The sequence below is a fragment of the Chlorocebus sabaeus genome, chromosome 9 (genome assembly GCF_047675955.1).
Source record: "Chlorocebus sabaeus isolate Y175 chromosome 9, mChlSab1.0.hap1, whole genome shotgun sequence".
Classification (NCBI taxonomy): Eukaryota; Metazoa; Chordata; class Mammalia; order Primates; family Cercopithecidae; genus Chlorocebus; species Chlorocebus sabaeus.
In genome coordinates, this window is record NC_132912.1 from 23,219,372 (window position 1) to 23,507,729 (window position 288,358).

At 40.9% G+C, this 288,358-nt stretch overlaps 2 protein-coding genes and 2 pseudogenes across 2 annotated transcripts; 1 reads left to right on the top strand and 3 right to left on the bottom strand.

Moving 5' to 3' along the window:
• Window positions 1–1,800: 1,800 nt before the first annotated feature.
• Window positions 1,801–138,923, bottom strand: C9H10orf67 (chromosome 9 C10orf67 homolog). The gene is made up of 16 exons (XM_008002504.3): window positions 138,695–138,923; window positions 127,136–127,256; window positions 115,090–115,233; window positions 113,442–113,516; window positions 96,375–96,530; window positions 90,225–90,372; window positions 88,994–89,052; window positions 81,163–81,228; window positions 69,100–69,159; window positions 68,176–68,340; window positions 50,984–51,063; window positions 50,827–50,892; window positions 40,084–40,171; window positions 25,303–25,377; window positions 25,157–25,217; window positions 1,801–4,120 (listed from the first exon to the last, which is right to left on the bottom strand). Exons 1-16 carry the CDS (start codon window positions 138,901–138,903, stop codon window positions 4,038–4,040), a joined length of 1,656 nt encoding a protein of 551 aa, XP_008000695.3. The 5' UTR covers window positions 138,904–138,923; the 3' UTR covers window positions 1,801–4,037.
• Window positions 23,132–23,197, bottom strand: LOC140712543 (U4 spliceosomal RNA; annotated as a pseudogene).
• Window positions 138,924–193,598: 54,675 nt separating the features above from the next.
• LOC119618866 (small nucleolar RNA U13) lies at window positions 193,599–193,691 on the bottom strand (annotated as a pseudogene).
• Window positions 193,692–232,814: 39,123 nt separating this feature from the next.
• OTUD1 (OTU deubiquitinase 1) lies at window positions 232,815–235,963 on the top strand. The gene has a single exon (XM_008002513.3). It carries the CDS (start codon window positions 233,288–233,290, stop codon window positions 234,725–234,727), a length of 1,440 nt encoding a protein of 479 aa, XP_008000704.1. The 5' UTR covers window positions 232,815–233,287; the 3' UTR covers window positions 234,728–235,963.
• The last annotated feature ends 52,395 nt before the right edge of the window (window positions 235,964–288,358 follow it).

Here is a 288,358-nt window from a genome sequence, read left to right on the forward strand (position 1 = left end):
ACCCCCACTCCTAGGCCCTATGTAAGTGCGGATGGAGAAAGCTAGTTACATTGGCCCTCCTGTCTTAGAGGTACTGGCACCTTGGGGCATTCTCGCTCTTAAAGATACTTACTCTGAATTATTTCTAGTTTTACAATTTCTCTTCAGCGACTGCACAGGATCCCTTCTAGCTCCTTTCCTGTTTGAGTCGCTGGACGTCTCCCAAACAGCTAGTTAGTCGCCTATCTCTGGAGTGCAAGCGTTTGGAACTGGATTTAGGGTGAGTCTAGCTAGGGGATGTTTCTAGAAGAAGTTTGATGAAACCTAGTTCGGCAAGCGTTGGCATTCGGATTGTAAAAATACAGACGTGCATTGGCATTGGGCAACTCAAAAAAATTGTATCTCCTGGCGCTTGTCAGTGACATGATAATTACAAATTTTAAAACAAGCCACTTCTACGCGAAGGACGCCTGGCTGCAACCCCACACCTCACACCGGTGCATATAATAAAATATTAGGGTTCAACAGCTGGCATGTGTGGCAATAGCAGATGTGTGACACCTCAAAGCGATTATCTGGAAGTTTTTCCATACTTCTGAAAACACACTTGACGCCTCATTTCTTTGATGGCCGCTCAATAGACACCGGGAGATGGTAGCTGGGCCACCCCTCCCAAGGGTTCTTCTTGCGTGCAGCGCTTTCATCCAGGGCTTGAATTGTGTTGTCAAAGTTTAGCAGACAAGAGGAGGGGGCATGAGAACGGGAGGGTGTCTTGAAAAGTCTTGGAAATCGGTGTATTTTGCAGGTGTAGAAGTGCCTAATAACCATGGCTAGTGCGCGCTCCCCAATGGCGAGGGTATGACAGGGACAGCTGGCTCAGTTTTCAGTGTGAAAACACCCCCTCGGTGGACCGAACACAACGACACTGACCTTTCTTCGGGGGGAACCAGGGATGTGCCTTTGACTGAATTAGCCATAAAGACGTCTTGCTATGACTTTTGTTCCCCACGAAAGCAAAGAAATTTTGCGTTTAATATGAGAAGTACTGTTCACAGCTTTTCCGTGCCCCTTAAGAAATATTACAGTGCTGATTTACTGGCCTTCTACCGAGTTGGCCCCAAGGGCGGCTGGGGGTGGTGGGGTGGGGACGGTGCAGTGAGGACAGAGGAGGAGGCGGAGTCAGGGAGCTAAAGTGCCTGTTGCCTGTTTCCAAAGTTCTCTCTTTGCAACAGCAAATTTATCAATCTTTTCATCTGACAATACTTCGAAATATATCATTGTCATCTAGAGTTGTTTGATAGATTATCTGCAGGCACACAGCCTTTTTCAAGGTCAAGTTGAAGATTCTTGTTTGCTGTTTAACTGGGTTGTTTCAAAACTCAGAACAATGCCTGCCTGTTAAATTTTCACTTGTTCTCATGGGGCATTCGAAAGCAAGTTTTCCTATTGATCGGATCTCTGGACATTTCATCCTCTTGAGCTAAATTCAGCAAACAAGGCTTAGGAATGAAATCAACAGAAGAATAAATGAGATTTAATCTTAGCATTTGCAAATGCTAGAGACATTAAGTGGTCTTTCATATCTACTCAAAGTGTGTACTAATTTTTGTCTGCATGTTGCAGGCTGGTTATGGCCAAACACATCTCAACTTTATTGCAGTGAGAAGCAGCGAATACACTCCCTTAAAGCAGAAAGGCAAAGAAATTGTGGCCACTCTTGTTTTTGCCAGTGCATAACCTGTTGTTCTAAAGGCATTTTAAAATAGTCAGCTGCTTCTAAGTCATTATGTTTTATAGACATATTTATTTCTATTTTTTAGTGGAAAGACTGGCTTCACAGTTTTCTCTATATCTGCGATGATTGATTTTTTTTATTCAACTAACTTTTATTTACCTTGCAATAATGTTCTGGACCAATGTGATAAATTACAGATATGCAAATTTCTTTCAATGGTGTTGTAAGTGTGTCTAGCTGGAGCTGAATAACTCCTTGCAAGTCAGTCTGTGCGCGCTCAGGACCCCAGGGAGCTGATCAAAGCACCCATTCTCTTTCATCCCCAGTATTCTCCTCCAAACTATTTCGATACAATATGTTTCCATGATGCACTTAATGTGCTAGGGACATAGAACTCATTACAACCTAGCTAGTTCTGCGGACCTCTTTGTTCCGCGGCAGAAAGTCAAAGAAAAAAGGAAAAGCGCTGCCAGTTGCCAGCTTTCTGAAATGCTAAAGCATGCGTCATTTTTCACCAGGTCTCGTCTTGATATCCTCAAAAGACAAACTATGAAACCGGCCTCAGCCCTTTCTGGCATTAATTACACTGCTGTCCAGCCGATCTGTTTTTCCTATTATATGCATTTCTCAGCAGGGATTTTTTTTTTTTTTTTTTTGCAAGACTAATGCAGCTGCAAGTTAAACTATGAATGCATTTTCATTACTATGGGAAAAAAATAAGTAAAAAGGATGCAAAACATACAGCAAAACTTTTGAAGGGCTTCTGATGGACAACAGATATAGGGCAGGACCTGGGTGATCTGCAATTTCTCCCAACCTGAAATTGGCTGAGAGCCTCAGAAATTTCCAATACTTCCAGGGTTCTGTGGAGACCTTTATTGTGCCATTTGAAACTTTGCTTTGGTACCCAGATAAATCTTGAAGGTTCAAGTTTCTATTAAAGTGCTGAAATGAAGCAGTTTGATATTGCACCCAACCAGGAGGCTGCTTCCAAGGAATTTCTGTCCAGGACGATGGCACAGAGGATACAAATTTTATTTCATTTCCTCTGTTTCTTGTAGGGTTGATTGGTTGGTGGAAATGGCTGGCAGCCAGTTCTGGGAAAGATTCCAGACCTGACTCCGATTAACCCTCTCTGGTGAAACTCTGCTGGAAACCAACTCACCAGCAATTGCCATTAATCTACTTACTAATTAAGCCAATTCATTTCTAAAGGAGAAAAATTCCTTTCTTTAGCCAAACTGATGGGAGGAAATTTGAAAGAAGCGCCAAACTGTGTAACTGTAATTCAGCCAAGGACTGCTAAAACAAGGTGTTGATATATAGCAGCAGATTTAAAACAAGTTTCTAGGGCAACACTCCTTTGGAGACAGCGGCATATAGTGCATAGTAGATGAAGCTCGAACAATGCTCCACAGCGCTGTACCATCCCGTGTACTTGCGTTGAAAATAACACGTCTCTCTCCAATTAAATCGTGTTCCTTTTACGCACAAATAAATCGCCTCTGCAGCTTTCTTTTGAACTAAAGTATATCAGCTTTATGTGACAACTACCATAAATATATTTCTTGAGACTTAATAAATAACTTTAGAATTCTGTAATCCAGAGCCTACGATTCAGATACAGGCTCTTAACAAGGTCTTACTTGTAGTTAGGGGAATAGAAAGAACCAAGTTGGACATTACGCATGGAAGAAAAGCAAACCCGCCTTTTGGTAAACGGTGTCTGGCATTCCAGCAGAATCTTGGTTTGCATCCTTACCAGGAAGCAAAACTCCAAAGAGTTTCCCTACTTAATAAAGAATTTCTGACAGTCTTTAGATGCGGCTAGGTGCCCTGTGCCGAGGTAAGATAAGAATGAATCTTCCTTGAGGAAATGTACGATCTCCCTCTAGTCTTTATGACCTACCTTCATGGGGACTAGTTATTGGGCGAGGAGACAGCAAATTAGGTTGATGTTTTTGGTATAGAAAGACTGGATGAATTAGAGAGGGAGTCAAACTTTTTAATTAAAGTCCGTTCCTTCCCACTCTTAGACGCCTGGGCTCTTCTGAGTCCCGGGAGCACCTGAATGGATCGGTGCGCCCTGCTCACCCAGCACCAGTCAGCGCTTTCCTTAAAGGCGTGGAAAGGAGCGCGCACAAGGCGCGCATTGAGGTCTATTCCAGCACAGTGCTGGTTAATGTACATAATCCGGAGAGATTAAACAATTAGTTTAGAAAATCCTTGGAGATAGTATCCTTTGAGAGGGAGGCACCTTACACCAGGATGGTGAGGCCACTCTTTCTGTGGCCCCGTCTGTGCAGCCCAGGCTTCTGCTCAGTTAATCAACAGTCTCCGCGGGGCTGCTCTGGCGCATGGATGCTTCCTCCAAGGACTCTTCTTTTGGGGATTCCGACAACTTCCCTAAACATGAAGAAAGGTGGACAGACATAAACTTTGTTTTACTTACCATACACAAACCACTCCCCACTCTTCCCCCATAGCATTTTGCATCATCTTTTTAGTGGGTGCTCCCAGCCCTGGCCCTAGCTGGGAGCCTCTTCAGGAACCTGGAAGAGAGGTGGTGAAGGAGGTAGGGCAGGCAGGTAGATTATCCTTGGCCTTCTAGACAGCGTGTGCCAGCCAAGCTTTGCTCTGAGACAGTCTGGAGCTCTCCAGCAGCCCCAGACTGCAGGAATGGTCTTAGTTGCCCCTGATAAAGGCTGGTACTCAACATTCTACTGAAGCCATTGTAACAGAATAAAAAAAAGTGGGAAGAGTTGTCTGTGTTTGGACCCAGGGATTTGATTTTTCCAAGATTTAAATTTCCATTTGCTTTGCAATCTTTCTTCCATGTGAAATAGAAAATTATGAATGAGAAGGAAAGAAAACCACATTGGCCCTGGGCTCTGAAACTGGGGAATGGGAAGATGTCCCCACCCCCAACCTCAACGGTTTGGGCTCTCTGCCCTGTGGGGAGGAACATTTACCTGGTGTGTAAATTGTGAGGAAAGCGTTGGGGGTCTGAGACAGGAAAGCCACAACATGGGATGTGATGTTCCAGCTTTGAAGGGGAACAAAGGCCCTGGGCTAATCCCACTGAAAGCCGGGAGCGTGGAGAAGGCAACAAAGCATTGCAGCCTGCGGTCACCGGTAGGTGTCAATGTGGACACTTACAGCCAGGCAATGGGAGAGGGGAACACAGAGGAGCCAGGCTGTCATTCCAAGGCTTAACATGAACAAAGATAAAAACGTGACAACCTCGGATTTCAATGGTTGGGAGGTTCAAAGTGGAGTGCTCCAGAGCCTATCTGGGTCAAGTCTTTTCTGCAGAAGGGCCTTTCTTTTCTAGTCGAGTACCAACCAGGAAAGCCCCAAGGGCCTTTTCCCAAGGTAACTTTTCTTACTCAAAGCTTTCTTTAAAGTAATGTCCAATACTACGCACTGCCATAAAGATATGGAGCTTGTGAGATGCCTGGAAATAGCAAAAAGGGCATTGTTTTCTGCACCCCAGAAACTCCAGGAGGCTTCATTCAGTCCTTATGAACTTGAACAGGCTACCTAAACTTTCTGGATAAGCTTCGTGTATTCTTATGCACATTTAACGAAAAGAAATGAAATTCCCTTTTATAAAACTATGCATACATGTAGATAAGTCAACGGGTTCCATAATTTAGAAAAGTACTCATCTTACAAAGAAGTTCTGGTAGTACAATGTTGAAGGAATAGTGGAAACTTGCTAGAGTTAAATATACTGGAGAGTTTAGTCTATTAGAAATCAGCAGACAAGGAATTTACCAACAAATAAATCTCCTGAACAATCTGGGAAAGATAATTAAGAATCTTCTACTAATACAACTCATTAACAAAGATTATCTTAGAAAATCAATAAATGGACATGATAAATTGTTTATATGAATAACTCAGAAACATTGTTTTTTTTAAAAATTCTATCACTAAAACCAAAATACAAGTTAAAAAAAATCATAACGTAATAAAATTCTGATTTGCTTTAGTTGAAGTAAGTCTCCTAAATAATAATAAAAAAAAGGATGTAAATATCCTTAAAAGACTAATGACATTTCACAGGTAATGCAATTTAGAAAGAAACACTTCCATGTTTTCTTTTCCAACAATGTGCATTTTTGTAAACTGCTATAAATTGCAATTCAAAAGCACTGATCTCGCCATCCCCAATCATTTTTTATACTGATCAAATGAATGCAGATACTCCCATTTGGGAGGGGCGACATGACATTTCACTTGGCAGTTCTAAACAGGTCACAGACCTTTCACAGACCCTAAGGCAGTGGGAGGGAGCTCTTTACTAAACCGTGTAACCAAATCAAACCAATGGTTACCCCTTTTCAAAACCAATGGAATGGTTTGCACAATGCTATTCACATAGCAGTACAGAAACTGAAAGGATGGTCATCCAATGGAAATTTCTTTCCTTTTGTTTAAATTTGCAGAGCTCAAAAAGTAATACTTGAGGGAAAACAATTACATGTGCTATGATAAAAATAATAAACAATACACATGCATTTTTGTTGGCACCACAGGGCTCAGCTGTAACTGTCCATTTGTATGTATATATATGCACATGTATGTATGTATATGCATGTGTATTTATTGAAGATGTTGCTTTGTTTGAAACCTTCAGCACAAAGACACAACAATGCTGCCCTGGAGATGACCTATTGCTTTCAAGTTGCTTGAACACATCAGAATTTCCATTGTTAGGGTTGATTAATTGAAACTGATAAGTTACCATGAATAAAGATTGTTTTTCTGTTTAATGTGGTGGGCTTGATTTGGTAAATGCCTCATTCATGTAGCTTTGCAGTGCAGCATATGGGTAAAAGTCATTCAGTATCACAAACATATACAATTTATTATGCTTGTATGGGCACAGCCAAAGCCCTTTCTATTTTAATGACAAAGTTTCAATGAAAAATTTCATTTAAAGAGTCACTAGTTACATGAAGTGTGACTTTGTAATTTATTCTTTGAGTTTCCAGCTCTGACTTTCTGTGGATAATTTAAAATATATAATATTTTAATATAGTTTTTAAAAGGTATATATCTCCAAGTTATGCCCCAGCATTAGTCATTGGAAAAAAAGCAGAATCTACCTTAAATGTTAGCAGACACACGTGAAGAGAAAGCACTGTCATCTGATGCCACCTCTGTGCCATACACTTGATAAAGTTACTATAAATGTTTCATTGTGAGGTCACCAATTACAGCTCACACTGCCCAGTTTACAAGGAAATGCAAAGGAGCTTGTTTGGTGAATAACATGCTAACTTCTTAAAGGCTTTTTTTTTTGTCTTAATGAATGAAGTCAGAAGACAACATTTTGAAAATAATTTAGGGACTATCACATGAAAAATCCCAGTGGACTTATTAATGTTTTTCACCATTTAATTACTGTGAACTTCCTTTACTGGAAAGCTGATGTCACTTTGAAAAGTGTTAACTACATTAAAAGCGGTCACGAATATTTACCAATAAAGGGAAGGTTGGTAATTTTTGTAATGATGCTGTACAAAAACTTTTATTTTTTTGCCTTTTTCATTTAGGTTGCTCAGGTAGTAATGAAAATGAACAAACAAATCGACTGTACTAAACCATCAAAGAGATAGTTACCGTATTCAGCCTTTAATGTCTCATCAAATAAATTCTCTGGTCATTCATGTCCATGAAACAGTTCAAGTTCATCCAACATTTCTCAATTAAATTAGATGGGTGATTTCAGTTCAGCCCTTCTGGAGAGTAATAAACCACATCGGTCACAGTTGACCACAGCTAGCATGTGTTTAATAAAGGGCTGGATGTCCATTGGAAAGCTAATCAGTACACCGGCACTTGTAAAATTCCCTCCCGCATTTTGAAGTGATAATCTGTATCTAATTTTTAAAGAAAAATTTACTTTCCTTTCCCTCTTCTGAGGCCAATTTCTTTTCTGGACCTGAATAGAGATCATTGGTGAAACGGGACCAAATAGCTTTGGTATGTGTACAACAAAAACCCACCTCTTTGTAGAACATAACAAATTATGCAATGTTCACAGATGCGCTTCACATTGTGCCTTTTGTGAGAAAATGAAGGCCCAAGTCTATTCCCCACCCCCCTCTTTATGAAAGACCAGGCTGCCAATGCAATCTGTTCTAATCCTAGAGAAAAATAAATACTCTTAATATGGAAGCTTTAGGTAGTTGTCTCTAAGAGGATTTTCATTTGAACGTTTGGTCTATGCAATTTTTGCACATATGAATTTGAAGTTACAGGCAGCTATTTTTTCTTATGAACAGGTGAACAACTTGGAGCCTAAGGATTGAAATGTTAACTGCTCCTGTAACTCACCTGTAACACACCTTGACATCTGCATATTTAGTGGAAATGCTGTTATCACACAGTTTCATGCTTGAATTTATCGGTTCCCAAAGAAATGCAGTAATATTTCAGTCATGGTTTTAAAAACATACACACTGAAAATATTTAAAATTTTGTTTCTGTATCTTGGTTTCTGATTACTCTTATGGGAAAAGTGGTTATTAATATACAATTCTGAATAGCAAGGTAGCGATTTCTGCAGAAATGGTGAAGAATGCAGACAGACCTCCTGAGGCCCATCTTACCTCATGGGACTTCCACAAATCCTGGTCTGACTTTTACAGAATGTGCTAGTCATTGAGTGACTGTCTTAGAACATAAATTCCAGGCACTGAGAAAAATCTCTATATCCTCAGTGCCTTGCCTAGGGCTTTGCTTAGGTATTCATAAAGACTGTGGAATGAATGAGTGAATGGATTAACAAAGAGAAGGTAAAACCTAGAAGGCTAAGTAGTGTGTTCCACTTATTATCCACAGCCTTTGCAGTTTCTTCACACATTGACTCTGGTCTTGGCCCTGTGACTTGCTCTGGCTAATGGGACAAGAGCAAATGTGACCCCAGCAGAGACTTGAACAATCCTTGTGCATTGGAGCCTGCTCTCTTGCTGTTCTGGAGAACTCTGAGACCATCATGAAAGCAAGCCTGACTTAGCTTACTTGATAATGAGAGACATGAGGTCTGGTTACCCCTGTCACCCCAGCAGACAGCCAGCACAAGGCCATCAATGACCAGCTGAACACAGAAGCTCAGCGAGACCAGGCAGAAGGCCCACCACCTAGACGAAGGCATGTGTGCAGGAACATGTCCTTGGGACAGCATGAAACAGCAGGGAACGGCAAATCATTTGTGACCACTAGGTTAGAAAGCTCACATAAGGGAGAGGCAGGGGTTATGAATGGTCTCGTAGGCTAAACTGAAGAACTTGATTTTATCTTGAAAGTCATAGAGATCTGCTGAAGGATTCAGCAGGGAATAACAGTGTGAAAAAGTGAAGCGAAATATAAAATCCTTAGCAACCTCAACATTGAAGACACAGAGCTGGGGCAAAATTGATCAACCAGGAGAGACTGAGAAGGGCACTCTGAATAGGAGGAAGAGAACCAGGACAGGTTGATGTCTTGGAAGTCAAGAGGAGGGCATTTTGAGAATTAAGGTGAAGGATACAACGTTTCAGTTATGTGAGATGAATAAATTCTGAAGATCTAATGTACAGCAGAGTAACTAGAGTTAACAATACTGTATTGTATACTTGAAATTCGCTAAGAGGGTAGGTAGCTCTTAAGTGTTCTCATCATAAAAGGATGAGGAGGGAGAAGGATGAAGGAAAAAGAAAGGGAGAGGAAGAAAATGGTGAAATTATAAATATGCCAGTTAGCTTGACTGTGGTGATCATTTCACTTAAGTATATATAATTTTTATTTGTCAATTATATCTCAATAGAGCTATTCACAAAAAATTTAAGGGGCCAGGCACAGTGGCTCACTCTTGTAATCCCAGTACTTTGGGAGGCCGAGGCATGTGGATTGCTTGAGCTCAGGAGCTCGAGACCAGCCTGGGCAGCATGACGAAACCTTGTCTCTACCAAAAATACAAAAACTTACTGGGCGTGGTGGTGCACACCTGTGGTCCCAGCTACTTGGGAGGCTGAAGTGGGAGGATCACTTTAGCCCAGGAGGTGGAGGTTGCAGTGAGCCGAGATTGCACCACTGCACTCCAGCTTGGGCAATACAGCCAGACGTTGGCAAAAAAAAAAAAAAAAAAAAAAAAAAAAATTAAGGATTGCTTAGCAGTAACAAAATCCTGGGGTGAGGTCAAGTGAGATGAGGACTAGAAATTGTATTTGCCATTTGACAGATTCTGGCGACCCAGTGGATGGCAGTGCCAGAGGGCAATGAAGCCAGGAGGAAAGTGGAGGAAACTGGAGCCAGAGAAGGGTAGCAAGCAGGTTCTGATTTCCCTCAGGCGGGTTCACATCAAAGGGAAGGGGGGCAAAGGGCAGCTGCTTGCAGAGGAAGCAAAGGAGAGAGTAAGAAAAGGAGGCATGGGCGTGTTTATGGAAGAGGGTACTGGACATGGTGGTGTTCTCCAGGACAAATAGGGATATTGTGAGACCATAACCTAAGTTTATGAAATCAGGAGTCTAAATGAAGTTAACCTCAGACTCAGATTTTTTTTTCCTTTTCGAGGCGAAATCTTGCCCTGTCACGTAGGCTGGAATGCTGTGGTGTGATCTCGACTCATTGTAACCTCTACTGCCTGGGTTCAAGTGATCCTCCCACCTCAGCTTCCCAAGCAGCTGGGACCACAGACGCCTGCCACCATGCCTGGCTAATTTTTGTATTTTTAGTAGAGATGGGGTTTCACCATGTTGGACAGGCTGGTCTTGAACTCCTGGCCTCAAGTGATCCACCCAGATCGGCCTCCCAAAGTGCTGGGAAGATTACAGGTGTGAGCCACCATGCCTGGCCTCAGACTCAGTTTCATCAAACATATATAGATCACTTGCTAACGGCCAGGAAAGTGGCAGGCACATTTATACACAAGCCTTGTCACATTTGATTCCTTAATGCTAGAACATATGTTGAAGCTTGAAAGAAGTAGTTTTCTAACTGATCAAGGGAACATATCTCTCTTATGGTGGGCACTGAATGGCAGAAGTCCTTACCCTAAGTCTTAATACAAACTGAAAACATACTGCCACTGAACTCATTTGGAATAGTGGGTATCAATTATTTAATGTGATGCCATAGAAGTTATTAAATCGTCATTTTGTATTCGCTTGCTAGAGCTGCCATAACAAAGTAGCACAAACTGGGTGGCTGAAACCAATAGAAATGAATTGTCTCACAGTTCTGGAGGCTAGAAGTTCAAAATCAAGGTGTCCGAAATTTGTAGGGCCATGCCTTCCCCTGAGACCCTGGGTGGAATCCTTCCTTGCCTCCTCCTAGCTTCAGGTCATGGCCACCAATCCTTGTCATTCCTTGGCCTGTGGTTGCATCACTCCAGTCTCTGTCTCTGTCATCACATGGTGTCTCCCTGTGAGTCTGTCTTCACAGGATGTGTTCCTCTTTGACACTAGTTATACTGAATTGAGTTTACCTGGAAGACCTTGGCTTAACTACATCTGCAGAGACTCTATTTCTAAGTAAGATTACATTCATAAGAGCCTGGGGTTAAAGTCTCAACATATTTTTGTGAGGCGGTGTGTGTGTATGGGGGGGATCACAATTCAACAATTCAAAAGCATTGTAACACACGCTTTTCCAGAGAAGGCAACTGACTGCCTAGGTCACAGACGGGATACACAAGGAAAAGACTTCTACGAAGATAAAACTGAGACTTTAAAAGTGTTCTTTAAAAAAATGACTGACACTTAATGTGTGCTTTCGACATATGGGATAACAATAACTGCGCAGTTGTTTACAAAGGTAAAGTGTTCTTAAAATATATAAAATAAGGTAGAAATCAAATGAAGGTTCTTTCATCCAGAACATGAAGACAACTGATTTGAACCCGTAGGAGTTTTTTGGTGGGGGGAAGAAGAGAGAACAATGGCATAGTGAATTCATGATTTAGGACTCCATATGGGCCTGATAGATAAAATTTAAAAAGAAAAACAAAAAGACATATTGGGAGAACAAGATGAACATGTCTCTTGTATTGAAATGTGAAGTAACGAGCCAGCCTGTTAAGAATTGAATTGTGTCTCCCCAAAGATGCTGAAGTCCTAACCTCCAGTACCTAAATATAAATGTGAGCTTATTTAGAAATAGGGTCTTTGCAGATGACCAAATTAAGATGAGGTCATTAGGGTGGACCTTAACCCAGTATGTCTGTGTCCTTATAAAAAGAAGGAATTTGAAAGTAGAGAGGTAGGTAGAGGGAAGGCAATGCGAAGACACAGGGAGAATGTCGTCTACAAGTAAAGGAAACTCAGGGCTACCAGAAGCTAGGAGACAGTTACGGGACAGATTCTCCCTTGCAGTCCTCAGAATAAACCAACCTCACCTTGGTTTCAGACTTCCAACCTCCAGAACTGTGAGAATATTAATTTCTGTGGTTGAAGCCACCTGGTTTGCAGTATTTTGTTATGGCAGCCTTAGTGAAGGAATACATAGCCCAAACCACAGGTCTCTTTGTTTCAGCTGCAGAAACCCATCCTGATGGTCAAGAATAAAGCTTGTATTTGGTAACAGAAGCTAAATGTGCTTCATGCTGGGTGGAAGAACAAATTCACTTCTTGAAAGCAGAAGCTCTAATGAAAGAAAGTTGAGAAACAACAACAACAACGACAACAGTTTTTAACCTGGGCTATGGCTTTGTAGTAAGCTATGAGCCTGGGAAGATTAGAGGGCACAGACTCACTTCGTGCAGAGGAACTGAGCTAGACCACCTGCTGGCTTGGAGTCTTCAGGACCCTTCACGTCATAGCAAAGTAGGCACCCCCAAACTTATAAGAACTGGCTGTAAACTGGGAGTGAGAGACGCACAAGAAGCAGTCACAGAACTATATTCAGGAAATATTGCATTGAGAGGGAGAGAGAGACAGACAGACTTGAGCATGCAAACCTAAGTTCCAAAATAAACAGGATAGAACCCTAGGCAAGACAAAAGCAAGATAAGCTGTCAGAACATGAATTCACTCCAGGTAAATTTAAGTTGATGAAACAGTATGACAAAGATTTTAAAACTTATGCTTAGTATGTTCAAAGAGCTCATGTTTAATGATAATTATCATAAAAAGGGAAAAACAAATTATGATACAAGATAGCACAGAGTAAAATAAGAACAGTGGCTTTGAAAAAGAACCAATTAAAACTTTTGGAAATAAAAGAGTCACTAAAATGAAACACTAAAACATGGGATAAACCGGCATAGCTGAAGAGAGAATTTGAAAGCTGGAAGGTACTATTGAAGAATTCACCCATACGCACAACCAAGAAAAATTAGAAAATGTAGATTGGAGGCATGGAAAACAGATTGAGAGGTGCTTCAGAAGAAATATAGAAGCATAGAAAATGTACAAGAAATATTTGAAAAGGTAGTAGCTGAGAAATTTCTAGAAGTAAAGAAATACATTAATCATCAGATCCAAATTTCATCATGAATATCGACAAAGATAAATACATCATTGAATACATTGAACACCATAAAGAAAACATTAAATAACTACAAATGATTGGAAAATTGACACCAGACTTCTTATAATCCTAAGTAGAGGCTCAATGGTGATGATACAATAAGAAAATGCAGAGGAAAGAATAACTGCCAACCTAGAATTTCAGGTCTTGCTAAATTACCATCAAGAGTGCAGTAAAATTTAAGGCAAACAGAATTTACCATTAACAGGCCCTCACAAAGCAAATTATTGAAGTAATGATACTCCTAAACATACATATATATTAAAACATATGCATATATAAACATACACAATAAAAGAAAAGAAACACAGCTTTCAGCTTTCAAATCAGCATGGGGGAACAATAAAATACAGAAAATGTTATCAACCTAAAAGAAAGCAAGAAAGAATAGAAAGTAAAGCAAAATATCAGAAAATACAAAGATAAGGTAATAAAAATAAGTCCAAATATATCAATAATCACAACTGTAAACAATAAACTCTCCTGTTAAAAAGTAGCTATTATCAAAGAGAACTAAAAAGAAAAAAGGTATCATTTTAAGTTGCTTAAAAGAGAAAAATCCAATATAAAGAATCATAAAAATATTGAAAAAAATGAAACAAATACAATGCAAATATTACTAATACGAAAACTATTATAATGTTATTGATATAAGATACAATAGAATTTAAGACATCAAAGACATTCCTGCCTCAGCCTCCTGAGTCGCTGGGAATACAGGCGTGTACCACCATACCCGGCCACATCAGGGTTAAAGAGGCCAGTGCATGCAACAATCCACAAGAAAAAATATGACAAATTAGGAAGCATTTAACATAGCCTTAAAACTTAGTATAACAAAAAACTGACAGAATTACTAAGAGAAACTGATCAATCTTCAGTCATAGAGAGATGTTTTTATATTTCTCTTTCAGAAAACATAAGAGATTACGCATACAATAAATTAGACAAATAAAGATCATGATGGAATAAAATATTCAGAGTCAAGTAACAGTGAAAGTGCTGTCAAAATTTACCGGATGCAACGAAAGCATTTTTAGAGTCATAAATGCATTTATTAATATGTAATAAAAATGAGTAAGCTAGAGGAAAAAACAGAAATATCTTTTAAAAATAGAAGGAAACAGCAGAGAAACACAAAAATCCAACAACCAAAAAAAAGTAGAGCAAATTAATAAACCAAAAATTAGCACTTTAGAAAAGACTAAAAATTATATCACACTTTGACAGTATTAAGAACAAACATATGGTAAATATATAAAACAACATCAGGGAGAGGCTGGGTGCAGTGGCTCAAGCCTGTAATCCCAGCACTTTGAGAGGCTGAGGTGGGCGGATCACTTGATATCAGGAGTTTGAGACCAGCCTGGACAACATGGTGAAACCCTGTCTCTACTAAAAATATAAAAATTAGCCAGGCATGGTGGCACACACCTGTAATCCCAGCTACTTGGGAGGCTGAGGCAAGAGAGTCACTTGAACCTGGGAGGCAGAGATTGCAGTGAGCTGAGATCTTGCCACTGTACTCCAGCCTGGCCAACAGACCAAGACTCTGTCGCAGAAAAAAGAAAACATCAGGGGCAGAAAAGGGGCATAATTACAGATATTTTAGAATTAATGGGAGAATACAATGAACAAGTTTATTTCAATGTATTTGAAAACCTAGATCAAATGGATTGTCTAGAAAAAATGTTGCTGCAATTGACTCAATAAAAAAAAAAAAACACTAACAGCTATTAAAGAAACTAAATTTGTATTCGAAAATATCTCTCACCTTCACAAAGGACACTAGGTCCAGTTTGACAAATTTTTCACACCATCAAAGAAGAGATATCTTTTTTTTTTTTTTTTGAGACAGAGTCTCAATCTGTTGCTCAGGCCGGAGTGCAGTGGCGTGATCTCAGCTCACGGCAGCCTCTGCCTCCTGAGTTCAAGCAATTCTCCTGCCTCAGCCTCCTGAGTAGCTGGGATTACAGGTGTGCGCCACCACACCCAGCTAATTTTTGTATTTTTAGTAGAGACAGGGTTTCAACATGTTAGTCAGTCTGGTCTCAAACTCTTAACCTCATGATCCACCTGCCTCTGTCTCCCAAAGTGCTGGGATTACAGGCCTGAGCCACCACGCTCAGCTGAGGTACCTATTATATACTAACTTTAATCATCTGAAAGAAGAGGTAGAAGAATCTAATCCTTCCTACTGAGTCGAGTATAGCCTTTATATCCAAACTAGATAATGGGAATTCAGGGAAAAAATTATAGACCAAACTCAGAAGAAAAATTCTACATAAAAGACCAGAAAATTAAAATTAATTATGAACACAAAAGTTAAGAAATACAAGTATAATTTAACATGAGAAAATGTATTAATATATTTCAACATTAACAGATAAAAGGAGAATGATCACAATTATCAGCTTAATAGGTAAAGGGGGGAAAACCAGGTAAAGCTTAGCCATCAATTTGTTATAAAAACTTTCAGCGCCTGCCCGGGCACGGTGGCTCAAGCCTGTAATCCCAGCACTTTGGGAGGCCGAGACGGGCGGATCACGACGTCAGGAGATCAAGACCATCCTGGTTAACACGGTGAAACCCCGTCTCTACTAAAAAATACAAAAAACTAGCCGGGCGAGGTGGTGGGCGCCTGTAGTCCCAGCTACCCCTCGTGAGGCTGAAGCAGGAGAATGGCGTGAACCCGGGAGGCGGAGCTTGCAGTGAGCTGAGATCCGGCCACTGCACTCCAGCCTGGGCGACAGAGCGAGACTCCGTCTCAAAAAAAAAAAAAAAAACTTTCAGCGCCTGCTATAGAAAAGAACTTTAGTGACTTGATTAAAGAATACCTATGACAAAAATACAATAAACATTATACTTCATGATGACACTTTAGAAATTATCCTGTTAGAGACAGAAACCAAAAATGGATGCCACCGACCGCTCTATTACAATACTGGAAATTCTAGCCAGTGCATTAAGAAAAGAAAAAAAAAAAGTACATACAAGAGACAAGTCTTTCAAATTATAGATGATGTGATTGTCCAAATATAAATAAGAAATTTTTCAGCTATAAGGCCCACAGAGTTCAGCAAGTTTGTTAAACATAAGATCAAAAGCATAAAAATAGTCAATAATAATAGATACTTACAATGATCATAGAAAAATGATTCCTTTCATAATAGCAACAAAAAGATATAAGCAACACTTACTTATATCTATAAGTGTCTCAGGAATAAATTCAATAAAAGATATGTAAACCTTTTATGAAGATGGTGTAAAACATAATTTAAAAATATACAGGAGGCTCCAAATCAATGGAAAGTTGTAATGTATTCATAGCTGGAAGGATTCAATATCATAAAAATGTGAATTCTCCCAGATTAATCTTTATATCAAAATACCAACAGTCTTTTCATGGAACTTGAGTAGAAAAGACAAGTAGGTAATTTTCACAGAATGAAGATCCTAGGAAAAGCTCCTACCAACACGGAGACTTGGCATATGTCAGAGGTAGCAATACAAAAGGGAAAGGGGCAGGAAAGGGAGGGTAAATGATAATATGATAATTAGCTATTCTATTGCAACAAAAGACTCCAAAACTACATCATCTACAAAAATTAATTCTGTGTGGCGATTCCTCAAGGATCTAGAACTAGAAATACCATTTGACCCAGCAATCCTATTACTCGGTGTATACCCAAAGGATTATAAATCATTCTACTATAAACATATGCACATGTATGTTTATTGCAGCACTATTTACCACAGCAAAGACTTGGTACCAACCCAAATGTCCATCAATAATAGACTGGATAAAGAAAATGTGGCTCATATATACCATGGAGTACTATGCAGCCATAAAAAAGGATGAGTTCATGTCCTTTGCAGGGACATGGATAAAGCTGGAAACCATCATTCTCAGCAAACTAACACAGGAACAGAAAATCAAACACCACATGTTCTCACTCATAAGTGGGATGTGAACAATGAGAACACACCGACACAGGGAGGGGAACATCACACACAGGGGCCTGTCAGGGGGTGGTGGATACGGGAGGGATAGCATTAGGAGAAATACCTAATGTAGATGATGGGCTGATGGGTACAGAAAACCAGTATGGCACATGTATACCTATGTGACAAAACTGCACATTTTGCACATGTACCTCAGAACTTAAAGTATAATTAAAAAAATTAATTCTGGTGCTTTCAAAGGCCTAAGTGTGAAAATCAAATTGGTAATATTTTTAGAAGACAATGTGGGATTGTTTCTATAAGCTTAGAGTAGGAGTTTTTTTTTCTAGGAAAGGTAATCAAAGAGCAATTCATAAATTAAAATATTAAAAATATTACTACATAAAAACTTTTAAAAATTTTGATTCAACTAGACATCAAAAGCAAAGTTAAAAGACACGCCACAGACAGGAAGAAGATATTTATAAACTGTGAAACTAACAAAGAGATAATGTTCAGAATGTATAGACTCCTATAAAAAAGAACCACCCAATTATAGAAAAATCATCTACTTCTAGCACCAAACAATTCGTAGAAGAGGAAACTAAAATGGTTAATAAACATATAAAAATTATTCTTATTAGTTATCAGGGAATTTCAAAAAAAGAATAAAATGCAATTTGACACCCTTCAGAACAGCAAAAATTAAAAATATGGCAGCTCCAAGTGTGAGTAGGAAAATGGAATAATACAAACTCATAACCTACTGATATGTGTGTAAAGTAGTGTAACCATTTATTAGCATATTCTGACACTATCTAGTAAAGTTACTAGAACTCAGCAGCTCCTCTTCCAGGTATTTAGTGAACCTCTCGCTATGTACACTATGAGAAATAGCAGCTATTTATGAATCTAACAAACTGAAAATCTTCTGAATTCCCATCAACAGCAGAATGAATATGTTGTAGAATATTCATATTGCACAATGGAATACACTATAAAGCAGGTAAAATAAATGAACTCAAGCTACATACAGCAAAATACTACACATAAATTTCAAAAACATTTATAGGTAAAAATTAAGAACACATACTTCCACCATCATGGATATAATGTTTGAAAACATGCCAAATTATGTTATAAATTGTTTGTACATGTATACGTATGAGTGTGTGTGTGTGTGTGTGTAGTGATATAAAATATGTATGATTGACAAACTCTAAAATCAAGGCAGTGGTTACCTCTGGGTAGAGAAGGAGGAATTGTATCAACTCAGTCTTCACTGTCTTACTTTTATGACTCAAGCATGGCAAAGTCTAATAGAGCCAGGAAATGTTCAACATATAATTCTCTGTATTCCATGAATATCCGAAATACTTCCTAATAAAAAATTTCTACATTATGTCTATAAATAAAATTATGTCATCGTTTTTGGATCAACTCTAGCTTACACTGGTGTAGAATTTAATAGTAGACAAAATACTTCCTTTCTGTAACATCCTTTTTCCCATGTGATTGTTTATTTGAAGATGGGGAACTTTGATTAAAGAAGTTGAACAAGCAAGGAATGCGATAAGCTAAAGATTGAAACCCAGTGACATTTGTAGAAGCTGACGCTTCATAAATACTACTCTTCTGATCTCAGTTTATTCCTTCAATTTCCAAACTGGGGGTTCCAGCAGCTGAGAGGAATATTAATATGACACCTTTCATATACAAAGATGTCACGTCAAACTCAGTTAAGGGTACCCTCGGTAAGCCCATGGATTTGCATAAATCCATGTATAATATCCTGTAACATTTTGCCAGCAGACTCATTCCTAAATTAAAAAGTTAATACCCACTCATCACTGCACTAATTAAACCATTTCTCAGCATTTTGCTACTACCATAATGGCTTATATGGTTTATAATGCCTCTTAAATGTCCGTAATATCAGCCTGCAACCAGGCAGCAAGGTTTGGGATGAAATCATTGTCACAGGGTAGAGACACTGCTGGAATCCAACTCATGGCTTAACCAGACTAACGACACACACCAAAAACATTCTTCTCTCCTGCCTCGTGCTTTAGAGAGCTTCAAGCACTAGGTGTGGGTGTGATAAGGAATGTGATCAGTGGTATTTATTAAATGAAATATTGTCTATGTATGCTTAAAAACATCACTAGACTGAAATAAGACAGTCCATCAAATTAATAAAGGACATTTTGATATGTATTAGTCTAACCTTTTTTCTACTAAATTTTTATGATCTTGCAAATTCAAAGTAATTACCTGCCTATTTATTTCAAAGATCAACACTGTATTTTCAAAGCATATGGGTTGCCGTCCCTTTTCATTTCTAACAATTTTCAATCCCAATCTGACCTATGGACAGAGCCTGAGTTAGAGAGAGAGCCTCTTTTTTTTTGTCTTCACTTCTCTAATGCAGTTGGTCATCCTAACCAATTTCTATACCATTGGGAATTCACTGTATTTGGAAGGAAAAATTGAGAGAGAGGCTGCTGATCTTCCAGGTTTTTATTTGTTTGTTTTGAGACAGGGTCTTTGTTGCCCAGGCTGAAGTGCAGTGGCACCATCACGGCTCACTGCAGCCTCCACCTCCCTGGGCTCAGGTGATCTTCCCATCTCAGCTTCCCTAGTAGCTGGGACTATGGGTGCACATCACTACACCAGGCTTTTTGTTTTGTTTTGTTTTGTTTGTAGAGACGGGGCTTCCCCATGTCGCTCAGGTCGTTCTCAAACTCCTGAGCACAACAGATCCACCTGCCTTGGCCTCCCAAAGTATTGGGATTACAGGTGTGAGCCACTACGCCCAGTCCCAGGTTTTAATTTATCATCTAGTATGCTAAAGTATATGCCTCAAATACTAATAGAAAATATCTCTAAATGTATAAAAAGCGAGGGAAATTCCTAAGAAAAGGTAGTTGAGAATTAGCTCAAGTCTCAAAGACAAAGATGACATGCACAACCTAGAAATATAGAATTTGAATAATAGGTAACTGATGGCAATAAGGGAAGTAATGGAAAAGTTGGTGGCAGTGACATTAACATTTACACACCCTGTAATACATTATATTTAGTAAATCAGGTTAGTCCTTGTACTTAACTCACAATTCATTGATTAACTCTTCCTAACATTTTTACGGCCATCAATTCTATGTGAAATATACTGTTTGGATATACATTGTAATATTTAAAAATATGCACTTGAATATGAATCTGAACACCTTAACAAATTATATCAATTATAGCTGACAGTCTAGAAATGATATATAAACCAAAGCTAACACTTATGCCTGAAACTTCTTTTTATTTCTTATCTGACTTCCAATTTCTTACATTTTAAAACTTGTTTTTGTATTTAAAACAACAGGGGCAACTGAACTTCACTTTCAAACAATATTTATTTTTATAAATCAGTGCAAAATATACTTATTGAAAATACATCTTGGGTCCAAAGCTTCAAAGGGTAAAAAGGAAGATTTTAAATTATATCTAATATATTACGATTGTTCTGTCTTTTAAAACCCTTTTCAGATCACCCCCTGGATGTTTCTTCCCTAGAAGTCTCAGAGAATTAACAACACAATGTAATCTAGGTTTAAATTTGGGTTTCTCCTGTGTTTCAGATACTGATGTTTGAGCTTTCTCTTCCTGACAAGCCACTTAAAGAGTCACTGTTACTTTGAGGTTTTATCTATAAGATTCGTGTCTTTTGGGCTCATTAAGAACATTTCCAAAGATTACAATGTCAATAGCACCTAATTACTGGACTGTGAGAAAGGTCTTCTTGAGTACATAAAATCTGTGGCAGTGCACAGTACACAATAGGCAGCTCAGATCCCAAATTTTATCACAAGTAAGTAGCAAACAAATTAATAATGTTACCTGTGCTCTCTTGGATAATTACTACTGCATAAAAACTGCTTTGAAATGTTGCAGATAGTATTGTACCTCATTTTTTAAATCCCCTTAGAGTAACAAGGATTTATTTGTCTCTTAAACTTTCTATGTTGCATGCACTACTCGACTTTCTCGTTCTGTGTAGAATTTTTAGAACTTGCAACATAACAAAAAGTCATTTTCAACCGGTCTAGGAAGGACATATCACCCGATATGACATTGTTTTAAATTAAATTTTATATTTTACTTTACTCTTTTCAAAATATATACTGTATGTTTTGATACTATTGTTAGATTTTATTTTTTACTTATGCCTGGTAGAAAACCAGCTACTACAGAAGCAGAGGAGGCTGGGCACAGTGGCTCATGCCTGTAATCACCAGCACTTTGAAAGGGTATGTATGGCAGCAGGATAGCTTGAGCCCAGGAGTTTGAGACCAGTCTGGGCAACATAGTGAGACCCTGTCTCTACAAAAAGTAAAGAAATTAGCTTGACGTGGTGGTGTGTGCCTGTAGTTCCAGCTACTACTCAGAAGGCTGAGGCAGAAGGATCACCTGGGCCCAGGAGTTTGAGACTGCAGTGAGCTATGACTGAACCACTGCACTCCAGCCTGGATGACAGAGCAATACCCCATCTCAAGAGAGAAAAAAAAAAAAGCAGTAAGAGATGAGCTGTTTTAATTTATTAGCCTACTGTTTAGGGCATCATTACTTTCATGGGGGGATTAAAATATAGATTTGCAAGGCGTTAGCTTGGGATTACACTATCAACAGCTCAAGAGGACAGGCAGAGAGAGGAATTAGCTAGGCATGTCACATATATGATCTCACTTCATCTCATAACAAACCTAAGAGGTGGGGTTGCCATGTCTGTTTTACACAACAGGGAGCACTAAGACGAAGGCACCAGTGAGTAAGTAGTCACCTGAGCTTGGAAGCAGTCTGTCAGCCTCCAAAGCCCAGGTTCTCTCTGTTACACCATGGATTTTCCCCACTGTGTTTTGTTGCAAATGGGATATTTTCTGTGTTGTCATGCATGAATCTTGGGGCAGGTGAAAATAATTGAGTGGGGATTAGCACGTACCCTTAGCCTACACTGGATTTGAATCCAGCTGCTCCACTTATTTGCAATATAAACCTACCAGTTTACAAACCTCTCTGTATTCAGTGGTCTTATCTGTAAAATGGGGGAAAGCAAGAGTACCTACCTCATAGGGTTTTTGTGAGGATTAAAGTAAAAATGTGAAAGGCATTTAGAATATTACGTATATCCACTGAATGCTAGTTACATGTAATTTCACAAAGTGTTTTGTGGTGTGAAAGTATAGCCTAAGAAGCTCAACCTTTGAGGCCAACACTGAGGATTCTGTAACAGAAAGGATAATGTTCCATAGGATATTTTAAATATTCCTATCCTATTTACATATTTAAAAATGGAATGCATTTTAACTTTAAAGTGTTCAGTTTGGGATCTGTTACCAAACAGGTTATAGTAACCCCTTATATTTTATGTACCTGTATTAGTCCATTCTCACACTGCTGTAAAGAACTACCTGAGACTGGCTAACTCATGGAGAAAAGAGGTTTAATTAACTTAGTTTCACAGGCTTAACAGGAAGCATGGCTAGGAGGCCTCAGGAAACTTACAATCATGGCAGAAGGGGAAGTAAGCACATCTTACAATGGAGGAACAGGAGACAGAGAGAGACAGCGAAGTGCCACACACTTTTAAACCATCAGATCTCATGAGAACTTACTATCATAAGAACAGCATGGGGGAAATCAGCCCCCATAATCCAATCACCTCCCACCAGGCCCATTCTCCAATTCGATATGAGATTTGGGCAGAGACACAAATCCAAACCATATCAATACCTAATACCTGTTTAATAGATATTTTTGAATTAGTGCTTGAAAGCATTAATAATGTATTAAACTATTTCCTGGGAGTCTGAAGAGGGTACTCAACCTTGTAAAGTACTTTGGGAGCTTGGAATAACTTGTTTGGTGAAGATTAGCAATAAATCTAGGCTAATTTGGCCCTTTTATTAGCAATAATCACACCTCAGATAAACCTTATTGGCTGCAATATCGCCACTGCGCAAAGCTATTTTGGTCCTTTAAATGTCCAGCCTGAAAGCCATCTGCAAAGCATTACCACTAAAGATCATGCTTTCTAAAGAGAAGATTCGTTTACTCCCCAAATTAGAAAATCAGTAATTCAGCTTTCCTCTTAACATTCATTTAGTTGTTTTTATTCAGTAAAAATAGGAAATTTATTTCTAGTAAATTTTGGATTAACTGGAACCAATTAATAAGAAATTTTTGTTAACTGGATTATTTCCCAAAATTATCTTTAGAGGGAAGAACATTACATGTCAAAGCTGTATCTGAGATTGAATAGGAGGAAATTTCATGGTTATGTCCACAGGCTTCTGGTGTGAGCATTTTATCTTATGCCTCCTCTATAATGCTGATTAATATTCAGAATGATGAGCCTTATAGTACACTGTAAAATTATGGATCATAAAACATTTATATTCAATTTTATTAGTAAGGCAAAAAAGTGAGCTAACAGATTTTAGGAGGATTTTCAGTAGACAGAGCAGCAGTAACTCTACATTTTGCTTTTTCAGGGCTTAGAAAAGGGAGTGACAGTGTTTGTTTCAGTGGGGCTGCCTTATGTGTCACGTGGCCATCAAAATTTATTTGTGTCACTTCAAGGGGACCTTTGCAAAATGGTTTTCTTGGCTAGGGAAAGTCAGTTTTCAATGCAAAATCCTCAATTGAATTTTTAGGGAATGGAATTCTATGGATAATTAAACTTCCTAACTAAAATTGCAGGCCATAAGTGAATTAATATAGAAGTAGAAAACCAAACACCACATGTTCTCACTTATAAGAGCTAAACATTGAGTACACAGGGACATAAAGATGGGAATAACAGACACCAGGGTCTCCAAAAGGAGGGAGGGAGGGAGGCAAGGGTGGAAAAACTTCCTATTCCATACAACTAATTACTAGTTCACCAACTGGGTGATGAATTCCATCAAAGCCCAAACCTCAGCATCATGCAATACATCTATACAGCAAATCTGCACATGTACCCCTGGAATCTAAAGTTAAAAAAAAAATTCAGGCCAACTAAATTCATTAATCCATATGTTTACATAAAATGTGAGTACATTAAGATGCTTTAGAAATAATTTCAGCCTGGGCAACATGACAAAACCTCATCTCTAAAAAAGCCAACCAATCAACCAAGCAAACAAAAATCAGCTGGGCATGGTGGCACGCACCTGTTGTCCCAACTACTCAGGAGGGTGAGACAGCCAGGTTGTCCAGGCTGGTCTAAAGCTCCTGGACTCAAGCATCCCAAAGTGCTGGGATTACAGGTGTGAGCCACCAGGCCCAGTCTACTCTTGTTGTAATTATTAAGTTGGAAAAAAATAGGAATTTAACAGGAGCTTCAGGTTTGTTGGCAGTTTAATTTTAAAAAAGAAATGACATTCCAACTGAGGCAGTTTCTGGTTTTGAAGTAAAACTATTTTTTTTTGTTTGTTTTTTTTAATTTAAAGAAAGGGTCTCACTCTGTCACCCAGGTTGGAGTACAGTGGCATGATCTTGGCTCACTGCAGCCTTGACCTCCTGGGCTCAAGCAAATCCTCAGCCTCCTGAGTAGCTGGGACTACAGATGCATGCCACCAAGCCTGGCTAATTTCTTTTTTTTTTTTTTTGTAGAGGTAGAGTCTTATATGTTGCCTAGGCTGATCTCAAACTCCTGGTTTCAAGTGATCCTCCCTCAGCCTCCAAAAGTGCTAGGATTACAGGCAAGAGCCATTGGGCGTTGCATAGATTGATTTTCAATTAGCAGTGATCAGTAGTCAGAAGTATATATTAGTATTCTTTTATTCAGTTTATCTGTGCAATAATTTTATAAATTGGCTGAAAAAAGTCATGAATTCGCCCAGAATACCAAATACCTCAGGGTACAAAAGAAAAGCAAAGTTAATCTAGACTAAGTAGCCATTCTGGTGTGAACCTCATTTCCAACAAAAAGATTCTTACCTTTTGGTGAAAGTTGAAGGGATGCCTGATCACTGACTACATCCACATGCTTACTGTCTATCTGTAAGTGAACCAAAAATTTTCATTACTTAAGTTGAATAATATTAACTCAGTAAATATTTAAGAGAGAGAAATAGGCTACTTACTGAAGATGTACAATGACTTGAAGAGGATGTACCTGTTATGGTTGTTCTAGATTGCACTAATAAGGGTTTTACTTTCTGAAAGACACAAAAGATATGTACTGTGTTATCAGGAGGAAATAATAGTCAAATCAAACGGACGTTAATGTTCTCCAGCCTTTAGTTGATCAAGATATGGAAACTATGCTTGTCACTTATTTGCTCAAATATGGCTGGGGAAATCCTTTTCTTTATTCCAATGGGATAGAGTCTCTTTCTTCTTCAGCCCACACTGAAAGAAAATTTAAGAAAACTATTTTCCTTAGTATCTCTTCTGACTCTACTTCCTTTTGGTTGTCCCTACAATTGAGACTTACTACTTGCAACTATTTGGAAGTCACAAAGGCGTCCCCACCATCTCCTAGTTACTAGAAGCTACAGCAATGGCGTCCTGGTTCCCAAGTTAAAGAAAAGTTTCCTGAAATTAAAGGAAGCACACACTTCTAGAAATGATGTATTATGAGATCTAGATGAAAATCTCCTTAAGACTTTTGGCTGGCACAATGGAGTATAAGAACATATGGATTCAAGGAAATGTAGACAGATGACTCTGGAAATGAAAAGGCTGAAATGAAATGCAAAGGACTTTTGGATGTGGTATGTAAAGATTACTTGTGAATAAAACACAGACATAGAACTTAAGTCCAAATAAGACTTTCATTTCTTATATTTTTCAGTGTTGCTGTAAGCTGATGAAAAACGCAGGGTCCAGGCATGGTGGCTCACACCTGCAATCCCAGCATTTTGGGAGGTCGAGGTGGGAGGATCGCTTGAGTCCAGGAGTTTGAGACCAGCCTGGGTAACAGGGCAAAACCTCGTCTCTACAAAAACTACAAAAGTTAGCCAGGTGTGGTGGCACATGCCTGTAGTCCCAGTTACTTGAGGGGGCTGAGGCGGGAGAATGACTTGAACCCAGGAGGTCAAGGCTGCAGTGAGCAGTGATTGTGCCACTGCACTCTAGCCTGGGTGAAAGAGTAAGACCTTGTCTCAAAAATAAATAAATAAATAAAGCAAGCAGGCAAGCAGGAATACTCAGGTCCTAGACCAAGAGAAGATGGAAACGCAGGACTTCCACCCTGGAGCTCTCATTCACTTTGAGGGCATTTGCCAAACTTCCTGAATATGTGCATGAGTTGTCAAAAGCTCCTATGACTTGGGAGGACAGGATACAACTCAGGGTTCACCTAAGGTGTGGAATTTAACAAGACACTCCCACCCCACTGTACATGTGGGACTGTAATGCTATAACCAGAGTAAAGGTAAAATACTACCTCAAGTGAGGCTCCCCCAAGAAGTTTGCAAGGAAAATGCCTGCTTCTAAGGTTGGCAACTAGTTGAATACCATTAAAAAAAAACCCTCCTTTGCTGGGCGCAGTGGCTCATGCCTGTAATCCCAGCACTTTGGGAGGCCAAGGCAGGCGGATCACGAGGTCAAGAGATTGAGATCATCCTGGCTAACACAGTGAAACCCCATCTCTACTAAAAATACAAAAAATTAGCCCGGCGTGGTGGAGGGTACTTGTAGTCCCTGCTACTCTGGAGGCTGAGGCAGGTGAATGGTGTGAACCCATGAGGTGGAGCTTGCAGTGAGCGGAGATTACACCACTGCACTCCAGCCAGGGCGACAGAGCGAGACTCTGTCTCAAAAAAAACAAACAAACAAACAAAAAAACAAAAAAACACACACACACACAAAAAAACAAACAAACAAAAAACACCCTCCTGTGAATTCCTAACCATTACTAGCCCATGCCATTTGCCAGCTGAATTCACAAGGTGGTCTGAAAAGTAATATGCTAAAAAAATTAATTTAACTAATTCCAGAATAATGGTGTTCATGGCAATGGAAAGAAGCACATTTAAACCTTTTATAGAAAAATTCCTCTTCAGCCGAGTCCTCAGAGAATTTTTATAAATAAGGTTCCAAGGAAAGTGAGCAGTTCATTGTCAAAAATCTGTATATACATCATGAGTAGTTGCTAGCATAAACAAGATAGTAGAACCAGAGTCTCTAAAACTTCAAATATAGAAATTCTCAGTCATAGAATATAAAATAAGTATGTTTAATATGTTTCAAGAAATAAAACATAGAAGCTTGATGATGAATAATTTGTTTGCATATTTAAAAAAGCAAACAAAATTTATTTCTATTTTTCAGAAAAATTATAAATAATTGAAATGAAAGTCAAGAGGCCAATTTTAGCAGAAAAATTATACATCTGTGAAAATAATAATAAATTGAAAGACAGAATGAAACATATTATCAAGGATGCAACTCAGAGAGACAAAGTGATGTCAAATATAAAGGCTAAGCAATAGCAATACGAAGGATAGAGGGAAAAGGTAAAACCTCATTTGGTCAGAGTAGAAGACAGAAAAGAATAGGAGTATGGCAAAATATAGAGTTAAGAACTGAACACTTTCCAGAACTGATGAAACAAACTGACCTCAACTTTCAAGAATCCTGATAAATTTCAAACAGAATAAACAAAAAGAAATTCACAACTAGACACATCATAGTAAAAATGCAGAACACTGAAGAAAGAGACCTTAAAAGCAGCTAAAGACGAGAGACAGATTAATGTTAAGAAAGTCACAGTTAAAGAGAAAGCAACATTCCAATGCTAACAATGTGTATTAGTCTGTTCTCATGTTGCTGATAAAGACATACCGGAGACTTTACAAAAGAAAGAGGTTTAATTGGACTTACAGTTCCACGTGGCTGCGAAAGTCTCACAATCATGGTGGAAGGCAAGGAGGAAGCAAGTCACAGCTTATGTGGAAGGCGGCAGGCAAAGAGGCGCGCTCGTGCAGGGAAATCCCCTTTATATAACCTTCAGATCTTGTGAGACTTATTCACTGTCACGAGAACAGCACGGGAAGACCCGCCCCGTGACTGAATTACCTCCCGCTGGGTCCCACCCATAACACACGGAAAGTCAGGAAGAGATTTGGGGCCGGGCATGGTGGCTCACGCCTGCAATCCCAGCACTTTGGGAGTCTGAGGCAGGCGATTCACGAGGTCAGGAGATTCAGACCATCCTGGCCAACATGGTGAAACCCCATCTCTACTAAAAACACAAAAATTAGCTGGGCGTAGTGGCAAGTGCCTGTAATCCCAGCTACTCAGGACGTGAGGTAAGAGAATCACTTGAACCCGGGAGGCAGAGGTTGCAGTGAGCCGAGATCGTGCCATTGCACTCCAGCCTGGTTGACAAGAGCGGAACTCCATCTCAAAAAAAAAAAAAAAAAAAAAAAAAAGATGAGATTTGGGTGGGGATACAACCAAACCATACCACAATGGAATCTAGAAGACAGTGGAATGGTATGTTCAATGTGCAAAGAGAAAGTATCATAAATCTAGAATTTTACACCTAGAGAAAATATCTTTCAATAACAGGGGCAAAAACAAAGACATTTTCTGTCAAGTGATAACTGAAAGTGTTGGCCTCCAGCAGATCCCCACTAAAGAAAATTCTAGGCCAGGCACAGTGGCTTATGCCTGTAATCCCAGCACTTTGGGAGGCCCAGGCGGGCAGATCACCTGAGGTCAGGAGTTTGAGACCATCCTAGCCAACATGGTGAAACCCTGTCTCTATTAAGAATACAAAAATTAGCCAGGAGTGGTGGCAGGCACCTGTAGTCCCAGCTACTCGGGAGGCTGAGGCAGGAAAATTGCTTGAACCCGGGAGGCAGAGGTTGCTGTAAGCCAAGATTGCGCCACTGCACTCCAGCCTGGGTGACAGAGCGAGACTCCATCTCAAAAAAAAAAGAAACTTCTAATGCATGCACTTCATGTAGAAGGAAAGTGATCTCAGATGGAGGGTCTAAGATGTAAGAAGGTATTGCAAATAAAGTGGTAAATATGTAAGTAAAGCTAAACAAATATTAATCAAATGCACCAATAATAATAATGTGCTATGAAGATTAAGAAAACAAGGTAGAGTTAAAATAGATGACAACAGCATTATATACTGACAGAGAGTGGTAGTTGAAATTTAATTGCCCAAAGAACTTTTATTGTTCACCACTGTAAACACATAGAGGTAATTTCAACTTTCTTGATAGAAACAAGAGTTTAGAAATTAAAAAAAAAAAAAATGAGAAAAAAAATAACCAATTCAAAAAATGTAAAGAAGGAGAAAAATATATACAAAATAGAGACAAATATAAAACATAAAATAACAAGGTATAATTAAAGCCAAATGTATTTGTGATTACAATAAAATTAAATGGACTAAATGCCCCAGTTAAAAGACAAAGATTGTCCAACTAGATTAAGAACAAAGTTTAAAACTAGCTGTATGCTGTATAAAAGAGTCATATCCAAAGCAGAAGCATACAAAAGGCTGAAAGATATGCCAAGAAAATAATAACCTATCGAAAGTGCAGGTAGCTCTAGTAATATAAAGCCAAAACAGACTTTAAGGCAAAAAGCATTTGTAGCGATAAAGTTTGTCATTACATAATGGTAAAATGTTCAATTTACCAGGAAGATACGATTATAAAATAGTAAGCATCTACTAATACAGACTAAAATTACATAAAGCAAAAACTGATTACAAACAACTTAGAGTAATATGCAAATCGTCTAAATATAATAGCATAAAAATACAAGGTACCTAAGATTACATCTAAAAAAAGGTACTTTCAAGACTTCTATGGAGTTATAAAACTCTATTGAAATAATACCTAAACCAAATATATAACATATTTACAGATTAGAAGACTCAATGATAGAGATGCCAATTGTGCCTAAATTGAACTGTAGATTTAACATAATTCTAATTGAAATACCAATAAAATTTGTTTTGTTTTGTTTCTTTTGTTTTGTTTTGTTTTTCTGTGAATATTGACAATCTGATTCTAAAATTTACATGGAAATGCAAAGATCCAATAAAGCTGAGGCACTCTTGCAAAACAGAGCAGAGGCGTTAGCCTTATCAGATAAGATTTAGATATTAAATCAGTGTTATATTGGTGCAGGAAAAAAAAACAGTGAAACAGATAGAGTCAGAATAGACTCATATATATGAGCCCTTAATAATGACAGGTGGAATTATATATAAAGGGAGAAGACAGACTTTTTATTAAATGGCTACTTCAGATGGTTATTTATAATAAAAGAAAATGAAACCAGACGTCAACCTCTCTATACACTAATATCAATTTTAAATGGATTAAATCTGTAAATATGAAAAGCAAAACAAGCCAAAAGTTTAAAGACCATAGAGAATAATATATTTGTGATTAAATGTTAGATGAACTCTTTTTAAAGGCAGAGAAAAATGTAAAGAAAAAAAGGAAAAGATTAAGTCAGAATAACATTAATATTGAGAACATTTACTTATTTTAAAAAATGCCAGAAAAAGATTAAAAACTTTATCCATAAACTGAAAGAAGACATTTGCAATACATATAACTGGTAAAGGATTAGTATTCAAGTTATATAAAGAATTTCTATGAAAAAATAAATATGAAATAAACCAATAGAATCAAAAGGCTGAAACCTGCAGTACTTAAAAGAGGAAACCTGAATGGTGAATAAACATATAAAAAGATGACCACTTTCATTAGTAATCAGGAAAAGGCAAAAAAAAAAAAAATTATAAACATACACATATACACATAAACTCCAAAACTATGAGTAAGCATTATACAATAACAGGTTGGCAAAAATGATGAAGTCTGGCAATATCAGTGCTGAAGACCACATGGAGCACTAGAAACTCTCATCTGTTCCTGGTTAGAGTGTCAGAGTAATATTACTTTGGAAAACTATCTGGCATTAGCTTCTGTGACAGAGGTTATTTGTTGTCCTTCAATATCTAACCTCCTTATTTTTTTGGAGACAGGGTCTTGCTCTATTGACCAGGCTGGAGTACAAAGGCACAATCATGGCTCACTGTGAGCTTGACCTCCCAGGCTCAAGCTATCCTCCCAGCTCAGCCTCCCTCAGCCTCAGGCACGTGCCACTATGCCCAGCTAATTTTTTTTTCTATTTTTTGTAGAGACAGGGTCTCACTTTGTTGCCCAGGCTGGTCTCAAACTCTTGGGCTCAAGTGATCCTCCCGCCTCAGCCTCTGTGCTGTTATTACACATGTGAGCCACCATGCCTGGCCTTATTCTCCTCCTTTCTTTTTTTTTTTTTTTTTTTTTTTTTGGTAATATAACCTCCAAGTTTTAGTTAGGTATTTGGCTGCATAGACAGAGATCACCTTTCTCAGTCTCTCTTGCAATTGGATGCAGTTCTAGGTCTAGGATCAGACCTGTGGGACATGAGTAGAAGTGATGTGCGCCATTTCTGGGTCATATCATTAAGGATAAATATTCTTGCCCTGGACTTTCTCTTTCTGGAGAAAGTCTAGGACCCATGGACATGAAGTTGACCACCTTTATTTATGTGGGTGAGTAAAATATCTTAGGACATGTCAGAGCAGTAAGACTGAAGGAACCTGAGTATCACTTTATGGAGTATTGCTCCTCATGGGGCATCGTAATGCCTGGAGCTGCTTGCTTCCTCACTGTACATGAATGAAGTAGGCTTCAATCTATTTAAGTCAGTGTAGTTTTTGTTGTTGCAATCACAGCAGCTTACCCATAGCAAGTGAACATATCAGTACTCTATGACCAGCAATTCTGTTACGAGTATAAAACCTGGAAGAGCTCCTGTATCTGTGTATCAGGTGAAACTAGAAGACTGTTGAGAGCAATAATACTCATAATAGTAAAAAGTGAGAACCAGCGTAAGTGTTGATGAGCAGCAGAATGGGTAAATAAGTTGTGGTATATTCGTGTATTAGAATATTCGCAATGGGTGAATCACAACCACTAGCATCAGCATGAATGAATCTTAGAAGTATAGTGTTGAGAAAATGGAGCAAAATCACAGAACAATGTGCGCATTTTTCATTTACTTATTTTTTATTTCTAGAAAGCTTAAAAACCGGCAAAACTCAACAACACACTGCTTAGAAATACATGCATAAGTGATAAAACTATGAAGAAAATTTTTAAAAAATTAGAGCAATAGTTCCCTCCAGAAGGGAATGAAGAGGAAGAATGAATTGGTGGGCTTCTGGGGCAGGGTAATAATCTAGTTATGGCCTTGGTCTCGGGAACGCGGGCATTCATGTTATCATCATTCTTTAAATTGTACATATGTATTTTCATTCATCTGTTTCTTATTCATGGTTTATTTAACAGTTTGAAAAACATGCATCCAAAAAAACATGAAACAACAAAATTTAGACTCGAGACAAAATAAACTCTTCTCTACTTAGACCTGACACCAAATTAAGAGATTAAGAAGGAGCCGTACTCCCGGATAAAAGAATAGGCTGAGAAAAAGACTAGGATAAAGATATTTGCATAAAACATGAGAAAATTACTAACTGTGCAATAATTAAAATAAATATTTGAGATAGTAAAGAGTAGAGGTGAAATGGAGAGAACAGAACGAGAATGTAAAGCAATGTTCCCTGGCATTTAGTTTGCCATAGTGTACATAAAAACACATTATTCACACAGAACACTGGGATAAATCGACAAAGTTGCTCATGGGCTTAGACTATTGGATCAGAGCTTCAGGCTACTCTAGCAATGCCCTAAACCCTGACACTTGGAGGACTAAGGAGAATCAATATCCCAGCATACCTGAAACCTCTTCAGGAAACTTTGAAAGAAGGTGCAAACCAGAAAAGTTTCCAAAAAATGTCAAGGAAAAGAACAAAAAGGATAACATGACATGAAAGAGAATGTGATTAACTATGGAGGACAGAAAAATAGGTATCTGACCCACAATAGCGTTTCTGAAAAAGAAACAAAAACAGATCCCAGATCCCACAACAGCAGTCATTAAAAGTGTACATAATGGACATGGTGTCTCATACCTGTAATCCTAGCACTTTGGGAGGCTGAGGTGGGAGGATCACTTGAGGCCAGGAGTTCAATACCAGCCTGAGCAACATAGTGAGACTTTGTCTCTACAAAATACAAAAAAATCAGCCAAGTGTGGTGGTGCACACCTGTAGTCCCAGCTACTCAGGAGGCTGAGACAAGACAACCACTTGAGCTCAGAGGTTTGAGGTTACAGTGAGCTATGATCATGTCACTGCACTCCAGTCTGGGTGACAGAGGAAGACTCTGTCTTTAAAAGAAAAAGAAAAGTGTACATAAGAAATATGTCTGAGTTGAAGAAAAGGACTATCAGAGAGGCCCATTTTATTCAAGAGAAATTAATAAAATAATGTTTACTTACATCCTGATGACATCTTTTTAAATTTCAAGGTTAAAAAACACAACATACGAATTTCCAAAATGGGGAAGACAGGCTAATTAGCAACAAAAAATTAAACTGGCCTTAGTCAGGTCAAGACATTGCAAAGTGGATAGAATATTTCCTCCAGAACAAAAGGAAAAGACTCAAATTCATGGTCCAGTTTATAAGAAATAAATCAAAACTGAGAACTCAAGACCTGTGGAAGTCATGATTTTTAAAAAGTAGTCGGTGGGGTTAAACATAAACATATAAATGTAAGTATAAATAATTGCTATTCAGGTAGTTGGAGAGTTGAAAGCGGAAAGTAATTAACCAAAAATACTTTCATGTGATAAAAAGAATAACATAGGTCGGGCGCGGTGGCTCACGCCTGTAATCCCAGCACTTTGGGAGGCCGAGGCGGGCGGATCACAAGGTCAGGAGATCGAGACCATGGTGAAACCCCGTCTCTACTAAAAATAGAAAAAATTAGCCGGGCGCAGTGGCGGGCGCCTGTAGTCCCAGCTACTCGGGAGGCTGAGGCAGGAGAATGGCGTGAACCCGGGAGGCGGAGCTTGCAGTGAGCCGAGATTGCGCCATTGCACTCCAGCCTGGGCGACAGAGCGAGACTCCGTCTCAAAAAAAAAAAAAAAAAAAAAAAAAAAAAAAAAAAAAAAAAAAAGAATAACATAATAATGATGTGGTTCTCTACAAATAGTAAATTAACGAAGACTAGAAGGAAGAGGGGAATATATGATGAAATTAGGGCTGAGACAAAGCTCAGAGAACAAAAACACATATACCTTCTTGTCTTGAAGAGTGTTTTAAGACTCAAAATTTACTTGGTTTTTGGTTTTGATAATTTCAGAAATGTATTGGGTACTTGATTTTACCTTAAAGTTTACCATTACAATATAGGAAATAAAAACAAGTAAAATGTGGTTCATATTACATGAGCCAGGAAACAAACAAACAAAAAGAGCAGGATGCCAGGAATATATCACACATGTCACCTATGTTGATAAATGCATATAGTTTCAGTTTGCCTATTAATTGTAAATAAATGAAGGCGAGATTTTAAAAACTAAAATCCAGTCATGTTATTATAAAGGAACACTTATACGTGGTTGGTGGAAATGTAAATTAGTTCCACCATGGTGAAAAACAGTGTGGCAATTCCTCAAAGACCTAAAAACAGAACTACCATTTGACCCAGCAATCCCATTACTGGGTATATACACAAAGGAATATAAATTGTTCTATCATAAAGACACATGCATGCATAAGTTCATTGCAGCACTATTCACAATAGCAAAGACATGGAATCAACTTAAATGCCCATCAATGATAGACTGGATAATGAAAATGTGGTACACACACACCATGGAATACTATGCAGCCATGTCAAAGAATGAGATCTTGTCCTCTGCAGGAACATGGATAGAGCTAGAGGCCATTATCCTTAGCAAAATAATGCAGGAACAGAAAACCAAATACTACATGTTCTCTCTTACAAATGATGAAAGCTACATGATGAGAACACATGGACATACAGAGGGAAGCAACAGACACTGAGGCCTACCAGAGGGTGGAGGATGGGAGGAGGAACAGGATCAGGAAAAACTACTAATGGGTTCCGGACTTAACACCTGGCTGAAGAAGTAATCTGTACAACAAACCCCCATGACATATAACAAACCTGCACATGTACCTCTGAACTTCAAATATAAGTTAAGTAACGAGTTTCAAGTCAAGGCTAAAAAAAAGCTAAATAAGGCTGGGCATGGTGGCTCATGCCTGTAATCCCAGCACTTTGGAGGCTGAGGCAGGTGGATCACGAGGTCAAGAGATCAAGACCATCCTGGCCAACATGGTGAAACACCATCTCTACTAAAAACACAAAATTAGCTGGGCATGGTGGTGCATGCCTCCCAGCTACTTGGGAAGCTGAGGCAGGTGAATTGCTTGAATCCGGGAGGTGGAGGTTGCGGTGAGCGGAGATGGCGCCATTGCATTCCAGCCTGGGCAACAAGAGCAAAATTCTGTCTCAAAAAAAAAAGAAAAAAAAGCTGAAAAAAAAAATAAATAAAAGGATTTACATTACCCAATTTCAAGATTTACTAGCTAGAAAGCTATGTTAATTAAGACAGTGTGATATTGGCAAAAGGACTGACAAATAAACCAATGGAAAAGAATAGTGTGGTTAGAAATAGACTCATACACAGACAGGCAATTCATCTAGAAAAACGGAACTGGTGAAATTCAACAAAAAAAGACAAGATCAATATTATAAGAAATACATACAGAATGTGAGATATCATCACAGACACAGAGAATACAATCTGCCACAGAAAAAATAACTAAGTTGTCTTCATTAAAATAAAAATATCTGACCTTCAAAGGACACTGTTCAGAAAATAGAAGGAAAAATTATAGACCAAGGAAAAAATGTTTGTAATACATATATCTGACAAAGGACTTGTATTCAGAATATTTAACAAAATGCTACAACTCAATAACAGTTAAAAATTGACAAAAGTGCAATATTAGAGGAATGGGCAGTTATTTTTTAAATGAGAGTGGAGTCTCACTTTTGCAAGATGGAAAAGAGTTCTGGAATTTGGTTGAACAATTTGGATGTTTGCGACACTACTGAACTGTACATTTAAAAATGGCTGAAATGACAAATTTTCTGTTATGTGCATTTAGCCACAAGTTTTTAAAAAGTCTTAAGTAGATCCTTCAAAAAGAAGACCTAAGAATGATCAATCAGCACGTGAAAAGATGCTCAACGTCATTAATTAGGGAAATGCAAATTAAAATTATAATGAGATAACATTTTTAAATGTTTAAAATTTAAAAACTAACAATATTGGCCGGGCACTGTGGCTCAGGCCTGTAATTGCAGCACTTAGGGAGGCCAAGGCGGGTGGATCACGAGGTCAGGGGTTCAAGACCAGCCTGGTCAACATGGTGAAACCCGTCTCCACTAAAAATACAAAAATTAGCCTGGCATGGTGGCAAGTGCCTGTAATCCCAGCTACTCAGGAGGCTGAGGCAGAGAATTGCTTGAACCTGGGAGGCGGAGGTTGCAGTGAGCCAAGATTGTGCCACTGCACTCCAGCCTGGCGACAGAGTGAGACTCTGTCTCAAAACAAAACAAAACAAACAAAAAACAAACAAAAAAACCTAACAATATCAAGTTGGTGGGGATGTGGAGCAAGTGGAACTCTCAAAGATTGCTGGTGTGAGGGTAAAACGATGCAGTCACTTTGGAGTACTGGCAATTTTGTTGTTTATTTTTTGTAAAAATCTTTGGCCGGGCATGGTGGCTCACACCTGTAATCCCAGCACTTTAGGAGGCCAAGGCAGTTGGATCCCTGAGGTCAGGAGTTCGAGATCAGCCTGGCCAACATGGTAAAACCCGTCTCTGTTAAAAATACAAAAATTAGCCAGGCTTGGTGGCACATGCCTGTAATCCCAGCTACTCAGGAGGCTGAGGCAGGAAAATGGCTTAAACCTAGGAGGCGGAGGTTGCAGTGAGCCGAGATCGTGCCATTGTACTCCAGCCTGGGTGACAGAGCAAGACTCCATCTCAAAACAAAACAAAACAAAACAGAAAAACAACTTTTATTTTAGGTTTAGGGGGTACATGTGCAGGTTTGTTACACAGGTAAATTGCGTGTCATGGGGGTTTGGTGCTCAGATTACTTCATCACCCAGGTAGTAAGCACAGTATCCGACAGGTAGTTTTTCAATCCTCACTCTCCTCCCAGCTCCACCATCAAGTAGGCCCCCATGTCTGTTGTTCTTTTCTTTGTGTCCATGTGTACTCAATGTTTAGCTCTCACTTATAAGTGAGAACATGTGGTATTTGGTTTTCTGCTTCTGTGTTAGTTCACTTAGGATAATGGCCTCCAGCTCCATTCATGTTGCTGCAAAGGACATGATCTTGTTCTTTTTTTATGGCTGCATCGTATTCCATGGTGTATATGTACCACATTTTCTTTGTCCAGTCTACTGTTGATAGGCATTTAGGTTGATTCCATGTCTTTGCTATTGTGAATGGTGCAGCAACGAGCATGTGCATGCATGTGTCTTTGTGGTTTCTTATGCAGTTAAACACACACACTTCCTGTGTCTTCACCATTCCACTCCTGCCTGAAATATATTAAAACATACTTTCACAAGTGATTTGTAAGCAAATGTTTATAGCAGATTTTTTTTTTCTCATAACAGTCCTAACTGGAAAGAGCCCATTTCTCCAACAAGGCAAAATGGATAAACAAATTGTGGTTTATTCATGCAATAGAATGCTACTCAGCATTACAAAGGAACTTAAGAAGGAACAACTGCCATGGATACATGCAATAACACAGGTGAATCTTAAAAGCACTGTGCTGTGTAAAATGGGCCAGACATAAGAGAGTATAAACTGTGTGAGTCCATCTACATAAATTTAAGAAAAGGCAAAACTAACCTGTAGTGATAGAAATCGAAACAATGCTTATTTGGTGTGATGATGGGGGCAATGTATTGTCTGCAAAGGGACATGAGGGAGCTTGAAGGGATGATGGAAATGTTCAATGCCTTGACTTACATGATGGTTACAAAGCAAAACTCTTCAAATGGTACACTTAATATTTGTGCATTTAACCATATGTAAAATATACCCCAATAGTAAGATCATATCAAACTTTTTCTTTCACAGCATTTATCCAAATTTGTAATTTAAATTCCAATATATCCCTATTAATGCCTATCTTTTCCACACTGTAGGTCAGGCACTATCTAAGCTCTGCAGGTAAAATAGTTTATAAGATAGACCAGTCTGTCACCTCATGGAATTTACAGTCTGTGAATCTAAGAGCCATTTCTGTCTTGTTCACTGTGTTACACTCAGCATGTAGCTTGATGCTTAGTATGTATGTGTACTCAACAAATGTTCGTAGGGTGGATGAATGACTAGAGAGAAGGAACCAAGGGACAGTGTTAGTGGATCTAAAACTCACACATTCACTTGCTTACTCTTTCTCTCCCCTTCCCCATCAGTTTTTCTTAAGTATTTGAAAATCTGTATACACTCTGATGAGTATCTCATGTGTCAACATACTGTATGGATGTATACATGAAGATTCATAAACTCTGAATCCAGGAAAACACTGGCACATGGATGGATTCTAGACCAGATGGAGCTCCATCCGCCTCTACGGGAAGGTGAATTGCATGGCCACTTGAGGGCAGGGCCAAGATTATTCTCAGGAAAAATACTGGATCTACTCATGTGCTTGAAGTGGTATAATTTTGAGATTTAGAAGTCTGTTTCATAAAGCCTAGATAATTCAAATTTGGACTAGAAAATGTTACCAGCTAACAATCTTAAAAAAGCCTGATTTTGAGTGACACCATATTCTCCTGGATCCTCCAATGTTTTATTTGCTTAACTGATTAAATTTCTAAAATGAGATTACTCCAACTAAAATTGTAACCTGCAAGTGAGAAGAGGAAAAACCAAGAAGGGAAAAATGACACTATATATATCTTCTTATCTATGTAGATCAGTTTGGGAACATTTCAAATAAATCAAGTATTAAAATCCTCAGCAATGTTACTATATAAACTTACTTATAAACAGGAATTAATTTAATATTATCTTGCAAGTGTACTTAAGTTATTTGATCTCCTGCGGCAACTTAAATTTAGAAAATGGTCTTAAAGTGACAAATGTTGAAAAAAAATTTCAGAAAGAAGATGATTTCACATTGTATGCCTCTCGAAGCAAAAAAAAAAAAAAAAGAGCATATATTTATATATTTCATGTTTCTTAGTCCCTTCCCCACAAACCCGACTTGTTCTCAGACCACTTAGCATCATAGCAGGTTCTCAACAAAGTTTGTCTCATTTTGGTTTACTTACTAATTAAAATTTTCTGGATATATTTCTATACTGGGCATCATTTACCTTAACATTTAGAGCCCCCAAATGAAAACAGTAAGTCAAATAGTTAAATAATAGCATAATACAGAATTGGGCTTTATCTATTACATGACCTGTAATGTGAAACTGAATGGCTTGGCACTAGGAACGGATTTTCCTATCTTCCTTTTTCCCTTTGGATGTCACTGGAAGCTTAGACTCTGAGCTTTGATATTTCCCAATATTATATCCATGGCCACAAGGGCAAACTGACAGATACGCTCCAGGCAGAATGAGTGTCCCCTCCTCTGAAATTTATACTTGCCCCTATTGTAGCTCAACCATATTGCGCTGTAGCAATTTGTTTACACATCTACCTCTCACACTGGACTGAGCTCTTTGGGTTCAGGCACTTGGTGTCTTACACCCTCAGCATCTAGCAGTGACTGCCTTGTACTATCTCTACAGCCTGTAATGACAGGGGCTCGATAAACCTTAAACGAGAACAGAAAGAAACAGACAGGTATATTCAAAGAGACAAATAGCATCTAAACATCACATGCACTTACAATATAATTGAAGGATGTGTCAGCAAGCACTGCAAACTGACGAAACAGTGTGTGCCTTGTAAACATTTCATTCTTAAGGACATGAAAGCTGAAATTTAAAAAATGAAACTTAAAATGTATGTAAATCATAGGAGAAAGCAAATAAGCATTATGTTAATGAGGTAGGAAACTACATTAAAATTGTAAAATATTACCAAATAAAAGTTTAAAAATATGAGCATGAACATACCACCTCTTTCATTTTTAAAACTACGTGTTGCCTGGGCAAAATGGCAAAACCCCACCTCTACAAACAATAAAATAAAATAACCAGTCATGGTGGTACATGCCTGTAGTCCCAGCAATTCAAAAGGCTGAGGTAGGAGGTTCACCTGATCCTGGGAGGTCAAGGCAGCAGTGAGCTGTGATTGCACCACTGTACTTCAGCCTGGGTGACAGAGTGAGACCCTGTCTGACAAAAAAACAAAAACCACACACACACAAAACTTACATGTTTTTCAGCTCGGAAAAGGCAGAGAAGTAATGGCAATGATCACCCCTGCTGCCTAGACTGTGATTTCAAAAAGCATTTCTCACTAAAATAATTCAGGGCATCTTTCAGAAACGACTGTTTCTAGATCTAAAGCAATAAATGCACAGAATGAACCTGGGACATTTTATTCTACCAGAATTCAACAAAGTCATCAAAGGTTATGTCAAAAGAACACAGTAATCAGCTTGAAAGAGCTCCTGTTGACTTAGGATTGGAGAAATCACACATCAAAGATAATAAGAACTACACTGTGTTGAAACATCACACGTATATTAGCTATTTGGGAAATTCTTAGCCTATCTTGATCACAAATGTTGCTAAAATTAGGAGATCTGCTGTCAGGAAGACATACTCTGTTCAGAAAGCAAGAGAATGGCTGGACAACCTTTAGCTAGAGTCCAGCAAGGAACAAAAATCACAGCATTTACTCACACAAAAGACTCTTTGAAGAGATTAGATGTGTGACATCCCTTCAGCCATCTCAGTAGAGTGCAAAATAGAGATGAGATTATCTGGGAAAGATCTGAGAAGGAGCCTCCTGTCTAATGAAGTGACTTCCCATGGGAGACCCATAAGATTTTAAAAATGTTATATCAGCAACAACACTGCCAGACTGCACTGAAAAGGACAGAGAACGGAAATACATGAAAGAAGGTTACTGGATTCCCAAAATTCTACAGGCAGGAAACAGATTGATAAAATTACTCAGGGTCAAACATGTGCTACCTTTCTTTCTTTTTTTTTTTTTTTTTTGAGACAGAGTCTTGCTCTATCACCCAGGCTGCAGTGCAGGGGCACGATCTCGGCTCACTGCAAGCTCCCCCTTCCGGGTTCATGCCATTCTCCTGTCTCAGCCTCCCAAGTAGCTGGGACTACAGGCGCCCACGACCACGCCCAGCTAATTTTCTGTATTCTTTTTAGTAGAGGTGGGGTTTCACTGTGTTGGCCAGGATGGTCTTGATCTCCTGACCTCATGATCCGCCTGCCTTGGCCTTCCAAAGTGCTGGGATTACAGGCGTGAGCCACCGCACCTGGCCAACATGTGCTACCTTTCATGAAAGAGGATATTTGACTCAGTAGTAGTGCTTTGGGCCCAGCAGGTGGGACCTTGAGTCACAGAGAATTAGCCCAGGCCTTGAACCCTAATGGCATTATGCTGAAACAATTTCAAAATTGTTTGGACTAGTGACTCAATTTTCCCCTTCTACTTTCTCCCCTTTCAAACAAGAATGTCTATAGCTATTATTGACATTTATGTCAATACAGTGTCTTTCCCACTATTGTATTTGGGAGCAAATAATCTATAATTTCACAAGTCTACATATGGAGAGAAATTTTGTCCCAGGATGAATTATAACCAGAGTCTAACCATACCTAATTGAGATGATGCAAACTGACACTTTTGAGGTTGATAACACCTAGATGAAATTTTGGACTTGAGTTGATGCTGTAATGGGTGGAGACTTTGGGGGATATTGGGATGTGGTGAATGCATTTTGCATGCAGGATAGGCATGATCGTTTGGGGGCCAGAAGGTTGGCTGTAGTAGAGTGAACATTGCCCCCCATGAAAATATCTACTTTCTAATTCCTGGAAATTTTGAGTATACTACCTGACATAGTAAAAAGAACTTTGCAGATGTGATAAGTTACAAATCTTGCAATAGAGTAATTATTCTAGATTATTTAGTGGGCCCAGTGTAATCACAAGGGTTTTTTTAAAAGAAGGAAGCAGGAAGATCAGAGTAGATAAGAATGAAGCAGAAATAATACATGGAAAGATAATAGCTAAGAAGGTTCCAAAATTCAGAAATGACATTGACCCATAGATTCAAGAGCTAGACCAGATAAATAGAAGGAACTATACCTAGAGACATCATAATAAAACTAATGATAACCAAAGATCAAGGGAAAAAATTTAAAGTACCCAGACATGAAAAAAAAAAAAAAGCAACAAGACTTGACAGCTGACTTCTCAACAGTGACAATGAAGGCCAATGTACTGACATTATTTTTTAAATTTTTTAAAATTTATTTACTCATTTCATGATGGCATCTAGTTCTGTTGCCCAGGCTGGAGCACAGTGGTGCAATCTCGGCTCACTGCAACCTCTGCCTCCCTGATTCAAGTGATTCTCCTGCCTCAGGCTCCCGAGTAGCTAGGATTACAGGTGTCTGCCACCACGCTCAGCTAAGTTTTGTATTTTTAGTAGAGACAGGGTTTCACTGTGTTGGCCAGGGTGGTCTCAAACTCCTGACCTCATGATCTTCCCGCCTCAGCCTCCCAAAGTGCTGGGATTACAAGCATGAGCCACCACGCCCGGCCTACTGACATTATTAATGGGCTGAAAAAATAACTGCCAAGATAGAACTCAATAATTGGCAAAAACTTTCTTCAATAATGAAGGTAAAATAATGACATTTTCCTCTAAAGAAAAGCTGAGAGAATTATTTGCCAGCAAACCTGTACTAAAACTGAAGAAACAAAAAACGAAAGAGAGCTATTCAGGCAGCACAAAAATGATCTCAGATGAAAACGTAATAAGCAGAAAACAATGAAAAGCTCAACAAAGAGTAAATGTGTGAGTAAATATAAATAAATACTGAGTTTGCCAAACAACAATAGCAACCTTTCATGGAGTTAAAAAAATAGAGAATTAAAATTAAAATGTAGGAAAAAATTAAATGGAGTAAAAATAGACTAAGGTTCTAGAATACTTGGGAGAGTGGTATCAATAGTAATTTCTAAAACACTGCAATAAGCTAAGAAAATTTTACAAAGGAGAAATTTCAAAAAAGGAAAATGAATAACAAATTAATAAAAGAAAATATGGAATAAAAAAGGTTGATTGGTTCAAAACAAGGCAAAAAGGAGAAAAGGAGAAATATAAAACAGGTCAGTCAAATAGAAAACAACTTGTTAAGTAGTAAATACAAACCCAACCATAGTATTTTCACTAAGAGTAAATAAAGTATGCCAATTAAATAAAATAAAGCTGACAGATTAGGTTAAAAATTCAATTATATGCTGATTACAAGAAACACATTCAAGTATAGAAATAAGATAGGCTGAAAGAAAAAAAGTTGGAAAAAAATACACCATGTACTCTTAACTGAATAGTTAAGCAGACATTAAGGTAAGGAGCATTACTAAAGATAAAAACATTTCATAATGATAAATATTACTAATAACTTCACAGGATGAGATCAGAATCTAAATTGTGGGTACTCAACAACTAAGATGTAAACTATGTAAAGCAAAAATGGACAGATTAAATTAAGAAATAGATACATCTATAATCATGGTAGAAAATTTAATACTTCTATCTTAATACTTGGATGTAATGACAAAAAATTAATAATTATGTAAAAGATAGAAACAACAAAATTAACAGTTGACCTCATTGAAATATTTAGAACTCTGCACCCATCAATGATAACATTTTTCATTCTTTTCAAGAATAAAAACATTTTAAAACCTTGACCATAAGTTGAGTCATAAAACAAACATGAAGACATTTTAACAGATTAAAATTATACAGAGTAAGTACTCTGAGCACAAGAGAATTAAACTGGAAATATAACTAGCAAATCTTCAACTTACTGGAAATAAAACATATTACTTCCTTTTTTTCTTGAGAAAAGGTCTCACTCTGTCACCCAGGCTAGAGTGCAGTGGCATGAACAGGGCTTACTGCAGCCTTGACCTCGTCATGGGTTCAAGCAATCTTCCTGCCTCAGCCTCCCATGTAGCTGGGACCACAGGTGCATGCCACGACACCCAGCTAATTGTTTTATTTTTTGTAGAGATGGGTTTCACTTTGTTGCCCAGGCTGGTCTCAAACTCCTGAGCTCAGGCAATCCTTCTGCCTTGGTCTCTCAAAGTGCTGGGATTACAGGCATGAGCCACTGTGCCCAGCCTATATTACTTCTAAATTACCCATGGATCAAAGAAGAAATCAAAATGAATTTAGAAAATATTTTGTCTGTGTGACAATAAATACATTATATGTCACAACTTGTGGGAGGCAGCTCAAACAACACTTAGAAGAAAATATGTAGTGTTAAAGGCATATATTCAAAGAAAAGAAGTCTGAAAAATCAATGATCTAGGCTTCCTTTCTGAAATCTAGTAAAAAGACAGCAAATAAAACATTAAAAAGTAGAAGGAAACAAGATAAAAGCAAAAGTCAATTACTCTATCAAAAAACCATCAGAGCTAATAAATGAATTCAGTAAAGTTACAGGATACAAAATAAACATACAAAAATCAATTGTGTTTCTATATACCAACAATGAGTTATCCAAAAAGAAATTTTTAAAAAATTCCACTTATAACAGCATCAAAAAATAAAGTACTTAGGTATAAATTTAACCAACAAGGTAAAAGATCTGTATCTTGAAAACTATAAATCGCTGAAGAAAGAAGTTAAAGTAGATACAAATAAATAAAATGATATCTTGTATTCATGAATTAAAATAAGTAATATTGTCAAGATGTCTATACTACCCAAAGTAATCTACAGATTAAATGCAATTGCTACCAAAATTGCAACGGCAGTTTTCACAGAAGTAGGAAAAATAATCCTAAAATTTTATGGAACCATAAAAGTCCCCAAATAGCCAAAGCACTTTTGAGAAAAAAGAACAAAGCTGGAGGCCGCTCACTTCCTGATTTGAAACTATGTTACACAGCTATAGTAATCAAAATGTGATTGTACTGACATGAAAATAGACACTTAGACCAATGGAACAGATAAGAGAGCTCAGAAATAAGCTCATGCATATATGACCAACTAATTTTTGACAAGAGTGACAAGAATACACAATGGGGGAAAGGATAGTCTCTTTAATAAATGATGTTGAAGAAACAGGATATCTACATGCAAAAGGATGAAATTAGACCCCTATATTACACAGTACACAAAAATTAACTCAAAATGGATTAAAGGCCTAAACATAAGTCCTGAAACCATAAAATTCTGAGAAGAAAACATAGGGGAAAAAGCTTTTTCACGTTGGCCCCTGGCAATGATTTTTTGAATATGATATCAGGTGCACAAGCAATAAAAACAAAAATGAATAAGTAGGATTATTTCAAACTATAAAGCTTCCTTACAGCAAAAAAACAACAACATGGAAAGGCAACCTAAGGAATGGAAGAAAACATTTGCAAGCCATACATCTGATAAGCGGTTAATATCCAAAATATATAAGAAACTCAGTTTAACAGCAAGAAAACAACCCGATTTTAAAATGGACAAAGGAACTGAATAGATATTTCCCCAAAGAAGACACACAAATGGCCAAGTATATGAAAAATTGCTCAATATCACTCATCATCAGAAAAATGCAAATCAACACCACAATAAGATATCACCTCATTCCTGTTGGAATGGCTATTACCAGAAAGACAAAAGATAACAAGTGATGGTGAGGATGTGGAGAAAAGGGGACCCTTGCACACTATTGATGGGAATGTAAATAGTTCAGCCACTGTGGAAATCAGTCTGAGATTTCTCAAATAACTTAAAATAGAGCTACTCTTTGATCCAGCAACTCCACTGCTGAGTATATACCCAAAGGAGTATAAATTGTCCTACCATAAGGACACATGCACATGTATGTTCATTGCAGCACTGTTCACAATAGCAAAGACATGAAATCAACCTAGATGCCCATCAATGGTAAACTGGATAAAAAAATATGGTACATATACACGATGGAATACTGCACAGTCATAAAAAAGAAGAAATCATGTCCTTTGTAGCAATGTGGATGGAGCTGGAGGCCATTATCCTAAATGAAATAACACAGGAACAGAAAACCAAATACCCTATGTTCACACTTATAAATGGGGGCAAAACAATGAGTACACATAGACACAAAGATGGGAACAACAGACATCGGGGCCTACTTGAGGGTGGAGGTTTGGAAGAGAGTGAGGATTGAAACACTACCTATCAGGTACTATGCTGATTACCTGGGTGACAACATTATCTGTACACCAAACCCCTACGACATGCAAGTTACCCATGTAACAAACCTGCACACATACCCCCTGACCTAAAATAAAAGTTAGAAAGGAAAAAAACGTTTTTTAATTAAAATTAAAATTTTAAAAAGTCAATGAAAAGACATATGAGAAAAGTTCAGCAAAGGCAATTATTTCTTTGAAATAAATAACACAAAATTGATAACTCCCAACAGACTAAGAAAAAAGGAGAAAAGTGCAAATTCTCAGGAATGAAACACAAATATCAGGAATGAAAAAGGGACATCACCAGATCTTACAGATACAGTCATGCACTGCATAATGATGTTCAGTCAACGACGGACTGAATATACAATGGTGGTCCCACAAGATTATAATGGAACTGAAAAGTTCTCACTGCCTAGTAACATCTTGACAATCCCGACACTGTGTAGGCCTAGACTGGTGTATGTGTTTGTATCTTAGTTTTTAACAAAAAAGTTTAAAAAGTAAAAAATAAAAATAAAAAAATTTAAACACAGACAAAAGCTTAAAGAATAAGAATATAAAGGAAAAAATTACACACATACATTTGAGACAGGGTCTCACTCTGTCGCCCAGGTTGGAGTGCAAGGCATGATCCCAACTTACTGCAGCCTCAACTTCCTGGGCTCAAGTGATCCTCCCAACTGTCAGGCTGCCACATAGCTGGGACTATAGGTGTGCACCAGCACGTGAAAGAATAATCTTTTATAGCTGTACAATATGTTTGTGTTTAAAGCTGTGTTATTATGTAAGAGTCAAAAAGTTTTAAAAATTAGAAAGTTTATAAAGTAAAAAAATTACAGTAAGCCAAGGCTGACTGGTTATTGAAAAAAAAATTTTTTTTTTTTTTTGTAAATCTAGTGTAGCCTGGGTGTCTAGTGTTTACAAAATCTACAGTAGTGTATGGTAATGTCCTAGGCCTTCACATTCACTCACCACTGGCTCACCCGAGCAACTTCCACTCGTGCATGTTCCATTCATGGTGAGTGCCTTATACAGGTAGACCATTCTTTATCTTTCATACTGCATTTTCACTATATCTTTTCTATGTTTAGGTGTATTTAGATGCATAAACACTTACCATTGTGTTACAATTGCTTACAGTATTCAGTTACAGTCTCCTGCTGTGCAGGTTTGCGGCCAAGGAGCAATAGGCTATACCATATAGCCTAGGCGTGTGGTAGCCTATGCCATCTAGGTTTGTAAGCACACTCTAAGATGCTCACACAATGATGAAATTGCCTAATGACACGTTTCTCAGAATGTATCCCTGTCATCAAGTGACACACATGACTGTCATTTATACATATAATATGATGATATTATGAACAACTTTATATCAATAAATTAGACAATTCAATGAAATAAGAAAATTCCCAAACATAAAAGACAACATAAATTATCAAACTGATTAGAAGAAACTGAAAATTGGAATAGCCCAATTTTTAGGACAAATTGAATGTTATTGAAAACTTTCCCCAAGGGAATGATAAGCATTCAGTTCAGAATATTTGCTAATTGGGAGGAGAGGTGACAGGCGCTGGATGGGCAACAGGGACCATGAAGCTACTGCTAATTCCTTCTTTCTTTACCTGTGTGGTGAGGACACAGGTGTTCACTTTGTTGAAGTAAGGAGCGGTGTGGAGTTTCTGTTTACAGCGGGTTCCAAGGTGAGGGGACTACATGAGCAGAGTGGGCCTTCACCTTGCATGCCCTATCTAGATTTCTGATGTTTGCAGTCCCTCTGGTATGGCAATCTAGCGCTCTGAGTTGAGGCAGGTGGGGAGAGGAGGGGAGGGCAGGAGAAGGGATGTGTGCATGGACCTCTTCTATATATGCAAGCCAGAGTGGCACGGGAACCACCTGTAACATTTATGTGCTTGGTAAGCGGAGTTGGCAAAAGTGAATCCATCTGGCCTGGAGCCCATCAGGCAGAACAGAGGGTGGCTCAGGTGGATGCATGGGGATTGCTGCCTGGGGTGGAGGTGGGAACAGCGGCATCACTGTGGCATTAGCCAGGTAGGGACATGTTCCAAAGCTGATGTGCCACACCTGCATACTGTTTGTGCAATAATGATGACATCAGCATCTGCACCTGGCTTGGCACACCAAGAGGAAGGACTATCCCTGCCCTTGTCAGCACTGCTCACATTCAATCTTCCTGGAAATAAGAACTCGGCAGAGTTGGAAAAGGAGCTTGGAAATGAAGCCCTGAATTGGACTGGGACCCAATATAAATCATGAATTGACTGAGAAATCATTGAGTTGGACTCTGATCTTGACTGGCTAAGGTGAGGTTTTCCTCTACTGAACAAAAATGAGTGCATCTAATCTAGGATCAGTTACAGTAAAATGAAATTACCATGTTAGCCCACGTAAGTCTGTGGCTGCACAATTAATCTCCATACCACACCGCAATGAAGTACTCTGTACAAATGCACTCTCTACGGTGCTGTATATGCCACATTGAATTAATAACTGGAGCTGCAGCCTAAGTAGAGAGACATAATCTACAATATCCCAATTAGTTGGTCAAATAAGAAAACATAAAAAGTGTGTAGTAATAAATACTTCTGCTTTCCTAAATATTTAGATATCAACATAAAGTCTGCAGAGACCAAAATGATTAATATGATTGTCAACATCTTGGTTAATAGAAAATCAATTAGAAGTGAAACTTTAAACTCCATCTCTACTAAAAATACAAAAAAGAAAATTAGGCAGGCGTGGTGGTGGGCGCCGGTAATCCTGGCTACTCAGAAGGCTGAGGCCGGAGAATCACTTGAATCCAGATGGAGGTTCCAGGGAGCCAAGATTGCACCACTGCACTCTAGCCTGGGCAACAAAAGCAAAAACTCCCTCTCAAAAAAAAAAAAAAAAAAAAAAAAAAAAAAGTAAAACTGATACATTCTCGTAAATCATCATTGAAGAATAGGGTAAATCCCGTAGGGTCAGAGACGAGGTAAATCTTAAGGATGAAAGTGAACCCTAAGGAAATAAATAAGGGAAAGTCATTTTATTCAGCTCTAGAGATAATCCAAAACCTATGTGCAGGGACATGAAAAAAAGTGCCTATTTAAATTTTCTTTTGTCTCACATGTATCTACATTCTGTTCTTAAATAACTATGTGAGACAGGGCAGATGTTAATATGCACATTTTACACAGCACAAAATGCTTTTCAGCACATACATGAAACACAGGTAGGAGATCATTTCAGCACCAAACAGAACAAGACAGAACATTTTACTACAAGGTGTTTTGCTCTCAATCCTGTGTTTTTTCTGTCTTGGCGTGGATTCTTTGTGCCCCCTCACTTAGGATGAATTATTTCCATATAATATACATAGCCAGGTATAGAAGTTTATACAGACAAAATCCATAGTGTGTGCTTATGAAAAACAGTGCAAACGTAGGGCATTGCCATTCCAAGATCTTATGTGTAAGCTTCAAGTTTGACCTCCGATGGCCTCCATCAGACCAACATTAAATTCATCGTGCCTGGATAATGCTTGACTGTGAAAGAATATTGCAAAAGAACTTCCCACACGTGTTAAGGAAGAGAATCTGGGGGAAATTATGGCAGAACACAACTAAACAGAAGACAGATTTTTCATGTTAACATGTTAGGGTAAGGAAAAAATAAGCATTTTTTCGATATGCATCGTTTTTGTCCTTTTCAGAATTTTACAGTTTCACTTTCTCCATTTTGAAAAAGGCAAAGAGGATATTGGGAAGAGAAATAAAATGTTTATGTGAGTGAAAAATAGATCTGAGAGGTTGAGGAATTGGAGCTGTTGTGTCTGGTAGAGGATCTGATATATAAAGCAACTTTATAAAGACAATACAAACTAGTTACATATCATTGTGTGCAAATGAGCAGGAAAAGGTTTTAATAGCCCTATGAAAGAAGATGACTAAATAGGTCTGATTAAACCAGGTATTAAGAGAGTCTGTCTGTCCTTCTGATCTTTTAAAACAGAAACACAGATAGGGAATGAAAACACCTTGAACGATTTCACTTCTCAGTGATTTTGATTACTCTTCTATTTTAGACCAATTATTTTGCATTTCTTGTAGAAGTATATGAGGTGATTTAACATTACTATGTAAAAAAATTGCAAGGTTCACAACTTCCTTAAAGGATGATTAGTCACGTTTTTAGAAATATAATTTGTATATATCACACCATACCTGTTCCTGAGAATAAAGAATCTCTTTTCCCAGTTTTTGCTTAGTCGTTCTGCTTCCTTCCTAAACCTATAATAAATTTACAGATGGTTAAATATTGTATTAGTTACAAATGTACATTATGTCTCATTACCAGTGCCTTTCACTCTGTTACCAGTACCTTTCCACCTTCTTTTTCTCGTTCTCTAAATTTGCCTTTAATGCTTCTATTTGAGACTCCAAAGCTTGTTTGTCTTCAACCTTTCAATAGAAAATATATCACAAAGTTAATTACACAAACAATATATCTTGTTTCTCCATAAATCTGAAAAGACTATTTCTGTAAATAGTATGTATATTCTAACTACTATCAAAAATAATTTGAGGCAGGGCACGGTGACTCACACCTGTAATCCCAACATTTTGGGAAGCCAAGGTGGGAGGATGGCTTGAGCCTAGGAGTTTTAGACCAGATTGGGCAATATAGTGGGACCTTGTCTCTACAAAAAATTAAAAATTAGCAAGGCATGGTGGTGTGCACCTGTAGTCCCAGCTACTTGGAAGGCTGAAAAGGGAGAATTACATAAGCCCAGGAAGTCAAAGCTGCAGTGAGCTGTGATCACGTCATCGCACTTCAGCCTGGATGACAGAACGAGACCCTGTCTCAAAAAAAAAATTTCTTTTCAAGAGAACAATGAGTTATATTTACTTGTAAATTACCAAACATAGAAATGGTTTAAAATCCCATGCCTCTATTTCCTGTAAATGGTGAACTTAGAAGCAGTTAGCTCTAAACAATATTACAAAGCAACCAAGATTTATCTTCATCAGCCGCACAAGCTGCCCCTTTTTGTAAATTGTATATTGTGTTTTGTAAATTGTGTTTTCTTTCACTTACTGTGGTCTCTCCATCTCTTTGTCATAGGAAGCAGCTTCTCCCAGTTACTCATTTCCTCCTTCTATCAAAACAGTTCTCAAGAAAGGATCTTACCAACTCATAGTAGAGCTTTATGCCATTTATCAATAATGTTTATATTTTGCAAGAGGATGAAGTTTCAGCAAAAGGAATGAATCTCTAATAGATGAATTGTAGGCATATCATGAATGAGAGAAACTTCCGTGGATGTGGCAGGGATGTGCTACAGAATCATACTAATGAGGCAATCAGGTCCTCTGTCTCTTCATAAGGCTAATTCTCAGTGTAGCTTCCAAAGTCATTGCTACTTTCTAAGCAAATTGCTACTTTTTAATATAAACAATAACTAGGTTCATAATAATGGTCATATTAGTCATTATTACACCTTAGATCCTGATATTTTCATCTTTTCTTCTTCATGTGTCCCCATAGATGCTGTATAGCTTACCTGGAAAGAAAATAAAACAAGGTAAATATAAATTTTCAAATTAATGCATAACAATGTGGCTTTTCTGCAGCTTTGAGAAAGAGAACTGAGACTTACAATATGCCAACCATAGTCCCCTGGCAGTCTTCACTGTCTTATATAATTTAGATAATTCAGTGTTTATATGTAGCATTTGCAATCAGACCACGGCAGCCCATTGAAAACAATTTTCCTATTAATAATACCAGTTTTTAAAAAATGCATTTTATTATAGTCTCACTTCTATTGTATTTGTTTTGCTTTCAAAAAAATGCTATTAGAAAGGTGCTAGATCTCTTGGATCTATCCTCCATATTTTAACTTTTTTCGTTATTTCTGTCTGCCATTTTGCCCTATGTTCTAGGAAATTTTCTTCACTTTGTCTTCCAGATTATTCTTAAGTTGTGTCAATTTTATTATTCAGCCTGTCTATTGCCCTTTTTTTTTCAGTTTTATTTGTTCCTTTTAATAAATTGTTCTTTGGTTCAGACTGTTCCTTTTTCATAGCTGCCTGTCCTTGCTTAATGGAAAAAAGTTTCTCTTGAATGTCTCCCAAAATATTTTTTATAGAAATAATATATTTTAAATTTTTGTCTGTTCCCTGAATTAACTGTTTCATGCAGGGCCAAGTGCTTTTCTTGTCCTCTTTGTTCACTCCATAAATATTTGCTGAATGCTTATTATATGCCAAGAATTGTTTAAGCACTGGAGATACAATAGAAAACAAAATTGAGCTAAAGTAGAGAAGGCAGATTTGAGATAAATTACAAAAGAGGTCAAATTTAGGGGACTTTTTGAGTGAGGACAGAGCTGCCTGAAATTTCTCATTTGGGCAGGTAGATGGAGAATGGACCTATTCACTAAGAACAAACAATAAGAATCGGAACAATTTTGTGTGCTAGCCTTTTGTTTGTTTGTTTGTTTTTGATAAATTCAGATTTACCAAAACACTTTGAGTCTCAGGTACCCATGGCCTGTTTGAATGAAAACATGTAAAAGGCAACTGGTTTGGCTTTGTGTCCCCACCCAAATCTCATCTTGTAGCTCCCATAATTCCCACGTGTTGTGGGAGATACCTGGTGGGAGATGATTGAATCATAGTGGCGGGTCTTTCCCATGCTGTTCTCATGATAGCAAATGGGTCTCACAAGATCTGATGGTTTTAAAAATGGGAATTTCTCTGCACAAGCTCTCTCTTTGCCTGCTGCCATCCATGTAAGACGTGACTTGCTCCTCCTTGCCTTCTGCCATGATTGTGAGGCCTCCCTAGTTATGTGGAACTGAAAGTCCATTAAACCTCTTCTTCCCAGTCTCGGGTATGTCTTTATCAGCAGCATGAAAACAGACTAACATAGCAACTGAGACAGGGCCTGGAATATAAGAGATGGGTTGATCCTAGATATATAATTTGGGATTCCTCAGTACGTGGGTTGAAGCTAAAGATTTGGATAAGGCCATTCATGAAACTAATAGTCAGAGAAAAGCATGTGATCAGGGATGGAAGCCCACACCCCCGGCATGGCTAACCTGGCATTTTTTTTCTTCTTCAACTTTTATTTTAAGCTCTGGAGTACATGTGCAGGATGTGCAGGTTTGATATACAGGTAAATGTGTGTCATGGTGGTTTGCTGCACAGATCAATCCATCACCTTGGTATTAAGCTCAGTATCCATTAGTTATTACTTCTGATGCTCTCACTCTTCTCATGCCTCCCCCCAACAGGCCCCAGTTGTGTGTTGTTCCCTCCCATAGTCCACATGTTCTCATCATTCAACACCCACTTAGAAGTGAGAACATGTGGTGTTTGGTTTTCTGTTCCTGCATTAGTTTGCTGAGGATAACCACTTTCAGCTCCATTCATGCCCCTGCAAAGGACATGATCTCATTCCTTTTTATGGCTGCATAGTTCCACGGTGTATATATACCACATTTTATTTATCCAGTCTATCATTAATGGGCATTTGGGTTGATTCCATGTCTTTGCTATTGTGAATAATGCTGCAATGAACACTTGCGTGCATGTATCTTTATAACAGAATTATTTATATTCCTTTGGTTATATACCTAATAATGGGATTGCTTGACTTGCCATTCTGATTTACCTGATAGAAGAACCCTCAGGACTGACTTAGTCCTGATCCTGCCCATTTTTCCTACCTTAGGTATCTAAACTCTAACTCCTACTCCATCAGAACCCAAAAGCCTGGAGAGTCCTTTGGTGGTTCTATAACTACCCAAATAACACTTCCCTTAGTTGTCTACACAGTACCTCAAACTTTTTAAAAGAAACTATCACCCACCACTACAAGCACAGTGACTCTCACTTATCAAGACCCATGTGACAGCAAACTAGCCAAAAAGAAAGCCAAAGAAACAATACCACCAACTTAACAAAAGCAACAAGAAGTCTTAGTTATCATTAGCCTTCCTTGGCATCAAAAAAGTGGGGGTCACCAAAGTGACATGCAATGGACACTTTTTGGAATCCCTCGACCTATTTGTTCTCAAAGGGCACAAACCACTTGAACCACCTCTTTGCCCAGCGTACAGCAGGCAGACAGTGAGTTCACTACCATCTGATGAACAGTAAGTAGTCCGAGGAAATCACCAGGGGAAGATCCCCAGGCCCAGGGTCAGGGAGAACATTTGCCATTATGCTAAAAAAAAAGTTAACCCAAATTTAAAAAATTAATTACCAGAAAATTAGGAAAACAAATCAGTAGAACAAAATAAGTTTCCATGTAGAAAGACATTAATATACTTATTTCACTATATTCAATTGGTGATTGAATGCTTATAAAAAAAACTCTGTTTAAATTTATGTACAGTAAAAATTAGTTTCAATTTTTAAGGCTCCCTTTTCCCAGCTCTCATATAATGATCAACTATGTAATAACTAGAGATAAGTCTGTTCTAAAGTCTATCTTCTGTAAAGCAAATAATTATTCAATCTCTCCAAATGACAACACTACTATGATGATGAAGATAACATCTCTTTTCATTAAAAAAAGAGGAAAAAGCATCACATGTAGACTAGAGTGTTTGCTCTCCACTTCGAGTTGAACTTTCAACTTTGCTGCAACATGGTCTATTGAATCCTGGCTCTGTCCACATTAAACTGTCATTTTGTTTTGCCAGCTGCTGACCTTCCACTTTCTCTGGAATACACATACTGGTCTTTATGTGCTCACTTCATTGACAGGTGCAAACACTGGACTGATAATAGATTGAGGTGAAAATGAATGTTAATATTAAAATAAAAGTAATTAACTTCCTAAATAGGAAAACACAAACACAAATTAAATAATTGTAAAGATAATAACATATTGTAATTTAACAAAATGTGTGTTTTTTTGAGACAGAGTTTCACTCTTGTTGCCTAGGCTGGAGTGCAATGGCACGGATCTCAGCTCACTGCAACCTCTGCCTCCCGGGTTCAAGTGATTCTTCTGCCTCAGCCTCCAAAGTAGCTGGGATTACAGGTGACTGCCACCACACCTGGCTAATTTTTTGTATTTTTATTAGAGATGGGGTTTTGCCATGTTGGCCATGCTGGTCTTGAACTCCTGACCTCAGGTGATCCACCTGCCTCGGCCTCCCAAAGTGCTGGGATTACAGGCGTGAGCCACCACTACCAGCCGTGATTTAAACTAATTTATTATAAATATTTCTCATTCTCTTTTGAATTTGTTTATGCATTTATAAAAATTCACAAAATTAATAAAGGTTCATTTATAACAGAAGCTATGATTCTTAAATTTGTTTCCTATTTTTAAGCATTTATGTCACATTTTAAAAAATTTAACAAAATACTATACTAAATTAGAATCAGTAGCCAAGGTTTGTATTAACAGAAGAAGCAAATTATGTTTATTAACTGCCATAAGATTGACTACATTCGTTATCCTACCCTCACATCTCTGTTTTCTTTTTCTTATCAAGAATCAGTACATTTAATTTCCACAAACATCTCTCTTATGAAACTTAGGCATTTTCTCTGGGCTTAATGAAAGGTATTTTGCCTTTTACCTCTATATCCTTTAAATCATTGAATATATTTATATTACCAATAAAGTAGTCTTTCTGACTCATCATGATGAAGAATGATTTTTCCTCTTTAAAACCTCAATCACTTTGACTCTCATATTAACATTTTTTAATCTGCCATGCAAATAACTACTTTTGAACACCAGTAATGTGCCAGTGGGTGGGAGGTGGCCAGGGAGTGGAGGAGCTGATAGAAACACACGAAATGAGGACCAACCTTATGCACTTACAATTTGGAGAGAAGAGTCTGAGAATTGGGAATACTGAGAACAAGATATGAGGCTGTGTGCAGTGAAACACTAGTCATGACAGGGGCCAAAAATCAAAACAAAACACTTATCTGCATATATCACTTGTGAATTTTCTTCTAACAAAATTGTTAAGGTAGGCAAATCTTTCAAAAATAGGACAAGACTTTCCTCATCTGATGTCCTCAAAGGTGCCACTCCATGTTTGCCAAGGGGCTCTGAGGCTTCTTGGTAGAATGACTGGACTGTGAAGCCATACAGGATTTAGGCTGATCCAGGCTATATGCAACTCTTAAGCTTGTCTTGAAGGTTCAGAAGGCCATAAAAGTCTGCCTGGGCCTGGCTTTCTCACCTGGCTCTAGACCATCCTAGATCTTGTGTTCAGGTGTTCACTGCAGGAAGTCAGCTATGCAAAAGCAGAATACACATCTGTCAAACTATTCACTCCAAAAAATTTGTGACCAGGGCACTTCAGTGATAGGAATGTGTCTATTAAACATGATGAAGTCATTGTTTAAAACAGCAAAAAAAAAAAAAAAAAAGACAGAAACTATATCTAAGGAAGGCACTGGTAAATTGATACAAATTGGTTATGTAAATTGTGCTACTTCTGTGGGGTGAAATACACATAGCACATATAATTGATTATATAAATTCAACCGTATGGAACGATGTTATCTGTATCCTGTTGAAAATGAGAATCTGCATCAAGACTTGTCTGAAAGGGTGGTGAAGAGAGGTTTTCAGTGATTATCTTTGGGTGGCAGGATTTTCTTAAAAATTTTCTTCTTTTGGCATTTCTTCATTGAGCAAATTTTGTATAATAAGTATGTATCAGTTTTGTGGGATTTTTCTTCAAGACAGAGTCTTGCTCCATGGCTCAGGCTGGAGTGCAGACGCATGATCTCCCCAGCTCAAGTGATCCTCCTACCTCCGCCTCCCAAGTAACTGGAACTACAGGTGTGCACCACCATGACCGGTTAATTTTTGTATTTTTTGTAGAGAAGAAGTTTTGCTATGTTACCCAGGCTGGTCTCAAACTCCTGGGCTCAAGCAATCCTCCTGCCTGGGCCTTCCAAAGTGCTGGAATATTACAGGCATAAGCTTCTGTGCCTGGCCCTGTATCCATTTTATTTAAAAAATTCAGACTCCTGGCTCCCACTTAGGAAGTAAAAAATGCCATTCCAATATTAAAAACAAGAAAAATCTAGATAAACTACAAAATCACAACTTTTCTTGAACCCATCAGAGAGCTGGGGTCACACTCAGGTAACCTAAATTCCAAAGAGGAACAAGACCCTGGGAGAAGAGACGAGACCCATGAACGGTTCATAGGTCTCATCTATGGCGGAAGCAGCACCATGCCAGCTTCAATACAAGCTGGTAAGAAGAATGAGCTAAAATATAAAGAACTTCTGAAGATCAAATGTTGGTGAGCAGGGCAGTCTGAAGTAGCTGGCGGCACATGTTAAAAGAGAAGCTTGCATTCACTCACAAGTTATTTTTTTTCGTGTCCCTTACCAGATACTCATGAGAAACGCTGAGGGCAGAGCACTTTTGAAGAGTCACTGTTGATGGTGCAGACTTGAGGAAGGGATCAGCTGCTACTACAGGAAAATCACGTTTCCTGGGTCCTTCTTTCCTAGGATGTGAAAGTCTTAAGCCTCTGGGAGAGAGGAAGCAAACTCTCTGGCCAACCAGACTCAAAGAAGGTGATCAGTGGTTGATGCTGGGAAGAAGTGTTAGGTATCAAATCCCATTTATTTCTCCCAGGTTACTCCTTTCTCAGAAGGAAGTTTTCAACTGCTGGGGTGGGTAGCACAGTCTCTTGTTCACAACTTAAAGATGGAGATAGCCGGGCACAGTAGCTCACGCCTGTAATCCCAGCACTTTGCGAGGCCGAGGCGGGCGGATCACAAGGTCAGGAGATCGAGACCATCCTGGCTAACACGGTGAAACCCTGTCTCTACTAAAAATACAAAAAATTAGCCGGGCATGGTGGCGGGCGCCTGTAGTCCCAGCTACTCGGGAGGCTGAGGCAGAAGAATGGCGTGAACCCGGCAGGCGGAGCTTACAGTGAGCCAAGATCGCGCCACTGCACTCCAGCCTGGGTGACAGAGCGAGACTCCGTCTCAAAAAAAAAAAAAAAAAAAAAAAGATGGAGATATATTATGTCAATGGGAAAAATAAAAGAAGAAAAAGTTTGCTCCCCTGGGGAAGGGGAATGGTAATTGTCTTGGACCTTCAACTCTACGCCAATACCAAGCGGAGGTGTCCTACTATTGCAGGAAGGACAGGAAACTCCTGCCCAAGACCAACTTCAGATACAAGGCAGAGTGAACTGCCCCAGGGAAGAGGGGCAAGAATGCTGAGAAAGTCCACCTCTGGGGCCTGGGCACATGACACTTCTGAAAGTCCGAGTTTGGATTAGAACCGCAGAGAATCCTCTCTACCTTCACTCATGGAGCATCAAGCAATAGCAATGCACTACTGAGGCAGGGGTAACAGCATGGAGGCAGATCTTCTCTATGGCACAGGTGGACAGGTTCTTCTATAAGCTGAGGGTAGAGTGGTATTCAGAGAAAAGCACTCTGTGACACCAGCTCCCACACTAGTCACACACCCTCCACAAAATGAATATCAGAACTGTCGCCTGGTGCAGTGGATTACACCTGTAATTGCAGCACTTTGGGGGGCCAAGGTGGGAGGATCCCGTGAGCTCAGGAGTTTGAGAACAGCCTGGGCAATATGGCAAAATTCCACCTCTATAAAAAATACAAAAGTTAGGCTAGGCGCGGTGGCTCACGCCTGTAATCCCAGCACTTTGGGGGGCTAAGGGGGGCAGATCACGAGGTCAAAAGATCGAGACCATCCTGGCTAACACGGTGAAACCCCGTCTCTACTAAAAATACATAAAAATTAGCTGGGCAAGGTGGCGGGTACCTGTAGTCCCAACTACTTGGGAGGCTGAGGCAGGAGAATGGCGTGAACCTGGGAAGCAGAGCTTGTAGTGAGCTGAGATCACACCACTGCGCTCCAGCCTGGGTGACAAAGCGAGACTCCATCTCAAAAAAAAAAATATATATAAAAGTTAGCTGGGCATAGTGGCATGTGCCTGTAGTCTCAGCTACGTGGGAGGATGGCCTGAATCCACGAGACAGATGTTTCAGTGAGCTGAGATCACACCACTGCACTCCAACCTGGGTGACAGAGCCAAACTCTTTTTTTTTATTATTTAAAAAAAAAAAAAAAAAAAAAAAAGACCGTGGTCCACTAGAGGTAACCATAGCAACAACCAATCTCACCTCAACTTTGGTTAGATTGGCCCAACCTGTCACAGTAGTCATGCACATCCCCCCCACACACGTATATGTATACACACATATGTGTATGGGTGTGTGTATCCATGGTCTCATGAGAGACAGGTTATTTCCATGTGTGAATATAATTTATTTCAATCTCTACTATTCTACACATGATGTCCAGCATTCAGTCAGAAATATGAGGCAGCTTGCTGGAACAGGCTGGATGGTGCCAGCCATGTTAGGAGGTTGTACCATGTGGCCTCTGGCATCCCCACTGCTAACCATGGGTGAGCTCTTGGTGCACAGGTGGCCTGGCATGCTGCTTCAACTGTAGCTGTGTCAGCGTGTGATGATGCCATCTCATACCAATTTGGCTACTGGAATCCCTACTAGTAAAGTAAAATCTCAAGGCTCTCCAGCACACACAATGGCTACACTGACCTCCTAAGGTTTAAAAAAGGCCCTCCTAAGATGCCTTAGAAGGCCATTGCAGTCGCCACTGTGCTGTTTTTGATTGGTACCTTTCTATTATCAAAGGCTCCCTCCTGCTGTCAGGCTACATCAGCAAAGTGGGGACAGATTAGGTTGTTCCAGTTCTGATCACTGGCAATTTGGTGTCCCTGCTGAATGCATCCAAAAGCTACCAGGATGACTCCTACCATGACCTTCCAGACTTTGATGACTAGCACCCACCTCAGCCCTGAGGAGTCACAGTGGAACTGCACCCGGCTTTAAGATTCTGAGCAGAAACTATGTCTAAGGGTTAAAGAATTCTGTAGTTTGCAGATGTTTAATAAAACATTGGCCAGATTTTATGGGTCTATTCCAAATACGTTATCTGGACTTACAACCAGCTCATTAGGACATGGTCTATTTTTCATCTCCTGACCCTGACAAAAAGCTCCCGACACGGTTTTCCCCCAGGAATATGGAACATGGAGGAACAGCAATGTTCCTTGTCTGGAAAAATGGGAAGTTATTCTGTAATGGAATGTGTTGCCTTCACCATCCTATTTAGAGTTCAACACTTCTTTTAAATAGTCTTCATTGTCAATTTTTTCTTGTAGCAAATGAAAGAATACAGTATGTCTTTTTAAAATTACTAAGTTATTTATTTTTAGAATACTTAAGTATCTTATTTCCTACACTTATTTCTACCTTCATGTTCTAGTGGAAAATGATGGTAAAATCAAATTTCAGTGAGAGTACATCTGTTATATTTTCCACTTGCTTTCTTATTGACAGCATCCAGGAATTTTTCAAACCACAGAGCAAGTTTTCAAAATATAAACACTTTCTCTGTTTACCAATCTTCAGTGAGCTCTGATTTGGTTCACCAATAGACTGGGCAGCATACAATTTGGGTCATTCTGTCCTTTGTATATCAAGCTGTTCTGTATATCATGCTTTTAAGGATTGTACTTTTGGCTGTTTCCTAATGAAAAATGCAGATAAGTGGTTCTTATTTAGAGTTTATAATCCTAGCGCTAGCACCTAGTATTATGATGGCATTCTGCTAAAGATTGCAAGACTCAACCTGGATCCCTAGAAGACTAGATTGAGTTAGGTTGATTCTGTTTTCTAGCTTGCAAAAACTGACTTATATTCAAAGGAAATTAAAATGTCAAAACAAAACCAAACAAAAGACAGACAAAAAGGCAAGGAAAAAACATTTATTGTTGGGAGACAAAGCAATAAACAGAACCAGACTCAAAGATGACTCATATCTTGGAACTATCAGATAAGGACTTTGAAAGAACTATAATCAAAATGTTAAAGAGCCTAGGAGAAAAGGTGAACACCATTCATGATGAGCAATAGACAGGGAATTTCATCAGAGAGGTGGAAAATGTAAAAAGAATCAAATGGAAACACTAGAAACAAACCAGGCAACAATCAAGATGAAGAATTTGTTGGATGCGCTCATCAGTAGATTCAATATAACTGAAAAATTAATCAGTGAATTTGAAGGTAGGTAAAAAAGACAACTCTCCAAACTGAAACAAAGAAAAGAAGTAGTTCAAAATTTAATGAGCTGATCGTGTAAGAGTTGTGGAACAACATCAAACAGTCTAGCACAGACATATTTGAAGGCAAAGACATAATTGTAGGTAATGGTTAGGAGTTAATAAAAGATATCAAACTACAAATTCAAGAAGTTCAGGATAAATAGAAATAAAGAGATGAAGGAGAAGGGACAAGAAACAACCAATGATACTTTGTTATCCAGCTGTTGAAAAGCAAAGAGAAAGAGAAACTCTTGAAATCAATCCAAAATAAAAGACATTAGAAAGAGAGAAAAAAAGTTAAAACTTACAGCATACTCTTGTCAGGAACTGTGCAAGCCAAAAGAGGGTGTAGTCACATCTTCAAAGTATCAAAAGAATAAAACTGTCAACCCAGACTCAGAAAATATTTCAGAAAAATATTTATCAAAAATAAAGGCAAAAAAGGTCTTTTTCCAGACACAAACAAAAACTAAGAGAATTCATTGCCAGCAGACCAAAAGGAAGAAGTTGTCTGACACCAGACAGAAACCTAGATCTACACAAAGAAATGAAAGCTCTAGAAATGGCATAAATAAAAGTGTCAAATGCAAATCTTGCTGTGACAAATATATAAATTTTTGTCACATGGAAATATTTATATTAAACTTTAATTTTTGAAGCATATAACATGTTAGGAACTCTAAAGAATTGTACCTTTGATGGGAATATTGGAGATTATCCAAAGGCATTTAGAGGAAGATTCATGGACAGATATGAGTTTTAAGTGGCTTTCCTGGGAGCTCATAAGAAACACTCTCTTTACAGCTGAAGACTAAGCTATTTGGTGGGAAATTTCCCACCAGAGGTTCCTATGGATTGTAGTGCCTTCTTATTGACCTCTTATCAATCAGCTGCGTGGATGCTTCGGTCTGAAATCTTTTTTATGTTACTTTCCTGATTTTTGCTTTCCTAACTTTTCCAGTGGTTGCATAAAAATCTAAACCTTCATATTGAAATCTTTCCAATTGTAACACAAAAAGACCTTTCAAATATTCTTATACTTTATTTAATGTAAACCAGACAGAAATCTTATAAATTGTAATTGAATTTGACTTGCAAATTCTCCACAAGGAAGACAGACCACCAGAATCACACTCGAGGTTGTTTAGGCCTGTGACCATCATTTCTGGTGGAATGAATTCAAATAAATTTTCACTGTATATTTTCAGTCACTGGATTAACTGGACTCCATAGTGCTTCATGGTATTAGGTATAGATAACTTTTTTCTTTTACAGATTTGGAAGAGAAAATGCCATGAAAATTTGGGGAGTCCAGTTAATACAAGGGCTGAGATACAGTATCTCAATACCTGCACACACACACACACACACAACAAAGAAATGATTCCCACACTGAGATTGGTAGAGGAGATCCTCAAACTGTTTCTAAGACATATTTTTTGGTTTTGAAACAGGATCTAGCTATGTTGTCCTGGCTGGAATACAGTGGTGGGATCACAGCTCACTGCAGCCTTGAACTCCTGGGCTCAAACAATCCTCTCACCTCAGTCTCCTGAGTAGCTAGGACCACAGACATACACTAACACACTTGGCTAACTTAAAAAATATTTGTAGAGGTGGGGTCTCACTATGTTGCCCAGGCTGGTCTCAAACTCCTGGCCTCAAGTGATCCTCCCACCTTAGCCTCTCAAAGTGTTGGAATTACAGGTGTGACCAGCCACCCCTGGACTGTTTTCAAGAGTTTTTAAAGCCTAAAATAAAAGTGTACCTTTATTCCCTAATTAAGCTGCATACGCTAACACAACTTAAGAACTCTGGATTTGGCGAGCAATATATCAATTTGGTGAGATGTCACTGGCTATCTAACATTGTTCAGATACGCAAATGGGAAGAAATAGTAATAGAGGAATCAATAAGAGAAAACAAAGAATTTTAATAGGATGAATTTTCATGATGAACAAGCAGAGATTCCATTGAGGAAAAGAAAGTTAAGAGAGTGTTAAATGAAAAAAGGTTTAAGAACCATCCTTCATGAAAATTAGTTCCTAAAGAAAACAAAATTGATGGACTTATTCCCAGGGTTTGAGGAGGAAGTTGGGATCTGGAGAGACTGGGGTTGGAGAAACTGACAAGTTTGGCAAGGCTAAATCCAAAGACAGTGGTCACAGTCCACTGCCAGCGTCTAGAGGGGTGCAGCCACCTCTGGCTTGACTCTGGTGAGCAGCGATTTAATATACCAGGCAGCAGCACTGGCAGATGTGACGATGGCAGTCAGGATGAATGACAGCATGTCAGATGCTCAGCCTTCCGGGGGAAAGACCCACGTCTGGGTAGTGTCAAGAGTCTGGCCAAATGACTTGGGGTTCAGGACCGGCCTCGACTCCCACTGGGAACTGGAGAGAAATTCACAGCTGAAGCCCCAGCAAATGGAATCAAGCAACACCATATGAGGGGCGGGGGTGGGGAAGAGGGTCACCTCACTGTCTGTGGGCTCCTGAATGTCAGGGATGACATTTCTGCTACCACTAAGTTGCTATCATCTGTGGTCAGGACCTCACATCTGTCCCAATGGCTGACAGTGCATAGGGAAGAATAAGTACATTATCCAAACCTTGAATTTATCTATTCCTGATTTCACAGCAAAATCTTCAGCCCTCAATTTAAGTTACGCTCAAACCTAGTGAATGCCACAAATAAAATGTTATAATTGTTTCCCAACAAAATCAATAAAAGCACAAGCATAAACCCCCTTTTCAGTTGGTTTTTGACATCTTTTCATGTATCCCACAAACATTAAACACTATTTTCACTAGAATATTTTCTGTTCCAAGTATACTGAAAGTATTTATTTAATTTACTATCGAACTACATAAAATAAGGCAGAAGATAAAAGTCACCTTTCAGCTGGATTTTAAATATATTACTCACATTTTCAATTTTGCTCTCTGAGAGCAGAACCTAAAGATGAATTCATTTTAGTGATAAATGAAAAATGTGATTTTCAATGATTTTGACATTTTATCTCTACATTTTAGGGTTATCCATATTATAAAACAAAGATCAAGTATGATAAGGAAAATTCTTTTGTGTCATCATAATCCATCAAAATATAGTAAATACCCTTTGACAACCTCTGAAGACTATGCACATGTACAAGACTGTCCTATCTCTGTATTACCGCATTGCTTAGCGCTGCCGGATAAACAACGGGTAAAGTGCTGGTTTTCCCACACTGCTCTGCAGCTCTCTTAACTGCCTGCTGTATCAAGCCAAGCCAAGGGAAAAAAGAATGGAATAATGAAACAATAAGCAGATTATAACGTTTTCTTCTCTAATAGAGCTATCTGAAATGTGCAATTTAACCAAATAAGAGTTGTATCTAGGAGAAAAATAGTAAATTTCAGAAGAAAAGATCTTTTCTTCAACCGTCTAGCCTATAATATTATATACCTATAGTAATAATTCTATATCCCATAATAACAATTTTTTTTTAAATCACTAGCTTGCAAGGTGACTATGGTCATAACTGCAAAATGGCTGCAATACTATTTTACCTAACACTTCTTGAATGTTAAAGAAAAAAAAAGTTCTGGAGTTTTTATTGAAGTCTTTTATCTGTACAAATTGCTTTGTATTGAGAGAACTCTAAGAATGGGAACATGACTGACTTTCTCCCATGTCCCATTTCCCACACAGAAGGGCCCCGATTCTTTCTGCAGATCAAAGCATGCACCATATGTTCATCAGTACAGACCAGGTTACCCCATGGAAGCTCAGAAGTCCTCCATGGAAGCATGTATTGGGTGCAACCCTAATTAACTAATTACTCAAGGTGGGGAGAGGAAAACCTGAGAATCTATTTTAACCTTGATATGTGAAACTTGAGTATTTGAAATGTTTTGCACATATCAAAAAACAAACTTTACATAAAAGCACTGTACAAATACAAATTTTATGTTGTGAAATCGTTCATTAATAAATATCAGACGACTAATGTTCATATCGTATTTTTCAGACTGGCTAAACACTCAGTTTATCACTGTGTGCTTCACTGTGGGTAGCACGTGTGCTGTTCCCACCGAATGACACAGATTTCAAAAAATAAGTATGATTAATTAGATACGTTAAATGACTGATGTACAAAGTTCCTGTAACAAGCCCTCCATGTGGTCACTTACACGTGGTAAATGTTATAAAACCCTTTAAAGACAATTTTTAAGAGGTCCAGCTACCTTCATGGAGTTAAATATTTAAAAGAGAGGAGCAGGAAAATTATAGCTAGACTGTGTATATATACGGTGAAGAAAAAACCACAGTGGAAGGGGATAGAAGGGAGCACTTAGAACAATAGGAGTATTATTGTTAACAAAGTGTAAGTGACAGTAATAACAATGAACTAGAAAAACATACTTCATTTTAAAATTGAGCCAATTCATATAAATATGGAACCCCAGTTTAAGTAATTTCTCCCCTCCCCCCATCCAATTTTGACTTATTGTTACATATTAACTTCAGAGACTCCTTCAGCTGACAAAATGTTCTGGTAAGCTTTGGAGATACCCAGGCCACAAGCATTACGGTCACAGGGAAAGATTGTTACACAAAGAGAAAAGCCTGTTGAAATGATACCTTCTCAGAGATTTGTCAGTCTTTGTCCTTTATTTTGCATTTTTGGTGGGGGACAACATGGAATATCTCTGCCCCTTGCGGCTGTGACTTTGGAAGCTCAGCTTCTATCTGTAAACTGGGGACACTGGAGCTTCCAAACTGGAATTCTAGGATTTAGTTCCAGCCTTCGGGTTGCTGTGGGGACCAGGGCACCTTTTGTTGCAGCTGCCCCCTGCTGCTGTGACCTCAGGACAAGAGGCTCAGCTGCTCTGCCCCAGTGGCTGACCGGGCTCTGCAGTCCTCCCAGCTATCATCTCAGAGCCTCAGACCACAGACCCCTGACACATGACTGATTTCATGGCAGCTGACCCAGTCTTGGGCTCCTCACCCAGCGTGGCCGGTCTCCCCAACCAGGTCAGCACACAGCATTGCACAGCGGGCCAGTTCTTTTTGTGTGTGTGGTCCAAAAAAAATACTTCCCAAAATCTTCCCAAAAAATACTTACAAAAATCTTACTTCTAGAACCTAATCACTGGTCATTTCTATGCAAAATTTACTCTCTTCCAGTGTCAGCTTTTTCCCTTGGGAAATTACACTGATTTCCAATTGTCTACACTTCCTAACCCTCTGCAAAGTGGAAATGCTCACCTAGGAGAATCCTTTTTCTCTTCCCAGTAGTGTGACTTCCATTAGCACAACAAGCCTGGCCTTGCTCTACCTGCTCCCTCCTGCTCTGTGGATATGAGGAGTGGTCCATCTCCTGGCGAGTGGGCACAAGAGGTCTGCACCCTGCCTTCCCCCTTTTTGGAGCAAGGATGCACACAGCGTGCACAATTCTGCTCCACTTCTCCAGGCTCTAAGTGAGAGAAATGCAAATTCTGCCCTCTGTAGGGGAAGAAGGAAGAACGAGGGAACATGTAGGAACGGGACAAAGAGTTTGAGAGAGCAAAATATGCAGTGGAGAGACTCTATGTGAAGCGCTTGGCATTGGCCATATGTGTCACCAATTGGGTTCTACGCCTTCTGAAAGGAGCCTTGACTACTTACACAATTCACAGTGTCCACAGATCAACTAAGAGTTGTAGAAATACAACTGTCCTTATAGCTAAGAGCAGAAGGCTGTAGAGACACAGGGTCATGATGATGGGAGGTGTTGTACCATGTAGTGAGCAGTGCCTCATAAATATACACACAATTAGCCCACAGTGAGCTAAGTGTCCCAGAGCTACTTCTTAGCACCTCCTTTTTATGTAGACCAAGGGTGCCACCCTAGCTCCTGCAAAAACAGCTGTGATGATCAGGGGAAAGGTAGAAAAGGAGAGCAGCAGCATAGAGTTCATGCATGCATGTTGCTGACAGCATGATTTCCTCCAGTTGTAGACTGAGGAATCCCGCATGAGCAAATGGACTGGATACCTGTGTGTCCTTCCGGGAATCTTCAGTGAGCTCCTGATGGACACTGGGCAGTCATGAGTTTGAGACTGTAGATCCTAGAAAGTGCTTGGGATGTAGCTTCTCTATTTTGGTAATTAAATAGAGACCCACTGGGGCTTAGTGACTCAACTGCCTGGCTGGGGATACTGATGACTTCATCTTGGGAAAGTGAAGGAGGCTCACCCTGACATGTTGGTTTAGAAATAGCCAGCTGGAGCCCCCTACTCAGGGGCGAGAACGAGGTGTGCTTAGACTGCAGGCCTCAAGGATAGGGCGAAAGAGACAGGAGCCCCTGTGCAGAGAAAGGTGGACAGTGTGTGGTCATGGAAGCAGTTCTTACCACAAATTGCTCTTCCTTTAAAGCCTTCTTTGGAGTCTTAGCTTTCTTGGCCCCAGTAGATGATATACTCATGGTCGCAGAATGTGGCCTCGAAGCTGTGGCGCTGGGTGGAGACTTGGACCATGGGGACAAAGAGGCTTCTCTCCCCTTGGCTGATTTTGCAGCCTGCCACACAAAAGTAAACAACTTTGTTATTCTCATTTTGTTTCTTGGATTTGTGTCCCTCTCTTTCACACTCTTCCCCTCCCCTGAGCTGCAATTGCAGAGCTGAGGTTTTCAGTCCTAGAGCGTGTGGATTTGTTCTTGCTCCCAGGCCCACAATCTCCCCTGGCAGGATTTGATTGGTAGGCTGAGCTTATTTCTCCACTCTCCCCCTTTAATCCTCATGTCCTAAGAAGAACACATCAACAAATCAATGCTCTTTGGAATCCCCTGGAATGGTGAGGTCTATGTGGAGAGGGGTGAGTGGCAGCTCGAGGCCTGTATCTAGGTAGGAAGAAGGTAGGGAAATAGTAGGAAGGATGAGGATATCAGGATGCACTCCTCCTGATGCCCTACTAGCTGGTTTTTTGGCTTTCAATTTCATTCTCTGTTCCCTGTTCTCAACAATCAGCTCCTGATTTCCCATTCACACTTCTTACACCACTTTATTTATTTATTTATTTATTTTTAAAGAGATAGTCTCACTATGTTGCGCAGGCTGGTCTTGAACTCCTGGACTCAAGCAATCCTCCTGCCTCGGCCTCCCAAAGTACTAGGATTATAGATGTGAGCCACTGCTCCCGGCCTTGCTCTCACTTTCAAGAACTTTCTTTTTCAAACTCAGACATTGGAAAGTGAAAAACTTCAGTATGCTACATAGATTTGTCAAATCAGGGAAGCACAAAATTAAAGAGAAAGAGGAGAAAAAACTTAAATACAAACCTTGACACTTAAGCTGCCATACTTTTTTCTCATTTCCTTGTCCTCTTTCTGTTTATTAATCTGTAAAATTGAAGACCCATATCATTGGTTATTATCTACAAAGATTAAAAAAGACAATTTTCTATAAAATTTCTATAAGCAATGAAAGAGTAACATTTTACACCATTTGTCTGCCAAAACTATTATGGGATACAAGTTATAATATCAAAGAGAAAACAAACTTGTATCCAGAAAAAGAACTTTTATTAAAAAAGTAAACAGGAATATATAACATTGCAAATATCTAAAGTCATTAGCATTTATTCATTGCATTAAGTACAACAGACATCATAGGAAAACATGCATTATGTGTTCAGCACCTTCAACTGAAATATACAGATTCTCACATTGGGACTGACTCACTGACCCACAGAGAATGAAGAAAAGCAGGTGGGGTGATGGGTCCTCCCAGGAGTGGCACAGAGCCAAAGGAACCCCTGTCCCCAGCCAAGGGAGTGGTGAGTGATTGTGTGACCTCCCCTGGGAAACCATGCTTCTCCCATAGATCTTTGCAACCTGTGGATCAGGAGATCCCCTCATGAGCCCATACCACCAGGGCCCTGGGTCTGATACACAGAGGTGTGTGGAGTCTTGGCAGAGTAGCTGCTCAGGCATACATGGAGACCCAGCAGTTTTACATACTCTGGTCCTGGGAATCCCGGCAAGGTGGCAGATCTGTCTGTACCTTCCCCCTGGGAAGGGGACTGAATCCAGGGAGTCAAGCAGCTTTGTTCTGCAGGCCCTACTTCCATGGTGCCTCACAGGTTAAGCCCCACTGACCTGGAATTCCAGCCAGCCAGCAGCAACAGGTTGGAGACGGCCTGAGATGGACCAAATTCCCAGGGGGAGAGGCGGCCGCCATCTCTGCGGTTTGGTTGACTCAGCTGTTCTAGCCCACCAGTTCTAGGGAGTCCAGGTGGTTCAGATGAGGAGGGGTCTCGCACAATGCAGCACAGCTGCTGTGCAGAAATCGTGGCCAGACTGCTTAAGTGGAACCCTGATCCAGCTCTCCTTACTGGGTGGGGCCTCCCTGCAGGAATTTCAGCAACTCCAGCCAGGGTTATATGTACAGAACTCTGATCTCTCCCTGCGACAGAACCCCAATTAAAAGACACAAAATGGCAAGCTGGATAAAGAGCCAAGACCCATCAGTATGCTTTCTTCAACACACCCATCTCACATTCAGAGAAACACATATGCTCATAATAAAGGGATGGGGGAAAAATTTACCAAGAAAAAGGAAAACAGAAAAAAGCAGGGGTCACAATCCTAGTTTCTGACAAAACAGACTTTAAACCAATGAAGATCAAAAAAGACAAAGGGCACTACATAATGGTAAAAGGTTCAACTCAACAAGAAGAGCTAACTGTCCTGAATATATATGCACCCAATACTGGAGCACCCAGATTCATAAAGCATGTTCTTAAGAGTCCTACAAAGAGACTTAGACTCCCCTCTATCTATTAATGGATACCAGAGGTGTTTCCAGTTTTTTGCTCTTACAAACAAAGCTGCTACAAACAAATGCAAACATTTGTGACCCAAGACTTTGTGTGAACATGTGCTTTTATTTATCTTGGGTAAATACCAAGGAGTGCGATGGCCAGATCATCTGTTAAGTATAGAATTTTAGAAATTTCTTTTAGCTGTCAAAACAGTTTTCTAAATGTATATTTTACATTTCCACTAGCAGAGAATGAGAATTCTAGTTGCTCCACATCCTTGACAACACTTTATATGGTCGACCTTTTAAATTTTAGCCAGGCTAGTGAGTATATAGTGATATTTCATTGAGATTTTAATTTGTATCTCCCTAAAGACTAATGATGTTGGGCATCTTTTTATGTCATCATTTGCCTCTATATATCTTTTTAAATAAAGTGCCTGTTCAAATAGTTTGGCCATTTAAAAAATTGAGTTGTTTTTATATTATTACATTGTAAGAGTTATTTGCATAGTCTAGATGCAAATTCTTTGTTAAAGATATTTTGCAAATATTTTCTCCCACTCTGTGGTTTGTTTTTTCATTAAAAGAAAAACATTTTGAACAGTAAACTTGTTGTTGTTGTTGTATGACACAACATCTTGCTCTATCACCCAGGCTGGAGTGCAGTGGTGTGACCAGGGCTCACTGCAGACTTGACCTCCCTGGGTTCACGTGATACCCCCACCTCAGCCTCTGAAGTATCTGGGACTACAGGTGCATGCCAGTATGACTGCCTAATTTTTCTATTTTTTATAGAGATGAAGTTTCACCATGTTGCCCAGGCTGGTCTTCAACTCCTAGGCTCAAGCAATCTGCCAGCCTCGGCCTCCTAAAGTGTTGGAATTACAGGTGTGAGCCACCATGCCTGGCTAAACTTTTTAAATTTCTGATAAACTGTAATTTGTTATTTAAGAAATCTTTGCCAAATCTGAGATCACTAAGATTCTCTCTTATATCTTTATCTAGAAGTTTTGTAGTTTCAGCTATTACAATTCTGATCCATTTCAAGTTAACTTTAATATGAGGTGTCAGGTAAGGGTTGAGGTTCATTTTTTGCTTATTGCTGTCCAATTGTTCCAGTACTGTTTGTTGAAAAGATTATCCTTGCTACTTGAATTGCCTTTGCATCTTGGTCAGAAATCAATTCATTATATACGATCCATAGGGTCTACTACTGGATTCTCTAGTCTATTTCAGCAATCTATGTTTCTCCTTATGCCAAGACCACTTTTCCTTGACTACTATAGTTTTACAGCAAGTTTGAACTAGGTGTGTGCATCTTTCAACTTTGTTCTTTTTCAAAATTGTTTCAGCTATTCCAGGTCTTGTGCATGTCTATATAAATTTTAGGATACGCTTGTTGATTTCAACAACAACAACAACAACAACAACAACAACAAACCCTGCTGGGATTTTGATTAGGACTGTGTTGAATCCATAAATCAATCTGGAGAGAATTGACAGCTTGATAATATGCATCTCTTGAATCATGAACAATGGAAATATTTCTGCATCTATTTAAGTCTTTAATTTATTTCAGCAGTATTTTATATTAACTGTACATGTTTTGCACATATTTTGTCACGTTTATCCATAAGCACTTCATATTGTTTGATGCTATCATAACCAGTGTTTTTCAAAATTTCAATTTTTGATTGTTCATTGTTTATATATAGAAGTACAAGATTTTTGTATCTTGATATTTGCAACCATTCTGCATTCACTTATTAATTCTAGTAGCCTTTTTTTGTAGATTTATTAGGATTTCCTATAGAGATGATCATGCCATCTGGGAATTTAAAAAGTTCTACCTCTTCCTTCCCTATCTGGATGTTATTTATTTTTGTGTGTGTACGTTTTTGCACTGGTTAGGACCTAAAACACAATGTTGAAGGGAAGTAATAAGAGCAGGAATTCTTGTCATACTTCTGACTTCAGAGTCAAAATCTTCATCCTTTCACTATCAACCATGATAATAGTGTGTTTTGTAGATATCTTTTATCAGCTTGAGAGATTCTCTTCTATTCCCAGTTTGCTGAGAGTATTTTTTATCATGAATGGAAACTGGAGTCCCTCAAATGCTTTTTCTTCATCTACCTGCCTTTTGACTCCATTATTTTATATCCTTCCCATGAACAAAATATATTTATCTTCACTCAAGGCCTTAAAAAATCTCATTGTACTATAGCATCAGCTTGAAGTCTGGAATCTCATTATCTAAATCAAGTCCAGGTGCAGATGAGGCTCCTTGAGTACAATCTCTCTTGATCTGAAGATCCAGAAACTAAAGAGACAAGTTATCTGTCCCCACACAGCCAATGTTCCGTGGTGGGACATAGGATAAGCACTAGAGATCCCACTCCATTCAAGGGAAGGAGGAGGCATAGAGCAATAGCTGGTCCATAGTAATTTTGAAATCCAACTAGGCATATATTGCCAGTTTCTTGACTAGGACCAAGTCCTGCTCCACTTTTGGAGGCAAACTACCATACACAGTAAATATTGTTGGAAAACTCGAACTTCTGAAGTCCATGTAGTTGTTTTTACTCTGTATTGTTTCTCACAGGTATCAGGAGAACCAGCCCCCAATATTTCAACATACATTGTTTCTATTTTCCCCAAGTGTTGGCCGATCTGAGAAATAAAGAGAAAAAGTACAGAGAGAGAAATTTTACAGCTGGGCCTCCGGGGGTGTCATCACATAATAGTAGGACCGTGATGGTGACCCCGAGCTGCAAAATCAGCAAGTTTTTACTAGGGATTTCAAAAGGAGAGGGGGTATATGAATAGGGAGTGGGTCACAGAGATCACATGCTTCAAAGGGCAATACAAGATCACAAGGCAAAGGGCAGAGCAAGATCACAAGGCAAGGGCAAAATTAGAATTACTGATGAGGGTCTGTGTCCTGCTGGGCATGTATTGTCTTGATAAACATCTTAACAGGAAACAGGGTTTGAGAACAGACAACTGGTCTGACTAGAATTTACCAGGCTGGAACTTTCCAATCCTAGTAAGCCTGAGGGCACTGCGGGAGACCAGGGCGTATTTCATCCCTTATCTCAGCTGCATAAGACAGACACTCCCAGAGCAGCCATCTATAGACCTACCCCTGGGAATGTATTCCTTTCCCAGGGTATTAATTATTAATATTTCTTACTGGGAAAATAATTCAGCAATATTTCTCCTAGTCACATATCCATTTATAGGCTCCCTGCAAGAAGAAAAATATGGCTCTATTCTGCCCGATCCTGCAGGCAATCAGACCTTATGGTTATCTTTCCTTGTTCCCTGAAAATTGCTGTTATTCTGTTCTTTTTCAGGGTGCACTGATTTCATACTGTTCAAATACATGTTTTACAAACAATTTGTGTAGTTAATGCAATCATCACAGGGTCCTGAGGTGACACACATCCTCAGCTTATGAAGATGATGATTAAGAAATTAAAGACAGGCATAGGAAATTATAAAAGTATTAATTTTGGGAACTCATAAATGTCCATAAAATCTTCACAATTTATGTTCTTCTGCTGCAGCTTCAGCCGGTCCCTCTGTTCGGGGTCCCTGGCTTCCCGCAACATACAGGTGGTTTCTTATTTCCTTGTGTACTTCCTTATCTTTGACTATGTGATATTAGTTGCTCCTATAATTGTAGGGTAGAGAATTCTGGGAATTCTCTGAGGCTTAGGATTAAAGTACTCCTTATAGAGAGTATTTCCATTTGCTTCTTTCAGGGGTACTTTCTATTCACTTAAAACCAAACTGATGCCAGGTGCAGTGGCACATAGTCCCAGCTACTTGGGAGGCTGAGGTGGGAGGATTGCTTGAGCACAGGAGTTCGAGATCAGTTTATGCAAGATATCAAGATCCCATCTCTGAAAAACAAACAAATTAACTAAACTGAAGGTTTGAGGTTCTGTGAATACAAACTTGAGTTGCAAATCTCCTGTAAGTCCTGCCTCTCAAAACCCTTCAGGAAGAGATTGTCCCCCTTGTGTTGCTCCATACAGAGGCAACTCTCCCCTGCAGGCCTCTGGGTATTAGGTAGGTTTCAGGTTTACATTTGGTCATGTTCATCCGGCAGGAATGACCTTTGGTTCGCAGCCTAATGCAAGAGATCACTGCTGATTACCCCTATACACACACACACACACACACACACACACACACACACACACACACGCAGGCACTCTAGCATGCCCTGCACTGTGACTTCTGTTTAGTGCAGATAAGTAAATCCCCTCAGGACAATCAGTTTGGAAACCTCAACTGACCCGTCTGTGTTTCCCTTGATGTTTGACTTTTGACCAGGGAAGCCCCATGTCCCTGGTCATTTTTTTATGCTTTTACAAAGATGCTTGTAATACTGTATCTAGAATTTTTTGAGGTTTTAAAAAATTTGGGTGGGAGTCACTTTGAATGCCAGCTCACTTGATAAGTTTTCCCTGTAATCAATATCAATATGGTTAATTTTTAAAAGTTTGAGCCCTTTTTCCCACAGAGTTTCCATTCTGCCTCAGAATTCTCTCTCAATACACTGGAGTTGATACATGAACTTAAGTTTATTTGGAATCCCTGGACTAATAGAAGAAGCTTCCAGGTTTCTTCCTATTAGGGTGATTAACTATCCTGGTGCTTTTTAGGACTGAGGGGGTTTCTCAGGATGTAGGGCTTTCAGTGCTAAGAATAAACAAACCAGGATGAGCTGGTCACCCTATCAGTCGTGATCAATGCTTTCATCACTGAGTGTAGGTGTGAATAATCCACTCCTCTTTTCTCTGAGGAGGGGAGGAAACTTTACACATTACTAGTGGGAACAGACAAACCCATGACCCAGTAACTCCTTCATCACTCTGTTGCTTGGTCAGTGAAATGGCTCAGTGGGGATAAAGGGAGCCTCTGGAAGACCTGTAGGACTCCTGCTCATACAGAAGGCATTGATGTCACCTCCTCTAGCTCAGCTCTGGGTGCTCCCCTTTTTAGAAAGACAATTCCCTGGCCAGGAAGCTCCCACTGTCATATAGTGTGTTAGATAGCCAACCTCCCTATAAATATATAAAGTGGTGTGTCAGGGGGATCCCTCTCCCACAGCAATCCCTGTGATTCACCTTACCCAAGCTCTCCTCTTAGTGGGCTAATAAAAGACCAAAGGAGTGTGTCCTGTCTGTTAATTTTCTTCTTGTAAGTTTTTAATCAATAAACTTTATACCTGCACTACACATTCTAGAGGTATGTACGCCTGTACCCTTGCATTCCATCTAGGAATACAACAGCACAACACAAGATATTGCCCATGGGGAGCACTTGGCCTAATCACCACATTGCGAGAGATAAATGGCAATTTCCTTATGTGGAAATTTGAACCGCCTCCCTGAGCGCAGGAGTAATGGCTTATATTTGTGTAAATATATTAGTATTAGTAAGTGTATTAGAAAGTGTAACATTCTAATAGCCATGTGCCAGGGAAAGGAATCGATGAATAAATAAATTAAATGAAAACAAACAAAGAGGATCAGAATCACAAACAGATAAAGACATTTCACTTAACCACACCTGGCTAAGAGCTTTTCCTTATTAAATAAGACAGCAGATCTCAACATGTGGTCCAAGGACCTCTAAGGTGCCCCAAACCTTAGGGGTTCTGTGAGGCCTAAATTATTCTCATAATAATACTAACAGATTAGTCACTGTTTCTTAATTCTCATGGTCTCATGAGTGGACACTGGAGTTTTTCAAAAGCTATGTGATATTTATCATGGCAGAGAATACAGAAGTATCTATGAGAATTTAAATAATTTCCAGGAAGCCAAATACTAAAGAAATTTACAGAAATAAGTGGTGGGGTGTGGTGGCTCATGCTTGTAATTCCAGCACTTTGAGAGGCTGAGGTGGGTGGATCACTTGAGCCCAGGAGTTCACAACCAGCCTGGGCAATGTGGCAAAACTCTGTCTCTACAAAAAATAGAAAAATTAGCCAGACGTGTTGGTGCGTGGCTGTAATCCCAGCTACTTGGGAGGTTGAGGCAGGAGAATAACCTGAGCCCAGGAAGTCGAGGCTGCAGTGAGCCATGATTGTGCCACTGTACGACAGTCTGGGTGACAGAGTAAGACCGTCTCAAAAAAAAAAAAAAAAAAAAAAACACATACACATATACAAAATACACACATATGTAAGACAAAGCCACTTTTGCTAAACATTTTCTGTGTTGGGAAAAATTTTCTTATAAACAATATGCCATTTATGTCAGCATGTGAAGAGTTTAGTGTTGTTATTTTTAAGTCACTTAACAAATAATTTGATTATGTTTTCCTTTCATATATGGTAAATATCAATAGATAAAACCCATCTGTGTTAGTATATTCTCACATTGCTATAAAGAAATATCTGAGACTGGGTAATTTATAAAGAAAAGAAGTTTAATTGGCTTGCGGTTCTGCAGGCTGTATAGGAAGCATAGAGGCTTCTGCTTCTGGGGAGATCTCAAGAAGCTTCCAATCACGGTGGGAGGTGAAGGGGGAGCAGGTGTCTCACATGGTGGGAACAGGAGCAACAGAGAGAAGTCAGGAGGTGCTACACACTTTTAAATGACCAGATCTCACCAGAACTCACTCACTATAGTGAAGACAGTATAATGGGGGATGGTGCTAAACCATTCATGAGAAATCTGCCCACATGATACAATCACCTCCCACAAGGCCCCCACTCCAACACTGGAGCTTACATTTCTATATGAGATTTTGATGGGAACACACATCCAAACTATATCACCATCTAAACAAAATTTTCTTGGGGGACCTCAAAAAATATTTAAGAGTGTAAAGAGATCCTGAGACCAAAAAGTTTGAGAACCACTGGAACGGAACCTGGAAATTAATCCTGGAAACCCCACTGCAGGTCCTCTCTATATTGTATAGCTGTGTCACATATGTATTACCAGTATTATGGGCTTATTAAAGTACATATAGTTCATGCCATATATAGTGTGGGTTAAGCCATTCTCAACTATTTTTTGTTATCCCTTCTATCATTTACTCATAACAAATATTTATTGGCCATCTACTCCATGGGGGCCATCATGTTAGGTTTTAGGGGTAAAACCATAGCTCACAGAATGGAAATAGCAGGTAAGATAACAGGCCATCTCTACAGAATGTGACGAGAGCCACAAGAGGAAAACTGTGTGCCATGCCAGCATGAGGGTGGGCACCTCTTCCAGGCAAGGGAAGTCAGGGTGGGAGAGGTTTCCCAGAGGAGGCAGCATCTGACCTCTGACCTGAAAGATGAGAGGACCTAACCAGGTGATGACCAAGAGAGGTCAGTTCAGGGAAAAGGAACAGCCCAGAAGGAACGGAACTCTGAGGCATCCTTGTCTGAATCTCCTGATTGTAAAGAGAGAAATCTACCTGCTGATATCAGGTAGGGTGGATGGCTGCAAGAATTCACGGGGCTCATTCTGATGAATTTTGAACAACACACCCTCAGGGGAGCTCTTCCTTTCACAAGGTTTGCCTTCTAGCTCTTTGACTTTCTAAGGGGATTATGGGTCGGTCACAGTGGCTCATGCCTATAATCCCAACACTTTAGGAGGCCAAGGCGGGAGGATTGCTTCAGTCCAGAAGTTCAAGACCAGCCTGGGCAATATAGTGAGACCCTGTCTCTATATTTTATAAATATTATTTTAAAAAGTAGATTGTGAAGGCTATGCAGGACTAATAAATGTCCAAGATTACATGGAGCACATTTGACTGACCAGCGGGCACAGACTCACGGCCAGTGAGACAGGGACCACACGGACAGCAGAACTTGCTCCTCTACCTTCCATGGCATACAGGGACAGTCACATTGGGTCACGCTTGTGTCATGTTTGTCTTGATGAAGAGTCACTATTCGCAGAGCTTCCATGTAAACGTGGCTTTGCATGGACCACTGAAAACATCTGTTTCCTAACTGGATAGCCAAACCCTGCCACATGACATATAACAGGACTGCACAGGCTTGAGGCATGCCTCAGAGGGAACGCAGGCATCACGAACCTAGTTGTGGGAGCGAGGGAGACTGCAAGGGTAACTTAGTGCTGTGCCCCCAGAATGGGGCTAGGGCAACCTATGTACTTCCTCCCCATCTCCAGCCTGGATTGTTCTAAGAAATAGGGTGCGCTGGGATGAAGCAGATAGAAATGAAGTAAGAGAAAGAGTTCAATCATGGTATTTTTCTGATGAGGGCCCTCTCTTTTGTTAACTTCAAAATAAACGGAAGCCACTTAGCCTAGGAATCATGGAAAGATCCAAAATTATTTCATATGCTTCCTCAAAAGCCAATCTAAGGATACAATCACTCTAGGTTGCATCGCTTACCTAACATATATATTATATATATATAATAAATAATAAATACGTGTATGTTATATATAATAAATAAATATGTATTTATTTATCTATTTTTTTTAAAGACAGGGTCTTGCTCTGTTGCCTAGGCTGAAAAGCAGTGGTATGATCACAGCTCACTGCAGTGTCAAACTTCTGGGCTCCAGTGATCCTCACACCTCCCACCTAACCTCCTGAGTAGGAGGACTGCAGGCATGTGCTACTATGCCTAGCTAATCTTTTTTATTTTATATAAAAACGGGGCCTCACTATGTTGCTCAGGCGGGTCTCAAACTCCCGGGCTCAAGCGATCCTCCCATCTCAGCCTCCCAAAGCACTGGGATTACAGGCATGAGCTGCCACACACAGCCAGTTTACATATACTCACCAATTGCGCCTCTTTACTACCAGTTCTTTGGCTTTTTGCACTACATTCTTAAAAGGTCAGAAAATAACTTTCACTGGAATATAATAATAGGCAAGCATGTAACAAAACCCTTCTGGCTAGAAAGTACTTAAATTTTTACAAAATGACGGTGGTCAACTCCACCGTCTCCCACTCTCCCTTGTCAGTGCAATCACAAATCCTGGGTCCTGGAAAAACGCAGGATAGCAAGAAGCAAAGGAAGCCCAAATAGCAACAACAAAACCAGGCTGCCTCCAAGTGAATAACAGAATGCCTTGCAGGAGTAGGGAGGAGGCGGCGAACTAGTGACCTCGATGGGTCCAAAGCGGGTATGCAATGGAAACCTCCATCACATGAAGAACCTCTGAAGGCTCTTTTGCTGTTGTGGAGTTTGTGGTGCAGGCTCTTGCTGCTTGGCAACAAGCTTGGGGCGCAACAAACTTCTAAACCACAAAATAAAATGTGATTGGTTCCCCTGTGAGCAATACAATAGCACCCGTTAAAGGCTTACAGTTAAAATAAAGAGGCAAAGTAATTCAAAGAGTATGGGATCTGCTCCTAGTATAGGCACAAATTCACTGACTGAGTAGTTTAATTTCTTCTCTATTGCTGCTAACAAACAATATAACACTGGCTTTCCACTCTATAAAAACACTTCCAATTTTAATGACAATATGCACATTTATTTAGTTGTTTGTTTTCCAAAGTAAAGCCTGAACTTTGGAGCAATGACAGAAGGGGTGGGGGGGGGGGTGGAGGTAGAAGAAATTCACCAAGTAGACTCAAATAATGGAGTCTATTTTTATATGCCAGGTATTTAAAAGTAGCAGGCTCAAAATAACACATTTGTTAACACATGGTTTTTGTGAATCGCCAACCATAAATTTTTTTCGTTGCCTGCATTCCCAAGTTGGTTTCATAGAAGGCTTTATTGTAATCCAGGAGAATTATTTTGCATTAATTTCTATGACAAGGAACCCAAAACACAGGGTGCTGAGAGTAACAAAACAGAGTTAGGGAAACAGTCATGACTTGGCACAAAGTGTGACAAGCTGTAAAAAAGCGAATGTTTCAATATCTGAAGTGTTGATTTCCTATGAGCAACCTTTTCTCTTCCAAACAGTATCATATTCTTTTCAAGCACATTTAGAACGCAAGTCAAGCTGTGTTTTATTTTTTATTATAATAAACACAGTCAGTTTACTGTAACAAAGACATACTAGTGGTAATCAGCTGAAAGCCAAATACGCCACCATAAGCTGGGCGGGGGGCTGCTGTGGGGGGGCTAGGGGCTGGGTAGTCAACTGATAAAAGACCAGCCGTCTGGAAAGTTCTCTTAAAAGAACATAAAAAGGCAGTGTTTTCTTATGAGACTAACACAGAATGCCAAAATATCTAGCTGGGCTCTTTTCTATTGTCACTTACGGCAATTTGTAACTGAAAATAGCAATTCCTTCAAAATAGTGGGCTCTCCTATTTGTTTTTTTTTTAAATCTCCATAATAAAATGCAGAAATTTTATACATGGTTTTAAATGGTAATACTTTTTCTTATCCAAGACTCTAGTAAGCATATTTATTGCTGTGCTACTCAAACTGCTTTCTTTAAAATGACCACTTACAAATGTTTATAATTATACATGTACTTAGATTTCCGATAAAGGTGAAATGAGTCATTCACAGGAAACAATCACAAATAAAGTTTATAAAACTTTCATGGTTAAATTAAATTCCTGAATTCAAATAGTTAGGAAATAATGTAAATCATCTTACCACATCCTGAACTAATGATTTTTCATAATTAAGCTCTTCTCTTAATCTTTCTCTACTATCCATTAACTGAAAGAGAAGAAATTATATTTTTATTAAAGATGAGAACAGAACATCTAACATCTCTCCTCAAGAGAATTTAGTGAAACATACTTTAATATGAGAAAAATGGATCTCAATCTGATCAAAAGAAAATTAAATTTCTACAGATGATCATCTTACATTATTATAGAATTATTATGTAAGCAAGTAAAATATACACAGAAAATACCAATTTATTTACACCTTTCCTCACCCCACACCATCAAAATGTAACATCACAATAAAGCAAGTCCTACTCTGTCAAAAAGAACAATTTTGCCTAATGTTTTATGTGACCCATCTCTTATTTTAGGGTTTTGCGTTATATCTATGTGCATATCAAACTACATTTATACCAATTGAAAATAGCTATCAGAAGCATACACTGGGCTGGGTGCAGTGGCTCACACCTGTAATCCCAGTGCTTTCAGAGGCAGAAGCAGGAGGATTGCTTGAGGCCAAGAGTTTGAGACCAACCTGGTCTCAAACACAGTGATATCAAGTCTCCACAAAAAAAATTTTTTAGGCTGGGCACAGTGGCTGACACTCATAGTCCCAGCACTTTGGAAGGCTGAGGCAGGTGGATCACCTGAGGTCAGGAGTTCAAGACCAGCCTGACCCACATGGTGAAATCCCATTTCTACTAAAAATACAAAAATTAGCTGGGCACTGTTGCATGTGCCTGTAATCCAAGTTACTTCGGAGGCTGAAGCAGGAGGATTGCTTGAGCCCAGGAATTTAAGGCTGCAATGAACTATGGTCATACCACTGCACTCCAGCCTAGAACAAGACCCTGTCTCTAAACAAACGAACAAACCATTTATTTGTGGGAGCTAGAAATGAAAACAATTGAACTTACGGAGATAACAAGAAGAAGGATGGTTACCAGATGCTGGGAAGGGTAGTGAGCAGTGGGGTAATAGGGTTAACGGTACAAAAAAAAAAAAAAAAAAAAAATGGCTAGAAAGAATGAATAAGACCTAGTATTTGATAGCACAACAGGGTGACTATAGTCAATAATTTAATTGTACATTTAAAAATAACTAAAAGAGTATAAATGGATTGTTTGTAATACAAAGGATAAATGCTTGAGGTGATAGATACCCCACTTATCCTCATGTGATTATTACACATCGTAATGCCTGTACCAAAATATTTCATATACCCTGTAAATATACACACCTACTAGGTACCCAAAAAATGAAAAATGAAAAAACAAACAAAAACCCCATGCACTGCAGGGCCCTTGTTCCCTTGTGACTTGCCTTGGTATTTACATTGATCAGTTGCTGTTTGTGTGTGTTATAGGCTAGTAAAATTCAACCTTTCGTTTTGATATGCACTCAATTTCATCAATTCATGCCTGTATTAATTTAATAAACATCCCCAGTGTCATCATTCTTATTTCAGTTCTTTATTGTTTCCCTGGTTTATCCAAGCAACACCTTCACTGGACTCTGGTTCCCGGCTTTCCTCCCTCCCATTCATTTTCTTTCTGAAACACAAATCTGATCCTGCCGCAATGTTCAAGGCTCTCCAACGCACTTAGAAGGTAATTCAAACCTTTTTTGCATGAATATAATCTTCTGCCACTGTCCTCTGCCTCTTGCCACTCCTTGCTCTCAGGTACTCTTCATCTACAGCAAACCACACTCTCTTTCCCATACAAGGTGCTTTTGCGTGGTACTTAGAATACCCCTCTCAACTCTCCCGCATCTCTTTGCTGGCTAACTCTAACAGCTCTTCTTGGGGCCAGTGCAGTATCCTTCCTCCAACCTTCCCTGATCCCGTAGAGTACAGACTGGGAATGCCTCTTGCGTGCCGCACAGCAAACTCTGCTTCTCTGCATCCTGACGCTATCACACCTGTACTGTGCTCTCTGACTCCGGGTCTGTCTCCCTCCCAGAGTGAAATTCATGAGAACAGATTCTACTGTGGCAGCAGCTGGAAGACAGGCACAGATACAGCTGGTATTTGACTCTTGGAATTAAAACACAAAAGCTATGAATTCCATAACTGACCATGCTTAGCCCAGACGGATGGCAAGAGGTCAGCCTCCCCAAATTCAGTCCCATTTTCAATCTGTTTTTAAATGCATCCAGGGCTTTAAAAAAAAAAAAAAAAAAAAGGTGGGGGAAACACGTGGTTATCTGAAGTCTTCCTAGTTGCTCCTTTCCATTCTTCCATTTCCTGCTTACACCCTCTTCCCCCACACCCCTGGTCTCCTTACTCTGTCTGCCCCACTACAGATTCTTCCTATATAGTTTCATCAGACTTCTACTGCATTCTCAAGCCACACCCAATCACAAGCAGTTTCACAAATCCATGTCAGGCTTTATGCATTCATACACTGTACCCAGCTCTTCTACTCTCTTGCCTGCCTGGAAAAATCAGCTCCAAAGCCCAGCACGGTGGCTCACACCTATGATCCCAGCACTTTGGGAGGCTGAGGTGGGAGGATCCCTTGAGCCCGGGAGTTCAAGACCAGCCTAAGCAACATAGTGAGAGAATATCTCCCCAAAAATAAATAAATACATAAATACATAAGCCAGGTGTGGTGCATGCCTGTAGTCCCAGCTACTCAGGAGATTGAGGTGGGAGAATTGCTTGAGACCAGGAGGTCAAGGCTGCAGTGAGCCATGATCACGCCACTGCACTCCATCCTGGGCAACAAAGAAAGACCCTATCTCAAAAAAACCCCAAACAAACAAGCAAGCAAACAATAGAAAAAAACCTAAAAAAATCAGCTCCAGTGGGCCTCAACAGGAGAACATGAGAAAGGTTGTGGAACTGTTTGTGAAGCTTTTCTAGAATCTTCCAGATGAGGCCAGGCATCTCTTCTCTAGTACACACTTCTCTTATAGTCCCTATCTCACTGCCCTAAGGCTTTGGTCTATCCCTGTAGACTTCACCTGTCCCCAGAAGGCACCATAGGTATATACATGCATTTTATTTTTTCTAGCAGTAGCACAGTGCCTAGTACTTAAAGGCAACTAATAAACATTGCTGAACAAATTGATTTAGTGCAGGACATTGGAAAAAAAACCCAGCAAATATCAGCTGTCATTTGTTCAACAACATCTGAACTGCTTCCCAGTTGACAAAGCATGCTGACATTCATTATCTCATTCAGTCCACACAGTACACATGGGAGAAACAGGAAGGAGGAAGACAGGTACTGGCTCAGGGGACCTAGTGGCAGAAATGGAACAGGAATCCAGGGTTCTAGATTCTTTCTGCTCAGTACCAAAATGTCCCTATATTCAATGTCTATGAGAAGTTCCAGTGCATGTAAAGAAAAAAAGAAAGACAGAATTAAAAATCAAGCAGATTAGGAGTCTGCTACACTATATTATATAATTTGTTACATATATTTCATTATATATGTTACATATATCACATTATATGTTATATATATTAAATTATATTTATATATTACATTATACACAACAGAGCTATCAGAAATATAATGTGAGTCATATATAATTTTGAATTTTATAGTAGCTGTGCTAAAAAGACAAAAGAAATAGGTAAAAGCAATTTTAATAATGTGTTTTTATCCCAATATATATTCAAACTATTATTTCAATGTATATTCAATATAAAAAAATTATTAGTGAGACATTTCACATTTTTTACACCAAGTCTTTGAAATCCAGTGTGTATTTTTCACTTACAGTACATCTCAATTGGGGAGCTACATTTTCATTGGAAATGCTTTATTTGTATTCAGATTTCATAAAATTTACAAATGAAAAAGTAGAGTCACATATCCAAGTTATCAAAAATACACAGAAAGGTTTTCCAAGAACTGAAATGAGTTTTTAAATTTGAATTTAAAGAATTGGAAATTAAATTATTAAAACTTAGTTCCTCACTTGCACTGGCCACATTTCAAGTGCTCAATAGCCACATGTGGCCAGGGGCCACCACAGCACAGTGCAGATTTAGAAAGCTGAGGCAGCATTTAACTGACATATTTAAACTCACAGATATAGCCAGCCATCAATTGGTGGCTTACCAGTGAGATTATTTTTTTGCTTGAATTTGTTATTGTACTCCTTATAGAAAGTAGGAAGTACATGCTACTCATTTCTACCAGTGGTAATACAGACTGAAGAGCTTGAGAAACATTTTCAATGAAGAACCAGGCCCAGTGCAATGACTCACACCTGTAATCCTAATACTTTGGGAGGATGAGGTGGGAGCATCACTTGAGGCCAAGAGTTTGAGACCAGCCTGTTTCTACAAAAATAAAAAATAAAAAATTAGCCAAGTGTGGTGGTACTCCTCTTTAGTCCCAGCTACTCTGGGATCTGAGATGGGAGGATTGCTTGAGTCTGGATGTTTGAGACTGCAAGTGAGATATTATCGCACCACTGTACTCCAGCCTTGGGGACAGAATGAGACTGAGACAAGGAAGGAAGGAAGGAATGAAGGGAGGAAGGGAGGGAGGGAGGGAAGGAAGGGAACGAAGGAAAGGAAGAGAAGGAGGGAGGGAGAAAAGGAGGGAGAAAGGAGGGAGGAAAGGAGGGAGGAAAAGAGGGAGGAAAGGAGGGACAGGTGACGGTTCCCTGGTTGGTTATTAAGTGAAACTAGAAAGCTGAGATTTCATTTCTGACCTTAGAGGTTGATGCCAAGAAGGTTAAATGGAATTTACATTATTATCACTGCAAATAGGGTGAAGCCTAAGAAAATGAACTCCCCTTGTGAAAACCTGTGAGGGATTCAGTTATCAGGGAAACATCTCCCACCTCTGACCAATCAGGGTAACCACTTCTTTGAAAAATACTTCTTAAAAGTAGTTTTATCTAAAATCTAAGAATATTTTGAGTGAAGAAATAAGACAGGACACAAACAAATGAAAAAACATTCCATCCTCATGGATAGGAATAATCAGTATCATGAAAACGGCCATATAGATTCAATGCTATTTCCATCAAACTACCATTGACATTCTTCACAGACTTAGTAAAAACTATTTTAAATTTCATGTGGAATCAAAGACCCTGTATAGCCAAGACAATCCCTAAGCAAAAAGAACAAAGCTGGAGTCATCACACTACCTGACTTCAAACTATACTATAAGGTTACAGTAACCAAAACAGCATGGTACTGGTACCAAAACAGACATATAGACCAATGGAGCAGAACAGAGACCTCAGAAATAACACCACACATCTACAACCATCTGATCTTTGACAAACCTGACAAAAACAAGCAATGGGGAAAGGATCTCCTGTTCAGTAAATGGTGCTGGGAAAACTGACTAGCCATATGCAGAAAACTGAAACTGGACCCTTTCCTTACACCTTATACAAAAATTAACTCAAGATGAATTAAAGACTTAAATGTAAAACCCAAAACCATAAAAACCTAGAAGAAAATCTAGCAATGCCATTCAGGACATAGGCGTGGGCAAACACTTCATGACAAAAACACCAAAAGCAATTGCAACAAAAGCCAAAATTGACAAATGGGATCTAATTAAAGTAAAGAGCTTCTGAACAGCAAAAGAAACTATCATCAGAGTGAACAGGCAACCTACAGAATGGGAGAAAATCTTTGCAATCTACCCATCTGACAAAGGTCTAATACCCAGAATCTACAAGGAACTAAATCAAATTTACAAGAAGAAAACAACCCCATCAAAAAGTTGGCAAAGGATATGAACAGACACTTCTCAAAAGAAGACATTTACGTGGCCAACAAACTTGTGAAAAAAAGCTCAACATCACTGATCATCAGAGAAATGCAAATCAAAACCACGATGAGATACCATCTCACACCAGTCAGAATGGTGATTATTAAAAAGTCAGAAAACAATAGATGCTGGTATCTATTGTGGAGAAATAGGAACACTGTTACACGGTTAGTGGGAATGCAAATTAGTTCAACCATTGGGGAAGACAGTATGGAGTATTCCTAAAGATCTAGAACCAGAAATACCATTTGACCCAGCAATCCCATCACTGGGTATATACTCAAAGGAATATAAATCATTTTACTATAAAGAGACATGCATACGTATGTTTATTGCAGCATTATTTACAATAGCAAAGACATGGAACCAACCCAAATGCCCATCAGTGATAGACTGGATAAAGAAAATGTGGCACATATACACCATGGAATACCATGCAGCCATAAAAAGAAATGAGACCATGTCCTTTGCAGGGATATGGATGAAGCTGGAAGCCATCATCCTCAGCAAACTAACACAGGAACAGAAAACCAAACACCATATGTTCTCGCTCATAAGTAGGAGTTGAACATTGAGAATACATGGACACAGACTGGAGAACAACACATACCAGGGCCTGTTGGTAGGGGGAGAGAACTTAGAGGATGGGTCAATAGGTGCAGCAAACCACCATGGCACATGTATACCTATGTAACAAACCTGCACATTCTGCACATGTATCCTATCTTTTAGAACAAATAAAGGACAAAAAATTTTTAAAAATTAAAAAAAGAATATCTTGAATGGCAATATCAGGCCTGGTTGAAATCTGTACCTGAACTTAGGCACATGTGGTGGCTGAGCTCTTCAAATGTGGCTAGTGCAACTGTGAAACTAAATTCTTAATTTTGTCTGATTTTAATCCATTTTAACTTAAAATTGGATACTCGGTTCAGTTACTGGAAGACATTTATGTTTATTTGGAATAATTTGGGGATGTGAATCTGCTTATTTATCTGTAAACTGTATGAACTATAAATGCATTCTTATTCTATTCATCTCTTGGAGTATTCTTCAGTGCCTCGGGCATTGTGCTCCCCACTAAGAGACCAGATAGAGCAGTTTCCACCCTTATGGAGCCTCCAGTAGGGCAGGGAAGATAGACCATAACAGAATGGCAACTGAGAGCCACAACAGGGAAGTCTGCGGATAAACGAGAACAGAGTGGGGGAGCCCCACGTGTGCAGGGAGAGCAGGAATTGCTGAGATCCTACTGAATTCAATTGAATGCACTAGGAAATCTTGTTGTTGTTGTTGTTGTTGTGGGGGTTGGTGGTCTATGTGTATGTGTGTTTCAGACAGGGTCTCACTCTGTTGTCTAGGCGGGAGTGCAGTGGTACAATTCTAGTTCACTGCAGCCCTGAACTTCTGAGCTTAAACAATCCTCCTACTTCAGATTCCCGAGTAGCTGGGACTACAGATATGTGCCACCACACTCGGCTATATATTTTTTTATTTTTATAAAGATGGGGTCTCACTATGTTTTCCAGGCTGTACTTGAACTCCTGGGCTCAGGAGTTTCTCCAACCTTGGCCTGCAAAGCTGCTAGGATTACAGGGGTGAGCCACTGCACCCCACCTTGGAAATCTTGATTTTTGTTCTATCAAAAGAATTCCCTGCTCTAAATATTTACCAGATAACATAAGCCCAGCTCATCCATGAACATCAACCAACATCTGATCTGAACATAAGACTGTTCATTTTTAATATAATTTTTTCCTTAACTGTGAGCTCGTCTTCAGACTTCTCTGTGTCATGTAACTTTGGTGCCTTAAAATCAACAAGGCAGATGGTCAGTGATTCCAAACAAAAGAAGTATCTATACATGAGTTTTCAAGATGCAGTCCTTATTTGCTTCTAGTAACCCTTCCCAAATAGTGGGGAGAGATTAAATATGTGGATCAATTTTCCTCTATGTCACAAGACACTCTGGACACAATGTTACTTGGCCAATTGCGCCTATAGTTCCATTTAAAAGAGTCATTTATCAACGTAAAAACGTTATAGTACCTTTTGAATAGTTTTTTGATCCTTTTCTGCCATCTCTTTCATACTTATAAGTTCATCTTCTGTAAACAAAAGGAGAGAGAGGCCAACCATGAAATTACATGCTTATGCCCCTGTATTTAAACGGCCTGCTTCAGGGCAGGCTGTGGGACACTAGCAGGCATGGTGGACACAAGGCCTAGCAGGACTGTGACCTTCACAACTGCCCTTGACATTCACAGCCTTCTTCCTGCTGTTCAGATGGCTGGTCAGATAGGGATTACGAAGTAAGTTCAAGATCCAAGTGTGGCTGAGGGCTGAAAGCTTTTCATCAATACTAGCGATGGACATTTTTGCTGTTAGTCACAGCCAATGCAAAGAGCTTTAGCAGGTGGCAGTTTATGACTTAATAAGAACGACCCAAAACTAAAAAGCCTCACTATGCCACAGCAGAAGAGAACGAGACTATACTGGCATGGTAGAATTTTACATCCAAGGGATAATATTAATATAATATATCTCATTTCATTGATATTTTGCTATAATTCATTTTATTGCCTGCTCATTGCTTTGAATAAGCAGATTAAGGACAACATCATGTAATTAACATAATCACACGGACCACAGTTAAATGAAAAAATACATTAAAGCAATCTCACTTTGGTGATTACTTTTTTCCCTTTTCCACATGTTCTAACAACTTCGGTGATTTAAACACAACTTTCACCAATGTGTGTGGTATGAAAGAAAAGGGGTATAAAGTATACAAACGAAATTGTATATTTAAACTTTGTATCAAAAATTGAAGTAACTACTAAGTAGTAGCATATTTTCCTGAAGGGCTAACTCTGTTTTCCCCACAAAGCATATCCCTATGTGTACTCTTAAGTATTTAAGTGTTATCAAGTTCAGATAATCAGTTAAGCATCTGAAACAAATCAGCAAAAGTTTCTATTTGGTTATAGTATTTCTAAGTGAAATGGAGCATTGATTAGCAAATTTTTGCAAAGGCCAATGTCTGTCTTGAAACAACATCCTGAGTTAACATGACATCGCTCAGGGATACAACTACAAACACATCCTCTGTCCCATGTAAGAAATGCTATCTTCAATAAAAAGCAAAGATGGCTATGAAATTGATCTTTTAAATGTAAATAACCAAACAAATGTATGTTTGGAAAAGACAAACATAGTTATGGGCTTTACAAAGTGACCAATATATAGATTTTTCTCAAAGGTGATTTCAAAATGTTACCTAATCCTGAATTTTCTTTTAGATTGATCTGGATTTCTTCTTCAAGCTCTGAAATGATCTGAAGCAGCCTCTCATTTTCCAGTTTGTACTCCAAATTTTCCTTTTCTACGTTTGATTTTGGAGAGCTGGTTTCCTTGGGAAAAGATTCCTAAAAGATGGAGAATGCCATATTTCTAAGCAGGGAGCCAAGGATTTAAATATGCAAGACAAGGACAATACAGATACAGAAAAGCTATCATATAATTTTCTGAATTCTATTACACACTTATAATAAGAATAGTAAAAAGGAAGGAGCCTAAATAGAGCTTGCTGGAAGAAAGGCTCCAGTACATTCTGTACAAAGACCTCAACACATGGGGACATTTTATTGACAGGAATAATGCATATCATACTGTTTGTGTGCCCTCATCATTCAGGTCAATTCATTATGGAGGCTGTGTCCGGGGAGGCAGCTGGGGCCCCTCCACCCACACTTCCCTCTGTGTGTGTCTGAAGTGCTGTCCGCCTGTAACTAGGCAGGCTGGGGGGACCAGGACGGGCAGCGCCAGGGGGTGGCAGAGTGCATGGCTAAGGAGGGGGGCTTGTTGCCTTTGTGGCATTTCCCAGTGTCAGTGCTGCCAGTGTCATGAGGAGCACATCACATGTCAAAGTGGTGACGTTTTCAGGCTGGGAGCCGCATGGAGTCCATCAGGCACACGGATATCCACACAGTTGGTTTTCTGCTTGGTGGAGGAGCCACCCAGAGGCAATTCATATTCTGAACATTAACATGGCTTTGCATGCTTGTCACACGGGGTCTGTGCAGGCGTTTAATGCTATTGAAGACTTCGGTTTAAATCTCTATGCAAACAGTGATTACCTTGTAAGAAGGTTTCAGGATAACTTACAACAAAAGACTTTAAAGTTATAGTTTTAGTAAAGCAAACTCATTTACATTTTTATTATGTGCGTCTTTTGTTTAAATCTTGCCATGTCCATTATGGGAGAGCTTTTTCTTACGCAATAGACGCGCTTATTGGGACAGCTACTTTTTTTTTTTTGCCTTCTTCTTCTTGTCTGTTTCAAAGCCATTGAAAACATCTGAATATACTCCCTATGGTTGTCTAGATTTTACTGTCACACATTAAAAAAAAAAAAAATTAAGATGTAATGGATTGGGGAAGTTGGTGCAGAACTTTACACTTTATTGTGGTACAATAATAAACAGATTATGCAATCTCAAAATATTAGTCATTATATTATTATGCCAAAGGAGATAGAAGATTCTACATGCCTTGTTAAAAATTATTACAGACATTAAAAATACTTTTGAACTTAAGAACATCGCAGGTGAATTACAACTTATTCTTTTTACAGTAATTCCATGATTGCAATAAATAAAAATAAAATCTTCCCTCAAAAACAAAATCATTTCTCTCGACTGATTTCCCTTTGGAACTACACTTTCATTTAGTTTAAGGATATGTGGAAGTAAATTATTTAAATATTTTCCCCTGTAACAGTTTGAAAGAAAAAGAAGTGATATAAATTTTTTTGTAGTACATTAATAAGTACATCAATAAGTCCTTTAAAACAAGTGACTTACTAATGAAATTACGTATGGTATGTATGTGTGTGTAAGAGTTAGTAATATTTAAATTATGTTGTTAAATTTTGCACTAAGTTCAATTACCAAATCTTCATGACTTTGATTCACCATTTCATTTAAATTATTTGAGCCCAATTCATTCTTAACTAATGAGAACTAACAAACCTAGTAAGTAGTTAATAAACAACACTGAATCCCAGTCATTAATTTCTTGTCCCACATTGTTCAATTTGAGACCATCACAGAATGCATTTATAGACTAAAAGTTGTTTTTTTTTTTTTTTTTTTAAAGAAAGAAAGAAACAAACAATACTGGCCTTAATAGGCTTAAGCATACTTTTCCTAACAGTGGCAGAATATGAACATCCACAGAGGATTACACGAGCACCCGATTCTCATAAACTAAAGAAGAACTACTTGAATTCATCAGATGAAGTGTAAAATTTACAAATGGTAGCAGCTAATACCTAACTACGGGTTCTAAGAATCTCTTTGTATGAAAGCAGGACGCAAGGAAAACACATTAAATCTGGGGGTTTGTCCTCCACATATCAATCCACAACCCCTGTTCTTCTGAGGTTAACCCTTAGCTCTGTCCCCACCATCTGTCAGCTGCGGGAACTGCAAGTAATTAACTATTCAGTCGCCCACAGCAATGAGGACACTCATTAGCAAAATGAACAAAGGGATCGTTCTGAGCTGCTACGGTCCTCTGTTACACTCTGAGTGGCAGGTTTTGTGGTGGTGTTCCTTCTGCCATCTGCCCACACTGCTAGTTTGTGCTTGCTTAAACCACGAGACTTTAAAAAAATAAACTGCATTAATAAAACGAGGTTAAGAAGGATGGAGATCATTAAAAGGTGGTTAACTGGATGTAGCCGTTTAAACCACACTATACTCTGAGAGAGAGTGTGTGTAATCCTTGATCATTCTGGAATTTCAAAATTGTAAAGAAACTTGCCAATCTCAAGTTTTTCTTTCATATTATAAAAACTAGGACTTCAGGCGGTAGCATATGTGCTATGTCTTTTGTGAATATTCACAAGATGCATACAATTACAAACTGAATCCCAAATTGAATCTTGAAAGAATCATTTTTGAAAACAGGTGTACTTGGGAGCTTTGCTCCTCAAATGCGGTCCATGGACCAGGAGCCTCAGCATCACCTGGGAACTGATTGGCAATGTAGCCCCTCAGGCCCAACCCAGGGCTACTGCATCTAACAACACCTGCAGTCTAACAACACCTGCATCTAACAACACCTAACAACACCTGCAGGTGATGTGTGTGAGTGGTAAAGTCTGAGAAGTCCTGGTTCAAAGCACTTTCTGTGCCTTCTCAGCAGTTTCCCTTCCATGGGCTCCACTGAATTGGACATCTCAATTTTCTGGGGAGGAGTAGAGTTCTGATGCAAGCCCATGCCTCATGACAGTCACAGAGAAGAGCAGGTGCTTTCCCAATGAGTGACAACCAGGAAAGTGGCACTCTGGGCAGTGCAACCCTGCAGAGCTGCCACTCTTGAATGACAGCTCTGTTTCAGAGCTGTCAGCAACAAGCAGATATGCTCAGTAATGGAAGGTAGGTGGGTGATGGTTGCGGGGCTCATCAGTGTTGGGATAAGAAAGAAAAATGAAAAGTCTATTCAAAATGCCAGCTCCAACTGAAATTAAAACACATGCACAGGCACACACACACACACAATCACAGAGACATAAAGGCTAACCTCCTTTATAAATTCTCAAGAGGATTAGCCAACGGACAGCATGGAAACCTGATGACTACAATGGCATGCAGCTGAGTCACATTGATTTCCCACCGAATAAAACCTGAACATTTCATCCCTTGAATGAAGCTGCTCTTGGGAAAGTTCAACATTCAGGATGTTCCCATCTGGAGATGAGAAATATTACAACTACTTATTAACTATAAAGCTATTGAAGTAATTTGATAATCAGTAAGAGTAAACTAGATAACTGCAGAATTAAATAAAGCTTGTTTATTTCACTTTTGTTTTTCAACTTACTTCCACTGCTACTTTGAAATTTTTAATTGTTTTTCCAAATTCGGTGTTCCCAATCTAATTCGAGATTGGTGTCCCAAGGGTTTTTTAAATACCACTAGAGGGGGCAGTTGAATCAGATGAAATTTCAAATAACAAAGATCATCTAGAACTTAAGTGGCATGAGGTTTTAGGAAAGTTTGTTCTTAGAGAATGTAGAAAAAAAAATGTGTTCCATTTTATTTGATATCAGCCATGATCTGCCTTTGTGGAATTTGCGTCTGTATTCTTGAAATGGTGACATGTATATTTTCCATCACCCTCAGTCAAGAGGAGAGAGCAGAGCCCTGTGCTTTGTTGGGGTCTCCAGGAGAAATCCATATACCCCGTTAATCAGAATCACCTCACCTTCCTCAAATCTTAAAGTGTTTACAGAAATTATAATGTGCTCTTTGGGGGTTAATTACAGTGGAATAACCGGGTATTCTGAATGCCACTGAAAGCCAGAGAACAGCCTGCTTACACATGAGCCTGTGTGGCTCCCACCTGCTATCCTCTTCACAAAGCCACAGCCCATCCTCACGGTTTCCCCAGAATGTCCAGCCAGGCCAGGTGACTAGCTGAAGAGAAAAGTTAGACGTGTAAACATTTCAAGAGTGTGGGGAGCTGTCTTACCCAATTGGGGTGTTCTCAACAGTCCAGAGGTCTGTTTGGTACATTTTATGGAACATAAACTGATGGCTATAAGGATTTGTGCATTTCCTTATAATACCTGAATTGATATACGAATATTTCTTCAAAGAAGTAGAAGCAATTTACATTCAACACGGCAGGTGTTCTTATCATAACTCTCTACTTTAGCCAGGCAGGTATCATGTTGCATTTCACAAATGGGAAATAAATGGATCAAAATTGCCTTGCCACATCTACACTGGATGTCTTTGGCCAAGGCAGGATTAAAAGAGAACTATTACAGTTTTTGATCTTTTCTATTAAACTGTTTTCTCCAAAAAGCAGAGGTAAATGTAAACTCAAGAAAAGGTTTTTCAAAAGCAAATGCAAAAATTAAATGTGCTTCCTAGTCCAAGACATATAAAAAAAATATTCAATTTTATTCGATCTATGCTATGGACACAATACTGTATTGCTTAGGTGTTCAACTTTTTTCTAGATATTTTTCTAGATACAAAGATTTCTAATAGATTAACAAAACAAACACTTAAACAAAGCAAACATTTAAACCAGTTTAAATACGAACATTTAGAATGGTTTGTGCTTGATTCATTATCTCTTATAACCTTGAAGTTTTAAATAAGAGTACTAGTGAGGGATTTAGATAAACCATAGATTGTACTCAAAGGCATGAGCAACCCATAAGTGTTTCTTTCTAGTGTTAACATTTTGACATATAACTTTTCAGATTTTCCTGTATGCATGTGTCAATATTTCTAAGTGTATTAATCTATTAATAATTATTAATGCATTATAATATATCACATTGTAATATATTATAACAATCTATACATTATAATCTATACATTTTCTATATGCATATGCATATTATATATTCACTACAACCTTTAATTCTTACTGTAGAGGATAGAGCTCCCCCTCTGTAAGTGGACTTTAGATTCAGGTGAACCTTGGTACATGTACCATCTTTACCATCTACTACCTGTGTGCCCGTGAGGAAGTTACTTAACCACCCCGTCTCTGCTTCTTCATCTGCAAACTGAACTGTGAGAATGACAAGAGATGCCATCGATGAAGTATCTGATACCTGCTATTGATATTCAATAGACCTTTATTCCTCCTGGGTCCCAGTATCTGTTAGCCTTTACAACTCAAACAATCAGCTTCTTGCTCTTAGAACTTAATAATAAAATCCTCTCCAGCTCTGGACTGTGGTTGGGCCTGAGACAGCTGGTGGCTCAGAGCAGAGATGAGATGACAATGAATTCGTTCTCAGGATCCACACTTTCCAACGCCCTTAAACTTCCTCCTTGACAGGAGTTTAGGTTCTTCTTTCTGCCTTCTCACTCATTCCATTTTCGCTCCCTTCAGTAGTTTGTCTAACCAGTAAAGCAGCTCCTGGTTCCCATTGCAACGGGAAAAACTGAGGGGAAAATCCTCTGAGATTTTTCTTCTTGATATTTTTATTAAAATGTCGTTCTTTTCCAAGTTGGCTTCTTGGAACCTCTGGCTTGGAAAGATTAACTTTGTGTCTTTCAAACTACCTTGATTGCAAAAAAAGGGTGGGAGTCTTCAGTTACAACAAAAGTCCACTCCCATACTCTTCTAGAGTAGGACTTTTTTTTGCAGTGGGATGTAAGTTATTTCCATTTAAATAAAATATACAGAACCATTATATTGCTCCTATTCATATTGCTATGGGTTTTCTAGAATAGGTCATTGAGCAGAAAAGAGTTAGACTGGCTTATATTATGGGGAGATGCCCAAAATGCATCAATTGGATTTTAGTTCATCATTAAATCAAGCTTTTAACTATTTATGACTTTCTTTACAAATATTAAAATTAATTATTCCTTGCCTTGAAACTTACCATTTTGTGAAATCCCAAATCTTCATATTGGTCTAGTTGTTCTTTTAATTCTTTAATAACTTCTTCTTTCTCTTTCAGTTTTCTTAACAAAATATTTATTTTGACACTACTCGCATCTTGCAAATTAATGTTCTCTTCTTCTACCTCAAAAAATTGCTGGGTACAAAAAAAAGCAGCATTAAAAGTTAATTAGACACTCAGCATTAAAAATTAGACACCACCAGAAAACATTTCATCTTTTAAGCTGCTGTTTTGTGAGGTTATTTTTGTAACCTGCATACAATTTTAATAAGAAAATTTATTTATATTGAAATATATGCTTAAAAATTATTATGCACTATGTAGCACAGTGTTATCCTATAAAACACAAAGCATGATCAGTTACTCTAACTGTATCAGCCATGTAAACTACAATAGCAAAGAGTGAGATGGAAGAATAGGAGAACTTCCACTCAACAAGAATTTGGCAGCCATTCATGGATGAAAGTGCCCTTGAGGGAGATTTGGGACCTGGATAGAAGACTGCAAAACTCTGGTGGAGCCCAAGACTGAGGAGGGCTGTTTTGAGTGGCAGGCTGCACCTAGGTGGCAGGCTCACTGACCATGATCCCAGCTACAAACCCAGAAATGGCTTCATCCCCCTGCGGACTTGGTCCTGCCACTAGAACCATCTGCCAAGAAATCCAGGAGGAATCACGTTCACCTGTGCCTCTGGTGACACGCCCACAGGCCTCAGTCTCAGCTGTGGACCCTGAATCAGCTCTGTAACTCAACAAAACCCACTTTCAGCTGCAGTTTGAGACCAGTTCTGCCTGCCCAGGCACCTGCTGGGAGTCATGCCTATTTGTGCCCTCAGAAGCTGGTCGGCTGACCTCGGTCTCACAGCAGATCTTGAAATACCCCTTTAACTTGGCCCCAGCCCTCTCAGCTGCAGTCTGAGAGCAGTCTTGCCCACCCAGGGGCTTGATGAAAGCTATGCCTTTCTGTGCCCCAAAGGCAGGCCCACTGATCTTGATTCCACTGCAGATCTTGGGGTGGACCTACACCTAGTTCTGTCCCTTCCTAGCCTTGGTCCAGAAGCAGTCCTGTCCACCCAGAGATCTACCAGGAAACATGCCCATCAATGCTTCTGGAGGCAGGCTGCTGACCTCAGTCTGATGGAGAAGCCTGAAGTAGCCCCGTGACCCAGCTCTAGCCCACTCAGCCATGATCCAAGAGCAGTCCTGCTTGCCCAGGAGCCCAGTAGGAGGCACACCTGTCTGTGTCTCTGGAGGTATGTCTGCAGACCCCAGTCTCAGTGTAAGCCATGAAGCAGCCCTGTAATTCCATTCAAGTGCCTGTCAGCCATGGTCCATGACCAATTCTTCTTGCCCAGGGACCAACTCAGTAACCCAGCAGGAACACTCCAAGGGACCTGAAGGAATACAACACTTATCTGCGCCTGGTAACAGGCCCACCATCTGCAAACCCAACTGTGAAACCTGAAGCATATTCTTTACCCAGCACCAACTCTACAGACCAAGGTCCTGGAAGCAGTTTATTCTTTCCAGGGGCCAGACAGGATGCAAGCCTGTTCAAGCCCCTAGTAATAGGCCCACTAACATGGACCCCATTGCAGACCCAGCAGCAGCCACATAACTCGGCTGCAGTCCTACTCAACTGTAATCCTGGAGGCAATCTTATCAGCTCAGGAACCCAAAAGAAGAAAATATTTACCTAGCAAAACCAGTCTGTAATGACTGAAGGAAGTGTTTGCTCATTCAAATGCACAAACACCAACATAAGGCTATATAGGTAGTGAAGAATCAGGCAAACACGACACTCTCAAGAAAACGAATACAGTTCCAGTAACTGACTCCAAAAAAATGGAGATCTGCAAATCGTCTGACAAATAATTCAAAATATTATCTTTAAGAAGCTCAATGAGATGCAAGAGAACACAGATACACAGTTGAACAAAACAAGAAAAACAATGCATTAACAAAATTAGAAGTTTCATAAAGCAATAGTAAATGCCAGGCATGGTGGCTTGTGTCTATAATCCCAGCTACTTGGGAGGCTGAAGCAGGTGGATCACTCGAGGCCAGGAGTTTGGGACCAGCCTGAGTAACATAACAAGACATCCTTCTCTACAATTTTTTTTTAAAAGAAAAGATTAAAGAATGGGCCAAGGACCTAAATAAACATTTTTCCAAAGACGGTATACAAATCGCTAACAGGTACATGAAACATAACCAATCATCAGGAAAATGTAAATCAAAACTACAATGAGAAATTACCTCATTATGATAAGAATGAGCTATTAGAATGAGTATTTTCAAAAAGATAAGAGACAACAAGTATTGGCAAGGGTATGGAGAAAAGGCAACCCTTGTGCACTGTTGATGGGAATGTAAAGTGGTACAGCCATTATGGAAAATAGTATGGAATTTCTTCAGAAAATTAAAAGCTGCCATATGATCCAGCTATCCTACTTCTGGGTATATATTCGAAGGAAATAAAATCATGCTCTTAAAGATATTTGCATTCCTATGTTCATTACAGCATTATTCACAATAGCCAAGATACAGAAACAACCTAAATATCTATCAACAGATGAATGAATGAAGAAAATGTTACATACACACACACACACACACACACACACACACACACACACACTCTCTCTCTCTCTCTCTCACACACGCACAATGGAATATTTACAATGGTGGTATGTATAATGTATATATTAATACAATATTTTTCAGCCATAAAAAAGAAGGATATCTTGCCATTTGGGACAACATGGATGAACCTGGAAGATATTATGCTAAGTGAAATAAGCCAGACATAAAAAAATAAATACTGTATTATCTCACTAATACGTAGAATCTAAAAAAGTTGAACTTAAAGAAGCAGAGAGCAGAACGGTGGTTGACAGGCTGGGCGCGGGGGCTCACACCTGTAATCCCAGCATTTTGGGAGCCCTAGGTGGCCGAATCACGAGGTCAGGAGTTCGAGACTAGCTTGGCCAACATGTGAAACCCCCGTCTCTACTAAAAATACAAAAAATTAGCTGAGCGTGGTGGCGGATGCCTGTAATTTCAGCTATTTGGGAGTTTGAGGCAGGAGAATCACTTGAAGCTGGGAGGTGGAGGTTGCAGTGAGCTGAGATAGCACCACTGCACTCCAGTCTAGCCTGGGTGACAGTGCGAGACTTTGTCTCAAAAAAAAAAAAAAAAAAAAAAAAGAATGGTGGTTGACAGAGGTTGGAGCATGGGAAAAATGGGGAGATGTTGGTCAAAGGGTATAAACTTTCAGTCATAAGATGAATAAGTTCTGGCAATCTAATGTATAGCATGGTGTCTATGGTTAATAATACTGTATTGTTTACTTGAAATTTGCCAAGAGAGCGGATCTTGTGTCCTTACTGCCACCGTCCCCCACCCCACACACAGTAATAACTAGAAGTATGTGTTAATTAATTTGATTGTGGTAATCCTTATACAATGTATTTCAAATCATCACATTGTATACCTTGAATATATACAATTTATATTTGTCAATTATACATCAGTAAAGTTGGAAAAGATAATAATGGTAAATCCTAACAGTAAATTGACGTCATGATTTGTGAATATCCTACTTTAATATTCCTCTAGAAGGGAAGACAGTAAAAATTTGAATATGTAGAAAAGGAAGTAAACATCAATGGTGCAACTAATTTCCTCAATAGACAGGAATGGAGACGTTGAAAGAAGTAACATACCTTGACAGCTTGTTTTAAGCATTTAGGTGCTTCCTATCTGCATTCATTACTCTGAAGAATTATATTACAAAACCAAAAAAAGGATGAAAGGCTTTTAAAGTGAATAATATTACTTACTTCCAGCATTTAAAAATCTCATTTTCAACACAGCTATGCAAAACTTGTGGTTTAGTTTGGACTCTTTTTGAAATTATAAAGAAACCATTTGATTCTTTGTGTGTTTGTTACTAATATATTTGGGTACATACAACATACAGGAAATATAGCAAAACCTAGTAATATCTGCTAATACACTTAATGTTATATTTCAAAAGAGTTAAATTTGTAAACTCAGATTGTCCTAATATGATGAATATCAGCAGACTAAGAATAATAATATATGAAGGTAGCTATGAACAGCACCAGCATAATCTTCACGGTATAAAAAATCATATATGAATGTACAGGAGAATTGAAAGGAGTGAAAAGGAATACTCCATATGACAATATCCAGTATCAGTTTTTAAAATTTTGTGATTTTATTTATTTAGTTTTTAAATTTAGTATTTTTTTTTTTTTTTTTTTTTTTTTTTTTTTGAGGCAGAGTCTCACTCGATCACCCAGGCTGGAGTGCAGTGGTGTAATCGGCTCACTGCAACCTCCGCTTTCTGGGCTCAAGTGATCTTCCCACCTCTGCCTCCACCTCTGCCTCCCAAGTAGCTGGGACCACAGGCACATACCACCATGCCTGGCTAATTTGTGTATTTTTTGCAGAGACAGGCCTTTGCCATGTTGCCCAGGCTGGTCTCAAACTCCTGAGCTCAAGGGATCCGCCTGCCTCAGCCTCCCAAAGTCCTGGGACTACAGAGCCACCGCGCCTGGCCTTAAATTTGGTGATTTTAAACAAGAGTATTGATTATGTAGATCTAGTCGTTACATCTATTCTTACATATGTCTATAGCTCAAACACTCTACTCAACACACATTTATTCTACCAGGGCCCTTAAGTGTTACTAGGCATCACGTATCTAACAGATCCAAACAGAGTTCAACATCTTCACTGTCATCCTTTCTACATCCCCTAATTAACAGCAGCATAAGCCAGAAACCCCTTTTAAGCCCCTTATTCTCCTTCATCAACTAACCAAATTTGTTCGACCTACCCCTAAATCTCTACCAAACCCCATCACCTTCTTTCCTGTTCCACTACAATCTCAGTACTTGCCTTGTTCACCTGGATATTGTAAAAGCTTCTTAACTAGCCTCCCTGCCTCTTGTTTTGTCACTTCTCTCCAATCTTTATCCAGTAGCCAAATAACCTTTCTAAAATGCAGCTCTCCCCATCTCCTCCTACGGGCTAACATCCAGCTCCCTTAGCATGGTATACAAAACGGCAGCCTTCCTGATCTGCTGCCAGCTTACCTGGCCAGCAACTCATGCCAGTCTTCTCTCCTCTTTCTTCACCCAAACTGGGCATTTTATCAATACTGATACACTCAACATCCCACTTCTCAGAAACACCACGTTGCCACAGGTCTCTGTGCCTTAGCACTTGGGAGTTCCCTGTTAGCCAACCCAACAAGTTCTTGCTTGTCATTCTAGCAGAATGGTATTAGAGTGGAATAGCCTGAGTCTGCAGACCAGCTCTGTCAGCTTGGGACCTTGAACAAGTTTCTTAAACCCCGAGTGTCTCAGTGTTATCATCTGTAAAATGGGACTATTAATAATAGTACCTGAATTGTGAGAATTAAATAAGATAATGCATGTAAACAATTTTGGACAGTGCCTACAACACACAGACAGCCCCCAGCAAATATTATAACCTAGCACTTAGTCCTGTTGTGGCTGTTTGTCATTCAAATCCAGATGCCAGCTACTCTGGAAGCCTTAGCACAGGCCTCCCACCCATCCACCTTCTACCTCTATGTCCTTTCTCTATCTTGTGAACATTCTTCTTGGGGTCACTTTATTATTGCTGCTCTGAATAGGTTGGGTTTATTTTACTCTTCAAAAAGACACCTGCAATTGTATGTTTATCACAGTACTGTTCACAATGGCAAAGTCATGGAACCAACCTAAGTGTCCATCAATGGTTGACTGTATAAAGAAAATGTAATATATTAATATATACACCATGGAATACTATGCATCCATTAAAAAGAATGAAATCATGTCCTTTGCAGTAACACGGATGGAGCTGGAGGCCATTATCCTAAGCAAATTAATGCAGGAACAGGAAACTAAATACCACATGTTCTCACTTCTAAGTGGGAGCTAAACAACGGGTACACATGAACATAAAGATGAAAATAATGGACACTGGGGACTCCAAAAGGGAAAAAGGTGGCAGGGAGACCACGGCTGAAATATTACCTGTTGAATACAATGTTCAATATTTGGGGGATGGATATACTAGAAGCCCAATCCTCACCATTATGCAATATACCCAGGTAACAAACATGCACATATGCCCTCAGAATCTAAAACAGAAGTTTTTAAAAAGGCAACAAAACAAAGATGGCATGACAGCCCAGAGACCAATGCACTAAAAAATAATGAGAAAGTGATGCAGGATCTTTAGGGAATGATGCTCTGCCTGGCACCAAGTCATCTTTGTCAGAGCAAGTCACAGAAGTGCCCTGGGAAACTCATTAAAAATCTCACCCAGGTATCACGCTCAGAGGTGCTTGAGCCAGCCTGCCTTCTGGATGGGCTCAACCACTCTGGACTTCAGGGCAGGGAGGGCCACAATTCTCTGCAAAAACAAAAAAGTTTTACTTTTACATGCTTCCTAACCTCATTTTATTAGTGCAGACTCAAAGATTCCTTTTTCAGTCAGTCCTCAAACTTCAGCTGAAGCAATTGTTTGAGGAACCCCAAAATCCACCTGGAGGGATTTATTTTTGACTTTTCACAAAATAGTTGTAAGGTCCAAATACAATGGATTCATTTTGCTTCATCTCCTGGAATGTTTCTGATGTTTCACTAGTGTTTATGGAATGAGTGGGACTCTGTGGGAGATAGCAGAAAGCAGTGTGATTTTTCCACACTGCCCCTGCAAATCTAGTCTCTAGTCTCATAGTTCCCACCTTTTAAAACTTTCAGGAAGATATCATGGCTTTATTTTTTTAACTTAGTAACAACAACTTTAATCTTAGACAATGACAACAAAATAAAAGGAATAAAGAAAATGGGAAGAAAGCAAAATCCAAAACCAAAACAAAAAATTCTAGTCTAGCCAACTCTCACCCATTAATGCTTCTTTCCTCCCACCACTCTGGCCCCCCTTAGACTTGGCAGTCTGCAGTGGAGGAGAAGGGTTGAGCCTCTCTTCCTTTTATTTCTACAATTTGAGATTTTCCAATGGTCTGGTGCAGAAGAGAGGGAGAAATGTTAAGGGAACAGAAACAAGAGTCAGTTGACAGTAACCTGCTGCCTTTGGTTCCCAGGGGCGTCCATGCTGGCCTGGCCTCCTGCGATGCCCTTCACAGGAGCAGTGCCTGCCTGGCTTCTATCCTAGGACCTGCCCTTCTGCTGGTATCCTGTCACCTCTCCAGATGGTCCTTGTCAGCAGGCTTCTGCTCCATCAGCCCTCCTGCTCTTCTGTGGAATTTTCCTGGCAAGTCCCACACCAGTCCTCATATTCCTCAGACCCAGGGATGCTCATCAAGCTCTCCAAGTGGTCCAAGACTCCACTCTTGCTTGGCTGGAAGGAGAAATACTCTCTTTCTCTCTCCCATTTATGGGTCAGCACTCCATGCTGCCTGCTTTCCCCAAAATGGTCCTCTTGACCAGTCTTGTTCATTTCCAAATTCAAGATATCTCTTATATTTCCTGGAGATGGATGATGGGCTAGTACTGGCCAATTAAGCTGTTCCACCAAGTCCTGGAATGTCCTGCAAAGAATATCCTGCTGGTATCTATTTTTTTTTTCTTTTTTTTAGATAGCATCTTGCTCTGTCACCCAGGCTGGAGTACAGTGGCATGATCGTAGCTCACTGCAGCTTCTAACTCCTGGGCTGAAGCCATCCTCCTGTCTCAGCTTCCCAAAGCACTGGAATTACAGGCATGAACCACCACGCCCAGACATACCTCACTTTTGAACAGTATTTAGTTCTTTACTTTTGGAGCTTTGGATGAAACTGAAACCCAAGAGTCCCATTTTAACATCCCATCTTAGGGTGGCTTACTGAAAAAAGTATTACCCTTTAGTTTAAATCCCAACCTAATCATGTGACCGCTTGTCCTTCATTAAGAGGTTCTTTCTGACAACTATTAAGTTCACAGGAGCAACAGGCATCCAGGCCTGAGGGCCTGAGTATGACAAAGTTCAATCAGGCTGCACCATTCACTTATCAAACACAGGAGTTTGAAATTCTAGCTTGGGTTCAGTAACAACGTCAAAATAGTTACTGCCTGCTGTTCAAGGAAAATGTTTTTGGAATTTCAATTGTCTCAGTAACTTTCTAAAATAAAATTTCTATATTTTGGTGCCATCATTCTCATTAAGGTCCAGCTGTTAGTTTGCAACATTTAAACTAGGGAATAATTACTCTGTGAACATTTAGATTGACTATGACAATATTGGGTGGGAAGCAAGTCAATTGCTTACTTCAAAGGTGATATATTAACCTTTTTAGATAATGAAGGTTATTATAATGGAGATATTAACTTTTATCATTTAGTTAAGAAGGTGTTAGTATCAACTTTCTTCACTGTAAAGTTAATTAATAAGTATTATACTAATTAATACATGTTATAGTCCTTAATATGTATTTATTCCCTGTTAAAGTATTAATATGCATTTGTAGGGAGATATTTTAGTACTTCCGTAAGATAAACCTTTTCCCGAAATAAATAAATGCATTAGTTATTCACTTATTTACTTATGACGGTGAGCTCATGGATTCCTATTTTACTCAAATGGTTACAATTCATAATTATCATTGTTTATTTTGATGCATGAATTTTCCCAGATTGGCCAAGTGGAATGAAGGAAGCCCCTACCAGCTGACTCCCGTGTTCTGACACACCTTCATAATTTTTTTAGCATTTCCTTGCTTTGGTTATGACAAAATATTGCAGGTCTTTCTTCCATTTTCCCTGTCACTGCCCTGGAGTTGGCTACTCCTCCAAAAAGCCCTGGTTTCTTTGAGTGTAGAATATCATTTAAATCTAAAAGCTGAATTCTAGGTGTACTCATTGCTATAGGAGTGTCACTTCCTCTAGGCGCTCTCCATAGACAGAACTAGGACATACATAAATGTATCTACACACTTACATATACACATTCACATATATCTATATAGTTACATATATGTATCTGTGATGATTAATTTTATGCATCAACTTGGCTAGGCCATGGTACTCTTTTTCAAATGTTAGATGTTGCTAGCATTTTTAGATGAGATAAATATTAAAATCGGTAGCTCTGAGTAAAGCAGATTAACCTTCAGACTTCCATCATATAGACGGAGCTCATCCAATAGGTTGAAGGCCTTCTCAGAAAAAGACTGAGATTCTCTGAGGAAGAGGAAATTCTCCTAGAGGACTGCATTCGGACTCAAGCTGTAACATCAAGCCTTTCCTGGGTCTCCAGCCTTCTGGCCTGCTTTGCAAATTTCAAACTTGCCAGTCCCCATAATTGCATGAACCAATTCCTCAAAATCTCTTTTATCACCTCTCCTTCACCCTCTCTTCTCTTTCCCTGTTTTCTCCCCATCTCCCCCAAATATTCATTGTCCTTCAAGGCTCAGCACAGGAATCACCTTTTCCTAAAAGTCTTCCTTAACTATTCACCCAAACTGCCAGAGAGTTTGCACCCACTGGGTACAAACCTCCAATGTGGACTGTAATTGCTAAGTTTGCTATCTCTCTTGACCACTAGATTATACACAATGGGTACAAGGACTGGCTCTGGGCCTCTGCTGGAAAATCAGACAATGGATGGATGAAATGAATCCAAATATGAGTGAAAGAACAGTTAAAGACCTTGACATTATGGATTGCCTTTATTATAGGAAATTTCCACTAGGAATTCATGATCTATTTCCAGCACCATCGTGTAGGTCAAGTTATCTTGACACTCTTCTTGATCATATTCAACCCTTTATTCAACAAAATTTGCCAAAAACCTATTATGTGCCACGCAGTCTGCTAGGAGAATACAAAGATGAGCAAGACTCGGTCCCTGCTCTGCAGGAACAGTCTAGTGGACAGATCAACATGTACTGGGTAAATGTGACACAATTCACTGTAGCTATTAGTCAGCAGAGAAAGAGCAAAGGGGAACATTATGCAAAAACTCCAGGGAGGTGGTTAATAACTTGAGGTGAGCTGAGAGAAGCAGGTGACGGCCCAGTATTGCAGGAGGGCAAAGTTTTAGCTAAGAAGTGGAAACAGATAAAAGTGAAGACATGAAAGGACCTTCTAAGCCATGCTAAGGCACTTAAACTTCACCCTAAAGGCATGGAGGAAACACTGAAGGATTTAAACAGGGCAGGATATGGTCAGACTTGTGTTTTGAATGACCACCCAGTTGCCTGGGCAAATGATGGACTTAATGAAGACCAAAAGGGATAAGAAGGTACCAGCCACAGGCCAGGTGAGCAATGCTGACTACCTAAGCTGGCTCAGAGGCAAAATAACAAGACATGAATTTAGGAGATAAAAAACTGGCAGGACAGCCAGCCATGGTGGCTCACGCCTATAATCTCAGCGATTTGGGAGGCTGAGGTGGGATGGTTGCTTGAGCCTAGGAGGCAGAGGTTGTAGTGAACAGAGATGGTGCCACTGCACTCCAGTCTGGGCGACAGAGCAAGATCCTGTTTCAAACACAACAACAACAAACACCCAAACCAAACAACAACAAAAAACTGGTAGGATTTGATGGCTCACTAAATATGAAGGATGAATTTGTTATCTAGTGCTGCATAAAAGTTTTAACCCAAATGTAGTGGCTTAAAACACACATGTTTGGCCAGGCACAGTGCCTCACACCTATAATCCCAGCACTTTGAGAGGCTGAAGTGGTAGGATCACTTGAGGCCAAGAGTTTGAGACCAGCCTGGGCAATATAGTAGGACCCTGTCACTAATGAAAAAGAAGAAAAAATTAAATTAAAATACACACACACACACATACACACATACACATACACATTATCTCATAGTTTCTATTGGTCTGGAATTCAGGTAGGTCCTCTGTTTAGGGTCTCCCAAGGCTGCAATTAAGGTGGTGTTCAGGGCTGTGGTCTCATCTGAAGAGCAACTGTGAAGGGATCTGCTTCCAAGCTCACTCAGGTTGTAGAAAAATCCACTTTTTTTTCAGCTATAGGACTAGAGGCTTCAGTTTCTTGTTGTCAGCCAGAGGCTACACTCAGCTTTGCCACATGGGTTTCCTCTCACGTAGCCTCTCACATTAGCCAACAGAGAGAGAGACTCTAGCAAGACAGATGCTATAAAGATAATCACATACAACTCTTTATCTTTGCTGTATTCGATTGACCAAAAGAAAAGTTAAATAAATTTAGAAACTTGCTCAGAGCTGAAAAAAAAAGTACAGGTACTTGTGTCCTTAACTGGTCTCCAGAGGGCAGCAGAGAGTCATTTATACTTGTCAATCTACAAAAAGTGTATACAACACTTGGTTTCATTTTCAACTTTCCTCTGTTCTTCCTTATGACTAAGCCTTAACAAACTGGGTGGCCAGGATTTGGAAGGCTGTCTGAGGTCATGGATCAAAGTGATGCCAACAAGCCAAAGCAAAGATTCCAATGATGACTTTAATAGAAACAATTTTTTCATAAGTCAACTAACCACAATTAAGCATATTTAACACATATTTACGAAAAACTGATGAATACGAAGAATTTAGTCCTTCCATGGCTTTCTACTCCTAGAAGTATAAAGTGTATGGACAGAGAGTAATACTCATTATTTAGCTATAGTTTTGACCATGTGATATATATTAGAAAAAGACCAATGTCCCAGAAATTGTGGAAGACACAAAGAACTATAAAAGCATGTGGTTTTTGTTTGTTTGTTTGTTTTGACACAGGGTCTTGCTCTATCACCCAGGCTGAAGTGCAGTGGCATGATCACGGCTCACTGCAGCCTTAACTTCCTGAGCTCAAGTGATCCTCCCACCTCAGCCTTCCGAGTAGCTGGGACCACAGGCGCATGCCCCCATGCCCAGCTAATCTTTTTGTATGCTTTGTAGAGGCAGGGTCTCACTATGTTGCCCAGGCTAGTCTCAAACTCCTGAGCTCAGGCAATCTGCCTGCCTTGGCCCCCCACAGCGCTAGGATTATAGGCATGAGCCACCACGCCTGGCCAAAAACATGTTTTTAAAAACCACGAAATTCTGACTTATTCTCTCATTATAAACAAGAATAATACTGGATAACATAGATTAAATGCATCTTTTTTTTTTTTTCTTTTAGAGACAAGGTCATGCTATGTCACTCAGGCTGCAGTGTACTGGCACAATCATGGCTCATTCACATTAGACTCCTGGGTTCAAGCAGTCCTCCCACCTCAGCTTCCTCAGTAGCCAGGACTACAAGCATGTGCCACCATGCTGCCACAGGATCCTTGGGGTGTTGCTTTGCCAGCCAGAAACCTCTGTGGTCAGTGGCACTTTTGCCTGAGTTTTGCTCAGGCCTGCTAGGCTCATTCCACCCACTTGACCTGGCAGGCTGTGCTCAGCTCATGCTACCAGCCTGGATCCCATGCCTGCCAAGGGCAAGCCAGGTGCACAGTGACAAGGGTTGCATGAGTGAGTGCAGGGTCCAGCCACTACACACAGCTAGGCATGCCAGCTGCAGCGGGATGGGCAGTTCCAGGTGCCGGCAAGGGCGTCAGCTCCCTTCAAGGCTGCAGCTGGACCAGGTATACCACAAGTGGCTTCCACTGCTGGCACTGGGGAACACAGTGGTGCCTGGAAGCTTGGAGACACCAGGAACTGCAGAGCCCCAAAGAGGGTGTCACAACACTGGCTCAGGGAGCTTCTAGGTCTGGGCTTCCCCAAGGGCTGCAGCTCTTCTCTCCTTCTTGTTGCCTGCTGTGTGGTGAGTGAGGGGTGTGTTTCAGCCCTATTTGCCTTATAGCTTTTTCAGTCCCACCATTTGGTGAGTCCTGAGTTCTTGTCCCACATGCAGGAAGAATGAGATATGCAGACTATTGGAGGGTGAGTAATGCAAAAAGGTACTTTATTCAGCAACAGTACAACTCTCAGGAGATCTGAAGTGGGTAGCTCCTTTCTGCAAGCAGGTCATCCTGGCATCTGCTCAGCTCCTAGCTGAGAGGAGACCCACAGGGGTAGCTCCTTTCTGCAGGCAGGTCATCCTGATATCTGTTCAGCTCTCAGCTGAGAGAAGACCCCACAGTGAATAACTCCTCTCTGCAGGCAGGTCATCCCGACCTCTGCCAGAGTCTGGCTGAGTCTAGGGTTTTTATGGGCTTCAGAGGGGAGGAAGTGCATGCTGATTGGTCAATGTGCAGCCACAGGCGGGCCTGAAAAAAGCACCATAAGTTCTCACTCCAGTCTGTGGAACTGGCAGCCTGGACTCCAGGCTTCAGGCCATCCCTGGCTTGAAGGTGGGGCTTCACCAGTGACACATCCCTTTCCACTCAGGAGCCTGTCACTTCCTGCTGCTGTTCATGGTGCCCAGGCTGTTCATGCCAAGGGACACCTGCAGGCCTGTGCTGTGCCACCCTCAGTGCCCCCGTGGCCTCCGTCCTGTGCTCGTTGGCACCCAAAGTCTGGAGGGCGCCAAGGCAGCAGGGCCCTGGTGTGTCAGCACCATCCCAAGCACACACACACCTGGCCAGGTCATGACAGTGCCCGGGCTTGGCCACAACTTTGCTCCAAAATAAGAGTGGGTGCCAGGAATAAGGAAAGGCCAGGCAGCAGAAGCAGGCACTTCTGAGCCTGTGGGGGCAGGGGGGCTTCCTGGGCCCCCAAGAGCACAGGGATCCCTGGGTCTGCAGCCATGGCTGGGCAGCTGCAGCTGCCTCTAGGAGCATGGAGCTCCCCCATCACCAACTCAGAAGGTGGGCACCATTCCTGCTTGTTCTTGGCTCCTGTCGGCTTAGTAGAGTGTACAACCCTGGCCATGTCTCCCCTGCTGCATCCAGCATCTTTGCAGCAGCTGCTCCAGACAGGGCACTGCTGAAATGATTACATGGTTTAGGGATGAAAAATGAAGTGACAAAAATATGTATTCTCAATTGCATAACTGTTTACATAGAAAGCCCCAAAGAGTCTATAGAAAAATTATTAAAACAAACACAAGAATTTAGCAAGATGTTTGGTTACAAAATCAATATATATAAAACTGCTACAGATAATACTCATTTTCCCTCCTTCCCTCTTTCTCTTTCTTCCTTCTGTCTTCTTCCATTAAATATTAATTAGGCCAGCACAGTGGCTCATGGTTGTAATCTTAGCACTCTGGAATGCTAAGGCAGGAGGATTACTTGAGGATAGGAGTTCAAGACCAGCCCGGATAACATAGCAAGATCCCATGTCTACTATATGTGTGTGTGTGTGTGTGTGTGTGTGTGTATATACATATATTTTTTAATTAACTGGGTGTGCTGGCACATGCCTGTAGTCCCAGCTACTCAGGAGGCTGTGGCGAGAGGATCACTTGAGTCCAGAAGTTTAAGGCTACAGTGAGCTATGAGCACACCCTACATTCCAGCCTGGGAGACAGTGAGACCCCTGTCTCTAAAAAAAAAAAAAAGACCCCAAAATAAAAAGCAAAACAAAGAAAAAAACCAAATTCAATGAGTCGGGAATTAGTAGAAGCACAGCAGGGATGGCTTATCTCTCCTCCATAAAAAGACTCTACATGGCTGGTAGCTCGAGTCATCTGGAGGCTTCTCCACTCATAGTTTTGACTCCTAGGCTGGGGTGACTCAAAGGAGGGGCTGAGATGAGCCTGGAGACCCAGTAGTACCTACATGTAGATCTTCCATATGGCATGGGCTTTTGTCAGCATGGTAGCTGAATTCAGGGAAGGACAATCTAGAGGGCAAACATTCAGAGAGAATAAGGATGAACTTGCAAGACTTCTTTCGACCTTAACTTAAAAGTCACACAGCTTCACTTCCTCCACATTCTGTGCTTATCAGCAAGTCACTAAGGCAGCCCTGATTCAAGGGAGGGGAATCAGATTCCACCTCTTGATGGCAGAGAAGCGAGGTAATGTTGCACAAAAGCAGGTAAGTGGGAGAGAGAGTCACAGGTGCTTCTGGAAACACAGTTTGGCACAGAGTCACAGAGATCATTAGCAGAGCAATATGTCCTGTGATGTTTTCAGCTGCAAGTACCTGAAAAGTCAACTAACAGTGGCTTCGACACTGAGGGGTTGTTATCTCATGAATTTAAGAGGCCTGAGGCAGGGCAAGTCCAGGGTTACTTTCATGGCTCAATGACATTACCAAGGACCCCTCTGCCTCTCATCTTTCTACCTTGCTACCTCAGCAAATCCAGAGTATCTCAATGTTTGGTTTCACAGTGGCCGCGGCAATTCCAAGCATCAGAAGGAGACATAAAATATCAAGCAAAGAAATAGAAAGGGTCTTCCATGAGACCCTTTTTTTTCCTTTCCAATTTTTGTTTTAGATTCAGAGGGTACATGTACAGGTTTATTACATGGGTAAATTGCATGTCACAGGGGTTTGGTGTAAGATTATTCCATTACCCAGGTAATAAGCGTAGTACTCAATAGGTAGTTTTTTGATCCTCACCCTCCTCCAACCTCCACCCTTCACTCTCTAGTATGCCCCCATGTCTACTGTTCCCTTCGTGTCCATATGTTCTCAATGTTTAGCTCCCACTTACAAGTAAGAACACACAATATTTGGTTTTCTGTTCCTGTATTAATTTGCTTAAGATAGTGGCCTCCAGCTCCCTCCATGTTACTGCAAAGGATGTGATTTTATTCTTTTTTATGGCTACGTAATATTCCATGGTGTATATGTACCACATTTTTTTTTTTATCCAGTCCACTGTTGATGGGCATCTAGGTTGATTTCATGTCTTTGCTATTGTGAACAGTACTGCAATGAACACACACATGCATGTGTCTTTATGGTAGAATGATTTATCTTTCTTTGGATATATACCCAGCAAAGGGATTGCTTGGTCAAATGGTAGTTCTGTTTCAGTTTCTTTCAGAAATCTCCAAGCTGCTTTCCACAGTGGCTGAACTAATTTACATTCCCATCAGCAGTGTATAAGCATGTGTTCCATTGTCTCTGCAACCTCACCAGCATCTGTTATTTTTTTGACTTTTTAATAATAACTATTCTGACCAGTGTGAGGTGATATCTTCAGGAGTCCCTTTTACTTAGAAAGTACAACCTCCCCCAAAATCTCACAGCCAACTCACCTTCAGGTCTCATTGGTTAGGGACCTGACTTTGCCTATGTCTGTGCTATAGCTAAAAAGGAGCTGGAAGAGGAAGAATCTAGCATTTTGGTTTCTATAGTTGGAAGTGCCCCTGTCAGTAAAAAGCAGTGGGGAGAATGTGCAGTGGAGAGAATGACATTTGAGCAGGCGGCAGCACTGTCTGCCACAGGTACAGGTGACCATTCATGCATTTAGCAATCAGTAGCTGGTTGTTAATTATGTACCAGTCACAGCGCTAAAGGCAGAGGCACAGCGGAGAGTAACACACAGGAGATCCTTAAGGTTGACAGTCTGGCATGGAACAAAGACACTTCACAAGCAATTACATAATTAAATACAGAATGTGTTGAGTGCTATGATAAGAAGCTTGCAAACAGTGCCCAAAAAGAAGTATGCAAAAAATGTACTTGTGGAAGTATACTGAAATGCAAGGTGAGGATACAGTTATAAATGCTAAACGAAGCACAAGGTCTTTGCTGAGTCTAAAAAAACCACTAAAGGTAGGAATTTTCCCATTGTGAAGGAAAATGAAGCATGTGTCTGGCAGATAAAAATGTCCCTGTCATTAGAAAAGTTAATCCACCAACTGGAATTTACTACAGATTCTCTGAACTCTCTCTTAAGACCATCTGACCTTCGTCTATTCAGCTATGACCACACCAAATAAACTTTGGATTACTTTAATACATGCCCAGGTGTCCTGAATACCAGATTAGAATTTTCCAGTTTCTAGAAAGCTTTATAATGTGAGCATAAACAGTCCTAGGCCTGATCCCTCTAAGGTGACCTGAAAATTGAGGAAACAGGCCTTCAGAGCTGGAAACACAGACTGGGAAGCCAAGGTGATCCACACTCCTTGCACACAGCAGCTGAAGCTAGCCTTGCCCACAACCATAGCACCAAAAACAAAAACTCACCTGGTACATTCCTTTGATAACAGCTATGGCATCGGCTAACTGCTGATTGAAGGATTTTCTCATCTTATCCTCATTCTGCAAATAAAAATAAACGCAATAAGCACCATAATGTATTTCCAAATATGACCCACACCTACTAGGGAGGGACTCAGTAAAAAAACATCATCTGAATCATCACAATCTCTTGAAAACTTCAATTCATAATCATTTCTCCCACCCTGTAGCTATTATGACACATTTTATTTTTACTTATATTCAACCAAAAGCCATAGAGAGATCATATGGATAAAACATATACAGATAATTTGAACACTTCATTTCATTTTTCACTTGAGTGAAGTCTTTTAGTGCCTTCCTAAAACTGCTTTTAAAAGTTGTAAAGTCTATTTGTGATGCCTATCTTCTTCTAGTCCTTGTACTTTTTGAATGGAATATGCTCATGAAAAGAAATCTATAGTGCTAATCTGCAAACTAGAGTTATTTTCTGATTAATCAAATAATTTGATTAGATCAGTTTAGATTAACAATAGAAGAGAGTGCATTTAAAAAAAAATACCCATGATTCTGATATCAATTCTGATCTCAGCATGGAGTACAAACAACAAATAGGCTTTATCCTTTTCTAAAAAAAATTTATTTTTAAATTTATTTTGTAGAGATGGGGTATTGCTTTGTTGCCCAGGCTGATCTCAAACTCCTGGGCTCAGACTATCCTCCCGCTTCAACCTTTCAAAGTGCTGGGATTACAGGCCTAAGCCATCGCCTCCCAGCCTCAAATAGGCTTTAGAGTCAGATGGTATTGAATTTAAATATCATTGTGCCCTTTACTATCTGTCTGACCTTAAGCAAGTTACTTAACCTTGGCAAGCTGTTTCTTGATCTGTAAATCACAGACAATAGGATTTCCATTTTCACATTTTGAGAGATTTAAAGGGTAAATATATTTTAAAGGCTTAGCATGGTACTTAACATGGTGTGGTCAGCAAAAGGTGGTTTTTGTTTGTTTGTTTTTATGGCACAGAAATAATAGTAATGTCCATTTGTTTTGTTTTTTGTTTTTCTGAGATGGGGGTCTCGACTTATCACCCAGGCTAGAGTGCAGTGGTGTGATCATAGCTCACTGAAGCCTTGAACTCCTGGGCTTGAGTGATTCCCCTGTCTCAGACTCCTAAGTAGCTGGGGACTACAGGTCTGCAACACCACATCTGGCTCATGCTTTTATTCTTTGAAAAGACAGGGTCTCACTATGTTGCCCAAGCTGGTCTTGAACCCCCAGCTTCAAGCCAGGCTCCCATCCTGGCTTCCCAAAGTGGTAGGATTAGAGGCATGTGTGCTTGGCCTCTCTTGTTTTTTAACTGGTGACCTTGAACAAGTTATTAGCCTTTCTGTACCTCAGTTTTCTCATCTGTAAAAGAGGGAAAATAATTGTGCCTACTTCGTAAGGTAAATGTGAGAATTAAATCAGTTCATATGCTAAATACTTACACAAATCCCTGACACATAGTGAAGCTCTATGTATTAATTACCACGTAAGATACAACTAATGCAAATTACACTGCCCTCACAAGTTACTAAATTCTAAACTGCACCGCATACACATCTAGCACAGTATCGACCCACACATAAAACAAAAGAAGAGAACATTTACCTGTTGATAATGCTTTTCAATTTCTAGGATCCTGTCATGTAGAATGTTGAAGAGACTCAAAGATTCCTCTTTCAGTCGGTCCTCAAACTTCAACTGAAGCAATTGTTTGAGGAACCCAAAATCCACCTGGAGGGATTTCATCATCTAAAAATGGAAAATATTATCCTTAGCAAACTAACGTAGGAACAGAAAACCAAATACTGCATGTTGTCACTTGGTAAGTGGGAGCGAAATGATGAGAACTCATGCACACAAAGAGGCGAGCAACACACACTGGGGCCTACTTAGGGCGGTGAGCGGGAGGAGGGAGAGGATCAGGGAAAATAACTAATGGGAACTAGCGTTAGTATCTGGGTGATGAAATAATCTGTACAACAAACCCCTGTGACATGAGTTTACCTATGTAGCAAACCTGCATATGTACCCCTAAACCTAAAAGTTAAATATATATATATACACACACACACATATTAAATAAAAAATGGAAAAAATGTACATTATTATAGAGAGTAAAGGTCCTCTGTGTAAAGATTCCAACACATTCTCTGGTTCTGGACATATAAGCTGGGTTCCTGGTCAGAGGTCTGTCCTGATTTTTAAGATGATTGTATGTATTGTGGAATTCCAGTAATTCCATCCTAGGTGACCAGGCTTTCAAAGTGACAATTAATTTGCCAAACTAAGATACGCTGATGGACTAAAAGACAAGAGTTTCCTAGCAGTTTCTTCCCACACAGAAGAAAATATCTGTGTTAATATTGGCCTTCTGTCATACCTCAAAAGGTATAGTTCTCAAGATGTGGATTTCAGATCAGAAAAGAGAGGCAAGAATCATCATTTGCTGAGAATCCACTAGCACAAGCATTTAAATATGTAACCAGCATGTTGACTAAGAACCATTTGTAATAATCAAAACACAGTGTATTTTTATCTACCCCCATCTATTTAAAATGTATTCACTAGGGCTCCCACCTGTAATCCCAACACTTTGGGAGGGTAAGGTGGGTGAATCAGGTGAGCCCAGGAGTTTGAAACCAGCCTGGACAATATAGTGAGACTCTATCTCTTCAAAAACTTAAAAGAAGAAAAAAAGAGAGATCTAAAAAAAAATGTATTCTCTATGTAATCTTCCCCTGCTCTGAATGGAAATGACAAAATCCCATGACTTTTCTATTCATTCTTGGGAACATAGTCCTACTATCGCTACAAATACAGCCTCAGAGTAGCATTTAGACTATAACTACCAGGTGAGGTGGCTCATGCCTGTAATCCCAACACTTTGGGAAGCTGAGGTGGGCAGATCACCTAAGTCAGGAGTTTGAGACCAACCTGGCTGACATGGTGAAACCCTGTCTCTACTAAAAATACAAAAAAATTAGCCAAGTGTGGCAGCGCGCCCCTGTAATCCCAGCCACTTGGGAACTTGAACCCGGGAGATGGAGGCTGCAGTGAGCCAAGATCGCACCACTGTACTCCAGCCTGGGCAGCAGAGCAAGACTCCGTCTAAATATATATATATACACACACACACACACACACATATGTGTATATATGTATATATAATATATACATTACATATATATGAGTTAAAATGCTTCCAACTTCATTCATAAGGTTTTTCCCTTTGTTGAGAGTAATGAAAAAGAGTGATTCACCTTTGAGCTCTCTCTGCTCACCTCCTTACCAGCACCCAAGTGGTTGTATCTCCACAAGGAATAAGGCAGCAGGGATAGAGGGGCAAGGATGTTCCTACCTGGTGGGGTGGCTTCACCATGGTGCTACAGGGCAGAAGAACTAACTTCTCTTCTTCCCTTGGGCACTGATGTAGCTTCTCTAGAGATTCTGATTACCCGGACCCTCTCTTTTGTAGATATATCTTGACCTAAGCAGATGCTTCTCTACTCTGAGTGGTCACTTGCTACTCCTTCCTTAGGTTCTATGAATCTGGAGTTCACCTCTTTCTTCTCCCTGCTGTTAGGGGTCCTTTGTTCTTCCAGATCACTCTACTGGACAGGACCCAAAATGACCCCACACTGGTTTCACCTCTCTCTCTCTCAGGGCCACATATGGTTTACGGGAAACAATTACACATCCTTTACCCCAATAACTCTGGAAGTGCAGACTGATCCCAATCAAGTCATTCTATCTTCTCATCACAGCCCCCTTTTGCTTCCTCAAGCATGAGTCAAGCACCAGTCCTTTGTGTCTTCTAAGGACAGCAAATACATTCAAGCTCCATTGAAGCCTGCCTTCCTAGCTTTGAGTTGAGGAGGATTGCTTCTGCTGCCCTTCTCCCATAAGAACCATGGCAATAGTTCTTTCTAGAGTCAGCTTCAGCAGTTTTTTCTCTTCAGTCCCTGACCTTATTTATTGTCCTTGATCTGATTCAAAAGCTGAGAGACATTCATCTAATGTGAAACATGCCCCTTGCAAAATCTGCAAATGGTTTCTAACTCACAGTTAGTTTGGAACTTGATGCCTGGTGTACTGGTATCCTGGGAAGACTTTCATTTTAGTATTCTCATACTGTATAAGAGGTTTTATTTTACAGGTGAGAATATCAAGACTTTGAGAAGTCAAGTGACAGCGTTTGGGTGGGGTCCCAGATGAAAAAAAAGTCAGAAAGACAAACTCTAAAATCACAGTAAAAGCTTTGAACAAGCCAGGCATGATGGCTTATGTCTGTAATCCCAGCACTTTGGGAGGCCAAGGAGGAAGGGCCACTTGAGGCCAGCAGTTAAGACCCTCCTAACAATATAGTAAGACCTCATCTCTACAAAAAATTTTAAAATTAGTCAGGCATGGTGGTGTGTAGCCTGTAGTCTTAGCTACTTGGGAGGCTGAGATGAGTGGATCACTTGAGCCTAGGAGTTTGGGGCTGCTGTGAGCTATGATTGTGTTACTGCACTCCACCCTGGGCAAGAGAGGGAGACCCTGTCTCATAAACAAAAAAACAAAAAACAAAAATGAAACCCACCTCTGAACAAACCTCTGGCTCATCCCTGAGAGATACATACATGGGGCAGACTGCAAATAGCCCAGCTAGAGATAATAGAACAAAACCAAGATTTGGCCTGAAAAAAATAAAAACATTTAAAAAGACATAATTTTCTGTTTTAATCCAAACAGGTTAATTGTGTGGGGAAAAAAAACAAAAACAAACAAACAAACAAAAAAAAAAACCACCACCAACAACAAAAAACCCTCAGCATTCTTTAGGGGAATGTATCAGAACCCAGAAGATAACATCCACACTGTCTACAATATAATCCAAATTACTTGGATTATATACAAAAACAGGAAAATGTGATTCAGTCTCAAGAAAAAAGATGATTGAAACCAATTCCAATATTACCAAAATGTCAGAATTGCCAAAGATGTTAAAGCAGTTATTATAACTATACATGAAGAAGAAAAATATGCTGTAATAAATGAAAAAAGGAAATACCACCAAACAGAAAATTTTGATAAAGAAAACAAATTCCTGAGTTGAAAAATATAACATCCAAAATTAAAACTTCACTGAAAGTACTTAATAGAAGAACAAAGATGGCAGAAAAAAACTGTGAACTTGAAGATGTATCAAATAAAAAACATAAAGCCGAAAGATTTTTAAAATTTTACAAAATGGACAGAGCTTAGGGACTCGTGAGTTAATAACGAGAAGTCTAACATACAAGTAATTGGAATTGCAGAAGGAGAGCATAGAAAAAGTGGGGTAAAACAAATATTTGAAGATATATTTAGTGGCTCCAAATCTCCCAAATTTGGTGAAACATGCAGATTATAGATGCTTAATTTATTTATCCAAGCAGGATAAATACATCGAAACCACACTTAGGTACATAATAATCAAGCTGTTGAAAACCAAAGATTAAAAGAAAATGTTGAAAGCAGACAGAAAAGAAACAGCTACATACAGGGGAATAACATTTGGAATGACTAATAATGGTTATTTTCTTAGACATTATTAAAGCCTGCAGAGCAATTGTAAAGTGAGAAAACAAAACAAAACACAACTTGTCAACCCGGAATTCTATATTCAATGTAAAAACATTTTAAATAAAGAAAACAGAATTCATTGCCAAAATACCTACAGTAGGAGAATAGCTAAATAAAGTTTTTTGGGCTAAAGAGAAATAATTCGGGCTGGAAAGCTAGATCTTCAGGAAAGAATAAAGAGCAAAGGAAGATAAACATCTAGGTACATATAAAATACTAGCTTTCCTCTTATTAGCTTAAAATTTATAGCACTGTTATGAGTTTATAATGTATGTATAATAGATGCAATACATATGATACTCAGCATAAAAGATGGGAGGGTGGTAAACAGAACGTTATTGCATTTTACATGAAGTTGTGCAATATTAATGCTAAGTACACTATAATCCTTGCTGAACAAAGGGATCAAAAGATCTTTAGAAATAATGAAAATTAAATGCAGAAAGAAGTACTGAGACATGGGAAAGAATCATGAGCAAATAAATTGGTAAACGTGAGTAAATCTAAACAAGCATTAATTGTATAAAACAATATGAAGAGTCAATTGCAAAAATATTAGGAGAAAACAACTGAAACACTTGATAATAATAATATAAAAGACAGAAGGACACGATTAGAGATAAAGGTTCTACATTTCTTGTACTGTATGGTAGAAATTACAAATTCTAGTCAACTGTTGAATGTTCAAATTTGAGATTAATCATTAAAAGTATAAAGATAAAATACTTAATTACTAGTAGAGAAGAGAATAGAAACTAAAGAAAAGTTAATACAATCACTGGAGAGTAGGGAAGGAGAAAAAAGAGGTATTGAAAAAATAAGATAAAGAGAAATTTAAAAAGAAGTTGGCAGAAAAATAATTTATCAGTAGTCAAAATTAATACTAATAGAATAAATTAGCTATGAAAAGAGATTATTAGATTGGATTTTTCAAAACCACATACAATTTATAAGAGATAATCTAAGATACAACACAGAAATAATGTCAGTGTAGAAAAGAGAAAGATTTGCCAGGTAAATACTAGCCTAGAGAATGTTGATACAGATAAATTAACATTGAACAAAAAGGACAATATGGCAAAAGTCTTCATATAGAAAAAATATATAAATCCAATAATTAATACAGATTTTTAAAAAAAATTTCCTGGCCAGGCACGTTGGCTCACAACTGTAATCCCAGCACTCTGGGAGGCTAAGGTGGGCAGATCACGAGGTCAGGAGTTTGAGACCAGCCTGGCCAGCATGGTGAAACCCCATCTCTACTAAAAATACAAAAATTAGCCAGGCAAGGTGGCGTGCACCTGTAATCCCAGCTACTCGGGAGGCTGAGACAGGAGAATTGCTTGAACCTGGGAGGTGGAGGTTGCAGTGAGCCGAGATCGCACCACTGCGCTCCAGCCTGGGTGACAGGGCAAGACTCCAACTCAGGGAAAAAAAAAAAAAAAATTCCTGTATTTGTGGCACAATGACAAAGACTGACCTCAGACAAAGCCTCAACACAAATTGCAACAAACACCAAATAATTTGTTTCACAAGGACTGTGTTCTCCAACAACAAAGCACTGAAGTATCAGCAATATAAAAATATTCTAAAAAGCATCTTTGCAAATTTAATAACTTTCTTATTATACAGATGACATGAACAAATTAAAAGAACAAATGAAAAATTCGAGTATTTAAATTTAAATACTAATAAAAATACTGTATTTCAAAGTTTGTAGAAGCTAAAAATGTAGCTAGTGGGAAATTTGTAGTTTTAACTGCCTACAAAAGAGAAGAAGAAAGCCTCAAAATCTACGATCTATAGGCATTGGTAGCTGTCAGCCCAATATCTGGTATCATGGTTCTTCTTTACTGATGGAACCATGACATTGTCCAGGGCAGCAATGTGCAAAGCTAAAATACTTGTCCAAAGCTCCTTGTAATTCAAGGGGTCATGCGATACACTTACGGCCAAAGAAGCATATGGCAAGGCTTTCTATGGAAAGTTCTTGCTTTCCTAAGATAGCTACTACCACACCTCCCTACTTCTCCCATATTCTCCTTCCATGGAGGCTGGAAAGGGAGCAGCCATCTTGCTACTGAATCAGAACTAGGGCAACAAAAGCCAGGCACTAATCATGGAGATGTGAGAAGATAAAATGAATCTACATCACACAGATTGGAGAGCTACTGCACTAACTCTGGATTCTCTAACTCTACACCTCTTGATATTTTATGCAGCCAATGTAGTTGTTTTTTCTAAACACGGAGCTATATGCTATCCTAATTGATACCCAGCTCCAACTCAAGAAATTAAAAAAAAAGAAAAACAAGCCAGGCATGGTGGCTCACACCTGTAATCCTAGCTCTTTGAGAAGCTGAGGCAGGAGGATCGCTTAAGCTTAGAAATTTGAGGCCAGCCTGGGCAACATAGTGATACCCCATCTCTACAAAAAATTTTAAAAATTAGCCAGGTGTGCTGGCATGTGCCTGTAGTTCCAGCTACTCAAGTGGCTGAGGCAGGAGGATCACTTGAGCCCAGGAGGTCAAGGCTGAGGTGAGCCGTGATTTGGCCACTACACTCCAGCCTGGGCAACAAAGTGGACCCTATCTTATAAAACAAACAAAAAAAAAAAAAAAAAAAAAAAGAAAAGAAAGAGTAAACAGAAAGAAAGAAGGAATAATAAATATAAGAAAATAAATTTATGAACTAGAAAATAAAGATACAATAAAGAAGATTAATACACACTAAAATTGGGGGTCTGAAAAAAAACCTAATGAAATAGACAATTCTGCCAAAAGTCACTAACAAAAAAAGAGAGGAGATATGTAGACAATACCAGACAATATTAAACATTTAAAAAGGAATACAACTACAGATACAATACTGAAAAATAATAAGACAACAAACATTATAGCCAAAATTTGAAGATTTAACAAAAATAAATACTTTTACAGAAAAACATAACATCAAAACTGACCCAGAATATTTAATAAAATGGGAATACATACATAACAAAATAACAATAGCTATAAAAATAAGCAGTTTTACATGCAAGTTCTAACAAACATTGAAGAAATAGATATTCCCAATCTTACGTGAAGTATTCCAGAGAATAGACTAGGGAACACTTCTCATCTTATGAGGATACTGTGACCTTGGTACCAAGACTGAAAAACAATAGTATAAGAAAAGAGTATTATAGGGTATAGCCTGGGTAACATAGCAAGACCCTATCTCTACCAAAAATTTAAAAATTAGTTGGGCAAGGTGGTGCACTCCTGAAATCCCAGCTACTCAGCAGGCTGAGGTGGGAGGATTGCTTGATCCCAGGAGTTCAAGGTCACAGTGAGTTATGATTGTCACTGCACTCCAGCTTGGGCAACAGAACAAGACCCTGTCTCCAAAAAAAAAAAAAAGAGAGAGAGAGAGAAAAGAAAAAGAAAAAATTATAGGGCAATCTCACTTCAAACAGATGAAAATAAATCCTCAATAAAATAATAGCAAATAATGTAGAAATGCAAAAAGAAATATTATGATCCAAAGATCCAGTTGGGTTTATTTCAGGAGGTAAAGGATGGTTTACTATTCAAAAACCAAATTTTACCACATCATCAAATAAAGGAGAAAAGCCATATGACTGCATGATCATCTCAATAAGTCCATGAAAACTATTCAAACCCAGTCATACATGATTTTTAAAAATGTATTTTATTAATTAAAAATAGAAAAAGACATCCTTAATCTAACATTTGTATCAAATTTTGGTTCAGCTATAACAAAAAATCCAAATAGCCAGGTTTGGTGGCTCATGCCTGTATTCCCAACACTTTGGGAGGCCAAGGCAGGACGATCACTTGAGGCCAGGGATTTAGGACCAGTTTGGGCAACATATTGAGACCCTGTCTCTACAAAAAAGTAGAAAAAATATTAGCCAGCTGTGGTGGCACACACCTGTAGTCCCAGCTACTCAGTAGGCTGAGGTGGGAGGATCACTTGAGCCCAGGAAGTCAAGGCTGTTGTCACCTATGATCCTGCCACTGTACTCTGGTCTATGTGACAGAGTGAGACCCTGTCTAAAAAATAAATTAAAAAATAAATAAAATCTAAGTAACATAAGCATAAATGAGAAATAAGTTAATTTCTCTCCCTAGAAATCTACCTAAGCAATCAATGGGTGAAATGATCTAAGATTCTTCTGTTTTATTACTCTGCTGTATACTGTTTCAACCTCATGGTCCAAACAGTAGGATCCATGCTCTAGCGGAAGAAGAAAAGGAAAACAGGAAAAAAGGAAGGAAAACCAGGAAGGGAAGGGGGGGAAAACTGGGAAGGGAAGGGGAGGGAAACCAGGAAGGGAGGGAAGGGGAAGGAAACCAGGAAGAAAGGGGAGGGGAGGGAAACCAGGAAAAGAAGGGAGGGGAGAGAAACAGGGAAAGGAGGGGAGGGGAGAAAAAGGGAGGGTACTGGAAGCGGCACCAGGACAGGAAGTGAAGGGAACCGAGACAGGAACCGGAAGGAAAGGGAAGGGAACCGAGAAGGGAACCAGGATGGGAACTGGTGACAGGTGAGGCCAGTTGGACTTCCTAGATCCAGTGGGGACTTGGGGAGCTTTCCTGTCTTACAAGAGGATTGTAAAACGTACCAATCAGCACTCTGTAAAACGCACCAAACAGCGCTCTGTAAAACACACAAATCAGCGGGATTCTAAAAGTAGCCGATCACCGGGAGGATTGAAAAAAGGGCACTTTGATAGGACAGAAATGGAACACATGGGAGGGTACAATAAGGGAATAAAAGCTGCCAGTGGCCCATGTCCCCCCCACCCCCTCTTCGACAGGATGGAAGCTTTGTCCTTTTGCTCTTCACAATAAACCTTGCTACTGCTCACTCTTTGGGTCCGTGCCATCTTTAAGAGCTGTAACACTCACCGCAAAAGTCTGTGGCTTCATTCTTGAAGCCAGGAAGACCACGAACCCACCAGCAGGAACCAACTCCAGACACACCGGGAAGAAAAGGGAAGGGAACTCGGACAGGAACTGGGAAGGGAAGGGAACCAGGATGGGAACCGAGGCAAGAACTGGCAAGGGAAGGAAAGGGAACCGGAACAGGAACTGGGACGGGAACTGGGAAAATAAGTGAACTGGGAAGGAAAGCGAACCGGGAAGGGAAAATAGGAAGGGAGGGGAAGGGAAACTGGAAGAAGGGGAGGGAAACTGGGAAGAAAGAGAAGGACAGGGAAACTGGGAAGGGGAGGGAAACTGGGAAGGGGAGGGAAACTGGGAAGGGGAGGGAAACTGGGAAGGGAGGGGAGGGGACCAGGACGGGAACTGGGAAGGGAATAAGGAAGGGAAGGGATGGGAACCAACTGGAAAGGGAACTGGGAAGGGAAGGGAATCAGGAAGGCAAGGGAACCAGGAAGGGAAGGGAACCAGGAGGGAACTGGAAAGGGAACCAGGAAGAGAAGGGAAGCGGGACAGGAAGCAGTTAGGGAAAGAACTAGACGGGAACCGGAAACGGAACCGGGACTGGAACAGGGAAGGGAATCTGAACGGGAACTGGGACGGGAACAGGGAAGGGAAGGTAAATGGGAAGGGAAGAGAAACTGGGAAGGGAGGGAAACCAAGAAGGGAGAGGAAGGGAGGGGAGAGGAGAGGGAGGGAAAAGGTGAGAAGCCACAAAGGGTAAGGGGAGTAGGGGAGGGGACTTGAAAGGGAACCCGGACGGGAACCTGGACGAGAACTGGGAACGGAGGGGATCGGGAAGGTAAGGGAACCGGGACGGAAAACTAGAGGGGAACCAGAAATGGTACGGGGAAGGGAAAGGGACAGAACCGGAAGGGATGGGAACCGACGGGAACCCGGACGGGAACTGGGAAAAGAAGGGAAGGGACTGGGACGGGAACTGGGATGGGACTGGAAAGGGAACCAGGACAGGAAATAGAGACAGGAACCGGGAAGGGAAGAGAAGGGAACTGGGACGGTAATAAAGGAAGGGAAGAAAACCGGTAGGGGAACCGGGAAGGGAAAGGAAGGGAACCGGGACGGAACCGAGAAGCGAAGGGAATCAGGGCGGGAACTGGGGAGTGAAGGGAACCGGGATGGGAAGGGGAGGAAAACCGGGAAGGGAAGGGGAGGGAAACCGGGACGTGAGAGAAGGGGCAGGAAACCGGGAAGGGAGGGAAGAAGAGGGAAACCGGGAAGCGAGGGGAGGGGACCGGGAAGGAAACTGGGACTGGAACCAGTACGGGCACCGGGAAAGGGAAGGAAACCAGGAAGGAAGTGGAGGGGAGGAGAGACTGGGATGGGAGCCTGGACGGGAAGGGGAGGGAACCGGGCGGGAACCGGGAAGGGAGGGGAAGGGAACCAGGACAGGAATCAGGAAGGAGACCAGGACTGGAACCGGAAAGGGAAGGGAAGCGGGATGGGAACCAGGAAGGGAGGAGAAGGGAACCGGGGAAGGGAACCCGGAAGGGCAGGGCACCGGGACCGGAAGAGAAGGGAAACGGGATGGGAACCGGGACGGAAACCGGGAAGGTAAAGGAAGGGAACCGGGATGGGCAGGGGAGGGGAACCGGGAAGGGAAAGGAAGGGAACCGGGATGGAGAGGGGACGGGGTTGGGGGGCAGGTAGGGGAACCAGGCGGGAAGAAGGGGAGGGGAAAGGAAAAGGGAAAGTGAAGGGAAAGGGAAGCGAAAAGGGAAAGGGAAGGAAGAGAAGGGGAATGGGAAGGAGCAGGGAGGGAAAGAGGAGTGAAGGGAAAAGTGACAGAGGGCGTATGTGAACTGTGTCTCAAAGAAGGTTCCCCAGAGCTGCCACAGACCATTTCCATCTGAATCCTACTGACCATAACGTGGTCATTTGGACACACTTAGTTACAAAAGAGTAAAATAAAATGTTTCTGAAAGTATAAAAGAAGACAATAAATTGGCAAATATGTAGGAAAGAGACATTCTCAAAAGTTAGTAGCAGGAGTGTAAATTGGTACAATATGCAGGGCACTTTGGCAATATCCTTCAAAATGACTAATGCATACATCCTCTGACTCAGAAATTCCACTTTTAAGAATTTACATCACAGATTTACTGGCATATGAGTATGTGCAGGACTATTCATCACAGTAAAATATTATAAATGACCAAAATGTCCATCAATACGGAAAGCTAAATATATGATGCACATTTTGTGATGTAATGTACTTGTGAAATAAATGAGGAAGCTCTATGTGTCAATATGGAACGACTTCCAAGTGTAAAAACAAAATCAAGGTAGACAAGAGTATTTATAGTGTTATGCTACCTCATGTGACAGCTTTATTGATTAGGGTTTTTAATAATAACTCTTCATCTCCAACGTACATGCAATACTATGTTCCTTTACAATCGAAAAAGATCCAGGCCAGGCACGATGGCTCACGCCTGTAATCTCAGTATTTTGGGAGGCTGAGGTGGGTGGATTGCTTGAACCCAGTAGTTCCATACCAGCCTGAAAAACATGGCAAAATCCCATCTCTACAAAACATACAAAAAATTAGGTGGGCATGGTGGCACGCACTTGTAGTCCCAGCTACTTGTGAGGCTGAAGTGGGAGGATCACCTGAATCCTGGAGGTGGAGGCTACAGTGAGCTATGATCACACCTCTGTACTCCAGCCTAGGTGACAGAGTAAGACACTGTCTCAAAAAAAAAAAAAAAATTCAAAGAAAATTTAACAGAATGTCAAAATTTGGCACAGTTGAGATGGTGGGTTACACAGTTATCCATTATATATGCAAAAATGTTTGATAATTTTTTAAAGTATCAAAAATAGAAAATGTTCACAGATGTCAAAAGAATTTCCAACCAGAGTAACAAAATACTTTACTAAACGAATTAACATACGTAAGTATGACGTAAATATAAGTAGTAGCTTATATTAATTTGTTGAAGCACAACTATCATTCAGCTGTTTGTCAAAGATGCTAACATTTTAAAAATTTTAGTTCACTTTTGTCTATGAAAGAAATATGAAGGCAATTAACGCCAAAAATTTTCTCAGAAGTTTCAAAACAAATTCAGATTTACCTGTGCTAACTTTTGCGTGGATGAACTCAATTCTTTTACTGACAGTATTTCACTGGAATCGGTTTGAGTGGCATGGTCTGTGCTGAAAAAGCCAATCTTTAAATCATCTGAAATGTTAAGTCTGAAAACAAAGGAAATGAAATGTGCTTTATGTCATATATATTTTCTTAGAAATAGATGTTAGTGTGTATTTTTTTGTGTAAATCATATCATATTTTAAGTATTCTAAGAGGTTGGTGAGGTGAGGAAGCCTCTGAATTAGCTCTTGTAATCTGGAGCTAATGAGGATAATGAGATTATCAAATTCCCTGGACTGAGGCATATTGCTCTATGAATACTCAACTGATTTCCACTTTTCTGAGATGATCAATTTATATACCTACTTTTAATATCTTCCATACTGTTACTGCCTGTGCTACTGCTGGAAATCATCCTAGGTTATGCATGGGCCTATTCAGCAGACATCCTTTAAGATAGTGGTTCTCAAAGTATGGGCTGAGGATCCCTGGGGTTCTGGGATACTCTTTTAGAAAATCTATGAGATCAAATTAATTTTATAATAGTATTAAGATTTTATTTGTCTTTTTTACTATCATTATGTCACAAATGGTCAATGGAGTTTTCCAGAGGCTACAGATTATACAGAAGCAGCTCTCTTCCATTAAGCCAGGCATGGAAAAGCTTTGCAAAAATGTGAAACAGTGATACTCTTCTCATGAAAGTTTTTGTTTTAGAACAATGCAGTTAGTTTTTCTTTAGAATATGCTATTTCCAGCTACTCAAGAGGCTGATGCAGGAGGATTGCTTGAGCCCAGGAGGTTGAGGCTGCAGTGAGCTATGAATGCACCACCACACTCCAGCCTGGGCAACAGAAAGAGAACCTGTTTCAGAAAAATAAAATAAACAAAACCTGGTATTTATATTAACACATACCTGGTTTATCCTTATTTTAAATGAATCAATTTAAATATATTTTAATTTTCTTCTTTTAAATTTCTCATCTGGCAACTATCAATAGGACCAACATAAACTACATCTCTTTGAGGGTGCCAATAATTTTTTAAGACTACAGAGAGGTCTTGAAACCAACAAGTTTGAGAATTGCTTATTTAAGATGATCACACCGCCTTCCTATATTTGATTTTCAAACATTATTCCTGAAAAATGTGAATAGGCCAGGAGCAAGTGTTTGTAAATTCTTTCTACAGATTTCTAAGGACAGGCATCTCAAACAGCATTAAGAAGGCAATTTTCTGGATGCACTCTGTCAATTTGATCAAACTTACCACAACTGTTTCTAAAATGTCAGCTAAAATAAGAGAACCACAAAAGCCCAAGTAGAATTATCAGACTTCTCAGCGTAGGTGCCAAAGGCAGAATGTCTGTGGTTCTATCCTGCCTCTTCTGCTGACAAGAGCAGACCCCAATGCGGGGCACCCCATGGCAACTCCCCTCTTCCTGTATGCTGGCTGAACCTCAGATTTGTTCCCTACAGAACTCAGATGAAGTTGACCATATTCCCAGTGCCAAGTGTAACTCCAAGCTGGGCTACGCCCATCACGGTTATCCTACCCTTCTTGGCAGTGGATATCCAGGGATGGGTGTAGAACCCAGGTCTGAAGAGGGAGACATTAGGAAAGATTTGTTGGGAGCTAGTAATAAAGCTTTTTAGACTCCTACAAAGGGAGCACCAGAGGATAGTTTTCTTCTTTGACTCTGGATATTGCCAAGGGTGGAAGTAATGCCAAGAACTGGCACAGTCACTCAGTGACCACAAGGGGAGCGAGCCAGGGCATAGATGATGAGCTTTCAAAAAAGATGGAAATAGGTTGGGCACGATGGCTCATGCCTATAATCCCAGCACTTCGGGAGGCCAAGGTGGGAGAAGCACTTGAGATCAGAAGTTTGAGATCAGCCTTGCCAATGTGGCGAAACCCCGCCTCGACTAAAAATAAAAAATTAGCCGGGTGTGGTAGCACGTGCCTGTAATCCCAGCTACTTGGGAGTCTGAGGGACAAGAATCGCTTGAACCTGGGGGGGCAGATGCTGCAGTGAGCCAAGATCGCACCACTGCACTCCAGCCTGGGTGACAGAGCAAGATTCTATCTCAAAAAAAAAAAAAAAAAAAGATGGAAATAAATTTGACTGATGACTTTGCTTGGCCATTGACTCAATTAGCTCTGAAACCTGTCATACCTCCAGTCTTCCTGTAATGTCACAGAGTAAATGCACCAATTGTTGGCAGTTTCTGTCAACTGTAGCTGAAAGCATCCTGACTGGTACTCTAGCTACATGGCATTAGATAAATTACTAAACCTTTCTGTGCCTTAGTTTCCTCTTATGGAAAATAATAGTCCCCACTTCATAGACTTACTGTGAGAATTTAGTGTGTTAATACTTAGAAATATTTTGAATGATCCTTGATACAACAGTAAGCCCTCAAGAAATGTTACCCATTATTAGTACTGCAGTAGTGGTTGTTTCTGCTGTCACTGATGTTTTGAAATGTCATAGGTTTTTCATCATATTTGGAAAAAACTATTAAAGCAGAGCAATATCAACTAAGAAAGGCCATTTAATGTGAAAACTCCTTGAAGTAAAATAAACAAATAAAATAAATATCAAAATAAAGATCTTCAGTTAATCCCACAAAATTTTTTAACTTTCCATACACTAATTACAGTAAACAAATAAAAATATGCTATATATTCTGAGGTAGTGATGAGCACCATTTCTCATTACATACACCCCATGTAACTTACTCATGTGTCACATATCTGCTAGTTAAATGTTCCCCCAAATACATCTGTACCTTAACAATACCCTCAGCCTAGGATTAAGTCTCCCCACATTTGTACCTATCAAAACTATATGTAACCACTTTCTTTTCTACCTTCTTTTGCCTTCCATTCTCTTCCCTTCTCAGGGTGAAGGAATCAACATGGAGGTCAAGGACATGGGTCCATAAAAAAAATTGGGAGTCATGCATAGAAGAACAGCAAGCCTGGTGGCTAAGAATGTGGGTCAGTTGGGGGAACAGGGGAAGCAGCACAGAGGTGGCACACAGAGAAGAGGACTACAATAGTGGGAGACTAGATACATTGAATGAGTAAGTAAATGTTCTCAAAATGACAGAAGTCAAGTTTTTCTGTTCTAGGAAAGATATTTACAAACATAGGGAAAGAGTAGACTAGAAAGTTCTCTGAGACAAGGGAATGGAATGGGAAGAATTGGTATGAGTGCATGCTTTTACAAATATGGATACATAGATACACAAATAGTTGCAGGTGCATATATGTGTGCACATATATATGTGAACATATATGTATGTGCATATATTTATACATATCTGTTTCTAGTTCTGTCCAATGAGAGGGCCTAGAAGAATGGCACCCCAGTAGTGATAAGCACATCTAACACTCAGATGTTGGTTTCTTTTCTTCTCCTTTTTCTTTTCAATATATTTTTTGAGACAGCATCTTGCTTTATCACCCAGGCTGGAGTACAGTGGCGTGATCTCAGCTCATTGCAATCTCTGCCTCCTATGTTCAAGTGATTCTCACGCCTCAGTCTCTGAAGTAGCTGGGATTACAGGTGTGGACCATCACACCTGACTAATTTTGTATTTTTAGTAGAGATGAGGTCTCCCCATGTTGGCCAGGCTGGTCTCAAACTCCTGGCCTCAGTGATCCACCTGCCTCAGCCTCCCAAAGTGCTGGGATTACAGGTGTGATGTACCACGCCTGGCCCCAGATGTTGGTTTCTAAAAACCATCCTCCACTAAAAGAAATGAAGTCTCCTTGAAAAAATGGTTCATTCCAAGACTGGAATAAAAGTATATAAAATTATATAAAAGCAAAAGTATAAAAAGAGCCTGAAACATTTTGTTTGCCATAAAGTGAAGAAATGCTCAAAAGATGATGGGAAAATATAAAAATGATGAAGAAACTAGACTGAAGAAACACCTACTGGACATATTTAAGACAATTTAAGCATCAAAATCAATAATGAAAGCATCAGATTATAAGCCATTGAATAAAATAGGAATCCATCAATCCATACTGATATGAATGAACAAATAAATGAGAATGGGAAGCTCTAATAAATGTAGAAAAAAATAGAAAAAAAGCAGAGAATTACCATGTGGCAGTCATCATAAAGGTGATATTAAGATAGGAGTCATCAGGCTGGGTGCAGTGGCTCACACCTGTAACCCCAGCACTTTGGGAGTCTGAGGTGGGTGGGTCACTTGAGCTTAGGAGTTGGAGACCAGCCTGGCCAACATGGCGAGACCTGGTCTCTATAAAAAATACAAAAATTAGCCAGATATGGTGGCACACACCTGTAGTCCCAGCTACTTGGAAGGCTGAGGTGGGAAGATCACCTACGCCTGGGAGGTTATGGCTGCAGTGAGCTTGGATTGTGTCACTGCACTTCAGCTTGGATGACAGAGTGAGATCCTGCCTCAAAAAATAAATAAATAAAAATAAAAGAGAGGAGTCATCATTGGTGACCATGTCTGGTTAGTATAAGTTTTAGAAAAAAGGAAATTGTAATACCTAGAAAATAGTAATTTATTACAAAGAAAAGAACGGTAAATTTAAAATAGAGGACCTTGGTAGGCACCAACTCAACAAGGTCAAGGTTAATGAGGGGAAAAATTGAACCATGCCTACTAAAGTTGAAGCCCTGACAACCCAACCCGAGAAGTTCTTTATGACCAGGTGACTGAGGGAAAAAACCTCAAGCCTGATTCACAGATGGCTTCCTCACCAGCTGGTAGTTACCTGCAGTCTCAGAGCCACACTCAGAAGTGACCCTGAAGGACAATCATGAAGGAAAATCCTCTCACTGAATAGAAGCAGTATATTTGGTTGTCTATTTTTTTCTGGATGAGGGATGGCCAGAATTACGTATCGATATTAATTTATGGGCAGCTGCTAACGAGTTAGCAGGATGGTCAGGAACTTGGAAGGAACAGATTGAGAGATGGATGTCAAGAATGTCTGGGAAGAGTTCTGTGGATGAGCCTTTGAAAACGGGCACAGACTGTACAGGTGTTTGTGCGGCATCTGAATGCTCACCCAGGGGAATCCACTGCAGAGAAAGTAGTTAAGTAATTAGGCAAAATGACACGCTCTGTGGATATTGGTCAGTTTCCTTTTGCAGTCACCCCTGCTTGCTTGATAGCCCTTGAACAAAATGGCCATGGTGTCAGGGATGGGGTTCAACAATGTGGTTTTCCCCTTACCAAGGCTGGCCTGGCTACCACAGGTGCTGGGTGCCTAACTAGTCAACAGCAGAGATCAATACTGACCTCCCAATATGGCAGCATGAACCAGAGGGAATAGCCAGCCACCTAGCGACAGGTTGATAGCACTGAACCTCTTCCATCATCCTCACTGGAACACACATTTATTTTGGATATGGATTTGCATTCCCTGACTATACTGCACTGGCCAGAACCACGAGGCATGAACTTACAGAACACCTTATCCATCATCACGGTGTTCTTACAGGAGCACTTCCCATCAAGGAACTCATTTCACACCAAAAGACAGGCAGCAATGGATTCATGCCCATGGAAATCGGTGATCTTATCATGTAACCTATTACCCAGAAGTGGCTGGCCTAAGGTCAAATAGCTTGCTGAAGATTCATTTAAGGCCAGGCACAGTGGTTCATGCCTGCAATCCCAGCACTTTGGGAGGTTGAGGCGGGAAGATCACTTGAGCCCAGGAGTTCACGACCAGCCTGGGCAACATAGACCCTGTCTCTACAAAAAAACAAAAGCAAAATCAGCTGGGCATAGTGGCACACACCTGTACTGCCAGCAATATTTGGGAGAAGCAAATCCATGAAAGAATGTAGTTCTGTCTCACAGGACACAGTATATGCTTTGAAAGTATATGGTGCTATCTCTTCTACAGTCATAGGTCCAAGAATGAAGAGGCACCTCTCACTCTTATGCCTAATAACTCATGCCCAAAATTATAGTTTCCCGTCTCTGCAACTTTAGGATCTGCTGGTTTGGAAGTCTTAGTTCACAAGGGAAGAATGTTGATTCCACCAGAAAATATAACAGAAATTCTATTGAATTATATGACACTGATGACCGGTCACTTTGTGATCCTTATGCTGCTGAAACAAAGGCAGAAAAGGGGATCACTCTACCGGCTGAAGTGATTGATTCTGAATACCACGGGGCAATTAGGTTGCTGGTGAACAATGGAGTCAAGGAGAATTCTGTCTGGAACCCAAAGGATTCTTTGGGGTGCCTCTTAGTGTTTCCGTGCCCAGTAGTAAAGATTAATGGAAAAAAGGCAGGAAAAAAAAAAGCAAAAAAAAAAAAAAAAAGCAGAACTTTTAGGAAGTCAGGACTTCCAGGAGTGAAGATTTGGATCTCGCAACTAGGTAGGGAACTTTGACCTGTCTGTACCTTTCAGCAAGTTTTGCAGCCACTGGGCAAGCCATCCCTGCAGACCAGCAGTTGTCACGCCCTCTGGCAAGTTTCTCTGCCACCATGTCTTCTCCAAAGAGGTATCATCCTAACCTCAGCCTTCGAGGGCGGGTCTTCTAACTCCTTAGTTCCTGCCCTGTTTCCTCTTCCTCAGACCTGGAGGTCATAGCTGCTTTTTGCATTTACTATCACTGTATTGCCTAGAGTCTTCTTTTACCACCTTACTGCCTTTAACTAGTTAAAATTCCTTCTTACTGTTTAAAAAAGAACAGGAAATAGTCCCTGTTCAAGTTAGCGGTGAGGTTTCTGCCTCCTATCTGGACCCCGAGTGCTACATCAATATAGTAAATATAAACAGCCATGGGAACTAACTCTGTTTCTGTATAGTCTACACTGCTGCACATTTAACAGACCTCAGTGATTCACTTTTCCAGGCTAGAAATGCAATCCTTTACCTTACCTAGTGGTAAGTGGCTCCTTTTTACTATTCAGCCACATTTTTCATTAAGCACGAACACGTATGTTCTTCTGTTCCTTCCCATTTTAAGCAAAAGACCTATCATGGGTGGTTTATGGAGTGTGAATAGTTTTTATCAATATACTTTTTTCAGGATATGATTTAGAAATTTGAAATTCTGTTTTCAGTTATTCTTTCTGGTGCCATAATATTACAATAATACAATATGATATTTTAAAATCAGGTCCAGGCTGGCTGCTGTGGCTCATGCCAGCACTTTGGGAGGCTAAGGAGGGCAGACTGCTTGAGCTTAGGAATTTGAGACCAGCCTGGGCAATGTGGTGAAGCCCTGTCTCTACAAAAATACAAAAAAAAAAAAAAAAAAAAAAAATAGCTGGGCATGGTGGAACACACCTGTGGCTCCACCTAGTCAGGAGGCTGAAGAGAGAGGATCCCTTGAGCTCAGGGATCAGAGGCTGCAGTGAATTGTGACCGTAATACTGCACTCCAGCCTGGGTGACAGAGGGGGAGCTGGAAGTGGCAGATTCTTCTTCTAAATCTCTGATGAGGATAAGCCCATGACTCTCCAGTTTCACCAGTCCTAACTCTTTATGTGACTGACTAAAAAAGATCCAGCTCATTCAGAATCTAAGTGAAAGAGGAAGATTTTTTCTTCAGTGTCCCTTCAAATTCCAAATGTCTCTAATTTTAGCTAACAACCCTGCTGCCTAGAATGGAAACCCACATCACAACAAATTAGCTAAGTGGTTCCTACACAGTCTTTATTTATAGTCTCAGCAATTCTATTTCTGAATAATAAGTTGGTTGTTATGCATAAAACAGAATTTGGGGAAGATAATTATGTTTTTTAAAATAAATTAGATACAAAATTAACATCCTAATTTATTTTGGAAAACAGACCTACGGATATGTATTAATAAAATGCAATGACTCTTCTCACTGAATCCTAGAATTATCCATCCTACAAATGTTTATTAATAAATCAGTCAATGAAGATAGCATTAGGTGTGCTAAACTTTCACTGTGGCATATTTCTCAGTGCTAAATAAGAATATTGCTTTCTTTTGTTCCTCTTCAAAGAACACAGAACTTTGATGTGCCCCATGGCTCATAAACTTCTCTAACTACACTCACTTCCTGGCTGATGTCACCAAGGCTCTCAACTTAAGGCACCATCTTTGTGCTAATTATTTCCAAACTGATATCGCCGAGCTGAACCTCTCTTCTTAACTTCAGACTCATCTAATCAACTACCTACTTAACAGCCTAAATGGATGTCTAATAGTCACTGCTGACATATCATGACCAGAAGTAAGCTTATGATATTCTCTTCAGACCTGTTCACCTCATTATCTTCCCCTTCCGGGTTACTGGCAATTCCATTCTACCTGTTCATCAAGGTTTCTCTGGACCTCCAACCACTGCTACCCCACAGTCATCTTCCACAAGGAATATTGTAATAGTCTCCTGTTTCCTTGTTTCTGCCCTCGTCCTCACTATAGTCTATTATCAAAACAGCAGTCAGAGTAATCCCATTGAAGGATAAATCAAATCATGTCACTCCTGTTTCCCAATCCCCTCATGGCTTCCCATCTCAAAGTAAAAGCTGAAGTCCTTACAGTAGCCTAAAGTCCCTCACCACAGGCACCGAACCCCTTCCCTCTGACTTCACCTCCACTATTCTCCCTCTCTGCTCCAGCCACACTGGCCTCCTTGCTGCTCCTAGGACATCCAGGCACTGTCTTTCTACCCAGTGTTCTCTCTGCCTGGAACACTTGGTACCCTGATAGATTCTTAGGGCTCCCCCCTCAAGCCTGCAAGTCTTCACCTCAATGTCATTTTCTCAGTGAAGCCTTCCCTGATCATCATTTCTAAAATCTGCAATCCAGGCCGGGCATGGTGGCTCATGCCTGTAATCCCAGCACTTTAGGAGGTCGATGCTGGAGGACTGCTTGAGCCCAGGAGTTTGAGACCAGCCTGGGCAACACAGCAAGACCCTGTATTAAAAAAAATTAGCCAGGCATGCTGGGGTGTGCCTGTCATCTCAGCTACTCAGGAGGCTGAGGTGGAGGGATCGCTTGACTCCAGGAGTTCAAGGCTGCACTGAGCCATGATCGTGCCACTACACTCCAGCCTGGATGACAGAGTGAGACCCTGACTCTTAAAAAAAAAAAAAAAATTAAATCACAACTCCCTCCCCACTTGCCACACACACTCACTCACTCACTCACTTTCCTCTTCTCCCTCCCCATGTTAGGTTTCTTCCTTATCACTAACCACTATCTAACTTATTATATAGTTTACTTGTTTATCTAGTTTATCATCAGTTCCTGACTAAGATGCAAACTCCACAAAGGCTGGGCTTTCGTCAGCTTTGTAGACCACATTCAGCACCTGAGCCTCTCTCATTCACACCCAGGCACTGGCTCAGTTGCCCAAGTACTTTGGGTGAAGAGGAATGAATATGGGCATCAGTGGTTGTTTTCTTCAGTCAATGAGCACCCTGGCACCATTGGTCTGCCCTTGAGCCCAGCAGGTGCATTTTTTGGGGGAGCTACCCAACCATGGAATGCCAAGGAGTCCAGGGCAGGACACCATTCCTATCAGCAAACACTAGAACAGGGTAGATGCCGTGTGCCTCTGGTGTTTACCACATGCTGCCTCTAATAAATGCTATTCACAACCATCACTAGACCAGGTCCTGTACACCCTGACCCATTTTAACAAATGTACCCATTGAATACAGTGAAGCTGGGGAAGCCGAGCCCAGCAGCACTGCCTCACTGGGTCAGTCCCACTGCTGGGCTAGGACAACTGTGGTCCTTTCTCCTCACCCTGGAGCTGCTTCTGTGTGAGGGGCTTGCCCCTAAGCCAGCCCACCTGGCACCATGAGGTCCCTGCCTAATACAATGGTAAGTTCTCCCATAGCAGCTAAGCTAGTTCTGGCTACCTATTGATTTGAAAAGGTTTTTAGAAAGAAATTTGCATTTTCCCAGAAACATCAACTCTACATTATCCAAATAAACAACAAAGCTAGAACACAGGGGGCAAAGGATTATGAAAGGGAGGGGTTATAAACAAGGATCAAGGAATAGCAAATAATGACATCGGCAAACACTTCTATGATTCTGCTATGGTCTGAATGTTTGTGTCTCCTGACAATTCATGCTGAAATCCTAAGCCCCAAGATGACCATATTAGCAGGTGTGGACTTTGGAGGTGACTAGGTCATGAAAGTGGAGCCCTATAAATGGGATTAGTGTCTTTCTAAAGGCAAAGTGGGAGCGGATGTGGGGGATGTGGGGGAAAACTCCCTTGCCCCTTGCCCCTTGCCCCTTGCACCATGTGAAGACACAGCCAGGAGGTACTGTCTGTGCAGAAGTGACCCTCATCAGACCCGGAATCTGCCAGTGGGCTTCCCAGCCTCCAGAACTGGGAGAAACAAATTTCCGTTGCTTATAAGCCACCCAGCCCATCCTGTTTTGTTACAGCAGCCCGAGGGGACTAAGACGGGTACTGTGTTCTAGATTAGCTCATTAAATATTCACTATGATCTATGAAGCAGGCACTACTCTTCATCGTTCATGAACGATTATTTCCCGCTGAGAAAACTGAAGCACAGAGAAATCAGTCGCCTAACTCACGGCCCCTGTGAGAGGGTCGCCAAGGTTCTGGAACCCGGGCAGTCTGGCTCCAGAGTCTGTGCTCTTAGTGTCCAGCTATACACTTGAAGAAGTGAAAACTGCAGCTCTTTTCGGACAGTGATCCCCTCGAAAAACAAACAAAAAACTGAAGCCCAGCGGCTGGAGCAAGGGGCCTGGAAAGGCGTTGATCGAGGACCGGGATGCGAGGGCTCCGGGGCGGGCTGCCGGGGACTGCCTCTCCCACGGGTCACCTGGGGTTGAACTGGAATTGTTCAATAGAGGCCTCCAGGCCCTCCAGGATCTTCCGGCATTCCTCTGTCTCAGGCGTGTCGCCCCAGTTCGCCATCGCATCCCGGGACGTGCGCCTCCCGCGGAGCCGCTTGCTCGGCTGAGTCGGAGTCAGGAACCCAGCGTCCGTTGCTATGGCGACTCCCAGGGAACCGGCGAAGCGCGGGAATCCGTGGGCTGGGGCCGAGGAGGGCCGCGGGTGGAGGGGGGCGGGGAACGGGGTGGGGAGGAGAAGGGAGGAAAGAGGGAGGGGAAGGGGGAAGGAGATGGGGAGGAGGGGGATAGGGAGAAGGTTGGGAAGAGGATAGGGTGGGGGATGGGGGGGAGAGGGAGGAGGACGGGAACGGGCGAGGGAAAGGAAGGAGAGGAGGTGTGGAGGGAAGGAAGAGGGGGAAGGGGTGGGAGGAAGGGGGAAGAGATGGGAAGGAGGATGGGGAGGGAGCACGCGCAGGAGGAGGGGACTGGGGAGTGGAGAGGGGTAGGAGAAGGCTGGGCGGGCTCCCGAGCAACCCCGCTGCGCTTCCACTGTCCCGCCTGCCTCAAGGCTTCCCCACAAGGCAGCCACAGCCTGGCGGCCGCTGCGATACCCCAAAAGAAAGCTGCACCCCTGTAAATAAACCTTCAGACTCCTGCCACGCCCCCGGACCCTGCTCGCTTCCCCCTCTACCCAGGCGCGGAGCTTGGCCTACCTCGTGGACCCGCGCATTTGCGGGGGCTTGGATTCCCGAGCTTCTCGCTTCCTACGCGCGCGCCAGAGCCACAGCTCGGTGGCCTTGGCTTTCATGGCCTCCCAGCGTGTGCCAAAGGTCCCCCTCAGGGAGGAGGAAAAACAGTGAACCCATGTAATAACTATGCTCATGATATAATGAGCCCTGCGATCCCGGACCAAGGCCATCATGAGAGGAGAGCAGGCTGCCTAATAAACTGCCTCCACCTACCACAAACGTAGGCTTTCCTGGCCAAAATATTTCCTTGCAGAGATTAAACAGATTTCTATTTAATAAGGTCAGGTGAGAACATAAGGCGCTAAGTCTTAAACCATACCATCTAGTGTGGAATTCAATTTTACCAAATTTCTACAATAATGAGAGTTTATAGTGAAACTGTTGTCATTCTTAGTTTTAAGTTATGTATAACTCATTGTCAACTAATAGGAGACACCTATTCTAATATCAGTATGTCATTGCCATTGTTTTTCTGTAAACATTGTCTAAATTTCTTTTTAAAATGTCATTGTCTGGTTTAGAACTGTCTATACTACATCTGCATTTCAATATATTATCTACAGAAAAATAATTTTTTTTCTTCTCTCTCTTCCTCTTCTTCTTCCTATTTTGGAGCCGGAGTCTCGCTCTGTCGCCCAGGCTGGAGTACAGTGGCGCGATCTCGGCTCACTGCAACCTCTGCCTCCCCGGTTCAAGCAATTCTCCTGCTTCAGCCTCCCGAGCAGCTGGGACTATAGGCACACAGCACCAAGCCCGGCTAATTTTTTTTATTTTTAGTAGAGACGGGGTTTCACCGTGTTGCCCAGGCTGGTCTAACTCCTGAGCTCAGGCAGTCTGCCTCCCTCGGCCTCCCAAAGTGCTAGGTAACAGGCGTGAGCCACTGCTCCCGGCTTCTCTGTCTTGTAACAATAAGTGAAAAAGAACTTAGCTGGATTTAGAAGCTCACAATAGGAAAACAAAAGCACTGTAGCATTATCACTACTCTTATGTTTAAAGACAAAGATTAAAAGCCCCAAATGCCAATAAAATATCATAACCAATGCCAAAATCATCTTCTGTGAAGGCTTATTTTTTGGGAGGGAGGTGAAGAGAGAAGAGAAAAAGAGTTACTTTTACTCTGTGGAGGTTTTTAATTTCAAACTCTAACTTAAGACTTTATTTGGGGATTTTTTATTATATAATCAAAAGGTATTTGAAAAGAAAGAAATTTATATAGCTACAATAATTTTTCTTTTTCCTAAGTGATATTTTACCACAATGCATATACATGTTTTAAAATACATATTAAAATTTTAAGTTAAAATTTAAAAACCTATCTCTTTAGAGCTGGGCCAAGACAGTGTAAAGAATGTGACAAGCCGTTGGCTCTTTTGCTAGTGCAATTAGAAATGAATAGTTTGAAACTGAGGAGAGAGATCGCACAGAAGATTTCATGAGTCATTGGTCAGCTCTGTACGGCGTTTGTTGACTGATACAGCCTGCATAGTTACACCATCCCACAAAAACATGCATGGAACAAAACATCTTTGTTTGAAACCTTGCTAGAGCATATCAAGGAGTTTCAGATTTCAGTGTGTAAGAGACCAAGCTACGATGATGATTGTTTTTGAAACCGTTAACTACATAATACTTCTCTTCTTGTCAGTTACCTGTATTTTATCTCACAGGTGTTCCGGCTTATAAAATTGTTTATTTCAGATCACATTCTCACCTATAGTAACTGGCGCTGGCGTGGTCAAAACATTTGTCATGTCAAACCCAGGCCTCTTTGAGCACATGCTAAATTCATTGATGGCTTTAGCGGGAAGCTCACGAACTCTGCAGTCAACGTTGAATATACATAGGCTTTGAAACTTAATTTAGAATTTTGGGCAAGTAAGTCAACATGTCAGAGCCTCTGTTTTCTCACAAGTAAAAACTGGATAATGAATGTTTCTCAAAGAAGAATTGGAGCAATCTATAAAGCAGAAAAACACGCAGCACATGCATGAGGCAACAGCAAGAGAAATACCATCTAGACTTTTGAAGGACTCTATTCGTTCTTTCTAAACCACTACTAGGGAAAACACTGTTGAAAGATTTCAATGTTTTGGCTGGGTTCGGTGGCTCACGCCTGTAGTCCCAACACTTTGGGAGGCTGAGGCATGCAGATCACTGGAGGTCAGGAGTTTAAGACCAGCCTGGCTATCGTGGTGAAACCCTATCTCTACTAAAAAAACAAAAATTACCTGCACATGGTAAGGCACACCTGTAATCCCAGCTACTTGGGAGGCTGAGGCAAGAGAATCACCTGATCCTGAGAGGCAGAGGTTGCAGTGAGCTGAGATTGCACCACTGCACTCCAGCCCGGGCGGCAGAGTGAGACTCTGTCTCAAAAAAAAAAAAAAAAAAAAAAAATTCAGTGTTTAAACAATTGAACATTTCATAAGCTAAAATTGTTTTTACTTTTCAGTTAATAGGACTTCAGGTACAATTTTAAAATTTAAAGTGCTTCTCTGCTTCTCTAACATACCACATGTATAAATAGAATATATATTTATATAAAAATATTGCCTACCAGTTATTAAAAGTGATAACATCTCAGATTAAGTGGCATGAGGATTTGATTAAGAGTCAAATGCTGACTCTAAACATAGTAATTTATATATTCCAGTTGGATAGTATCAGTTCTACGGTCTAATAAGAGCCAAGAGGTTTCAGTTTAGGTTTGTAATTTAAATTCTTTCTAGAGAGTCATCACATGTGAAGTGCTTATTTTTCTTTTATCATCAGCTATAATATATGATTATGTGGTGTCGGATCTGTTATGTAAACTTGTTTTATGTCATGCTTCATCCATAACCAAAGTTCTTAAATAAAGTCTTGGGAAGGACATAGTAAGGCTCTTAGCCAGGACAATATTATGCTACTAAATCCTTTATGGAAAAAATCCTGAGACTAGATCAGTTTAATGTCTTAAATTTTGCTGCTGTGAGACAGCATATCCACTCTGTGAAAGTCCATCAATAAGCGTTTGTCACCGGACTAAAGCTGAAAACCAAGATGACAAGCCCATTAGGGGGTTTGGGGCAGGCACAACTGTGGATGTGGAATTTGGATCCTTGCTGCCAAATGTCCTCGAGCACTGGAGTAAAAGATTTCCTCCATTTGGTTCTAAGTTTAGATCATCACCGTTTACAAGAGAGTAGGCCTGCGTGTGGCTCACGCCTATAATCCCAGCACTTTGGAAGGCTGAGGTGGGCGGACCCCAGAAGCTAGAGGCCAGCTTGGGCAACAGTGAGACTCTCTCTCTATAAAAAATTAAAAAGACAGAAAGAAATAGTCGTGAACATGAAGAAAATGACAGGGGTAGTTTGGGCCTGTAATGCCAGCACTTTGGAAGGCTGAGGTGAGAGGACTGCTTGAGCTCAGGGGTTCAAGACTAACCTGGGCAACGTAGGGAGACCCCATCTCTGTCAAAAAAAAAAAAAATTTTTTTTTTTTTAGTTAGCCAAGCACCTAGTGTCCCAGCTACCCAAGAGGGTACAGCAGGGGGATCACTTGAACTTGGGAAGTCAAGGATAGAGTGAGCTATGTTTGTGCCATCATATTCTAGCCTGGATGACAGAGTGAGAGACCATCTCGAATAAATAAATAAATACATACATAAATAAATGTTAGGGCTTAGCTGTCTGCAGAAGTGAGCCCACCTGAGACAGAATTTGTAAACTTACTGCTGAGGGAAGTTTGGGTGATCTCCAGTCTGTTCAAATGACCAGAGTGGATCCTAGTGCCCAGAACAAACCTAGGAAAACTGTAACCCACATATTGGAATGTAGGGTGAGGCGGTTCAGGACAAGTCGAAGTCTGGAGAGTAATACAAGGGTAGTCATCATGTTTCATGCCATCTAAGATTGCATCCTTTAGGATGTGCCTTTATTTTCTGTGTCACATAGAAAAAAATGCTGCCATCTATGATTATACCTTGACACACCATGGACTGTATGATACACTACCATTTCAAGGATATACCAAAAATGATACACCAAAATTTCATGTTAGAAATGTGAAAAACTGTCCGGACTCAGTGGCTCACACCTGTAATCCCAGCACTTTGGGAGGCCCAGGTGGGCAGATCACCTGAGGTCAGGAGTTTAAGACCGGCCTGGCCAACATAGCAAAACCCCATCTCCACTAAAAATACAAAAATTATCCAGGTGTGGTGGCATGCATCTGTTGTCCCAGCTACTTGGGATGCTGAAGCAGGAGAATCACTTGAACCTGGGAGGCACAGGTTGACGTGAGCTGAGATTGCACCACTGCACTCCAGCCTGGGCGACAGATACTCTGCAGCACCCTACTCCCCCACCAAAAAAAAAAAGTGAAAAACTGTGTATCTTAGAATCAGCGAAATAAGGTAGTTAATAAGAATTTATCAGGCAGAGATCCTTTCTGGGGCCCCATTTAATCAGACCCTAGAGGGATCTACTCTCTTGAGAAGCAGGACATTCATGAGGCTTTCCCACAATAACTTGGATAAAGTGCCCCATAGGACCATCTGATTCTCTCTGTTCTTTTTCTAGTGTCACAGGGCAACGTGCAAATAACTAATTCATATTCTTGGGTACACAGATGCCAAGAAGTCTTAATCTAGACAGCAAGTGTGATTTTGGCTAGTGTGAATATTCCCCTGTAGTCTCACCTAAATAAACTGATAAAATACAGTGTTCAGAGCTGTCTACATGAGGACTAGACTCAGAGTCAAGGCATGCCCACAAGATACCACCAAGTCACACTTTACCAGGCAGTCAGCATGGCTCTCTCATTCATACTTCTGCATCTGCGAAATTAAGTACCCTTTATCATCCTGCAGCTTCAAACTCTGTCTCAGAAATGTAGTACCAAAAATTCAAATGTAGCAATTTTGAGAACTAGAGAGGAATGTTAGACATAGAATACGGTAGTGTGGAACCCAAGTTTGTTATTGTTACGATGTCTGTTAACTTAGCTGGGCCTTCTTCAGTCTACACTAAGAGGTATTACATGTCTGTTAGATAGATTATGCTATCACCAAGGTGCCAATCAGGAATGTATGGTTCGGAGATGGCCCATTCACTGTGAATCAGGCAGCCCGCATCATAAAAAGGACTACGCCAAGCTCTGCTGTGAATTGAATACTGATGAACAAGCTGCCCTGTGCTAATTGATTTACTGAATGTCAGAAGTGGTTTTTTATTGGTGAATGTAGTGGCCTATTGACTGGTACAATAAATGTTAGAATTGGGCTGGTATTCGTGAATTTAAAGATGTTCAAGAGGCTGCGTGTGGTGGCTCATGCCTGTAATTTTAGCACCTTGGGAAGCCAAGACAGGCAGATGGCTTGAGCTCAGGAGTTCGAGACCAGCCTGGGAAACACAGCAAAACCCTTCCAGCCTCCACAAAAAACAAAAACTACCGGGTGTGATGGTGTGCGCCTGTAGTCCTAGGTACTGAGGAGGCTAAGGTGGGAGGTCACTTTGAGCCCAGGAGGTTGAGGCTGCAGTGAGCTGTGATCAATCCACTGAACTTCAACCTGGGTGACAGAGCAAAACCCTATTTTGAAAACAAATAAGTAAATTTTTTTAAAAAAAAGTTGTTTAACAAATGCGGATGAGCTAAAATAGTTCAGAGAGCAGCTCACCCTTACAAGAACAGGATTACCCACAATTTAAAAATGAGAAAGTGGAGGCACAGGAGGTTGATTTACTTGCCCAAGTTCATACAGTTTGCAAGGGGTAAAAGCAGGCTTCAAGCACAGACATTTCTGCTCCAGAGCCTCCATACTTAATTATTTTGCCATCTTTTTCTCACCAAACTGTCATGAGGGGCAAATTATTTCAGTTCTTCTGACAATGTTAGTTTTGTTGATGGCTGAAGAAGTATCTCTAAAGCTGTCAAACACACATTAGCAATTTAATTATGAATGTGTGCTGCTGGGTTGCTGTAGAAAATCAAATACATTACCACACTGTCTAGCCGGAGTGTAGTCATCCTAGAAATTCATCTTCGTGCAATATTTGTGAGAGTAAAAAATTAGGCAAAGAGATGGGCACCTATAGAGGCTACAGAGTTCATGCCTAAAACTTATTTGCTTTACTTCTAGGAAGTCTTCTTAACCTCTTATTCAGGCCCTATATATCTTTTTCATTATGTTCAATTCCCACAGAATGTGAGGTCTACTTTCCTTTTATTCTCTTTTCTTCTCCTTCTCTTTCTCCTCCTCCTCTTCCTCCTTCTCCTCCTCCTTCTTCTCCTTTTTTAACTTTCTACAGTTAAAGTGGGGAGTTGGGCTATTGTAGACTATCAGTCCACTGATTGCAATGAAATGTAATGGACTCGTCACAGTGGTTCACATCTGTAATTTCAACACTTTGGGAGGCCAAGGTGGGAGGATTACTTGCAGCCAGGAGTTCATGATTAGCCTGGGCAACATAGCAAGATCCTGTCACTTAAAAAAATGTAATGCACAAAGGCATTGAAGGACTATAGAAATCCAAAACTGAAATTTCAATAACACGAGAAGTCTAGGCCATTGCAAGAAGCAAATAAGTCTTTATTTGTCACTGGCCCTGAGGACATCACTGTCTTTTACAGTGTTATTTAGTTATTTTAACTAAGGTTCATAATAATGACCATGACTCATTGACTACTTTTAATGTAACTAGGTTTAATATACTCTCTTAAAAAGGCAGGTGTGTGCATGAAACAATTTAAAAATATTATTTCAATTCTGAACTTTTAGTTATTTCTAGCTTGAATTATTCTCTGGGGGGTGGTTTGATATAGCTAAAGTTATTTTCCATTGGATAAAAGTTCACATTTCTTTGTCACTGACGTAGGACTGCTTTGGATTGTTGCAATGCCAAAGTTTTTGGAGCTGAAGGAATCTTGAAGATAGTATATTTGGCTGCGTGTGGTGGCTCATGCCTGTAATTCCAGCACTTGGGGAGGCTGAGGCAGGTGGATCACTTGAACCCAGGAGTTCAGACCAGCCAGAGCAACATAGTAAGACCTCATCTCTATTTTTTTTTTAAAGGGCTAGGCATGGATAAACTACGCCAGTACCAACACTTTGGGATAACAGGATAACAGGATAACATGACGGTTATCCTAACACTTTGGGAGGCCAAGGCAGGCGGATGGCTTGAGGTCAGAAGTTCAAGACCAGCCTGGGCAACATAGTGCGACTGTCTCTACACATATTTTTTTAAGTAAAAGAAGAAAAAATATATATAGCATGCTTTGTTCCTCTTGCTGAAGGATATATAGGTGGTTAGGCCATACCTAGATATAGAATTTCTTTATCCTGAGGCCCATGATAGTGTACTAGTCATGATAGGCTATGTTATGCTGCAATAATAAACAATCTCAAATTGCAGTGACTCAATATGACAAAAATTAATTTCTCATTCACACTACAAGTCCCACAGAGTTGACAGGGAGTTCTACTCCACCCAACTACTCAGGGAACCAGATGATAGAAGCCTCAATCTCTTGTAGCAGCACCATCCAAAACACAAAACACAGACTTCTTGGGCCACTTTACCAAGGGAAGAAAAACAGAGTCAGGTACCGGCAATTAAATGCCTTACCCCTTCCATTCTTCACTGATCAGACTCCCATGGTTCCACCAAACAGCAAAGGGATCTGGAAAGTTTATTCTTCCAAGTGCTCAGGAAGGAGAAGGAAACTGACATAGCTGACCACTAGTAGTAACATCTACCAGTGTCCTATCAGGCTGTACTTCTTAAATAACTTTGCAAATTACAAGATAGTGATGGTGATAATAAATGGTAATCATAGTGATTATGATGATGATCATGATATCTGATATCTGTACGGGTTCTTAAGATTCAGAAAACATTTCTCTCATATGCATTTTTAACTCAACTTTGTGCAATAATATTATCATCCCTTTTTCATATGTGAAAATTAAGCGCAGAGAAAGTTGAATTGAATGGAGTAATTTGCTCAGGATCCCACAAATGAGTCTCTGATGAATGGAATATTGAAAGTGTAGTCAGAGTTGAAGAAGAGCCAAGCACAAAAGCGGGATAGAAATCTAATCTAGAGACAGGCCACCAGGAGAAATCTATTCTCAGAATTCACTGCAAAACTGCAGCAACAAGTGCTTTTAAATTTATTTTATTTTTTTTAAACAGGGTCTCACTCTGTCGCCCTGGCTGGAGCCCAGTGGCATGATCACATCTCACTACAGCCTCAACCTCCTGGGCTCAAGCAATCCTTCCACTTCAACTTCCTGAGTAGCTGGGGCTACAGGCACACACCGCCATGCCTGGCTAATTTTTAAAATTTGTGTTGAGACTGAGTCTTACTATGTTGCCCAGGCTGGTCTTGAACTTCTGGATTCAAGCAATCCACATGCCTTGGCCTCCCAGTGTGCCGGGATTATAGACGTGAGCTACTGCATCCGGCCAACAAGTACTTTAAAGCACAAGAATTAATATAAATAAAGAAAATAGTGGAAGCAGTTTCTAATTGTTACTTCCTCACTTATAACCAAATGTACCCTTTTATTTCACAACAAAACATGGCTGGATACATAGCATAGATACTTAATATTTATTACATCACTGCAAACATAATGTAAAAATCACATGTTCCTAATAGAATGTATTAGTGATTATGTAATGACAGTATTAGATTTGAAATATTACATCTAGGCTAAAAATGTAAGGCTTATTTAAATTTAATTAAGAAATCAGGGATCCAGATGTGACAAAATAAATCACCATTATGCAATAAATTGGCCATCAGATATCAATGGGAGAAGTCAACAATTAGGATTTTAGAAATAAAGGTAGCAAAATTAGAATGGCAGACCCAATCGCACAGTAAGTGCTTAGCCTTGAGTTAGGTGCAGGAGGGAAGACAGAGGTAAGGTGTTGCTTTCTGGGCATGTTAATTGAGAAGACAAAACTTAATGCATGGAAAATGACACTGTTTCATATGAAACAGTCTATAATAAAGTGCTGATTTGTAGCTTAAAAACTTCAAATGATATAGGAAATGTGAAGAAAGTTAAATTCTAAGAAAGAAAAGAGATCCCTAAGGAGGAATCTCCAGTGCGTATTTCATGGAAAACTGATACACAGCCAGGACATAAAGACCGAATATGCTGGGCACCTTGGCTCATGCCTATAAGTCCAGTGCTTTGGGAGGCCCAAAGCAGGAGGATCTCTTGAGCTCAGGATTTCAACACCAGCCTGGGCAACATGGTGAGACCCTGTCTCTACAAAATACAAAAAATACGCCAGTGTGATGGCACATACCTGTAGTCCCAGCTACTTGGGAGGCTGAGGCAGGAGGATTGCATAAGCCCAGGATTTCAAGGCTGCAGTGAGCTATGATGGTGTCACTGCACTCTAGCCTGGGCAACAGAGCAACACCCTGTCTCAAGAAAAACAAAAACAAAAACAAAAACAAAAAGGGCTGCATATAGTCTAGATAAGTGAAAAGGAAAGGGGGTCACACCATGGGAACAAAGGCTGGAAGTGTCGTTGTGTTCTTGGGAAAGTGCCCCACCACTGTTGGAGTGTGCCCGGTCGCACTGCTCTAAGTTGTATATGTGTAGATCTAAGCTGTACTGAGAATGGACAGGAGAATAAAATCTCTACCCCCTGTATCCATGCTAATATATATTTTTAAATCACAAGAAAATGTGGGGATGAAAAATTTAGACCACTAGATTATGATTATCTTGAGGAAAAAGCTTTATGTATTTTTATATCACTGAAACAGGCACTGCATTTGGCCCCTCAAAAAGGTGCTCAAAACTGTTGGGTTAATTAATATGATTTTAAAATTTTGTTTAAAATAATAGAAAGAAGAATTCACATGAGTTCCACAAACTTGACTCAAACTTGTTATTAAATTTTAAATAAAAGATTACATTCTTAATATTCTTTTTCCTAAATCACTAGGAAAGATTTAGGCTATAATAGGAAGACTAATGCCAAGGTAATTTGAAACACACAAAAAGTACTCAAGTAACAAAGGAACAAGCTTCTTAGTTACTTTTGTTATACTATTACCTGGGGAGAAAGTTCGAACTAAGTCTAAACCATTGCCAACCCAAGAGAGGATTCCCTCATTCAGCTCACTTCTTCTTGAATAATTCATTGGCAAAGTCCCTTTTACCTGCAACAAGCCTGGACTAGAGTTTCTTGTTGTGTCTTAATGAATTTTAATTGCACCCCTCCCTATCTTGGCGTCAACACTGTCTCATTTACTACTATATTGTTGATCCCTTTTAATAAGTCTTCAGACTCTAAAGCTTGATACAGTTTGTACTTTGGTTTATTTTCTTTTGCTTTTATTTCTTTTCAAACTGCTTAGCTCAGTTAATAGGTTACTGAGACTAATGTGCCCAAGATCATGGGTTTGGCTTGTGACACCTTCTCTCCTCTGTGGCCACAGACTCCCCCTCTGATCCCATAACCCCCATTACCAAAATGTACTTATGTAATCATGCATCTGGAGAGCTGGGTTATTTGAGGGAATGGAGCATAACCATCGAATACTCCACCCCAAAGACCTGCCTCTCTGACAAAGGGACATTAGCCTTTAATTTGTTATAAGGACAAACAGCAAGGTTCTAAGGCTCCATTTCTCCCCTTTATACAAAGGGGATAATGACTCGTATGAAAGATCACGAAGACTATGTATAACCTCATAAAAGGAACACACAAAATTACTTATGTCCCATGAGTAAAAACCATGTAAAAATGCCTGCAGTTATAATAGTCCAAGAATGAAAGGGAAAACAGAACATAAAAGCAAAAAACCCAAAAATGATCATATTAGGGAGGTGGGACTATGAATAAACTCATTCTTTCCTTTAAATTTTCTCTTGACCAGGCATGGTGGCTCATGCGTGTAATCCCAGCACTTTGGGAGGCAGAGGTGGGCGAATCACTTGAGGCCAGGAGTTCGAAACCAGCCTGGCCAACATGGAGAAACCCTGTCTTTATTAAAAATACAAAAAATTAGCGGGACATGGTGATGCACACCTATAATCCCAACTACTCGGGTGGCTGAGGCACAAGCCTGGGAGGCAGAGGTTGCAGTGACCTGAGATTGCACTGCTGTACTCCAGCGTAGGCAACAGAGTGAGATTCTGTCTCAAAAACAATAAAAATAAATAAATAAATAAATAAATAAAAGTTTCTCCTAATGTTGTTCTAATTAATAGACTAGATGTTCAAAAATCCTCTAGACTTCTAGCTCTGCCTTTTCTTTTATGCCCAAATTAAATGGCTTAATTATCTATCTCAATATTTTCCCTATGATTTTTTTTTCTTTTGAAAGAGGGTCTCACTCTGTCACTTAAGCTGGAGTACAGTGGTGCAATCATAGCTCATCGCAACGTCCGACTGCTGGGGTCCTGCAATCCTCCTGTCTCAGCCTTCCAAGTAACTGGGATTACAGGCACTCGCCACCATGCCTGGCTAAAATTTTCCATCTTTTTTTTTTGTAGAGATAGGGTCTCATTATATTGCCCAGACTGGTCTTGAACTCTTGGGCTCAGGTGATCCTCCCACTTTGGCCCCCCAAACTGCTAAGATTATAGGCATGAACCACCATGCCTGGCGATTCCATCCCTATGGTTTTTTTTTTTCTTTTTAATTTTAATTCTCAGTGTGAATGCAGGAGTAGAGGACTTTATTCTCCTACCTTGTCCGTTTGCCCACTTGCCTACGGCTGAAGTGTGTTCCCAGCACAGCTTCGCCCTAAGTACCAATCATTCTCTTCTCCTTCAATGTGAAGTCACGAGGAACTCAAGGCCACTAAGTCACTCTTAGGTTGCTGACTCTTTGAGGAAAAAGAGGGAGCTTCCTGAGCAGCAGATAACACAAAAGAACTTGAACCTGAATGTAAGACACCATTGCTTTTTCACCTCACAGTCATGCCTGCTCTAGGGAATTTCTCCTCGATGGCTTTTTCCTCATTCTCTCCCATTCTCCAAGGCTGTCCCCGCTCAAACCTTCACTTAGTCTGGGGATTCAGAGGTGCCTTTCCTAGAGGACATGACACCAGAGCTAAATATCAAAGGTTGAGAAAGAGTTAGCCAGGTGAAAAGTCGTAAAAAAAAAAAAAAAAAAAAAGTCCCCCAAGGCAGAGGGAGGAGCAGAAGCAAGATCATGCAGAAAAGAAGAGCATTACATGTTCAGGGAGAGACGAGTGAGTTACCATGGCTTGCTGGTGTGTTTGATGTCAAGATTGGTAGAGAGGAGGGGAGGAGAAAGGGCCTAGGCTTTCCCATGATCATTCAATCGTAAGGTAACTTAACTGCAGTTTAGAGAATGAGCTAAGTGGGATAAGTTTGGACCAGGGTGGCTTGAAATACTGTGACAATCATCCAGGTGGGAGATGGTGAGAGTGGGGACTAGGGAAGAACAGGAATGGCAATGAGAGGTCAAGCCCTTTAGTTAAAGGTGGAGAGATAGGCCATACCTATAGTCCCAGCACTTTGAGATGCCAACGTGGGTGGTTCACTTGAGGTCAGAAATTTGAGACCCGTCTGGCCAACATGGTGAAACCCCGTCTCTACTAAAGTTACAAAAATTAGCCGGGCATGGTGACACACGCCTGCAGTCCCAGCTACTCAGGAGGCTGAGGCGGGATAATTGCTTGAACCTGGGAGGTGGAGGTTGTAGTGTACCGAGATCGCACCACTGCACTCCAGCCTGGGTGACAGAGCAAGACTCTCCCTCAAAAAAAAAAAAAAAAAAGGAAAGAAAAAAGGTTTGAGGATGTGAGGATAAACGTACACAAAAACATCTTCTGCATCCTATATCCCCACTGAAGCGACGGGGATATGGTGGGTTAGAAGAGATATTTGAAGAAGATGCAGACACACAGGAGCTAAGAGAATGGGGAAGAGTCAATAGCAGTCAAATTGGGCATGGTGGTGCATGGCTGTCATCCCAACTACTCAGGAGGCTGAGGCAGGAGGGTTGTTTGAGCCCGGAATTTTAAGACCAACCTGGGCAACATAGTGAGACTCCATCTCTAGGAAAAAAAAAAAAATTTTGTTAAAGAAAAGAAATAGCAATGAAATATTGGAATCTGGAAAGCAGAAGGCTAAGCAGTAACTGACTTAGCAGGCATGAGAAAGCCAAATCCCAAACCAGCGGCAAAAACCAAAGAAGCAAAATGTTTGCACCTCAGAGTCTTCACGAAGCTCAGGAATCGGCAAAACAAGGTACTACTGGAAGTGGGAGTGAAGAGGGTTGAAAAACAGGACAATCTTGAAAGATCATTTCAGTTGATCTGAAAAAGCAGTCAGACCTCAATTCCCATTCCCTGGTTCATGCAGGTAGGACATTTACACCTCTATACTTTGTCAGAAATTAGAGATTTATTCTTGGTGAGGGCAAAAGAGAGGTTGTCTGAACCAGAGGACTCCAGACATAGTTGAGGTGGTACCTGTACTGAAAACAGTGAGGTAAAGTGAAAGTCTTGGCAGGGCAGAGTGGCACACGTCTGTTTTGCGCAGCCAAGGCAGGAGTTTTGGGCAGCCAAGGCAGGAGCGTTTTGGGCAGCCAAGGCAGGAGGATCGCTCGAGGCCAGGAGTTGGAAGCTGCAGTGAGCTATGATCTAACCACTGCACTCCTGCCTGGGTGATGGAGCAAGATCCTGTCTTCATTAAATAATAAATTAACTAATAATGATAAAATGATCCATCTTGTTTTTAAAAAAGGGAAAGTCTCCATGGTAAATGTAGGAAGCTCCAGTACTGCCCCCGGCTGGACTCTGAGAATGCTGGCAGTCAGGGTCCTACCACACAGGGAAGAGACTGGAAGTCTCCTCGCTATCAAGGTTGAAAAGACCCAGAGAAAAGACCCAAAGACACTGACACTGAAGGTCTCCCAGTGAAACGGCCCAGTTAGGCCACAGCATCGTGAGGCTCACAGGTGGCTTTCTTCACCGCCAGCAGAATGAAAAATCACCTTTTTAGTTTCCAATTCTTAAATATAAACTGACTGCCAGGAATCACTAGCTATTTGAGAAAAGCCTAAAACATGATGGACAGAAGAGGAACCAGCATCAAGGAAAACAGAGGAAAAAATAACTTGGAAGAAACAGACTATGCACAATATAAAAACCTGAAAACCCTCATCATTAATCATTAGTAATACTCTCAGACCATTAAGAGAAGATGTATCACTGGCCTGTGCTTTGGGATCTGGAGATAATTCTTAGCATTGTCCGGATGCGGTGGCTCACGCCTGTAATCCCAGCACTTTGAGAGGTCGAGGTGGGCAGATCACCTGAGGTCAGGAGTTCGAAGCCAGCCTGACCAACATGGAGAAACTCTATCTCTACTAAAAAGCAAACAAACAAACAAACAAGAAAACACAAAAATTAGCTGGGCGTGGTGGCGCATGCCTGTAGTCCCAGCTACTCAGGAGGCTGAGACGGGAGAATTGCTTGAACCCAGGAGGCAGAGGTTGCGGTGAGCCAAGATTGCACCATTGCACTCTAGCCTGGGCAACAAGAGCGAAATTCTGTCTCAAATAATAATAATAATATTAATAAATTTAAAAAACAAAACAAAACACTTAGCATCCACTGTTTTAGTCCCAGCAGCACACAAGGGCCAGTGGCACTTCTGTGATCATTCAATTCATTGATTCAATTCAAGATCATTCAATTCATTGACTTAACCAATTTTTACACATTAGGGACCCGGCAGTGACAAGGCAGATGGGGCTCATCATTTAGACTAACAATCCCTTTCCATCTTCTCACATGGAAGATGTGAGAGCATCTCATACCACAGAACATTTATCATATCTTCCAAAACACCACGGCTGTAATCTCCCTCTGAAAAATGCATGTTGCATGTTCCGTGTTAAAGGCTCTGAGAAATCCTGCAGTTGAAAATAATTATAAGTATATATAATCTCCAGTGCTTCCTTTAAAAAGCGTAAAACTTTTTTCCCCCGGCAGGATGCCCACCGACATCCTTAGAATACGGTTTGAGAAGGACCAGCCTAGTGGAAAGAGAAGTTGGGGCCAACAGTGAGAGCACAGCAGAAAGGCATAAAGGCTTATGAGCCAGCTCCTTCTGCCTAGGCCGTGCCCATCCGTCAAGTTCCCGTGACTCAACACCACCAGACTGTGCAGGCCTGAAGGCAGAATGTCAGAAGAGACCTCATGGCAAGCTGAAATGAGAGTGCCTGCAGGGAGAGTAAATGAAATGCTCTGAAGCATGGCAGACAGAGGCTGAGCTGGTGCAAGGGGTGAGCCCTCAGCATAGCCGCCGTTGAGGGAAAACCTTACACAGAAGTACCAGAATCCGTGCTTCCAATAGGGAGTCTTTTTTGGAAATAACTTTGAAAATCCTCTTTCCTCCTGCTGCAACCCAGAGCTCAGGTCTGGCCCTGGCACGTCTTGGCTCTATGAGCTGTACAAGTTGACTACCTTCCCTTAGAATGCAGTATATGCAAAAAACACTTTGTCAGCTCCAAAGTGTGTGAATTGTTGTTATCATCAATGCAAATGTGCTGGCCTGAAGTCCCACCCATTCCCTGTGGTGGGTGATCCTGAGGGTCAAGTGTCTGGAGATCCTGGTAAAACTAGAATTCAGTCTAAGTTTTTCTTCCTGTATTTTCTGCTTAATAACTAGGTTCTACTCTAGGACTGGGCACCTCTCTGAGCCCCCTATTACTGGGAATCTTCCAAGCATGAACAACTGTCCCCATGCTAACCACCACCATTCAGGCTCAGCCATTTGCTCTCCTCTCTTGCCTTTCTAATCATTCTTTTTAAAATTATTTTTATTACTTTTTATTTTTGTGGAGATGGGGTCTTGCTTTGTTGCCCCGCTGTTGAACTCCTGGGTTCAAGTGATCCTCCTGCCTCAGCCTCCCAAAGTGCTGGAATTACAGTCTTGGAGCCACCACACCTGGCCTTTTCTAGTGATTCTTACTTCAACATGCTACACATCACTTCCAGACTGGCCCACCCTTTTTCCCATGAGTCTTTCTAATGTATAGTCTTTCATCCAGTACACAGGATGAAGCTCAATCCCCTTGAGTTAGTGTCTAAAGTCTTCCTAGGACAACCCCTTACTAACTCCTTGTGGAGAAGAGTTTAATGCACCAGGTCTGAGACTGCTACCCTTAGAAAGGCTTGCTTGCAAGGTTGGCCCTTGGCTGGCACCAGGAAACTTGAATTTGGGAAGGGCTCCTGCCATTCCCTAACTGAGAAGAGGTGCTCAATATACTTAAACTGTGCAATCAGTCTGGTTCATGCTGAAAACCTGCTTTCCTTCCTGGAGTATGGAGTTTCTATACTGCTAGGAAGTGGGTACCTAGGTGACAAGCCCTCAATAAAAATCTTGAACATCGAGTCACTAATGAGACTGGTACTGGTAGACAACATTTTATAGGTGTTGTCATAATTTGCTGCTGGAGGAATTAAGTACGTCCTGGTAACTTCCATGAGGACTCTTGGAAGCTTGTGTCTAGTTTCCTCCAGACTTTGCCCCATGCACGCCCTTCCTTTGCTGATTTTGTTTTGCATGCTTTTGCTGGAATGGATCATAGCTGTGAATATGACTGTTTTCTGAGTCTTGTGAATCCTTCTAGAAAGTCATCAATTCTAGAGATGGTCTTGGGGGCCCCTGACACACCTCTTGGTTTTTCCTTTTTGTGTTCCTCTCCACAGTCTCTACCCTCTTACTAATCTGGTTCATTCCAAAACTCCTTGTGCATGCCTGGCCCTGTAGCTCACACAACCTCCCTGCCTGAAGTGCCCCAGCTCTCTCAGACCCAAAGTCTCCCTTCTTTCAAAGCTTTTATCAAGTCCTACCTCCACCACCGCTATGGTTTGAATGCTTGTCCCCTCCAAAAGTCATGTTAAAACGTAAATCCCATTATTGAGAGGTGGGGCCTTTAGAGAGGATTGGGTCATAAAGGCTCTGGTCATATAAATGGATTAATAGATTAGTGGTTTCATGAATTAATAGGTTATCAGAGGAGAGGCACTAGTGGCTTTATAAGAAGAAGAAGAAGAAGGATTTGAGCAAGCACACTCAGCCTCCTCATCATTTGATGCCCTGCATCTCCCTGTGGCTCTGCAGGGAGTACCCCTGCAAGCATGAAGGTCCTTACCAGATACAGTCCCTCAACCTTGAACTTCCCAGTCTTCACAACTGTAAGAAATAAATTAATAAATTCCTCTTCTTTATAAATTACTCAGTTTCAAGTATTCTGTTATAAGCAACAGAAAAAGGACTAAGACATCCACAACATCTTTCAGAATGGGCCAGCCTTGGGGGAGGCTTCCTCCTCTGAAGATCTTTTTATACTCTGTTCCACTCGGTTGGCATTTTATGTGCACTCTTCATCTGCCTTCCTAGTTCAACTGCTAAGTCCTCCAGAGAGGAGAACAATATTCTGCTTCTTTAATTTCCCTGTGCAGGATCCCCTGTTCACAGTAATTGCCCCGGGCACATATAAAGGCCCTAAATGGGTTCCAACTCTGTCTGACCAGTTCTGTTTTCACTAATTCAAGTATCCCACTCTCTGACCATGCTTTCTCAATCTCTAGTTTGTGGTTCATCTCCTGCTACCCACTCCAGGGCCCCTGCCTTTGATCCACCAGAGCCTCCAGCAAGGAGTAAGATAACTCCTCTGCTCCCTACCAGGCTCTCTACCATATCCTTTCTTCACTTCCTCCATCATCAGCTTACATCATTTCAATATTGCTGCCAATTTGGTAGCTCACTTGACTCTCCTCATGGTGTATGCAGCTGGCTAAACTATAACTTGCTTTCTCTGTTTACACCTGGGCATCTTGGTACAGCAAGGGAAGTCAAACCACAAGACCTATTGATTTTACCATAAATTGTGATCTCCAACCTCAGATGGCCCTAGTACCAGGCAAGGTCCCAGCAGGAAACAGATGACACACTTAGAAAGGGTAACTCAGGAAGGCTTAAGAAAGGGAAGAGCTGGGCATGGTAACTCATGTCTGTAATACCAGGACTTTGAGAGGCTGAAGCGGGAAGGATCATTTGAGGCCAGGAGTTCAAGAACAGCCTGGGCAACATAGTGAGACCCTGCCTCTATTAAAAGAAAAAAGAAAGAAAAGAGGGAAGATTAACAAAAGTGTGGGTAGGGATAAGGAGACCCAGTGAGCTTCTACCTTTCATTCTGCAGGGGGAAGGAGGGACATTACCAGAACTTAGCAGCCTAGCAGGTAGCTGGGGCTATGATTTTCAGTTCAGTAAAGGAATGCAGCAACTGACAAACAGGAAACAATTACCCCAACCTGTCTCTCTGCTCAGCCCCATTATCCTGCAGGCACCTCCAGATGACCAAACTCAAGAACCCAACAGAGCTTGGGGGGAGCTTGAATGAAGAAGTGTGTAAAAATCAGTTCTTGAACCAGAGCAGGATGAAGAAGAATGAAGACTTGGGTTGGAGACCAGAGAATATCCAGCACAGGCACTCAAGACTAGCCTGATTTATCTGATTTATGCCCTAAGTCACTCTTAGAGTTCTCCTTTTTTTTTTTTTTTTTTTTTTTTTTTTTTTTTTTTTTTTTTTTTTTTTTTAAGGCAGGCTCTTGCTCTGTTCCTTAGGCTGGAGTACAATGGCATGATCTTGGCTTACTGTAGCCTTGATGTTCTGGACTCAAGCAATCGATCCTCCTGCCTCAACTTCCTGAGTAGCTAGGACTACAGCCTACTACCACACCTGGTTAATTTTTTTTTTTTTTTTTATAGTACAGATGGGATCTCGCTATGCTACCCAGGCTTGTCTCAAATGCCTGAGCTTAAGCAATCCTCCTGCCTTGACCTCCCAAAGTGCTAGGATTACAAGTGTGAGCCACCATGCCCAGCCACAGCAATTTCAAACTCTCTTCTACTTGCCTTTTTGATCTCACTCTGCAACCTTCCACTCTTGTCCTATGATCTCACATCCTTCCTCAGAAAGAAAATGAAACCAATAGAGAGAAACTCCTTCAACTTCATACCCATAAAACCACTCATTCACTGTAAGAGTTAGAATTAAGTTTGGCTGTGAATAATAGACACCCAAATAATCACAGTCTAAACAGGATGGAAGTTCATTTCTTTTTTATGTAGCAATTGGCAATCTAAGGCTGGTGAGGTGGCTCTGCTCCACCAAGACAAGACCCAGGTTCCTTGTGTCTTGCCAGTCCTCTGTGTTGTGTGGTCATCTCCTTGCCTAAATGGTTGCTCCAGCTCCAGCCATCATGTCTGTGTTACAGCCAAAGGGAGGGCAGAAGAGATGAAAAGTAGCCAAGAGAACACCTGTCTTTCAGGGGGCTTCTAGAAGTTGCTACAAACCACTTCTGCTTCATTTGTAGAACTTAGTCTCCTGGCCACCCCTACCTGCAAGGGGGTAAATGTCATTGTTTATGCTGGTTGGCTATGTGCTAAGTTGAAAAATCAAGATCCTAGCCCATGATGGTCCCAGCTACTTGGGAGCCTGAGGTGGGGAGATTGCTTGAGCCCAGCAGTTTGAGGCTGCACTGAGCTATGCACCACTGCACTCCAGCCTGGACAGCAGAGCAAGATCCTGTTTCATAAAACAACAACAACAACAACAAAAACCCAAAACAAAACAGGATCCTAATACCATAGAAAAGGAGGAGAATGAATGGGAGGAGGAGGCAACTATCACTCTTTGACACACCCACTTTTATCCTCACTCCAGTATTCCGCTCTCAGCTCTGCCCTTCCCTGTATGTTCAGATCATGAAACTGGTCAGACAAACACATTTTGAGTCAAAAGATATTTTTCACTTCTCTTCTGACTTGACTTTTTCAGAAGCACTTCGACCACTCTTCCTTTGAAAGCCCGGCACTGCCTTAGCTTCCTGACACCACGGGTGTTGCTCTTGGGTCCTCTTCTACCTGGCCGAGTGCTCCCTCTCTGACCTGTTTGCTTATCCTCTCCTTCCTGACCATTAAACGTGGGTGCTCCTTGAGGCTTGAGCCCAGCTCTTTTCTCTTCATACACCGTAGTATCTCTCTAGATTAGCAGTTCTCAAATTGCAGTCTAAGTACTCTGGGGGTTCCCCAAAGCTCTATCTAGAGGACCACAAAGTCCTCCCTTTTCTAACTCCACATCAACTTGAGGTCAGATTTTCTTCATGTGCTTCAATCAGGACAATGTATCACAACAGCTCAATGCAGAAGTAGCTATAAGAATCCAGCTGTTTTCCATTAAGCCAATTATGAAACCGATTTGCAAAACTGTAAAACAATGCTATTCTTCTCACAAATTTTTTCTTTTTTCAGACAAGGTCTCACTCTGTTGCCCAGGCTGGAGTACAGTGGAATGATTGTGGCTCACTGCAGCCTCAATCTCCCAGGCCCAAGCAGTCCTCCCACTTCAGCCTCCCAAATAGCTGGGACCACAGGCGTGTACCCACCATGCCCGGCTAATTTTTGTGTGTGTGTACAGATGAGGTCTTGCTATGTTGTCCAGGCTGGTCTCAAACTCCTGGCGTCAAGTGATCCTCCTGCCTCGGCTTCCCAAAGTGCTGCAATTATGCTGGGATTACAGACATGAGCCACCATGCCCAGCCACAAATATTTTGTTTTTTGGTTTGAAAAAGTAGTTATTTCCCATTAAAATCTTTTTGTTATGTTAAGGTATAAGAGGTTTATTATACATTAATAATAATTTTTTCAGTTTAAATTTCTAATATAGTAAATATGAACAGATATAACCCACATAAACAGAAGCTCTTTGGGGTCCTTGATGGTTTTTAAGAGTGTAAAGGGGTCTTGAAACTCAAAGTCTGAGAACGACTGCCCTGAATCACCTCTCCCACCGACATGACTCAGGCCTCTGTCTGAGTCTGGACTTGTAGATAGGTCCGCCTACAAATGTTTCCTTCTAAATGACTCAAAAGCACAACAAGCTTAACACATGCAAATTCATGACTTTCTCTTTGAAATATGGTTCTCTCCTGGGCTTCCCTATCATGAATGGTCCTGTGACCTACCAGCTATGCAAGTGGACATATAGAGGTTATTTTGATCTCTGTCTCCCATACCCACCATTTCCAGTTCCAGTCTGGTGTGCAAGTGGCCCAAGTTAGCAGTGAAAATCCTGCATGGTCCGGGGAAGTCAGGTCTCACCTTCTTCTCCAGCTTCACCTGTATCACCTTCCTCTTCACTCTTAGCACTCTTAGCACTTCACTCTTATCAAATGATAAAACAGCTGCCATTTGTTTTATCCAATAAACTGTGCTCTCTCTCTCACCCCAGGACCTTTGCACAAGCTATTGGCCCTGTTTGGGACCATTCCCCACCCCATATTCACCCCACCGCATATACCTTGTTAACTTTACCAAGAAAAATATTTCTCTTTCATCTCTGACCAGATAGAATACCCCCTATAAATATACTCTTGCCCTATCTCCTCTTTTTAACAGTTAAGTCAGTTTTAATTCTACATGCATTTGTGTGGTTACTTGATGTATTAGTGTGTTTGGGCTGCCATAACAAAATACTACAGATGGTGTTGGAGGGCAGCTTAAACAACAACAGAAGTTAATTTTCTCACAGTTCTGGAAAGATCAAGATCAAGATGCCATGAGGGTTGATATCTGGTGAGGCCTCTCTTCCTGGTTTGCAGACAGTTGCCTTTTTGCTGTGTCCTTACACAGCCTTACACAGCCTTTCCTCTGTATACAGGTGGAGGGAGATAGAAGGAGAGAGAGAGAGAGTGAGAGAAGGAGAGAGAGAGAGAGAAGTATCAATCTCTATTAATCTCTGGTGTCTCTTACTCTTCTCTCTCTCTTTTTTTTTTTTTTTTTTCCGAGACAGGGTCTTGCTTTGTCACCTAGGCTGGAGCACAGTGGCGTAATCACAGCTCACTGCTGCCTGGAACTCCTAGGCTCAAGCAATCCTCCCACCACAGCCCACCAAGTAGCTAGAACTACAAGAATGTGCCACCACACCCAGCTAACATTTTTTAAAATTTTTTTGTAGAGACAAGGGTTTCACTGTGTTGCCCAGGCTGGTCTTGAACTCCTGAGGTCAAGTGATCCTCCTACTTCGGCCTTTCAAAGTGCTGGGATTACCAGGCATGAGCCACTGCATTTGGCTTCTTCCTCTTCTCATAAGGTCACCAGCCCCATCCCATTAGATTAGATTAGGTCACCCTTGTGACCTCTTCTAATTTTTTTTTTTTTTTTTTTTTTTTTTTTTTTTTTTTTTGAGGCAGAGTCATGCTCTGTTGCCCAGGCTGGAGTGCAGTGGTGCAATCTCAGCTCACTGCAACCTCTGCCTCCCTGGTTCAAGTGATTCTCTTGTCTCAGCCTCCAGAGTAGCTGGGATTACAGGTGCCCACCACCACGCCCAGCTAATTTTTGTATTTTTAGTAGAGATAGGGTTTCACCATGTTGGCCAGGCTGGTCTCAAACTCCTGACCTCAGATGATCTGCCTGCCTTGGCCTCCCAAAGTACTGGGATTACAGACGTGAGCCTCTGCACCCGGCCAACCTCCTTTAATTTTAATGACCTCCCTAGAGGCCCTGTCTCCAAATATAGCCACATTGGAGGTTAGGACATCAACATATGAATTTGGGGGGACAAAACAGTCCTTAACACTTTGATTGATAACTTTCTTATCCACAGCCCCATAGGGGAAAGGTCTATTTTTAGTTTTATTTGCCTTGCATTCCCAGCACCTGTGTAGAGTAAACATTCAATATGGTTTTGTTGAATGAATGAGTAATGACTATTAATAGGTATTGAGCACATGAGATTTCACAGGCATTGTGCTCACGTGCCATGTTGCAGGTATTGTTCTCAGTGCTTTGTGTATTAATATACCATTTAATACTCCAAACAAACTTACGAGAGCGATAGCATTATTATCCTGTTACATTAATGAGAAAGCCTACACACAGCGAGGTTATATGATTGTCCAAGTTCACACAGCTTATAAGTGGAAGAACTGGGATTTAATTAATCCCTCTGTGCCTAGAACTCATGTTCTTAATCTGTATGCCTGGTATTTTGAATAGATGAATTCGTGAACCAAAATGCACTAAAAGGAATGAAAACGAATAAAAATTCATTACATTATTAATTGCGTAAAAACGATATTGTCTACCTACTATTTGCAAGGCACTTTTCTAGGCATTTGGAATAAGTTGCAGATGAAACAATTTTCTTCACTCTTACAGCATATATTGGTGTGTGCATGTGCACAGAAACAATTAACAGATTAGTATATAATATATCAGGTGATGGTAAGTGCCGTGGAGAAGAATGGAGCAAGAGAGGGAAATGAAGAACGCAGGGAGTTGTGGCTGTTTCAGCAAGTGTGGTCAGAGGCCACTCAAGAAAAGGATTTCCAACAGCTCAGAACAAAGTCACACAGAAGATATGTAGATGATGTAAGAAATGTTTTCTCATTAATTAGTGACTCAATTAAAAGGACATGAGCTGATAAAATGCAACAGCAAGCATTTACTAAAGCCTTTTCCAAGCTCAGGCCTAGAGAAAAACAGCAAGCTGTTCTGGGAGGTCATTCTACAAAATATGGTGATGGTTTGTTGTAAACTCAGGGAAGTGAGCTAAGTGAGCCCTGAAGCAGTCATCCTGCCCAACACTGCTGCCCCGTCCGCACTTTGCTTCTGGCTGGTTTGCTAAGGTTACCCCCCCGTTACACGGCCCTAAGCAAGCTCCTCATCTCTCCAATGGGCAGGGTTACTTAGCAAAATGCTGGGAGCAGCACTAACCAGAAAAATCCAATATCAGCTCCCCCAAAATCAAATACAAGGTCTGTGCAATCCACAGATCAACTCATGGGTGACCCAGTAACTTTGCAAGGAAAACGTGCTTTTTATAGCATGTGGGTCAGACTCATTGAGTGGAGCTTTGCGTTAAGGATTCATGCATTTCCCGCAGATTTTCTATTGCCCAGGTGGTAAGTTAGGCGTTTAGATAATCTGGCTCAATGTTGTCTAAGAGGAAGGTTTTGGGAACACAATACCTAATCCTTGTTACTAAATCTTTGTGAGAAAACGGGCTGAGAAAGAGCCACAGAACAAAGTTTTGGTTCCGTGTTTTGATTCCTAAAGCAAGGAGTTATCTTTTAAGAAAAAAATAAATAAATCAAGTAGGTGTTGAGTGACATCTACCATCACTAGACTTTCTAAATAAGAATGAAATTCACATATGGAGGCTGTAGATCTCTTTGCTATCATCGTGTCTGTCCATGCCTTGCCTTTTTGTGTTTTCTTTTTCATTCTTTTTCCTTTGATAAGTCACTCAATAACCATACACAAACTAGCAAAACCACATCCAGTACAGCTGGTTAACTGAGATACCTTGAGGTTTTTAAAAACAAAACAGCTGAACACTTCCTCAGTGCCAAAAGAGAGGAAGTAGAGATTTTCCAGGACCCATTTAATCAGAATGATTTCCTGACTGGGGAGGTAAATTATCTATTCAGTCTTTCCCCTGTTGATCGGCTCAAAGGCTATTAAAATATAGATTATATCTCAGAAAAATTAATGCAGATATAAAAGACTATTAAACTGACATTTAATTTGCAAAGCAATAGTAGTTTCTGTAAGCCACTACCTCTGAAAGGTCGTTTTTATCTCTCTGCTTCCCTGTCTTTGAGGCAATACTGTTCACAACTCTTTTAATGTTTGGATAAAGTCCAAGATGTTGCTGTTGGTATTGCTGAAGGTTAATTCTCAAACTCCATGGTCTGATTTGAGAAGGAAATGGTCAAGACTTCCTCTCTCTCAGACTGGGTTTGGTTACTGGAACATTTAGAACACTTTGAGCAGCAGGTAACTGAACACCAAAATTAAACAATGCATAAATGTATTAGATTGTGAGCCTGGGAGTCTAGAGATAAGACAAAATGTTCTCTGGAGGACTGGCTCAATTCAGAGGCTTTAACTCCACGTCCTTCCAACTCTCTGGACTCATCCTCAAGGCCTAGAGCAAGATGTCTGCAGCCATTCCAGGCCTCAGTTATATCAATGTCCAGAGGGAGAGAGGGGTTCCCCTCCAAAAGTTCTCTCAAGAGTGTAGGGGAAGGGCCGGGTGCAGTGGCTCATACCTGTAATCCCAGCACTTTGGGAGGCTGAGGCGGGCGGATCATCTGAGGTCGGGAGTTCAAGACCAGCCTGACCAACATGGAGAAACCCCCTCTCTACTAAAAATACAAAAAAAGTTAGCTGGGAGTGGTGGTGCATGCCTGTAATCCCAGCTACTTGGGAGATTGAGGTAGGAGAATCGCTGGAACCCGGGAGGCGGAGGTTGCGGTGGGCCGAGATCGTGCCATTGCACTCCAGCCTGGACAACAAGAGCAAAATTCCATCTCAAAAAAAAAAAAAAAAAAAAGATTGTAGGGGAAAAAACTAATACCCTTTCCTCATCCATCGCAAGGGTCATGGCAGGTACCCCTATAACAAGAGACAGATTAACAAGAGAAAGGCATCACAAATCTATTTAACCAAGGTTTACATGACAGGGGAGCCTTCCAAAGTGAAGACCCGAAGACCCAGGGAAGACTGTACTTTTGTGCTGAGTCTGATGGAAGAAGTGAACAGTTGCAGAGAAACAGGAAAGGGGTGTGATGTAATGGTAATAAACTTGTAGCGGTGGGAACTTAGCGAGGCCTGCTTGTTCACATTCCTTTCTGTGTTTCTAATAATATAAGACATTCCCCTTTTCCACTATGTGCAGAACACAGGTCACATGAGGATCTTCAGGGTGCAGGGGGAACGGGGGAGGTAGGAGGTCAGTGAATGACCTTCCTAGGGTTTATGGCTTGCCTTGGGCAGAGAAATTCTAGTTTCTGTAACTCACCTTGGGAGAGAAAGGGGAGAGGGAGAAAAGAGGGTGGGAGAAGGTCAAAGAGACCTTGCTTTGGGGTCAAGTTCTCCCAGTCTCCTTCAGTTCAAACTAGTCAGCATCCCAAAGTGTCATAATTTGGGATACTGTGTTCTGACCCCCAATAAGAGCATGAACGTACAACTCACAGAATTTGGGGAAATAGTTACACATCGTATATTTAATCAAAGTCTGGTATCTAGAATATATAAAAAACACTTACAAAACTCAACGATTAAAAGGCAAATAGCCCAATTTAAAGACAAAAAAAACCATGTACTTTTTTTTGAGTGTTGGCTCATGTCTGTAATCCCAGCACTTTGGGAGGTGGATATGGGAGGATTGTTTGAAGCCAGGAGTTCATGAACAGCCTGAGGGACATAGTGAGACCCTGTCTCTACAAAAAAGTTAGGCAGGCATGGTGGTGCATATCTGTAGTCCGAGCTACTCAGGAGGCTAAGCCTGGGGAAGTCAAGGCTGCAGTTAGCTGGGTTTGAGCCACCACACTCCAGCATGGGTGACAAAGCAAGACACTGTCTCAAAATAAATAAATAAGTAAATAAAAATAAAACATTTAAATTTTTAAAATTAAATTGTTTTAAAAAAAAGAAACAGAATTGGAATAGGTATTTCTCCAAAGAAGATATACAAATGGCCAACAGCACATAAAGAGATGTTCAGCCTCGTTAGTCATTAGGCAAATGCAAATTAAAACCATAATGAGACATCACTTCATACATGCTAGGACAGTGATACTCAAAAAAGACAAGCAATGACAAGTGTTGAAGAGGATGCGGAGAAATTAGAACAGTTGTATGTTGCTGGTGGGAATATAAAATGGTGCAGTCCCTTGGGAAAAACAGTCTGGCAGTTTCTCAAAGAGTTAAGTATTTTTTTCTTTCCTTTTTCTTTCTTTTCTTTTCTTCTTCTTCTTCTTCTTCTTTTTTTTTTTTTTTTTTTTTTTGAGGTAGCATCTTGCTCTGTTACCCAGGTGACAGGTTGGAGTGCAGTGGTGTGATCTCAGGTCACTGCAACCTTCGCCTCCTGGAATTAGGTGATTCTTGGGCCTCAGCCATCCAAGTAGCTGGGATTACAAGTGTTTACCACCATGCCCAGCTGATTTTTGTACTTTTAGTAGAGACAGGATTTTGCCATGTTGGCCAGGCTGGTCTTGAACTCTTGGCCTCAAGTGATCCACCGGCCTCGGCCTCCCAAAATGCTGGGATTACAGGCATGAGTCACAGTGCTTGGCCTTCAAAGAGTTCAATATACATATTTATCAAATGTTCCAGCAATTTCACATGCAAGTACCTACCCAGGAGAATTGAAAACACATGTACACGCAAAAACTTGGACACAAAGTTCATAGCAGCATAATAGCCAAAAAGTGAAAACAACCCCAGTATCCATCAACTAATGAATGGATAAACAAAATACAATGTATTTTACATTACAAAATACAATGTAAAATACAATGGAATATTATTTCACTGTGAAAATGAATGAAGTATTAAAATATTCTACAAGATGAATGAGCCTTGGACACATAATACTAAACAAAAGAAGCCAGACAGAAAAAATTATATGATTTCATTTACATAAAACATCCAGAAAAGGCAAATTCATTGAGAGAAAAAGAAAACATTCATTTATGGTTGCCAGGGGCTACATGGAGGGAGCACGGGTATGAGGTTTCTTTTGAGAGGGTGAAATGTTCTGAAATTAGATAGTAGTGATAGTTGCACAATTTTGTGAATATGCTAAAACCACTGAATTTTATCCATCCTCAGGGTGCATATTATGATGTGTCAATTATATTTCAATTTAAACAGAAAAAGGAGCATGAATATTTCTTTCTCAGAAGTTCTTCAAAAACCTCTCCTCACTTGTCAATGGCCTGAGCAGAGACACGTGAACCAAGACCAGTGGCTGGGGATGTCCTGTGTCCAGTGAGTTCGGCTTGTGGGTCCTTAAGGGTGTTAGCCTGTTCTGGCACTGCTATGAGGGCATATCTGAGATGGGGTAATTTATAAAGAAAAGAGGTTGAATTGACCCATGGTTCCACAGGCTACACAGGAAGCATGATGCTGGCACCTGCTTGACTTCTGGGGAGGGCTCAGGAAGCTTATGATCATGACAGGAGGCGATAGGGGAGCAGGCATGTCACATTGCTCAAGTGGGAGCAAGAGAGAGCGAGGAGGGAGACGCTACACAGTTTTTTTTTTTTTTTTTTTTTGTTGAGACAGAGTCTTGCTCTCTTGCCCAGGCTGGAGTGCAGTGGTGCGATCTCCGCTCACTGCAAGCTCCGCCTCCTGGGTTCAAGTGATTCTCCTACCTCAGCCTCCCAAGTAGCTGGAACAACAGGAGAGTGCCACCACACCTGGTTAATTTTTTGTATTTTTAGTAGAGACAGGGTTTCACCATGTTAGCCAGGATGGTCTCTATCTCCTGACCTCGTGATCCGCCCACCTCGGCCTCCCAAAGTGCTGGGATTACAGGCGTGAGCTACCATGCCCGGCCGAGGTGATACACATTTTTAAAAAACCAGATCTTCTGAGAACTCTATCACAAGAACAGCACCAAATGGATGATGCTAAACCATTCATGAAGGATCAACCTTCATGATCCAATTACCTCCCACCGGGCTCCACCTCCAACACTGGAGACACTAATTGCATGTGAGATTTGGGTGGGGACAGAGATCCAAACCATATCACTGAGTGACTTAGATTCCTCAGGGCCCAGCCCTAGAGCTGAGATCAACTCTCTCACCCTATGACTGCTGCCCAAAGAGGAGAGGTGCGTGGGCAAACAATCACAATTTCTATTCTCATGCTTCCCTTCTCCCTTTTTTTTTTTTTTTTTTTTCTGGAAATGGAGTCTCACTCTTGCCCAGGCTGGAGAGCAGTGGTGTGATCTCGGCTCACTGCAGCCTCTGCCTCCCAGGTTCAAGCTATTCTCCCACCTCAGCCTCCCAAGAAGCTGGGACTACAGGTTCATGCCACCATGCCTGGCTAATTTTTGTAGTTTTAGTAGAGATGGGATTTCACCATATTGGCCAGGCTGGTCTCGAATTCCTGACCTCAAGTGATTCATTCACCTTGGCCTCACAAAGTATAGGGATTATAGGTGTGAGCCACCACACCCAGCCACTCCTCTTCTCCTGATATCCCATAGTTTGGGCATGTCTTTATGCCTACTCTTGAAGCCATCCTCACAGGTTAACAAGAATTCTGGACAGAAATATAATTATAATTAAGCATTAATCAGGCTGCACTTTGATCCACTTCCTTCCTGGTCACATAACACTAGACACTGACTATTTGCATCTCCATGTTCCTATAGATAGAATTTCTGATGTTAGATAGGATCTCTTATGTTAGAATTGTAAGGCTTTTGTTTAAGAATTGCTTAAGCATAACCAGGCCTGGTGATGCATGCCTAGTAGTCTCAGCTACTTAGGAGGCTGAGGTGGGAGGATCACTTAATCCTGGGAGGTCAAGCTGCAATGAGCAGAGTGTGCCACTGCACTTCAGCCTGGGAGACAGAAAGAAAGAAAAAGAGAGAGCGAGACAGAGAAAGTGAGAGAGTGAGAGCGAGAGTGAGAGAGAGAGAGAAAGAAATTGCTTAAGCAGATACTGAATTTCAGCAGAATTGCTGACACCAACCAATTTAAAGACCCCCACAGAGGAACCAAATAAGCATGAGAATACAGCTTCTTCATCTCCCTGTCCCATGACTTCACCCTGTACTCTAGAACCAGTCAACAATCTCCACACTTCAGCCCACTCCAAACCCCTTGAAAACCCTACCCCCAAACTCCTTGGGGAGGTAGGTTTGAGGTTTCCTCCTGTCTCCTCATTTGGCAGCCCTACAATGAAACCTCTTTCTCTGATGCAACCTGGTGTCTCAGCACATTGCTTTGCACATTGGGCAACTGACCCGTTATGTTACAGTTTTACCCTACTCCACTGTATTACAATTATGTCTCCTTCTGTTGCTAAATCACACACTGTTTGAAAGCAAGGGCTTCTAGGTATCCCTAACAGTTAGTACGGTGCTTAGCCATGCAGGGTAATTGTGATCACCAGACAGGTTCTTCCTGCCTGCTGCACAGACAAAAATCAATCCACTGAGCCCACAGCACTGCAGTAGAGAAAGAATTTAATTGATGTGAGGCCAACCCACGCAGGAGAACTGGAGTTATCACCCAAACGAGTCTCCCCAAATGCTTGGAGGTTTGGGTTTTTATAGATGATTTGGTGGGAAGGGGCTGGGGAATGCATGATGATGCTGACTGGTTGGGCTGAGTCTACCTCTGAGTCAGGTCACAGGATCCACTGAATCACGAGTCACAACCCCAGGTAGAGTCAGTGTGAAAGATAGCTCAAAAATACCAACCCTAGCTTCTATGACAGTGACATTATCTATAGGAGGAATTGGGACAGTCATCAATCTTGTGACCTCTAGCCCCATGACCCCTGAGCAGTAAGGGATTATAGAAACTATGCCTATCCGGAGGCCAGTGCCTGTAATCCCAGCACTTTGGGAGGCCAAGGCAGGTAGATCATCTGAGGTCAGGAGTTCAAGACAAGCTTGGTCAACATGGTGAAACCCCATCTTTACTAAAAATACAAAAATTAGCTGGGCATGGTGGCATGTGCCTGTAATTCCAGCTACCCGGGGGCTGAGACAGGAGAATCACTTGATCCCTGGAGGCAGAGGTTGCAGTGAGCTGAGATCACGCCACCTTACAACAGTCTGGGTGACAGAGTGAGACTCCATGTCAAAATAAACAAACAAATAAATAAAACCATGCCTATCCTATTGGAATGCAGGCCCCTCTCATAATCCTAACATTGTGGCCTTTCATTAGTTTTACAAAGATGACTTAGTTTTGGAAAGGGCTATTATCATCTTCGCTTTAACATTAAACCATAAACTAGACTCCTCCCAAAGGTAGTTTGGCCTACACAGGAATGGCCAAGGACAGTTGGGAAGCCAGAAGCAAGATGGAGTCAACTATGTCAGATTTCTTACTGTCTGTGACATTACGCTCTATACTGGAGTTCATCTATGGTTCCTGGCTCATAACTCCTGTGGCCTCTGTTACAGCCTTTCGTTAGAATGTTGGGTGTGTTAGGCCTCAGAGGCAGGTCTCTGACCTTCTCCTGCCCTCCTTTCACTCTAATGTGTCACATCGACCCCCACAACCATCATTACCCCCCCCACCTGCCTTTCTAATTGTTTGTCTTAAGATCCTCCCCCACGCTATGCCCTGGGGGAAGGAATGCTGATGCCATGAAGCTTCCATAAAAATCCAAGAGGACAGGGTTCATTGAGCTTCCGGATAGCTGAACAGTGGAGATTTCTGGAGACTGGCACCCAGGGAGGGCATGGAAGCTCTGCACTCCTTCCCCCTTACTTTTCCCTACATACGTCTTCATCTGCATCCTTTGCAATATCCTTTATAATAAATCAGTAAACGTAGATAAGTGTTTCTCTGAGTTCTGTGAGCTGCTCCCTCCAATTAATTAAATCCAAAGAGGGGGCTGTGGGAACCCCAGCTTGAAGCTGGTTTGTCAGAAGTTCCAGAGGCCTGGACTTGTGACTGGTGTGTGTGGAAGGGCAGTCTTGGGAACTGAGCCCACCCATGGGATCTGATGCTATCTCCATGTAGATAATGTCAGAACTGAACTAGAGGACACCCAGCTCATGTCCACTGCTTGGTATGTGGGGAATGCCCCTCCAACATTTGGTCACAGAAGTCTTCCCCTGTGTTGGTGATTATTGTCGTGTGAAAGTAGAAGAAAAACACAGTTTGGGGAGAGTGTTTCCCTACACATTGTCATAATTTTGGAAAAGCAGTTTTATAATCACTAAATGCTTATTGAGTAAATGACTGATGTGAAACTTGTAAATGTGACTTATTCTGCCTGATGGTCAAAATCCCCAGTATTAGCAGTTAGTATGAAGTCATAGCTTCTGATACATCCTCTTTAATGCCACACCTCCAATAGGGATAATATTGAATCACTCACAGCTTTGTGGGCGTTTGCTTTTTCAGTTCCTCTCAGACCCAAGGGATGGAGCTGGGTTTCCCAGAAGCAAAACAGCTGAAGAGGAACTTGTCTACTTGACCTTTTAGTTTGAGGCAGGCTCATATGACAAGCTCATGCCACAAAATAGGAATTTCCAACTATATAAGAAATACCAATGCTTTATCCAACTTGTTACATGAACACACACCCTTCCCCCACAAACATACACACACACACACACACACACACAGTGTCACATATGCAGCATACACAGAAATGGCTCTCCTCAATTTCTGAAAGGGGCAAGAGGCATTTGGCCTTCAGAAGGGAATATAAAGGGGAAATCAAGTTTTATTAATTTAAAACAGTTTTTGAGATGGCAAATAAGTATAGACAAGGGTAGAGAGAATGTACCTATTGTTCGAATCCCCAGGGCCTCTGGTAAGAAGCTTTTAATAAGATCTATAAAGATCCCCTCAGCTCTAATGACTTAATATTGTAGGATTTCACCACAGAATAGTTTGTTTTGGAAAGCATTTAAAGAGCGGCCACAGAAAACAATCTCAAGCTTCAGTTCTTGAGTTAAACAACTTTGATAGTTTATAATTGATTTGGAAGAGTAAGTATACCAGGAGCTCTGAAGTTTGTGGATACAGTAAGCTCATTAAGTAGAGAATTAGCTAATCAATGAAGGCGAAAAAATTCAAGGACACATTTGTGAGCAGAAAAGTAGCACAGGAGCTTTAATTAAGGACAAATGTTAAATAATGCAATTAAAGAAAAACGATACAACCTAAGTCTGTAAACTGACGAAGTTTGAGCTATCAAATATAACCTAAAAGAAGGATTAAACATTACCATGGGGACCTATATATAGATATGAAAAATATATTCTATAGAAATATACACCAAACTGACTGTTTATATCATATGACTTATAACATTGAAAAACTAGAAACCCAAATGTTTTCTTACCTTCTTTTTCTTTTTCTTCTTTTTTCTTTTTTTTTTGAGACAGAGTTTTGCTCTCGCTGCCCAGGCTGGAGTGCAATGGCGTGATCTTGGCTCACTGCAGCCTCCACTTTCTGGGTTCAAGCGATTATCCTGTCTCAGCCTCCCAAGTAGGTGGGATTACAGACATGTGCCACCATGCCCGGATTTTTTTTTTCTTTCTTTCTTTTTTTTTTTTTAAGTAGAGATGAGGTTTCACCATGGTGGTCAGGCTGCTCTCAAATTCCTGACCTCAAGTGATCCACCTGCCTCAGCCTCCCAAAGTGCTGGGATTACAGGCGTTAGCCACTGCACCCAACCCCAAATGTTTTCAAAATCAAAGTTCTTTAATAAATTGTCGTATACTTATGCCATGATATAATATACAGGCTTTAAAATGATTCTGTAACAACAAAAAAAATTTATAGCATATAGTGAAACTAAATGAGGCTACCATGTATCACATGTATTTATTCCCAGTTTCGGAAAAAGGAAAATAAAAATACATGCGTGCATAGGAAAGAAAAAAAGATTGGGAAGAGATACATCAAACTTTAGCAATGGGCTGAGCATGGAGGCTCACACTTGTAATCTCAACACTTTGGGAGGCCAAGGTGGGAGAAGTACTTGAGCCCAGGAGTGTGTGACCAGCCTGGGCAACACAGGGAGATCCCACCTCTACTTCAAAACAAAACAAAACAAAAAGGCATCAAGGGTCATTTCCTGAATTATGAGTGATTTTGTTTCTTGCCAAGTTTTCAATGAAAAAGTTTATACTTGGCATGTACTTTTTACTATAAAAAGAATAAAGACCTTTATATTTGGGGGAGGAATAAAAATGGCAAATACATGAATAGCACTTAGTATTATCAGACAAGATTCTAAATGCTCCATATAGTGACTCTTTTAATCCTCACAACCTTATGTGGTAAGGACTTTTATTAGGTGTGGGTTTTGCAATTACTTTTGCCCCAACCTAATAGTATTCCCACTTTACAGATGAGGAAACTGAAGCAGGCAGGTGTGTAAGCAAATGGTGGAAATGAGATTCAAATCCAGACAGCCTGGCACCAGCAACTGAGCTCTTGGTTTTTGTAACTCTTGAAAGATGAAAAAGGGTGCAGCTTCTGTGCAAAAGTCAAGTAAATGGAATAGCACAGAGGATAGCTGGTTTGACTCTGCACCTGGCCTAGGATAGTGTGCTCCCACATTCACAGCCCTTGGTGAGGGGGAAAAAAAGTGAAGCTGGAGAAGTTACAGGAAGGGCATGACAAAGCATTCAAGTTATCAGAAGGGCTTTCCATTTAAACACAGACTAACATGATTCAGACTCTTCGATTTGGAAAAACAAAAGTCACTGAGTGAATGTTATTAAATTCGTTAAGACCCTTGCGTGAAACTACAAAACCAGCTTACTCTTGGACTTGTTACACTACAGGTGTGTCCCATGTTACTAATGAGAAGAAATGGGTGTGGGAACCATCACATCTCTTTTCCTAGTTTGTACCCTGAGTGGCATCATGGAAGCATGACTTGCCAGGCGCACATGGCTCCAGGCTTACTAGGGCACCATGCTTGGTTTAATGCTCCATGGCCTTCATAATTATACTTTTCACCTTGTATTTTCTAAGTGAACTCTGCTGGGCCCATGGAACATGTGTGTGAAGCAGAGGAGATACACAAAATATGTATGTCTACCATGGTCTCCAGTTCACCCTAGCTCACATGTTGTGTTTGTGCAGCTCCAAGGGCACAGAATTTTGACAAAGTCACCATGGATGGGAGTTAAGCAAGACTCAATGCATGTTATGTCTGGGAGTCAGCAAGCATAGGTGCTGACAACCTTGGTGGACCACACTTTCCTAGGACCAGAACTTGCTTCCAATGCAGTTCAGACAATGTCCATGGCATTGACAGGGTTCAGAGCATGCTGCTCCAAAATATGCCACTTTCACAGAGTGATTATTTTGAGTTAAAGGCACTTGAAAAACGGCAGATGCAAGAGAGGCATGCTGACCTTATCTTTTTCTTCCTGAAAGCAGTAAACAAAATTCCCATGTAAAAGATGTCCTCTGTACACCAGGAGGAAGATATCACCAGAATCAGGGAGTTGAGGCCCAGAGAAATATGTTCAAATACACCTTGTTAAACTATGCCTTGTTTTCCTAGCCACTTTTCAACAATTAACTGCCCTAGCTCAGACCCCTTTGTCTTGTCACATTTCACAAATTACTCCTCTAGGTCCAACCCAGTATATAAGCTTTTGTTCCTAACTTCTTCTTTGGGTCTTCGTTTTTATTGTGGGAACTCCTGTGAAAATGTTACCACATTAAATCTGTATACTTTTCTCCTGTTAGTCTGTCTTATGTCAGTTTAAGACTAGCTGGGTAATAGGAAAAAGAGAAATTGTAGCTCCCCTACAGCATACTAAGAAATATGGATAACCAATGAATTCCATCATATCCTTTCTTGTATTATTTCAACAATGAGGACATTACAGGAAAGGGGAAGGTGGGGCAACCCATAGCTCCTTTTCCTTTTAGTCTTTCCTTACGAATCAGTAAACTGAAGATAGAATATTGATAGAATGTGCACGTATTAAGAAGTGAAACAAAAACCTCTGAGTTAGTTTTATGCAGTGTTTACACTGTTCTGGTAAGAACAAAATATATCTGCATGTAGGAGTTATAAAAGATGAATTGTATAATTTCAGTGATTCTACATGTAAGTTAATATTCTCATATTTTCCTTGAAAACAGGCATTACATTATGGTATGTGAATTTATCTCTATTTTAATAAAAAAAAAATAGGTAGTACAGATGACCAAGAAACAAGGGTTGAGGGAAGGGCTTTTCTGTTACTCATTTATCAAAATAAAATTTATTGTTGTTATTTTTTATTTTTTATAAAAGGGTGGCTGTTCCATAGCAGAGCAGGACTACCCCACAGGCAGAGTAGCCATTTTTATTTTATTTTATTTTATTTATTTATTTATTTAAGATGGAGTTTCACTCTTGTTGTCCAGCCTGGAGTACAATGGCATGATCTTGGCTCACTGCAACCTCTGCCTCCCGGGTTCAAGTGATTCTCCTGCCTCAGCCACCCGAGTAGCTGGGACTACAGGTGCGCACCACCATGTCTGGCTAATTTTTTGTATTTTTCATAGAGACGGGGTTTCACTGTGTTAGCCAGGACGGTCTCGATCTCCTGACCTCCTGATCCACCTGTCTCAGCCTCCCAAAGTGCTGGGATTACAGGCGTGAGCCACTACGCTCAGCTGCTATTTTTATTTTTTAAAATCTAATTATAAGAATAATGATTCCTCACTGTAGAACTTTTAGAAACCATAGGGCAGTATTAAATGAGAACTTATAAAAGCAGTAACTTACTGGGTAATTACGGACTTTAGGATTTGTTTTAGAGCTAAAAACAAAGAAGAAGAAACGATAACATGTCATAAAATGGACAAAAAGGTATCTTTAATGCCTTATGGCTCCATAAAATCAATTCAAACGTCCCTCTGGAAGAAAGAAGAAAGATTGACTTTGCACAAGACAAATGGTAAAACGTATACTAATAATTTTAAATTAATTTTTGTTTAGGCCAGGCGCAGTGGCTCAGGCCTGTAATCCCAGCACTTTCCGAGGTCGAGGCAGAAGGATTGCTTGAGAACTGGAGTTCGAGACCATCCTGGGTGTTACAGCAAGACCCCATTTCTACCAAAAAAATATCAAAAATCAAATTTCAATTTTTCTTTATCTGGAATGGCATCAAATAGCAAATAAAACACACCAGGACAAACTGAGAGAAAGACCATGGAAGAAAGGAAAGAGCTTTATATTTTAGTTACTTAAAAATACATTTGTCCTGCTTTTTGAACAAGAGGCTCTGCCTTTCATTTTGCATTGAATGTAACAAATTATGTAGTTGGTTCTTCTCTCATCTTGGCTTCTTTCACAATACCTCCATTTTTGTCTTCCGGGGACCATGTTTTGCTCCTTCTCAAGTCCACTTGGCAGGCTGGGGCCCCTCACACTAGCCACATTTATCAAGCAGAGATGAACACTCTCAAGTCATTTTCCAGATTCCCAGAAGAAAGCATGGGATTGGCCCAGCTGCACCATGTGACCTAGCCAGGGGAGAAGTCACATGATACAAACGTGGCTTAAGCAAAACACCCTGTGGATAGAAGGGTGGGCAGGTATCAGAGAAACGGAGCTGGGCAAGTATCCCAACCTTGTCTGGGTTGGCCCTTTCAAGTAGTCCAAAATTGGAGGTGGGCGTGTCTAGTCCTTTATATCCCCAGTCGCTGAAGCCCCAGAGTGGTGGAAAGAAAATGTATCCTTTGGGGTTGGGCTCTCTGGGGCTCTCACTCTCTGAGGTGGAAATTGTTAGTACCAGCATTCCCAGCAACTGTGGAATGAGTCCCTCAGTCCTGAAATGATGTTAGGGACCTAGGCAGGGCACTACAGCTCACATCACACTTCCTCCTTGGAAATGAATTTTTTTTTTTTTTTTTTTTTTTGCTTGTTTGTTTGGTTAAAGACACGTCTCCCTATGTCTCCCAACCTGGAGTGCAGTGGCATGATCATAGCACAGGACAGCCTAGAACTCCTGGCCTCAAGCAATCCTCCTGCCTCTCTAGTAGCTCAGACTACAGGTGCACACTACTGTGCCTGCCTTTCAGTGATTTTATTTTAACGGAATCTTATTTATAGGGACTGAATGGTCCTAGTAATAAGGTAAAGGAAACGTTTTTCTAATAATTATCTGGAAGTGCTCTGGGAACTTGATGTATTGTTTTTATGCATGAAATTTTGGCCTGTGACTCCATGAAGTTAGTGTCAGGTGTTATTTTAAAAATTGTAAAAATATTTAAAGTTCTGTTGCTCTAGAAGGTGTTAGTGGATTGCCTGGGGTAAGGAGGAATAGGTGGAAAGAGAAGGAAGAATCTCTGTAGTTATTTATATCTTCTTTCAGGAAACATTCCTTAACTCCACACGGAAACAAGGTGAGGAGCCAGGGCTGACACTAGCAAGACCCCTAAGAACCTGGGGCTGGGGGGGTGCGGAGGGGTGGGGAAGGGGTCTGACTTCCTGGCAATGCCTTTAGCAGGTAGCTATTCTCTTAGAAATACAGCTCAGACTTTTCCAAAACAGTTTAGAAGCTAAGATTAAGTAAAAACTCATTTAAAAACAAACAAACAAACATGGATAGGTCTGTCACAGTGGCTCATGCCTATTATCCCAGCACTTTAGGAGACCGAGGTGGTGGGATTGATTGAGCTCAGGAATTTGAGACCAGCCTGGGCAATGTAGGAAGACCCCATCTGTACAGAAAATAAAAAAGTAAAAGTTAGCCAGGCCTGGTGGTGCTTGCTTGTAAGTCCTAGCTACTCAGGAGGCTGGGGTTGGAGGATCACTTGAGTCCAAGAGGTAGAGGCTGCCATGAGCCCTGATTGTGCCACTGCACTCCAGCCTGTGCAACAGAGCGAGACACTGTCTCAAAAACAAATGAGTAAAAAATATTTCTTCCAAAGGTCTCTGGGCTCACTTGGATTACAGGTTCAGTCATTTCCAAGCATTTCCTGCAGCCTCAGAAACTCAATAGTCAATTATTTCCACGAGTACAAAGCTTAAAGATGAAGAGAACAAGAGAGGGAAGGGTAAAAGGGCACTAAAGGGTAAAAGGAACCAAAGGGCTCCTAAATAATGTGAATGATATTAAATCTGCTCTAAATGGTACTGGAATGCATTTATCTTACCCCATCTTTGTGTCAATTGCCCAGTCAGTGTATTTTGCCTGAAATGTAATCATTCTTGACTCCATATATTTCTACCCCCAAACAATTAATCCAATAAACATTTATTGAGGCATTTGTATGTACAGATGCTCTTCCACTTAAGATGGGGTTACATTCTGATAAACCCATCAAAATGCCGTAAGTTGAAAATGCATTTAATACACCTAACCTACCAAACATCATAGCTTAACCTAGCCTACCCTAAACATGTGCAGAACATTTGTATTAGCCTATGGTTGGGAAAATCATCTACCACGAAACCTATTTTATGATAAAGTATTGAATATCTCATGTAATGTTTTGAATACTATACTGAAAGTGAAACACCGAATGGTTGTATGGGTCCCTGAAATACAGTTTCTACTCAAGTGTATCGCTTTCACAGCACTGTAAAATTGAAAAATTTAAATCAAACCATGATAAGCCAGCGACTGTCTATACAAGGTAACATACAAGAGCCTCTGATAAAGAAAACACTGAAAGAACATTGTCCCTGATTTTGTGTGATCCCGAGGGGGAGGTTGACACATATATAACTTTTAATAAAACCCACACAATACCTAATAACAGAGGGCAAAGACCCATGGAAGTAGAGACAAGGGGAGTGAGAATTCCACTCAGTATGTTTACTGTGATTAATTCTCAAGTTGTTCCTAATCTACTAAAGTCAAATGACCCACGGGGTGAAGTGATGTTCAGTTAATGAGTCAATTCCCTGCAACCTTTCAACAATATGGGGCACCGAAGCCCTGCATGTATAAGAGTGGGCCTTTCTGAATACATTCTGTGAAAATTTTATACTCCAATCTGATTTATATCATATCATGTGATGTAACAAATAATTAGCTACAAATGTATCCATGGCACGAGGCTTCTTGCTTTTGCCCCTGAAAAGAAACCACATCATAATTGCTAGGTGTCCTTGGTGATTATTCAGAAAACCTTTGAACTTGTGTTTCACAGAATAGAGAGGGGCATTCTCTTGACATTGTATGATGTTTTGCCTGTTATTGCAAGAATGCATTGCATGCTCCCCGAAATATTTTAACAGTGCCAACTCTTCCAAATTGTTCAATCCCTATATGACAAAGCAAAATAATCTGAATATTGTTTCAATAATAAAAGTTTCCCAAAACACCTTGCAATATTCGTATTAAAAGAAAAAAATCCATAAAACATGTGTTGAATCTTATTTGAAATAACATGCCACAAATAATTTCTCAGACAGCTCAAGCCTGTTCTATTCAAGCAGGTTCTCAAGACCCAACAAGTCATGTGGTGACTCAGGCAGCTCCTGAGAAGAAATAAAATGCTCTGTCCAACTTGTGTTTCTGAAGCATTTAGTGGGTGTGTAGCATTTTGTAATCTAGCTGGATTCTTTTTGCAAAACATGCAACAAAGAATTTAATCAGCAAAGCAAAACAGGTTTGTGGCATTCCAAAGGGATTCTCTAATCCAAATATAAATTATGTAAGTTCCAACCAATCTAGCAAATCACAAATGAACATGGGAAGGATTGTGATTAACCAATTACAAATCTAATGGTAGGCCAGGCACAATGGTTCACATCTGTAATCCCAGCACTTTGGGAGCCGAGATGGGGTGGATTGCTTGAACTCAGGAGTTCAAGACCAGCCTGGGCAACATGGTGAAACCCCGTCTCTATTACAGTTGGGATCGACTCAGTGGGCAGTTGATTTAGATTAACTTTATGCATTATTCAAGTTATTAAGAAAATTATAGGCTGGGCATGGTGGCCTAACAAAGAAGAGATGGGTTCTTGCTATATCGTTTAGGCTGAAGTGTAGTGACTATTCACATGTGCAGTTATGGTGCGCTACATCCTTGAACTCCTGGGCTCAAGTGATCCTTTTGCCCCAGCCTCCTAAGCAGCCGAGATTACAGGCAGGCACCACCGCACCCAACCTCAGCTGGCTATTTATACATATACACACATATGGAGAGGAAGAGAGGGAGAGAGATTGTCTAAGAATAAAGATATATTTTATATAACCAATCATAATATCACACTTAAGAAAATTAACATTAGTTGTGTATTATCTAATATACAGTCTATGTTTGAATTTCTCCAGTTATTTAAAAAATGTCTTAGAGCTGGGTTTTATTTTTCTGAATCTGGGTTCCAAGCAAGATTTGTACATTGCATTTGATTATTTCTCTTTAATTCTTAATCTACAACAATTTTTCTGTCTAAAAATCTTTCTATAATAATGACATTTTCCCCAATAGTCTTAAACAATGTCCCACATTCTTGATTTTTCTACTTTTTTCATTATTAGGTTAAGGTTAATAAAGTTTGACAAAATACTTATATTACTGTCAAAGTAATGTTTAAAATGAAATTTTGAATTTTCTTTGCTTGATATTATGGCTTCCCCCAAATTCTAGTGTATAGAAACTTTGGTTTAAAAAAGTATCTATATAATAAACAGTATGGTCCTACTAGCAAATACAATATATGTTTCTTTAGTATATTTTGTTCTTTTGAGGACAGGAGATGTGTCTGCAGACTTTCATTTCAAACCTAACTTTCTAACACTGACTGTGGTCCCAGCTACTCAGGAGGCTGAGGCAGGAGGATCTCTTGAGCCAGGAGGTCAAGGCTGCAGTGAGCTATGACTGGGCCACTACACTCCATCCTGGGCAACGACAGAGCAAGAACCTGTCTCTAAGGGAAAACAACAACAACAGCAACCAAACCGCCAGGCATAGTGGCTCACACCTGTAATACCAGCACTTTGGGAGACTGAGACAGGAGGATCACTTGAGTCCAGGAGTTCAAGATCAGCCTGGGCAACATAGTGAGACTCTGTCTCAAAAAAACAAATCAAATTAGCTGGGCATGGGCATGGTGGTGCATGCCTGTAGTCCCAGCTACTCAAGGAGCTGAGGTGGGAGGACCATTTGAGCCAGTAGGTCGAGGCTGCAGTAAGCTATGATCATACTACTGCACTCCAGCCTGAGTGACAGAGTGAGACTCTGTCTCTAAGAAAAAATAAAAACAAACAAAAAACCCCCCAATATTTCTAATACCAAGCAAATCCAGAAAATGTTGAGTATACATGGGTCCTCACTCTTGCTCACACAGTGAACACTTATGAGCATGTTTGTACAGCTTATCATCTGTATCATGGTGAGCCATCACAGTCACCAAGAGAATACATGGTCAAAGTTAATATCAAGTAAAGGACTCTGCAGATAAAGAAACATGTTAGTTTATGACATTCCGATCTTAGGCAATTTTTCTTAGTTACTAAAATTTCCATAACAGTGCTTTTCTTCATAATTGTTAGTCCATTTGGGCTGCTATAACAAAATACCATTAACTGGGTGGCTTATGAACAACTGAAATTTATTTCTCACAGTTCTGAGGGCTGGGTGGTCAAAAGACTTGCTGTCTGGTGAGGGCCAACTTCTTGCTCTACAGAGAGAACCTTCTCACTGTGTCCTCACATGGTGAAGAGGGAAAGGGAGCACTTTCAAATCATTTTTATAAAGCCACTATAAAGGAAAAAAAGGTCAGGCACGGTGGCTTATGCCTATAATCCCAATACTTTGGGAGGCCAAGGTGGGTGGATCACCTGAGGTCAGGAATTTGGTAGCAGCTTGGCCAACATGGTGAAATCCTATCTCCACTAAAAATATAAAAATTAGCCTGGCATGGTGGTGCATGCCTGTAATCCCAGCTACTGGGGAGGCCAAGGCAGGAGAATTGCTTGCACCCAGGAGGTGGAGATGGCAGTGAGTGTGCCATTGCACTCCAGCCTAGGTGACAGAGTGAGACTCCATCTCAAAAAAAAAAAAAAATTATCTCTACTTTCATACTCCATATGGCACACTTTTGTGACCAGAGATATGTGGGGTTTTTCCTCAGACCAAGCAATTCTCCAGTGGACACCAACTGGGTGTCCTGTAATTCAATTTGATTCTGACACTATTTCAAATAGTGTGAGATCCCACAGGTTAATGGCACAGTCTCAGAAGCCTGGTCCCATTTCAGAAGCCAATCTCAAGTCCAGGCCTCCAGTATTGTTGAATGACAGGCTATAAGTCAGAGGGTCGCATCACCCCCTCTTCAGGATTCGTTAATTTGCTAAGTGACTCACAGAACTCAGAAAACCCTTTACTTATGTTTACCAGCTTTTTACAATTTATTTTTTATTTTTATTATACTTTAAGTTCTAGGGTACATGTGCACAACGTGCAGGTTTGTTACATATGCATACATGTGCCATGTTGGGGTGTTGCACCCATCAACTTGTCATTTACATTAGGTATATCTCCTAATGCTATCCCTCCCCCTCCCCAACCCCATGACAGGCCCCAGTGTGTGATGTTTCCCACCCTGTGTCCAAGTGATCTCATTGTTCAATTTCCACCTATGAGTGAGAACATGCAGTGTTTGATTTTCTGTCCTTGAGGTAGTTTGCTCAGAATGATGGTTTCCAGCTGCATCCATGTCCCTACAAAGGACATGAACTCATCCTTTTTTATGGCTGCATAGTATTCCATGGTGTATATGTGCCACATTTTCTTAATCCAGTCTGTCATTGATGGACATTTGGGTTGATTCCAAGTCTTTGCTATTGTGAATAATGCCGCAATAAACATACGTGTGCATGTGTCTTTATAGCAGCATGATTTATAATCCTTTGGGTATATCCCCAGTAATGGGATGGCTGAGTCAAATGGTATTTCTAGTTCTAGATCCGTTTACCAGCTTGTTTTAAAGGATACCATGAACAGTCAGATGAAGAAGGGCAGAGGGCAAGGTATGGGGGAGGGGGTGCAGAACTTCCATGGCCTTTCTGAGCACCCTCACTCCCAGCACCTCCAAGTGTTCAGCAACCTGGAACTCACCAAATATCATTGTTCAACAGTTTTTTGGCCAGGTGCAGTGGCTCACACCTGTAATTCCAGTGCTTTGGGAAGCACAAGCAGGAGGATTTCTTGAGCCCAGGAGTTCAAGAGCAACCTGTTAGGGAGACCTCATCTCTACAAAAAAATTATAAATTAGCCAGGCATAGTGGTGCAAGCCTGTAGTCCCAGGTACTCAGAAGGCTGAGACAGGAAGATCACATGAGCCCAAGAGGTTGAGGCTGCAGTGAGCTCTGATTGCACCTCTGCACTCCAGTCTAGGCAACAGATTGAAACCCCATCTCAAAAAAAGAGTTTTTAAAATAAAGTTTAATCTCCAGTGGCCCCCATTTCCTGCAGGTTGGTGGGTGGGGCTGAAGTTCTGACCCTCTACTCCTCTAATCATATGTTCTTTCTGGGGAGCAGCCCCCTGATAAAACTATCTAGGGACCCCACCCTAAGTCATCTTGTCAGTATAAACTCAGGTGTTATCAAAGGGCCTCATTATAAATAACAAAAGACACTAGGGAAATTCTAAGTTTTAGAGTTCTGTGACAGGAACCAGAGACAAAGGCCAAATACATTTCATATTACACCACAGTCAGTAATTCCATCCACAAGGGCTCTACTCTCAGGACCTAATCATCTCTTAGGGGCTTTACCTCCTAATAACTTCACCTTGGCGGTTAGGATTTCAACATTTAAATTTGGCGGGGGGACACTGTATTAATCCATTCTCATACTGCTATAAATATACTACGTGGGTCTGGGTCTGGGTAATTTATAAAGGAAAGAAGTTTAATTGACTCATAGTTCCACATGTCTAGGGAGGCCTCAGGAAGCTTACAATCATGGTGGAAGGTGAAGAGGAAACAAGGACCTTCTTCACATGGCGACAGGAGAGAGAAGTAAATGCCAGGTGCTTACAAAGCCATCAGATCTTGTGAGAACTCACTATCACGAGAACAGCGTGGGGGAGACTGTCCCCATGATCCAATTACCTCCCTCCCTTGACACACGGGAACTACAGGTCCCTCCCTCAACACATGGGGATTACAATTTGAGATGAGATTTGGGTGTGGACACAAAGCCTAACTATATCAGACACACACATTCAGACCATAGCAACAATTAAACCTATAGGAAGCATGATTTCCTATGATTTCTCTGGAATTTTATAGAGCTATCAATGAAGCCAAGCTGCAATTGGGGAGTCTATATTTTCTCTTTTCTTTTCTGTTTTTGTTTTGTTTTGTTTTGAGACAGAGTCTCACTCTTGCCACCCAGGCTGGAGTGTAATGGCACAATCTTCGCTCACTGCAACCTGTGCCTCTGAGTTCAAGGGATTCTCCTGCCTCAGCCTCCAGAGTAGCTGAGATTACAGGCACTCACCACCACACCCACCTAACTTTTGTACTTTTTAGTAGAGACAAGATTTCACCATGTTGGCCAGGCTGGTCTCAAACTCCTGACCTCAGGTGATCTGCCTGCCTCAGCCTCCCAAAGTGCTGGGATTGCAGGCGTGACCTCACCCAGCTGAGGAGATTATATTTTCTAATCATTAATGAATCGGCCTAAGCAACAATAGAACTGGACTCTGTCAATATTGTCGTTATCACTATCCAGTCATATTTACTGGATCACCAACAAGTTTAATACTCCTCCATATCATCAGAGTTTGACTGAGACCTTGAACACCACTTTGAGGTTGTGATCTCACCATTTGTAGCATAACATTTGCCATTCACTTATACAAATGAAAATGATCCTAGAATCATGAAACCAAAAGAAATTTCAAGAGGCTATTGATTACATTCTACTTGGCGTCAAATAGGCCAAAGCTCTCTCCTACCTACTGTTAGCAGCAGTGAATCTGGATGAGTCTGCAGCAATCTCAAATCTTGCCTCCTCAGAAGAAAGAATTTTACTAAGGGGCAGAAGGCAGAAAGAGAGAGAGAGAGAGAGACGGCGGCAAGTTTTAGAGCAGGAGTGAAAGTTCATTAATAATTTTTAGAGCAGGAGGCTGGGCGCAGTGGCTCATGCCTGAAATCCCAGCACTTTGGGAGGCCAAGGCAGGTGGATCACGAGGTCAGGAGATCGAGACCATCCTGGCTAACACAGTGAAATCCTGTCTCTACTAAAAATTTAAAAAATTAGCCGGGTGTGGTGGCGGGCATCTGTAGTCCCGGCTACTTGAGAGGCTGAGGCAGGAGAATCCTGTGAACCTGGGAGGCGGAGCTTGCTTGCAGGGAGCCGAGAATGTGCCACTGCACTCCAGCCTGGGTGACAGAGCTAGACTCCGTCTCAAAAAAAAAAAAAAAAAAAAAAAAAAAAAAAAAAAAAAAAAAAATTTAGAGCAGGAAAGAAAGTAAAGTACACTTGGAAGAGGACCAAGAAGGTGACTTGAGAGATTCAAGTGGGTGATTTGACTTTTGACTTGGGGTTTTCTACATTAGCATTCTCCTGGGGTCTGTGTCTCTTCTCCCCGATTCTTCCCTTGGAGTGAGCTGCGCACATGCACAGTGGCCTGCCAGCACTTGGGAGGGGCCGCATGAACAGTACATTTACTGGAGTTGTACACATGCTCGCTTGAGGCATCCTCTCCTTACTAGTTGAGTGCTTCTAGAAGGTCATATACCAGTTATACTCCACCATTTTGCCTCTTCGTGGGCATGCTGGAGCCCACTTGCCTAGCTCCTGAGGTCTTATCAGGAAGCTGCCGATCACCAGTTTCAGGTGTTTCTGTCTATTGGTAGACTACCGTTCCCTGGTGCCAGCTGTGAGCAATTATTACTTTAGTGAGCCAGCTTAACAACTATCTGATCATCAACTGATGGTTGCCTAACAGTCCCTTTGGGGGTGGGAGGGGCCCTCTCCTGCCCTGCTCATATCCACCTGTCTACTGTAACACCACCAATTGAAAATCTACTCTTTTCTTTTTTAATAGAGACAAAGTCTTGCTATGTTAGCCAGGGTGATCTTAAACTCCTGGCCTCAGGTGATCCTCCCACCTTGGCCTCCCAAAGTACTGAAATGACAGGTGTGAGCCACCATGCCCAGCCAAAAATCTACCCTATTTCTAATGGTCCTTTGCACAGTGCTTTTTGATGGTCTTTTGGGTAAATCATCCCATTGTGAGGATATTTAATATTTAACTTAAATTCTTTCTATATGGTAGCGAAGATATTAGCTGTCCTTCATTTGAAAGCTTTCCTCCAATTTGGGCTCACATTCTGTGCCACCAGCAGAATAAGCAAAGCCTCTTTAAGCCGAAGCTCATGGAGCTTGTTTTCCAAACCTTTAATCATTTTTATGGCTTTCCTTTAAACTCTCTCCAAGTGTTTCGTCTTCTTTTCGAGGGAAAGCCGAGAATTAAATATAGTATGTGAAAGGATATGATTAGTACCAAATTTAGGAGATAATTACTGCACAGTTCTTACATTCTGAGCTCTAAGCTCTTTTGTTGATAGTTTTAAAAAATTATCAGATTTTCTAAACAACAACGCAGGTTCCAAAGAGTAATCTTAAATAGTATATGGTCATATTTTAAAACTTTTTGAGCCTGGACATTGTGGGTCACTCCTGTATTCCCAAGCAGTTTGGGAGGTCCAGGCAGGAGGATCACTTGATCCCAGGCAGTCGAGGCTGCAGTGAGCAATGACTGCACCATTGCACTCCAGCCTAAGTGGCAGAACAAGACTCTATCTCAAAAAAACAAAAAAGACAAAACCAAAAAACAAAATTGTTATGGCTATGATTCACTTTAGTGAGACAAAAGGACTCAAAGCCTACCTACCTGCCGAGTGTCACTTCTAGTGGAAAAGCTACTCAAACTGTAGAACAGATCTTAGAAAGAAGTGTAATGATGATTCATATTTGAACCACTATGCTTTCATGTCTTAAGGTCTAGTTATTGCAAAATTACAGGTTCAAAATAGCTGATATAAATTTACATTACTGCCTACTCTAGAATTAACCAAGCAACCCACAACAGCAGTCGTATCCTGATGCAGTTACTCCAAAGTACTTGATACTTAAAATTGCTAGAAAATGTTGCCTTTCGTTTCATTTTATAAGAGCCAAATGTCCCCTTGCCAGCAATGCTTCATAAGAAACCTGCAACAAATACGTGCATTTTCCTTCAAAACACAGATTAAAAGCTTAAAAGAAAAAACAAGCACTATAAACAAAGACAGATATACCGTATCTTATTTTATAAATTAATATTTGCTTAAAATGTATTGATAAAACGTAGATCCGTTCTTATTTTCTCAGTATCATTCTGTGAACCCAAAAGTATCTGAGACAGATCTCAATCAATTTAGAAATTTTATTTTACCAAGGTTGAGGACATGCCTACGACATGGCCTTAGGTGGTATCTGCCCAAGTTGGTCAAATACAGCTTGGTTTTATACATTTTAGGGAGACATGAGACATCAGTCAATACATGTAAGATGTACATTGGTTCAGTCCGGAAAGGTGGGACAACTCAAAGTGGGGAGGGGGCTTCCAGGTCATAGGTAGATTTTAAAGTTTTCTGATTGTCAATTGGTTGAAGTAGTTATTGTCAGTGGAAAGGAATGTATGAGCTACGATAAGGGGTTGTTGAGACCAAGGTTTTATCATGCTGCTGAAGTCTCTAGCTAGCAGGCTTCAGAGAGAATAGATTGCAAATGTTTCTTATCAGATTTAAAGAGTCTGTTCTACCAGTAATTCCAAAAAGGAGGAGGGTATAATGAGGCATGTCTGGCTCCCACTTCCCATCATGGCCTGACCTAGGTTTTTCAGGTTTACTTTGGAATGCCCTTGGCTGAGAAGAGAGTCCATTCAGATGGTTAGGAGGGCTTAAAATTCTACTTTCGGTTTACAATTTAAAATGGAATTCAAGGAAGGAAAATACAACTCAGTAGGAAAACAAGTTCACTTATGAATGTATCAACCTTTGAAAGCATGTACCTTAAGGAATATGCTATTTCTTGTTTAAAATGTTAACATTCTGCCAGAAGTGGTGGCTCAGGCCTGTAATCCCAACACTGTGGGAGGCTGAAGCAGGAGGACTGCTTGAGCGCAGGAGTTTGAGGCCAGCCTGGAAAACATAGGAAGACCCTTATCCCTACAAAAAAAATGTAAAAAATTAGTTGGGCATGGTAATGCATGCCTGTGATCCCAGCTACTCAGGAGGCTGAGGTAGGAGGATGGCTTGAGCCTGGAAGCTGGAGCCTGCAGTGAGCTATGATCATGTCCCTGTACTCTAGCCTGGGCAACAGTGAGACCCTTTCTCTAAAAATAAAAAATAAAATAAAATGTTAACATTCATATAAGCTAAGTACAATACAATCAATCTGGCAGGTATTTCTTACATTTAGAAAAATATTCTAGATTCAAAGGAAAAACCATCATCGATAAATCATTTGAACTCAATGATGTGAACTGCAGTTTCTGTTAATACTGTCTTCCCAATGTTGCGTAGCTAGTAATATATATATTGGGTTGCCCAAACTATATATCCTGATGTGTTGGGAGTTTATCTGGTTTTTACAAATGATTTTTTATTGTCGTTATTTTATTTTTATTTTATAGACAGGGCCTCACTCTGTTGCCCAGGCTGGAGTGCAATGGTGTGATCATTGCTCACTGCAGCCTCCATCTCCTGGGCTCAAAGAATCCTCCTGTATCAGCCTCCAAGTAGCTGGAATTACAGGTGTGTGCCACCATGCCCAGCTCTATTGTTGTTGTTTTTTAAGTAAAACAAATATAGAAAAACACACAATAGTCAAGAAATCAAATTAAGCATTAAAAAAAAAATTCCTGAAAGTCATCATATATATTTTTAGTGATTTCCCTGAATTTTAATGTCAAAAATTAGTCTTTTAGTATACACGTTTCTAAAAGAAAAGGCAAAATATGGCCAGGTATGGTAGCTTATGCCTGTAATCTCAGCATCTTGGGAAGCTGAGATGGGTGGATGAGTTGACACAGGAGTTCCAGATCAGCCTGGGTAACACAGCGAGACCATGTACCTACCAAAAAAAATCCCCCAAAATTGGCTGGGCATGGTGGCACACACCTGTAATTCCAGTTATTTGGTGGGCTGAGGTGGGAGGATCGCTGGAACACAGGAGGTTGAGGCTTCAGTGAGCCAGGTTCATGTTACCATACTCCAGCCTGAGTGAAATCGAGACCCTGTCTCAAACAAACAAACAAAACAAATAAAAGATAAAATATACACAGTTTATTTGGTGCCTACCTGACTCTCATTTTCGCAGGTTTTGTTTATTTGTTTGTTTTAGGTTCCACCCAAGGAACCTGGTCTTTCTCAGCATATCAACTCTCTATGCACCCAGTCTCTCAACCCAGGGAATCTACTTGTTGTCCACTCACCTTCTCTTAACACCCTGCCCACCCTCATCCCTCAAGTGCTCCTCTTTTCCTTGGTTAAAAATATCTGTGATGCAAAAATCTAAGAATACATGAAACCTAGGCTGGAAGAGGAACAAGGAATTTTTCTTAAGGAAAGCTAAGCGGGTTCACATAATTAAAGGCTGGGAGAAGAAAAGGAAGTGAGAAAAATAAAAAAGAAAGAAAGGGAAAGAAGGAGGAAGGGAAGTAGGGAGGCCAGAGAAATTGACCTGGGTATTACAGGGAGAGACTATCTTTTTTGATTAGGAGGTATGTATGGTTGGAGGGCCTTTGGAGCCAGTGAGATGGTAGAAAATTGTGAAAAGAGGAGGACTGAAGAATTATTTCTGGGATATATTTACTGGATAACTGTAAAAATTTTTTATTTTATTTTTAGAGATAGGCCGTAATTCTGTTGCCCACATTGAGTGCAGTGGCGTGATCAAGCTCACTGCTGTCTTGAACTCCTGAGTTCAAGTAGCTCCTCTGCCTTAGCATCCTGAGTAGCTGGGACTACAGATGCAAGCCACCACACTCAGTTAATTTTTAAAATTTTTGTATAGGGCTGGGGTCTTACTATGTTGCCCAGGCTGGTCTGGAACTCCTGGCCTCAAGTGATCCTGCCACCTCAGCCTCTCACAGTGCTGGGATTACAGGCATGAGTCACCACACCCAGCCAGCAATGGATGACTTTGAATGTTTTAGAGTCTAGGCAAGGTTAAAGGATGGGAAATAGTTTTAAAAACTAATATTGGCGGTCGCCATGGGGGCTCACATCTGTAATCCCAGCACTTTGGGAAGCTGAGGCAGGAAGATTGCTTGAGGTCAAGCATTTGAGACCAGCCTGGGAAACACAGGGAGACTCTGTCTCTACAATAAAATAAATAAAATTAGCTAGGTGTGGTGGTACACACCTGTGGTCTCAGTTACTCTGGAAGCTGAAATGGGAAGATTGCTCAAGCTCAGGAGGTCTAGGTTGCAGTGAGCTGTGATAGTGTCACTGCACTCCAGCCTGGGTCTCAAGACCCTGTCTCAAAAACAAACAAACAAAATACATAACAAAAAGCAAAAAACAAACGAATATTAGTTGATGCAAGGATGCCGCTTTGTTTTTTTTGTTTGTTTGGGTTTTTTTTTTTTTTTTTCCGATACAGAGTCTCACTCTCTCGCCCAGGCTGGAGTGCAGTGGTGCGATCTCGGCTCACTGCAACCTCCACCTCCTGCGTTCAAGCAATTCTTGTGCCTCAACCTCCTGAGTGGTTGGGATTACAACTGTCCACCACCACATCTGGCTAATTTTTGTTGTATTTTTATAGAGATGGGGTTTCACCATGTTGACCAGGCTGGTCTCGAACCCCTGACCTCAGGTGATCCACCCGCCTTGACCTCCCAAAGTGCTTGGGATTACAGACGTGAGCCACTGCACCCGGCCAAGGATTCTTCTTTGAATTTGGCTCTGCGCCACAAGCAGTACTTTGGGCCCTTAGGCCCAGCAGGAGCAGCCCTGAGCATAGCGGGGCCTTGCTCTGAACTTTCTCTACTGTAGCCTCTGGATGGGGAGATGCAGCTCAGGTGCCATGCCCTACCCAACAGTCACATGGCCCCTGTCTAGATCAAGCTTCAAAGTACGCAGCACCCCTGACTTCCCTGCCAAATGGCTTCAGGTTGATTTACAGGCCTTGCTCCAGCTTCTTCCTGGGGGCCCTCTTCCTAAGAGCAGATGGTGCAGTCAGGCATGCACCCAAGACCCTGGAGGGTGATGCACAGCCCAGAGCTCCTGCGGGTTGGAGGGCTGGAGGTGCAGCACACGAGCCTTCATTGCGGAGGAAGAGGAGTGCCTCATGCTGTCACCCCCTGGCTTGTCATGCTAAGGAGAATCAGAAACTGAAACCTGGCCTTCCACACAGCCTAAAGATATGTTTATCTAGGTAGAAAGATCGAACATAATCTATTTAGCAGCATGTTAACTTGGTTTGTGTTTACACATTTAGTCATATGGTATGTGGGCCTCCACCCATACTTGTGCCTTGGACCCACAAATAACAGGGACAGCCATGCACTTGACCAAACAGAACCATGTGCCTCCGAGATGCCTAAGGATTATCCTTAAAGAAAGAAGCTAGAGTGTAACTTTTCTGATATGTTTCATCTGTTCAGAAGTCCCTTGAGGAAGCACTGTAGTCTCTAGTCTGACTGACGGACCTGCTGCCAAACCCCACCTCCACACCTCTTACCTGCCTGATCTCGGGCAAGCTTCTTCACCTGTCTTAAGATTCATCAGAAAACTGGTTGTAACAGGATTAAGTGAGAACACCCTTGGCTGGGCGTGACAGCTCACACCTATAATCCCAACGCTTTGGGAATCGAGGTGGAAGGATCCCCTTGAGACCAGGAGTTCAAGACCAGCCCGGGCAACCTATAACATTGCAAGATGCTGTCTGCAAAAAAATAAAAAAGAAAAAGAAAAAAAGATAACATCCTTGAGGCACATTTTGCACCATGCCTGGTATATAGCAGGTATCCATGAAAGTGGCGTTTAAATCCACTTCTGTCTTTGACCTATTTCCATATTCACATTTTAGGCTAAAGATTGTAGAATCATTGAACCGAAGGAATATGTGGTCACTTCATAGAATATTCTATTTAGGAGAACAAACTTTGGAGTCAAAGAGACCAGGGTGCTCTTCTCCCTTCATCCCTGACCAGGACCAGGTGGGTCATGAGGGGTAGTCACTTATCTCAGCATCCTCAGTTATAAGACGGCAGTAATAGCAGTAACTAAATCACTGTACCATTATAAGGATAAAATGAGAAAACTACACAAAAACATCACCCACCAAGTTGATGATTTTCTCCAAGCGTTGTGCCTCAAACTTACATTGAACTTCATTCTATTTTAAATTATTTCTCTGATTTACTGAGATTCTGAATGTTGCTGAATGAAAGTGAAATTTTATTAGCCCAGTGTGGTGGCACCTGCCTGTGGTCCCAGCTCCTCAGGGCAGGCTAAGGTGGGAAGATTGCGTGAACTTGAGGGTTCAGGTTGTAGTGAGCCATTATCATGCCACTGCACTGCAGTTTGGGAGACAGAACGAGAATCTGTCTCAAAAAAAAAAAAAAACGGTGAAATTTGTAATTATTTGGTACATTTAGAATTATTTTTAAAAAATTTTCTGCATTAAGGGAAAAACAAATACTTTTTTCCTTTCTACTCACCTGCTCAATGAAACACAGAACACACTTCTGTGACCAGACGTAGGTTTTTCCCAACACACCAACCAACTGGGTATCCTATGATTCAACTCAATTCTGACACTATCTACCTAGAGGCAGTGTCGGAGCCCACAGGGTGAGGTCTCAGTCCCCAAAGACAACCACTTCTTTAGATCCCAATCTCAAGTCCAGGCCACCCATTCTGACTCAATTGCCACAAACCAGAGCTCCAACAGTCCCCACTTGGTTTCAACTAACTTGCTAGGACAGCTCCCAGAACTCAGAGAAACACTTAGGTTTACCAGTTTCTTATAAAGGATATTACCAAGCATACAGATGAAGAGATGCAGAGGGTGAGTTTTGGAGGAGGGAGAGCAGAGCTTCCATTGTTCCAGAGTTTTTATGGAGTTTAATCTCCAGTGCCCCTGATGACCCTTTTGCTGGAGGTTAGTGGGAGGGGCTGAATGTTCTTATACTTTACAGTTGGTGGGAGCAGCTGAATGTTCTGATACTTTAGTCCTCTAATCACTTGTTCTTTCTAGTGACTGATTAGCCTCATCTTGAAGCTATCTAAGGACCCCGTCATAAGTCACCTCATTAGCATAAACTCAGGTGTGATCAAAAGTGCTTGGGGGGCCAGGCAAAGTGGCTTATGCCTGTAACCCCAGTATGATGGGAGGCCGAGGTGAGATGATCGCTTGAGCCCAGGAGTTCAAGACCAGCCTGGGCAACATGGTGAGACCTTGTCTCTAAAAAAATAAAAAAATTAAAATAAATAAATAAATAAAATTAACCAGGTGTGGTGATGTGCACTTGTAGTCCCAGCTACTTGGCAGGTTTAGTTGGGAAGATCACTTAAGCCTGGGAGTTCCAGGAGGCAGGGAGCTGTTTGTGCCACTGCACTCCAGCCTGAGTGGCAGAGCAAGACCCTGTCTCAAAAAAAACCCATCGGTGGTAAGTTTCCTATCACTCAGGAAATTCTGAGGTGTTCAACAACTTTCTACAAGCACTAAATATTCTAACAGAAGATGCACCTATTACCATTATCGCTTGGCATTTAGGCGCTCCATGTCAGGAACTGGGGACAAAGCTGAAATGTATTTCACATTATACCAGTTTGTCTCGTTGTGCGATTGATTTTATTTTTCACTGGAGAGAGTTGCGTTAGCTTCTGCTTTGATTCCATTTGTATGGCTGGTGCTCACCTTTCGGACTTGGGCCTTCAAATGTAAAATGCAATTATCACCCACACAAAATCGTACAACTATTGTGTTGTTTCTGGCACTTTCTTTCTTTTCTTTCATGTCAGACAGCTAATGTGCTGATGTCATAACAAGGTTCAACGGTGGTAGGTCTCTTTCTTTTTTTTTTTTTTTTCTTAGACAGAGTCTAGCTCTGTTGCCCAGGCTGGAGTACAGTGATGAGATCATGGCTCACTGCAACCTCCACCTCCTGGGTCAAGGGATCCTCCCACTTCTGCCTCCTATATAGCTGGGACCACAGGTGCATACCATCACGTCTGGCTAATCTTTATATTCTTTGTAGAGACAAGTTCTCACTTTGTTGCCGAGGCTGGGCTCAAACTCCCGGGCTCAAGCCATCCTCCTGCCTCAGCCTCCCACAGTGCAGGGATTACAGGTGGGAGCCACTGCACCTGCCAGAGTGGCACATCTCACACATGTGCGTGAATACCCAGTCATTCACGCTTACGAACTACCAAAGGATCTCTGGCACTTTTTAAAAAGCCCAATAAGATAATTTCAATTGAAGTCACAGTAAAATGTGACAAAAGATCTGAGAAATGTGCCTACTGGAGTCTCTGAACTGTTTCTTGACCGTGGCACACATCTCTCCCTTTCTTCCTAGAGAAGCCCTTGACGAAGAGAGGTGAGTCCAGGTCACTCATAGACACAGCCACATGGAGCCTTGGCAGCAGACATGCAGAGTCCAAGGCCAAGAGCAACGGGAATAGGGACTGACGTGACATTTGGATTGGGACTGGTACAGTTTGGAGAGATTAAGGGCCAGATACTCAGATTCACTTTCTTCCCCTCTTCCAAGGGCGTTATTTAGTAGTCTGTTTAGCACTTGCTTGCTCTAATAATAGCCATGGGCCTGAATCACCCTCATCACTGAGTATTACATGGAATCCTCAGCTGTTTCTATGACTTGCATGGTTGGTGTTCAGCACTATCTGGAAACCTCTAAGAATGTGCAGAGTAATCAGTGATTTTAATTTTAGCTATGCGTGACGTGAGGGATCTTCTATGTATTTCTACTGACCTGTCTTTAAAACACGTTGTATAATGATGAGAGAAATTCCACAGAAAAACTTCAATATGAATCCCTATACAATACACATGTAAGTATATACAAATGTGACTTAAATATATTAATAGGAAATGTACATTACTATTATTACTGCTATACATACGATCGATTTTCAGATGTAATCGAGACAGATACCTGTATAAATGAGAACTTATTCAGTGGGTTTCTGGGGTACTAAGAATATTCAGTTTCTTGTTCTGGGTGCCAGCTCCATAAATACATTCAGTTTGTGAAAATTCACTGGAACAAAGACTTACAATATATGCCCTTTTCTGTGTTATGTTATACTTCCACAAGGAGTTTTAAACATTTACTATGTAATTTAAGTTTTTTGAGGAAAAACTTGAGCAACTGCAACAGTATACCATATACATATGACAATTCATATTTGAGCTATATCCAAGATCAAATGATTTTTGAAACTTTCGCAAAGTCAAGTACGATAGACCTAAATCTCCCGTTTAAAGGGGACTCTATTTTATCTTTCCCAACCTTCCCTCCAAAAACAAAAATAACATTTGTCATCTCCTCACAATTACAGAGATGAAATAAATCGAGTTTCAAAATAATCCTCTCTTTAGTCATATGTATTTTGTTTACAATTCCACATGTTTTGGAAAGTGTGGGAAACTAGGCTCTCTAATTCACTGTTGATGGAGTACAAATTAGTATAAACTCCTCACAGATCAATTTGGAGCTCTCTACAAAAATGTAAAATGTTCATGAATTTGATCAAGCAACTATACTTAAGAATTATTTCATATCATTGGAAGTGAAGTCATCGAAAATAATGATAATAATAATAAGAATTATCCCAGAAAGACACGAGAAGTCTGTAGCATTTTGGTTATTTAGTCATTCATACACTCAACATTCAGCTGACGTATATTTATTGAGTACCTGCTGTGTGGGGGGCTGGGTTCTGGGGACATACTGGTGACCAAGACAGCTGCAGTCGCAGCTTTGGAGGACTCTTAGAATGTCTATATGCCAGTTGGAAACATAATTATCAAAATATGAATCACACAATTTTTCACTATTACACATTTAATTTAAAATTACAAAGCCTCTAATCCCAGCACTTCAGGAAGCCAAAAAAAGGAGGATCACTTGAGTTCAGGAATTCGAAGCCAGCCTGTATATCAGAGTGAGACCCCCTCTCTACAAAAAAATAAAAGGCTGAAGTAGGAGGATCACTTGAGCCCAGGAGACTGAGGCTGCAGTGAGCTGTGATCGCACCACTGCACTCCAACCTGAGTGACAGAAAAAGGCCTAGATTCCAAAAAATAAAAAATAATAAAATAAAATAAAATTACAAAAGAAACCAATGACAAAATATTCAAATGATTTTAATTATTATCCCATTTCAATGAAGAAGTAGGTATAGAACACATATAGAGAAAATTTAGAAGACATTAATAGGGATATTATCTCTGGATGGGGTTATGAAGTACTATCACTTAGGATACTTATTTCTTACTTAAATTAGAGGGAGGGTCTTGCTATGTTGCTCAGGCTGGAGTGCCATGGTTATTCACAGGCTTCATCCTTGAACTTCTGGGCTCAAGCATCCTCCTGCCTCAGCCTCCCACATAGCTGGGACTATAGGTATGTACCACTATGCCTGGTTTAAAATGTTTGAATTTTTAATGATTACTTATAATTTTGTGGCTGGATATATATGTACATAGCACATTTCTAATTGTCTTTTTTTTTTTTTTTTTTTCAATTGAGATAGAGTCTCACTCACAGGTTGCCCAGGCTGGAGTGCAGTGGTGAAATCATAGCTCACTGCAACCCATAGCTCCTGGCCTCAAGCGATCCTCCTGCCTTGCCATCCCTAATAGCTGGAATTACCAAGCTATTTGTTTTATTATTTTAATTTCTAATTGTCATTTTTTATTGTTTTGAGATGAGGGTCTCATTATGTTGCCCAGACTGGTCTCAAATTCTTGGCCTCAAGTGATCCCTCCAACTTGGTCTCCCAAAGTGCAGGATTACAGGTGTGAGCCACTGTGCCCTACCAAATCATCTTCTTTTTTCTTTCTTTCTTTTTTTTTTTTTTTTTTTTTTGAGATGGAGTCTCCCTCTGTCACCCAGGCTGGAGTGCAATGGCACAATCTCGACTCACTGCAACCTCTGTCTCCCGGGTTCAAGCGATTCTCCTGCCTCAGCCTCCTGAGTAGCTGGGATTACAGGTGCCCGCCACCATGCCCGGCTAATTTTTGTATTTTTAGTAGAGATGGGGTGTCACCATGTTGGTCAGGCTGGTCTCGAATTCCTGACCTTGTGATCCACCCACCTCGGCCTCCCAAAGTGCCAGGATTACAGGCTTGAGCCACCGTAGCCAGCCCAAATCATCTTCTTAAACTAAATCCAGAGGGATCAGAAGTAACTCTGATGTTAATATGGGTTTAGTAGCTACTGCTATGATAGCTGATTAATAGGCAGTATACAACTGAGGCCAAAACATGCAAATATAACTGCATCCGTATGTGTAAGTCACTGAGGATAGGAAAGCAATACTAAGAGACAGCTCCTTTTAGATAAACTAAATAATAACATTAAGATACAGAGTGAAAAGCTGGAGGGGCGGGCAGGTAAACTTTCACTGACCGGAGGCAATTCTCCCCAAAGGCTTAGACCTGGGCACAGTATTTTTTAGACAGTTATGCAGAAAGCCCTCTTAACCTGAAATCCAGGCCTGAAAAATCCCAGTGTGGTGAGGGTTAGTGGCATGAACCAGTTAGTCCCAGGGAACAGATGTTAAATTGTGTCATGATTATTCAAGAAATGTGCATCTGAATTACTATTTTACTTGGGACACTTTGTATCCCAGGATTTCTTGGTCAGGTTGGATGGCTCATGCCTGTAATCCCATCACTTTGGGAGGCTGATTCGAGAGGATGGCTTGAGGCCAAGAGTTGGAGATCAGCCTGGGTAACACAGTGAGATCCTGTGTCAAAAAAAAATTAAATTAAAGATTAGCATAAGGGGATTTAAAAAAATTGTTTGTCTGTTTTAATTCTATAACGCTGGCTGGCTGTGAGTTACACCAAAGACGCTCAAAAGGGAAAAATGTCCTTTAAGGTTGTTATTTATATTTGTTGACATTTATTGATTGCTTTTGATGGGCCAAGCACAGTACTAAACAAATTGTGTGCTTATTGTCTCATATAATCTGTGTAACATATGAGCTAGATACTAATATTAAACTCATGTCAATCCTCCCAACAACCCTATGAGGTGGTTACTATTATAAGAACCATTTCACAAATAAAGAACTTTCCCAAGGACACATAGCAAATAGGTGGGAAGAGTCAGAGTCTAAACTAAAGTTTGTTATAACTCTAAGCTTGAACTCCTGCTCTATGTATAAGGAAATACAAGGGAAGGGCTCTCAAGTATGCATGGCCTCAGGAAGAGAGAGCCTCATTGCACAAGCATAAAGCTGCATGGACCTTGGAGATCTCTAGAACAACGTACTGATCATCCAAATAGGGAAACTAAGGCACAAAACTCTTGGTCACACACTTAGCAGTAGAGCCAGGAAGCCTGAGCAGGACTTCCTGACTCACAAGCCAGTTGTTTTTCCATTCCTCTCTGTGCTTGTGTACATTGGAAGTGTGTACCTGCCAACAAGAGGATGATTGTGAACTAGGTGCAGTAGTGCACAACTGCACTCCCAGCTACTTGGGAGGCTGAGGTGGGAGGATCACTTGAGCTCAGGAGTTTGAGACCAGCCTGGGCAACATAGCAAGACCCCATTCCTATAAAAAAAAAATATATATATATATTTTTTGAGACAGAGTTTCACTCTGTTACCCAGGCTGGAGTGCAGTGGTGCAATCTCGGCTCACTGCAGCCTTGACCTCCAAAGCTCAAGGGATCCTCCCACCTTACCCTACTGAGTGGCTGGGACTTCAGGCTTGTACTATCCCACTTGACTAATTTATTTATTTATTTATTTTGTGGAGGCAGAGTCTCACTATGTTGCCCAGACTGGTCTTGAACTCCGGGGTTCAAGAGATCTTCCCGCCTCGACCTCTCAAACTGTTGAGATTACAAGAAAAAAGAATGTTTGCAAGCCTTCCATTATTGGAAACTAAGCTTTTCCTCCTGAGCATTGTCAGTTCCTGATCTCCCACCCTTCTTTCACTTAAGCTTAACTTTGTGTCTCTGAGCAAGAATTCCACGTCTAAAGCTATTACAGAAATATACCCATTGTTTCTAAATATCATTTTTAAAAATTCTAAATGTATAATCTAGACAAAATGTTTGACTCTAAGAGCACGCAGTTGCCATGGTATTCAAGACAGCATCTACAGCACACAAACACATTCCTAATATAGTTGTTTCGAATTACAATAGAAAGCTGCAGGCAGTGAATTCAGGTAGGGTGAGGGGATGAAAAAAATAGAACACACTTCGTGATTTTTTTACTGTTTTCAAAACCATCATTTCCAACTGCTGCCAATATCATAACTGTCATCATCTCTAGTCACAGGACTGGCATTTGCTTCTGTTTATTGGGAGCATCTGGGGCCTGTGTTACTGTTAGCTATAAATAGATGATCCTCAAAACTACTTATTGACTACTTACATAGAGCAAATGCTCAGTCACTAAACATGCAAGTATTGTCTTGTCGGGTACAGAAGGGAATGTCACAGCTTGGCTGAGAGAGAAGGACTTTATTTCACTTATTTTATTTGTGTTTGTTTTGTTTTGTCTGTTGCTTTTGTTTTTTTTTTTGTTTTTATTTATTTTTTTTGAGACAGGGTCTTGCTCTATTGCCCACACTGGAATGCAGTGGTGCAATCATAGCTCACTACAGCCTCCATATCCCAGGCTCAAGCAACCCTCCCACCTCAGCCTCCCGAGTAGCTGGGACCACAGGTAAATGCCACCAGCCTGGGCTAATTATTATTATTTTTTGTCTTGAACTCCTGGGCTCAAGGGATCCACCATGCCTGGCCACAGCTGATTTTGAATCACAGGAAAAAATAACATAAAATAGGACTGGGAGCAGTGGCTCGTGTCTGTAATCCAAGCACTTTGGGAGGCTGAGGCAGGAGGATCTTTTGAGCCCGGGAGTTCGAGACCAGCATGGACAACATAGTGAGATTCCGCCTCTATCAAAAATACAAGAATTAGCTGGGTATGGTGGTGCACGTCTGCAGTCCCAGCTACTTGTCGGGCTGAGATGAGAGGATCCCTTCAGTTTTGGAGGCTGAGGCTGCTGTGAGCTGTAATAGCACCACTGCACTCCAGCCTGGGTGACAGGATGAGATCCTGTCTCCAAAAAAAAAAAAAAATTAGCATCAGCTGTAAGGGAGGAGCTTTATACAAAGAGGAGTCCCTGGCTTTCAGAAGCTGTCCTGGCAGCAACAGCTGGGCTCTGTTTCCCTGCTCTTAGACATAGATGATCTCACAGATAGCAAACTCTGACAAGGTTATCCTGAGACCATGACAGAATGAGACAAAATAAGCCTATTTCATAAGTTTGTTTAAGCACTTACAAAAGCAAGGCCACTGTACGATCCACAAAATACCAGACTTTTTCTCCTCTCTTGTTAAATGAGTGACTGCAGCTGGGAATAGTGTCTGTGGTCACAGCTATTCAGGAGGCTGAGGTGGGAGAATTGCTTCAGCCTAGGACTTTGAGGCCACAGTGAGTTATGATCACATCACTGCACTGCAGCCTGGGTGACAGAGCAAGACCCTGACTCTAAAAATAATAACAATAAAATAAAATAAATAAAAATGAGTGACTGCTGCTTCTATGCCCAGTCATAGAATTGTCCCCTCTTTCTGACAGTTATCTAATTTAGGGCAAGCCACCACGACCTTAGACCTTCCTCCAAAATCATCCAACTTGCTTCTTCCAACCAGATTTTTTCCAACACCCTCTTAGTGACACAACCCACAATTCTATATGATGTGTGTTCTTGATGCAACGAGCAATAATCCAACTTCTTTAACTACAGGTGTGTTCCTGGTGGTCTTTGGCTGGAGGGAACTGACCTCCTCAGAGCATGTAATAGATGTTTCAATTATTTTATCTGTTTACTTTTCCTTGCAACCGCTCAACTAGCAGGTAACCTTTCAGAGAACAGAGACCATGTATCCTGTTCTCTACTTTATTCGAAGTTCATAGCTTTATCTGGAATATGGCAAATGTTCAAGGTTTTCTGAATAAATAAATGAATATGAGGGGTGTATTAGTCTGTTCTTGCATTGCTGTAAAGAACTACCTGAGACTGGGTAATTAAAAAAAAAAAAAAAAAAAAGACATTTAATCGACTCACAGTTCCACAAGCTATACAGGAAGCATGACTGGGGAGGCCTCAGGAAACTTACAATCATAGTGGAAGACAAAGGGGAAGCTGGCACGTCTTATACTGCTTGAGAAGGAGGAAGAGGGCAAAGTGGAAGGTGCCACACACTTTTATTTTTATTTATTTATTTATTTTTTGAGATGGAGTCTGGCTTTGTCACCCAGGCTGGAGTGCAGTGGCGCGACCTCGGCTCACTGCAAGCTCTGTCTCCCGGGTTCATGTCATTCTCCCGCCTCAGCCTCCGAAGTAGCTGGGACTACAGGCGCCCACCAACACGCCTGGATAATTTTTTGTGTTTTTAGTACAGACGGGGTTTCACTGTGTTAGCCAGGATGGTCTCGATCTCTTGACCTCGTGATCCATCTGCCTCGGCCTCCCAAAGTGCTGGGATTACAGGTGTGAGCCACCGCGCCCGTCAGTGCCGCACACTTTTAAACAACCAGATCTCGTGAGAACTCACTATCTCAAGAACAGCAATGGGGAGTCTCCCATGATTCAATCACCTCCCACTAGGCCCCTCCTCCAACACTGGGGATTACAATTCCATGTGAGATTTCAGTGGGGACACAAACCCAAACCATGTCAGGGGAAATTCATATTCCCTGGTTTCCTCACATCTCTCTTATATATCCAGGAAACAAGCATTTAGATAGTAATCTGGCTGTGGGGAGGAACATGCCTCTTGTAACTATTAATGTACACTGGAAAAGGTACATAAAAGCACTTTGTAAACCATACTTAATCTTACTGTAACATTACTCTTAGTGGCAATGACAATTTGGCCTCCAAAGTTTGGATTTCAACTGTTCCCAAACTGCTGTGAAGATGTTTGCCTATTTCCCTGTTCTATAGTATATCATTTTAAAAATAAGTTTTCTTGTTTTGCTCTCTGATGACAAAGGCAATACCTACATATTTTGGTATTTGTAATTTGGTATTTGGAAACTTTGAAAAATATAGACAAATATAAATATAGATAAATACAAATTAGGCTGGGGTGGTGGCTCATTCCTGTAATCCTAGCACTTTGGGAAGCAGAGGCAGGTGGATTGCTTGAGCCCAGGAGTTTGAGACCAGACTGGGCAACATAGTGAGACCTCATCTCTACAAAAAAAAAAATTGTTTTTAACTTAAAAAAAGAAGAAGAAAATAAACTGGCATTCTATTCTCAAAGCAGATTCCTTTTTCCCCAAATTGAGTTTAAGCCACCTCCTGGTTTGAAAGTTAAGGCTCAGTATTTCAGTATTTAGAGATTTACAGAGAAATGCAAAGTACTTTAGATGGTTAAAAAAGAAATTTTGAAGGTATTTGGTGAGAGGACCCAGGAATGCCAGAGTCCTGCCTTGCCAGTATCCCATCACCTTTTCCTGACTTTTAGGGCCCCTCCACCTACCTTGAGTAATGGCCACAGGAAACAAGATTTCTCCTTATTTGTTATGCTTGAGTTTCAGAGAACCCTGGTAAAGCTGCATTCAACTCTGCAGTTAGGCTGGGGAAATGGGACAGGTAGGGGTAGGGGGAGGGGACTAAAGGGGAATGGTATATTCTGTGTGTGTGTGTGTGTATTTATATGCTATATATATAGAGAGAGCATATGCTTATATATAAATGTGTGTATGTATATGTGTGTATATATGTGTGCATGTGTGTATATATATATATATTTTTTTTCCCTTCTACTCCTGGATTTTTACCACCTTTCACCACCAAAGGCTCCTTTTCCATCCTTGATGGAAATTCCTTTCATTAGCTTTCCCAGTGAATTGGACTCCTTTGAAAGAGTTCTTCTGGCTAAAATGCATATATTGGAAGGCATTTCTTTCAACTGTGTATCTCTTTTTTCTCTTGCAAAATCAAGCCATCCATTTATCAGGTAAAAATAATTATCAAAAGCTTTTGAATTGCTTTTTTCCCTTCATTCTTTCTTTCTTTTTTATTTTAATAGGTTTTTGAGGAACAAGTCATGTTTGGTTACATGATTAAGTTCTTTAGTGGTGATTTCTGAGATTGTGGTGCACCCATCACCTGGGCAGAGTACCCTGCACTCAATGTGTAGTCTTTTATCCCTTATCAAAAGTTTAACAATATAAAAATTGCACATATCAGACGGGGCATGGTGGCTCATGCCTGTAATCCTAGAACTTTAAGAGGCTGAAGCAGGTGGATTGCTTGAGCCCAGGAGTTTGAGATCAGCCTTGAAAACATGGTGAAACCCCATCTCTATCAAAAATACAAAAAAAAAAAAAAAAAAAAATCAGCCAGTCTCATACGTCGGTTTCAAAATAAATAAATAAATATTGTTAAAATTGCACATATCAGTGTCATTGTTTTAATGTCATGCTAATAAACAAAATGTTAGTTGATACCAACAAGCAAGGATGGAAGTAATATATAGGCACTTTAGGACCATTCACAACTATTATTGCCCACTAAAATTTAACAGTCTCTCGATGCTTATGTATGACGTTAATTGTGTGTTAAATTGATAAAACTTGGGTTGTTAAAACTCTAGCATGTCATAATGCTCTAACCATGTGGTTGATCTAATAAATCCCAGACGTCTCTATGATGTCATCAGCAGCCAATGAGAGCGTCCGTTGGCATGCAGTCACTGCACGAAATAACTGTTTACTCCCTACCGTGTGCTTGGTACGCACTGAGCATTGCCCCAAGAAAGACGAATGAATGCCTTTCTGGAGAGCTCATAGTGAATTACCAGGGTGATAACCACACTGTTAACATATTCCAAGCAAAGGAATTGGTATTTAACTAGTTTGTATAACCTTATGAAACTATGGTTTTATTCATCTTTTGCAAATATTAAAAATAGCTCTAAATCTCCATGTCTCTTATCCTGGACTCCTGGTGGGAACTGCTGCTTATGCACAAGCTTCAACAACACTGACACCAATGTGTCAGCAAGTCAATCTCCATTTTCACTTTTACTATGCCTGCGGATGTAGAAATTTATTAAGGCTGGGCACGGTGGCTCACACCTGTAATCCCAGCACTTTAGGAGGCCAAGACAGAAGAATCGCTTGAGCCCAGGAGTTCAAGAACAACCTGGGCAACTCAGACCTCATCTCTACAAAAAAATTAAAAAATTAGCAAGGCATGGTGGTACACACCTGTATTCCTGGTTATTCAGAATGCTGAGATGGCAGGATTGCTTGAGTCCGGGAGGTAGAGGCTACAGTGAGTCATGATCACACCACTACACTCCAACCTGAGTGACAGAACAAGATCTCATCCCAAAAACAAACACACACACACACACACACACACACACACGCACACACACACACAGAGATTATATATGCAAAACTCTTAGTTATAAGTTATAAAATGAGGAGAAATATAAACAATTTTAAAGTTATGAAACATCTCTGAACTCAGTGGTATTGCCTGTATAGTGAGAGCAAAGTGATTGTAAGTGTCAAACTAGATCCCACATGGTAAAGTTCTTACAGAGGTTTTTCTTAAGATGGTTTTGCATGCAAACTTCATTATCAGTGGTGTGATTTAAATGTAAGTAATATACAGACACTTCAGCACAGTTCACTGCTATTATTGTGCACTAAAATTTAAGTCACTCTTTGCTTTCGTGTGATGTTAATTATTTGTTAGCTTGATAAAATGTGGGTTGTTGAAACTCTAGCATGCTAAGAACTTTATGTATTAAAATTCCACTTTCTTTTTTGTAAATTTCTTTTTCTTGAGACAGGGTCTCATGATGTTGCCCAGGCTGGTCTTGAACTCCTGGGCTCAAGCAATCCTCCTGCCTCAGCCTCTCAAAGTGCTGGGATTACAGGTATGAGCCACCATGACTAGCCCAAGACCCCACTTTCTAATCTTCACAAATATGCTTACTACAGTTCACTTAGGTATTCAAACAATTAATGACTGATCTCTCTCAACTGGATAAATACAATATTTATAGATTAATACACTCTCCCTTTAACTGACAAGGTTTCCAGATGGGTCCTAGAAATTTCACTCAGAAAAAGCACTAAAAGATCTTCAGAATCAACATGAATTAGATTCATCTTCATCACAATAGATCTTGAGAATAGATCTCAAGATGTATTCATGAGACCAAATGGAATTTACTTTCTTCCCAGGAAAGTCTTTAGACTGAAAAAGGCAGTAGGTATGACACACCAATTAAGAGTATGTCCTTGGTGGGGCATGGTGGCCTGTAACCCCAGCACTTTGGGAGGTTGAGGCAGGAGAATCACTTGAGCCCAGAAGTTTGAGATCAGCCTGAGAAACATAGCAAGACCTTGTCTCCACAAATGCTTTAAAAAATAGCCAAGCATATGGCTTGCACCTGTGGTCCAGGCTACTTGGGAGACTCAGGTGAGAGAACTGCTTGAGTCTGGGAGGTGAAGGCTGCAGTGAGTTATACTGCACTCCAGCCTGGGCAACATAATGAGACCCCCTCTCAAAAAAAAAAAAAAAAAAAGAGTGTGTTCTCTGGAACAGAACTGTCTTAGATTCAAGTTTCTGCCCTGCCACTTACTGTATATTCTATGCTTCAGTCTCTTCATCTGTAAAGTGGTGATAATAATAGTACCTATGTCATAAAGTGATTGTGAGGTTGAACTAAGTGAATACATGTAAAATTCTTAGAACAGTGACTGGGACATACTAAGGGCTCAATAAATATTAGTCACTATTATGTGGTTTTTATCTAAAAGTTGTTTTGAAAATAATATTTCCAGCTGAGCATGGTGGCTCATGTCTGTAATCCCAGCACTTTGGGAGGCTGAGGTGGGTGGATCACCTGAGATCAGGAGTTTGAGACCAGCCTGGTCAACATGGTGAAACCCCATCTCTACTAAAAGTACAAAAAAAAAAAAAAAAATTAACCAGGCATGGTGACGCACTCCTGTAATCCCAGCTACACGGGAGCCTGAAACAGAAGAATAGCTTGAACCCGGGAGGCAGAGGTTGCAGTGAGCCAAGATCGCTCCATTGCACTCCAGCCTGGGTTACAGAGCAGGACTCCATCTCAAATAGTAAAATAATAATAATAACAATAATAATAATGTTTCTGGGTTGGGCATGGTGGCTCACACCTGTAATCCCAGCACTTTGGGAGGCGGAGGCAGGTGGATCACTTGAGGCCAGGAGTTTGAGACCAACCTGGTCAACATGGTGAGACCCTGTCTCCAAAAATTAGTCAGGCGTGGTGGCAATGTGCCTGTAATCTCAGTTACTCAGGAGACTGAGGCAGGAAAATCGCTGGAACCCGGAAGGCAGAGGTTGCAGTGAGCCAAGATCACACCACTGCACTCCAGCCTGGGCAACAGAGCGAGACTTCATTTCAAAAAAATAAAATTAAATAAATAAATAAATAAATAAATAAATAAATAAATAAATAAAAATAAAAATATTCCGGAGCTAACGGTAATCAGATAGTTTCTCAAGCAGTGGATTGAGAAAAAGGTGACTCCCTTCTCTGCCTGCCAATTTTTCTTTAACTTGTTTGTTTTTAAATAAAGGTCATTTGATTTTGCTTTTATTATTGAGTAAATAGAGATCCACTAGAGTGCCTTTCTCCCTAGTGGGTTTTTCAGTAATGTGAAAACTGCTGTGTGGTTAAAACCTTGCTTCTTGAGACAAGTATTTTTTTTTTAAAGTATCAAATAATGACCGATGGAATTTATTGATATGCTAAGAATATTCTGCCTTTGTCTTTGCTATCATACTCAGAAAGAATCTATTAGACTAATCAATATAATGTTATGGTTGCCAAGTTGCAAAGTCCCATATCCCTAAGGTTGATGCGAAGCGACCACAGTTTTAGCAATGCTTCTTGACTCATCTTTTATCTCTGAGTCATTTGTCACCGCCCAAACTCTTGCCAAAGTTAATCCCCTTCTGAGAAAATGCCCAAGTAAATGATACAGTGTGGTATTTTTGAGTCTCTGACCTCACTTCAAGAGCCAGAGATAGAGAAAAATCTCTGTCTGGAAAAAACAAAAAGGAAAAGGAAAATCACGGTCAAAAGGAAGCCCCGCAGAAAAACAGAAGTTGCTATTTTCCATCAACTGTTTTGAGATCATTTGTTTCCCTATCCCTGTGTTCTTTTGTTTTCTAAGCTTAGCTCTGGAGGAGCATGAGTGCCCAGAATGGGAAGGAGAGATCACATTCAGATTTAAAAGAAAAATAGAGGCCGGGCACGGTGGCTCATGCCAGTAATCTCAGCACTTTGGGAGGATGAGGTGGGCAGATCAGCTGAGGTCCGGAGTTTGAGACTAGCCTGACCAACATGGAGAAACCCCATCTGTACTAAAATTACAACATTAGCAGGGTGTGGTGATGCATACCTGTAATCCCAGCTATTCTTAGAGGCTGAGGCAGGAGAATCGCTTGAACTCGGGAGGCAGAGGTTGCAGTGAACTGAGATTGCATCATTGCACTCCAGCCTGGGCAACAAGAGCGAAACTGCCTCTCAAAAAAGAGAAAAAAGAAATAATAAATGTTTGAGATGATCGATATGCTAATTACCCTGATCAGATCACTGTACATTGTTTGTATTACAATATTACTCTGTACCCTATAAATATATACGATTATTACATGTCAATTTCAAAAGTTAAAGAAAAAGAAAAAAAGCAATACAGCCAGTTAAAGGAAGGAGCTGCATTTTGAGGAAGGAGGTAGGAGAATAAAAAAGTTTTGGAGAAGAGAGTGTGTTGTGTCATGGAGAAAGAAATGACAGAGAAGAGACCCAGAGGAAAGAGGAAAAGGATAAGAGGGGATGGCGCCTGAGAGAGCAGAGACTTGTTCTAGTCACTACTTCAACTGAATATAATATGCCTGCTCATGCTTTTTTAACAGCTTTATTAAGATGTCACTCACAGGGCTGGGTGAGGTGGCTCATGCCTGTAATCCCAGCACTTTGGGAGGCTGAGGGGGGGCGGATCACCTGAGGTCAGGAGTTCAAGACCACCCTGACCAACATGGATGAAACCCCATCTCTATTAAAAATATAAAAAATTAGCTGGGCATGGTGGTGTGTGCCTGTAATCCCAGCTGCTCAGGAGGCTGAGGCAGAAGAATCACTTGAACCCGGGAAGCAGAGATTGCAGTGAGCTGAGATTGCACCACTGCACTCCATCCTGGGCGACAAAAGCAAAACTCTGTCTCAAAAAAAAAAAAAAAAGAAAAAAAGATGTCACTCACATGCCATGAAGTCCACCAGTTTAAGGCGTCTATTCAATGTTGTAAAAGGTATTTACAGCATTGTGCAACCATCACCATAATCTAATTTTAGAACATTTCTATTGTCCTTAAAAGAAAACTTGTACCTACTGTCAATCACTTCTTACTTCCCCATTCTCCCTGCAGCCCTAGGCAACAGCTAAGTCTATTTTCTGTCTCTTGTAGTTTTGACTATTCTGAACATTTCATGGAAATAAGATCTTACATTTGTGGTTACTTTTGACTGACTTCTTTCACTTAGGTCAATGTTTTTGAGGTTCATCTATACTGTAACCTATATCACTACTTATTCTATTGCTAATTTTCCATTGTGCCTTATGTCACACTTAATTTATCCATTCATCAGCTGATGGATATTTGAGTTGCTTTCAATTTTGGGTTTTATGAATAATGCTGCTATGAACATTTGTGCCTGAGTTTTTTTGTATACCTGTTTTCACTTCTCTTGTGTGTATAGCTAGGAGTGAAATTTTTATGTCCGGCCAGGTGCGGTGGCTCACGCCTGTAATCCCAGCACTTTGGGAGGCTGAGGTGGGCAGATCGCCTGAGGTCAGGAATTTGAGATCAGCCTTGCCAACGTGGTGAAACCCCCTCTCTACTGAAAATATAAAAATTAGCTGGGCATGGTGGGTGCCCGTTTGTAATCCCAGCTACTCAGGAGACTGAGGCAGGAGAATTGCTTGAACCTGGGAGGCAGAGGTTGCAGTGAACCGAGATCGTACCACTCTACCCCAGCCTGGGAGACAGAGCAAGACTCTGTCTCAAAAAAAACAAAAAAAATTCTTATGTCATATGGTAGCTCTCTGTTTATCCTTTTGAGGAACTACCAAATTGTTTTCCAAAGTGGCTGCACCACTTCGCATTCCCACCTGTACTGTATGAGAGTTCTAATTTCTTTACATACTGGCCAGCACTTGTTATTGTCTTATTTCTTAAACTTTATTGAGACATAATTCACATACCATACAATTCACCCACTAAAGGTGTTTAATATGTTCACAGAATTATCAACCACCACCATAAGCAATTTTAGAACAGTTTTATTGTCCCAAAGGAAACCTGTACTCATTAGAAGTCACTTTCCATTTCCCCCAACTTTCCCATTCCCCAGCCCCAGGCAACCACTAACCTACTTTCTATAGACTTTTAATTATGGGTTTTGATTACAGGCAGTTGAATGGGTAAGACACAGTAGCTTCTGGTTTTCATTCACATTTTCATAGAGATTAATGGTGCTGAGCACCTTTTCATGTGCATATTAGCCACTCCTGGATTTCCTTTGTAAAAATGCTTCTTAATAATAATAAATAAATAAATAAATAAAAAACAAAAAACAAAAAACAAAACAAAACAAACAAACAAAAAAACATTCTTTTTATATAAATTCTGCTTCCACCCCGCTTTTTTTTTCTTATTAAAATTTTTCAACATAAAAAAAAATGCTTCTTAAGATATTTTGCCTATTTTTAAAAATTGGGTTGTCTTTTTGGTGTGTGTTTGTTTGCTTTTGTGTGTCTTTTGAGACAGGGTCTCACTCTGTTGCCCTGGCTGGAGTGCAGTGGCACTATCACAACTCATTACAGCCTCAACCTCTCTGGGCTCAGGTGATCCTCCCACTTCAGCTTCCCAAATAGCTGGGACTACAAGCTTGTGCCACCATGTCTGGCTACACTGCTTTATTTTTTGTAGAGATGGAGTCACACCATATTGCTCAGGGTGGTTTCTCACATCTGGGCTCAAGCAATCCTCCCACCTCAGCCCCGCCAAGTAGCTGGGACTACAGGCATGCACCACCACACCGGGCTAATTTTTATATTTTTGTAGAGATGGGATCTCACTATGTTGCCTAGGCTGGTTTTAAACTCCTGGGCTCAAGAGATCCGCCCACCTTGGCCTCCCAATGGGCAGGGACTGTGGGTGTGAGCTACTTTGCCCAGCAATCCTCTTTTTGAGTTGTAAGAGTTCTTTACACATTTTGGATAAGTCCTTTATCAAATTTAGTTTGCAAACATTTTCTCCCATTCTGTGGACTTCCTTTTTACTTAGTAATGTATTCTTTTGACACTCCTTATTATTCCTGGCAACTCCACCTCTTCGGTCCAGCTTCAGGCCACATCTGCAAATCTGACTCTCTTCTTATTCCTCAAACTTCAGCATCCTTACTTGCAACGCTTCCAATTTATTTTATTTTTTCAGGTAGGCAGTCTAATAGTCAATTTCTACTTCCTTATACTGCTTTTTCTCCAAAAACAAGTAGTACTGATAAATTCACCTGCTCTAAAGCCTTGGATTCCTTTAGAAATTAGGAGTGCAGAGTGCAGTGTGGAGGCACACAGTCTAAAAACAGCAGCGCTCCTTTATTTGTAACACGAAATGTATTCAATTTTCTACTTGGGAAAAGATTGTAGATAATTGGTCCAAAAACATTATCAGAAGGCTGAGGTCCCTTTTCTCTTTTTTATGCTTTAATTTTGAACTAAATCTTTATTTGAGTACTTGTAACATTTTTTTAAAAAAAAACAAGGACACTGAATAATTTTTACCACCAAAGAATAGAAACATAACCAGGCATTTATGGTATATATAAGTTAATTTAAAGATTTCTAAATTAGATATGATGCAGTTAATCATACTAATTACTAATCTGATTCTCCTCTTATTCCTCAAACTTCAGCATCCTTACTTGCAACCCTTCCAGTTCATTTTATTTTATTTTATTTTTTCAGTGTAATAGTCCATTTCCACCTCCTTATTTATCTGTCCCATGTAGTTCTAAACATAACTACAAATATTTGTCTCTCCCCTATGACAAGATACATTCAAACAAGGTTACTTTATTAATAACAAAATTAATTAGGGATACTATGATTATAATATTTAGGAAAGAGGGAAACTAACTATGGATGATCTTTTTAAAAAATTATATAATTCAGGCCAGGCATGGTGGGTCACATCTATAATCCCAGCACTTTGTGAGGCTGTGGTGGGCAGATTGCTTGAGCCCAGGAGTTCGAGACCAGCCTTGGCAACACGGCAAAACCCCACATCCACAAAAAAAAATACAAACTTCACCATCTTGGTGGCATGCACCTGTAGTCCCAGCTACTTGGGAGGCTGAGGTGGGAGGATCACTTGAGCCCAGGAGGTGGAGGCTGCAGTGAGCCAAGATCATGCCAGTGTACTCCAGCCTGGGTGGCAGAGCAAGACCCTGTCTCTAAAATAAATAAATAATATAATAATATATCATTCATAAGCTGGGCATTAAAAAATCTCAAATACATTTATTGAAGATGTGCTTAGTGAAGAAAGAACATCAAGTTTACATAACTTGATGCCTATTACTGTACTACTAAAAATTAATTATAATTACAAACCAAAAATAAAATTCTGAGCCCCCTAACCAACTGATGGGCCCTGTCTCTAGGTCAAGGGCATTCCAAAGAAACCTGAAAAACTCGTTCAGGTCATGATGGCAAGAGAGTCAAGCATGTCTCATGACACCCTCCTCCCTTTGGAATTCAGGCATGACTGACCAGCATTAATGTTAAAACAGAGATCTTAAGACTGACAAAGCAGACTCTTTATAGCAATAAGATAGCAAATTCCAACCTGACTCCAGTTTAGCATCACAGGACAGATAGCAGGCCCTGAAAGAAACTGAAATATTTTACCCCAAAATATATTTCTTTGACATATTTTGAAATGGCCCTGCAAAGCTGTCTCTTGTGGGGAAAAAGTCTACAACCTGTAGAGAATCACCTTCCCTTTCTGGATTTCTTTTTCCCGATCCAGAAGATAACTAACTAACAGTCTGGCACCTTTTTAGGTGTGATAAGAGCTCTGAAGCCTGCTGCCTGGAGGCTTCCTCTGTGTTATAAAATCTTGATCTCCACAACCCCTCATCTTAACCCAGATATTCCTTTCTATTGATCCCAGGTCTTTAGATAGTGACTCTTTCAACCAGTTGCCAATCAGAAAATCTTGGAATCTGGCCAGGCGCAGTGGCTCACGCCTGTAATCCCAGCACTTTGGGAGGCCAAGGTGGGGAGATCACTTGAGACCAGGAGTTCGAGACCAGTCTGGCCAACGTTGCAAAACCCCGCCTCTACTAAAAATTAAAAAATTAGCTGGGTGTGGTGGTGCACACCTGTAGTCCTAGCTACTCGGAAGGCTCAGGCACAAGAATCACTTGAACTTGGGAGGCGGAGGTTGCAGTGAGCCGAGATTGTACCACTGTACTCCAGCCCGGGTGACAGAGTAAGACTTTGCCTCAAAAAGAAAGAAAGAAAGAAAGTTTATTTTGCCAATGTTAAGGACACATGCCCATGACACAGCCTCAGGAGGGCCTGACGATACATGCACAAGGTGGTCAGGGCATAGCTTGGTTTTATAGAATTTAGGGAGATTTGAGACATCAATTAATATATGTAAGGTGTACCTTGGTTAGGTCCAGAAAGGTGGGACAACTCAAAGCAAAGGCAGGACAGCATAGGGTAAATAAGAGAAAAGTGTTTGCATTATCTTGAATTTCTAATTAGACTTTCCAAAGGAAGCAATTAGATATGCATTTATCTCAGTGAGCAGAAGGATGACTTTGAATAGAAAGGGAGGCAGGTTTGCCCTAAGCAGTTCCCAGCTTGACTTTTCCCTTTAGCTCAGTGATTTTGGTGTCCCAAGGTTTATTTGCCTTTTGTACATGTATAATCATGTCTTTGTTCCAGCCCTCAAAATTCAATACGATTGAATAAATATCCTTTTCGCCATTTTATAGGCCCTGAAATGAAAACAAAGATGTAAGAGGCATTCATATATTTATGCATAGTAATTGCATATTTCTGTTTTGATTTGAGTCTTATTGGATATATGTAAACTTCCTCAAACTGAAATAATGTATTGTTCTTATGAGAAAGTGCAAGTTCGTTGATTTATATGATTTAAATGTTGATTTATTCAACAATCACTGTACTAATGGAAAGCCTAAATGGAGATTCAACAGGGAAAAGATAACCATCATTTCCTTACCTGAACAGTCTGTAATCTAGGAAATGGGCAAGTAACTGCGTGATGCATTTATAATGCTTGGTACATTCACGGACTGTTAAGCACAGGCTGTTATAAATGCAGATGGGAGGCAGACTTGCAAGGAAGCAGCATCATTGAAATTGAGACCTTATGGGTGAACAGGCATTACCCAGATGAAGAACGTCCAAGCAAAGGAAACAGTATGCACAAAAGCCTAGAGATTAAAGAGACAGGGCCTATTTAGGGGGAATAAAGTTGTTTCCTATGAGTGGAAGATAAAGGGGAGACACAGGGTTGAGTGATGAGAGAAGAGAACTGAACAGGAAGCTGGGACCTGGTCACCAAGGACACTACAAACTGCATTAAGAAAAGCAGTGGCACCTGGCACAGTGGCTCCTCATGCTGCCCATGGTCCCAGCTACCCAGGAGGCTGAGGTGGATCAACTCCAGAGCCCAGAAGTTCCAGGCTGCAGTGAGCTACGATTGCATCTCTGCACTCCAACCTGGGTGACAGAGTCACATAGGATCTTAAGCAGAAGGATAACAGTATGAGATTTGCACTTAAGAGATATAATAATAATGATGATAATAACAATAATGATTGCTAACATTCCCTTGTAAAGAAAATGCCAAATAGTTTGCTAAATGTTTTACATCATACACTTTGTAACATATTTTTTAAGTAAGATCACTGTGGCTGACAACAAAAGCTTTATAAATTAAAATAGAAAACAGAAGAGAGAAACATTTTTGTTTGCTTAAATTAGAGCTTTGCTCCATAATTACCAGCACAAGTATGGCTTATATGAAGTGTGAACGTTGGCTAAAGAGATGATGATTTGACAATGTAAACAAACAGGGCATTTTTCATTCTGGGAACATAGAATTATTTGGAAAAAGATGGTTAAACTATAGTAAGTAGGTTTGATTTATGTTTATGATTTTGATTTATGCAGGGAAATAACTATGTTAGCTTAATAATTGTGTGTGTGTGTGTGTGTGTGTGTGTGTGTGTGTACTGAGGTTAGTGGGGATTCAGTGGAAAGTCCTTGGAAGAATATTAAAAATGGGCCAGGCTTGGTGGCTCACGGCTGTAATCCCAGCACTTTGGGAGGCCAAGGTGGGCAGATCACCTGAGGTCAGGGGTTCAAGATCAGCCTGGCCAACATGGTGAAACCCCATCTCTACTAAAAATACAAAAATTAGCTGGGCTTGTTGGTGCACACCTGTAGTTCTAGCTACTTGGGAGGCTGAGGCACGAGAATCGCTGGAGCCTGGAAGGCAGAAGTTGCAGTAAGCCGAGATCATGCCACTGTATTCCAGCCTGGGAAATAGAGTGAGACTCCGTCTCAAAAAAAAAAAAAAAAAGAAAGAAAGAATACTACAAATGTTTACCTTAAGTCATGAAGGTATACATAAAGATTTTGGAAGGACATAAAACTACCAGAAGGATAGCTTCTTTTACTAGCTTCTTCAAAGGTATTATTGAAATGATTAGCTATGGAAATTCTCATAAAGTTACTTTGCAAGCCACAGGCTAGATATGCTCCCAGAAATGATATTAAATATTTTAAATATTTATGAATATCAGAATGAATTCAGGTCATGGAGCTGGAGGCTCCCTGCTGGTTTCTGGGTGCTGTGTAGATTCAGAGATCTAAGACAGGGACCATACAGGCATAAGGACATCTGGGAACCTTGGAAGCCATAGGATGTTGGCTGTTCACCAAGGAGTATGGAAGTATTTCAATATTTTATTTCCAATCTGTATGACTATACCAGTAGCTATTAGCTGAATGTCAGCTGTATATGTTTTTTTTTGTTGTTGTTGTTTGTTTGTTTTTGAGATGGAGTCTTGCTCTGTTGCCCAGGCAGGAGTGTAATGGTACAATCTCGGTTCACTGCAACCTCCGCCTCCCAGGTTCAAACCATTCTCCTGCCTCCCGAGTAGCTGGGATTACAGGCGCCCGCCACCACGCCTGGCTAATTTTTTTAATTTTTAGTAGAGACGGGGTTTCACTATGTTGGCCAGGCTGATCTCGAACTCCTGACTTCATGACCCACCCGCCTAGGCCTCCCAAAGTGCTGGGATTATGGACATGAACCACCACGCCCAGGCTTATCAGCTGTATATGTTTCTGGTTTTAGTACGAATAGGAAGAGTTATATAAAGATGGCATGATGGTAATCATATGTATAAGGTTACAAGAAAAATATACTCAGAGAACACTGCATTTGAAAACAATCAATAACTTTTACATCCCACAAATAGATTGTGTTGCACAGAAGATGAATCATGGCTGGGCATGGTGGCTCACAAGTGTAATCTCACTGCTTTCGAAAACTGAGGCAGGAGAATCACATGAGCCCAGGAGTTCAAGACCAGCCTAGGCAACATAGTGAGACCTCATCTCAACAAAAAATTTCAAAATTAGGCCCGGCGCAGTGGCTCAAGCCTGTAATCCCAGCACTTTGGGAGGCTGAGACGGGCAGATCACGAGGTCAGGAGATCGAGACCATCCTGGCTAACATGGTGAAACCCTGTCTCTACTAAAAAATACAAAAAAACTAGCTGGGCGAGGTGGCGGGTGCCTGTAGTCCCAGCTACTTAGGAGGCTGAGGCAGGAGAATGGCATAAACCCGGGAGGCGGAGCTTGCAGTGAGCCAAGATCCGGCCACTGCACTCCAGCCTGGGCGACAGAGTGAGATTCCGTCTCAAAAAAAAAAAAAAATTTCAAAATTAGCTGGGTATGGCGGTGTGCACCTAGAATCTCAGCTACTCAGGAGGCTGAGATGGGAGAGTCACTTGAGAACCCACGAGGTTGAGGCTGCAGTGAGTCATGATTGTGCCACTGCACCCCAGCCTACGCAACAGAGTGAGACCCTGTTTCAAAAAGAGAGAGAGGGAGAGAGAGAGAGATTGGGAGAAAGAAAAAATACGAGTCAGAACCTTAAAAGAGTGCATAAGCAGAACTCAAATCTAAACTGTTTAACATTTAGCATAATGGGGATTTATTGTATGAAAACATTGGAAGAAGCATAGTTTTGGTTCTCCACTCTATAGGATATGAAATTGACGGAACGAACTATCATTTTCAGATATTTATTAAACTGAATATATAAGAATATTGGGAGCCAAAATAATACTCTTTTTTTTTTGGCAAGTACATCTCCTTGTCAAGGTGTATGGCGGGAGGTGATAGAGTAGAACTTGGAAAGCAAGAATATGTCAGAACTGCTCCTTGTTACTGCGTGACCTTTGACAAGTTCATATATTAGAGTACTAGTTTAGCTTCTGTAATGCAGATCAAAGAAGAGTGGCTTAAATAGAACACCTTAATTTATGTCTCTCTCACTTAAAAGTTCATGTGAGAACTTTTAAGTAGGCCACTTCATGTGGTCATCTGTAGACTTGGGTTTTCCATGTCATAAATTATGTTTCTTATCTATATTATCGAAGCTGATTCAACACCACAAACAATGTTCCTGTCTGCTGGGTATGGGGAAAATATAAGGAAGTGGAAGAAACTCCTTTAAAAGATATGACCTACAAATTATAATCACTTCTGGGGACTTTTTTTTTTCCTTTTTGAGACATGGTCTCACTGTGTCACCCAGACTGGAATGCACGGGTGCAATCCTAGCTCACTGCAGCCTTGACCTCTGGGGCTCAGGTGATCCTCCTGCCTCAGTTTCCTGAGTAGCAAGGGCTGCAGGTATGGCCACCACACCTGGCTAATGTTTTAAATATTTTTTTGTAGAGATGAGGTCTCACCATGTTGCCCAGGCTGCACATTTTGAAATAGTGGAAACTGGTCAGAGTAGTTAAAGGTGGCAGGGTTTGATAATTGTTCACCACTGCATTCCAGGCTAAGTGGCAGAGAGAGACCCTGTCTCAGGAAAGGAAAGGAAAAGGAAAAGGAAAAGGGAAAAGGAAAGAGAAAGGGGAAAGGAAAAAGGAAAGGAAAAAAGAAAGGAAAGGAAAGGAGAAACGAAAGGAAGGGAAAGAAAGGAGAGGGAGAAGAGAAGAAGTGTGGAGAGTGGAGAATTGTATCAAATGATCAGTTTGTAGAAACCACCTAGTCCAGTGCCCGGAGCATATTAAGTGCTCAGTAGTAGTTAGTTCTTCCCTTCCTATCTTTATGCAATGGTAGCTCTGATGTTGTTCACAGGATTCTTGTTTCCAGAGGTTGTAAAAATGCAACCTGGTGTAAGGAACAGCCTTGTGGTGCCAGTTCAGCTGCGGTTCTTCATTCTGTGCCACATTCCTTAAGACGTATTCACAAGTTTTCCTAGTTCATATTTTACTATTCAGTAGTATCTGAGTAGTACTGAAGGGCCCCTGAATCTCCTTCTATTTTGGCAAAATGAACTTGAAGACATAAAGGAAGAGTATCTAGGAAATTTGAAGCATCCTATTGGGATCTAAGCTTTGAAGAAGAACCTGGTCCATTGGCTAGGCGCAGTGGCTCATGCCTGTAATCCCAGCACTTTGGGAGGCGGAGGCAGGCGGATCACAAGGTCAGCAGCTCGAGGCCATCCTGGTAAACACAGTGAAACTCTGTCTCTACTAAAAATAAAAAATAAAAAAAATAATAAAAATAGCCAGGTGCAGTGGCGGGCGCCTTTAGTACCAGCTACTACTCGGAAGGCTGAGGCAGGAGAATTGCTTGAACTCAGGAGGCAAAGGTTGCAGTGAGTTGAGATCACGCCACTGCACTCCAACCTGAGCGACAGAGCAAGGCTCTGTCTCAAACAAACAAACAAACAAACAAACAAACAAAGCCTGGTCCAAATCCTACCTTGCCTTCCCTTCAGCTATTTCTTCTCCACCCTCCACTTTCCCAAAATATATCCCAAGGAACTAGCCTTTCCTGGGGGCCATCACCCTTTGTTTTCTTTTCATTTGTTTTGAGACAGGGTCTCAATCTATCACCCAGGCTGGAGTCTAGTGGTGTGACATTAGCTCCTGTAACCTCTGCCTCCTGGGCTCATGCAATCCTCCCACCTCAGCCTCATGAGTAGCTGAGACTACAGATGCGCACCACCATGCTCAGCTAACTTTTAATGTGTGTGTGTATTTGTTTGAGACAGAGTCTTGCTCTGTAGCCTGGCTGGAGTGCAGTGGTGCGATATCGGCTCACCGCAACCTCCACCTCCTGGGTTCAAGCGATTCTCCTGCCTCGGCCTCCTCAGTAGCTGGTACTACAGGGGCATGCCACCATGCCCAGCTAATTTTTGTATTCTTAGTAGAGACAGAGTTTTGCCATGTCGGCCAGGATGGTCTTGATCTCTTGACCTCGGCCTTGGCCTCCCAAAGTGCTGGGATTACAGATGTGAACCACTGCACCCGGCCTAATTAAAATTTTTTTTTTTTGTAGAGATAGCGTCTCACTATATTGCCCAGGCTAGTCTTGAACTCTTAGCCTCAAGCAATCCTCCCACCTCAGCCTCCCCAAGTGCTGAGATTCCAGGCATGAGCCACCACTCTTGGCAACCTTTCTTTTCTATCCAGACCTAGGTCCTAGGTTCCTGAGACCTTTTGTGTAGTATCCCCAACTTTTCTGAGCAACCCCAATGTATCAGACTTAAGATATCCTTTATCCATTATTATGTAAAGGAAAAGTCCTGTTCCCCTTCTAATTACATTCCCCTTATTTTTTATTTTAATTTTTGTGGGTATGTAGTAGGCATATATATATTTACAGAGTACAGGAGATATTTTGGTACAGGCATGCAATGTGATGTGTAATAATCACGTCATGGAAAAGAGGATACTATCCCCTCAAGCATTTATCCTTTGTGTTACCAACAATCCAATTATACTCTTTTAGTTATTTTTAAATGTACAATTAAGTCATTATGACTGGATTCACCCTGTTTATTCTCCTTATTTTTATAATAGTTAGTCTCCAAGATGGCGCCCAATAATCTTTGCCTCATGGCATTCACTTACATTTTCCTTTCACCCCTCACTTTCTTGTATAGCCTCCTCTCACACTGAGTCAAAGCTGACCCATGTGATGGAATTGATGTAGTATGACATCCAAGACTAGGTCACGAAGGGCATGAAATATTTTGCATTGCTCCTTTTTGAATCCCTGGCTCTCAGGGAAGTGAGCCACCATGCCATGAAAACGCTCAGGCACTCCTGGTAAAACCCATGTGTCAACAGCCAGCAACAACCAACACTTGTCGGGGTGAGCCACCTTGGAAGCAACACCTCCTGCCCCAGTCGAGCCTTCCAATGGCTGCAGCCTCTGCTGACATCAGACTCTGTTCTCATGAACCACTAAGCCAAGCTTTTCTGAATTTCTGATCTGTAAAAATTGAAGAGACAACAAATATGTATTGTCATTTTAAGTCATTATGTTTTGGGGTGATTTGTTACATAACAATAAATAATTAATATGCTATTGATTTTTACTCTATTTTGCTAGACTTGTTGTATTAGTCCATTCTCACACTGCTATAAAGAACTACCTGAGACTGGGTAATTTATGAAGAGCAGAGATTTAATTGACTCACAATTTTGCAGGGTGTTCAGGAAGCATAGGTGAGAAGCCTTAGGAAACTTACAATCTTGAAGGAAGGTGAAGGGGATGCAAGCATGTAGAGAGAGCAACGGGGGGAGATGTCACACACTTTTAAACAACCGGATCTCCTGAGAACTCACTATCACAAGAACAGCAAGTGGGACATCTGCCCCTGTGATCCAATCACCTCCTATCAGGTACCATCTCCAACACTCGGGATCACAATTTAACGTAAGACTTGGGTGGGGACACAGAGCTAAACCGTATCATTTGTTATATATTTCTTTTCTCAAATGTTCTCCCATTGTATTTGTTGGGCATTTTCCTGAGTGAATCACTGCTATTTTTCAATTAAAATGCACTAAAGAAATTGAAGGGAAATGGAATGCAAAGCAGTTTTCAATGGAAAGATGATACACATTGGTGTATTGCAATCAGCCAGTAATACATTAAAGTTCTTTAGGAATTATTTCTTTTTAAAATATAATTCACAGTTATCCATACAATCTTCCCCATTAATTCACTGCAATTTGCTTTCATGAATGGAAGGGAAAGGACTTCTTTTGCATGCTGCGAGACAGAAACACCAATGACCCACAACCCGCCTTATCTGTGAACAATTCCTGCAGGTGCACCATTAAGAGTCATAGAGATAAAGTTTACTTTTTACATTTTCACAATTCTCCCCAAATCTCAGTATATATGTGAAAGTATAACATTTGTGAAAGTTATACATACTGTGATCAATAAGTAAATATTAATTGAGAAACCATTCTTAGAACAAATGAATGAAATTTCACATATGAAATACACTTTCTTCTATAATATATCCCATTTTTCCTATCCACAGTGACCGTCGTTGTGTATAAGCAGAATCTACATACGATCACGACGACTGTGGGATGCCTAACTTAGGCATCCTGGTAATAATCGGTAATGGTTATGACTGATATAAGTATCAGTCATGTGATAAACCATTAATTATTAAAACAGGCAAGTAATTAGCTTGACCATAATGATTTCAAGCACAGATTCCAATTGCACAACAGAGTTCACTATATTTAGCCTTATTATTTTATTCCCATATCCTTAGAAAGAAGACTTCAATTAAAGTTTCTGTTTGTTTGTTTGTTTTTGCAGAGACATGGTCTTGGTATGTTGTCCAGACCTGTCTTGAACTCCTGGCCTCAAGCAATCCTCCCACCTTGTCCCCTCAATGTTCTGGGATTACAGGCGTGAGCTACCACACCTGGCCTTATTTAGCCTTATTCCAATTTTTTTTTTTTCTAATTTACTATCCTTTTTCTTCCCAATCTTCCCTTTATTCCTGAGAGACTATGATTTCTTCTTTTGAGGTTCTTTCTAGATTTATCTTTCTGGGAATCTAATGAGATGATAATATTGAGACCACCTGTTAAGGTAGGTTTTAACCTTAATCCTGAAAATGTTCATGTCTTTGATGCTACAAGCAGCTCTAAGCACCTCACACTTAAGAAAACCTCTACTAGGGCTAATTCTTGCTCTTCCAATGAAAACACACATCTAAGCTTGGGTTTCAAAGTCTTCTAGTGGCTGGCTCATTCTCACTACTCTGCTTCCACTTTCCCATGGCCAGACTCCTGACTCTCGTGCTTCTGCCAAATTTCAAGTCCAGAATAGGGTCTTCATTGCTTCACACGAGACTTCTATCCTTTAGGACAAAATTAACCTCATATCTCCTTTATGCAACTTTACTAGACAAAACATACTATAGATATTGAATCTGTCAAAGTTTTTAGTTGCAAGCAACAGCATTCTCTCTCAGTAGCTTTAAATATATAAAATGATCTTTGAAAGTTCAGAGAATTCTCCAGAGAGTCGAGTTGGAACAACCCTACACTGAAGAAGGGATGGCTCCAGGCAAGACATCAATCCCCCTGCCAATGCATATGGACAGAACAGTTTGTATAGATACTGCTGGGGACTCTGGCACAAGATGGACCACACTTCAGCTTCTTCCTGTTACTCATTGCAGGATTTAAATCCTGGGTGAGTGGGTGTGTTTGATGGATGGAGCCTCAGTTGAATCCTGGACATTGCTTCATGGGTACCTGGGAGAATGAATCCAGGCTCTTATCTGGCAGAAGAAGGACTCCTAATGTGAGGAAAGGTTGTTTAAAAACACCCTGGGCACTGACAAACATGAAAAATGCCCTCCATATTCAGTAACTCTTAAAACTCTGTGTATTATGTCTGGCACAGTGGCTCATGCCTATAATCCCAGCACTTTGGGAGGTCGAAGCGGGAGGATCACCTGAGCCAAGGAGTTCAAGGTCAGTCCTGGCAACACAGAGAAACATTGTTTCTACAAAAACAAATTAGCTGGGCATGGTGGCACACACTTGTAGTCTCAGTTGCTTGGGAGGCTAATGCAGGAGGATCACTTGAGCCTAGGAGGTTGAGGTTGGAGCCTGGGTGACAGAGTGAGATCCTGTCTCAAAACGAACAAACAAATAAAACAAAAAACTCTGTGTGTGCTATGAGCTATGATCATGCCAGTGCTCTCCAGCCTGGGTGACAGAGACCCTGTCTCAAAAAAAACCCCAAAAAAACAAAAAAACAAAACCCTGAAACCCCAAAACAACAACTCTATGTGCTGTGAGTCATTCAACATGAGTATGACTATTAATCTATTCAGCAGCCATGATTTCATTTAGGGTCCACTTCTAACAAAATTGTGAAGTCAACCTCTCACTTAACATTTTTGCATAGTTTTTCTCCAATCCTAGACTCTCCATTTCTCTCTCTCTTTTTCTCTCTTTCTCGGTGTTTTTCTGTGTTTCATCCGGTAAACGTACTCTTACTTATCATCAGGGTACTCTTACCTTTTCATGGAATTGTGGCTGGGTAGACAGAGGAAGGGAATACTTTCGAGGTCTCCAACATTATTAGCGATCTGGCTGCTTGCTTTCTCAGCCCAGTCCGGGTATTATGCGGGCATTTGTATTGAAATGTTCTAAAAGTTCTAAGAAATTGTATTTTGGTGAAGGCCAGTATGTTTCATAATTTAGTTATCCCATTTACACTCTAAGCTTTTAAAAGTTGTTTCCATATCATTTCCTATAGCATAAAAGTCATATAATTTTAAGGTTGAAAGAAATCATGGAGATCATTAAACCTTCTTTTATAGGTGGGATAATTAAGAGCCAGGGAGATGTAATGATCTGTTCTAAGTCAAACAATTAGTTTTGAGGCTGGGAGTAGAATCTGGAGGTCCCTATTCTAGCTTACATTAGCAAATTATAAGACATTCACCAAATAGCAGAGATCCTAGGTGCTCATGGGTGTGATAGAGGAATGAATGCTATAAGAGGAAATAGAGAAAAATATGAAAATAACCATTTTCCATCTCAATTATTAATAGGTTGACCATATATCCTATTTTTTCTAGGCACTCCCAATTTACACCTGATATCTGAAATAATTATTAATAGGAATCCTTTTTACTCTAAAAATGTACTGGTTCAGAATACAAATTATAGGTTACTTAATGAAACACACTAAAAAATTGCATTGTTTTTTGATGATTCCATTTGCTCAGAAAATGTATTGAAGCGAGAGTTGGCCAGTACTGTAAATACAATAATCCATCAGAGTAAAACTGAAGCTGTAATGCATTGGTTTTCAAATTTCAAGTCACAGTCATTAGATGGCCATGAAATGAACTTAAGTAATAACTGACATTTAAAATAAGGAATAAAATGGAAGATAAAATAGAATGCATTATAGGTAGTAACAATACATGTTATTTTATGAAACATCTCAGTTTTGCATACATACACATGCCTTTATGTAAGGATGCTACAAAATTTCCAAAATACTCAAGAATAACTCATTTATTTAAATGTTATTAAAAATGTTGAAGTGTATTTTTAACATAAAAGGTATTTTGACATATCAAGTAAAAACAGATGACAGAATAGTATCCCTTTTTTTTTTAAAGCCAGCGTGTGTGTGTGTGTGTGTGTGTGTGTGTGTGTGTGTGTGTGTATGTGTGTATCAGGGTGTCTTAACCTTGGTACTATTGACATTTTGGGATAAATAATTCTTTTTTGTAAAGGGATGTCCTATACAGGATAGGATCTTTCGTAGATCATTGATCTTTACCCACAAGATGCCAGGAGCAGCTCTCCTTCCAGTTGTTACAACCAAAAGATGACTCCAGACCTTGCCAAACTGCTGTGGTTGGGAACCGCTGATACAGATATAATTGAAGAAGTTGTCACATTTATAGGCGGTGTTTTTTTGTTTTTGTTTTTGTTATTAAGAGATAGCGTCTGGCTCTATCTGCCAGGCTGGAGTGCGGTGGTGTGATCCTAGCTCACTGCAGCCTTCAGCTTCTGGGCTCCAGCTATTCTCCAGTGTCAGCCTCCTGAGTAGATGGGACTATGGGTGTGCCACTCCATGCCCGGCTAATTTTTTAATTTTTTGTAGAAACATGGTCTTGCGCTGTTAACCAGGCTGGTTTCAAACTCTTGGTCTCAAGTGATCCTCTGCCTTTGCCTCCTGAAGTGCTGGAATTACAGATGTAAGCCATTGCGCCAAGCCCTGGGTGGGTTTTTTTGTTTGCTTTTGAGACAGAGTCTTGCTCTGTTGCCCAGGCTGGAGTGCAGTGGCAGGAACATGGCTCACTGAAGTCTTGACTTCCTGGGCTCAGGGGATCCTACCACCTCAGCCTCCTGAGTAGCTGGAACAACAGGCTCATGCCACTACATCTGGCTAATTTTTAAGGTTTTTTTGTAGAGACAGGGATTTGCCACATTGTTCAGGCTGGTCTTGAACTCCTGGACTGAAGCAATCCTCCCATCTCCACCTCCCAAAGTGCTGTGATTATAGGCATAAACCACTACATTCAGCTCCAGGAGGACTACTTTTAAAAATTTGTTTCTCTCTCTCTTTTGCTTATTTATAGGTTTTGACTTTTTTGTAACAACCATGTATTATTTTCATAATAAGAAATCCCATAAAAACTATTTACATTTAAAACAATGTATTGGCTTCATACTAGTTACATTTATAATTTCAACCATCAAGAAGATTCTTAAGGAAAAAAAAAATACGTTCCTGTGAAAGGGAAAAAGTTATTTTTTCTCTGCAATCTCTACTCCACATAGAACACTTCTGTGACCAGGTGTAGGGGTTTTTCTCTACACACCAAGCAGTTCTGCGGTGGACACCAACTAGGTGTCCTATAATTCAATTTAATTCTGACACTGTCTGCCTGGAGTTAAGAGTCAGATCCCAGAGGTTGAGGGCTCTGTCCCACAAGACTGACCTCACTTCACATGTCAATTGCAAGTAGTAGGTTGTCACCTATACCTCTGACCAACTGGTTACAATCTGGGGGTCCCATGATCCCCTACTTGGGTTTGATTAATTTGCTAGGATGGTTCACAGGACTCAGAGAAATAATTGCGTTTATTAGTGTATTATTACTAATGAAGAGTATTACAAAGAATAGAGATGAAAAGATACAGAGGCTGAAGTATGAAGGAGGGAGAATAGAGCTTTCATTGTCCAAGAGTTTTTATGAAGTTTAATCTCCAGTGCCCCCACACCCCTTTGCTGGAAGTTGGTGGGTGAGGGGGCTGAAACCTCTGACCCTGTAATCCTCTAATCACTTGGTCTTTCTGGTGATCAGCCCCATCCTGGGGCTAATCGGGGTCCCACCCTAAGTCACCTCATTAGCAGAAACTCTGCCTGTAATCCCAGCATTTTCAGAGGCTGAGGTATGAGGATCGGTCAAGTTCAGGAGTTCGAAACCAGCCTGGGCAGCATAGAGAGCCCTCTTCTCTACTAAAACTAAACAAAATTACCCAGGCATGGTGGCACACACCTGTAGCCCCAGCTACTCTGGAGGCTGAAGTGGGAGGACCAGTTGAGCCTAGGAGGTTGAGGCTGCAGTGATACATGATTGCACCACTGCACTCCAGCCTGAGTGACAGAGCAAGACTCTGTCTGGAAATAATTAATTAATTAATTAAAAATAAAAAAAGAATAAGGTGGAGCTACATATTGTGACATGAAACATGTCCAGTATATACTAATTTAGAAAAGAAAAAAGTATAGTGCAGAGAAAATATGTACCATATAATTTTGTAATGCCAAATTTTTGCTCATATATGATATATATAATCTATATGTGCATATTAAAACATCTGAAAAAATATATATAATAAATGTTAACAGTAGTTACCACTGGAGTGGGAGATGAGGGAGACGGGATGGGATGTAAAGGAATTTTACTTCTATTTTTACATGCGTGCATTGCTTTAATTTTTTAACACACTTTTTTTATTAAATAAAAAGCAATATTAAAGTAACTTAATATCTCTCCTATTTTTTCTTCGTTTTCTTTCTTTTATTTTATTTTTGGTCACCCAGGCTGGTGTGCGGTGGCATGATCATAGTTCACTGCAGTCTTGACCTCTTGGGCTCAAGCAATCCTCCAGCTTCAGCCTACTGAGTAGCTGGGACTACAGGCACTTATCACCTTGCCTGGCTATTTTTGTATTTTTTATATAGACGGGATTTTGCTGTGTTGCCCAGGCTGGTCTTGAATTCTTGGTCTCAAGCAATCCTCCCCTCTCTTCCTCCCAAAATGCTGGAATTACAGGCATGAGCCACTGTGCCTGATCCTCTTTCTTCATTTCCTTAAGTCTTGGCAAAATAGTTTTATAGTATCTGGGCATTTTTACAATTGAGTTCTTAGTCAAGAAGGGTGTGTTTCTCAGTCTGGCCTTCTACCCATATAGAAGGAGGCTGGGGTGTGGCCGTTCCCTGCTCCCCACAGAAACACCCTTATGGTCTCTAGGAGGGGTAAGTCATACTGTTATCACATTCACTTACTTACAGACATTTAGCTACTAGGTAAACATTACAAAGATTGTGAATTTTTAAAATGTTGCCACACAGTCAACTGAGTTATGTTAGAAACATCCTTGGTAACAGACTTCTGCATTTACTGCTGTTATTCAACGTTTGTGTGCGTGCGGGTGTCTTGTTTTTCCTACTTTATGTTAAGCTCTTTACGAACAAGGGACATATGATTATACTTCTATTTATCCCTGTGCAGGCCTAGTTACTGTTAGCAGACCTGACCATTGTATCGGTTAAGGCAACTAGAAGCAGGCAACAGAGCACAGAACAAAATGGTTCTAGTCTAACTACTGTTATTTTCTAATAGAAACTAACTGAATTCAGGGAGCACGTGACGTTTTGGGGCTCCTCCCTTCCACCATATGCTGGAATGATTCAAGGCTGTGTATGGGAAATGATCATTCTATTTAAATTATGTCATTTAAACCTCCCTGTTGAGTAACAGACTTGACTTCTCTCAGTAGTCAATTGGATCCACAAGATGAAGAATGCCATTGTGCGAGTAGAGATTTGAACCCTATTGCTAATTACTAGATGACCCCTTGGACTATTATCAAAAGGATCTGCACCTTTTCTAATCCTAAACTCAAGAGTCAATGATTATCCATTCGTCACAGTCTTTTCCCCAAACTTTCTCCTACTTTTTTTCTCCTACAAAAGCCAAACACCTTAGCCCAGCATAGTCGTGCATGCCTGTAGTCCCAGCTACTTGGGAGGCTGAGTTGGGAGGATCACTGGAGCCCAGAAGGTGGAGGTTATAGTGAGCTGAGATCATGCCACTGTACTCCAGCCTGGGCGTCAATGCAAGATCCCATCTCTATTTGAAAATAAGAAGAAGAAAGAAAATAAATAAGAAATTATAGGCTGGGTACGGTGGCTCACAACTGTAATCCCAACACTTTGGGAGGCCGAGGCAAGTTGATCACCTGAGGTCAGGAGTTTGAGAGCCAACATGGTCAACATGGTGAAACCCTGTCTCTACTAAAAATACAAAAATTAGCTGGGTGTGGTGGTGGGTGCCTGTAATCCCAGCTACTTGGGAGGCTCAGGCAGGAGAATCGCTTGAACTCAGGAGGCAGAGGTTGAAGTGAACTGAGATCGTGCCACTGCACTCCAGCCTGGGCGACAAGAGTGAAACACTGTCTCAGGAAAAAAAAAAAGAAAAAAAAAAGCTCTCTCTCTCTCTCTATATACATATATATGTAAAAAAAAAAAAATTCAAACACCTACTGATTATTTGATCTAGTTATCATATATTGATTTAAAGTTTCTGGAGTTAAGAGGTCTTTACATAATAGAATTTTCAGTGATTCTTTTCTTTAGTATAATGTTCAAGTTATGCGAGTAATACATAAACACAATTTCAGAAGAGCCATTGGTTTAAATAATTAAGGGTAGTTTTCACTTCTGCCTGGTAATTTCACTTCCAGCTGGTGACGTGTCAGCCTTGGTAGATGAACTGGAGAAAGAATATTGAGTTATGTGTGCACGACATGATGCTCTTTATTTATTTATTTTTTCACTTTAAATTGTCAGTTCAATAGAACACAAAGAATGAATATATATCAACTCCACACATCACTTTCCAAGACGCCTGCCTTTATTGCTGAGGTACCATTTTTATTTGACAACATTCAGAAAATACTGAGAGGCTGCTATGTTCTGGGCGCTTTTCAGAATCTCATAGAACCATATATAGAACCAACAAAACTAAAAATATGACATATCTGTGTACAATTCCCATATGCTTTGTGAAATGCTCAACACGTTTACTTTACAAAATGTAAAAGTATTTTTTACATCATGAAGATTACACAAAAAGTTTATTAAACAATTATAAATTCAAATAGCATTTCTACTAGTCTAGAGCGCTAAATATTCATTTCATCTGGGCATGAATTATTTGGTTTTAGTAGGCCTCAGCTCATTTATACCATTTAAACAATTACATTTAAGCTATCATACAGAGTACTGTGAATTCATCAGAAAAAATAATTAAGATATATAAAATGTTGTCCATGATATATGCAATAATGTCACAAAGTAAGTATTGTAGCTGCTGAGACATTTATGGTTAAAACATAATCATCTTTTTATCTCAAGCAATGAGCATAGTACCTGGCTTATGGTACGGTTTTTGAAAACAGCTTTTATTTAGATATGATTTACATACCATAGAAATCATTCATCCTTCAAATGCATAATTCAGTAGTTTTTAGTATATCCACAGAGTTGTGCAATGATCACCATAATTTTCTTTCTTTTTTATTTTTTAGAGACAAGGTCTTGCTCTGTCACCTGGGCTGGAAGGCAGTGGCAGGATCGCTGCAATCTCAAAGTCTCAAAGTCCTGGGCTCAAGTGGTCCTCCAGCCTCAGCCTCTTGAATAGTTGGGACTACAAGTGCACACTACCACGCTCAACTGATTTATTATTATTATTATTATTATTATTGGTAGAGATGGAGTCTTGAATGTTGCCCAGGCTGGTCTCAAACTCCTGGACTCAAGTGATTCTCCTGCCTCAGCCTCCCAAAGTGCTGGCATTACAAGCACTAACCACCTTGCCCTGCCATAACCCATTTTCTTTTTTCTTTCTGTTTTTTTTGTTGTTGTTGTTGAGATAGGGTCTCCTCTGTCACCCAGGCTGGAATTCAGTGGCACAATCACAGCTCACTGCAGCCTCGAACTCCCAGGATCAATGGATCCTCCCACCTCAGCCTCCCAAGCATCTGGGATTACAGGCGTGTGCCATCATGACTGGCTAATTTTTGTATTTTGTGTAGGGACAGGGTTTTGCCATGTTCCCCAGGCTGGTCTCAAACTCCTGCACTCAAGTGATCTATCCACCTTGGTCTTCCAAAGTGCTGGGATTATAAGCATGAGCCCCTGGACTAGCCATAAGCTATTTTCAAATCATTTTCATCACTCCAAAAGAAACCCATGCCCATTAGTAGTCACTCCACATTCCCTCCTCATCTCAGCCTACTGTCTATTCTAGACATTTCATATAACTGGAATAATACAGTGTGTGGCCTTTTGCATCTAGCTTTCTTCACGTAGCATGTTTTGAAGATTCATCCATGTTGTAGCGTGTGTCTTCATTTTGTTCATGGCTGAATAATAATCCATTGTCTGAATATATCACACTTGGTTTGTCCATTCATATTTGATGGACATGTGGATAGTTTTTACTCTTTGGATATTATGAATACTACTACTATGAACATTGATATACAAGTTTTTGTATGGAGATATGTTCTTATTTTTCTTGGTTATATACCTAAGAGTGGAATTACTGGATCACATGGTAACTCTATGTGTAACATTTTGAGGAACAGCTAAGCTGTTTAAAAAGTATCTGCATCATTTTACAATCCCACAGGGAACATATGAGGATTTTAACTTCTTCACATTTTGTCCAACACTTGCTACTTTCTGTCTGTCTTTTTTTCCCCCTTGCCTTGATACAGGGCCTCGTTCTGTCACCCAGGCTGAAGTGCAATGGTGTGGTCATGGCTCTCTGCAACCTCAAACTTTTGAGCTCAAGCAATTCTTCCCCCCACCCTCCCAAGTAGCTGGGACTACAGGTATGTGGCACCATGCCAGGCTAATTTTTTTCTTAATTTTGTGTAGACACAGGGTCTTGCTATGTTGCCTCAGCTGCTCTTAAACTCCTGGGATCAAGTGATCCTCCTGCCTCAGCCTCCCGAAGTGCTGGGATTATATGCATGAGCCATGGCTTCTAGTCTAGGAAATTTTTTTCTAGCCTAATTGGATGTATTTAATGTTTATCTAAAGACACAGGATTCAGCTTCTTTGCACAGTTTTTTAAAAAATCACATCTATAGTCTTCCCACGTTTTAATGTACAGTATATAGCAAAAACTTTACCAGTTATTCTGTGTTAAGTTTTGGGAGCCTTTTGAGGAGCTTATAGTTGAGGAAGGGAAAACAGTCATGTAAACCATCAGAATAAAAACAACTTACCTCCTGAAAGCTTATACTCTTCAATCGTTCTGAACATGTAGCAATTTTCCTGCATATTAATTTTAATTAATTACATTATAGATAATTATGTGAACTCACGAGAAATCAGATTTGCCTCCCTAATCTCTTTGCTGTCACCTACAAGGCCTTGTCTTCTCTTAGCTTCCAAGGGCCAAAAACAACATCCAGTTCCAAAGCTGCCATCATCTCTGCTGTGAAGGTTTCCTGAAGTATTACCCCCTCTAGGAAGTCTTTCCACATTGAGATACAGGGTGGACAAGGATTCCTACTGTCAATACGCAGTCTTGCATAGTCCACTGCCCCCAGACCAACTAAAAAGATTTTTTAAAATGCATCCACATGTTAATGTTTCAAATCTTCGCCTCTTTGTTTTAGTCTGTTGCTAACTTGGTGCATCAGAGGTAGTGTGTCTTCTGTGGACCTAGCGTTTTGTTGTTGTTGTTAGTGTTGTTTTCTGCATTTACCCCAACCTGTTAAAATCTATTCTTGCTTTAGGATTTAAATTATAATATTTTCCTTATCTCCCTTCAGGCTCCAGTTATGCTAGCCCTGCTAGGCACACAGTGGGTATGGTATATGTTATTTGATGATGGCCTTGCCAGTAGTCTTGTCTTCTGTTTCAGAACACCAGCTAATGAAAGAGTTAAGCATGAAGTGCTTCATGCACAGAGCAATAGATGCTCAACAAATCAGTGATGAAATCCAAGCATGGTAATTTCCTTTTTCTAATCAGCCATGAGCGCTTCAAGCTCCCAAAGGAGTAGTTACCAGAATTTGAAAAGTTAGACAGTCATTTACCTTCTTCTGAGTTAATTTACCTAACCGGCTGGAGTGACCTGAGCTGGGACCCTGCCAGTCATACCGCCCAAAAATAATTAAAAGCCCTGGCTAGGGTCAAGGGACCTGGATAGTAATCTTGGCTTCACCACTATCTGATGAACCTTGGGAACTCGCTTTCCATCTACTCATTCACTTAGTAAATATTAATTAGGTCCAATTATGTGCCAGGCACTGTGTTAGGGAATGGGAATTTAAGAGCAAGACCCAAGTCTCTCAGTTCATGGAATTCACATTCTACGGGAAAGGTTGAGGACCGGATTACAGCCTACATCACCTACAGGTTCAGTCTCCCTATCTCTAAAATGTTAGGACAACCTCTAGGTTCAATTTGAATGTTTGGAGCCTGTTAATTTAGCATTTGATCAAAGCTCAGAATATAGCAAGTCTCCCACTACCTCTGGCTTTCCCTTACAAAGGTGGGTATTACAAAAAGGCTCGGTAGAAGTATTTTCTATAGCCTATCTTGCCCCAGAAAGCAGGTCACGACTTTCTCCACGGCTTTTGACCTCTGGCTAGCAATCGCATCTATTTTCAAAAGGCCCTAGGTGATGCTGCATTTGGTATTCTGAGAAAAGCTGTTTATAAAAGGCTAAAAGGCTTCCTTGCTTTCGCCCAAGCCAGGTATTTGCCAAGTGACATAGGTCAGAGGTGCAGAAAAGTTGGTTTTGTCTTCACAGGGCAGGAGAATCCACTAGAAGACTCACCCTTAACAGGTGAGTCCAAGGAAGTGCACAGAAAAGACGCAGTGGTAAAACTAGCTGGGCACTTGTAATTCCTGCCCAAGGCAAAGCTGAGGAAGGGGGATCGCTTGGACCCTGGAGGTGGAGGTCGCAGTGGGGCATGATGGCGCCATTGCAGTCAGCCTGGAAGGCAGAGCAAGACCTTGCCTCAAAAAGGGGAAAAAAAAAAAAAAAAGTAAAAGACTCGTGGTGCCAGGATTGGTGGCTAGGGCCTGTAATCCCAACACTTTGGGATGTCAAGGCGGGAAACAACTTGAGGCCAGTAGTTCGATACCAGACTGGGCAACTGTAACAGTGGGACCCTCGCCTTAAAAAAAAAAAAAAAAAAAATCTAGCCGGGTGCGCTGGTGCACACCTGGGTTGAGATGGGCGGATCGCTTGAGTCCGGGAAGTCAAGGCTGCAGTGAGCTATGGACTGCGCCACTACACTCCAGCTTTGGAGATAGGTGAGACCCTCATCTCTAAAAACATAAAAGAGGCTGTAATGGATGCAAGGAGGGATGGTAGCCCATGACCATGTAGAGGCCAAACAGACTTTAAGGCAGCATTCTGTTCTCCACACCCATGCCGGAAGCTTTCCTGCCACGCAAGCTTTCCGAGCATGCTAACTCGCTCCAAGAAGGGCCCATCCCGCAGCATTCACTGCAGCCGCTGCGGAGAGTGGCGCAGCGCAGAAACCCGCGCCCAGGTTGGGGAAGCGGTCTGCGGGAGTCACGTGGGCGGGAGGCCCAGCCAGGAATCCCTGGACTGCTCAGGCCTCCGCGCTCCCGGGCTCGCCCCGCCCGCGCGCGCGACGAGAGCCACGCCTGTGACGTCGGCGGAGCGGAGCAGGGGGCGGGGCGCGGGCCGGAGTGGGCGGGGCGAGCCGACGCGGCTGAATCGGGCGCCTAGACAAGCCGCGCATTCCAGCGGGTGCACGTGACGCGGCCGCGAGGCCTGAGGTAAACAACCGCGGCCCCGCCTCCCGGGCCTCCGCGCGCACCGCGCTCCTCCTCGCCGGCAGGACGCGCTCCAACGGGGCGGGCGGCTTCCTCCGTGAGTCCCCAGCGGCCGCTGCGGGCCGGAGCAACTGCAGCGGGCGCGACGCCCCGGGTCTGCAGGCCGAGCGCACCGGCAGGGGTCGAGCTCGCGTCCCGTCCCCGCCCCCCCCCACGCTGTGGCGCAGCAGGAATTTGGCCGGGACCCGGGCGCTATTCGCGGCTGCTGACGCGCGGCGGCCAGCGGCTTTGCGCTCATCTCTATTCTGGGGCCGTTGGGTCACCGCGCTCCGCCGGCCCCCTCCCCCGGGCCCGGAGGGTGTGTCCCCCGCTCCGGGGCTCGCCGCGCCTATAAGGGGCCGAGCGGCGGGCAGGGACATGCAGCTCTACAGCAGCGTCTGCACCCACTACCCCTCCGGGGCACCGGGTCCCACGGCCGCCGCCCCCGCGCCACCCGCCGCCGCCGCCCCCTTCAAGGTCTCGCTGCAGCCCCCGGGAGCCTCCGGCGCCGCGCCCGAGCCCGAGACCGGTGAGTGCCAGCCCGCCGCGGCCGCCGAGCACCGGGAAGCCGCCGCTGTCCCCGCCGCCAAGATGCCCGCCTTCTCCTCCTGCTTCGAGGTGGTGTCCGGGGCCGCCGCGCCCGCCTCTGCCGCCGCCGGCCCGCCTGGCGCGTCCTGCAAGCCGCCGCTGCCGCCGCACTACACGTCCACCGCGCAGATCACCGTGCGGGCCCTGGGCGCCGACAGGCTCCTGCTGCACGGGCCCGAGCCCGCTCCCGGCACCGCGGGCTCCGCCGCTGCCCCGCGCGGCCGCTGCCTCCTGCTGGCCCCAGCGCCCGCAGCCCCGGTCCCGCCGCGGCGGGGCTCCTCGGCCTGGCTCCTGGAGGAGCTGCTGCGGCCCGATTGCCCCGAGTCCGCGGGCTTGGACGCGACACGGGAGGGGCCCGATCGGAACTTCCGACTGAGCGAGCACCGCCAGGCCTTGGCCGCCGCCAAGCACCGAGGCCCCGCGCCGACCCCGGGGAGCCCCGACCCCGGTCCGTGGGGCGAAGAGCATTTGGTGGAAAGGGGCCCCAGGGGCTGGGAGAGGGGCGGCGACCGCTGCGACGCTCCCGGTGGGGAGGCGGCGCGGAGGCCCGACCCAGAGGCCGAGGCACCCCCAGCCCGGAGCATCGAGACCGCCCCGAGCAGCGCGGCGGAGCCGGTGATCGTCTCCAGGTCGGATCCCAGAGACGAGAAGCTGGCCCTGTACTTGGCCGAGGTGGAGAAGCAGGACAAGTACTTGCGGCAGAGGAATAAGTACCGATTCCACATCATTCCCGACGGCAACTGCCTCTACCGAGCTGTCAGCAAGACGGTGTATGGGGACCAGAGCCTGCACCGGGAGCTGAGGGAGCAGACGGTGCACTACATCGCCGACCATCTCGACCACTTCAGTCCCCTGATTGAGGGCGACGTGGGGGAGTTTATCATCGCTGCTGCCCAAGACGGGGCATGGGCTGGGTACCCGGAATTGCTGGCCATGGGGCAGATGCTGAATGTGAATATCCACTTAACTACTGGAGGGAGGCTGGAGAGCCCCACGGTGTCTACTATGATTCATTATTTGGGCCCAGAGGATTCCCTGAGGCCTAGTATTTGGCTCAGTTGGCTCAGTAACGGACACTATGATGCTGTATTTGATCACTCGTATCCTAACCCAGAGTACGACAACTGGTGCAAACAAACTCAAGTGCAAAGGAAACGTGACGAAGAACTTGCCAAATCTATGGCCATATCCCTATCCAAAATGTATATTGAACAAAATGCATGCTCTTGAAATGTCTCAAAACCTTACACCCTGGAAATAATTGCATACATAACTTGTGTTTGGAGAATCACATGAACTCTAATCAGGGTAATAGCACTTTCAAACTTGCTAGTAGATTTTTTTGTAGGTGTAATGCCTTAATCATCTTTTTGAATGTTTTCTCAGAGCTGAAGGTTGCTGGGCACCTAAATGATGTTTCATGATAGCTTTGGGTGATTTTACTGCTATTTATAATTTGCTGTATAAAGTGAGCACTACTTAATTTGCAAGCTGATTTCTCACAGTGTAAATTTGTTCATTCCTGGTAGTCTATTTTCTATAAAAATGTATTTTTGCACAACATTTTTAAAAACTGGTGTACCTTCATCTATGACGTGTTCAGGCATAAATCCAGAGAAGTGCTTTATATGAAATGTATTATTTTGAACAGAGTTTGTGATTTGGTAGTTATTTTATGTTGTTGAAATTTGAATTTCACAATTCTTAGATAATTATTTCAAATGGATATTGAAGCATTCTTGTTACCAGATGTTTGGCCCATTCCATTTTGATGAAACAGAGCTGTTGTTTTGGAAATCATTATTTTTCTAGAAATGGTGAATCTTTTAAAGAAAATTACCTAATGGAAGGTTGTGGGAAGGGGTGTTTTTTTTTTTTTTTTCTTCCTGTTTTAAGGGATAGTACCAGGTCTTACTTGAATGAAAGTCTGATATTTGCTGATGGCAGAATGATTATTCTGTACCCTGGTTGATGTGTAGAGTAGATCGTCTGGTGCTCTCAGTTGCTTTTATTGACGTTTGTTATTTTGTTGTAAGAGAGTGTTAAGATAGTATAAAACTCTGTGACAACATAAGCCTCCTGCTTTAACTTCTTGGATCCAACTAAGAGATTTATAAACTAATGGCATAAATGTCTGGAGCCACCTTTGGCAATTATAGCAGGAGGACACTGTCTTAATATTTCTTCTACATTCTTTCAGAAGGTGAAATAGGATTGCCCTGTATTAATGTAGAAATGTCTGTAAACAGAGCTTGTATGGTTTGCTGGGTCAAACAATGTTTCCAACTTAAAATCTATCTCATTGCCACTTTAACTACTTTTAGTCATATTTATTAAGTAATGCAGTTTGTACTTTTTTTATTTTGTAACATTTTGTGATTTTTTTGTACAAAACTGTATTTGTACAATAGAGCAATTCCCAGCTGATGGAATGAATGAATAAAATGCAAAATTATACTTTTACAATGCCTTTTGGATAGAGTGGTTTTTAAATTGTAGTGTTTGTAGGAAACTTTCTTACACATATGCATGTAAAGAGGCATTTTTTTTTTCGTAAAGATGCCACAGCAATAGGTTTCCTAAATTCTCACATGAAGAAGATAGGCTAATCATGAGTAATTTCAAAGGATAAGTCTGAATAAAATATAATTTAAAGGTGGAGAATCCAAGAAATTGCTCTCATTATTTCTGATTATAATTTCTGTCTACAATTATAGCTACACCTATTGGCTAATGAAAAAGGAAGTGCAAGTTTTGTGTCAGCCAGCAGAATATCTAATTTAGTGTCATACTTGTGTATGCCACTCACTCTCAATATAGAGTTTAACGTTTTAAAGATTAAGCAAAGATATGCCCTAATTTTTGTCTAGTCTGGCCTCTTGAGACCACAGGAATCTGTTTTAAGATGTCGAAAAGTGCATGCTATAGTTTGAATATATGTGTCCTACCACCCCAAATTCATGTGTTAATCCCCATTATGGTGGTATTAAGAGGTTGGGCTTTTGGGGAAGTGATTCAAGACATGAGCACTCTGTCTTCATGAATGAATTAATGCCTTTTATATAAAGGGCTGGAAGGAACTAGCTTAGGCCCATTTTACTCTTCTCTTGTTCTGCCACAGGAGGACACCTAGATGGTGTCATCTGTGAGGAAGGGACCTTCACCTGATGTGGAACCTGCAAGCGCCTTGATCTTGGACTTGCCAGCCTCCAGACTGTGAGAAATATAAATTTCTGTCCTTTATAAATTACAGGTATTTTGTTGCAGCAGTGCAAATAGACTAAGTTGGCGCACCTGTGTGCATAATGTTGGGTTATGTTTACTGCATAAGAAAAGCAGCTATTTTGGATATTTTACTTTTCACTTAGTCATTTAGACAGCACAGTCATAGACACAACTGAACTTAGATTGAGTTCATTGGTTAACCACATTCTTGGAAGGATGCCGTTGAATATCAAGGAAAGAATTTGTCAACGGTTTAAATGTTTACTAATCACAGATCTCTGGATTTTTGTGTAGGTGAGTTTTGCTTCATGGCTTCAGTAAGTAAGTTGGGAAGAAAAAATTTCTGTTATTTGAATTACCTGGCTACCCCTTTTCTCCACTTTATTTAGTGCTGTATAACATTTGGAGATGCTTACAATTTTATATAAGTATGAGTAGAATACACAAGAATTCCTAAAAAGGCTTCTGTCAGCCTATTACTGTTTTAGATAGGTTCTTCTGTGTTCTGTTTCATTTTCAAATTAGGATTTCAAGTCCTGATTTTTTTTTTCTTTTTTGTTATGTTTTTTTTGAGACGGGGTCACCCTCTGTCACCCAGGCTGGAGTGCGATGGCACAGTCATGGCTCACTGCAGCCTCAACCTCAGGGCTCAAGTGATTCTCCCACCTCAGCCTTCTAAGTAACTGGTACTACAGTAGTCGTTCACTATCACACCCAGCTAATTTTTTTTTTCTTTAAATTTTTAGTAGAGATGTAGTCTCACTATGTTGCCCAGGCTGGTCTTAAATTCCGGAGCTTAAGTGATCCTCCCGCCTCAGCCTCCCAAAGTGCTGCGATTACAGACTTAAGTCACCATGCCCAGAACTGTTTTCAAATTTAATTTTAAAATTTTGTTTATTATTTTTGAGACAGGGTGTTGTCATGTCCCCCAGGCTGGAGGGCAGTGGCACAGTCATGGCTCACTGCAGCCTCTACCTCCTGGTCTCAAGTTATCCTCTCACCTTGGCTACTGAGTAGCTGGGACTACAGGCATGTACCACCATGCTCAGCTAATTTTTTATTTTGCATAGAGATTGGGGGCGGGGGAGGATCTCCCTATGTTGCCTAGGCTGGTCTTGAACTCCTGGCCTCAGGCAATCCTCCCACCTCAGCCTCCCAAAGTGCTGGGATTACAGGTGTGAATCACCACACTCAGCCTTGAAAAAAAAAAATCTGGAGATAATTTCATTACTTTGTTCAAGTTTATCTTATGTCCTTTTTCTTTTCCTAAAAGAAAGTTAATCTTTTATAATTTTTTTCCCAAGTTTTGCATTTTGAGAATCATTAGCACTTTACCATGACACTTAGTGCTCATGTGGAAAAAAGGCATTTGGGGAGAAAAATAGATTGTAATCCTTTGGACATTTGATAATTTGATATGTAGGTAAATGTACTGGATAAATTCAAGTATGTAGCATGTTCACATTAAATAGACAGTTATGTGTTACATCCTAAGTTCAGACCTCATTTTTTTTTTTGTACATCCCTAGAGTGTCTACAGCTATCTCAAAGAGGCACTGAGAAACTAGATGACATTTAATTCAGTTTGATTCCCCAAATGTACTAAGCTCAATAGGCACATTCCCTGTTGAATCTCTGGGTTCCAACCCAAGTACCTAGCAGAATGTGTGCTCAGTAAATTGCTTTTTTTTTTTTTTTTTTTTTTTTTTTTGAGGCAGAGTCTTGCTTTGTCGCCCAACCTGGTGTCCAATTGTGTGGTCTTGGCTCAGTGTGGCCTCCGCCTCCTGGGTTCAAGCAGTTCTCCTGCCTCAGCCTCCCAAGTAGCTGGGATTACAGGTGCCCACCACCACACCCAAGTAATTTTTTGTATATTTATTATTTGTTTTTTTGAGATGGAGTCTTGCTCTGTCACCGAGGCTGGAGTGCAGTGGCATGATCTCGGCTCACTGCAAACTCCGCCTCCCAGGTTCAAGCAATTCTCCTGCCTCAGCCTCCTGAATAGCTGGGACTACTCTGCGTGCCACCACGCCCAGCTAAGTTTTTTTTTTTTTTTTATATTTTTAGTAGCGACAGGGTTTTACCATGTTAGTCAGGATGGTCTCGATCCCCTGACCTCGTGATCCACCTGCCTCGGCCGGCCTCCCAAAGTGCTGGGATTACAGACGTGAGCCACTGTGCCTGGCCTTGTATTTTTTATAGAGATGAGGTTTTGCCATGCTGGCCAGGCTAGTCTCGAACTACTGACCTTGAGTGATCCATCCACCTCGGCCTCCCAAAGTGCTGGGATTACAGGCATGAGTCACCACGCCCTGCCAAATTTTTGAATGAAGGAATTAATTGGAGAGAAATGGAGCTTTGGAAAATACTTAGTTGGAGGATATGAAATTAAATGAAAATAACTTGACTATAAAGGTACTGGGAATTATTAATAACAAAGTAATTATGCACATTTTAAACTAAAATAATAGAGAAAGGTATTGCAGTATTGAATTCTATGACTGACAAAATGGTTTTTGAAACCAAAAATGAGAATTCATTGATTTTATGTGTCATCTTCAAAACATCTTGAGAAACCAGGTCAACTGTAGCTAGTTAAAAATAGAACTTCACTAATCTGCTGTGATCTTGAAGATACTGCCTTCTCCAAAATGACTTGCTGTGTTTTGCTTTCGGGTTACTGCCATCCCACATCCAGTCTCTGGCAATTCCTAGTTTGATGATTGTTTTCTCTGTAGCCTGGTTGAGAAGGAAATGTTGAACAGATTTCAAGCATCAGTTAGGACTGTTGTATTCAATAATAGTGGCTGCATGCTTATGTCACTGGTCAGTGGGACCAGGGCAGGTAGTGTAAATCAGAACAGCTGTTGGAAAAAAATGTATTTCTTCCTGTTGTAAATTAGGTGAATGACAATGATTCTATGAGTAAAGGTCAGAGAGAGTTCACTGTCATCAGTTAACTTACAGTAAGACCTTATCTAGCCTTGTTTCTCACAATTGAATTTTCTAAATATTTGAACAGTTCCTTTTTGTGTAAAATATGAAACAAAAAGCAAAATAACTGTATTTGATGAAATCCTTTAAGAAGTAATTCATGGGCCAGGCGTGGTGGCTCACACCTGTAATCCCAGCCTTTTGGGAGGCTGAGGCGGTGGATCACCTGAGGTCAGGAGTTTGAGACCAGCCTGGTCAACATGGTGAAACTTCGTCTCTAATAAAAATACAAAAAATCAGCTGGTTGTGGTCTTGGGCACCTGTAATTCCAGTTACTGGGGGGCAGAGGCAGGAGAATCGCTTGAACCCAGGAGGCAGAGGTTGCAGTGAGCTGAGATCACACCATTGCACTCCAGCCTTGGTAACAAGAGCGAAACTCTGTCTTAAAAAAAAAAAAAAAAAAAAAAAGTAATTTATGGTGTAGTGATTTTTCTTTATAAAATAACTGTGCCTGGCCTCGTATTTTGAATATGAGGCCAGGCACAGTGGCTCACGCCTGTAATCCTAGCACTTTGGGAGGCGAAGGTGGGCAGATCACGAGGTCAGGAGTTCGAGACCAGCCTGGCCAATATGGTGAAACCCTGCCTCTACTTAAAAATACAAAAATTAGCTGGGCGTGGTGGTGTGCACTTGTAGTCCCAGCTACTCGGGAGGCTGAGGCAGGAGAATCGCTGGAACTCAGGAGGCGGAGGCTGCAGTGAGCCGAGATAGCGCCACTGCACTCCAGTCTGGGCAACAGGGTGAGACTCTGTCTCAGAAAACAAACAAACAAACAAACACAAAAAACTGAATATGGTTTAATCCTTTAGTACTTTCAGATGACTGAAATGTGACAGTTCATTTGTACTTAAAGGGATCTCAGAGTGCTTGGACTTTTTTTTTTTTTTTAAATTTGTTTCGAGATGGGATCTCACTCTGTTGCCCAGGCTGGAGTGCAGTGGCATGATCATGGCTCACTGCAGCCTTGAATTCCCTGGCTCAAGCGATCCTTCCATCTCAACGTCCTGAGTAACTGGAACCACAGGTGCATGCCACCGTCCCATGCCTTTCTCTGGCTAATTTCTTAATTAATATTTTTGGTAGAGATGGGGTCTCAAACTCCTGAGCTCAAGGGATCCTCCCCCTTCAGCCTCCCAAAGTGCTTGGTTTACTGACCTGAGCCACCATGCCCAGCTAGTGCTGGGAATTTTATCTTTGTGATTATACTTTTCCTGTTTACTTCCTCGCATTATAAAAGCTCTTACCATTGTCACTTTCCAACCTCAGTTCCCACTATGATTTTCTGTGTTCAGTTAGAGACACTAATCAATGTGCTTGTCTGAATTGACTCTAAAATCATAAGAAATGGGTTTCTCTTTTTTAAATAACACAACCTGTCATACTAGAAATGAGTTTCTAATTCAGAACCGTGATACTCTGCTCTGAGTAATGTGTTTAAGCTTTAGTTTTTGGTCAACCAGAGCGCTTATTTGCTGCTTGCATTGTCTTCTTTTTTCATTGTTTAGTGGTATCCTGGATTTGTCTGATTAAGGGATCTCTGAGTGTGTATGCAGTGACATACTCAGAAAACAAATGGGTTGGCTATATTAAATCTCAAAATTGGAGCTGATTTGTCATGGCCTAGTTAATATTTTGTTTCCTCTCTATCATATATAATCCTTCATAGTGTGTCCCTGCCATTGTCTTTCTTCTATTTATACTTTTTTTTTCATTTTTTTGTAGGGCTAGGGTCTTGACCTGTCACCTGGGCTGGAGTGCGGTGGCATGATCATAGCTCACTGCAGCCTTGAACTCCTGGGCTTAAGCAGTTGTCCTGATTCAGCCTCTTGAGTAGCTGGCATTGTGTTACCCATACTGTCTTGAACTCGTGGGCTCAAGCAATCTTCCTATCTGGGCCTCCTGAGTTACTGGGATTAGGCATGAGCCACTGTTCCTAGCCTGTTTATAAATTTGTAATTATGTCATTTTTGAGATAAGGTCTTTCTCTGTGTCACCCAGGATGGAGTGCAGTGGTGCAGTCACAGTTCATTGCAGCCTCGACCTCCTGGGACCAAGCAATCCTCCTACCTCAGCCACTGGAATAACTGGGACCACAGGTGTGGGCCACCACATCTAGCTAATTTTTTTTTTTATTTTGTAGAGATGGGGTCTCACTACATTGTCCTGGCTGGTTTTGAACTCCTGACCTCAAGCAGTCCACCCACCTTGACTTCCCAAAGTGTTGGGATTACAGGCATGAGCCACCATATCTGACATATATGTATTTAAATATAGAGACAGGGTCTCACTGTGTTGCCCAGGGTGGTCTTAAACTCCTGGCCTCAAGCAATCCTCCCACCTCAGCCTACCAAGTCACTGGAATTACAAGTGTGAGCCACCACACCTAGCTTGTTTATACATTTTGGTGTTAGTTTTCTGGTCCACAAAGCTGCGGTAATTACGAGGGAATTCAAATATTAGGTCCTCATGCAGACTCCAAATCAAAGTGTGCACAGATGGGTCCAGTACAGATATGACAGTTCTCTTTGAATTTTCTCTCCCTAATACTTCTTTAATGTGTGTATATTACATCTACATAGGTAAGAAGTTAGTCTTCCTCCTGAACTTCCTTTTTCATTAGAGTAAAATATTTTTTCTCATATTGATTAGTGTTTAATAGATTCAGTAAATACCCTGATATTGATTAGTGTTTAATAGATTCAGTAAATACCCTGCATTAATATGCTGACAAGTAGATTTTGACAATTTGAAAAAAGCAAAGAATGAATTAATTCTTGTGGGGTCTATGAATTTTATATTTTAAAGCAGTTAAAGTAGGGGAAAAAACCTGCACACACAGGACATTTTATACTTGAAACTGGAATTATTTTAGCAAGTGAGGATGCAAATAGAATGTCAGTGTATACAGATTTAGCTTTAATGATATATGCTTGAAGTAATAATTGAGTCTAAACAAATGTTCCACGTAGATTAGTAGTTGTCTATTTGAATAATTTTAGGGATGGACAATGTGGTTGTATTTCTTAGCTTATAGGTACAAAAAGCTGGTGTGCACAATAGGTACTCGTGAAGGGAATTTATACCAATGTGTCACGTGACACTTCAGTCAATTTGTAAATTAAACTCAAATAAGGCTTTCAGTTCTGATGGCAAACAGGAAACATTCGCGCTTTTTGTTTCTCACAGTGAAATACGAGCTACACTAATGATGTAATAGGAATGAAAGAAGACGGAAATGCCACAGTTAAGTGGACAACTGCGGTCAGGAAATTCTTTCTTAGCTGTCACTTGGCTACCTTTGCCACCTTGCTGAAAAGCACTGACTACACCTAAAGGGAGTAAACAGTGAATGCTTTTGCTGTTTACTAAATCTAAACAATGCTCATGTCTCCATAAACAGTAGATGCGAAACCTCAGTAACTGCTTACACAGAATTCTAGGCCAAAGAAGAGCGAGATTTAAGATGTATGTTAAACTTGTCAATATAAAGTCATTCTCTGACTAATTTTTCATTACCGGTTCATTTTCTTTTTTCTTTTTCTTTCTGTCTTTTTAAAATTTTTTTTATTTTTGAGATGTAGACTCTCTGTTGCCAAGGCTGGAGTGCAGTGGTGCAATTTTGGGTCACTGAAACGTTTGCCTCCCGGGTTCAAGCGATTCTTTTGCCTCAGCCTCCCAAGTAGCTGGGATTACAAGCATCTGCCAACACACCCGTCTAATTTCTGTGTGTGTGTGTGTGTGTGTGTGTGTGTACTTTTAGTAGAGATAAAGTTTCATCATGTTGGCCAATCTGGTCTCGGACACCTGACCTTGAGTAATCTGCTTAACTCGGCCTTCCAAAGTTGGGATTCCAGGTGTGAGCCACCCCAACTGGTCCCTGTTCATTTTCTTGATCGTGACTGTTGGCAGAAGCTAGTACTGCTCAGAATGTGATTTGTAGCGATGGCTGTACTGATTTGGAAGGCAATGTGACCTTGCAAGAATAGACAGTATAGTTGTGTTAGGCCAAGCTGCTATAACAAAAAGTTTCTTTCTTTCTCACTTAACTCTTCCAACGGGAACAGTCCAGTCGGAAGGGCAGCTCTGCTCCCCAGGGACTGTCACCATCTGCGTAATGACAGTCTGCAGTCATGTCTGGTCTGCAAGTGATGAGAGGGACAGAGTGCCCATGCTGAGGCAGCGTCTGTCACTCCTGCTCTCTCCAGAACATGTCATGTGCAGCACATCCAACTGGAAAATACCATCCAGACAGTTCCCAAGAAGAGGGATAAATGGAGTTTGGCATAAAAATCACAGTCTTCTTCAACTCCATTTATTAGAAATGGTTTAGATCTTGCTCCTGCAAAGTAAAAATGAAAAAAAAAAATACATCACTAAAATAAAAAACAAAAAATAAATGGTTTAGAGCATACACGTGTGCACGCACACACACACATGTTTAAAATAAAATATCTGTATATATTTTTAGAAACAGGATCTCAATGTGTCACCCAGGCTGGAGTGCAATGGCACAATCATGGCTCAACCACCTCAACTTCCTAGCTCAAGTGATCCTCCCACCTTAGCCTCCTGAGTAGCTGGGACTACAGGCACATACTACCACATCTGGCTAATTTTCTTTTTTCTTTTCTTTTCTTTTCTTTTTTTTTTTTTTTGAGACAGAGTCTTGCTCTGTCACCCAGGCTGGAGTGCAGTGGTGAGATCTTGGCTCACTGCAAATTCTGCCTCCCAGGTTTAAGCGATTCTCCTGACTCAGTCTCCCGAGTAGCTGGGATTACAGGCGCCTGCCACTATGCCTGGCTACATCTGGCTAATTAAAATTTTTATTTTTGTAGAGATGGGGTTTTACTATATTTCCCAGAGTGGTCTCGAACTCCTGGCCTCAAGCAATCCTCCTGCCTCGGCCTCCCAAAGTGCTAGGATTGCAGGTATGAGCCACTGCACCTGGCCATAAGATATCTTTAAGAAGAAAAATATATCATCATATTGAAGTAACTGGGAATAAAGTAAATAAAATATACATTAACTCGTTTCCCATGACAAAGATATAAAAAGATACAAAAGTAGAATTAACTGTTGCAATAATTTAGGGTTCCAGTTCCCATCAGCTCCTCAACAGGTGTACACAGCTGCTGAACCTTCTATATACACACACACACACACACACACACACACACACATATATACACACATACATATACATATATATATATATATATATATATATATATATATATATATATATTTTGAGACAGAGTTTCGCTCTGTCACCCAGGCTGGAGTGCAGTGGCACGATCTCGGCTCACTGCAAACTCTGCCTCCCGGGTTCACGCCATTCTCCTGCCTCAGTCTCTCGAGTAGCTGGGACTACAGGCACCCGCCACCACGCCTGGCTAATTTTTTGTATTTTTAGTAGAGACGGGTTTCACCATGTTAGCCAGGATGGTTTCGATCTCCTGACCTTGTGATCTGCCCGCCTTGGCCTCCCAAAGTGCTGGGATTACAGGCATGAGCCACCGCGCCCGGCCGAGCCTTCTATATTTTGATAAGGCTGCTATTTTTCTATTTCCTTTCCTTTTTTTTGTTTTGTTTTGTTTTGTTTTCATACAAAACAACCTCTGCAACCTCTGCCTCTTGGGTTCAAGTGATTCTCCTGCCTCAGCCTCCCATGTAAGTGGGACTACAGTTGCGTGCCACCACACCTGGCTAATTTTTTGTGTTTTTAGTAGAGGGGGGTTTCACTGTGTTAGCCACGATGGTCTCGATCTCCTGACCTCAGGTAATCCACCTGCGTTGGCCCCCTAAAATGCTGGGATTACAGGCGTGAGCCACCACGCCTGGCCATTCCTTTCCATTCTTCTTCTTCTTCTTTTTTTTTTTTTTGAAATGGAGTTTCGCTCTCGTCACCCAGTCTGGTGTGCAATGGCATGATCTTGGCTCACTGCAACCTCTGCCTTCTGGGTTCAAGTGATTCTCCTGCCTCAGCCTCCTGAGTAGCTAGGATTACAGGCGCGCACCACCATGCTGGACTAATTTTTGTATTTTTAGTAGAGGAGATGGGGTTTCACCATGTTGGTCAAGATGTTCTTGGTTTCCTGACCTTGTAATCCACCTACCTCAGCCCCCAAAACTGCTGGGATTACAGGCATGAGCCACCATGCCCGGCCTCCTTTCCATTCTTACTTGTTCTTTAGTATATCAGAAACATCTTGAAAGTCTGGCTTTAAACACAATCCCTGGTTTTCTTCAGAAATAAAAATACGTAAAAACTTTTCCTTTTTAGGTTTCACAGATTTCACTTCTTTAGGCTCTTGCTGGTCTTCTTCCTCTTTCTCTATTTTTAAATTTCCTTCTTTTCCACAGCTCTGCTTGTTTTTCTTTTAGAATAGTTGTATGTCATCTGCTCTGCTTAAAATTAGGTGTTCCTCTCTAATATTTACTAATTCACCCATTTTACTTTACTAACTTACTAAGTCTTTAAAAGTAAATGACTAAGCCTCACCCCAATTCTTGAAAAAGGAAAGGAAAAGAAAAAAAAAAAAAAAACCCAGACCATTACAGTGGGCTAGAGGCTCCATATAAGGGTTATAGTTTGGATTTAAGGATGAGGCCAATCCTCTGAAATTAAAGAATCATCATAAATGGGTTCAGAGCAGGGAAGGGTAAAGATAGCCCACCCCAAGAAAGGGCCACTAACATTCTTGTTGAGGAGAAGGGGACTTCCTAGTGTAGTCAGAGGAGCTATACTACAAGTACAACTTTTGTAGGAGTTAATCAGAGTAATTAATGTGAAGAAAGTTGTAACTCACCCAAACAGAATACTACTGCAGCAATGCACTGGCAGAAGAAATGGGCAGTGAGTGGTCTGCATAAAGCCTAGAACCAGGAGAGCCAAGGAAGAATACCTTGGTCACTGCGGCTCTCATTTTATCTAAGTGGGAAGGTACCCTGGGCTAGCCACACCACTGTGCTGAATAGTTAAGAAAAAATATAAGGAAATGCTTTTTGGAAGTAGGAAGTAAATATTCATTCAACAAATATTGACTGCCTGGAGGATAGTAGGCGCTGTGCTAAGCACTATGTAACTGTCAAGCTATATGGTATTAGATGCTTAGTAATTGGAGGCTGTAATGATCATATCTTGTCCCCAAATTATTTCACTCATGAGAGAGGTCTTTGTAGTCAAGCTGGTTGGGATTCAAGTTGTGGCTGAAGCACTTAGTACAAGGATACTTGTTTTGTTTTGTTTTTGTGACAGTCTTGCTCTGTTGCCCAGGCTGGAGTGCAGTGGTACGATCTTGGCTCACTGCAACCTCCCGCTCCCAGGCTCAAGTGATTGTCCTGCCTCAGCTTCCAGAGTAGCTGGAACTACAGGCACCCGCCACCACACCTAGCTAATTTTTTTTTTTCTTTTTTGGATTTTTAGTAGAACCAGGTTTTCACCATGTTGCCCAGGCTTGTCTCAAACTCCTGACCTCATGTGATCCGCCTGCCTCGGCCTCCCCAAATGCTAGGATTACAAGCATGAGCCACCGTGCCCAGCCCATACTTGTATTAAGTATACATTGTACAAGTATACATAAGTTAGGTAAGTACAAACTTATCTAACTTAGGTAAGTTAGTATCTTTAACCCAGCTTCATCATTTGAATAATGGAAATAGTTATTGAAACTCCATTTCAGAGGGTGATTGTAAAGATTGTATTAGAGATAACATTATAATGAATACATGTCAAGCATAGAGTTAGCATTCAGTAAATGTCAGCTACTTCTATAATTATTATCTTTAGAATTACGAGACTAATTTATATGCATTTAATCTGGTTTATAGCTTTGCCTTCAGGTTAATCCTGAACTTCTGTTTTATGGTTATTCTAATTTAAGATTACTTTTAATATTGATCATTAGACTGGTGTTAAATCATACTAAATTTCAGCTTTAGAGGCCTCCATACCAGTTCTGTGTAACAAACTGCAGTCTAACTCGGTATATAAACAAATTGAAAGCCTAATTTATAAGTATGGTTTTGTAACAAATAGCTGAGTCTCAGCCAATCAGAGAAGCTGAGCTTCAGCCAGTCATAGGCAGTTCAGTGTTTAAACCAGGTTAAAATAAGGCTGCACTGAGTTGTAACCAGTGGAGCCGTTAAGCTGTTTCTGTACCTCATTTCCTTTTCTCTGTCCATTAACGTTGTTTGACTACTTGCTGGTTGTGGTGACAGAGTCTGAACATGTTCTGATTCTGGGGCCTCCCCCCTTCATGAATCATTCTTTGCTCAGTTAAGCTCTGTGAATTTAATTTGTCTCAAGTTTTTATTTTAACACTGGTATAGTACTTTGTCATGATGTATTAATAGGTTTTGCTTTTCTTTATTCATGCAAATATTTTATCTTAATATTTTTGCAATGGTATATTTAATATGAAGATTTTATTTCAAAATAGGAAAATTATAGGTACTTTCGAAAACAGTGAGTATTGGCAAGTTTCCATTTTGAACATTTATTTATATTTTCCTTTGTTGATAGCTTCAACTGGCCCCAAAATATCAAAACCATGTTTAGCGCAAGAACAGAAAATCAAACACTGCATGTTCACACTTATACGTGGAGGCTAAATGTTGGGTACTCATGGACATAAAGATAGTGACAGCAGACACTGGGGACCACTGGTGGGGAGGGAGAGGGAGGGGCAGGGGTTGAGTAACTAATTACTGGGTGCTATGCTCACTACTTGGGCAAGGGATTGTTCATACCCAAACGGCAGCATCATGCAATGTACCCATGTAACAAACCTGCACATGTACCACCTGAGTCTAAAATAAAAGTTGAAATGATTTAAAAAACCAAAACAACAAAAACCATGTTTAGAATGGACACTTTTTGTTTTTTTTTTTAAGAGGCAGGTTCTTACTCTGTCACTCAGGCTGAAGTGCAGTGGCATGATCATAGCTCACTGAAGCCTTGAACTTCTGGGCTTGAACGATCCTTCTGTCCCAGCCACCCAAGTATCTGTAGCTACAGACATGCACCATGATGCCTGGGTAATTTTATTATTATGATTATGCTTATTATTTTTGTAGAAATGGGTTCTCGTTATGTTGCCTAAGCTGGTATCAAACTTCTGGCCTCCACTGATCCTCCCACCTCAGCCTCCCCAAAGTTCTGGGGTTACAGGCATGAGCCACAGCACCTGGCCTGTTCCCCTTTTTTGCTTTTAAAATCTTGCTTCTAACAAAGGCCCAATGAGCTGATATCCAAGGTTACTTGGTTTTGAGTTTTCCAGGCAACTCTCCTCATTTTGACTCAAGAAAACTCATGAAATTATGTCTTGTGCCACAGCCTCTTCCTTTTAGGTTGACAAAACTCAGCTTTAATTTTGTCACTAGAAGAGAGGAAAAATCTTTCTTCCTTTCATCCTTCTGGATTCCTGGCTGAGTCTTTGTAACAAAACACAGATGAATAAGAAGAAAACCAAGTGAAATTTGTTAACATAGTTAGAGTAGGTAGTTAGGCAGACATGAGCAGGACAGGAGAGCCACCCACCCCCACGCCCTAGGAGTGTCAGGTGACCATAGGTGATGGTCAGGTCATTGTTAAACTGTCTCTCTAAAATAATACTTGGTCACAGCCAGTGCCAGGGAAATACAGTCTCCCAGCAGACAGAACACACCTGAAGCTGATGATCAGGAGGTTCCTGATAAGATCTCAGAAGCTGGGCTAGTGGGCTCACACATGCACACTAAGAGGCAAAATAGGTTCAGCTGGTATATGACCTTCCTCTAGGAATGCTCAACTGGTAACTGGTGAGAGAAAAATACTTCTGGCTGGGCCCGGTGGCTCACGCCTGTAATCTCAGCACTTTGGGAGGCCAAGGCGGGTGGATCAGCTGAAGTCAGGAGTTCAAGATCAGCCTGACCAACTCGGAGAAACTCCGTCTCTACTTAAAAAAAAAAAACAAAAACAAAATTAGCCGGGCTTGGTAGTGCATGCCTATAATCCCAGCTACTCAGGAGGCTGAGGCAGGAGAATTGCTTGAACCTGGGAGGCGGAGGTTGTGGTGAGCCAAGATCACGCCATTGCACTCCAACCTGGGCAACAAGAGCGGAACTCTGTCTCAAAAAAAAAAAAAAAAAAAAAAAAAGAGAGGGAGAAAAATACCTGGAACGAACATGTGCACGACTTGAGTAAACACACCATGCATGTGGCCCTTCCCAAGTGCTGGCAGGCCACTGCATATGCAGGCAGCCTACCCCAAGGGAAAAAGCAGGGGAGGAGAAAGGAAAACCCTGGAACCATGCCAATGTATAAAATCTCAAATCAAGGGCTGGCTGGGCCACTGGGATCATTCAAGTCACTGGCTTGGCCCTCTTCCAAGTTGAACAAGTTGAACTTTACTTCCTTTCATTCCTGCTCTAAAACTTTATAATCAACTCTCACTCCTGTTCTAAAACTTGCCTCAGTTTCTCCCTCTGCCTTGAATCTACTTCTGCCTGGTGGCTAAATTCTTTCCTCCAAAGAGGCAAGGATTGAGTTTGCTGTAGACCTGTTGGATTTGCCACTGGTAACAACATGTGTATTTGCACATGTAACACAAGGAAATACCCAGAAATGAGTAACTCAAAGGAGTGTTTAGAATTTAGGCTTATAGGGCCAGGCGCGGTGGTTCATGCCTGTAATCCCAGCACTTTGGGAGGCCAAGGTGGGAGGATCATGAGGTCAGGAGATCGAAACCATCCTGGCTAACACAGTGAAACCCCATCTCTACTAAAAATACAAAAATTAGCCGGTCATGGTGGCACGCACCTACAGTCCCAGCTACTCAGGAGTCTGAGGCTGGAGAATCGCTTGAACCCAGGAGGTGAAGGTTGTAGTGAGCCGAGATCCCGCCACTCCACTCCAGCCTGGGTGACACAGTGAGACTCCATCTCAAAAAAAAAAAAAAGAATTTAGACTTATATATGGTTAAATTATGTTAAAGCTGATTCCTTTTATTTTTTAACTTTGGACTAAAAGTTCTCCAAAAATAGGGAACTGTAACCTAACTGAATGTGTAAAGAGATTGTAACCTACTCTTATGCCAATCACAGAGTTTTGGCCAATCGCTAATGGGCAACTGTTCAAACCATGCTCAAATAAGACAAATAAAGTTGTAACTAACGTGGCTGTTTTTTGTATCTCACTTCCATTTTCTGTATGTCACTTTCCTTTTTTTGTCCATAATTTGTTTGTTTTTTTTTGAGACAGAGTCTCGCCCTGTCACCCAGGCTGGAGTGCAGTGGCGCTAACCTCGGCTCACTGCAAGCTCCGCCTCCCAGGTTCATGCCACTCTCCTGCCTCAGCCTCTGGAGTAACTGGGACTACAGGTGCCCACCAGAACACCTGGCTAATTTTTTGTATTTTTAGTAGAGACGGGGTTTCACCATGTTAGCCAGGATGGTCTCTATCTCCTGACCTCATGATCCGCCCACCTTGGCCTCCCAAAGTGCTGGGATTACAGGCGTGAGCCACCGCACCTGGCCTCCATAAATATTATCCCACCATGTGACAGCAAACAGAGTTGCTCTGAACCTCTTTTGCTTCTCGGAGCTGCCCAACTGGTGGATCGTTCTTTACTCAATCAAACTGTTTTAAATTTAGTATGTCTGAAGTTTTTCTTTTAATAATACCGACAAAGGAAAAGTGATCTGGGGCCTCTGAGCAGGGGAGGCAAGTTTTGGGAAGGTGACCAGGAAAGGTATAGTAAACAAGGGTAAGATTTATTATGTAGATTTAACGCAGTGCATTCTCCATTGACAAGAGTTATCCTTCTCTTCCTGGTACAGAAAGAGAGAGGCACCCTTACAAATGGAGATTCCCTTTATAGATGTAAATTTCCCTTACAAAAAAAACTTATGCTGTGTCTTCAGAGTTTCTCTGTGTTTGCTGTTTCTCAAAATAATCAGCTCAAAATTATCTTTATGTTAAAGAGGATTTGGGATGACATATTTAGCCTCCTACATTACTCTTAGGACAAATAAATACTCGTTTTTCACATTTTACTGCCAAAAGGAAGCATACGATGATATTCTTGGTATTAACAAAACATAATTTTCAGGGCAATAAAAACCCTCATAGATAGAGGCCATTAGTTTCACTAGGGTATGCGAGTCTGTGTGTGTGTGTGTGTGTGTGTGTGTGTGCACGCGTGCAGAAAATGGCCCCAGGAGATTTAGCACTGGAGTGAGAAATGGGCATTATATTTTTGAAAGTCTCCCCAGGTGGTTTTGATGATCAGCTAGGTTTAGGAAAGCTTGAAGTAAGGAAGACCTTGTGACTCTCAGTGAGTGAGCAAATTCTCTGTGAAATATAGAAAGATTAGGAGAGATAAGATGAAGAATAAGAAGTGTGATGAAAATTCATAAAATCATAAATATTATGAATATTATGAAAGTAACCATAATAGGTTTGTTTCCTGATACATACAGCAAGTCAATACATCAAGACACTGGGTTGCAGCAGAGAAACAGGTTTAATTATAGGGTCAGTGAACCAAGAGATGGGGAGAAACCTCAAGTCTATCTCCCCAAGGAATTTGGGGTTAGAGTTTCTAAGGGTTTTGGAGTGGGCCAAAGTGTGGGAATCACTGATGGGCTGAAGAACACAGGGCATCATGGAACAGGGAGATGAGGAAGTTGTAGTCTCATGCTGATCCCATTCCTCTCTCTGTGTGAGTCTTCAAACTGGTTGCTGGAATTCATGGATCTGAAAAACATCTTAAACAATCCTTAAACAAAAGCCTTAGGATGCTAATGTCAGAGATCTTAGCCGTAAGAACAGCAGGGTTGCAGATGGTCAGGATCTAGTGGTACATGACTTTTAGCAACAAGGAAGTGAGCCAGAGTGCAGTCTGATGAATGCTTAATTATAACTATATTTCTGTCCAGAACCCTGAGTGCAATTTTTGCCAACCCTGTGTGGTGGTTTCATGAACATGGATGTCCTCATCGGATGAGAAAATACCATGATGAAATAAATTTATTCAATTGATTCTTGTACATGTAAATACATCCATATTTACACAGGTATATATATATGCAGAGAAGATTGTGAATTCTGAGCACTGTAGAACCTTCCAGGGGAAGACCCAATTACCAGGTCCTAAGAGCTGCCCTTGGCCACCTCTCCAATATGCTACTGAAGACAACCTTATGGGAAAGGTCATCTTCACTCTGCTTCTTGAAGATGAAGAGTGGGGAATTATTCAGGATTCTTTAGGGTGCAAATACCAGAAACTTGATTGAAACTGGCTTTGTAAAAACAAACAAAATAAGGATTGGGAATCTGTTGATCCAAGTTGCTGAGTGGGATCCTGGCATAGCTTACACAGTGGAAGAGAAAACCACAGGAACCAGGACCTCAGGGCTTATAATCAGGTTGATGTAGTTTGAGTATCTGTCCCCTCCAAATCTTGTGTTGAAATTTGATCCCAAAATGTTGCAGGTGAGGCCTAGTGGTGAAACCGCCTTTGCAAATTATGACTGAGACAGTGAAAGAGATCTAACTTAACTGACTCCATCTTGCTTCTAACTTCAAGCTGTCCTTGTTCATTCGTGGGCATAGGCTGAACTAACTTTGGGAAAAAATTAGTTTATAATTTAAACAAAGAAGGTAATAGCCCTTTCTCAAAGCAGATTTCTTTCTTGCCTGGGGACTAGATTGCCTTTGTAAGACTAACATTAGCCACAAAATTAGAAACTATTGTTTAGGAGTCATGCAGCTGGAGGCTATAAGATTCTGACCCTCCCTAAACTGCGTCTAAGATCAGTGTTTGAGGTATTTTGCAGACCCTGAACTTAATGGATCAGCTGGCCCCACCCCGATCAATAAACTGGCTCATCTGATCTTGTGGCCCCCATCCAGGAACTGACTGAGCACAAGAAGACAGCTCCAACTCCCTATGATTTCATCTCTGACCAGTCAGCACTCTTGGCTCACTGGCTTCCCCCTACTCACCAAGTGATCCTTAAACACTCTGCTCCCCGAATGCTCTGCAAGAATGATTTGAGTGATAATAAATTCCAGTCTCCTGCACAGCTGGCTCTGCGTGAATTACTCTTTCTCTATTGCAATTCCCTTGTCTTGATGAATCGGCTCTGTCTAGGCAGCGGGCAAGGTGAACCCCTTGGGCGGTTACAGTGGGAGGTGTCTGGGTCATGGGGGCAGATCCCTCATAAATGGCTTGGTGTCAATCTCATGCAAGTGAGTTCTCACTCTATTAGTTCCCATGAGATCTGATTGTTTTTTCTTTTATCTTTTTAAATTTTTTATTGTTTTGTACACTGAAAATACGTACATCTAAGAGATCGATTGTTGAAAAGAGCTTGGAACCTCCCTGCCCTCTATTGCTTCCTCTCTGCCATGTGACACCCCTGCCACCCCCCTCGCCTTCTGCCATGAGTGGAAGCTTCCTGGGGTCCTTGACAGAAGCAGGTGCTGTTGTCGTGCTTTCTGTACAGCTTGCAGATCCATGAGACAAACCTCTTTTCTTTATACATTACCCAACTTCAGGTATTCCTTTATAGCAAAGCAAAACAGGCTAAGACATAGGTCTTCCATGTTCCAAGGCTGTCTCTTCTCTGGGTCACCTCTCCACATATCTCTGCTTTTATTTAAATGTTGTTCTTATTCTTCCTAGCATGCAAAACACATCCAGTGATTGAGGGTGGTCCCTAACCAGCAACCTGGAATGAAGGAGTTCATTTCCTTGTCTCTATATCAGCAGTTCTCAGACGTTAGCAGGCATCGGAATCACCTGAACTGCTTGTTACAGGACAGATTGCAGGACCCCATCTCTAGAGTCTCTGTTGTGGTAGGTCTGAGGTTGGCCCAAGAATATGAATTTCTGTTTAGTTTTTTTTTTTTTTTGAGATGGTGTCTCACTGTATCATTCAGGTTGGAATATAGTGGTGCAATCTCGGCTAACTACAGCCTCCACTTCCCAGGTTCAAGTGATTCTCCTTCCTCAGCCTCCTGAGTAGCTGGGACTACAGGCAACTGCCATGTCACCCAGCTAATTTTTGTATTTTTAGTAGAGGTAGGGTTTCACCATGTTGGCAAGGCTGGTCTTGAACTCCTGACCTCAAATGATCCATCTTGGCCCAAAGTAGCTCACAGGTGTAAACTACTGTGCCTGGCCAAGAATCTGCATTTCTGACAAACTTCCAGGTGATGCTTATGCTGCGGGTCCCAGGACCACACTTTGAGAACGATTGTTATTTATTAATCCCAGAGAATATTATCTTTCCTGTGGCTTTGCCATGCTGTTTGCCATGTATCGTTTGGTCTTGCAGGGGAGGAAAAATGCTTTCTTCTACCATTATAGGTTCTTTGGCTGGTCTATAAATCAAGTTGACATAAAACAGATTAGTAGTAGAAAAATAATTTTAATTACATATATATGTATGGGAGTCCCACAAAAATTAGATTCAAGGGAGTGGCCAGATGATTGAGATGCATAAATCATCCTGAGCTACAGAAAGAAATAAAGGTTTGGTGCATGAGGGTGTTGGAGACAAATTTGGAAAGGTGAGGGGAGAAAATGTTTGGTGAACAAAGGTTGTCTTGTTATGCAGATAAGTCTCTCAGGTGATAAAAGTTGCCTCAACATAGCTCTCCTCCTGGTATACATATTTTATAATTGTAAATTTCCTTTATTAAACTGGAAATTTGTACTTTATTTTATGTAGTTGAGTGGGAGGTAAAGAGTTTTCCTGCATTGCTTGATTTTCAGTTTCTTTTAGCTCAAAATAATCAATCTACCAAAGTGGCATATTTTGAGTCAACATGTTGTGAACCTCTTCATTTTCCATTGTTTTCACTATTATAATAAACTCAGTGCTTCATCAGCTTTTCCTCATTTAATTCTCAGGATAATCCCATGGGGGTAGGTGCTACATTGTTGTGACATATAAATGGGGAAGAGGAGAGGTTAAGTGACTAGCACACCATGGACCTCCCATATGTTTTTTAAAGTATAGAAAGAATATTATTTAAATAGCTTTTAAATAATGGTATATTCAACATATGTTTTCCACCTCAACTTCCCAAAATACTTTCCCAAAAATGGTGGGAAACAATCATAATCCCACAAGGACAAAAAAAAAAAAAAAAAAAAGGGAAAAGAGATGACAATAATAAAATTAAATGTGGAAACTGGAAGGAGTGGCACATGATTTATTAATAGCAGACCAAAGGACTGAAAACCTCACCAGACTCAGGGAATAGCCAGAAGCAGCTTCATTCTGCAGAATCCCAGAGACAGCAAAGAACTGGAAGCTCTTGGTTGCCCATGATGGTGACAGTACACTTGGGGTTAATGGAATTTGGAGACATAGTTAAGCCCTTGGTTGCCTTTGCCTAGGCTACACAGCGGGATGACAATAGCCTTCCTATCCCAGCAGAACCAGACAGACTCCGACCTTTCGGACTGTGTATGTAGGGCTAAGGATGTGCTGCTGCACTGAAACTGGGCATTGAATGAAACAACTACCTGCTGAAAGGTAAGGCCACATGTCCCAACACTTCTCCTTACTTAAGTCTGAGAATGCTGATGCCAGGTGGCTCCTCTGTCCTCAGCAGATTTCTTTCTGGGAAAACAGATCAGACCAAGAGAAAAGACCACAGAGACTCTCAACTGGGATCCTCAGCAAAACAGCCATACCAGATCAATCAGAGTGAAGCCACCAATGGAGAAGCCCCCCCGCCCCCGGCACACAGATTCCAATCAGCTTTTCAGTGCCCTTCTATGAAATATCAGTGCCATGAATCATGAGGCATTTATATCATCTCAAAACAAAAGAGAGACAAAAACAAATAAAAAAGAAACAACTAGTGGACAGGAAAGACAAAGGAAACAGAAAGAATACAGGGAATGGAAGAAAATTTTAAAAAAGAAAAAAGTAAACAAACCTCTAATTGACATCTTCAGAGAAACAAGAGAAGATCTTGGATCCTGGAGAACAAAATTCTATTTTTAAAAACGAATTCTGTAAATTAAAAATAGCATAGCTGAAGTTAAATATTCAGTAGAAGGTTGGAAGATAAAGTGGAGGAAATCTCTCAGAAAGTGGAATAAGGAATAAGGAATGGAAAATAGAGACAAAATAAGAAAATGAGGAGATTAATCTAGGAAGTCCAATTTGTGACTAAAGTGTTTCAGAGATAGAACAAAGATACTGGTTGAGGCCGGGCACAGTGGCTCATGCCTGTAATCCCAGCACTTTGGGAGGCCGAGGCTAGCAGATCACTTGAGGCCAGGAGTTTGAGACCAGCATGGCCAACATGGCAAAATCTCGTCTCTACTAAAAATATAAAAATTAGTTGGGCATGCTGGTGCACACCTGTAATCCCAGCTACTCGGGAGGCTGAGGCAGGAGAGTTGCTTGAACCCAGGAGGTGGAGGTTGCAGTGAGCAGAGATTGCACCACTGCACTTCAGCCTGGGTGAAACTATGTTTAAAAAAAAAAAAAAAAAAAAAAAAAAATTGGTTGAGAGGAAGGATTGGGCAAAAGATTTCCCAGAACTCAATGACCGTCATCTTCAGATTGTAAGGTCCCACAGAGTACCCACAAGGCTGTCTTATGCAGTCATCCAAGTTGTATCTATGGACTAAGATGGGAACACGGCTCCCTAAAGTGATGCAGTGCACAACTTACACAACCGGATGTGGCAGCCCAAGGAATGCAAAAAGACTCATGCTTTCAGCTAGGAATTTTAGAGTACTAGGGATAGAAAAAAGAGTCTCAAAGCTTTCAGAGAGGAAAAATAAGTCATATCCAGAACCTTAAGAAAAAGAATGGCATCAGGCTTCTCAACAGAAACGTTATAGCCAGAAGACCATGGAACAATGCTTTGCAAAATGTTCAGGGAAAATGATTTCTAATCCTTGATTCTATACCCAGCTATCTCCCTTGGTACTCTTAATTGTAAACAGCAGAATCCATACAGTTAGTTTAAGTAGATAGGAAATGTATTGATCTTGGACTTCTTGGGTTGTTCATGGACTTTTCTGGTGAGCCAGAGAATGCAGGCTTGTATGCCATGTTGCCAGGATCTACACCCAAAGACCACTGCAGGGACTACACCGGTGGAAACATCTCCACTACCACACCTGGCACAGACATTATACCTGGCAACAATGATGAAGTTCCCCTCCTGCAAGCATCCCTCTCTTACTCACCAAAAAGATGGATTCTGGGTTGGGCGTGGTGGCTCCTGCCTATAATCCCAGCCCCTTGGGAGGTCGAGGCGGGCAGATCACCTGAGGTCAAGAGTTCAAGACCAGCATGGGTTCAGGGATGGGAGAAATTATCGTGATCGTTTCTGCAAACAATGTACCATAGGGCATTAATACCTACTGGGGTGAACTTTGGGATTAGAAGATAGAACAGAAATAACCAGCAAGCAAATCTTTCTCTCCTTTTTTCCTTCCTACTGGGCCACAGTAGTCCCCCTTTATCTGTGGTTCCACCCTCCTTGGTTTCAGTTACCCAAGATCAAACACAGTTCAAAACTGGGTGAGTATAGTACCATAAGATATGTTGAGTGAGGCCACATTCACGTAACTTTTATTACAGTATATTTTTATAACTGTTCTATATTATTAATAGTTATTGCTGTTAACCCCTTACCGAAGGGGTCCCCAATCACCAGGCCACGAACTGGCACTAGTCCTTGGCCCATTAGGAACTGGGCCACACAACAGGAGGTGAGTGGCAGGTGAGCCAGTGAAGCTCCATCTGTATTTACAGCTGCTCCCCATCACTCACATTCCCACCTGAGCTCCACCTCCTGTCAGATCAGTGGCAGCATTAGGTTCTCATAGGAGCATGAACCCTACTGTGAACTGAGCATGCGAGGGATGTAGGTTGCACACTCCTTATGAGAATCTAATGCCTGATGATCTGTCGCTGTCTCCCATCACCCCCAGATGGGACCATCTAGTTGCAGGAAAACAAGCTCAGGACTTCCACTGATTCTACATGATGGTGAGTTGTAGAATTACTTCATTATATATTACAGTGTAATAATAATAGAAATAAAGGGCACAATAAATGCAATGTGCTTGAATTGTCCTAAAACCATCCGCTGCCTCCCACCATGGTTCATGGAAAAATTGTCTTCTATAAAACCAGTCCCTGGTGCCAAAAAGGTTGGGAACTGCTGTCATACTGTGCCAAATTTATAAATTAAACTCATAGGGATGTATAGGAGAAAACAGTGAATGTAGGGTTTGGTAGTATTTGAGGTTTCAGGCATTTACCTGGGTCTTGGAATGCATCCCCCATGGATAAGGGGGGACCACTGTATTCTGAGGTGCACTGGTTCTATGTGTTCTCCCTGGAGAAGGCCTGTGTGACCCAGTAACTATCTTGGAAGCTTTCCTTCCTTTCCTCCTTCACTTCCTTGCTCCCTACTCTTTCTGCCCTGGGATTGTACTCCCCTCCGATAAAAGATTGCAAAGAGGCTTAGCTTCAGGTTTCGTTCCTACATATTCTGAGCTAAGACAGGATCATATCAGATTCTTGAGAGCACTAAAGGGGATAGAATGTTTCTGAGACAGACTCTGTGAGTTGCAACTTTTGTTATTCTTATTACTAACAAAAGTATATCATAATAAAATCTTGACAGAGAATAAGTAAAAATTATGTAGGTTATATTCTCAAATCACACAGCAGTAAATCTAGAAATTAATAAGTTTAAAGAAAACAGTGAAATCTAGAAATAAAAAAAATAAAGAAAAGACAAAAATCCATAAATGTTCCCAAATAGCATTTGGTCAATAATACAGACTATTATAAAATCAATGTAAAAAACTTAAAAAAAAATCTCCATGGGTATGCAGCAAAAACTGTTCACATGAAAAACATTCTTAACGGTCTTGATAAGAAAGAAAACAAAAAGGAGCCTGGTGTGGTGGCTCAGCACTTTGGGAGATCGAGGCGGATGGAACACTGAAGGCCAGGAGTTCGAGACTAGCCTGAGCAACATAGTAAGACCCCCCCCCCCCATCTCTACTAAAAATACAGAAAAATTAGCTGGGCATGGTGGCAAGGGCCTGTAATCCCATCTACTCCAGAGGCTGAGGCACAAGAGTTTCTTGAATCCAAGAGGTGGAGGTTGTAGTGAGCCAAGATCATGCCACTGCACTGCAGCCTGGGCAATAGAGTCAGACTCTGTCTCAAAAAAAAAAAAAAAAAAAAAGAAAAGAAAAGAAAACAAAAAGGCATAAATAAAGTATTTCATTTAAGATTTTAGGAAAAATTTTTAAAAAATAAAATATAAAACACACCAAAGGAAAGAAACTACTAACACAGCAGTAATGTGCTGGAGTCCGCTTTTACTGGCTCTTGAGTGCTACTTGCTAAATTGTCAGGAATTTAGTGAGGTGTTTGTGAAGCACAGTTATTATTAAAAATTACATAATGGCCAGGCACGGTGGCTCACACCTGTAATCCCAGCACTTTGGGAGGCCGAGATGGGCGGATCACGGGGTCAGGAGATCAAGACCATCCTGGCTAACATGGTGAAACCCCGTCTCTACTAAAAAATACAAAAAACTAGCCGGGCGCAGTGGCGGGCGCCTGTAGTCCCAGCTACTCAGGAGGCTGAGGCAGGAGAATGGCATAAACGCGGGAGGCAGAGCTTGCAGTGAGCTGAGATCCGGCCACTGCACCCCAGCCTGGGCGACAGAGCGAGACTCCGTCTCAAAAAAAAAAAAAAAAAATTACATAATATAAATTAAACTATCCAAAACAAAAGCAATATATACTATAGTCAAAACTTCCTAATTATTTGCTTTATTTTGCTGTCATACATGTTCTTGTGCTGATTTATGTCTGTTGCATCTGTGTGTGGTGGAAATACTCTATAATGGTGGCCTATTGAGCATTGGTTTTCATCACTGCATTTACTGTCACACTGGTAGCTGGAAACCAGCCACAGTGGGAATATTTACAGTATGGTATTTGGTAATGCTACAAATCAGAGCCTCTGCTCCCTCTTTCTTCCTCTCTTTCTCTTCTTATACAGAGCTGCTTTTAAACATTATCCAGCACACCACTGACCACCTGTAAATAATCTCTTTCAAGAAATTTGAATTTTCCAGTTTGAGATTAAAATAAAAATGAAGATAAGGCATTAAGATGCTTTAAAAGTTCATACTCATTTAGTGTTTTGAATGCAGGAATTTCAGGAATAAACTTCTGTGGTTGAGATTCTTGCCATTAAATAAATTCTAATTAATGTAAGCTGTACCTTAATAGTCAGGAATGACCTACATCCACAAGCAATTCCCTAGACTGGGAGTAAGTAATGACTAGACTCCAAAGAATCTTTCCAGCTAGCAATCCGGGTGCTTTTGACACCTCAAAATCTAGAAATGAAGGAAAATCTATTGTATAAATTTGGACTTTAGTCAAACGAAACGTACTTACTCTTTTTTTTTTTTCCTTTGAGACGGAGTTTCGCTCTTATCGTGCAATGGTGCGATCTCCGCTCACCGCAACCTCCGCCTCCCGGTTCAAGCGATTCTGCTGCCTTAGCCTCCCGAGTAGCTGGGATTACAGGCATGTGCCACCACGCCCGGCTAATTTTGTATTTTTAGTAGAGACAGAGTTTCTCCATGTTGGTCAGGCTGGTCTCCAACTCCCGACCTCAGGTGATCCGCCCTCCTCAGCCTCCCAAAATTTTGGGATTACAGGCGTGAGCCACCACACCCGGCCTTTTTTTTTTTTTTTTTTTTTTTTTTGAGACAGTCTTTCTCTGTTGCTCAGGCTGGAGTGCAGTGGCACGATCTCAGCTCACCGGAATCTCTGCCTCCTGGTTTCAAGTGATTCTCTTGCCTCAGCCTCCCGAGTAGCTGGGATTACAGGTACTACACCATGCCCAGCTAGTTTTATATTTTTAGTATAGAGGAGGTTTCACCATGCTGGTCAGGCTGCTCTAGAACTTCTGACCTCAAGTGATTCCCTCGATTTGGCCTCCCAAACTGCTGGGATTACAGGTGTGAGCCATGACGCCCAGCCAGTTTTTTTTTTTTTTTTTTTTCGTTTTTCTGAACTATAAGAAAAATTTAACTAGGTTGGTGAGTAATAGTGAAAAAATAATGAACAGCACAAATGAATAAAGTGCTCGTTCACCCTGGGGGTTATTTTCTTTGAATTTGAAATAACTGTTAGTAACGAAATTTCTTATGGTAATTTGTGATTAATACATTTTAAACTGTAAGCTTTGTAAAAAAAAAAAAAATACGTTAAAAATACTGGCTTGAGGCTGGGTACCATGGCTCACACCTGTAATTTCAGCATTTTGGGAGGCTGAGGTAGGAGGATTGCTTGAGGCCAGGAGTTTAAAATCAGCCTGGGCAACCAGCACGACTCTACAAAAAATAAAAAGTAAAAAAATTAGCCCGGTATGGTGACATGGGCCTGTAATTCCAGCTACTTGAGAGGCTGAGGCAGAAGGGTGGCTTGAGCCCAGGAATTGGAAGCTGCAGTGAACTATGATCACACCAATGCACTCCAGTCTGGGTGACAAAGCAAGACCCTGTCTCTAAAAATTAAAAAAAGAAAACAAAAATTGACTTGAGTAAAAAGTTTGAGCTAGCACACAATTCCATTAGGTACCAATAGTTTAAATTCACTAAATTGAATTTGGGAGGAAAGAAAAGGCTCTCTTAATCTATTCTATTTACCGCATCAAGTTTTCTTTAAGTTTCAGCATATCAACATTTAAACATAATACAGAATGGATTTTGGAAAAAGAGAAATTACAACATTATGAAAGTTAACTTACACAGTTTTACACATAACTCTTTATGCCTATGGCATTTTATCCCTATATGAGAGAGTACTATTTTTGAAGTCTTTGCCTCAGTTTTTATGAGCTACTTAATTTATGGCCAAGTTTCTTGTGGCCTATAGAATATATTTCATCCTTTTATTTCTTTGCCGGTTTTTTTTTTTTTTTTTTTTTTTTTAAGAGTTAGCCAGATTAGGCTTTAGATTTTTTTTTTTTTTTTTTTTTTTTTAAATGAAGACCTTCCCTTACACAGTAACTATTTTTTTAAAAATCTCCTTAAATAATGGTAAGATTTAATTTCTTTGTGGGTTTTTTGTTTGTTTGTTTGTTTTGTTTTGTTTTTAATTGAAACGAAGTCTCACTCTGTCGCCCAGGCTGGAGTGCAATGTTACAATCTCAGCTCCCTACAACCTCCGCCTCCTGGGTTCAAGTGATTCGCGTGTGTCAGCGTCCTGAGTAGCTGTGATTATAAGCGCATTCCACCACACCTGGCTAATTTTCGTGTTTTTAGTAGAGATGGGATTTCGCCATGTTGGCCAGGCTGGTTGCCTCGGCCTTCCAAAGTGCTGGGATTACAGGTGTGAGCCACCGTGTCCAGCCAAGATTTATTTTCAAATCAGAGGATTTTCAACTTGAAAATAAACCATTTCCAAAGATATCAATGAGCTGAACCTGGATATCCAACTTTTATTTTTCTTTTCTTTTCTTTTTGCTACCTCAAAGTCATCAAAATGAAGGATTTTTCCTTTTAATGATGCATTTCCTGGGCTGATTAGAGTGTGGTGAAGCTCTGTGACTCTCTGTTGATACACTAAAACACATTAATGTGAATTTGCCTCATTGTTCTGTATGTATTTGCTGATTCTGTGCACTTGAACCATTCAGATTATATTGATAAGAATATTATATTTTGAAGATAGGGAATTAAATGATCGTTTCTAATTATGTTAAAATATGTAAGCATTTGGATTTACTTTCAGTGTACGTTAAAAATCTCTGAGGTTGAACATGGTGGCCCATGCCTGTAATCTCAGGACTTTGGGAGGCCAAGGTGGGTAGATTGTTTGAAGCCAGGAGGTTGGGACAAGCCTGGGCAAGATAGTGAGACCTCTTTTCCACATAAAATAAAAATAAATTGCCAGGTGTGATGGCACCCGCCTGTAGTCCCAGCTACTTGGGAGGCTGAAGTGGGAGGACTGCTTGAGCCCAGGAGTTCAAGGTTGCAGTGAACCATGATTGCATTACTGCACTCCAGCCTGGGCAACAGAGTGAGACCCTGTCTCAAAAAAAGAAAAAAAATCTCTGGGAAACAGGACTATTTTTTTTTTTTTTCCATTTACCTTTGAGAGATAATCTAGCTGATTGATAATACATGTGAAGTTGGAGTTTCAGACTGATTGAGACACAGTAAGATTTAGGCTAGTCTTATAAACAAAATGGGAATAAAAGAAATTGTGGATGACATCTCTTATTGGATCATGAGAATGTATCATGGTTTGATTGAGAGCTCAGTGTGAGCCTTTAGTATGATTTGGAGAGTCTGCTTCTAGAATCTAGAAAACTTTCACATGCCTGACCAGTGTAAATAAGTATTTGCTAAGTAAGTGATAGGTTAAAAAAAATCTAGAAAAATAGTCTATGTTTTCAAACTAATTATGTATTTTCCCTTACAGTCTTTGACTTTTCTAAATGAAAGTTTAAGTAACACTCTTACATTATTCTTGGATTTGCCCAAGTAGAATTGAAGGCTTTATCTGCAGTCTATTTTTGTATCATGATAATTTATCCATTGGAAGCAAGTTTGACATTGTGAAGATGAAGCAGTTATCGTCTAATGAGGGTTCCCAGAATAGAATCAGCATATTAATAAGCCTGCCTGTCATTTACCTGAAATCCATTAACTGCTTAATGTTTGTCAACTATTCATAGATCATGCCTGATTAATTACTGACTATTGACTTCATTAGACATTGTTAGTGGATCAAAGAGGGTAGTAAGCCTAACAAAATCATAAGCAATGGTTGGTCACTTGAATCCCAAAAGCAGATTTTTATCTATTGATTGATTGATTGGTTGAGACAAGGTCTTACTCTGTTGCCCAGGCTAGAGTGCAGTGGTGCAATCATAGCTCACTATAAGCTTGAACTCCTGGTCTCAAGGAGACCTCCCACTTCAGCCTCCTGAGTAGCCAAGACTACAGTTCATGCCACTATGCCCAGCTAATTGTTTATTTTAATTTTTATTAGAGATGAGGTCTTGCTGTGTTGCCCAGGCTGGTCTTGATTCCTAGGCTCAAGGGATCCTCCTGCCTCCTCCCAAAGTGCTGGGATATAGACATGAGCCACTGCACTTGACCTAAAAGCGGATTTTTAAAAGTCTACCCATTTGCACACTGACCAAAAGCAGATTCTTTTAAAAATACCTTTTGTATGAATATAAGAGAATCTCTAATTCATATAATTATTAACTAACAATCAAATCTGTTATTACCAGAACAGCTACTACCGCTTGATTGAGTTTAACTGATAGGAATCAGCCAACTGATGATCCTTAGTACAAATACAATACCTCTCTTCTAGCTATTTTGAAATATATAACTAGTGTATTTAGCATATACTGGTTGGCTAATTATTATAGATATAATTGTAGGATTTTGTCTTATTAGTTGTCAGTCAGCCAACGAAGAAAAAGTAAGAGTCTTTTACAAAAAGCCTATGGGGGTGGGTAGGATGAAGCTGAACTTCCTTTTTTTGAACACAGCAGATATAAAGCTCCATAAGGAACATGTTTGCCTGTATCAATTACCAATTAGTTGCCATCCAGATGAATACACAATGATACATTTGTTATATTTTAGCAATATGGTGTTTGTGAAGCCAGTATGTATCTTAAAAATTAAGAAAGGTGTTATTTATTCATTGATATGGTTTGGCTGTGTCCCCACCCAAATCTCATCTTGAATTGTAGCTCCCATAATCCCCATGTGTCATGGGAGGGATCTGGTAGGAGGTAATTGAATCATAGAGGCAGGTTTTTTTCCCATGTGGTTCTCATGATAGTGAGGAAGTCTCATGAGATCTGGTGGTTTTATAAAGGGCAGTTCCCCTACACATACCCTCTTGCCTACCACCATATAAGACGTATCCTTGCTCTTCATTCACCTCCTACCATGATTGTGAGGCCTCCCCAGACAATTGGAAATGTGAGTCTATGAAACCTCTTTCCTTTATAAATTACCCGGTCTCGGGTGTGTCTTTATTAGCAACATGAGAACAGACAAATACATCCATTCAACAAACATTTATGCACTGAGGTATTAGGTGAAGTTGGAGATGTGGGCAGGGGCCAGGTTAGGGTCCTGTAGGTCATGGCAAGGAGTTTGGACATTATTGTCATCAAACTTGGTGAAGTGTCTCAAATAAACAAAACATTTGATTTGCTGTCTAAAAATATCACCATGCTGTGCCAAGAATATGCTGCAGTAAGGCAAGAGTTAAGGGGTTATTGCAATAGTCAGGGCAAGAAAGAATGGTGGCCTGAATCAGGGTAAATGTGGTAGCAAGGAAGAAAAGTCAGCAGGTTGAGGTTGTGTAGGTTGAGAAACTAGCAGTTGAGTGAACAGAGAACCTGAACTCCATCTGATACCTACACATGTTTTTCTTAGATGAAAGACAATCTTATAGTGACTGCTAAGGTAGAGAACACACATTTATATACCCTTTTAAAAAACTGATACATTATAGCATTTGTACATATTTATGGGGTGCATGTGATATTTTGTTACAGGCATAGATTGTGTAAAGACTAAGTCAGGGTATTTGGGGTGTTCATCGATGATAAATACTTTGAGTATTTATCATTTCTATGTGTTGGGAACATTTCAAGTCCTCTCTTCTAGCTATTTTGAAATATATAATATGTTGTTGTTAACTATAGTCACCCTACTCTGCTACTGAACACTAGAACTTATTCCTTCCACCTAACTGTATTTACCTTTTTAAAAATGTTTACCTGAAGTTTTGGAAATGGTCTACAAATCAGTGCCATTTCATCCATTCTATAGTGAAATTACTGAACAGAGGAATACTATTGGATATGAAAGACAGATAAGAGAACGTATAGACCTATTAAATATTAAGCAAAGGTGCCCTGACATAACTTTATTAAGTTACAAGTGAGTAATTTTCAACGTATAGCACAAGGAAAAGCTTTCCCTGTGTTCAATGATCCAATTTTTGGTACGAATACAGCTCCTATGTCCCTGGAGTCAATTATCTATTGCACGGAGATGCACCGTGCAAGGAGGTTGCACAGGGTATGAAATCTCCAGGAACAAATGAAGCTGAGATCGCCTAAGCAGCAGTCCTATATTCCAGAGACACCACCGAATGATTTATGATTCTGATATAAAAACTCTGAAAAGTCAATTTGGTTGAGGTAGTTTCTGATTTGGAAGCTTCAAGAGATGATTTAATGAGGTTGGTTTGGCCAGGGAGAGAAGCCCTCACGTATTTTTATGTCATTTCTACCAAGAGCTTTGTATAGCCAGTACAAATAAGCACTACCTATCTCTCTTTTTTTTTTTCTTTTTTTTGAGATGGAGTCTCGCTCTGTCGCCCAGGCTGGAGTGCAGTGGCGCTATCTTGGCCACTCACTGCAAGCTCCGCCTCCTGGGTTCACACCATTCTCCTGCCTCAGCCTCCTGAGTAGCTGGGACTACAGGCGCCCGCCACCACACCCAGCTAATTTTTTCGTATTTTTAGTAGAGACGGGGTTTCACCATGTTAGCCAGGATGGTCTCAATCTCCTGACCTCGTGATCCGCCCGCCTCAGCCTCCCAAAGTGCTGGGATTACAGACATGAGCCACCGCGCCCGGCCTTACGTATCTCCTGTACACATGATTTTTTTTTTTTTTTTTTTTTTTTTTTTTTTAATGGAGTCTTACTCTGTAGCCCAGCTGGAGTGCAGCGGCATGACCTTGGCTCACTGCAACCTCTGCCACTCGGGTTCAAGCGATTCTCCTGCCTCAGCCTCCTGAGTACCTGGGACTACAGGCGCCTGACACCGCACCTGGCTAATTTTTGTAGTTTTAGTAGAGACAGGATTTCACCGTCTTGGCCAGGCTGGTCTTGAATTCCTGACCTTGTGATCCACCCGCCTCGACCTTACAAAGTGTTGGGATTACAGGCGTGAGTCACTGCACCTGGCCCGCATGTTTTTTATCTATTGAGGCAATAACACATAAATACATAAAAAAATGAACAAAACAGCTTGAACATTGAGTATTACAATATGATGGAAAGAGCATAGACTTTGAAGTCAGACATAGCTTCAAATCTTGCTTCCCCCCCCCCGCCCCAAACAAATGAGTGACTTCAGGCAAATTACTAACCTCATTGAGTCTTGAGAAAAAAACAAATGGAGCTACTGGTACCTTTTCTTCCCCCAGGGTAGTAGAATCAAGTAGAAAAACGTGAACTATTATAGATATTTAATGAGTGTTTTAAGTTTCAATAGAGTAATTTTGAATTATAGAGCAAGGAAGAGCTTCCCCATGTTGAAGGACTTAGGATGATGGCTGATAAGAAAATTGTTAGCATACCCATTTGTTCTGAGTGTCCCCTGAGTGGCGATGAATGAAACAAAGCTTGGAAGTGTTAGCTTTGTGGTATTGAATAGTCAGAGATGAGAAAAGTATAAAATGTGAAATTGCAAAGTCCAGGCAAGTATAAAAGACATTAGAAAGGGAAAGATGAGTATAGGCTTTTAGTAAACTGGAAACTATTAGTCTCAGAAGGCTGATTAAAATGTGGATAAGCAAGTAGAAGGAGGGGTGCGATAGGAAACTGGAAATATCCATTACCTTTCTCTTGTGAACAGAAATCCTCTTCCCCAGCCAGGATCAGGGCTAGGAGAGCCAGCCAAATCAGATGATCTTTCTGTTTTCCTTTTCCTGGTTCAATTTCTGCTGGACTCTGACTCTCAGCCAAGGTAACTCAAAAGGTCTCTGCTTTCAGTAGCAGGTTCTGCTGCCAACTTTTGTCTCCACATCTTCAAAATCAGGGTAGAATTTTACACTGCCAAGTGCACCAGACAAAAAGCAGAACGACTCTTTGATTTATTTTTCTTTCTCTTTCTTTCTTTTCTTTCTTTCTTTCTTTCTTTCTTTCTTTCTTTCTTTCTTTCTTTCTTTCTTTCTTTCTTTCTTTCTTTCTTTCTTTCTTTCTTTCTTTCTTTCTTTCTTTCTTTCTTTCTCTCTCTCTCTCTCTCTCTCTCTCTCTTCTTTCTTTCTTTCTTTCTTTCTTTCTTTCTTTCTTTCTTTCTTTCTCTCTTTCTTCCTTCTTCCTTTATTTCTCTCTTTCTTTCTTTCTCTTTCTTTCTTTTTTTTCTTTTTTCCTTAGAGATAGGATCTTATTCTGCTGCGTGGGCTTGAGTACAGTGGCATGATCATGGCTCACGGCAGCCTCAACCTTCTGGGCTCAAGTAATCCTGCCATCTCAGCTTCCCGAGTAGCTGGGACTACAGGCATATGCCACCATGCCTGGCTAAATTTTATTTATTTATTTGGAGACAAGGTCTCACTACCTTTCCCAGGCTTGTCTCAAACTCCTGAACTCAAGCAATCCTCCCTCCTCAGCCTCCCAACATGCTGGGATGACAGACGTGAGCCACCATGCCCAGCCCCTTTGATTTATTAGAAGAAACAATATGTATAGAGCTTCACATGTATGCAAAGAACTTTGTGGTGTACATTGTAAAATGCAGAGAACTCCAAATCTGTGCTTAATCTCAAGGCAAGAGAGGTTCAGAATCTATAATAATTTAAGGGACTATGGATATGTAAAAGGAGATGACCCTGAGAGTCAAATGGCAAAATTCATCCTTTATGGATTTGTGAGGAAAGAAGCAGTTACTTTGTGAAATGAAGCTGATACAGTAGCATGTGGGGTTGTTGTTAAGAGTAAATGAACAAATACCCAGAAAAGTACTTAGAACACTGCCCTGCACACAGTGTGTGTTCAGTAAATGTGAGCAATTATTGGCTTCAAGCAGTGCTTCCTAATCTGCCTAATGATAAAAATCACCTGGGAGGGCTTGTTAAATTTGAAGATTCTATTTGGGTTGGCCTGAAAAAGTGTAGGGGAGACTAAATGTTTATATTCAGCAAGTGCCCTGGAATTCTTCAGATTTCTTTAGTTGAGAAAACACACCTGAAAGCAATGGTTCTCAAATTATCAGTATTTCAGAGACATCTGGGTGTCCCGCCCACAGGGTCCTGGAAAATAGTGAATCATCTACATATTAACAAAAGTCTAAGATAACTCTGAAACTGGTAGAGCTGCAAAGGGGCTTGATCCCACTTCTTTAAAAGGCCCCTTAGAGAGATCCACTGGCTTCTTGTTTTGTTTTGTTCTCAAGACAGACTCTTGCTCTGTTGCCCAGGCTGGAGCGCAGTGGTACGATCTCAGCTCATTGCAACCTCTGCCTCCCAGGTTCAGGGAATTCTCCTGTCTCAGCCTTCTAAGTAGCTGGTATTACACGCATGCGCCACCACGCCTGGCGAATTTTTGTATTTTTAGTAGAGATGGGGTTTCACCATGTTGGCCAAGCTGGTCTCGAACTCCTGACCTCTTCATGTGCCTGCCTCGGCCTCCCAAAGGCTGGGATTACAGACTTGAGCCACCACACCCAGCCTCCACTGGCTTCTTATACATTATTTCCAAACTTTTGTTCTTGGTCCAAGGATCAAAATTTTGGAGGGAAAAGGAGGCAGGTAGGTGTCTCCAAATTCAGATTCCTAGGCTTGTCCTGCTGAGATCTTTAATCAGTAGATTTGGGGTGGGGCCTGAGCATCTGCATAGTTTAAGTTTCTCAGGATATTCTGTTGTTCATCATGCTTAGGGAACCATTAGACTTTACCCCAGAGCAAGACAGCTGAGTTGGTATAAAGATACCTTGGGAAAGAATGTGTCCATTCGGAACAGGATTGGTTTCTGGAGAAATACAGGGGATAATTGAGAGCAACAGAAGACAGCCAAATACCTAAGCAGTTAGGGGCAGGTCCCCAGTAAAACTTTACCTCCAAGCTGAAGACAGTTCGAAACCTAAAAGCCAAGCTACAAGTTAAATCCTCAAACTGGGATTGACAACTTGTCTTCCCATTTGATGTGCTTTCCTCTGATTGACCCCACCTTTTACCTATTTTACACATACTTACCCTTTCCTAATTGGTTTTCTACACTGTCGTGCCCACCTTTGGGTGGTGTCTTTGCTTCAACCTTTTTTTGCATATGCACAAACCCATCAGCATGCACTCCCCATGCTGAGTCCATAAAAGACCCCCGACCCAGGCACACAGCGGGGAATTTTCCTACCTTTGGGTAGGCGAACCACGTCCCCCGCCCCCACCGATGTCCCCTTTCTGCTGAGAATTTTCCTTTCGCTTAATAAATTCTACTCCACTCACTCTCCAGTGTCCACATGTTTAATTCTTCTGACAAGAACTTGGAATTCGCTGAGCTAAGGAGCAAAGAAACCGCAACAAGATGAGAACCCTCCAGTGAGTGAAGAGCCCCAGGGCCCCTGCTCATTCATTCTGGCTTCTGGGGTTCCAGACCTGGTGCCTCAGCTGCCGGCAGCAGCCAGCTCAGGGAAAGGAACCTGGCCACACAAGAAATCACTAGGCTCTTCTTCCAGGCGGGCCTAAGAAGCCACTTCTACAGGTCACCTCTTTATACCAGGGAGGCACCCAGCAGGCTTCTCATCCTGTTTGTGTTGGCCTCTGTCTGAATTGCAGCTCCTGCAATTGACTGTGATCTCTGTCACATCCTGTGAACCCCAAATATCTGAGACAGGTCTCAGTCAATTTAGGAAGTTTATTTTGCCAAAGTTAAGAATGCACACCCATAACACAGCCTCAGGAGGTCCTGATGACATGTGCCCAAGGTGTTCAGGGCACAGCTTGGTTTTATCCATTTTAGAAAAACGTGAGACATAAATCAATATATGTAAGATGAACATTGGTTCGGTCCAGAAAAATGGTTGCATTCCTTTTTTTTTTTTTGAGAGAGTTTCACTCTTGTTTCCCTGACTGAATTGCAATGGCATGATCAGCTGACTGCAACTTCCGCCTCCTGGGTTCAAGCAATTCTCCTGCCTTAGCCTCCTGAGTAGCTGGGATTATAGGCGCCCGCCACCACGCCCAGCTAATTTTTTGTACTTTTGGTAGAGTTGGGATTTCACTATGTTGGCCAGGCTGGTCTTGAACTCCTGTCCTCAAGTGATCCGCCCACTTGGGCCTCCCAAAGTGCTGGGATTACAAGTGTGAGCCACCGCGCCTGACCAATGGTTGCATTCTTTTGAGTTTCTGATTGGCCTTTCCATAAGAGGCAATCACATATGCATTTATCTCAGTAAGCAGAGGGAGGCTTTGAATAGAACGGGAAGCAGGTTTGCTGTAAGCAGTTCCCAGCTTAACTTTTCTCTTTAGCTTAGTGATTTCGGGAGTCCAAGATTTATTTTTCTTTCATACCTCCCTTCTTGCATCTCTCATTGCCCCATACAGGCAAGGAGAGCCTCTCTCCTATGGGCTTCAGCCTTTCCTGTGGCCTCTGGAGCTTCAGTTCTGTAATCAGTGTGTCTTCACCTCAAACTATCCCATACTCTTTCCCTCTCCTCCTCAACTCAACTTGAGATTCTCTCAAATAGGACTATTTATTTCCTTTTTCCCCAAATGCCTCAAAGTCAAGATAAGAGGGGCAGTGTCTTTTGTGGTCACCCCTAAAACATTTTCAAGGTCACGGGTCTACTGTGGAAAAAATTAGAGGGGCGGAGCAAGATGGCCGAATAGGAACAGCTCCAGTCTCCAACTCCCAGCACGAGCGACACAGAAGACCGGCGATTTCTGCATTTTCAACTGAGGTACTGGGTTCATCTCATTGGGGAGTGCCAGACGAGCGGTGCTGGTCAGCTGCTGCAGCCCGACCAGCGAGAGCTGAAGCAGGGCGAGGCATTGCCTCACCTGGAAAGCGCAAGGGGGAAGGGAATCCCTTTTCCTAGCCAGGGGAACTGAGACACACAACACCTGGAAAATCGGGTAACTCCCACCCCAATACTGCGCTTTAAGCAGACAGGCACACCAGGAGATCATATCCCACACCTGGCCGGGAGTGTCCCACACCCACGGAGCCTCCCTCATTGCTAGCACAGCAGTCTGTGATCTACCGGCAAGGCAGCAGCGAGGCTGGGGGAGGGGCGCCCGCCATTGCTGAGGCTTAAGTAGGTAAACAAAGCTGCTGGGAAGCTCGAACTGGGTGGAGCTCACAGCAGCTCAAGGAAACCTGCCTGTCTCTGTAGACTCCACCTCTGGGGACAGGGCACAGTAAATAATAACAAACGCAGCAGCTCTGCAGACGCAAACGACTCTGTCTGACAGCTTTGAAGAGAGCAGTGGATCTCCCAACACGGAGGTTGAGATCTGAGAAGGGACAGACTCCCTGCTCAAGTGGGTCCCTGACCCCTGAGTAGCCTAACTGGGAGACATCCCCCACTAGGGGCAGTCTGACACCCCACACCTCACAGGGTGGAGTACACCCCTGAGAGGAAGATTCCAAAGCAAGAATGAGACAGGTACACTCGCTGTTCAGAAATATTCTATCTTCTGCAGCCTCTGCTGCTGATACCCAGGCAAACAGGGTCTGGAGTGGACCTCAAGCAATCTCCTACAGCTACAACCTACAGCTGAGGATCCTGACTGTTAGAAGGAAAGCTATCAAACAGGAAGGACACCTACACCAAAACCCCATCAGTACATCACCATCATCAAAGACCAGAGGCAGATAAAACCACAAAGATGGGGAAAAAGCAGAGCAGAAAAGCTGGAAATTCAAAAAATAAGAGCGCATCTCCCCCGGCAAAGGAGCGCAGCTCATCGCCAGCAACGGATCAAAGCTGGACGGAGAATGACTTCGACGAGATGAGAGAAGAAGGCTTCAGTCCATCAAATTTCTCAGAGCTAAAGGAGGAATTACGTACCCAGCGCAAAGAAACTAAAAATCTTGAAAAAAAAGCGGAAGAATTGATGGCTAGAGTAATTAATGCAGAGAAGCTCACAAACGAAATGAAAGAGACGAAAACCATGGCACGAGAAATACGTGACAAATGCACAAGCTTCAGTAACCGTCTCGATCAACTGGAAGAAAGAATGTCAGCGATGGAGGATCAAATAAATGAAATGAAGCGAGAAGAGAAACCAAAAGAAAAAAGAAGAAAAAGAAATGAACAAAGCCTGCAAGAAGTATGGGATTATGTAAAAAGACCAAATCTACGTCTGATTGGGGTGCCTGAAAGTGACGGGGAAAATGGAACCAAGTTGGAAAACACTCTTCAGGATATCATCCAGGAGAACTTCCCCAACCTAGTAGGGCAGGCCAACATTCAAATCCAGGAAATACAGAGAACGCCACAAAGATACTCCTCGAGAAGAGCAACTCCAAGACACATAATTGCCAGATTCACCAAAGTTGAAATGAAGGAAAAAATCTTAAGGGCAGCCAGAGAGAAAGGTCGGGTTACCCACAAAGGGAAGCCCATCAGACTAACAGCAGATCTCTCGGCAGAAACTCTTCAAGCCAGAAGAGAGTGGGGGCCAATATTCAACATTCTTAAAGAAAAGAATTTTAAACCCAGAATTTTATATCCAGCCAAACTAAGTTTCATAAGTGAAGGAGAAATAAAATCCTTTACAGATAAGCAAATGCTTAGAGATTTTGTCACCACTAGGCCTGCCTTACAAGAGACCCTGAAGGAAGCACTAAACATGGAAAGGAACAACCGGTACCAGCCATTGCAAAAACATGCCAAAATGTAAAGACCATCAAGGCTAGGAAGAAACTGCATCAACTAACGAGCAAAATAACCAGTTAATATCATAATGGCAGGATCAAGTTCACACATAACAATCTTAACCTTAAATGTAAATGGACTAAATGCTCCAATTAAAAGACACAGACCTGCAAACTGGATAAAGAGTCAAGACCCATCAGTCTGCTGTATTCAGGAGACCCATCTCACACGCAGAGACATACATAGGCTCAAAATAAAGGGATGGAGGAAGATTTACCAAGCAAATGGAGAACACAAAAAAGCGGGGGTTGCAATACTAGTCTCTGATAAAACAGACTTTAAACCATCAAAGATCAAAAGAGACAAAGAAGGCCATTACATAATGGTAAAGGGATCAATTCAACAGGAAGAGCTAACTATCCTAAATATATATGCACCCAATACAGGAGCACCCAGATTCATAAAGCAAGTCCTTAGAGACTTACAAAGAGACTTAGACTCCCATACAATAATAATGGGAGACTTCAACACTCCACTGTCAACATTAGACAGATCAACGAGACAGAAAGTTAACAAGGATATCCAGGAATTGAGCTCATCTCTGCAGCAAGCAGACCTAATAGACATCTATAGAACTCTCCACCCCAAATCAACAGAATATACATTCTTCTCAGCACCACATCGTACTTACTCCAAAATTGACCACATAATTGGAAGTAAAGCACTCCTCAGCAAATGTACAAGAACAGAAATTATAACAAACTGTCTCTCAGACCACAGTGCAATCAAATTAGAACTCAGTACTAAGAAACTCAATCAAAACCGCTCAACTACATGGAAACTGAACAACCTGCTCCTGAATGACTACTGGGTACATAACAAAATGAAGGCAGAAATAAAGATGTTCTTTGAAACCAATGAGAACAAAGATACAACATACCAGAATCTCTGGGACACATTTAAAGCAGTGTGTAGAGGGAAATTTATAGCACTAAATGCCCACAAGAGAAAGCAGGAAAGATCTAAAATTGACACTCTAACATCGCAATTAAAAGAACTAGAGAAGCAAGAGCAAACACATTCGAAAGCTAGCAGAAGGCAAGAAATAACTAAGATCAGAGCAGAACTGAAGGAGATAGAGACACAAAAAACCCTCCAAAAAATCAATGAATCCAGGAGTTGGTTTTTTGAAAAGATCAACAAAATTGACAGACCACTAGCAAGACTAATAAAGAAGAAAAGAGAGAAGAATCAAATCGACGCAATTAAAAATGATAAAGGGGATATCACCACCGACCCCACAGAAATACAAACTACCATCAGAGAATACTATAAACACCTCTACGCAAATAAACTGGAAAATCTAGAAGAAATGGATAATTTCCTGGACACTTACACTCTTCCAAGACTAAACCAGGAAGAAGTTGAATCCCTGAATAGACCAATAGTAGGCTCTGAAATTGAGGCAATAATTAATAGCCTACCAACCAAAAAAAGTCCAGGACCAGATGGATTCACAGCTGAATTCTACCAGAAGTACAAGGAGGAGCTGGTACCATTCCTTCTGAAACTATTCCAATCAATAGAAAAAGAGGGAATCCTCCCTAACTCATTTTATGAGGCCAACATCATCCTGATACCAAAGCCTGGCAGAGACACAACAAAAAAAGAGAATTTTAGACCAATATCCCTGATGAACATCGATGCAAAAATCCTCAATAAAATACTGGCAAACCGGATTCAGCAGCACATCAAAAAGCTTATCCACCATGATCAAGTGGGCTTCATCCCTGGGATGCAAGGCTGGTTCAACATTCGCAAATCAATAAACATAATCCAGCATATAAACAGAACCAAAGACAAGAACCACATCATTATCTCAATAGATGCAGAAAAGGCTTTTGACAAAATTCAACAGCCCTTCATGCTAAAAACGCTCAATAAATTCGGTATTGATGGAACGTACCTCAAAATCATAAGAGCTATTTATGACAAACCCACAGCCAATATCATACTGAATGGGCAAAAACTGGAAAAATTCCCTTTGAAAACTGGCACAAGACAGGGATGCCTTCTCTCACCACTCCTATTCAACATAGTGTTGGAAGTTCTGGCTAGGGCAATCAGGCAAGAGAAAGAAATCAAGGGGATTCAGTTAGGAAAAGAAGAAGTCAAATTGTCCCTGTTTGCAGACGACATGATTGTATATTTAGAAAACCCCATTGTCTCAGCCCAAAATCTCCTTAAGCTGATAAGCAACTTCAGCAAAGTCTCAGGATACAAAATTAATGTGCAAAAATCACAAGCATTCTTATACACCAGTGACAGTCAAACAGAGAGCCAAATCAGGAATGAACTTCCATTCACAATTGCTTCAAAGAGAATAAAATACCTAGGAATCCAACTTACAAGGGATGTAAAGGACCTCTTCAAGGAGAACTACAAACCACTGCTCAGTGAAATCAAAGAGGACACAAACAAATGGAAGAACATACCATGCTCATGGATAGGAAGAATCAATATCGTGAAAATGGCCATACTGCCCAAGGTAATTTATAGATTCAATGCCATCCCCATCAAGCTACCAATGAGCTTCTTCACAGAATTGGAAAAAACTGCTTTAAAGTTCATATGGAACCAAAAAAGAGCCCGCATCTCCAAGACAATCCTAAGTCAAAAGAACAAAGCTGGAGGCATCACGCTACCTGACTTCAAACTATACTACAAGGCTACAGTAACCAAAACAGCATGGTACTGGTACCAAAACAGAGATATAGACCAATGGAACAGAACAGAGTCCTCAGAAATAATACCACACATCTACAGCCATCTGATCTTTGACAAACCTGAGAGAAACAAGAAATGGGGAAAGGATTCCCTATTTAATAAATGGTGCTGGGAAAACTGGCTAGCCATAAGTAGAAAGCTGAAACTGGGTCCTTTCCTTACTCCTTATACGAAAATTAATTCAAGATGGATTAGAGACTTAAATGTTAGACCTAATACCATAAAAATCCTAGAGGAAAACCTAGGTAGTACCATTCAGGACATAGGCATGGGCAAAGACTTCATGTCTAAAACACCAAAAGCAACGGCAGCAAAAGCCAAAATTGACAAATGGGATCTCATCAAACTAAAGAGCTTCTGCACAGCAAAAGAAACTACCATCAGAGTGAGCAGGCAACCTACAGAATGGGAGAAAATGTTTGCAATCTACTCATCTGACAAAGGGCTAATATCCAGAACCTACAAAGAACTCAAACAAATTTACAAGAAAAAAACAAACAACCCCATCCAAAAGTGGGCAAAGGATATGAACAGACATTTCTCAAAAGAAGACATTCATACAGCCAACAGACACACGAAAAAATGCTCATCATCACTGGCCATCAGAGAAATGCAAATCAAAACCACAATGAGATACCATCTCACACCAGTTAGAATGGCGATCATTCAAAAGTCAGGAAACAACAGGTGCTGGAGAGGATGTGGAGAAATAGGAACACTTTTACACTGTTGGTGGGATTGTAAACTAGTTCAACCATTATGGAAAACAGTATGGCGATTCCTCAAGGATCTAGAACTAGATGTACCATATGACCCAGCCATCCCATTACTGGGTATATACCCAAAGGATTATAAATTACGCTGCTATAAGGACACATGCACACGTATGTTTATTGCAGCACTATTCACAATAGCAAAGACTTGGAATCAACCCAAATGTCCATCAGTGACAGATTGGATTAAGAAAATGTGGCACATATACACCATGGAATACTATGCAGCCATAAAAAAGGATGAGTTTGTGTCCTTTGTAGGGACATGGATGCAGCTGGAAACCATCATTCTTAGCAAACTATCACAAGAACAGAAAACCAAACACCGCATGTTCTCACTCGTAGGTGGGAACTGAACAATGAGATCACTTGGACTCGGGAAGCGGAACATCACACACGGGGGCCTATCATGGGGAGGGGGGAGGGGGGAGGGATTGCATTGGGAGTTATACCTGATGTAAATGACGAGTTGATGGGTGCAGCACACCAACATGGCACAAGTATACATATGTAGCAAACCTGCACGTTGTGCACATGTACCCTACAACTTGAAGTTTAATAATAATAAGTAAATTAAAAAAAAAATAAAAAATAAAAATTATATATATATATAAAAAAAAAAAAAAAGAAAAAATTAAATTCATCTTTCTTGTGGTGCTTACTTAGCAGCCCAACTCCTGACTGTTTTTAGAAAACTGCAGGGATCACCTATAACATATCCTTCTCTGGGGCCTTTCGTTTCCTTGATGGGGTGAATGATGTTGTGTGTATCTGAGCATACTCAGAGTGCCTAGTGTTGTTACTGAAAAGGGGTTTGTATTGGTCCAAAAACTCCAATTCTTAACAATTGCTGTGATAACTGGGCTTACTGTTGAGTAAGCTTCAAATCAGCACATTTTAATTACTTCTTTTTTTTTTTTTTTTTGAGACGAAGTTTTGCTCTTGTTGTCCAGGCTGGAGTGCAATGACACAATCTTGGCTCACTGCAACCTCCATCTCCTGGGTTCTAGCGATTCTCCTGCCTCAGCCTCCTGAGTAGCTGAGATTACAGGCACCTGCCACCACACCCAGCTAATTTTTGTATATTTAGTAGAGATGGGGTTTCACCATGTTGACCAGGCTGGTCTTGAACTTCTGACCTCAGATGATCCACCCTCCTCAGCCTCCCAAAGTGCTGGGATTACAGGCGTGAGCCACCGTGCACGGCTTTGATTGCTTATTCTTTATTTTCATTTTTACTTATTTATTTTTAGAGATAAAGTCTTGCTCTGTTGCCCAGGCTGGACTGCAGCCTTGAAATCCTGGGCTCAAGTGATCCTTCCATGTCAATCCCCCGAGTAGCTGGGAATACAGGCCTGAGTCACCATATCTGTCTAATTAAAAAAATTTTTTTTTGTGGAGATAGGGTTTTGATATGTGGCCCAGGCTGGTCTGGAACTCCTTGCTTCAAGTGATGTGTTGAGATTACAGGCATGAGGCAGTGTGTTCAACCTAATTACTTATCCTTTAGTAAACACTGTATCCTAGCTGCAAATTAACCTGGAACACTTGCACGTATACAGTCAGTCATACAGTGGACTCATCTATGTGTATTCATTCACAGAAGATGCTCATGAAGGCTCAGCATCTTTGGAGACCTTTTCTAAGCACTGTGGCACTGCATATTCTTGAGTTTCACAGTAGTCTTGGAATAAATAATGATAGTATGGGATTGCAAAGAAAGGAAACAGCCTGAATTACTTTATTTATGAGACAGAGTTTCGCTCTTGTTACCCAGGCTGGAGTGCAGTGGTGCAATCTCAGCTCACTGCAACCTCCACTTTCTGGGTTCAAGCGATTTTCCCGCCTCACCCACCCGAGTAGCTGGGATTACAGGTGCTACCACTCCTGGCTAATTTTTTTGTATTTTTTGTAGAGACAGGGTTGGCCAGGCTGGTCTTGAACTCCTGACCTCAGGTGATCTGCCCACCTTGGCCTCCCAAAGTGCTGGGATTACAGGCATGAGCCACTGCGCCCGGCCCCCCGAATTACTTTAATCTGTCATTCCCTGTGGCCATTTGGAGTTTCTATTTGTGTTTTAAATCCAAAAGAGTGAAGAAAAAAGAGACTTAATTGCATTGTATAATATTTTTATTTAGTAAGTGCAGATTTTATTTCATACATGAAAAATCTTATTGGATTTGTATGGTATCTTTTAAATTGAAATTTATTCTTTAATTTTAATAAATCATTTTTAAATGAAAGAATGAATAAAATAATAATAATTATGAACTATTTCATGATTATTGCTTTTTGGAGCATAAACGAATGAGGTGTTAAAAATGATGCACTCTGTCTAATATGCCAGAAATACTAGGTGCACTGCTGATTCCTCAAAACATCACTGTTGGCTTCAATTAAATAAGAACACATTAATTAAGATAAAGAGAAAATTGATCCTATAACCAACTTTTCATCTCCCTCCACTCCCATAATAATTCAGGAAAAATTGAGTAACTTATTAAAAATCTGTGAATATGCTTTATTGCCTATGAGGAAGCTTCAAGGACCAGAGGGGTTTGTTCCTTGAATGTTTCACATTTCAAAATTTATGTCTGTTCAATGGCAATCTGGGGAAAAGTTGTCTTTTATTTTTTATTAAAAAAGTTTTTTTTGAGACAGGGTCGCATTCTGTTGCCCAGGCTGGAGTATAGTGGTGCAATCACGGCTCACTGCAACCTTGACCTCCTGGGCTCAAGGGATTCTCTTGCTTTAGCCTCCTGAATAGCTGAGACGACAGGCATGTACCACCATGCCCAGCTAATTTTTTAAGTTTACTTTTTATTTTTTGTACAGATGGGGGTCTCACTTTGTTGCACAGGCTGGTCTCAAACTTCTGGCCTCAAGCCATCCTCCCACCTGAGCCTCCCAAATTGCTGGGATTATAGGCATGAGCTTGGCCTAGACAAATTGTCTTTTAAACATGGCAAACACGTTAATGGGTATTTTTAATTTATTGATTATCTGTCATCTTGTGACAGAAAGGTTCCAAATATTTTTAAAATAAGGAAAAATATTTGGCACTGAGTGTTGTAACTTAGGAAGTAGCCTAAGATACGGTCACCAAGTTTAATTTAAACAGCAAAATATTGTGGGGGTATGTATGCATGGCAGCACTTAGTGAAAATTGCAGATAGTGAAAGTTACTTTTTGAAATTTGTTCAATAAGCTACTTGTGAATTATTGGATCTTCTGGAGACCAAGAGTGTTGTCTCAGGTTGGTCAAGTTCTCATTCCCTAGGTGTAGCTTGACCTCCTGGCCACACACTCTTAAAACCATTGTCAGGGATTACCCGCATGATTTAAATAGTTTACTCTTCTCCTTTTCCCCTCTCCCTTTCCTCTTTCCCTTCCTCACCTCTCTGCATTTTTGTCCATCATTCCTGGTTTTACTTTCATGCCAAAGGCTTACAGTTAAATTCCCTTGAGTTACATTTGCAAAATTAATGTGTGTATCATCCAACTCCACAGTATTTGGTAAGTCATGGTATTTTGGCTTCTGTCTTCATTTCACTTGCATTAAAACAGATTAAAACAATCCAAAGAATACAGAATGTAGGATTAAGATAAATGCATGCTACACGGTTGGGAGTTCGTTATGTACATATTTTTGCAAATAAATCTGACCTTAAAAAGTAATTGCTTTAGGACCTTGAAAAAAATCAGGGATGAAGGATTTATCTTAAGCAGCGTACTTTTGATTCTCTAGGGTTAGCAAAGAGCAGAACTTTCAGAACACCAAAGTCAATGATAAGTCAAAGAGTTTTGCTACATTCTCCTTTGTTTTCCACTCAAAACATATTAAGCAATATCTAGATATCACTCTCATTGGTTTTTGGGCATCTACAGATGAGATAGTTCTTTATAAAATCTCTGAACAGCCCTGGACTCGTGTTTACTTGGGCAGAGGCATAATCAAAGGAATTGGCCTGCGGCACACAGCTGAACTCAGTGGCCCTAAGTGAGTATCTACTTTATAAGGTGGGGGTGTTCTGCCCTCTACTATCACCCCTGGAATAAAAAATACAGGCGAGAAGACACCAGTCATCACTTTCTCCTCCCTGAAGCCATGTTCATTGGGCCGATTTTCTCTAATAACTTTCCTAACTGGAGAGGGTTCATACACACATTTTAAATTAAGAGAAGATTCCTACGGGCAAACAGAACACGTTCTCTCCTTGTTGCAATACTTGTCTTCTGGGAAAGGACTTGCAGAGCCTTGTGGTAAGTTGCTTAATAGTGGTCATGGTCTGTTAATCTCATTTTTCCCTCTAAGAGAGAGGGAACAAAATAACTGCCTGGTGAATATCAGGGTCCCTAGGCTTATATGGGGAAATTGGATGAGAGGTCTTCCAGGACAGCAATGTTTTATTTTGGAATCAAAAATTGGCTTTCCAGGGCAGGGATTTTGAGGGGAGTCCATAATCCTCAGGGAAGTCCTTGGCTGGGCTCCTGGGTGGTGGAGATTCTTCTAAAAGGAGATAGCACAGTCTTGCACAGTCTTTTCTTTTCCTTTCTTTTTTTTTTTTTCCCGGAATCTCTCTCTGTCGCCAGTCTGGAGTGCAGTGACAGTGACACGATCTCGGCTCACTGCAACCTCCGTCTCCCAGGTTCAAGCAATTCTCCTGCCTCAGCCCTCTGAGTAACTGGGAGTGCAGGCACACGCCACCATGTCTGGCTAATTTTTTTTATTTTTTGTATTTTTAGCAGAGACAGGGTTTCACCATGTTGGCCAGATTGGTCTTGAACCCCTGACCTCAAATGATCCACTCTCCTCGGCCTCCCAAAATGCTGGGATTACAGGCATGAGCCACTGTGCCCAGCCTAGCACTGTCTTTTTTGTATGTACATTTTATCAGTTTTTAAAAAGCTTCTCTGACTTCTAAAATCATTTTTAGAAATTCTTCTGCAGCATCCCTGAAGCTAAGACTTGTCCTGCAAATTATATTAAAAGTAATCCTTAATTCTTTTGTGAAACTTTTATGCCAGTATCCCATTTCATTTTTCACAATTTTAAATAAAACAGATAAAACACCAAACACATAAGAGCAGTACAGATGGTCCCGACTTTCAATATTCAGCTTACAATTTTCAGACTTTAGGATGGTGCAAAAGCATATGCACATGGTAGAAACTGTCCTTTTAAAAATCTTGGGCTAAGTGTAGTTTCTCATGCTTATAATCCCCATACTTTGAGAAGCCAAGGCCACAGGATTGCTTGACCTCAGGAGTTTGAGACCAGCCTGGGAAACATGGTGAGACCCCATTTCCATAAAAAATTTAAAAAATGAGTCAGGGGTGGTGATGCTTACCTGTGGTCCTAGCTACTCAGGAGGCTAAGGTGGGAGGATTGCTTGAAGCTCAGGAGGTTGAGGCTGCAGTGAGCTATGATTGTACCACTGCCCTTCAGCCTGAGTGACAGAGTGAGATCTGGTCTCGAAATTTTTTTTTAAAGGAATCTTTTCCTAGGTTAATGATACTAGCAATACATAATGTGATATTCTCTTTCAATACTGAATGGCAGCATTGTGCTGCAACTCCCAATCAGGCAAGTAATCAAGACAGTAAACAACTGATACTCTACAGTGTGCTATGTTGCCTTTTTTAGATATCGTGTTTTGTGTTTTTACATCCCATCATGTCTACAAAATGCCCACCTGTGTCTCCTGCTTCAGGTGAAAAGAGGAAGGCAATTACCCTTGAGGCAAAACTCAAGATAAGGGGGGACACAGTGGCTTATGCTTGAAATCTCAGCTCCCAGGGAAGTTGAAGTGGAAGGATCACTTGAAGTCTGGAGTTCGAGACCAGCCTCTAAAAAACCTCCCAAAATAAAAACAAACACAAACACCTCTAGATAATTGCCCATCATGAAGGACAATATTAGCAAGCCAGTAATGTCCATTGCATGTGAATTAGGACTGTTGCAATCAACAATCCCAATCATCTTAAAGGATAAGAAGGGAATGACTGATTGAAAATGTTTACAGCAAATCATGCATAGTTCCAACACTTCAAAAGACATCATAATTTTCATAATAACGTGAAGGTCATCAGTGAAGCAGCAAATGCTGACGGAAGACGTCAAATCTTTAAAGGAAGAGCTGTGTCTTAGTCCATTTTCTGTTGCTTATAAAATAATACATGAAACTTGGAAATTTATAAGAAATGAAATTTATTTTTACAGTTGGGAGTCTGAAAATTCCAAGTTTGATGGGCCGCGTCTGGTAAGGGCCTTCTTGCTGATGGGGACTCTGCAGAGTTCCGAGGTTGTGCAAGGCATTCCATAGCAAGGAGCCTGAACATGCTAACTTAGATTTCTCTTCCTCTTCTTATAAAGCCACCAGCTCCACTCCCATCATAGCCCATGAATTCATTAATCTGTGAATGAATTAATCCACTTATGAGGGCAGAGCTCTCATGACCCAGTCACCTCTTAAAGGCTGATATGTCTTGGCTGTGTCCCTACCCAAATCTCATCTTGAATTCCACATGTTGTGAGAGGGACCCGGTAGGAAGTGATTGAATCATGGGGGCAGGTCTTTCCCATGCTGTTCTCATGATAGCAAATAAGCCTCATGAGATCCAACAGTTTAAAAAAGGGGAGTTTCCCTACACAAGCTCTCTCTTCTCTTGTCTGCTTCCATGTGAGACATGCCTTCCACCTTCCACCATGATTGTGAGGCCTCCCCAGCCATGTGGAATTGTAAATTCATTAAACCTCCTTTTGTAAATTGCCCAGTCTCAGGTATGTCTTTATCAGCAGTGTGAAAATGGAGTAATACAAAGGACCCAACTTTCAATATTGCTACATTGAGGGTTAAGTTTCGACATGAGTTTTGGAGGGAACAAACATTCAAACCACAGCAAGCCTCATAGGATAATTGCAAATGAGAAATATTGCCAGGACAAATATTTAATGTCAATGCAGTCAACTTGTTCTGGAAGTGTGTGCTGAGCATACATACATTCATTAAGAGTTCAAGACAAATGCCAGGATTCAAGGCATTCAAAGATTATCTCACACTGCTTTTGGGTAGAAATGTTGCAAGATTCAAATAAAGTTTTCCTAGTCTACCATTTAGAGAACCCTAGAGCATTCAAGAATGTGAGCAAGCATATATTTCCCATTTATTATTTCCATAAGAAGAAAGCCTGGATGACATCAACATTGTGCGAAGACTGGTTTTGAACAGGCAAGAGAATATTGGAGGCAAAACAACATCCCATTCAAGATTCTTCTGATACTAGATAATGCTCCGGGGCACGCACAGCATATTGGTGACATGCATCCTGATGTAGATGTTATGTATTTGCCACCAAACAAAACTGCACTAATTCAACCAATGGACCAAAGCACAAGAGCTGGGTTCATAGCATACTATATACACCAGATGTTTACACAGGCTGTTGAAGTGACTGAATCTGACCAAATGCTACTAGAGTTTTGGAAAGGTTCTAACATTCTAAGTGCTATCCAGAGCATGGCTGTAGCACAGGAAGAAGACACACAGCAATGCATAAATTGCTTTTGGAAGAAAGCTTTGAAGACATATGTGAACACATTCAAAGACTTTAACAAAGACCCTGCTATTGATGGAATAGTAAGTAACAGTGTATTAGTGCTTGGGAAACAGCTGGAATTTGACATTGATGAGCAGGATGAACTTGTTGGCTTTGAGGCTGAAGAATTTATCAATGAGGAGCTGATCAAACGGGAGTAAGAAAGAGGTAAAGAACTTGAGGCAGAGGAAGAAGTTTTACCCAAGGCACCAAGAAAGTGCACAGCAATGAAACCGCAGAGGTGTTTGCTATGATTAGCAGTGGTGGATAGATGTTATAAGAAATGAATGTATCAAAAGGACACATGTGCTCATATGTTCATTGCAGTGCTGTTCACAATAGCAAAGACAAGGAATCAACCTTGGTGCTCATCACTGGTGGTTTGGATAAAGAAAATGTGGTACATATATACTGTAGAATACTATGCAGCCTTAAAAAGAACAAAATCATGTTCTTTGCAGCAACATGGATGGAGCTGGAGGCCATTTTCCTGAGTGAACGAATGCAACAATAGAAAACCAAATACCAGATGTTCTCCCTCATAAGTGGGAGCTAAACATTGAATACACATGAATGTAAACATGGGAGCAATAGTCACTGGGGACTACTAGACAGGGGAGGGAGGGAGGGGAGCGTGGGCTGAAAAACCACCTATTAGGTACTATCCTCACTGCCTGAGTGACCGAATTGTTGGAATCCCAAGTCTCAGCATCATGCAATACACCCATGTAACAAATCTGCACATGTACCCTTTCATCTTTTTTTTCTCTTCTTGAGACAAGGTCTCACTCTATTGCCCAGGCTGAAATGCAGTGGCATGATCACAGTTCACTGCAACCTCCACCTCCTGGGTACAAGCAATTCTCCTGCCTCAGCCTCCAAGTAGCTGGGATTACAGGTGCGTGCCACCATGCCTGGCTAATTTTTTTGTATTTTTAGTAGAGATGAAATTTCACGATGTTGGCGAGGCTGGTCTTGAACTCCTGGCCTGAAGTGATCCACCCACCTTGGCCTCCCAAAGTGCTGGGATTTCAGACATGAGCCACCGTGCCCAGCCAGTACCCTTTAATCTATAATAGAAGTTGAAATTATAAAACAAAAACAAAAACAGAGAAATGGATGCCAATTATGAGAGGTTTGCAAGAGTTGACAGACAGATACAGTATGCTCTTACTTCCTCTAGGGAAATATATAATGAAAAGAAGTAACAAATTCTACAGACAAAACTTGATAGCTTCCTGAACATTATGCCTGCGAAACCATGAAGTGTTGATATCCCAGTGCCTTCTACAGGTTGAGCATTCCTAATCTGAAAATCCAAAATGCAAACTTTGAGTGCTGACATGATGCCACAAGTGGAAAATCCCACACTTGTCCTCCTTTAATAATTTCACAAAATTATTAAAAACATTGTATATAATTACCTTCAGTTTATGTGTATTATGTGTGTATAAAACAAATACATTTTATGTCTGGACTTGGGTCCCACCTCCAAGGTATCTCATTATGTGTATGCAAATATTCCATAAAATAAAATAAAAAAAAATCTGAAACACTTCTGGTCCCAAGTATTTTGGTTAAGGGATGCTCAACCTATACCAGCTATTCTCTCTGGAGCCTCATTATAAGAGGGAGAAATTGACAACTCTGTGGCTGTGGCATCCCCTTCATCCAGCAATTAATTTCAGTTTAATGTTTCAAACATTCCTCAGGTCCAGTGTACTTTCAATTGTCTACACTAACAGTGAGGACCTATGCAACTTTTCTGTTTTTCACAGTTTGGTATTCAATAAATTACATGAGATATTCAATACTTTATTATAAAATAGGCATTGTGTTAGATGATTTTGTCCAACCATAGGTTAATATAAGCATGCTGAGCACATTTAATGTAGGTTAGGCTAAGTTGTGATGTTCAAGAGGATATGTGTATTTAATGCGTTTTTGACTTACGACTTAAAACATTTTTCATTTATGATGGGTTCATCGGGATGGAACCCCATCAGAAATTGAAGAGCATCTGTACTAGAATATGGCTGAGGCTTGCCCAGTTTTTTCTTGTTTTTAATTTAGTGGAATTATATTGATTTCAAGAGCTTTGCACTTAAGCATATTGAAATGGCCTTAATTGAAAGAGAAAGATATCTACTTTGTTTGAGTAAATGTATAGTAATGTGCTGGCTAAAATCTCTGGCTTGTCAAATACAATAAAAATTACTTGCAATGTCTGGTTATACAAAAGAAATACTTTAAACAATGGAGTTTTTAAATTTGAAGAGGCTTTTTGTGTGGGCAGAGAAATTGAGTTCATTTTTACTTTTTTTTTTTTTCTTTCTTTGAGATGTAGTCTTTCTCTGTTGCCCAGGCAGAGTGCAGTGGTGCAATCATAGCTCACTGCAGCTTCAACCTCCTGGGCTCCAATGATCCTCCTTCCTCAACCTCCTGAATAGCTGAAACTACAAGTACACACCACCATACCTGGCTAATTTTTAAATATATTTTGTAGAGATGTGGTCTCATCATGTTGCCCAGGCTGATCTCAAACTCCTGGACTCCAGTGATCCTCCTGCCTTAGCCTCCCAAAGAACTGGGATTACAGGCCACCCTATCTGGTCCATTTTTATTTTTCTTTAAATTGAGATTTTCTATAGTGCTTAGATTTTTTAAATTTTTTTATTTTTTTAAGAAGACCACATCATTATTCATGTAAGGGAAGCCCTGCTTTAGACACTGTTGGTAAATTATGACATCATTAACAGCAGCAATCTGACCACAAGTAGTAATGAAGATGAGGCTGAAATACT

Coding starts and splice junctions, on each gene's coding strand:
- C9H10orf67 (XM_008002504.3), bottom strand. CDS start 138,903: ATGATGGCCTTGGTCCGGGATCGCAGGGCTCATTATATCATGAGCATA. Junction 50,893..50,983: donor GAGAAAAAGAAGGTGGAAAG/GTACTGGTAACA, acceptor AATTTATTATAG/GTTTAGGAAGGAAGCAGAAC. Junction 25,378..40,083: donor ACACATCCTTCAATTATATT/GTAAGTGCATGT, acceptor TGTGTCTTTCAG/AAAGTAAAACCCTTATTAGT.
- OTUD1 (XM_008002513.3), top strand. CDS start 233,288: ATGCAGCTCTACAGCAGCGTCTGCACCCACTACCCCTCCGGGGCACCG.